A 269,044-nucleotide genomic window follows, 5' to 3' on the forward strand; every position below is an offset into this window, starting at 1 on the left:
AAGGGGCCACACTGGGCAGGATGTTCACTCCCCACGTAGATGATGGTCAGTGCGTCCCCACCACATCCTTCTCTGCGGTGGCCCCGAGGCGGCAGCCAGCACTCGGGCACCAGAAACAGGGCCCCAAGGGAGCTCTTGGCTGGGCTCCCGGGACCCAGCAGAACAGAGACGAGGCCCCTTTCCCACACTCTCCTGCTCTCCTCACCAACCGTTTGGGCAGTGTCCCTGCTGGCTGTGGTCACTGCTGGCATATTCTCCCTCAGCCTCTCAGCTCCTTTGGGGTCTTTTAGGCCAGAGCACAGTGTCTGGAGGCCCCGGAGCATCCAGAAGGAAGATGAGACATGCAGGGCCCCTGGCAAGTCCCCAGCACCCGCCCCCCATCCCCGGGAGCGCGGGGGTCTCCAGGAGGAGGGGGAACGCAGGTGGGCCTGGGGGGCTGCAGTGAAGCAGCTTCCTTTCCCCTCCCCCAGCGGATAGGCCACGCCCCTCACTTCCCTTCCCCTTGCTGGAGCTCAGGTGCTGGGAGCAATCTCAGAATCCATGGAAACCACAGAGGAGGCTGGAGATTCAGAGGGAGGAGGAGACTGAATGACTTCTCGCAAATCCTGGGGAGGGGGAGGGGGGCATTCCCTTCCTTGATGAGGAAAAGCCTAAAACACTGTTTCCCTCTCACTGGCAGCCCCTCCACCTGCGGGTTTGCTTCCCTCTCTCTCCAGGGCTGTAGAAATGAGGGAGGACAGTTTCTCTGGAGGGACTCACCGACTGTGGAGTGGGGGCAAGGGCCAGGGTCGGATGGGAGGAGGTGGAGGACAGAGGTTGTGGGGACTGCAAGTCAGATAGTGGTTGGTGTGTGAACTTGAGGGTTAGGGGTCAGGGTTCAAGAGTGCATGTTGGCAGAGCTGGAGTTGTAGGGCTCTGGATCTGGGAGGTTGGGAGATGGGGGTCAGTAGTGGAGAGAGGGAGGGTTTGGGAGGCAGGAGGCAAGAACTGAAGAGTCGGAGGTGAGGCAGAGGTGGAGGGTGGGCTTGCCCACACAGATTCTGGGTTCCCATAAACTAGGGTCCTCCCCCACCCAACATCCAACTGTCCTCCTGGCCCTGCCCTGGAAACACTCTGTGTCCTCCTAACGAACAACCAGGCCTTTTCCTGCAAAACACAAACTCCCCACCATGGCCCCCATGGTTCTAGGCGTTCCTTTTCACCGGTCTCACAGCCATGAGTTGATGAGGGTTCCCATGCTGGTTAATGCACAGGTGGCTTTCGGCTCCCCCCAGCACGGGGCAGGCTCCCCCCGGCATGGGGCAGGCTCTCCCCGGCATGGGGCAGGCTCTCCCCGGCATGGGGCAGGCTCTCCCCGGCACGGGGCAGGCTCGGGGCAGGCTCCCCCCGGCACAGGAAAGGCTCCCCCCGGCACGGGGCAGGCTCTCCCCGGCACGGGGCAGGCAGGCTCTCCCCGGCACGGGGCAGGCTCTCCCCGGCACGGGGCAGGCAGGCTCTCCCCGGCACGGGGCAGGCAGGCTCTCCCCGGCACGGGGCAGGCTCCCCCTGGCACGGGGCAGGCTCCCCCCGGCACAGGGCAGGCTCTCCCCGGCACGGGGCAGGCAGGCTCTCCCCGGCACGGGGCAGGCTCTCCCTGGCATGGGGAAGCGGTTCCTCCTATGCAGGGAAGGTGATGAGCGGTGCAATGACTGGTCCGAAGGCGGAGTTGTACATTTTTTGGTTTTATAGATATTTCCAAAGTAAATGTTTCCACTTATTTTCCCAAAGCCTTTTACCATTTGGTATGAGCAAGCTTTCACTCGATGTGGATCTTGGGGTGGGAGTGATGGCTAACGGGCTCTCAGGCCAGCGGGGCTGGAGCTCCGTGGGTACCACGGTCGCCGGGGCCGGCCAGTGAGCTCTCCTGACTGGGCAGCAAGGAGGGCAGAAGGAGTTGGCCTCACAGGGAAGTAGGGCAGAAAGGGTCTTGGGCATGAAGGGCCCTCACTGAGGAGAAAAGAGGGTGTGTGATGGTATGAGGGGGGGCGGTGCTGGCCCTCAGGACTGATGCCCAGCGCCCATGTCTCATCCCTGGAGAGGTAGCTGACAGCTAAAGACACTAGGGAGGTTAGGCTGCCATGGGGCTGCCCACACAATGAACCCAGAACCTGGCCATACACCACATGCAGCTGTGTGGGCTGAGGTGTCTGAGCCACACTCAGCCCCCAAACTAAGATTTCCAAGGGCTGGGCTGCATGCCCCCCGCCCCCCGCCCCCCACCCCATAACCACACAGAAGAGCTCAGAGCTTGCTCCTCTGCTGGGCGGGCCTGCCCTTGAGGCCTGGAACCTCCTTAGATAGGACCCTTAAGTTCACATAACAAGTGTAATGTGACAGCGGGACAAACCACACCCTGGGTAGCAGCCAGGTCCAAAGACAAAAAGGGGTTTCTGAGCCGCCAGCTCCACAGCCTGGAGTTCAGGGACACCCACCAAGATTCCGCATGCTCTTCTCAGCCGGCTTTGGCTCCTCCCTCAAGCAGAGGAGGTGCTGGTGGAGGTTTTTGGTCTTTTCACTTCCCAGTTCCCTGCGCAGGCCTGGTGCCCACCCTCACCGGCAGGGCCCTGAGGCTCTGGGCAGCCGCGGTCAGCTGCCGGCCTCCGGGAGGAAACGGAGAGGCCTTGTGCGGGCGGTCCCCGGCCCTCCCGTCGGATCTGTGCTCTGGCCCTGAGATGAGTGCTTCTTGGGGGGGTCCTTGTGCAGAAGCTCCTGCCTCTGGCGTTTCCACTGTGAAATGGTGGCCAGTGAGTTCTCCCTCCAGCCCTGCAAATCGATCTCTGAGATCTGGAGAAGAAATGGTGATTTTCCCAAAGACTGAACTCAATGCCCGAAAGGATGAAGGGAGTGAGGCCCGCAGGCTCACCGCGCTGTCAGCAAAGGTGGCATCTCATTCAGAGGGTGTGCTACTGTCTGGACTGAGCACAGCAGTGGCAACTTCTTGGGTATCTTTTTTAAGGATGCTTCGGATGCAATGGGCAGCACTGGGAAGTGGGTGGGGACTCAGCGTGGACAGTCCCCGCCTTGGACTTGGGCAGGTGTCTCTGCAGCAGCTCAGTGACGGGTTTTGCTTGGGAAGGAGCAGGGCCCAACTCTAGGTCTACGCTCGGCTTGGTCCATTCCAGAAGGCTCGCCTAGGGGTGAACTCCCCACCGGCTGTCACTGTTAGTCACCCATCCAGGCCACCCGGCACAGACCCGGGCTGTGTGCACCCTGTGCCAGCCTTGCTTTGGGTGCGACAGTGCAGGCCAAGCCCCCAGTTCAGGCTCCCTGGCTTTCAGTGGACACAAAGCTCTATCGACATGATCACTGTATTTAATTGGCTCCAGTCTCATCTGTATCTCAGGGGCCTTGAAAGTCTCTTCCAGGCACTCCTGGGGCTCCCCAGACTGATTCTTGCAGAAGCCCACAGAGCCTTCCCACTTCCTGTGCTACAAGCCTGCTGCCCGGCACACCCCGGGCCTCCCTGCTCTGCACCACCACTGCCAGCCTCCGCAGCAGCACAGCTGTGAGCGTGCGGAGGGGCTGCCTCCCGCCCCCCAGGGCAGTGCAACCACAGGCGCTGAGGCAGAATCCAGGTCCCTCCCGCCTTCTCCGCCTTCTCCGAGCTGACGGTGGAGGTGTGCTCCGGGCAGAGGTGAGTGGAGGTCACACTTTCACCCCAGGAAAGAAGATGCCGGCACCCTCCGTCTCGCCGAAGTCCTTGTGAAAAAAGGACTTTCCTCGCCGCTCCCGGGTCCTGTCGCTGCTTCATAGGTAAGTGGATACGAGACAGATTAACAAGAGGAAATAACCAAATTCAGTTTTATACCTGCTTATGGGAAACACACACATGAGAGGCTCTGAGACAGAAAGAGAAAATGATGTGCATGCGCCTTGGCTGAGGATGAGGTAAGCAGGTTGGGGCTGCGGAGGGAGGGAAGGTCATTCACAGGACAATAAGAAGAGCAGATGTTCAGTAATTAGGAACTTGTCCTGTCCTATAGACAGGTCATAACAAGTTATTTCCGGTAATAACTCTCTTTATGGGCAAGGTCCCTAATTAAATTCTTTAAGGGAGCGGTAAACTTCCTCCTGAGCCTGCAGGGGCTCCATTGCTTTCAGCTCAAAATAATTCAGGTGCCCAAGTGGCATACGGTGGGAGGCCTGTTCTGGACCCCTTCCCAGCCCTGTGGCGCCCGTCCTCAGCCTTCTCTCTGGGGAGGAGGGTCTCTTCTCTCCGCTCCGCATCAGCTTCGATCACCTGGCACAACAAACCACCCAAGGTGATGGCTCCAAACAGCCATTTATGTGGCTCAGGGTTCTGGCCTACCCCATCCAGCTGGTCTCTGCTGCACCCGGGTTGGCCGGAGCCTGTTATGCTAGGTCGGTCTCCCTGTGTGTCGGCTGGTTGGCAGGCTGTGGTACAGGTGTCTGACACTCTGGCAGGGTAGCTAGGGGATCTTCACATGGGCAGGGTGCCCAAGAGTGGCCAGAGGGCCAGCCCAGGGCATGAACACCTTCCAGGACCTCTGCTCTCGCTCATGTCCCACTTTCCGAAGTAAGTCTGGTGGCCGCCCAGATTCAAGGGCTGGTGGAAAATGATAGATCCTCCCTTCCTCCAACTGATGGATGGAAAATAACACCAACTCCACCTGCAGCAGGACATTCCTGAGCATTGAACCACCAATCAGCACTTGCCAATAGCCTAAGCCCCCGATTCCTGAGTCCCTAGGGCCCTAATCATATGCCTTACATGAAACCACCAATCAGCGTGTGCTGAGTGCCCTAAGCCCCATCCCCTCTCTTTCCTCCCCTTAAAAGGTGCCTGAACACCGGCCCTCGCTCTCTTTCTCCTCTGGAAGCAGCCGGCAGTGGTACTCTTCTCTTCAGTAAAGCCTGTGTCCTGGTATCCCGGTCTCCGGCCCCGCTGTTTCATCTTTAATACAAGACTCCTCTTCTGAATGGAGGGTCCGCAGCATCACAAAGCAAGGACGTGGACACTGCAGGGGCCAGACTTTGACATCACTTTTGTGATCTATTCTATGTCCCTAACCCGTCTCACAAACCTCCTTGGCAGCTCTTCATTTGCTGGAGGGCAAAGGTCCCGGCTGGCTCGAGGGGGCAGTGAGCACAGACCGCTTGGGCGTGGGGCTGTGGGCCCACCCCTTTATGTGGAGGTCGCTCTGCAGGTGGGCAGGGCTGAGAGGGAGCTCACAGGGCATCTCGGTCATCATCACACCTTGGGGATGAGGGCCTTGGTCCTCTCCTGCGACCTTACTTCCCACAGGGCCCCGGAAGTGAGGATGTTGGTCCTCAGGAGCCAGGGGCTGTGCGAGTGTTTCCTGGGGCACCCCATCTGGTCTCCTCACCACGGTCTGGGGGTGCTTTCAGGGGGGCTGGAAGCATTCTCCTTGAAAAGCTACCCTGACTCAGGCGAGGGGCAGCTTGGAATGTCTGCGGGAGCCTCAGAGACGCCCAGTGGGGATTTCTCTCCAGGACAGGAGCCACGGAAGCAGACTCCCCTGCCCCAGACCTTTGCACTCACACTTTGGATATTAGGAGTATCTTTCTTTCTTTTTTATCAAGATCCTGAAATGTGGTAATAAAGTTACTCCAATGAATAGCCCTGCACAACATGGGAAATGTAATAAAGGTGAAAGCAATAAAAGGCGGGAGAGGAGCCGCGCTGCACCAATATGGCCAGGACTTGTGAGAAATAAAAGTAATTATCACCTGCCCAACCTGGCCGGCCCACTCCGCGTGCGCAGGAGAAAACCATTTCGGAACCTTATTTCCCATATTGAATGTCAATAATTGGATGTATTTATAAGTCTCTCTGGAAGAAAACAGCTTGTGACTCCAAGATGAGAAAACAGTCTTCCAAACAGTGAAAAACAATATATTCCCCATTTTCACACACACACAAAGAGCTTGTTTCCGCTGATGTTTTTAAGGTGCTGTTGGAATGATTTGCCTTTCCGAAGCCACCGTTCCATTTCTCATCTTGAATTGCCTCGCAGACCCCGGCAAAGCACTCAACGGGGACCACTCCATCTGAGGCGGTGATGGGCGCTTCCTACGGAGGCCCTCAGCTGCCTCCTTCCTGCGGGAGGATGGAGACTCAGGCCAGGCCGGGTGCAGGAGGGCAGGAGGAGAAGGGCGTGAAGTGGGCTCCTCGGGGCCTGAGGGATGGTGGTGACAGCTGTGGTGTGTCCTGGAGGCCTCAGGAGTGGGAGGGCGAGGGCTGCCGCCGTGGACACTGCAAACACTGACGGAGGCATCTGCAGAGCCATGATGGAGAGGCAGCCGAGGGCATTCCATTCACATCACACTCCTCCCCTCCCCACCGAGGGTGAGGTCAGGCTAGACTATGCCACTCCCCCCCACCTCACACCCCTCACACCCACACCCCTCCATCTTCCCCCTCCATCTTTCTGTTCAGCCTATTTGTTTCTCAGCTCAGTCTTCTGTTCTCAGCAAAAGCAAAAAAGCAATCAAAGAAACCCCAAATGACACCCCCTGTGGGGTTTCACCACCCGAAGCTGGGGCCCCGCTGAGGTTGGTGCAGTCTTGCTGGCTCTTTCCAGATCTCCCCTCCAACCCTCTTGAGGCCTCTTTCCCTCCAGACATGGGCCTGGGTTCCATGCTTTCCTGCCTAGAATTTCCCAGGAACGCCCTGCTCACCACAGTAAGAAATAGTATATGCACCCCGGCTGTCGGCCCTCCCAGATGGGGGCTCCTTGGGAACAACAGCGAGGGCTCCTCTTCCTCTCTGTCCCTGGGTCTCTAGGGGAGGGTCTAGACCCCAACCCCTCCCAGAGCGGCCAGTCACAGAGCGAGAACTCAGGGCCGGGCGCAGAGCAACCGTCAAGGCCACCTCCAGGGTGGCCCCACAGAGTCTCCCAGCAGGCCAGTGTACGGCAGAAGATGGATGGGCCCATGACACGGCTCTCCTGGGGACACCCCTAAAGGCCCCACGGTGGCTCATGAGTCAGAGTCTGGCTGGTGGTCCCCTCTGGGCCTGCCATCTCCAGGCAGCCCGCTGTCAGCGTGCCCAGGGAGCTGCGAGAGCCTGTGGCCGGCCTGAGAGGGGAAGGCAGGCAGGAAGCCTGGCAGGACAGTGTCACAGAGGCACAGGGGGCTGCCTTTCCACGGGGCCTGGGTGGGGGGGAGGGAGAGACGGGGGCAGGGCACTCCCCGGAAAGCTACCGTACTCCGGCTGCTGGGTCCGCTGAGCACCGACATCTCCCAGCCCCCTGTAGGTCACTAGCGGGGAGACTGTTTCAGCCAAGGGGCTGTGACCTCGGAGGTATGGCCTCAAGAGGCCCGAGTATGCTGCTACTGCTCTCTTGTTGATTTACACACTCCCGCTCCAACTCTCTAAAATCAATCTTCCCCCAATTGCCTTCTGGCTCCCAGCGGTGTCCAGGGTCTGCCCTGCATGAAGAACTATGCAATCTTCTCTTGCTCCCAGGGCCACCTCTCCTGTGCCCGCCAGAGCTCTGACGGGGAGGGTGGGGGGGTGAGCCTCTGTGCCAGGCTCACACCACTGGCAGGAACGGCCCCTGGTCCAGAGGGGCCTGGGTGGGCAGGTGACGTGGGCAGGGCCTTCCTATTACTGCTCACAAACAAGAGTGCTCCACTCAGTTGGTAGCTGCCCTCCCCGAATTATTTTGTGTATATTTAGAATACTTACTTCTTTTTCACATTAATAAGTACTCAGAGCTGGCAATTAGCTTAATTTTGACATATTTTATGTAAAATGTGTCAGAGGGGCTGTGATTAGTTCCCGAACAGGGTTTTCCTTCCATAAAGTGAGCATTTTGCTCACTATTGGTTATTTTTAAAAAGTGGCCCTTGTTAGGGAACCAAGTCTCTTTTATCTGAAGGCAGAGCAACTTCTATAGGAGGTTCGAGTTCTCGGGGCCCCGGGCCGGCAGTGGGTGTAGGGCCTTGTGTCTCTGGCTTCCTCCCGGGACACTGGCTGATAGACCCGCTCTGGGGTCCTGCCTGGAGGACAGAGACCCCTGAGAATTGCCATGTGTAGTGGAAAGGGGGAGGCAGGCTGGGGAGCCCTTCTCCCATCACCTCTCCTTGATCTTATCTGGAAAGGCCACCTTCCTCCTGGCAGCGTTGGCCTCTTTGGCTGTGCTATAGGCTAAAGGTGCCCGGATGTTTGCTCAGGAAATTCTCAGGCAGTCCCATGAGGTGGGGACCATTAGCTCCCACCCAACAGGTGAGGAAACCAGGGGTGGTACTGAGATTTGAAGCAGCCATGTGGTGCTACCCACTCTGCTTATGGTCTGGCTCAATTCACACGCCCCCTCCCCCCATTTCAGGGGCCTGCTCTCTTCCCAGCTTTGGGGGGACAAACAGCAGCTGCTTCTCTATTTCATAGGCCCTGGTGCCCTCCACTCCCCAGCCCAGCCATGGAGACCCACATTCTTGTCTTGATAAAGAAACAAGAGACACCCCACACTTAAGCCCTTCAACTAGAAGCTACTCTCAGCTTTGAATTGGCTGGGCTGGGGTTAGGAGTCCGGGGGCATGTGCTGGGACCCACCGCCTGTCCACACACACTTGCACACCTTCCTGTGGCCCAGGACCCCAGCAGTGGCCGCTTTTCTCCACAGAGCCAGTGTGGGCCGCTATTCAGGGGTGTGCTAACTGCATGAACTTGGCCCCTGTGTGAACTTAGGCTAGTTACCAACCTCTCTGGGCCTCAGTAAAATGGCATTCAGGTTGCAGCCTACCTCACAGGGCTGTTATGAGGACTCAATGAGCTAACATTGCAAAGGATTGGAGCACTGTACGATGGCAGTTGTTAATATTACAGTTGTTCTAAGGCACCTGCAGCCCAGGTTGCTCTCCTGGAACCTACTTCCCACCCCCCTCCCTGGTACCCTCCGCCCAGCTCTCAGGAGGACCCCGCACCTAACACCAGTGTCCAGCAGAGCAGAGGGGAATGCCCTCTGGTAGAGTTTCCCTCCTGAACTGTGTCCTCTATGTGCCTCCCCCTCTCCCCCCAGAGACCCTCATTGACCTTCCTGCTCCAGGTCCTCCTTCATCCTGCAGTTGAGGGAGCTTGGAAAGTTCCTACCAGACATAAAGCCCCAGCCCCACATTCAAAGCCCGGCAGGATCTGATCCTTGCTTTTACCTCTAAGGCCACCCTCTCTCCTGGACACTGAACTTTTGTTACTCCGATTGCTCGGGCGTTTGCTCAAGCCATTTCCTTTCGTAAGCAATAGCTGTCACCTCTGGCCCACCCTAGCTTGGGTCAGGGGCTTCCTGCACCAGGTGTCCGTCCCAGGGCGGCTGAGACACCGGGTAGGGGCAGCTGAATCAGGCACCCCGCCCTCGGGACACGCCTCACGGGGAAAGGCCTCCGCCCGCCTCGGCCCCGCCCCTCGCGGTAGCCATAAGCCATTGAGCGGAGAGAAGCTCCGCCCCTCAGCGCTCCACCTCCCGGGGCGCCAAGGGGCTCCGCGCTGGAGGGGGCGGGGCCAGGGACTCCGGCTCTCCAATCCCCGCCCAGGCCCCGCCCAGGCCCCGTCCCTCCCGGCCCCGCCCCTCACAGCAGAACCGGCCGGGCCTCAGCTGATGCCGCACTTCACGTGACGCCGGAGCGGGGCGAACATGGCGACTTCCAGCAGGTCAGTGCGGCTCCAGTGCCCGGCCTCGCCGGCGGCGCGGAGAGGGCTCGGGCCTCCTGGCGCCCAGTGGGTGCCAGCCCCGCCGGCGTCCTGGGTGGCGGCGTGCGGCGGGTGTTCGCTCGGGGAGCCCCGCCCTCCGAGTCCCGGGCGGCACTGTGCCCGCAGCTCCGCTCCCGCTCCCCGTAGGTCCTGGGTAGGGGGCGGGGGAGGACCCATTCGTCCCCGTTGTGGGCCTGGGTGGGACTTGCGCTTTAACGGCCAAGACCGTCAGTTGGGGAGGCGGCGCGTGGCCAGGGCACCAGGGTCCTGGGCGCTGGGGAGGAGGCAGTGTTTGACATGGGGCACTTCCCCACTTTCTTCGGGGCCCAAATGTCACCTCCTTAGAGAAGCCTTCCAAAGTACCTGTTCTACTAAAGTATATAGTATAAATTACGTAGTTTTTGGGAAGAGAGAGAGATAGAAAAATTACGTAGTTTTTATGTTACTTGTCTTCCCATTTAGAATGTAAGGTCAGGACCACTCTCTGGTTCACTCCTGGGCATCACTATTGCGCGGTGCACACAGAGGTGCTTTATAAGCTCTGCTGCATGAGAGGATGAGTGAGTGGTCCTAGTGGGCGAAAGTATGGACGGGCGGGGTCACACTGAAGCACTGGTGATAGTGTCCCAGGTAAGGGAACATTTGAGCAAAGGTTGAGAGTTCAGAGTGTTCTGCAAAGGTGTGAGTCTCCGTGCTGGAGGGTGTGGCGCACGAGATGGCTTCTCCAGACTTTGTCCTGAGGCCCTGGAGCCCTTCAGTGCTTTAATCTGCTCATATCTGCTTTTCAGATGATCACTGCCCTGGGCTGTGTGTGAGTTCGGGGGGAGGACGGCATGAGGGCCTGGGGGTGCTGGGCCCGGAGGGGCGGTGGTAGAAGAGGGAGAACTTCCCCAGATGCAAGGCTGGGTGCTGAGACCAGAATGCAGGAACCGGTAGAATGAGTGCATCTTTATTTGGGGGAGGATGACAATAGAAAGTGACTCCCTCTGTTGGCCTCCAAGGTTGGAAGAGCTTAGGACTGTTTTCCAGGAACAGTACTGAGCCCACCCTTACGTGTTCCCGGGCCACTGGGGCAGGTGGACACATGGGACTCTGTCACCCATCTGCCTCCTCTGGTCTTGGTGTGTGCCATGGAGGGCATGGGTCTGCGCTCAGACATAATGGGACACCCCACCGTCAAGTCATGGCCACGGGCCACTGTGCAGTCTGGCTGTTAGAGTGCCTGGGCCAGGAGAGGCATGGGAGTCCTGGGGTGTGTGCCATGTGATTTTGGGAGCAGTGCAAGCCCTAAGCTAGCATCACAGATTCAACTTGAATACTCCTCTGAGGTGTGTCAGGTTGATTCAGCTCTTTCTAGGCAGGGAGTTCAAGCGTGAGACAGAGAGTCCGCCTGCTCTGAGGTCACCCCACCCCATTCCATTGGCACTTGGTGGGAGGAAGCCCTGTCTTCTCCGTGGGCCATGTCTTGGGCTTTCCCTGGATAGAGTGAGCCTTCTCCCCTGCACAGGACTTGCCTGCATCTGCTCCTCGGTATGGTTCTTTTCTTTCTCCTCTCCCCTTTGCCTACACACCTGCTGGCCTTGAAGTGTCCTGCTCCTCTGACATAATTGCTCACATCCTTGCAGGCCCAGCTAAGAAGGTCCCTGTTCTAGAATCCTTTCCTGACTTCATCCCCTCCCTACCCCCAGCCCCCGAGTTCCAGAGAGCCCCAGTTTTCGCCGCTGGCAGGATGCTTCCTCACGTCTGCACGCCTGCTCATGATGGCTCGGTGAGGGCTTGCTGCCCTCATGCCTCTAGGACCTGTTCAGTTAGTATCTCCAGGGCCACGTGGCTGCCCTGTCATTGGTGCTGGTGACATGCTGCTGAGTGAAGAAAAGGGGGATTTACTCTAAACTGTCCAATAGGCGGGAGGCTCTTAGTAATTGAGGAAAGGAGTTGTGGGTGGGAGAGGGACATAATTTTGAGTAGGATGAAGAAATATCTTCAATTCTTTAACTGAGTGGCTCCAGGGATCTCCTGCCCAGAGAGCCTTTGCCCAGAGAGAAGTAGCAGGTAAGCTTCCCTGGTGTGTACCTGTTGGGTCATAGGTCACACTAGAGTCAGCATTCTTCTGGAGAGAAAGTATCTGGAGGAGTCAGGCTGTAGATCAAAGCTCGTTCCCACCCTGATATGGACCTTTTGCTCCTGGAGAGGAGGCCTTAGGCTGACCCTGGGTTGGAGTAGGGGTGGGTCTGTGTACTGGCCACTGAGTGCCCCTTTGCCCTCCCCAGCCCTTCCCAGGGTTGGCCCAGACTCCACCCAGCCCTCACTCAGTTGTTTCTGCTTAGCCCCCTGGCCCTCCTCCAGAGAGAGGGAGACAGAGGGAGCTGTTGGCCAGCTGCCTAGAGGCAGGCCCCTCTAACCGGGGTGAGCAGGCTGGCCTGGCTGACAGTCAGCCAGGGGGCTTGGTGCCAGGCCTGTGCTGGAGGCTGAGAGTGAGGAAGCAGACTGGTCCTTGGCACCGTGGCTCCATCCAAAAGTGGCGACACATTCTAGGGCAAGAATCTTGTCCTAAACTGTGCCGTAGATGCCTGGGCATCAGAGAGACCTTTGCACAATGTTTTTAAATGCATGAAGTAAAATACAGAGGATTACAAAGAAAACCAGTTATATTGGAATACAGTTATTAACATGTTAAAAATAAATTTGTGGTATAGTAATATATACTTTATCAACACTTCTATACTAATAAAAGGGTAATATGCTAATTATACTGGACGTCTTCTAGACATCCTTCCAGACAAAGCCACAATGGCAGGGGCCGAGGAGGGGGATCAGGTCAGCAGGGGAGAGCAGTTAGGGGCAATTAAGCAGGCAGGCAGGCAGGCAGGTGAGCAGTTAGGAGCCAGTGGTCCCAGGTTGGCGAGGGTGCAGGCCTGGCTAAGGGACTGCCCCCCCCATGCATAAATTTTGTGCGCCGGGTCTCTAGTTAAATAATAAAAGCCACAGGTCCAATACCCACCTTAATTTTGAAATAGTGAGAGCAAAGTGATATTTTGAGATATATCAGTGATATATGAAAATACCTGTGATTTTTGTTGGTGACAGTCACATACTACTGATGCTGTTGTGGTTAGTTGCTTACATTAAGAAAATTTGAGAGGTTAGAGCAAATATAATTTTCCCCCCATCCAAGTAATTGGTATCCTAAAATTCTATTGGTGAATCCCCAGGGATCTAGGAGTCTTGAGTAAGAACCCACAAGCCAGGTAGCCATTGGGGGCAAAGGAAGAGGTGGCTCAGAACCGATTTTGGGAATGGGTGCAAGTGGGGGGTAGGGAACTGCTTGCAGGGGCTGCAGGATCACCCCAGTCCTGGCCACTGGCTGCTTCTTGGGTCCTGGTGGTTGGTCTGCAGGTGCGAGCTGGCCTATGGAGACTAGAGCTTATTCTGTGGAGTGTTTGATGCCCTGCTGTCTTCCCTGGGCACTGCCTGTGCCCTTGCCTGCCTGCAGGAAAGTATACCTATGCTGGGACTTTAGGATGACCTGGCTCTTGCCTTTTAAATTCGGGGTGCCTGTTAAAAGTTCCAGCAGATGCCAGCTGGAGATGTTTTATGAGTGCTGCCTTTGCTGAACTGGCAGAGAAAAGTCACTGCGTTGGCTCTGGGCCCAACATTCCCTCTGGTGGTTTGGTTTATGCCATGAGGAATCAAAGGGCATGTCTCTATAAACCCGGATTTGGGGAGTGCCCTGCCGTCATGAAAGACTGCAGCTCAGCAGCCTGCCTGCTGGCTCAGGCTGGCCGCTTCCCTGAGCTGCAGTGTTGTAGGTTCTCCTCGCAGTAGCAGCAGAAGCTCAGAGAGGTGCCTTATCGAGTTCTGTCTCATACTGGGCTGCTTGGCCCCCATGCCAGAAGGCCATAGTCTGGATTCCTTGGGGGATTTAGGTCTCTCAGAAGGTTCTAGACTAGAGGAAGCCCAGCCCTTCTGAGAGCCTTCCAGGTGGGGGTGTGGTGGCAGGCCCAGTGGTGGGATGGAGCTGGCAGCCGGTGTGTTTGAGGAGGGAACTGAGCCAGAGGGGCCAGGCGTGGTGGAGAGGGAGGTGGGTGGCACTGGGCTCTGCAGCGTCTTGGGTCTGGGCCCCTTTGGTGGGGCCTCTGTGGCAGTGCCTGGGTGCCATTCCCTCAGGGCTGCTGGGAGTCTGTAAAGATGAGGCTCTTCCCCATGCCCACCCCGCTCATGGGCTTTGCTGAGTGGGGAGAAGAGTGTGCAGGGCCCTGGGCACACGGCAGGGATGCCGGCGGCTGCACTTTCAGTTCCTGACGGTGTGGCCCGCTGGGAAGCAGGCATGATGACCGTCACCTCTGCCTTCCATCCTTGTGGCTGAGCCTGAGAGGAAATGGTCTGACTTACTGGGAGCCTTGGCCCCTGTGTCCATCCTTCTGGGAGAGATGGAGGGAGGGGGCAGCCGAGAGGGAGGGAGGCTGTAGTCCTGTCAGCATGTGTAAGCTGTGCATGGCTCTCCACCCGGCCCAGCCTGGCTGGGGCCCGAGTTTCTGCTTCCTGCCCTGCGGAGGCTGATGTGGCAACTTCCGATCTGCACAGCTGTGTGTGTGTCCCCATGTTGTGACTGTTCTTTACTCAGCAAATAATTATTGAGCACCTGCTGGGTGCCAAGCAGGGTGCCAAGCATTGGGCACAGCAGTGAGCAGAGCAGACCGGGTCTGTGTTTCCACAGGGTGCACAGCAGAGAGGCGGACCTCACAGAGGAGCCTCGGTGAACACGGGCTGCATGTGTGTTAGCAGGGGAATGTGTCCGTGCAGCTGGGGACCCAGCTGAGCCTTCCTCAGGGGACTGAAGAGAGGCAGTGCAGAGTCGGGTTTTAGAGCCCTGGGCAGGTTAAGGGATCGGGGAGAAAGAAGGGGGGAGCTGGTCAGGAACCACCAAAGGGTGTGCGGAAGGGCGGCCTGGCGGCCCTGTGGCCCTGTGGCCCTGTGCGAAGGGCCTGCCAGCTATCATAGTCCCAGATTCCGCCGGGGAGGGAGCCGGGAGTGAATCCTCTGTTCTCCCCGTCTCCTCACCTACTCTAGTCTCCTCCTTCCCACCCCCTCGGTGCCTCTCCCTGGTTAGACCCACCTGGATGCCAGAGGCTTGGAGCAGTTTGCTGATGAAGAGTCCTCAGGGTTCCCTGGGCCCAGAGCTGGGAGAGTGGAGGAAGCCCAGGCAATTCCATGTTGGGGATGGGCAGGGGAGGGACGCCAGGGAAGACCATCCTGAGGAGCCAAGCTGTGAGGAGCGTTTCTGTCTCTGAGGGTCCCACTGTCCCTGAGCGGGGCTGCCTCGGGCCGGCCAGTAGCCTGTGGGTTCTTGATGTCATGCAGGAGGGATTTCACGGCACCAGTCCAGGTGATTTTGAGAGCACCGTTATTAAAGCTGGGGACACTGGCGCGAGGAAGGGTTTAGGACAGAAGCAACAGGCGAGCCTAGGCGGGGCTGCTTTGGCTCACTGCGAAGCCAGAGGAAAGGGGGCCCTGGACGCAGGAGCAGGGTGTCAGCTGAAGAGGAGCTGAACCTGCTGCTCCCCATGCTCCCCTGGTTGCTAGTCCCTGGGGATCCTTAGAGTTTAGGGTGAAGAAAAAGGGAGAGGTGCAGGCCTGCTCTCGGGAGGAAGAGGGGACACTGAGACCTTTGTATTGAGGGTTTTAGAGATCAGAAGGTCTTAGGGAAGGATCTCGATAGAGTGAAGACTATTCATTAGCTTTTCCAGGTGTATCCTTTCAAAGTCGTGGTCTCCACTGATTGGTCGTTGCAGCTGGTCCTGGCAGCTTTTCTGGGCCTGGAGCTCAAATACTACTGAGGCGTAGATGCTATATCTAGGGACGTGACTTTCTGTACCTGCTGGAAATCGCTCTGCAGTTTGTTCAGCTGTCTGTCTCAGTCTCCCTGTTCCCCTTGTCTGGGCTCACTGCCCGGTCTCACCACAGCCCGGTGAATGCATGCGGTGCCTGCCGCCTTTCTGAAACCAAGTGCAGTGAGAGAAATTCCATGTGCCTGACTCGCTCTCTCTCATGCCATTCCAGGCAGAGCCCTCACTCTCACCTCAGCTCTGGGCTGTGCTCGGCCTCCATGCCCGTGTCCCTCCCCTCCAACCCCCTAGGCTCACCCCACCTGCTGGGGCTGCCCTTCCTTCATGCTCTTAGGCATTCAGCTCCTCCACTTGGCGTGGCTGCACCTCAATGTCTGGGAAGGTGCTGGTAAGGAGGCAAAGTCCCTGCCCTCCTGGAGCTTACATTTTACCTGGGGGGCCACAGTCCAATAAACATGTGGTGTTAGGCAGTGACACAGGCTCCAGACAGGAATGAAGCGGGCAGGGGAGAAGGTTTGGGTGGGTTTTTAAAAAAGCTTCTGGGAAGAGGCTCTGCAGAGACCTGGGAAAACGGACGTGAGCACTGGGAGAGCTTTCCTCCCTGGGAACAGCAGCGAAAGGCCCTTGCGGGGTGGGGAGCGTGCTGGTGTTTAGGGGGGAGTGAGAATGCCTTGCAGGCAGCGTTGGGTGTTGGTTCTCAGCTCCTCAAAGCTGGGGGATAAGCTTGGGCTGTGTACCGAGTGCACTCGACAGCAGGAGGCTTGAGCAGGGGAGTGCCTTTTTGAGGGGCCCCTATGGATGGTGCACACCAGGCTGCGGGGGAACCTGGGACTGAGAGCAGTTGAGAGTTCCCTGCGGTGGTCCCGGTAGAAGATGGGAACTCCAGCATGGAGGGCAAGTGGAGGATGGAGGGAGCCTGGTGTGGCTGGTGCTGGGCAGAGTTTCAGTAGAGAGTGTGGCCCTCGGTGTGCTGGGCGCCAAGAGGCCTCTGGGTGCTGCAGTGCAGGGAGGAGCAGGGCTGAAGCCTGAGAGAGCATGGTGGCCAGGACATGGGGATGGTGGGCTTAGGTGGCTTCAGAGGAAATTTACTTCCAAAGAGAGAGAACTAGACTGTTGGAGGAGCATGGGGTCAAGGGAAGGGCTTTTATTTATTTGCTAGAGGCCAGGTGCATGAAATTCATGCACAGGTGTGTGTGTCCTTCAGCCCAACCTGCACCCTGTCCAATCTGGGACCCCTCAAGAGATGCCCGACTGCCCAGTGGGATCAGGCCTAAATGGGCAGTTGGACATCCCTCTTACAATCCAGGACTGCTGGCTCCCAACCACTTGCCTGCCTGTTTTCCCCTAATTACTTTAGCCTGCCAGCCTGATCACCCCCTAACCACTCACCTGCCAGCCTGATCAATGCCTAACTGCTCCCCTGCTGGCCTGATTGCACCTAACTCCCTCCTTGCCAACCTCGTTGCCCCTAATTGCCCTCCCCTACAGGCCCGGTCACCCCTAACTGCCCTCCCCCTGCTGGCCTGGTCATCCCTAACTGCTCTCCCCTGCAGGCCTGGTCGCCCCCAACTGCCCTCTCCTACAGGCCTGGTTCCACCCAACTGCCCTTCCCTGCAGGCCTGGTTACCCCTAACTGCTCTCCCTTGCTGGCCCGGTCACCCTTAACTGCCCTTCCCTGCAAGCCTGGTCCGCCCCCAACTTCCCTCCCCTGCTGGCCTGATTGCCGACAACTGCCCTACCCAGCTGGCCATCTTGTGGTGGCCATCTTGTGTCCACATGGGGGCAGCCATCTTGTGTGTTGGAGTGATGATCAATTTGCATATTACCCTTTTATTAGATAGGACTAGAGGCCTGGTGCATGAAAATCCATGCACTGGAGGGGGGTCCCTCTGTCCAACCTGTCCCCTCTCACAGTCTGGGAGCCGTCAGGGGCAGGAGGCAACGCCCCCATCACATCTCTGCTTTTGCCACTGCCAGCAGCGCAAGCCTTGGCCGACCCTGGTTATCTGAGCCTCAGGCATCCCTGGGCAGCTGTGGCGCTGAGGGAACTGGGGGACTCTGGAGATAGGTGTGTGGCAGGAGGGTACTTGGCGCCGCCATCTTGTGGCTGTGAACGCCACCATCTTTGAGGGCGGGGCAGTCAAGTAGCATATTTCCTCCTTATTGGCTGTGGGCACCACCATATTTGCAATGGTGTGAGCGTCAATTAGCAATTCCCTCTTTATTAGATAGGATTATTAGATAGGATTTTAAAAACGGTGAGGTTCCTATGTGTCTGGATGCCGAGAATGCTCCTGGGGGAAAATTGATGCTGGAGCAATGCAGGAATAGGCATCAAGGTGCAGCCACGCCAAGTGGAGAGCTGTGGGTAGCAGGTGTGGGGAGTGTCCAGAGGTGGTGGGTTTGGAGAGTGTGTGCTGGGAGGATAAGCTGTGAAACTCAGTGAAAATGGAAGCCAGTGTGGAGTGGGACAGAGGTGGGAGTATACACCCACCTCTCTGCCAGGCCTGGCTCCTCCCATCCCCAGTGAGTCTCAGCAGCCAGTCCCTTGCCTGCTGCTCTCCTTAAGGTCAGTGTCCCTGGGGCTGCCACTCCCAGGCCCATCTTGTCATGGTTCCCCTTGGCCACTCAGCACACACTCCTGGGCCTGGCGCTGGGTGTCCTGGGTGTGTGTGTGTGTGTGGGGGGGTTATCCTGAGAGTGTGTGTGTGTCCTGAATGTGTGTGTGTGTGGAGTTGTCCTGGGTGTGTGTGTCGGTGGGATATCCTGTGTGTGTGTGTGTGTGTGTGTGTGTGTGTGTGTGTGTGGTGCTGGGTATCCTGTGTGTGCGGGGGGGGGGGGGGGGATGATGAGGGTGAGGGGTTGTCTGTGTGTGTGGAGGGGGCCACTGGGTGTCCTGTGTGTGTGTGTGTGTGTGTGTGTGATGCTGAGTGTCCTGTGTGTGTGGGGGGGGGGGGGGGGATGGTGGGGGTGAGGGGTTGTCTGTGTGTGTGGAGGGGGGCACTGGGTGTCCTGTGTGTGTGTGTGTGTGTGTGTGTGTGTGTCGTGCTGGGTATCCTGTGTGTGCGGGGGGGGGGGGGGGGGTGAGGAGTTGTCTGTGTGTGTGGAGGGGGCCACTGGGTGTCCTGAGTGTGTTTGTGTGTGTGGGGGGGTGAGTATCCTGGGTGTGTGTGGGGAGGCCTGAGTGTGTGTGTGTGTGTGGAGGGGCTGTCCTGAGTGTGTATGGGGGGTATTCAGGGTGTATGTGTGTGTGGGGTGGGTATCCTGGGTGAATCGGGGGTATCCTGGGTGAGTGTGTGTGTAGGGGTGTCCTGAGTGTGTATGTGTGTGGAGGGCGGTCCTGAGGGTGAGAGAGAGCGTGTGTGTGTGTGTGTGTGTGTGGTTGTCCTCGGTGTGTGTGTGTGGGGGGGGGTACTGGGTATCCTGTGTGTGTGGGGGTGGGGGATGGGGGAGGGGCTGTCTGTGTGTGTGGAGGGGGGCACTGGGTGTCCTGAGTGTGTGTGTGTGTGTGTGTGGGGGGGTGAGTATCCTGGATGTGTGTGTGGAGAGGCCTGTGTGTGTGTGTGTGTGTGTGTGTGTGTGTGTGTGTAAGAGAGAGAGAGAGAGAGAGAGAGAGAGAGAGAAACGGCCAGTCCGGCTGCAGGTCTGTGATTTGCAGAGAAGATGCCACATGCCTGGGCAAGAAAGCAGAGTTGTTTGGGCCAGGTCATGTTTTTTCAGGCGCGGGGGTAAGGTCGCTGAGGGCAGGGATGGAGTGAGTATGTCGCCACACCATTGCAGGCTTTCCCTCTCTGCGCCTCACCTGCCCTGGTGACATCCCCCTGTGCCCAGTGCTGGGGACCGTGGGGGAGGCTGTGGTTAACCAGCCCCTGTGAGGCGGTGAGGAGCCTGTGCTAATGGGGGTCCCATGTCAGGCTTAGCTCTCTGGTCCCCTCAGACTGCCGTGGTGGACGTGCTTGGCGGTGCTAACAGAGGCCTATGTGGCTGTGTGTGCTCTTGTCTTGCAGACCTTGGTTTTGGCTGGGGAATGAGACCCTGAAGGTGCCTCTGGCCCTCTTCGCCCTGAACAGGCAGCGCCTGTGTGAGCGTCTGCGAAAGAACTCGGCCGTGCAGGCCGGCTCCGTGGTGCTGCTGCAGGGCGGGGAGGAGACGCAGCGCTACTGCACGGACACCGGGGTCCTCTTCCGCCAGGTGAGCCACCTCGCAGCCCCCCGCTCCAGGCGCGCACCAGGCCTCCTGTGCTGCCTCCCTCCTCCAGCACCCAGCCTGGCGGGCCTTGGGCAGCTTTGTTTCCTGAGGGACCCTGAGAGGCTCTCTGCAGGTAGGCCCGGGCCTGGGCGCCAAGGAAGCCTGCATTCCCGGGGGCAGAGCTGTCACCCGCCAGTCAGCTCTCTCAGGTCAGAGTACAGAAGGATAATATTCCTGGGGCAGCAAGCAGGCTAGCTTCATGGAGGAGGCAGCATTTGGTGTGGTTGCTGAAGGCCAGGGTGAATTCTGACAGATTGGGGGGGAGGATGTCCATAGGAATGGGTGGCAGAAGGTGGGCTGGCAGCTTCCCAGGGCCAGAGAGAGGTGCAGATGGGGGTGGAGGGGGGGGCAGTTTGTTCTGCCGGCAGCAGGGAGGGCGAGGGCTGCAGAGGTCAGGGAGGAGGCACGTGAGCAGGTGCTGAGCAGGAGCCGGAGCCGGAGGCCCGGGCATTCTTTCCAGCTTGGCCAGTGCTGACCCTGCGACCCTCACCTGGGAAGCGGTCCAGGAGCTCCTTGAGGTTCTGGAAACCTGTGGGGTGGCAGGTGGCCCGGCTGCAGGAAGCCAGCCTGGCTGTGGAGCATTGGCTGAGAATCGCTGACGTCACCCAGTTTCCAGGAATAGGGGCAAGACAGAGGAGCTCTCTGGGAAAACCAGGGGTGCTCTGAGCTGGCCCACTCTCATTGATCCTAGCATCGCACCTACTTTACAGATGAAGAAATCGAGGCTCCAAGAGTCAAGCTGGGATTAATTAGAACCCCATCTCTGGACTCCAAGTCTAGTGCGTTCTTCTCCCTGCCATGCCCAGAGCTGGGGCCTGACACCCTGGAAACTCCAGGACCTCCCTGGGGACAAGCAGAGCCGAGGGAACATGGCCACCCACAGCCAGGGGCCTAGGGGACATGGCCACCCACAGCCAGGGGCCTAGGGGACATGGCCACCCACAGCCAGGGGCCTAGGGGACATGGCCACCCGCAGCCAGGGGCCTAGGGGACATGGCCACCCATAGCCAGGGGCTTAAGGACATGGCCACCCGCAGCCAGGGGCCTAGGGGACATGGCCACCCCGCATTTAGGGGCCTAGGGGACATGGCCACCCATAGTCAGGGGCCTAGGGGACATGGCCACCCACAGCCAGGGGCCTAGGGGACATGGCCACCCGCAGCTAGGGGCCTAGGGGACATGGCCACCCAGCATTTAGGAGCCTAGGGGACATGGCCACCCAGCATTTAGGGGCCTAGGGGACATGGCCACCCAGCATTTAGGAGCCTAGGGGACATGGCCACCCAGCATTTAGGGGCCTAGGGGACATGGCCACCCAGCATTTAGGGGCCTAGGGTACATGGCCACCCAGCATTTAGGGGCCTAGGTGACATGGCCACCCAGCATTTAGGGGTCTAGGGGACATGGTCACCCCGCATTTAGGGGCCTAGGGGACATGGCCACCCAGCATTTAGGGGCCTAGGGGACATGGCCACCCAGCATTTAGGGGCCTAGGGGACATGGCCACCCAGCATTTAGGGGTCTAGGGGACATGGTCACCCCGCATTTAGGGGCCTAGGGGACATGGCCACCCAGCATTTAGGGGCCTAGGGGACATGGCCACCCGCAGCCAGGGGCCTAGGGGACATGGCCACCCACAGCCAGGGGCCTAGGGGACATGGCCACCCACAGCCAGGGGCCTAGGGGACATGGCCACCCACAGCCAGGGGCCTAGGGGACATGGCCACCCAGCATTTAGGGGCCTAGGGGACGTGGCCACCCGCAGCCAGGTTAGGGAGGAGGCAGGGAACTTGAAGGGAGCTAGGTGTGGAGAGGAGGTGGCAAGGCCTGGCCTCCGCAGCTAGACTGTGCACTCCCCAGGCACAGACTGGCTGAGATCCACTGCCGAGAGCGATGAGTGTTTTAACCCAAAGCGCCTCCTGCGGGAAGGGTTTCCTCTGTCTCATTGTTGTAGTCACAAGCCCGCAGGCCCCTGGTGGCCAGCCGCGGAGGTCTAAAGTTTTTTCTGACTTGTCTTGGTGCCTCTTGAAGTTTACATGTTCTGTGGTTTAAAAACTGATCTCCTAATTTCAGCTGTTGGCTCCATCACTGATGTTTTGCAAGGTTAATTTTGGAAGCGTTCCTCCTCCACTTGCTATACCTTTCTGCCGATATTTTAGCTCAGTGTTTATTGCCAAACACGGAAGTCAGCAGCAGCCCCGGGGGTGGGAGAAGGAAGTAAGGAGACCTGAATGGAGGAATCCATTTCTGTGCAGATGTCTAGACTGGTGTCTAAGGCAAGGTGGCATCTTGCCTGCCTGTGGCATTGAGGCTGCAGAGATGCAGGTGGCAGAGAGGCATGTACAGGGCTGAGCTGGACCTGTGCTCATGGGTACCCTCTGCCCTATCAAGGGCCAAGGGGTGTGGCCAGTGAGGTGGGGGTACAGGTGGGGCTGGGGCATGTGTGTGAAACATATCATCAGAAAAGTCTCAAAGCAGTGCCAGAGGAGCCGGCCAGGCTGCCCCTGCCAAACCCTGGGAGGAAGAGATGGGCAACCTGAAGCCGGAGTGGGGGCAGGAAGCTGAGGTGGAGGGCTGTGTGAGGCTGGGGCCAGTCTTCGAGGGCGGCCAGCCTGAGGCAGGTGTCCCAGCTCCCTTGATCCCCATGTTTCTGTCCTGCCGCCTGGGTGACCGTGGTCCTCGTTCCTGCCACAGGAGTCCTTCTTTCACTGGGCATTCGGAGTCACTGAGCCCGGCTGCTACGGCGTGATTGACATCGACACCGGGAAGTCGACCCTGTTCGTGCCTAAGCTTCCTGCCAGCTATGCCACCTGGATGGGCAAGTAAGGAGCAATTCTGGGTGATGTCACGGTGCCCACTGACCCCGCTGGCCAGGGTGGGGGTGCAGGGCCCTCTTGTGGATTGCAAGGAGGGGAAGAGTAGCATAGGGTGGGCGGGTTAGTGGTCAGGCCTGTTGACAGCCTGCTCTGGGCCAGAGCCCGGCACCCTCGGTTGGGAAGGGGAGTCAGCACCTAAGCCATACTGTGGTCATGTTGCTTAGAGATACTGCTTATTAATCTTAAAGTTCTGAATTCCTGGCTTTGTTAAAGTGCCTGAGGCTTGGGCCTCAGTGGACCAGCTTGGTTCTGTGGAAGGTGGCCCCACGGTGGGTGTGGTGGGGGTAGGTTCCAGTCAGAGAGGACAACCCAGGGCCCTTCTCTGAGGCCCATCGCTAGCAGCAGGGCATTGCTGGATGCGTGCTGTGTGCCGCCTCTTGGCTAAGTTCCGCAGGGCCACAGCTGTGTAACCCGCCTTGGCCGGCTCCCTGAGATGGGGCAGCGCTGTGAGAAGTGCCAGAGCAGAGGCCTGGGCCTGGCTAAGACACCCCTCCCCCATCACCCAGGGCCCCTGCCAGCTCCAGGGCCCTTGGCCGCGTCCACCTCTCTCTGCAGCCGCTCCTCTCAGCGGCGCTGAGGCGGAGCTGTACTTAACCGGGGACACGCGAGGTGATCAGAGGATCCGCTAAATGGTCACCGCCTCCCGGCGTGCCATTTCTGCCTGGAGAGTGATTATTGAGGGCTAATGGGTAAATTGCAGCCTTCGCCGCCTCGAGTCCCTGAGCGCTCATTACCAGGTGCGCAGGCCTGTCTGCGGCTGGTTTGAGTGACAAGGCACTTGGCTGCTGCAGGAAGATGCTCTGTGTGGAGGGCCAGGGCAGGCCCCTCCCGCACGCCTCTGCTTCACGTGCCGCCCTCCCCCTCCGGCCCTTCAGTGCCAACCCCGTAGCCGCCTCTGTTGGCCGGCGTGTGCCGCCTCTGCTGCCTTGAGCTGGGGGTTCGCCTCATGAGCGGTAACAGTTCTGCTCTGAGCCCGCTCTGCTTGGCACAATCCCTGGCCCTGGGCCTTCGATTGTGCTGTGAAGACTCGGCTCCAGGCAGAATGGGCAGCACGAGAGAAGCGGGTGGGCTTTTCCTGGCAGTGTGTTCACCTGGCTCAGCCCTGGGGAGGGAGAGGGCGAGTGGACCTGCCCAGTCCCATTGGCCTTTGCGGTGGATGGCTGGGCAGCCACTTAACTTTCCCCTTTCAGACGTCCCTGGCAGATGACAAATGTTTCCCTGCTGTGTAATGCGTTGGGGGAGGGGGCACTGGAAGGTCTGCCTTCTTCCCAGAGGGAGGGGCAGGGGACGGCATGGCTGTGAGAGCCCTGAGTGGGATGTGGGGGGGACGTGGAGGAGGCCTCTGAGGTAGACCGCCTGCTTGTACCCGAGCGAGTCTTGTGCCAGCAGAGAAATGGCCTCAGGTTTGGCTGGAGCGGGCTCTCCTCAGCCCATCCGGGCTCTCCTGCTGGCGCAGCAGACCCAGGCCCGGCCACGCAGGTGCTCCTGGGTGGGTGGCTCTGGCCTCACCGGGCTCTTGCCTCCCCTCGTGTTGTGACCTTCATTCCATTCCTGGCCGGATCCCCATGACTGCTGCTTTACAGAGGAAATGCGGTTGGCCCGTGCAGGTCCACGGCCCGCCTTGCTGGAAGCTTGCTGACAGCTCAGTGTGGTCTCTCCGCAGAGCGGGTCTGGCCACTGTGGGGTCTCTGATCTCCTATCTGTGGGACAGGAACACTGCCACTGGTGAGGCCCTGCCACTGTGGAGATGGTTACATTTGTGACCCTAAAATGAGGTGGTGAGGATGCCAGGAACAGACCATTTACAATCTCCAGAAAGGGCCACTTCCTGTGGAGAGGTGGAGTCTTTTCCCTCCTGCCTAGCTCGGGTCCGGACCTGGTGGCTGCCGGGATGCGGGATGTGGCAGGGTCACCGTGGGGCCTCTGAAGCTGGACTGTCAAGGGCACCGTGGCTCCTGCCTGGTCCTCGTCATGGGACACGTGCCCTGGACACGCTGCCGTGCTGGAGGAAGTCCAAACTCGCCGCTGTGCAGAGGAGCGCAGGCCCCTCCCGCCAGAGCGGAGATCCAGGCCCAGCCCCGAGGCCTCTGAGGTCCAGGCCCTGTGGAGCCATCGCGGCTCTGGGCTCTGCCACGAGTTCATGAAGGAGGTGCGTGTTCTTGTGCTCCCCCACAGGCCATGTGGCGTGGCCAAAGCCCTGGTGACTGGGACAGTCTTGGCGAGGAGTTTCCTGTTGGGAGCCCAGATCTGGTCTCCCCAGGGCCTCTCCCAGAGCCCGTCCTGCCCCCTGAGGGATCAGAGCTGAAGCCCCAGCTCCTCTTGCCAGGGACGCCCCAGGATTAGCCTGTGCCTGGTGGCGCCCATGCCTCTCAGCCTCCCTGTGGCCCTGCCTCCTCCGTGCAGTGGGCGTGGACAGTGGTGGAAGGAGGGCCTGACCAGGGTTTCTGACTCTGAGGGCATCTCCTCAGCTGTGTGTCTGTCTGCTTCTTTGCGCAGAAGTCGGGGAGTGCCTGTCCTGGAGGGTGGGCATCCCCCAGGGTTGTGGGAGGAGAACCTGGACCCCGCCTTCCAGTGGGAAGCCTGAGGGAATCTCACCACAGCCACCAACTGGGGGTCAAGGACACTTGACTAGAGGGTTTATGCCCAGGGCCTGGCTGGTCAGGGGACATTATCTGCTGGCTCCTTCGGAGGGTAATCCTCAGTGAGAGAGGAATAATGTTCTGTGTGTGGCCACGGCTGGGTTTCAGAGCCACGGCTACAAGTTCTCTAGTCTCTCCTGCTTTGCCAAGCCAGCTGACGGTGTAGTGTGGGCTTAGAGGCGTGGCTGGCCTTGAGGGTACCAATGCCTGCAGGGTGGGTCCGCCTGCCAGAAAGGCTCATGTGCACACTGGGCAGCCGGACGGAGCACGGTGGTCCCAAGGGAGTTGGGCTCCGGTACCGAACTCAGCCTTGTCTCCTGCAGGCCTGGCTCCCGTGGTGCCCTCTCTTCCTCTGCTCTGACCGACTCCAGGCCTCCTGTCCTGCGCCTTGGGGAGAGAAGGATGATGGGGACAGGGCTTGCTTGCTTGGAGCTGGAGGTGGGGAGAGGCCGATCTGACGTGGCCATTCCCAGGCGCTCTCATACTCAGTAGAGCTCGGGAGGAGTGCGGCCGATGGGATTGCCTGGCCTTTGCAATCAAAGCCCAGCAGACGGACGTTTGACCTTCAGCTCCTCAGCTTCCTTTTGAGCCTCTATCTGATGGCTTTTGAAAATCCATCTGGCAGATGAAGTTGCCCAGGAAAACAACACCCCATCTGCAGATCCACCACTTCCCGCGTAAACAGCCTGTCCTGTTGTCTGACCGAGGTGTGGAGGGGCCTGTGGGCAGCCTGGTGCTGGGCCTGTTCCTCACCCAAGCCGTTTTGGGGACAGGAGTGTGGTAGTTTCCAATCTGTTTTTATGTGGAGTCTGCCTACACAGTCTGTGCCTTTCTGATGCAAGAGGGTTCCCATCATTTATGTCAGAGTCAGCTCAGCTGACGACAGCTTTATCTGAAAAGGCAGGAAAAGCACCTTGGACGTGTCAGTACCCACAGAGGGTGAGTGAGTTTGGGCCAAGGCGGGGAACCCTCTTAGAGCCTTTGCAACTTGGCAGTGCTCTGCTCCTGTCCCTGGTTCGAGCTCGCGACAGTGAGCCTGGCTCAGGGTGTGGAGGGAGGAGGGTGTCACCTGACTGAAGGCACTGCCCAGGGGTGGTGTGAGCGAATTCCTCCAGCCTGAGGCCCTGAGCACTGCTCTTCTGAGATGGGAACGGATGTGTGTGTGTGTGTGTGAGTGTGTGTGTGTGTATGCCTAAGTGGTGTGTGTGCATGTATGGTGTGTGGGTGGGTGGTGGGGTGTGTGTGCACAGGGATGGTATGTGCGGGGTGTGTGAGTGTAGTGGGGGTGGTGTGTGTGTGTGTGTGTGTGTGTGTGTATGCATGCATGGGGGTTGGGTGTGTAGTGGTGTGGTGTGTGTGTGTGTGTGTGTGTGTGCACACGCGCACGCACGCGCATGGGCGTGGAGATGTGTGCATGGGGTTGGGGGTGTGTGCATGGGGGTGAGGGTGTGTAGTGTGGTGGTATGTGTGTGCATAGGGGTGGGGGGTGTATAATGGAGTGGTGTGTGTGCATGGGGGTGGGGGTGTGTATAGTGGGGTGGTGTGTGTGCGTGGGGGTATGTGTATAGTGGGGTGTTGTGTGTGTGTGTGTGTGTGTGTGCATGGGCGTGGGATGTGTGCATGGGGGTGGGGTGTGTGTGCATGGGGATGGGGGTGTGTGTAGTGTGGTGGGGTGTGTGTGCATGGGGGTGAGGGTGTGTAGTGTGGTGGTATGTGTGTGCATAGGGGTGGGGGTGTGTATAATGGAGTGGTGTGTGTGCATGGGGGTGGGGGTGTGTGTAGTGTGGTGGGGTGTGTGTGCATGGGGGTGGGGGTGTGTGTAGTGTGGTGGGGTATGTGTGCATGAGGGTAGGGGTGTGTGCATGGGGGTTGGGTGTGTATAGTGGGGTGGGGTGTGTGCATGGGGGTAGGGAGTGTGTGCACAGGAGTGGAGGGGTGGGTGAGGGTGGGAGGTGTGTGTATGGTGTGGCATGTGGTTTGGTGTGTATGATGTCATGGTGTGTTGTATGTGGTTTTTCTTAGCCACTGCCCCTCACCCTGTACATACACCTGGGTCACAAGGATCAAGGTTGCTTCAGCCTGTCTGGTGGCTTTGCTCTGTCTCTCTTTGTCTTCAAGGGAGAGTGTGGGGCACTGATGGAGGACAGGTCTTTGTGAGGAGGTTGAGGGAGTTCCTCTGGCTCTTACTCCCAGTGGTTTGGGGGAGCCTGGTCCCGGCAGCCTGAGGCGTGGCCAGGGGTTTGCCAGGATCCTCAGTCCGGAGCCTCTCCCTGCCCCCCCCCCCCCCCCCCCCCCCCCCCGATCGCAGGGGTAGTTTTGGTTAGCTCTCCCCCGGAGCTGGGGCCCTCACCCTGGAGCCTGTGCCCTTCTCCCGGAGCCTGGGAACCTAGGCTCTCCCTGCCCCGCTCCCCGAGGGGCGTGGTCACAGGAGCAGATGCGCGCCTGGCTTCCGGGAGGTCTGCTTCTCTGACAAGCTGATGGGATCTTGAAAAGGTGCTGCCTGCCGACCCAGAGCAGGTGCTCCCTGTGCAGAGGGTAGAGGGGAAGCAGCGCTGGCTGCCGCTGAAGGCAGGCTTTGGTGGTAACTGCTCTAACTTCAAGGTTATTTATTTATTAACTGCATGCAGGCGGTCAGCTAGCCAGCGAGACCTGCGCTCAGAAATGTCGCTCTCTAGATAGAAGTTGAGCCATAGGCATTAATGTTGTCTCCTCCCTGCTGGAGGCCTGCACAGGTGGTGGCACTCGCTGCATCAGCCTTGGTTCTGGGATCTGGGAAAGGCCTCCTGTCCCCTAGCTGCTGGCAGAGGCCTGCATGGCAGTCCCTGGACACTGGCTGCACCTGGATGCAGGACCTCCTTTGGATGGGATACTCCTCTCTCCTGCCTTTAGAAGGGAGAGTGTCTGCCGAGCCACCCTCTTCTAGTCCAGCTGCTCCTGTAAGGATCTCCCATATGACAGATCTGGCGTGAGCTGCCTCTGGACCCAAACTCCAGATGGCAGGGTGCAGGCCCTCAGCGGGCTTATAGCTGGCCAGTGACCTCCGGCCAGCCCTGTGGGGCCCGTGTGGACGTGCCACTCCTCCCGACAGCCCGCCGAGTCTTGTCTGCCAAGCCTCGCTTCACTGGCTTGACATGGTAACCTGGCACACTTATTCCTTAGTGTGATATTTAAGTGGTTTTTTACTATAATTAACTCTAAAGCATGAAAAATAGTACTATTCACACTTAATTATCTTTGCCCTTTAGAGAAGAGTAATGTGCAAAGTGCCATTACTTGCAGCCTTTCAGGTTGTATTTGTCAAATGGGTCTTCCTGTGGAGTTGGGTGGTTTTGGCTCTTGAAGCCCATGTGCGCTCTGGACTGTGTCATCCAGCTCTTGAGAAGGTCAGAGGGCATCTGCACTTCCTCCCGGACATCAGGGTGGCAGCGGCAGGCTCTCCTGTGGGCGGGCTGGCCCTTGGTGCTCCTTAGCTTTTGTGGCAAGTGGAGTGACTTGTGGCTGGTAGGTGGAGGGTGGGCAGGTGAGCTCACAGCCCTGGGGCCACATACAGATCACACCTGTCATCTGCTCACCTTCCTTTTGCCCCTTCCTTCCCCCACCTACTCTGGTTCCGCCTTGTTACGGCCTTGACCTCAGGATGAGTGCCCAGAAATGTTCCAAGGTCTCAAGCCTAGGTTTCTGCTGGGACCTGACCTCCAAGACTCCCAGGCAGGGAGGCAGGGACACATTTCCTGGGTGTCCCTTGGCCTAGTGGCTTGGGTGAGCTGGGAGGATTAGGGTCCCCGTTGGGATTGGGGGTGATGAAGTCAATGCCCAGACTTAGGGAGCATTGAGGCTGGTCTTGAAGGCAGGTCCTTGGCACTTCCCCAGGCTTTTGGGGGTTTGCTTTTGATACTGTCACAGCTGGAGGTGATTAAGTGACTGGGGCCCAAGGGTGGTGTGGGGACTTTCTGAGGACACAGGGTGTTAGTCCTGGGCTGGGGCTGGAGCCAGAGCAGCCAGAGTGGGTGATTGGGGACGCTGCCGATGGCGCGGCCTCTTGTGAGCCTCTTGTGCTCCTGGCGTGCACTTCAGCACACGCTGCAGCCCCAGCTCTGAGAGTGCCATTCGCCCCTGAGTAGCACGGGCCCAGCCAGCTGTCCAGTAAGCCTGGAGCGGGGCCTCTGGTGCCCTGGCTAGTGGTTGTCGTCAGTCCCGCCCTGGCGGCTTTAGGTGGTGCTAACGGAGGCGCCAGGCTTTGGCCACTTAACTTCGAGTCATGTCTCATCTGTGAAAGCTAGTGTGCCTGGATTGTGCAAATTTAATCAACAGTAGGAGCTTAACACCCATTGCCCACTTCAGAGACTCCCAAGGGAAATGAAGCAGGTAGTTTTCAGGGGCCCTGAGCAGCCATTGCAGTGAGACCCCCGTCTCCTCGGCCCAGCTTGCTGCGTGTGGCTGTGAGCTCCCTGCTGCTGGTCCCTGAGGCCCACCTGTCTGTCTCGGGTCCTCACTCTGTGCTTTGTGGCTACAGTCTGGGCTGGGGCGCTTGCTTGGGTAGAGAGGGAAGTGGTACAGAGCTCAGAGAGGGGAGGGATTCTGCTTCATGGCTAGTCATGTCTGAGTGTGTCTCAAAGGCACATGGAGCTCCCTCTTCGAGGTGGCCATCTCCAAGTTCCGAAGTGCCCTCCCGGCCCTGAGCCTGCCCAGCACACAGTGCGCACCCTGTCATCCACTCACCTTGGCAACCCACGAAGCACAGCCTGAAAGCCACCTGCTGTTTTCACTTTGGCTCTAACGCTTGGTGGCTAGAATACCATGCCATCCTAGGCAGGACCATGCTGATGTGGAGCCTGGGTATGGGATGGTGCGTGCGTCATTAGACTTGGTTTTCGGTACCTCCCTCCTCGCTCCATGTCTAGTGCTTCTTCTCATGAGAGCCTCGTCACAGGCAGTGACAGGGACTCATCCCCTGACCAAGAGGCTGGGGGTGGTGTGGTGTTTTCTGGGACCTGCCCAGAGCACCCCTGACCAGGAGTCCTCTGTGAGGTGGGCAAGGGCTGCCCAGCCTCCTCTGCTCCGTCTTCTCACTGACTGACTTCTCAGGCTGAGTGAGCTTGAACGTTTCTCACCACAGCGAGTGATGCTGATATTGACTTCTCTGAAATGTGAAATCTTTAACTTTCCTTTAAAGAGGCTCTGTGGTGCTGGGAGGCAGCTTGCTTCAGGCCCCAAAGGGTGGGCTGTGCTGCTGGTGGGCTCTCACTGGCAGTGGAGGGAAACGCTTGGCAGTTGCTTGTCCCAGGCGGCCAGGGTGCGGATCAAAGGAGGAGCAGAGGCCGGCTGGGTAAGGTTGAGGTGTCAGCTGTGGCTCAGAGGTCACTTTGAGGCCCGGCACTTTGTCCCTGAATCTATGATGGACACATCCACTTGGTGCCAGGTGCCAGTGAACTAGGGATGGGCCGGGGCTTGGGGGCAAGAGGTGGCCAAACCCTGACCCTGGTGTTCCTTGTTTTTCCCTTCGAGGATCCACTCCAAGGAGCACTTCCAGAAGAAGTATGCTGTGGATAGCGTCCAGTACGCAGACGAGGTCAGTAGCAGCTGCCACCTCTTCTCTGAGCAACTCCGGGCTTCAGCTACCCCTTTGCCCTGGATTCCCTCTCCTCCCACTGCCACAGTCAGGCTGGACATGCAGGATGCCACGCCGGACCGCTAGCCCCTCAGCAGTGCCCGCATGTAGAGAGAGCAGGTGGGAAACATGCGCCTCACAGCTCCCAGGAGACAGGCCCCTCCTTTGCAGGGCAGTGCCCCTGACTCGGTGGTGGAGCTGAACTTCATGGGGGAGGATGTCTCTGGCAAAGTCTAAGGCCCCCGGCTTGGCCTGGGCCTTCCTGTCACTCCAGCCCACACTGGCACCCTCCCCTGGCTCCGGGGCCAGGTGTGGTCATGGTTCTGGTCTGTACCCTGCCCTTGACTGTCTGTATTTGTCACTAAGGCCTGGTTCTTTCCCCTGACTTTACTCTCACGCTCTTTGCCTTCCCAGTCAGGGTCCTGTGACATCAGAGCTGGTTGGGACCCAGGGCGGAAGCTAGCAGCCCGGGCAGGGTCTGGTGAAGAAAGTGCTGTCTGCTCTGACAGCATTCTGCCTGGTTGGATTGTGGAAGGAGGGGAGCTTTTGATGGATCTTTATGTATGTCGTGTGATTTCAGTGCCACATTATCCGGGAGTGACTCCTAGCATCTAAAGAGTCTGTTAATACTCCTGTAATCTGATGTATTGATCTCTTTGGATATAGAATCTAAAATAGTCTGAGCATTTATTTGCGTGTCCTTAACGAGGTCATTGCCTCTTACCTCATATTTCCCAGTGCTAGCGAGGGAGGGACCTGCTCTTCCTGCTCAGCCTTGGGTCTCACCTGCTGATGCACCCTCCCCAGTGGCAGGTGTGTCCCTCCGGCCTCCATAAACTGCATCTTAACATGACTGCCTTTTGGTAACTTGACCCTCTAGGCTCCTCCGTGCGAAACCTGGAGGGGCAGCCTGAGACGGCTCCTGGGATGGGTTCTGGGACGGGTTCTGGGACTCGGGCCACCGTGTCGGAGCGTTTCTGTGCCGCAGCCTTCCCGGCTTCCGGCAGTCATCTTACGACTGAGGAGGACTCAGCCTCATTTATGCTGTCCTTTCTGAGGAGAAAAGAGATCTGGCCTCCAAACACAGTAAAACGGGGTCTTGAGGGCCAGACAGGAAAGCTCGTAATGACAGTGTAAGTCACAGCCGCAGCCCCGCTCACAGTCTGTGCTACGAAGAGGACCTGACACGAGGGCTTCAGCGGAGGTCAGGGAATGGGCTCTCCTCCAGGCTCAGGCGCCTCACAGCACCCCCTCGTCCTTGGTGCTGGTTCTCAGTTTGGTGACATTGTCGCTGCTGTGGTGCCATTTGGTCACCAGGGAATGGCACCACGGCTCATGTTGACCGTGAGACAGGTCTTCACTCCAGGGTGGCACCTTTGAGCTTCAGTATTGCCAGCTCCTACAGATCTCGTTCCCTCCCACCCCACCTATCACAGGGAGGAGGCTGAGGCCGAGGCTCAGAGACGAGAAGGGCCTCGTCCACGGCCCGACAGCTGGGGCAGCAGAATTGGAATGCAGCCCCAGGACGCTTAGACCCCGAGGCCTGGCCCTTCACCTCTGCGTTTTCTCTGTCAGAAATGAAGGAGCTGCAGGACACGTCTATGGAGGTGACGCAGGCTCTCAGGCGCCTTTGATTCTCTGGCTCAAAATGGAGCCTGACAGAAATACAGGCTGCAGGACTGAGACCTGGGCCGAGGCACTGGAGGCCCCAGGCCTGCTCCACTACGGAAGGTGACAGGAAGCCTTCTGCCGGGACTGGGGCTGGGGCGGAGGCCGGGGCTGGGCCTGTTCTCCGGTGCTCAGGCCCATGGAACTTCAGGCAGCCTTGGTCTGTGACCAGCCCCAGACGGGAAGCAGCTAACACTGTCTCCAGGAAGAGGACAGGAAGGCCCCCAGTCCCAGGCGTGACCATCACCTGAGAGCAAGTATAACATGCAGGTGTCTGATGTTGCGAACCTGGCTGTCTAGTTCCCTTCCTCCCCATGATGATCCGAGTTTCATTATGGAGAAGGTAGAGCGAGTGGTGGTTCCGTTGAGAACGGGCGCTTAGGAGACCCCTGAGAGGCTCTTCCAGGTTTTGCTGTTGAGGTGCCGTGCAAAGGCTGGTCTTCATGATTGGGTGGGAGCTGGCGAGGTGGAGGGCACATGGTACCCTGGTTCCTAATGGCCGTGGGCAGATGTTGGGAGGCACGAGGGTCACCAGCTCCGATGCAGGCAGGATGGATGTAAGAGAAACCACTGTGCAGCACAGCGATGGGTGCTGCCTGCCTCTCAGCCTCGGTGTGACGAGGCATCAGGGCGGGGTGGGGTCTGTGGCGGGACCTCTGGAGAGGCAGCCGCTCTGTGGAACTGCTGGCCCAGGTTGTTAGATACTCTGATCGTTCAAGAGTAGCTGCAGATAAATCCATATTGTTTGTGACCTTTCCTGATGCTTAAACTTTAGAAACAAATTCAAAATGTAAATGCATTGCCTACATTGCCAGCCAACGTTGTGCACCCGTTTCAGACTGCCATGGAAAAGTTCATCCAAGGGCTGATTCTTGTGCGGTGACGCCCTGATCCCCGGAGCAGTGTGGGCTTTGTGATGGCCCAGCGCCCTGTTCTGGCTCCCCCGTGAAGAATGGCCTGCGGGGCTGGTTGGAGCTCCGGACCTGAGGGCGAGTGAGGTGTCCACAGGGAGCTTTGATTGTCCATGGGCTCTGATGAGATCTGTGTGCGCTGTCCACCTCGACCTCTGGAGAGGCAGGCCTGCCTGGGAAGTCGATGTGGCACTGGTCTGTGAGAGCTCATGGGTCCCTGGTGACCACACTCCATGGAGGTGAGGCCCTGTGCTCGGCTAGTGTGGCTCAGTGGTTGAGCATTGACCTACGAACCAGGAGATCATGGTTTGATTCCCACTCAGGGCACATGCCCAGGCGTGGACTCAGTTCCCCATGTGGGGCTTGCAGGAGGCAGCTGATCAGTGATTCTCTCTTGTTGATATTTTTATCTCTCTGTCCCTAAAATCAACAAAAACTATTTTTAAAAAAGGAAAATATATTATTAAAGAAAAAAAAAAAGAAACGAGGCCCCGTGTTGACAGAGCAGTGCTGTCCTGTGTGCCCGAGCTGCGTTTCAAGCTGGCAGCACACCGCCGTGTCATGTCCCCTAATTGTGGAGGCATGGCATCAGGCTGTGCTGATGAGAGAGAGCACTAATGGGTCTCCGTGGGGAAGGGAAGGCAGATGGAGCTGCTCGGCTGGGGGAGGCTTGGCAGCCGCAGAGGTAACCGGGACCCACTGGAGCATTGTGATCAATAGAAGATGTGGCCCTGCCTGGGCGAGCAGGCACCCGCCGCCTCTGTGGGCCGAGACTCGCCTGCACCGAGAGGGCTGCTTTCTCCTCCATCGCTCAGGGGCACGTCCTGAGTTGCTGCTGAGAGGAAAAGCAGCAGCTTGCACATTTGTTATCCTACCCCTTTCTCCCAAGGACAGTAGCACATGCATCCCCAAGTGCCCACTGCTCTTGGGCTCTGCTGCTGTAACAGACAGGATGTCCTGTGCTGATGAATGGAGACCCTTCACCAAGGTGACAACACACCCAGGGCTCGAAGCGAGGCTCCCCCTTTTAATGAGCTCCCCTCCAGGAGGGCCTGGGGAGTAGCAGGGACTGCGCCAAGCCGATCCTCCGTGCAGCAGAGGCTCTCTGAGCAGTTGCTGAGTCCATGAGGGGTTTCCAGGGAGATGGAGCCTCAGGCACCGCTGGGGGAGGTGGTTGGTTCAGTCTGGAGGGCATCTGGCCGTGAGCAGCAGAAACCTTGAGGAAGTATATGGCTTTTCCCCTAGAAGTTTCACTGGGTCTGATTTGATTGTTTGTTTTAAGGAAATAAAATGTTTAAGGAAATAAAGGCTCATGTACAAGGATGTTCACCAGGACATTATTTATCATAGTTAATCCTTATAAATAATTTGTGTCCAACAGAAGAATGAGGACCTTATGCGATATCTGCTGAGAGAATACTTCACAGCCGTAGGTTTAGCTCTGGGCTGCACTCCTTTTTAACTGGCAGCCTGGGCAGGTGATGGAACCTGGAAGCCGTTCTCGTTGGTGAAGTCTGGATGTCTGCACCGGCTCACGGTGGTTAAGCGAGACGACGTCTCAGGTGCCAGCACAGGCCATGACCAGGGCTCGCTGGACACACTCGTCCCCGGCGGTGTGACCGTAAACACCGCGGGCTTGGAGAATATTTAATGACAGGGAATAAGTGAAGCGTGTAACTTCCTACGATCCAAATGTCACTGCAGGCCTGTTTTTATGTGCAGAGATAAAAGGTCTCTGGGGATGGGCTTGTAGATGTGTTTTATGTTTTTATAGTTTTCAGTATCTTCCAGGTTTTCTCTGTGAGCCTCTCAGTATTAAAAAGCACATATATACACATGTCAAAACTATCAAAATGTGCACTTTAAATATGCGCAGTGTAGAATATGCCAGTGACAGCTCAGTAAAGCTGTAAAACAACAAACAGCAAATCCTCCTCACCCTCGCTGAAGCATTTCCGGTGGGTCTGTGGGGGGAGGGGCAAGGGCTGCAGAGAGGAGCCTGTTGTCCCCTCTGGGGGCTCAGATACAGTGGGGGCTGCAGTAGCCAAGACTCGGAGCGGACTGAGGGGTGGGGCCAGGCGAGCAAGAAGGTGCTCCCACCAGGGTGGTTGGCACCCGGGTTGCAGCATGACTAAGGCAGCATGATAGGCACTTTGGCCAAGGGAATGACGGTCATTCCCACAGAGAAGGGAGTGGATGAACCTGCCTGGGGGCAGGGGCCTCAGTCCTGAATTGATGAAGTGGCTGAGATGGGGGGAGGCATGGCAGGCAGAGGCGAGAGCCCTAGGAAGGCCTGGAGAGAGGAGTTTGCATGGTGTGCTCAATCAAGGGGTTTGGCAGGAAGCCAGCAGCCCACAGGGGCCTGAGGCCTGAGCGGGCCATGGTGGAGGGATGCGGATCGGGGATGCAGGCCGGGGAATGGGAGAGGATTGGGGGTGGTTGACATCCCACAGGATAGGGGATCACTGAGGGGCGGGAAGGGAAGTGTCTGCCCTGGGATGGGAGGCTAGTGGGGCCAGTGTCTAGGAGGCTGCCGTACAAGTCTTTCAGGAGGGACTGCTTGTCAGATGCTCGGAGGCACTGGCCTTGGAGGGTGGGCAGGCCTGGCTGCTCGAGCTCAGAGCCCTCCTGGGCCTGGAGGCAGGATGGTTGGTATGTGGGGAAGTGTGCCTGGCTTAGGTTTGAATTCCTCTCTGCCCTGCCACTTTACCGGAAGCCCCTATTCCCCATCTGCTGGGTGGCGGCAGCCACAGCAGCACCTGCTTTAAGGGTCTGCTCACCACACCTGAGCTGTCATTCAGTGATGGTGGTATATCGTCTCCGTCCCTTCCTTGGTTGCTCTAAAGTAGGTTTTTCTTTTTAAACCTTTCAGATCGCCAGTGTCCTGGCCTCCCAGAATCCCTCCGTCCTCCTCACTTTGGTAAGTGTCCAGGGTCTGGGCAGCGGTTGGGGTTTTGGGAAGCCGCCATCCGCCTCAGCTGAGCAGCCTGAACTGGCGTCTGCAAAGAGCGCTGAAGAGGAGGCCTGTTTTCCTGCTTTTCAAGGTGCTGCAGACGGAGGGCCTGCCTTGGGTGGGGTCCGGTTTGGCGTTGACCTGAAAAGCAGGAGGAGTAGCTTCACCAGGCTGGGGTGGGAGCTCCAGGTCCTTCCCAGGTCTGGGCCTGGTTCTGAGCCTGGCTGGGGGAGGCAGGCCCTCCAGGGCAGGCTGTGGGTGCCAGCAGCCCCATGTGACGCATCTGTGTCTCCCTCTCTCCCCAGCGCGGTGTCAACACGGACAGCGGCAGTGTCTGCAGGGAGGCCTCCTTCGAGGGCATCAGCAAGTGAGTGCTTGGGCCAGGAACTACTTCCTCCATCCTCACCGCTCACACCTTCGCCGCAGGCCTTTACCTACAAACTAGACAGGAAACACACAAACAGGAGCATGCCAAAGGCGGTCAGACGGGACACTTTGAGGAAATGCTGAGAAAATCATTTGCCCAAATTCCCTTCAGCGTTTACTTTAAGGAACAGCTGCCCTCCTCTGTGAGCTCTAGAGTGAGGTGCAGGCCTGCGGTGCCAGGGAGCCCGGCCACAGTGTCCGCACAGGCAGGCCCACCTGTGCTCCTGCTTTCCCTCCAGGATCTCTCTGAGCCCGAGGTCTTTGTTCTTATCCGCCCTCCTTCCTTACTGCTGGCCTCTAACTCCTCCCAGCCCTGCTGGCAACATCCCCCCCCCCCCCAATGTCTCCTGCCGCCCTAGCCCTGGGTCAGGACCCCCTTACCTGCCCTCACGCCTCATTCGAGCCCCAGGCCTAGCCCCCAAACCCTATTTCTCCTTCTAGGTCTCTCCAGGCAGGAGGGCAGGTTTTAGGCTTCCAGTGCAGCGCCTCACCCTCATTACCACTCGCACGCTGTGAGCACGGAGGGTGCTGGGTCTCTGGGCTGGGTTGGCTGGCCCGGGGAGGAAGCGGGGGTCTGTGTTGCTAGCCCAAGGCTACAGCAGACAAGCCCTTAGGGGTGCACCTGCTCCTCCAGGCTGCTGAGCTGGACAGCTCCCAGTTGGCTCCTGCGCCTTGATCACTGCCCCTCCCCCACACTGCTCTGCCCGTCCTCTGTCGTCCTTTGGTGGACTGAGGCAGTGACAGAGGAAGTGCCTTATAATTATGTATGAGCTTGCGCCATGGGAATTGGTGTGTGTGTGTGTGTGTGTGATGTAGGGGTGATTAGGAAGGATTATGAACTCATAAATATGCAAGACTCCCCTTCTCTCCCCCCACACATGAGAGAGATGGGGCAGGGGGAGCAGGTGTCAGGTTTGCTTCTTTTCATCGCTCAAATCTCCGCATCCTCTTGGGAGTTTTCCCAGAGCAGCCATATCTCCCACGCTGGCAGCAATTAGCTCAGCTCGTTGAAATGCTGGCCATGGATGTGCTGTCTTTCCCAGGCCCTTGGAGGTGGTGTGTGTCTGTCCTGTCAGGCCTCCTCTGGCCACTCCAGCACTGCCAGGTGTCCGTGCTCAGTCCTGCTCACCTGCCTCCACCTGCACCAGGGAGTGGCTCTGTGGTCCCCGGGCCGGCCCCTCCAGCCTTTGCTTCATTCTCTGCTTTGCGGGGAGGGCCCTGAGCTAGGAGGAGGGAGCCCTGATGGCCCCTTTGCTGGCCAGCTCTGTGACCTTAGCAGATTTGCCCTCTGAGCCTTGGCTCCCCGGTGTGTGGCGTGCTTGGACCTGTCGGGATAAAATGAGACCCACTCATCTGGAGCTTAGCATGGAGCTGGTGTTCGGTAAGCGGTCACTCGTGCCAAACCCCAGCAAGCCCCGCTGCCCCTCTGAGCCCCGTCCCGGTCTCTCTGCTGTGGGCAGGGAGGCTTCAGGATGGCTGATTACAAGACTGGGTGTCGGTGAGCTGTGGGGCTTCGGGCTCCTGGTACGTGTCTTTGCTTGTCCTCCAGAGGTCTCTGCTGCAGGTAATGCCTGCTCAGCAGCCAGGACAGGTGTGGTGGGTGGTGTGGCAGGCCTGGTTCTCGGGGAGCTCAGGATGTAGCTCCTGAGAGGGGAGTACTACTGGCTGCTCCCTAAGGTTTCCGGGAGAGAGGTGGGTTGGGGTGGAGGCTCACGGACTTCATCGCTGTCATCCTTACCCCCCTGGGAGTCGTCCGCCGTGAACCCAGCCTCTCCCTCCATGAGCGGACCCCAGCCTGTTTCCTGTTCCTCCCTGAGTCTCTCAGCCCCTGCCAAGAGCCCGGAGGATCCTGAGCTTGGTCAGCCCCACCGACATGGTCAGCATTTGGGAGGCTTTTTAGAGAACCAGGGGCTGCTCTAACTTTGCACATCCTCCCCCAGGAACTGGGCTGGTCCCTCTCCAGCCCGTGATCCTGTCCAGAGGGGGGTGACAATGAGGTGCTTCCCAGGCCCCTCACGTCTGAGCCAGGGATTCCTTACCATACCCGTGCGGGTGCTCAGTGTCCCGGCCTGGCTGATGTATTGCGTGTGAGAGCCTCCCTGTGTCTCTGCTTTGGGGTCCTTTGGCCTACTTGTGGCTCTCCCTTCCCTCCTGTCCCCTGGGGGCTTGTCCCCTAGGCCTCCCTCTGGCCACCCCTCCCACTGTGCAGTATAGTTCCACCCCGTGCACCGCCAGGGGCACTGACCCGGCCCAGCCTCCGCACCCAGCCGCCCACAGTGCTTTCCCCGCAGTCACATCTTTTCCTGGGACCTGGTGCAGCCCAGCCCCTGCCTTCCACCCACCCGGGCTGTCAGCATCTCCACCCTGCCACCTCCTGGCCTCACTGCCAGCCTGGGGAGGCCCTTGTCCTTGAGGCCGCTTCAGCTCAGCGGAGCTCACCGTCTGTCCTCAGCAGCTCCAGCTATTGGTGGGGATAATTATAGCCGGATTCCCAAGCAAGAGGACTCCTGCTGTCCTCCTGCTTTCTAGAGCTCAACTGCTTCTGTCACCGGGTGCTTCTCGCTGCCCTAATGAAGGGCCTTGTGGGGTTGGGCCCTTGTGACTTTTCCTGAAACACATCCCATCTTGGACCCTGACTGACCTGCTTTGGCAGAAGTTCAGGTTTGCTCTCTCAGTTTGTGCTGCTGGCCGTCCAGGCTGCCCTCATCCTTTGGCCTGGGGAGAGGAGGGAGCTTGGCAGAACAATGGTCTCCGTCCACTTCTGTCCAGGCCTCTGGGTCCTACTCCGGCTGGGTGAGCAGCCTGTGACCCCTCCAAGTGTGGCTTCGCGGGGTTGGCCGCGCGAGTCAGCCACACGTGGGCTCAGTGCTGGTAGGGCTGTGGGTTTGGTCCTGGGAGGCCTCATAGCTCCCTCCCCCTTCCGAGATCAGACCAGGCCTGCTGCCTGCAGCAGGGAGTGTGCCAGGCCTTGCAGTGGTGGGGTTGGTACAGGAGCAGGAGCAAGGAGAACAGGGAGCCAGAGATGGGGTAGGAATGGTGGACGTGCACTGGGGTCTCCCCATGGCCTGGGCTCCCTAGACTCAAGGGGTGTGGCTTTGTCCTCCCTGGGGAGCCAGGGTGAAGGAAGAGGTGGGGATGGTCTACAGAGTGTGGGCTCTGGCCCAGGCCCTCGCTCCCACGTATGGCTGGATGGAGCAGGGACAGTTCCCGCAGGAGGTGTGGAAGGAGCAGGCTCCTCTGGGCTGTGGCCAGAGGAGGGGGCCAGGCTCATGGTCAGGTCCTGGTAAGGGCATGGCAGGGCGGGCAGGGGCTGGGGGAGGGACAGCTGAGATGGAGGGACAGCTCTGCAGTCAGGAGGACAGGGGCTTGTTCCTGTGGGCTTTGGCCACCACAGCTGCCTGAAGGGTTGGCCCTGCAGCCTGGGGCAAAGTCAGACTTGCAGGTCCGTGTCGGGGCTGAGGAAGTGGACTTTCTCGCTGATTGTTCTGAGAGAGATGCCGACCGGGAAGGGAAAGAGGAGGTCTGTGGGGGCTGAGGTGGCCTTAGCCAAGGGTCACTCAGACATCAGGGTCATATAACTTAATGGGGAACCTTCCTGACATGAGAGCTCCCCTGAAACCAGAGGGTGTGCCCAGGAGCCAGGGTGGGGTGGAGTGTGAGGTACAGAGCACTCTGCTTTATACTGTTGCCCAACAGGAATATGATTGATACTTGACATCAGTTGCTTAGTTAGGACCTACTTACATATTTCTTATCTTTTGGCATTTACTTAATTGCTTTGCATATTTGAAGACCATCAGTTACAAATTAATTCTATTTAAATAAGCAGTTAATATGAAATTGCTGGGCTTGGGGGTTATTATTTCAGGAATATTAATATTTAAAGATGTGAATTTTGAAAAACCACGAAATAAAGGGACATTACTAAAACTCAGCAATTACAGCAAAATACTAGTCTGTGGTCTGGGGACCTTGGCTTTCTGGTTGCTGTTAACTTGTGTATCAAGTTAGTATTTGGGATTGGGCTTCTGATTGCGGCCCTCGGAATCTCCATGAGAGGGAGGTCCTGCAGGGACAAGAGCCTGCCTCAGCCCCGAGGGGCAATGGGGAGTGGGGGCTCTCCAGAGCTGGCTTTCCAGGCAGGCCTGGCTGTGCTTGGGTTACAAATGGCAGGGAGGAGGCCAGCGGCTGGGGCAGGGGTGTTTGGGGCCATGCTACTCACCCTGTGTCACCCAGCCCACAGGTGCAGCGCACAGGGAATTCGCCTGTGCTATGATACGCGCCCCGCCTCACCTCTACCCGCTCAGGCACTGGTGCGTTTGTGTTTTGTTTTTTTTACACAATTACATGATTCTCATAGAAAATGCTAGCCAGCACAGTGGCAAAAGCAAAGGAATATCGGAATTTCATAGCTATGACTTAAAGCCTGGTCAACATTGTGGTGAATGTATTTTGGACTCTTGTGAGTGTGTCTGAGTGTGTTTCTCTGTCTGGGTATTTTGCTTATGAGTGTGTGTGTTTCTGTACGTGCATGTATTTGGGTGTGGATCTTTGTGTGTTAGTCTAAGTGTATGTCTGGGTGTGTGTGTCTGGGTGTGTATCCATGTCTCTTGAGTTTGTGTACCTGAGTCTGTGTGCATGTACTAGGATGTCTTTGTGTTTGTGAATATACACCTGTGTGCATTTGTGTGTCTCTGAGTGTGTGTCTGTTGTATACACATCTATGTGTGTCTGTGTGGCCTCTTCTCTCTATGTGTATACCGCCTTTGTGTGAGTTCATCTGTCATGTTATCTGTGTTTGTTTATGTGCTGGGTCACTTTGCTGCTTGGGGGTATGTGTGGATGTGTGTAAACGCACGTACGTTTTGTGCAGTGAAATTTTACTGGTGCGTTTGGCTGTGGAGAAGATAGGCCATTGCTTTTCCTAATGTCAAAGTGACATTTGGCAAAATGGGAGGCAGAGTCTGTGTTGTCGTCTTGATTTATGCCATCTGCTGCTCTCTCTGTTCTTCACGCTGAAACATGCTGGCTGCCTGTGTTCTCTGGTATTTCACAAGTAGGGCTTTAATTCTACAACATTTTGGTGGGCTTTGAATTGAGTAGTGTTATATGCGTATTAGGAACCCAAAAGCTTTGGCCACTACCTGCCCATACCCCTTCTCTCTTTTCTCCCCTTCCCTGAGGTCCTCATCGGGCTCGGCCAGGAGTGGGTGTGGTTGTTTTTAAACACCAGTAATGAGGCCATGGAGAGACCTGGTTGGTACAGCCTGCATGCCCTGAGTGCGATATCCTGACCGAGATGTCACAGGGCTGAGGACGCAGGGGCGTGAGGGCTTGCCGAGCGCGCTCCTCTGAGGCCTGTCCTTTATTCTGGGCTGTGTGGTGCTCCCCAGCTGTCTCCTGATGGTGTGAGCTGCGGATTGCACACCACAGTGTCAGAGACACGCCCATCTGATCCTTCTCTCTCTCTCCTGAGGTCCCCTTTTTAATTATGTTCATCCCAGCAAAAAAACAATTTGACTTTATAGATTTTTCTTTACTGATATTTGCTTTTTATTTCATCAATTTCTGTTTTTAATTTTTTTTCTCATTTCTTTAGGTTTATTTGTTCTTTAGCTTCTTGGGAAAGAAGAAAGGGACATTCTTGTGATGAAAACTTAAATTATGGTTTTCAATGTTCTTTTTCACCAAATACATTTAGAGCTATACATTTTCCTCTGAGCACTGTTTTAGTTGCATCTCACTGGTTTTATTTTATGTTTTTATTTTCTAATTCCATTATTTCTTCTTTGAACTGTAGCTTATTTTCCAAACAATTTGGGATTTAATATTCTTTTTGTTACTGGTTTCTAGTTTAATTCTTCTGTAATTGGTAAACATGTTCAGTATTTTAATACTTAGGAGTTCGTTAAAACTTGCAGCATATGATCATTAAGATAAATGTTTCTTGGGTACTTGAAGAGAGCATGTTTTGGCTTTAGTGCTCTGTATATATCAATTAAGTCAGGTTGATTAATTATAATTATTCATATCTTCTGCATCTTTCTTGATTTCTCTGCTTGTTCTATCACCACAATGTCAAACGGTGCTTTGTGGATTTATTTCTTTTCTCAGTCTGTCAGTTTTATAAATGGGCTTTATTAGAATAAAATTTACATGTAAGATTCATTATGTACATAATTCATAAGTTTAAAAGAACAGCTCTATTAGGATACAATGTACATACATTACAATTGACCTGTTAAAGTGTACAATTAAATGGCTTCTGTATATTTACAGTTTGAGCAGTTATCATCACAATCAATTTTAGAATATTTTCATCATCCAAAAAGAAACCCTGTACCCACTAGGAAGTCATTTCCCATTCTCCTAGCAACAATTAATCTACTTTCTGTCTCCATGGATTTGCCTACTCTACTATTTGATATAAATAGATCATGCAATATGTGGCCTTCATATCTGGCTTCTTTCATTTAGCGTGTTTTCAAAGATCATGTTGTAGCATGAATCAGTTTTGCTCATTTTTATAGCTGAACAAAATATTGTAGTCTATAGACATATACCATATTATGTTTGAATGTTTATCAGTTGATGAACACTTGGTTGCTCCCACCTTTTAGCTGTTAAGAATAATGCTGCTGCCGAAACCTGTTTGGCTCAGTGGATAGAGCGTCGGCCTGCAGACTGAGAGGTCCCAGGTTTGATTTTCGTCAAAGGCATGTACCTTGGTTGCAGGCACATCCCCAGTGCGGGGTGTGCAGGAGGCAGCTCATTAATGTTTCTCTCTCATCAATGTTTCTAACTCTCTATCTCTCTACCTTCCTCTCTGTAAAAAAAAAAAAAAAAAAATCAATAAAATATATATATTTTTAAAAAGAATAATGCTGCTGTGGTCATTGATATACAAGTTTTTGCTTGAACATATGCATTCATTTCCCTTGTATATATTCCTAGGAATGGAATTTCTGAGACTTATGGTAACTCTTATATTTGTTGAGGAATTGTCAAACTAACTTACATTCCCTCACCAACACTTGTTATTATCTATCTTTTTTATTGTAGCCATGTAAGTGGCTGTGCAATAGTATCTCATTATAGTTTTTATTTGTGTTTTCATGATAGCTAACAGTGAGCATCTTTTCTTGTGCTTATTTACCATACGCATATCTCCTTTAGAGAAATGTCTGTTTAGATCCTTTTCCCATTTTTAAATTGTGTTGTAATTTTATTATTGTACTAGAGGCCCGGATTTATGCACTGGTGGGGTCCCTTGGCCTGGCTTGTGCCCTCTTGCAATCTGGGTCCCCTCGGGGGATGTCAGAGAGCCAGTTTCACCCGATCTCGTCTTTATGCCAGTGCCACCCTGTCTTTATTAACTTTTGCTCTAATCTTTATTATTATGTTCCTTTGTCTTGCTTTGGGTTTAGTTTGTTCTTTTTTAGTTTCTTAAGATGGAAGGCTAGGTCATTGAGTTGAAATAACTTGCTTCCTTTTTAATATAGGCATTTACAGCTATAAATTCCTCTCTAACCACAGTGTTAGCTATTAACTATATACTTAGGTATGTTGTATTTTTGTTTCCTTTTTTCTTTTCCATAGTATTTTTAGTTCCCTTTGTGATTTCTTCATTGACCTATGATATTTATTGGCCCATATTTAGGAGTGTATACTTTGATTTTCACATACCTGTAAATTTTCCTTCTGTTATTGATTCTAATTTCATCCCAATGTGGTTGGAGGACATACTTAGTATGAATCAATCCTTTTAATTTTGGGGGGAGTTATTTTATGGCCTAACATATGGCCTGTGAGGAGAATGTTCCATGAGCACTTGAGAAAATGGATTATGGCCGAAACCGGTTTGGCTCAATGGATAGAGCGTCGGCTTGGGGACTGAAGGGTCCCGGGTTCAATTCCGGTCAAGGGCATGTACCTTGGTTGCGGGCATATCCCCATTAGGGGGTGTGCAAGAGGCAGCTGATCGATGACTCTCTCTCATCGATGTTTCTAACTCTCTATCTCTCTCCCTTCCTCTCTGGACAAAATCAATAAAATATATTTTTTTTTAAAAAGAAAAGAAAATGGATTATGCTCTTGGATAGTCTGTTAGGTCTAATTGGTTTATAATGTTGTTCAAGTCTTCTGTTTTTTTGTTGATCTTCTATCTAGTTCTATTCATTACTGCAAGTATTAAACTCTCCAACTATTGTAAATTGTCCATTTTCTATTTAATCTGTCAGGTTTGATTCTTCTATCTTGGAGAGATGTTGTTAAGTGCATATATGTTTATAATTATTATATCTACTTCATGAATTTTCCATTTTATCAATATAAAATGTTCTTTTATTGTGTTTAGTAAAACTTTTTATCTTATGCTTATTTTGTCTTTTTTTGGTCTTTTTTGTCTTTTTTGTCTGATGTCTTTTTTGGTTTCTGTTTGCATGACAGATGCAATTTGACTTTAAAAAAAATACTTTATTATTGATTATTTTTTTTACAGAGAGGAAGGGGAGAGGGATAGAGAGTTAGAAACATCAATGAAAGAGAAACATCAATCAGCTGCCTCCTGCACACCCCCTACTAGGGATTTTCACACAACAAAGATACATGCCCGTGACCGAAATCGAACCTGGGACCCTTCAGTCTGCAGGCTGACGCTCTATCCACTGAGCCAAACCAGTTAGGGCAACCTTGATTTTATAATGGGGTTAAATTCTGGTAAGCCAGTAGAAGTTGAAAATACATCTAATACACTACCCTACTGAACTACATAGCTTAGCCTAGCCTATCTTAGATGTGCTCAGACCCCTTCTGTTATCCTAAAGTCAGGCAGTGATCTTGAGTTTTATCACAAAAGTAATTGCCTTCCTCCTTTTCTTCTCACCAGGAAGCAGTAGACACAGATGTGCGTTTTGTAGACATGTTAGGGTGCAAAACACAATATCCCAAAAGCAGTGGCGATATAGTACACTGTGCAGTATCAGTTGTTTACCCTTGTGACCATATGGCTAACTAGGAGCTGTGACTCACTGCCTGTGCCCAGCATCATGAGAGAGAATTGTACTGCATGTCAGTAGCCCGGGGAAAGATCAACATTCAGAATTTGAAATACAGTTTCTACTGAATGCTTATTCCTTTCATGCTGTCAGAGTCGAAAAATCATGTCAAACCATTGAAAGTTGGGGACCATATGTATATCTTTTTCCATCCTTTCACGATTTGTCTTTGAATCTAAAGCTTCTTTAGCTCTTTGCCGCATTTACTGTGAGGATGAAGACCATTCTCAGCATCAGACTGTCGACATTTTAGAAAATGTGGACATCTCTCTGAAGGGACACATCGTTATTGTAGAGGGCCAGCGGCACCCTTCAGAGGGGCTTCTCTCACATCGATGTAGAACTCAGCCTCTTTGGAATGAAAAGGAAGAAGAGGCTCTGGGTTGACAAATGGTGAAGTAGAATGGCATCATGTACAGGACATCATCAATGGTGTACTGGGTTTCTGTTATAATACAAGGTGAGGTCTGTGTGCATCCGCTTCCCATTGTTATTCCGGAGATTGGTTCTTTTGTTGAAATCAGAAATTTCTTGGGCAAAAAAAATAAATCTACAGGGTTTGGATAAGGTTAAGTGTTTCTTATTCAGTATCTTAAGCCCAAAAAGATGAGTTAATTCTTGAAGGAAATGACATTGAACTTGTATCAAATTCAGCTGCTTTGATTCAGCAAACCAGAACAGTTGAAAAAAGGATATGAGAAAATTTTGGGATGGTATCTATGCTTCTGAAAAAGGAACAGTTCATCAGGCTGATGAATATAAAGATCTAAGTTGTCTAGCCTATAGAAATAGCTAGGTGATGATTCCTCAGATTTATTTGTGATATTTTAAAGATGCAGTAAGAAGCCATGTACAGGGGAAATAATAAAATGTGTCTCTTTAGAACACGTAGTTAGTTCATATTTATTTTTATTCATTCTGTCAATCCCTGCCTTTTAATTGGATAATTAATCCATTTACATCTAAAGTAATTACTGATAAGGAAGAGCTTTCTTCTGCTATTTTGATTTTTATTCCATATATCATATGTTGTTTTATTCCTCAGCTTTTCCACTGCTACTTTCTTTTGATTTATTTGATTTTTTGGTAGTATATGTTTTGTTTTTTTTTTTCTCATCTCCTTTTCTGTATATTTTAGTTATTTTCTCAGTTGTTACCCAGGGGATTACAGATGATTTCTTAAACTTATATGTAACAATCTAGTTTGCATTAATGTCAACTTAATTTCAATAGTATACAAAAACTTTTCTCCTAAATAGTTCCATTTCCCCTCTCCTTTGTGCTGTTATTGGATACAGATCATATATCTGTATATTTTGTGCTTATCAATACAGATTTACAGTTATTTCTTTATGTAGTTTTTTAAGTCGATAGAAGAAAATATATAAAAAATTCATTTATACTATCTTTATACTTGATCATGTAACTACCTTTACCAGTGCTCTTTTTTACTTCATGTTGATTTATACTACTCTCTATTGTCCTTTCATTACATTTTGAAAGGTTTCCTTTGGTATTTCTTGTAGGACAGGTATCCTAGCAATGAATTATCTTGGTTTTGTTCATCTTGGTTTTGTTTTAATTTCTGCTTCATTTTTGAAGCACAGCTTTGCTGAACATAGAATCTTGGTTGACAGTTTTTTCTTTCAGCACTTTTCATATGGCATCCCACTGCCTTCTGACCTCTTTAGTTTCTGATAAGAAAGCAGCCACCAATCTTTTTTTAAAAATATTTTTTTATTGCTTTCAGAAAGGGAGAGGGAAAGAGAGATATAAACATTAATGATGAGAGATAATCATTGATCAGCTGCCTCCTGTATGCCTCCTACTGGGGATTGAGCCTGCAACCTGGTTATGTGCCCTGACCAGGAATTGAATCTTCTGGTTCATAGATCAACACTCAACCACTGAGCCATGCCAGCTGGGCAGCAGCCACCAATCTTATTGAAGATTCCCTGTATGTGATGAATTGCTTTTCTCTTGTTACTTTTAGGATTCTCTCTTTGTCTTTTATCAGTTTGATTATGATGTGTCTAGGTGTGGATCTCTTTAATTTATCCCATTTGGAGTTCATTTAGCTTTATGCATGTGTAGATTAATGTTTTTTTATTAAATTGGCAAAGTTTGAGATCATTATATTTTTCAAATATTCTTCTGCTTCTTTCTCCATTTCTTCTGAGACACCCATTTTGCATATGTTGCTAAACTGTCTGCCTAGCAAGGATGGAAGATGGCAGCTTGTTCCCCAATTGGTTACAACATATGTCTGCCGCAGGAATAAACAGCAGCCTTACATGGGCTAGCAAGTCATTAAATTAAAGTTTGGGGCCCTCTTTTGGTCATGTATTGAATGAGGTATTTCTTGCTGGGAGATGATAGACCTAATGAACTTGATTTGTTTTCCCTCTGTAGGTTCAATGTCAACAACACCATTCTTCATCCAGAGATTGTGGAATGGTAAGTACAACCTGTGGCTACCTTAACTGCTCATTGTGCTCAGCTCAGGCAGGTGAGAGACCCTGCTGTTCCTGCCTACTCCCACTCAGAGAGCCCATCAGACAAGCCAGTTCCCAGATCTTTTCTCAGAGTCTTCTGTCTTCTTTGGTTTATTTTTTGTTTGTTTGTTTGTTTGTCAGTTGTTTTTTGTGTGTGTTTTTTTTTAAAAGCATGAGTCATTTGAATGTCAATGAAATTTCACTTATCTTCTCCTTTATTTTCAGTCTTTTGAAGCTCCTACTAAAAATAAGCCAACTGTTGGTAGCTCAGTTAAAGTAGATAGTGAAAAGACTAAAAATAAATATCATACACACGACCAGAAAGGTAAACATGTTTTCCTCACGTCATGCACCTATCTCGAGTAGTTGAGAAGAAAGTCATATCCACTTTCTTCCTTTGGTGATGTTGGCAGCCCCTACCTGCAGCATAACTGGTTTCTGGTAGGTCGGAGCAGGACGAGCTTCCTCAGGTTGGGCATTACCTTTGTGGATTCTGGAAGTAGCCCCCCAACCTTAACCCTACCCCTAACCCTGGGTCATTAGTTTTCTTCCTAACCATCAGATTGCTCTTTGATAGCACCAAAGTGTTTTTGTTTTTTTAAAATATATTGATTTTTTTACAAAGAGGAAGGGAGAGGGATAGAGAGTCAGAAACATTGATGAGAGAGAAACATTGATCAGCTGCCTCCTGCACACTCCCTTCTGGGGATGTGCCCACAACCAAGACACATGCCCTTGACCGGAATCAAACCTGGGACCCTTCAGTCTGCAGGCCGATGCTCTATCCACTGAGCCAAACCGGTTAGGGCAAATGTTTTTATTTGCTGTATAACTGCACTTACTCTGAATGTAGGCGAGAAGTAAGGCAGGGCCTTTGCCCTAACGTCACCTGACTGGGAGGTGGGTAGACTCCTCATGTCTGATCCCACGTCCATATGGTCACCTTTCCTCGTCTGTCTGGGCGGGCTCGCTCACCTAGTCTTGGAGCTTGGGAACTCTGTGACCTAAAGGGTGAGTAGGAGTTGGTTGATGAGGTTGGGAAAGACTGAAGTGGGGGAGGAGATAACTTGTTCAAAGGCTGGAGATGAGAAAGGGAGATCGCCTTGTGTGCCCCGCGTAGAGCCTCACACTGACAGGTGCCTTGGAGGGGGGTTGGAGAGCTGGGCAGGGGCTGGGTTGGCCATGGTGCCAACTTAGACTTCGTCTTGAGAGAAATGAGAGCCAAGGGAAACCTTTGACATATTTAAGCAGAATGGTAGGATCAGGTTTGCATTCTAAGAAATCATTTTGGCTTCAGTCTGGAGACTCCATTGTAGGGCAAGAGTGGGAACAGGTTGCAGGAAAGAAGCTATTATTGTAGGTTCTGGTGGCAGTGGAGGGTGGTGGGACGGAGTTGAGAGGTAAACGGTCCATCAAGGGGAATGCTCCTGAGAGGAACTTACTGTGACAGTTGCTTGAGGGGGAAGTTGAAAGTGACTTTGGGTTTTTGTCCTGAACAGCTGGAGACAAAGGATGGTGATGGCTAGGAGGCACAGGTTCTGTGTGCTGATTTTGAGTCAGGGACCAGTGATTGGGCCAGAGGTGAAGATCTGAGGCTGTTGGCAGGCATCACTACTGACCCTGGAGGAGCGGAAGGCAGGCCTGCCAGCTGAATGCTGTCAGCGGCGCTGGCCCAGTGCCTGTCATGGCCCCACATTCTGAGGGTGGGGCCTGTGTTCTTAAGTACACGGTCTCCTCTTGTTTCCGTAAAGTAACAAATGCCTGGCTCGTCTCTAGCCCCCAGTCGACAGAAGAATAAATCCTGGATCCTTGGGAATGGCCGAGTCCACTCACATTCCACAGGTGGCGTTCCCTCGCGCTGCTTACAGTCGATGCTTTATAGATGAAGGCTGAATGGCATGCGCCAGCATCTCCTAAGGGATGAGTCATTAGTTCATCATTTTGGAACAAACACACTTTAATTCTAGTGACATTTCCAAGGCTCTGGAGTGGATTCTGCGTTCATAAGAATACTTCCCAACTTTATTAAAGCCAGCAGCAGAAAGGACTCATTTGGCATTTGATGGCAGTAGAACTGTTTTAGAAATGTCACATGGTCCCCACTGCCTCAGGGGTTGGTTTTCATAGAATGGGTGCTGGCCTCTGCAGGCACGCACATTGCCCTCCTAGTCACTGAAGGAAGGAGTCTGGGTAGAATGGGGGCCGGTCCTTCGTTTGCAGGAGAGAGGAGTCTTTTCTGAACTTTAAATTATGACTCATTGATGCATCTTTGGGCCCCTGCGTCCTGAATGCTTTTAACACCATCTGTCTCTAGGCCCCATAGAGAGAAGCTCTCTGGGATAATGGATAAACCACCCACTCAGACAAATACAACCTCTAACCCCAGCCTACTCTGCTTGGAAAGTCACTTAATATTCAGAGCCCCAGCTTCCTCCTCTGTAAGGTGGGGGTGGAGGGGTCCCTGACTCCCAGTGTGATTGGGGCCTCGGCCTCTTGTTCTGTAACACGGACACGGAGGAGTCTGTAACTCCAGCGTGGGTGTGTCTTAGAGCATCGGGCCGCCTCACTAAGTACCACCTCATAAACAACAGAAATGCATTTCTCCCAGTTCTGGAGGCTGGAAGTACAAGATCAAGGTGCAGGCTGGTGTGGTGTCTGGTGAGGATCCACTTCTGGGTTCAGAAATGGCCGTCCTCTATGAGACCTCACACGGCAGAGGGCACAGGGACTCTCTGGGGCCTCTTTTGTAAGGCACATGAGGGCTCTGTTCTGAGGATCTGATCATCGTCCAAGGGTCCTGCTTCCTGTGGTCAGACCTTGGAGATTAGATTTCAGCAGGAATTTGGAGGGAGACAAACATTCTGTAGCACTGAGCGTCAGTTTCCTCCTACAAAGCAGGAGCGGTTTCCCTGGCTGGGTGGCTAAAGAATTCAATGAGAGCATAAGTGTGTCACCTTTTGAGACTTCCTGTGTGCAAGGTATTGTGCTAAGCCCTTGACACGTGTCACCTTATTTAAAGAGGTATTTTGTATGTGTTATACGGTAGGTTCTCTGATTATCCCCATGCTCCGGATGACAGGACAGTTGATTTGCCCAGGAAAAAGCCAGGAGCTGGGCCCAGGTTGATGGCCCTGGGATCTTGGGCTGCCCCTTGTGGCTCTGAGGAGCGCCTGTAGGGCAGGGGCCTACCTGCAGGTCAGCCTTTCTCTCAGTTCACTCTTGGCCACTGCACAGGCAGGGGTGTCGGACCCCGGGATGGGTCTTGTGTCAGGCCCTGGATCTTGGGGGCGGGAGGACAGGGGCCGTGCAGCTAGCACCATGCCTCCTGCCACCAACATGCACCCCAGCTCCTGCTTAGCAGCCGGGCTGGGCTTTGGGATCCCCCGGAGCCTGTCGGATGGGGAGGCAGCGGCAGCTCTGCCCGTGCTCTCGAGCTTCCTCTCATTTTGTTTGGGTGCCATTCATTTCCTTTTGGTGACTGCTTTATTGTTTTCCATCCTCTCAAGCGGTGCCTTTTTGATTTCCTGTAAATCCCTCTATAATCATACTCTTTCCCCCAAACATGAGATCATAACTGATAATTTCTCTTCTTGTGCTGGGTATTGCAGTTTGAATGTGGAGGTCAAAAGTTGAAACTTAATAAGAGCAGGCATCTCACTTCCATAATTTAGGCTGTTTCTCTTTTCTTGTTCTGCAGATGATTAAATTGATCTGTAGGTAGGCTGGGAAATGGAAGGAGATGCTTTTGCGCTGTCTCATAGCAGCGTGCCCGGAATTTGAGTTCAGTTCCCCCAGAAGCTCCGCAGGAAGCTGGCATGTCAGCACGTTCTGTGCGCCTTCCTGGGTTTGACGTGAGACTGTGACACTGAGTCATCGGCCGGTCTTAGAACCGGTAATCATACCGAGCGAAGGTGTCTTGCGTGTATTAATCAGGCAGTGGGTAACATCTATTTCTACCCCATTGCTATGTTCCAGAGATGGTGAGGATCAGGGGCAGAGCACACCAGGATCTACATCCCAAATTAGAAAAGGCACATAGGTGATGGCCTAGATTCTCGATATGTATGTGAACACTATTTCAGTAAGGATACTTTTTGCTGTTTTTGACTCCAAACATATAGGCATTCAACCCTAAGTTAATAAGAATCCCAAGTGGAAAGTGGGGTTCTAAGCACAGTGAGAACTTGAGATATGGTGTGCAGAAGGCAGGAGCCGGCTGTGGGAGCCTCCGGGCCTGGTCTGGGTGGGCTCCCCTGCGTGTGGCCCTCGTCTGCCTGGTCCCAGTCTGGTCCTAGACCCGCTGGACTCACAGTGCACTAAGCCATCACTACTTCATGGCTCTGGTTTCTCTGAGAAGACTTATTCATAGAGCCTCTTGAAGATATGTAATTCCAACCAGCTCTTTCTTTGCTGTCCCTGCTGCTGTTCTGGAATTTTACCGTTTGCATCACTGGGGGTGGAAGGAATGGTCTCGGGGGCCCTGATGGAATTCCCATCCGCCTCTCCCACAGACCCATCCCCCATACATTCACCTGCAGGAGAGACGGAATTCCTGTCCTTCCAGGTGGGTTTTGTTGAACACTGTGGCACTCTGATGCTTAGAGACTGATTTTGGAAATACTCCAGCCCGTCTTGCTACTGATTTCCTCAGTGGAGCATTCAGACCTGTTAATTGGTGTCTTCATCCTGGGTTTCATGCCCAGAGGCAGCTTTGTGACCTGTGAATATTTAAGCGGGAGGTACGGGGGAGGGAGGGAATGCACAAATGAATCTCCGTGTAGTCCGGTTTTTGCCATTTCAGGCCTGAGCCTTGGTCCTGCCCCTCCCCGCCCAAGGTGCTGCCGTGTGCTTGAGCGGCCCTGGGAGGGGTGATGCTCACTGCATGGCCAGGAGCCGGGGACTCTGCCCGAGTGCCCGTGTCCCACCACATCAGGCACCTCCTCTTGCTGTGAGGAGAGCCCCTGCCTGCTGTCCAGACTTTTTAGGTGGCATCTGTGAGGTCTTGTCCCAGGGCCTTGTCCTTGATGCTTCATGGGGGAGTGGCCTTCTCCTCTCTTAGGGATGGAAACCTTGCAGTTCCAATTTTCAACCATGACGTGCACATCCTTTGGGGCTGAGTGTGACACTAAGCATCCCTCACCCCAGAGGCCACTGGGCCTGCAGGGCAGGACCTCGGCGCACTCCCCCTTGCCTTGCCTTTCAGAGCTCAGGAGTAATGGAAATTCCTCATCAGGTTCTGGGGTGAATTTTTCCTCAGGAAGGGAGGAACTGCAGAGTGCCGGAACGCCCTATTTACTACAGTAATCTTCGAAGTTTCTGGCGCTTTCCCTAACTGGTTTGGCTCAGTGGATAGGGTGTCAGCCTGCGGACCGAAAGGTTCCCAGGTTGGATTCCGGTCAAGGGCATGTACATTGGTTGCGGGCACATCTCCAGTAGGAGGTGCGCATCTCTCATGGATGTTTCTAACTCTCTATTCCTCTCCCTTCCTCTCTGTAAAAAATCAATGATATATATATATATATATATATATATATATATATATATATATATATATATATATATATATTTAAAAAGTTCCTGGTGCTTGTGTCATGGAGATAACTGGGCCAGCCTGGTATGCCTGGTGCCAGGAGGACATCAGGCGCAGAGTGCCCCATGGGCAGTTGGGAAAGCCTGTACAAGCGGACGGCTATTTTCAGGGCCTTTAACACCCAGATTAAATGGGCCAGGCCAGTGCTCGGCCAGCCAGTCTCTCCGGAGAACTGCTTTTGTGGGCTAATTTGCCCTGATTCAATTTGATTTATTTTATTTAATATGACTAAAAAAGTCAGTCCCCTAAAGAAAAAAAGAAAAAAGAAAACCAGCCCTGAGAAAATCAGCTGGAGCCTAGTGTGTCACCTTCCCTGAAGGGGAGTTGGAGAAGCGGCAGGACTGTGGTCCTCGGTGCTGGAAGTGCCTGGTCTCTGCAGGGAAGAGAGCGTGGTTGGGACTCTCCTTGTTCCTCGGGCAAATTGTGAGCTTTTCCTTCTCGTCTCCGGGATCAGGTGCTCAGGCTGCGGGGAGAGGCCAGTGGGGAGTCTGTGAGGTGGGCTCCTGGGGGTCAAACTCTGTGGCTGGGGATGAGGCAGTGGTGGGGGGAGTCTGGTCTGAGAGCCCTGTCCTGCTCAGGGCATGCCAGGTGAGTGACTCCCACACTGACCTGGTGAACTCCCCCTGGGAGGCCTCCTTTCTTTTGAAATGAGGCCATTGCCTCTCTTTGCTGGAAGGAAGGTGTTTCCAGTGTTGGTGCGCAGCCCAGATACTATTTCTAACGCAGGGACTGTGTCTGCTCTGGGCCAGGCACTGCTGTGGCCCTGGGCTGCGGCGGGGAGGAGACCCAGCTGAAGAAGAGATGACAATGTTGCAGCTTACAGAGGGTTCCTATGGACAGGCCTGGGGACAGAGAGCCCTTAGCCTGTGGGGCGATGGCGGAGCCCCCTCCACCTTGAGAAAAGTGCCTTTCTGTGGGAGCTGGCGGGTGAAAGGTCACCGAAGGGGCGCCCGCAGGTTCCCGGCAGATAAGCCTGCTTTGGGGACAGGTGGGTCCTGGAGAGCTCAGGACTCACCTAGAGTTTTACCTGCACCCTGAGGGCGTCCAGAGGGCACTGAAGGTTTTGAACAAGGAAAGCAAGGTTGGGTTTGCATTTTCTAAAGCTCTGCCTGTCCGGGAACAGACAGCTTGGAGGCTTGGAGGCCAGCAGAGGCAGGCGAGGTTGCCAAGGCTGAAGAGAGTGGGGTCTGGATGGAGAGACACCGAGGGTCTGAGAGAGGTGGTGGAGGATTCATGGCCCGCGGTCATCACCTGGATGTGGGAGCAATGGACGGACAGAGGGCGGAGTCTGGGAGGATGCTGGTTAAGTTTTACGCAGCAGGCGATGGCAGAGCTGGGATTGAGATAGGGCACATGGGTGGGTGGGCGTTTCTGTCACCGTGAGCTGGAGGCGCCGGGGACCTGTGCCAGAGGGACTGCGGGAGCTGGGAGATGGGACAGAGCTACTGTGCCATCCACTCCCAGGCAGGTCTTCCCTGCAGCCCCTGTCCTGGAGCAGCACTCACAGGCTCGGGCTCGGGCTTGACTCTCATGGAGGTTTGGCTAAGCCTGTGCGGATAGGTGGGCACAAGGGTGGGGGGGAGGGGGGAGGACTGTCAGGGACACGAGGAGGGGTGCCAGGGGCGGCACTTCCTCTGGAGCCACTGATGGCCTCTGGGTTTGGCAGCTGGGGTGAGAGGGCAGCTGGCAGAGTGTGGGGCAGGGTGGGGTGAAGAGAGAAGAGGGGAGGGAAGAGGAGGGGAGGAGATGAGGAAGAGGTTCCAGGTCCCACTCCAAAAGCTGCTCCCACTCCTCTTCCAAGGCAAGCACTGTTTCTGTCCCCTTTCCAAAATGTGGCTGGGTAGTGGGGGGTAAAGCTTGGTGAGCGGAGGAGGAGGTAAGCGAGGTCATGGAGCTTTAAGTCATAGGGACCATGGATGGAGGGCTTGAGGCTGGGATCTGAGCCCAGGTGGGTGTGGGAGGGGCTGAGCCTCGCCTGGAAGAGGACACCCTTCCCTTATAGGGGTGGGAGGGAGGAGAGCACGAAGGGGCAGGGGAAGGTTTGGTTGTCTGAATTAGGCGAAAGTGTACCCAACTGCTGGCTTCTGTGCTCTCCAACTAGATGCGTTCGTTCGTTCGTTCGTTCATTGGCTGGGAAGGGGAGGGAGACACTGAGCTGGGGAGGGGAGCAATCTTGGCAAGATGGAGCAAGTTAGAGTAGGCCTCCCGCAGGCCCCCTTGCAGCTCACGGCAGATTGGGGGCCGGGGGAGGCTGTGGGCTGAGACAGAGCTACTGTGCCTCCACTCCCAGCCAGGTCTTCCCTGCAGCCCGTGTCCTGGAGCAGCACTCACAGGCTCGGGCTCGGGCTTGACTCTCATGGAGGTTAGGCTAAGCCTGTGCGGATAGGTGGGCACAAGTCCTACACGTCTAAATTGTTGGCAAGAGTGGTGGCTGGAAGGATGGACCAGGGGTCTAAGCTGAACAGAGAGGCGGAGGGCCAGAGGCAGCTGCAGCTGGGGCTGTGCCCACCTGTATTGTCATCACAGTGAGGCCCACTCCACTCCCCAGTCCCTCAGGCTGGTGCGTAGGGTGCAGTGGGGAACGGTACACCAGGGCTGCATGGTCATCCTGTGAGCGGGTTCGGATCTCTGGAGCTGAGCTGCTTGCCTGAGTCCTGTCCGTGCCTCTGGACCCTCACCCCGGAGCACAGGACATGCTTCCTGTTCCCCAGCAGCCCGGTTGCTCCCAGCTGCCCAGTGCAGGCACCTTTATGATGGCAAAGAGCAGACTTGCAGGGCCAGTGTCTGCCCTCAGGAAGAAAGCGGGTCCGTGTGGAAGGAGCCTCAGTGGGCTGGGGGTTTGCCTTTGCTACATTTCTCTCTGGCTTTGCTGCTCTTGAGGGCTCTGAGGGCGTTCCCTGTGAAAGAGGCAGAGGTGGCTTTGTTGCAGGTGCGTCACCCGGGGTCAGGGTGCAGCGCTGGCCGTGAGGGATGGCCGAGGACTCTGCTTCTAACGCCTGGCCCAGCTGCCACTCTGATGCCCGGACCTGCAGTTGCTTGTTTGACATGGTAGAGGTAGAAAGCAAGCATTTATTTAGCTTCTCGGTGTGAGTCTTACTCGGGATGAGATTGACTGCGAAGACCAGAAACCTAACCATATTGGGCAGATGGATAGGAGTTTATTGGAGGACTCCCGTGAGTCCGGTGCAGGAAGTACATTGGGTCTCTGGTGGTCAGCGGGGTCTCTTGGCTGCTCTTCCTGCTCCACATGCACCCTCTCCCCCTTGCTGTCTCCTCTTGTCTGCTCCTCGTCCTGCTTCTCTCCGCAGAACACTCTTCCCACACTCACTCCTGCACCATGCGCCCTTCTGTCCTGCCCCGTCTGTGATTCATGGTGTGTCTGCGCTGCCCGGGCAGGGGGACCTCTTCAGTCAGCTGGGCAGAGCCCTGGGAGGCACACACTGAGGATTCAGGTCTAACAGCCTCGCCATGTAGATCTTTCCTCATTTTTATGGACGAGGAAACAGTCTCTGGGCTTCTTCTGCCACCCACAGCAGCCTCTGATCTGGGAACTAGAAACAGCCTGCACATTCGAGGCTGGCATTAGGTGAGGATGTGTAGCTTTCACTCCTGCAGTTTGGGGACCCACCCAGCCACCACCCCCTGCCCAGGCAGCCCATTTGCAGCCTAGCTGGGCACGGCCTGGCCCTGGGGTCCTTCCCAGGCTAGGCAGGTGTGACAGCCCAGGCTCTCCCTGGAGGTCCAGTCCGCTCCTGCTGAAAGTCTCTGACTCTCCTTCTGTTTTTCCCTCCCCGCAGCCGGGTCTTTAAGACGGACATGGAGCTGGAGGTTTTGCGCTACACCAATAGGATCTCCAGCGAGGCCCACCGGGAGGTAAGCGGGGCCCCACTTGTCGGCACGCTGCCATCTGGCCGTGTTGGGCAAGCTGCCTTGCTGTGTGTGGGGCCAGAGGGCAGCGTCAAGATGGACGGTCTCAGGGCAGCTGCAATCCCAAGTGCCAGTGGATCACGCAGGAAATGTCACTTCAGCCAGTCTCTCTTCTGTTCCCCAGTGGGGACAGGGCAGGGACAGCAGAGGTTAAGGCACCCACCCCCGAGAATTTCCCAGCAAGAAGTCCTCACTTCCAGGGGTTGGGGCTTCCTTCCTGGTATTCCCAAAGGCCCAGCTCCTTTCACCCAGGGTCCAAGCACACTTACTACCGTCCTCCGTTAACCATCCTCCCGGGTCCTTTCCCAAACCTTCCCACTTCGCTGAGGATCGAGAGCAAATAAGGAAGTGACGGTGGTCAGGGTGATGGGATAGCCTGGTGCCTACTTTGTGTCAGGAGACAGACGAGGGTCATTTGTGGGCAACAGAATCTTTTGTCTGAAATCATTTTCTCTGTTTTTTAAAATTTCATTTTCCAACTATAGTTTTCACTCATTATTTTGTATTAGTTTCAGGTGTATAGCATAGTGGTTAGGTAGTCCTATATTTTACAAAGTACCCACTGGCACCGAGCAGAGTTACTGCCATGTTACTGACTGAACTCCCTGTGCTGTACGTCACCATCCTGTGACTGCTTTGTAAATATCAGTCCGTTCTCTCTATCTGTGAGTCTGTTCCAATTTTGTTCGTTTCCTTGTTCATTAGATTCCATTTATAAATAAAATCAAAGTGTATTTGTCTTTGACTGACTTCACTGAGCCCACGGTGCCCTCCGGGTCCATCCATGCTGTTGCATATGGTAAACTTCCTTTCTCTCTTTTGGATGGCCAGGTTATATTCCCCGGTAAAAATGCACCACAACTTCTTTAGCCACTCATCTGCTGATGGGCACTTGGGTTGCTTCCGTGTCTTGTAAAAACAATGCTGCAATGAACATGGGGGCACATATATTCTTTTAATGGCAGTTAAACAAAGGAAACCTTGCAGGTCAGTCATCATAGCTCTGAGCGTTACGTGTTCACAGATGTCTTGATCAAGTTTTACCCGCCATCAGCCGCCGCAGATGTGTGCTGGGTGTTTATCGGTTTCTGAGTGGAAGTGCTTGAGTGGTTAAATAAAAGAAGCTTTTTTTTTTCTAATTGGTCACATTTTTGCACCATTGTGTGCACATAATGTTCTTTTCTTTTTTTAAAGAAGAGATTCTTTTGAAAAAGCTCTGTCCCTTATTTATCAGGCAGTGCCACTTCTTAATAAATGTCTTTGCTTACTATCCACCCTCCAGGTGATGAAGGCTGTGAAAGTGGGAATGAAAGAATATGAGCTGGAAAGGTAAGCTGCTGTGTCTCTCTGGGTGAAGATTAAGATGTAAACACAGTAATTGATGTTCCCTGAGCAAGTCGCAGAGGAGGAGGTCCTCAGTGGCACGGCTCACTGAGGGGACTGCGAGCTGGGCTTGGGCACCGTGGGCAGAGCCTTCTCCTCCGACCGAGGCCACTTTGCTGGTGCTTGGCAGAGTGTTTGATGGTAATGGTCTGTGATTACTTCTGAGGCTGCTTTAGTGCCTCATCATTTCACTCCCGGACTTTGTTTGTGCAATTTGCAGGAAACTTTACCAAAAAGCTGCTATTGTGACTCTGAAGGGCGCTAGTGAAACAGCCTGTTATTTATGTGTAAACACGGTCATTATGTCTGCTGCTAGGACAGTGCCGTCTCAGGATGGCTAAGTGGCTCATAAAGTGTTCTGGAGAGCTCCGCTGGCCTGGCCTGCCGCGCCAGTCCTCACCTGGCCCAGGCCTGGGCTCAGCATGCTATGGCAGTGGCAGGAAGAATCCCTTGGTCAGACCCAGACTGCTCCAAGGGCTCCTTCCGCCCTGTCCTGGGTCACCCCCAGTGACTGTACCATCTGGAAGCTCCCCTGGGGAGAGGGCAGGGAGAGGCTGCCATTTCTGCCCCGTCACACAGTAGGAAGTCCGTATTTCCCTCTCTGTGATACAGTAGGAAATCCACGTTTTGTCTCTGCCCCAGTTCCTGGCACAGCACTTCTAAAGCCCTCAGAATTCCCCCAGTGACAGAGTCTGTTGTTGTCCATAACTGGAGGCCCAGTGCACGGATTCATGCCCAGGTGGGGTCCTAATGGGGGCTGATCGGGGCTGTGCCGGCTGGGGGGAGGGGCCGCAGCGGTTGAGGGGGACTGATCAGGCCGGTTGTTTGGGTTGTTCTGGTTGTTCCTTCATTCCGGTTGCTTGGCTTTTATAAAGATAAGCCCCTTTCAGCCACACCAGCGTTTATGCTAATGAAGTGCTAGTGACTGGGAGAGAGGCTGGAGATTGAGTTCTGTCCAGTGATTTTTTTCATTTTTGCCTCCGTATGACCCTCTATAAAAACTGCTCCACAGGCTGGTGAAGGCAGGGGAGATGCTGGGAGGAGGGCTCCCAGAGGGCGTCTAAGCACCACACGCCTTGCCCGACCTTGGCCTGTGCATCAACCCCTCTGGCTCATCCCGAGTTGTAATCTTTATGAGAAAGTGGTAATAGTACAGGAAGTGCTTCCCTGAGTTCTGTGAGCCATTCTGGCAAATTTCATTGGGACCCCAGATTTATAGCCAGTCAGTCAGAAGTACGAGAGGCCTGGGCTTGTTATGTCTGAAGCGGGGATTATTCTTGCTGGATGGAGACCTTCACTCTGGCAATTAGTGTCAGAAGTAAGAGGTAGGACCCCCAGTTGGTGCCCACAGAGAATGAGAGCTGCTGGCTGGGAAACCCACACATTGGTGTCGGAAGTGTTGTGAGTACAGAAAAAAGTGTTACCTTTCACCCTCGGCCCCCGTCCCGATCCTGGCTGCCCTCTCCTGCCTGGCCTTAGAGCTTGGCGCTGCCTCCCTCGCCCGCCTCGCAGGCCCAACTCCGCCTGGGGCGGCCTCAGGCCGCTCTGCTTCCATGTCGCCCCCCAGCCTTTCTGGCTAGCCCACTTTGTCAGGGCGGGTGAGGGCGGGTGCAGACGGAGTCAGCGGTGGGAAGCCGTCACATGGCTTGGAAGTAGGTGTCTTTCTCAACGTCTAACCCTGAAAGGAGTGCTGAGCAGGGAACCCCAGGTTTCTCGCCTCTTCCCTGGGGGGTGGAGTAATGCTTCAGCGGGGACCCAGGAGGATGGGGAAGGGCAGGCAGGGCGCCAGCCTTGGCCTCCCATGGTCTGCTCAGTGCAGTATCTGCCCGGGATTCCCAGTGTCTTCACTCTGGGACAGGAAGCGGTCCGCCTGCTACCAGGGACGTGGGGGGGGGGCTGGGGGGGAGGAGGCCGAGACTGGCACTGTCCCAGGAATCTGGTCTCATCTTAATTGGCCCATAGTGACCCACAGCTGATGCCCAGTGTGGATCCCTGCCATCCGCCGCAGCTGGCCACCAGTGACTCCTAGGAGGGGCCTGAGCCCAACCCGCTGCAGCCAGACAGGCCTGCATGTGGGCTCTGGATCAGGGGCCTGTGGGAGCACTTCTTCCACCTCCTTACCCGCCACCCCCTCCCGGTAATGCCAGTCTTTTTCTTACCTTTAGTGGGAAATTGCAAATACTGCTGCCACTCCCGGAATAGTGGAATGAACCTTGAAGTCCCCACCAGGATTTTTATTTAGTTTTGTTTGGTTGCAGTATCTGAGACCAAGTCCCAGGTCTGACATTTCTCCTGTAAATGCATCCCGGGCGGCTCGGTTGACGAGGATACATTTTTCCTTTCCATAGCCACCACATCGTTATCACACCTAACTAAGTGAGCAGTAGATCCTCCATATCACCAATAGCTAGTCCACATTGGTCTAAACTGTCTTTCTCTGAGTTGGTTTGTTTGCGTCATGAGTTGCATTTGGCTGTTGTTTGAAGGAGGGTCTCTTGAGGCCAAGCCCTGGGAGAACTGCCTTTGTCTTCAAACCCCTCAGCTTCTCCCCCCTCCCCCACTCCTGGGCTAACGCACTGCTGCTGCCTCTGGGTCCGTGGCAGCTTTCAGAGACATGAGATCGTGGCCAGAGCAGCTGCCCTGAGGGTGCTGTGCGGTGTTCACTCAGCCTGTGTGCCAGGTGTGTGCACCGAGTGCACCTGCTGTGCCTGTGCCCGGCTGCGGCCGTCACCGGAGACGCAGGGGAAGCGGGGCCTGCCCCCAGGCCCCGACCTGAGGCTCCCTGCGCGCCGAGAGCAGGGGCTCCTGGGTAGAGGGTGGGTGGAGTTGGGGACTGCTCTGGGGAAAAGCTGAAGCAGAGATGATAAGTGCAAGCGACAGACTGTCCCTGAAGGACAGGTGGGTGGGTGGCCTTTTCAGACAGAGGGTGTCACCCCCTGAAGACGGTGGGCTGTGCGAGGACATTGTCACACCCCGGGGTGTCCCTGGCCAGAGGGCACATTGCGCTGCCGCTGCGGAGTGCTGGGGTCATGTCGCGGTCTCTGTCCTTGGAGCCTGGAGGCTGCTTCTTGGAGGCTCCCACCGCGTTTACTGCAGTGTCTGCCCACGGTGGGCGTCAGGACACACGTGGGGGTGAGTTCAATGGACAAGAGAAAGAATAAAATGTCCTGGGCTATTTTTTTTTTTGCTGTCGTCGGTGCCACTGTGAACGCTGGCCTTTTCCTGACCAGATGAGGAATGTACAATAAAACCTCATCTGAAGTGTTATCTCCCCCATCCTCCCTCACCTCCCCCCCCCCCCCCCCGGGGTGCGGCCCTTTAAGCACAGGCTGCTCGGATCCCTGGGAAGCCGCCGGCTCCGGGGCTAGAAGTGTGCGGACCAGCTGGACATCCCCCGGGGCATGGCCACCGCAGCCCAGAACGGGCACGGGGCAAGGAGGCAGGGATCCTGCGGGTCGGGCGTGCAGCGAGGGTGGGGCAGAGAGAGGCTGTGTTCTCCACGGCAGGCACGCCACCGCCGGCACAGGGTGCTCAGACTCACTCTGGCTACCGGGAGGCCACTTCTAAGATTTATGCTTCCAAAAATTTTATTATCAAAAGTTTGTTATAAAATCTTGAGGGCATGTTAAAAATTAAAAAGAGTGAGCTGATGGCATTTATTAAGACACCTCCTCCATGCTGAGCCTGTGAGTGGGGTTTCAGAGGGAATGGAAGTCATTTTCCGCAGTTGAGGTGCAGTAAATTGTGTTAAACCAATAAGACATTAATGTTTGGGTAAATCGGGCGCTAACAGCATCTGACTGCAGGCCCAATCAGGCAGGCCATTTTGCCGCTCATATTATTTAATGTTAGTGGCGTAACCAGCTTGTCGCCGGCTGGCATGGGGTTGGCAGCTGAATCAATTACCTGCAAACACTAATTTAGAGCATGCTCAATTGGCTGTGTAAGCAGGTCCCGGTTCACATTTGCCACAAGGAGATTAATAACTTGATGTTTTTGACAGCCTGGGACCTTAATTGAAATTACGCTCCTTCTCTCCAAGCTGTGAATGGGGCATTTTGGCCCTTCCCTGGCAGCTCCTCTGGGATTGTGTGAGGCGTTTGAAAGGCACACGGACTGTGAAGTGTGCAGGGATGGCATGGCGGTGCCCTCCCTGGGCCGGATCCTTCCTGGCAAACACCAGGCCCATCCGGAGACCCTGCACGGCCTGGGCTTGGCTCTGCTTGGCCGAGGCAGCAGCCGCTGGACCAGCCTCCCACTGCCTTCCTGTCGTTAGTGAAGAACTTGCCCAGCTGTGCTCCGGGGATCAGTCTCCTTGCCTTTCCCTGCCTTTGGGCCGATGGAGACAGTCAGTTCTGTGTGTTCTTGTGCCCGCTGGGCCCCGATTGGGGTTGGGGGACAGAGCCCTAGCCTGGGGGTTTCTTCCAACAAATACCACTGAGACACACACACAGACACACACGCACACGCCTCTCACCCATACCACGTTACACACATTACCCACACAGACACATGCACACCCCACACACTCATTCCCCATACATATTCACACACCACTCACATACCCCTCACACACTACATGCATGTTCACACCTGCCACACAACACCTGCCACACACAACACCTACCACATGCATCACAACACACACACACGTATGTACACTGCACATATCACACCACTCACATACCTCTTGTACACACATTCACACACGCAATACACAACACTTACTACCTGCACCACATTCACACATACTATACATACATATATTCCTCCACACACACATACCCACCATACACACACCACTTACCCCATTTACACCCTCACACATCATTCACACACTCCACACACACACCATACACAGCACACACACACAGCACACATCATACACACACAGCACGCACACACTCCACACACTCATACATCGTACACACACAGCACGCACACACTCCACACACACACTCCACACACACACACATCGTACACACACAGCACGCACACACTCCACACACTCATACATCGTACACACACAGCACGCACACACTCCACACACTCATACATCATACACACACAGCACGCACACACTCCACACACACACAGCACACACACACAGCAAACACACACAGCACGCACACACTCCACACACACACTCCACACACACACACATCGTACACACACAGCACGCACACACTCCACACACTCATACATCGTACACACACAGCACGCACACACTCCACACACACACAGCACACACACACAGCAAACACACACAGCACGCACACACTCCACACACACACTCCACACACACACACATCGTACACACACAGCACGCACACACTCCACACACTCATACATCGTACACACACAGGACGCACACACTCCACACACTCACACATCATACACACACAGCACGCACACACTCCACACACACACACTCCACACACACACACATCGTACACACACAGCATGCACACACTCCACACACTCATACATCGTACACACACAGCACGCACACACTCCACACACACACACTCCACACACTCACACATCGTACACACACAGCACGCACACACTCCACACACACACACACCACACACACACACACAGCACACACACACAGCACGCACACACTCCACACACACATACATCGTACACACACAGCACGCACACACTCCACACACTCATACATCGTACACACACAGCACGCACACACTCCACACACACACTCCACACACACTCCACACACACACTCCACACACACACACATTGTACACACACAGCACGCACACACTCCACACACACACACACTCCACACACACACACATCGTACACACACAGCACGCACACACTCCACACACTCATACATCGTACACACACAGCACGCACACACTCCACACACTCATACATCATACACACACAGCACGCACACACTCCACACACACACACACATACACACACAGCACGCACACACTCCACACACACACTCCACACACACACATCGTACACACACAGCACGCACACACTCCACACACTCATACATCGTACACACACAGCACGCACACACTCCACACACTCACACATCATACACACACAGCACGCACACACTCCACACACACACACTCCACACACACACACATCGTACACACACAGCACGCACACACTCCACACACTCACACATCGTACACACACAGCACGCACACACTCCACACACTCATACATCGTACACACACAGCACGCACACACTCCACACACTCATACATCGTACACACACAGCACGCACACACTCCACACACTCATACATCGTACACACACAGCACGCACACACTCCACACACTCACACATCATACACACACAGCACGCACACACTCCACACACACACACTCCACACACACACATCGTACACACACAGCACGCACACACTCCACATACTCATACATCGTACACACACAGCACGCACACACTCCACACACTCATACATCATACACACACAGCACGCACACACTCCACACACACACACTCCACACACACACACATCGTACACACACAGCACGCACACACTCCACACACTCACACATCATACACACACAGCACGCACACACTCCACACACACACACTCCACACACACACACACATCGTACACACACAGCACGCACACACTCCACACACTCACACATCATACACACACAGCACGCACACACTCCACACACACACACTCCACACACACACACATCATACACACACAGCACGCACACAATCCACCCACACCACGTGGTGCTGGGTCAGGTGGTTGGTCTCTCCTCACCCGCTGCGGGGAGCAGGTTGCAGAGCCCTCACTGAGTTCTGTTGAACAAGGCCCTCTTTTTCTTTCTGAGGATGACAAATCTAACTCCTGTCAGCGTAATTGTAAGGGGGGAAAGTTAAAGGAACCCCACAACCCCACTAGGCCCTGGTGATTGTGGCTGCAGAAAGCACAGGCAGTTGAGGCAGACAAGCTGCTGCTTTCCGTACCGCTCCCCACCCCAAGACCTTGCCCTGCACAGTTGACGAGCTTATCCCTCACTCTACCCCACCCTTACCCCCTTCATCTCCAGGCTACATCTCCAGCTCCCTCTCAGTGTAGCACTCTCTTCCTCCACCAGCTGGTCCCTCCTGGAGCCCTGTCACCACTGAAGGACCATCTCTCAGAGGCCCAGCCCTTCTCACTCTGGGTTACCTGGAGCTCTCCCTGCTGGGCGTGCGGGGCATGCTGGTCATCATGTCCCTGCCCTCAGCCCTCATGGGTGGAGCAGAGGATCCAGTTTCACTGATGATGGACATCAGCAAGAGGCTCTCATCTCCCTGCTTGCTGGAGGTTCTGGAGATGTACAGCCAGCTTCCCACCACCTGGGAGTGGTCAGCCTGGGCAGTCCTGGGCACCAGTGAGGCGCCCTCAGTTTACCTGCCCCCATGAAAGTGCCTGAGTTTTGCACGGGACCTTCGGGGCTTCAGGGTCTCTGAGACCTACACCCTGGGTAAGAACAGGTGTGACAGGCCCTTCTCTGTGGGCCCGGTCACTGTCCATGGGCAGTGCCCTGTGACCTCCGTCGCAGATAGAGCCTCTCTCTTTTGGCCACTTTGAGGGATGAGCTGTGGCATGGCTCATTCCAAAAGGGCCCTGATGCCCTGGTCCATGTGGCTTAGATGGTTGGGTGTCGTACGTGCGTTGGAAGGCTGCCAGTTCGATTCCCGGTCAGGGTACATGCCCACGTGTGGGCTCCTTCCCTGGTATGGGATGTGCAAGAGGCAGCTGATCGATGTTTAGCTCTCACATCGATGTTTCTCTCTCCCCCTCTCCCTTTCCCTTCTTTGCTCTCTAAAAATACATTAGAATCTTATAAAAAATAAACAAAAAGGGGCCCCCAAGACCCCAGCCTGGTGTGGTGAGAGCAGCTCTTGGCCTGTGTGGTGAGGCTGGTGCAGGTTTCCTGCCAGCACTTCCTGGACTGTTGGGGACAGGCCGCACGTTGCCACCGCGGGAGGGCTTAGGAAACCCCCGGTGGTGTGTGCCCCTCAGGAAGGCAGCCCCGCGCCCTGCACCCGCCAGCCACACCGCAGTGAGCGGAGCCCTTTCAGAGACCCTGGGTCTCCTTAGGTGGGCAATTCCTTGGGGTTCAGAGGAGGCTGCACCACTCCATACTAGCAGAACCGTCCCGTGTGCCCACCAGCCAGCTCTGTCCATACCACCTGGCACCAGGGAAGGGAGTTGCTCTCTCCAAGATGCTTGGCAGAGCCTGGCATTGGAGAGTGTAGCTGGGGCCTGGGGTGGAGAGGCTGTGGGACTCTGGCCCAAAGCAAGGATGGCTCAGTTTGCCTCTGAGAGTAATTGAGAAATGGGTACATTTAAGGTGCCAACCAGCCTGGCACCCAGCCAGAAAGTGAGCAGAGAACCAAAGGGAGAGCTCCCTGCACATACGCGCCTGGTCCGCGCAGCTGTTGAGGACAAAGCCCGTGGAAACTTCCTCCCCAGGGCCAGCGGAGCCTCGAGAGAAGCCTGCTGAGTAACCGTGGTGCCAGTGGCATCTTTGGGATTTGACTCCAGTGTTTTATCTTTGAGCCTGAGTCTGACTGTTGGTTTCCAATAAGTGTTTACTGCCAGTTAAGGAAGCAGTGTTTTTTCTATGGCTTGCTAGGAGATTTTCTTAGGAAAGGGCATTGAGTTTTACCAGCGGCCTTTTTGGCATCTCCTGTGTGTGTGTGTGTGTGTGTGTGTGTGTGTGTGTGTGTGTGTGTTTTAAGTAATTAAAAAACTTTGTATTTTGGAATAATTTTAGGTCACAGAAAGGTAAAAGGAATACTAGACAGTTCCCACGTACCCTGCACCCATATTCCCCCAGTTAACGTGCTTATGATCCATTCGTCACCACTGGTGAACTGCATCGACACATCGTTATTATCTGAAGTCCACACTTCATTCCAGCTCCCTTGGCGTTCACATGACGTCCTGCTTCTGTCCCAGGATGCCACGGATCACATTTGTCCTGTGCCCTTAGGCTCCTCCTGGCTGTGGCAGTTTTTGCTTTTGGTGATTTTGACAGTTCTCGGGAATACTGGTCGTGTATCTTGTAGACTGTCCTTCCATTTTAGTTTTTCCGATGCTTTTTTCCCACGAATCCTTCTCCCACTGTCATCTTCAGAGGGAAGTCGCTGCACAGCCTGCACATAGGAGTGGGGTTACGCTCTGTCTCCGCGGGGGAGGGGGAGCTAACACACTATTGGCTCTTCTTCCCCACTCACTTATATAGCCATTTATTTACTTATATCTGTATGGATCTATATTTTACACTTTGGATTATGATTTGATATTATGCTATTTATTTTGTTGCTCAAATCATCCCAGCTTTGGTCACCGGGACCCTCTCATTAGGCTCCTGTGCCCCTCGGATATCCCTTCCTCCCCCGCATCATTTTGCCTTTGGAGCACAGCCTTACTCTCTGCCACCACCAGATGTTCTAGGCTCATCTCGTATACTCCCCACTGCAGCCCTGGAGTCAGCCATTTCTCGGAGGCGCCCTGGTTCCTTCTATTGGAGAATGGTATTAGACACCAAGATTGGAGGCTGGTGTGCCTGAGATGAATTTCCTGACCGACTTCTTGGTGTATGGCCAGCGTGGCTTCCATGGCACACACTCTGCTTTGTCAGGCGGATTACTGTCTTAACGAACTGCAGGACTGAAATGGAAAGGCAGTGTACTCAGTGGTTAGAGCATGGTCTCTGTAGAGACTGGTGTCCTGAGCTTGAGTCCCAGGTCTGCCACTTGCTGTGCCTCCGTGAGCATTATAAAGGATTGCTTTATTGTTCATACTAGCATTTTATGTAGATTCAAATAGGGGATTGAGCTATATGTTTCAAACTCTCTTTGCCATATTTTGAAATCCATATTTTTAGGTCATGATGGGAAACTCTCCACAATGTTATGTTTTCTAGAACAATTTAGAAATCACAGGGCTGTCTGTTTCTTGAAGATTAAAGAGGTCCTTGGATCCTGCCCGAAATTGTGTTTTTGGGGAGAATGTCTTCGGTAACATCCCAGATTTTCCTAAGGAGTTGTTGTAATCTGACTCCATCCTCTTAGAGTCAAAACAGTATGTTTTTCTGGAAGTTTTTATTTTCAGCAAGAATTTTAAGCTTATTAGCATGGAGTTATTTTATTTCCTGAAGTACCTCCTCTTTATCTGTTATTGTGTTTCCTTTCTTATTCCTAATGTATGTATCTGTGCTCTTTCATTAGAGCTTAGCCTTGCCAGGCTTGCATCAGTTTTGTGGTCTTTTCATAAAATCTGCTTTTAAATAAGCATTTATCAGCTCTGCTGCGTGTCCGCTTCAGAGATTCCCAGTTTTAATAACTCCTTTCTCCTCCCGTCCTGACCTTGTTTTGAACATCCATCTTTTACTTAATTGAATCTCCGCTTATTGTCATTCTTCTTTTGCAAGAGATGAGTTTTGCTGCTACGTTTTCTAATGCTGCCTTGACCACATCCTAAGAAGTTTGGATTGATTTGATATTTGACCCTAAGGAGCGAACTAAGAGCATTTCTTCTAATTCTCAGATAGACATGGTTGTTTAACTGCCGTGGTTAACTTTTTGTTGTTAGTTTCTGGCTTTGCCATCACTGTCGTTAGAGAACATATTGTATGTAAATCTTACTCTTCCTAATTTTGAGATTTTTTTTTTCTTTATGGCCTATTTAGAAACATTTTTTGCCAGCATTTTATGGGATAAAATTAAACATTTTTATTTTTATTTTTAGAGCTCATACTTTAGCACACCTTAAATCAGGTTCCTTATCATGTTCCAGTCACCTGCCTCCTCTCTCTGTTTTATATATTCACCATAGTGTTAAGAGAGGTAGTTTTGTACATCCCTCTTTGTGATTCCCATAGGTTTTTGTTTTATTCACTTCCATACCCAGTTGTTTGAAGCATTCAGGTTGATGATCACTACATCTTCATTGCGCATTTTACCTGTTTACAGCTTACACGAACGAACCCCTTTTGACCTGACTAACCCTTGTGCCTGGATCTGGCTTTATCCGGAGTTGGTGTTGCTGTTAAATGTTCTTTTAGTTGCATCTTTCCGGGTGCACCTTTGCTGACTCCTCTGTGTCTGGCTTTGTTTACTGCGGACAGTTTCCTGTTCCAGACTGAGCGCCTCCCAGACCGGTGAGCCCCTGCATTTGTCATGAGGACCAGCGTGCTGGCTCTCAGCCACAGTCCCGTCCCTGTGGTGCTTTCTGGCTTCTGTTCTTCTTTGCTCACTTTTAAGCTTTTGTGTCGTTAGCAAGTTGGTGGAGGTTGCTTTGTTCTCTTTTACATACATCCCATTCTTATTGTAGAATTACTTTAAAATTAAGAAAATACGAGCTGTATTTCTCTACATTTTCTATCTTAGTTAAAAAGATCATTGATTTCTCACTTTGAAAAGAAGTTTAGCGTGGACAGGTCTCCTTCTCCCCTGTCTTCTGGTTTTTTATTGCGTAACTTCTCTGCCCATCAGTCAGTTCCCACACTTGCGTCGTCTTAGAGTCACTGGGATGGCAGTTGTTTAGAGGAAGCCCCATCTTCCTGGACCCAGGGTGGACCCTGAGCTGTGCAGTGTTTTCCCTTCCCTCCACCACGGCGGTCTGAGCCTTTTCCGTCTCATGGCACCCGGACACATGACTGACGTTAAACAAAAATAATGTTTTTTGCTGACCTGACTAAAACATTAGGTCTGATTTTGACTCATTCACACTGGACAGCTATTGTTGTATTGTCTGTTGTCATTTTTTTATCGGACAGTCTAAGGAAAAGAGGTCAGGGCCCCGACTACATAGTCAGGTACTGCATGTGTGACGGACTGCGGCAGGCACGCTAGGGTGCCCGCTACGGCTCTTGGTTGAAAGTCGCTGCTCTGAGGCTCGGCTTTGACCTTGCACGTGGAGAGTCCTCTTGTTGCCGCCTAGTGAAGGATGGCTTCACTGGGGGTTGAATCTTTGTTCCATGAAACCACTCCCTCCATTGTTGCCAGGGAGCTTAGGCAAATCCTCTTCATGCTTTTTTCTAGGGAACTTTTTTGTTTTCTTGCCTTGATGTTTAGAGAATTCTTTCTTTATTCTTGAGAGTAACAGGGTTTTCTGAGGATCTCTCTGGTGCTTTGGACAGCGGAATCCTGCCAGCCCCAAAGCTGGGGTAATGGCCCAGGTGAAGGCAGCCCCTGAGAACAGGTGTGAGCTGGGTGGTGTTAACTCAGAGTTCTTTAGCTCAGCTGTCGCCAACCTATCGGACCTCGCAGACCACCAGTTAGTGGTCCGCGCCCGCTGCTTTAGCCACGGTGTACCAGGCGTCTACAAACTACGGCCCGCGGGCCACATGCGGCCCACAGAGGAGTCTGATCCGGCCCGCCAGGTTTTTTGGGCAGTGAGCGCAGCCGAGGTGTTACAGTAGGAATTAGTAGTTCATATAGTCCGGCCCTCCAGCTCTCTGAGGGACCGTGATCTGGCCCCCACTTTAAAAAGTTTGAGGACCCCTAGGCGGTGCTGCGGAGGGCCATGACCTCGGTGGCAAGACTCAGGTCAGGTGCATTCTGACGTAGGCCAGTGAGGGGTAGAGCAAAGCAGTCACACCTGACAACAGAGCAAATGCATGAAGGAGGACACAGGTAACAGGTCCGGGTGTTAGCAATAGCCTGTGAGGCAGGAACAGCTTGGCCACCAGCGAGGCCGGCCTGCCCACAGCGGACACTTGTCCACCTGAGTGGGAGTGTCACACTCTGTGTGTTTCCTGTCTGTCATCCCATGGGCACTCCCAGGGGCAAGCATGTATCCCCTTGGGCCATGTTACCTGAGACTGTGGTGTAATTATCATGTCACCTGACATTTCACTCCCAGTCTCTCTGTGGCTCCCTCTCAGTTACAGGAGTGAACGTGGTGACTTGTTGGGGGACAGAAGCTGTGCAGACAGGCTTGGGGTTGCCCCTGCGAGCTCCCATGATGTCTAGGAACCAGCTCTTTAGTCAGAACAATGATACCTTTCTTTGCTGTGGAGCCTTTTCTTTTGAAAAAAAAAATTTTTTTTTATTGATTTCAGAGAGGAAAGGGGAGGGAGAGAGAGAGATACAAACATCAGTGATGAAAGAGAATAATTGATCGACTGCCTCCTGCATGCCCCACACTGGAGATCGAGTTTGTAAATGGACATGTGCCCTGACCATGAATCAAACTTCTATCTCTTGGTTCATAGGCTGATGCTCAACCACTGAGCCGCTCAGCTGGGCGTGGAGCTTTCTTTTAAATTCCTATCCCAGCCCTGGCCAGTGTGGCTCAATGTTGGCCCACACGCCAACGGTCTCAGGTTTGATTCCCAGTCAGGGCACGGACCTGCGTGGCAGGTTCATTCTCTGGCCCTCCTGGTTGGGGTGTGTGTGCAAGGCACCAATTGACCTCTCTCACATCGATGTTTCTCTCTGTCTCTGTCTCTCTCTTCCTCTCTTTCTCTTTCTCCCTCTCTCCGTTCCTCTTTCCCACTCTCTCTAAAAACCAATGGAAAAAATATCCTCGGATGAGAATTCACAACAAAAAAAATAATTCTTATTCCACATGTACTGGATCCCCTAGACGGGCTTTTTTCCCGTCTTGGCTTTTTTCCTCTTCCCTCTTATTCCCCTTGTGCACCAGGGGAAGTTCTCAAGCTGTTTTTCGTTCACTTCCTGTCACTCCTCACACTGGCTCTGCTGCCCACCGATTGCGCCCGTTCTGTAACCTGTCGCCACACCTTACGCCTTAGAGAGCCCTTTGCCGTCGTGGCCGCTCCACGTGCTGTCCGTCCCCGTGGATCCTGTGAAAACTCGCCCTCTGTTCTCCCATTTCCCACCAGGGGGCTTGTCTGGCTCCTCCTGCACGCGAACCCGGCGCTGTCTGGTCAGCCCCGCGATGCAGGGTCCTGTTGGAATCGCTCGGGCCCGGAACGGGCGAGGAGGTCTGGGCTTCCGTGGATTCATGTGCGAGGGCAGCCACCCAGAGGGCTGAGGAGGCCTGGGTGAGCCACACCTGGGGGGCGCCGGCAGCTTCCCCATGATGGGTCCGCTGCTTTGGCCACAGCCCGTCAGATGGTCTCCCTTCCCCTGCGGGTCTCCAGAAGCTCCTGTCAGGAAAGGACTATGTGTGTGGGGGGTGGAGGAGGGACCCCCTGAGGTTCCCACTTCTCAGTGGGAGGAGTTTTCTAGCAAGACAAAGGCCAGAGACCATAGACTGGTAGCCTCTGGGCTGTTCCCAGTGCTCAGGCCATGGGGTTTTGGCCCATGCAGTGGGGATTTTTGGTTTGTTCTGAGTTAGTAATTAAAATCTGGAAACTTCCCAGAAAGTGAAGTAGTAACCTAGTGCTGGTTTCTGCAGAGCAGCCACCAGGGGGCTGAGCGCTGGCTCCGGGCACCTGGCGCAGGCCCACCCCTCCTGGCCTCCCCGGCACCGAGGCAGACCTTCCATCACCCTCTCACCACTCTCACACCACGTGTGACTGAGAAAGATGTCTCATACCAGGGCTGTATCAAAGGAGGGGAAATAAAGATGGCTTAAGGGTCATGTAGTTCAAGAAGAACGGGAAAGGCTGCTTCTCATGCCCCGCCCCCCATTCCCTGGTGCCTCGCCTCGGCTGGCCCTAGCCTCACTCCCACTCTGGAATGGCCTTTCCATTTTTCTCCAACCCCCGGGGGCCAGGGAGCCCTGTGGCAGATGGGAGGGGAGAGGGGGTGTGGACCAGGTGCCGCCTCAGAGGGGAGCCCGTCCAATTTGGTTCTGGCCGGCAGGGGCCCAGCCTCTAGTGAGGAACTCTGTAGGAGCCGTTGTTCGGTGTGGCTCCCCGAGCAGGTTTGGTGCTGGGTTTTAGAAAATTCTCACTCAGATCTGTTACATTCTGGTGCAGAGTAATGTTCCCTGTGGGAGCAATTATCCCTGGCTGGGAGTTTTCCCTCCTCGCTCTGAATTCTGTAGATGTTGTGGAGGGTTTAATCTGGGAACTCTGAAACCCGTTCCCACATCTGCCAGCAGGCATGTCTGCCCCTGACACCGGGAGGCAGTTTGTGATGGAACCGCAGAGTTTCCCACTCAGAGGCCCCGGCACAGTCTCCACGGGGGCTGCTGTGAAGCCAGGCGGGAGCCCCTCCAAGCTTCCTGCCAGGCCAGCCTCTCCTGCGCCCTGGCCCCTCGGTCCGAGGGGAGGGTGGGCGGTATGGCCTTCCAGCTTCCTCCAGCATTGTCAAAGGGCATGCCCCAGCCAAGGCCCCCCACAGCTGCCCCTGAGCAGGTGAGGAAAGGTGCAGGTCGGGGTGGCAGTCAGGAGATGGGCCCCGGCCGCTCTGGCCACGTACCTGTCACGTGGATATGGGACTCTCCACACGCTGTGCTTGAGGCTCGGAAGAGATGAGGATGCCAGGGAGCCTGCCCGCTGACGACTGTGGGCGCGTCCGAGGTTGGTCTCAGGCCTCAGGCCCGGGGTCTGGGCGAGCGTGTTGTCACTGTAGTGTCCTGGGACGCTCCGGGCCAAGGCACTACCTGCCCACGGTCTGCTCCCATCCCGTGCTCCTCTGAGCAGGATGAGGCGATGGCCTCTTCCCTCTGCTCCAGCACCTGCAGGGGCCTGGCAGGGAGCTGAGGAAATGGGTCTGGGTCGTGGTTACTGCTGCTCACAGACCCAGCCGTGTTCATGTAGATTCCACCATTTTGTTAGAAAAGCCAGTTCCGCAGCCACAGAGCACCGGGCCCACCCCTCCTCACCCCTCAGCTCCTGCGTGTGCGGTAGTGCCCTCCTGGGCTGCTCTGTGAGCAGCACCAGCCCAGCGGTCGGCACTTGTGACAGCAGTTTGTGGCCCTGTTTGTGAGTGGCAGTGGCTGACCTATTCTAGTCTGTGTCTGGGCCTGGGTCAGGGTCTGGGTCTGGGTCTGGGAGGGGCCTATGCATGTCATGACCCTCAAGAGCAGCACTGTGGCCAGCACAGGTGTCTCTCCTGGGCACCCTGGCTGGGCAAGTGCATGATAGCAGCTCTCCAGCTCCAGCCTGGCGTGTCTCGGGCTTGGCGGAGGGCCCTGCCTGTCCAGGACCCCCTCCCCCCCTCTACACACACACACACACACACACACGAGATGCCTGGGGGCCGTAGGGTCAGGGTCTGGTGAGTTTGTGTTTGCTGTTTTACTTTGTCTTGCTTCCTGGAGCTGGGCTGGTGGCTGTGGAGATGAGCCTGTTGGGTGTTGAGTAGGTCTTTTGGGGCAGGGCCTTTAGCAAAGTGGTATCAGCTGCAGGACTGGGAAAGGGGTACCTTTTGGATGCACAGTTTGCAAAGGGGTACCTCCTTGCTCCCATTAGCACAGACACTGGCCTGTGCCCCAGGGGCCCTCGGCAACATTCTGCTAAGCGGTAGGAGGGGCTTGACTGTGACCTAGGCAGCTGGTGCTGCTGAAGCTGGACAAGTGTCACTTTCCCACAGGCACAAAAGAGTGAGTCTGGGCCTCGGCTGCTAGCAGGACCCATCCAATGAGAAGGTGCTTTGCTCCCCAGTGTGGGATATTCAAAATAGGCTCCAAGCACTCGATATATTTTCAGCATGAGCTGGAGTCTTTGAACCATTTATCTTGGCAGCTCTTCTTGAAACTGGGGAAAGGTGGAAATTCATCTAGGTGCTGAGAAAGGAGCCCGGGAGAAAAAAGTGTCTGGTGCTGTCGTGATGGGTGGCATGCCTGGAGATAGTGCTGGTGGCTCAGGGATCAAACAGCTGAGCAATGGCTTCCCAGGAAGGACTTGGGGAATTCTAAGTAGGTAATGAGGAGTGACTTTCTTTTGATTTACAGCAAGACTTGGCCATCAATCTGTAATCCTTTGAAGAGGACAGAAAAGAATCTCCGAAAGGCTGCGGTCCGGATGCCTCGGACTGGCAGTCCTTCCTGGGGGGATGGGAGGGGCTGTAACCTCCGCCAGGGGACAGTCTGGGTGGGCGTCTGCCTCTCTGCCAAGAGGGCCCAGGCCTCCCTGGCAGGTGACAGGGCCGGGCCCAGTGGGTACAGAGAAGGGGGTGGCAGAGCCAGTCTCAGTAAGATGCCCTTCAGAGGTTTCTGCAAGCTGAAGGCACTTGACCAGCTGAGGCTGTGGCTTTGGGTGGATGGAGATGCCAGCAGGAGCCAGTGAGGAGGCTGTTGTGGGGCCCGGGAGGGGCAGCTGGGCTGGAGGAGAGGGTAGGCTGGAGGGGGAGTTTGGAGCTAGAGCTAAGGACTTGCTGATGAATTGAATGTTGAGGGTGAAGGAAGAGGAGGAATGGCGATGAGTCCCAGGCTTCTGACTTGGCCCCTGGTGGTGTTGGGCCGTGCTCTGCCGACCCTGTCACGCTTCCCCCGCGTTCCCTTATAGGCGGGTGTGGGGCAGCTCCGTGCCACTGCGTTTTCCTGGTGCTTCTTTCTCTCTGCCTCCTGCCTCCCACTCAGTGCGTTTCCTGCCTGAAATGCAGAGGATTTGCCCTGGGGCTTTGTTTTTATAAGAATGGGCGAGAGACCCCCCGGACCCTGGAACTGCACTTGGGGCTGGCTGTGTTTCATGTTCCGCCTTGAATGAGTGTGGTGTGCATACTCGTTAAGCAGGCCCCTTCACTCTGCCTGCGGGTACACAGGGTGTTTGTGTGTGTGTGTGTGTGTGTGTGTGTGTGTGTGTGTGTGTGTGTGAGTGTGATGCATGCTGGTTAAGCAGGCCCCCTCACTCTGCCTGCCTAGGGTTACATGGGGTGTGTGTGTGATACGCACTGGTTAAGCAGGCCCCCTCACTCTGCCTGCCTGCGGGTACATGGTGTGTGTGTGTGTGTGTGTGAGTGTGAGTGTGATGCATGCTGGTTAAGCAGGCCCCCTCACTCTGCCTGCCTAGGGTTACATGGGGTGTGTGTGTGATACGCACTGGTTAAGCAGGCTCCCTCACTCTGCCTGCGGGTACACAGGGTGTTTGTGTGTGGTGGGGGGTGCATGCTGGTTAAGCAGGCCCCCTCACTGTGCCCACCTGAGAGTCCACAGGCCCAGCCCTGGCAGTCAGTCTCCTTACCCTGAGCAGGCAGCAGAGGAGCTGGGCCAGGAGATGGAGGGGTCTTACGACACATCAGGGACAGGACAAAAACCTGTGCTCCTTACCCAGGCAGAGGAGTGAGGAGCCGGGCAGTGGTCCTGGGACCTGGGAAATGGCAGTCAGGAGCATGTGCAGCAGGAAGGTGGTGGCTTTGAAAGAGGGGTACGGGGCAGTGGGAGGCTGAGCGTGTAAGGCACAAAACCCCTGAGGCCAGGGCAAGTTCCCTCAGACCACTCCTGTGTCAGCCCGTGTGTTCTGTTCAGCAAGCATTTACCAGGCGCCTGCTGCATGCCAGGCCCCGTTCCGAGCTCTGCAGATGCAGCAGTAGGAGAGGCCCTGCTCCCGCGGAGCACAGTGCTGGGCAGAGAGGCCACGGCATCCATGCGCCAGCAGCAGCACCCGCGCCTTCCCTGAGATCACACCACGCCAGGCAGCCTGGCCCTGCCCACTACTGCAGTCAAAGGAGGTACCACCCACTCCATCCTCATGGCCACCCTGAGCCTAGGGACTACTGCTAGGCTTCTTTTATAGGCGAGGAAAGTGGGAACCGAACAGCTCGGTAATTGGCCAAGGTCACACCTTTCGCAAAGTGAGGGAGCCAGGAATTCAACCCTGGCCATCAGCCCTCTCGCCCGTGTCCCTCACTGCTCTGTCCTGGGGACCTTGTCTGAGTGGGCTGCCTTTATCAACCTCGCAATTATAGTTGTGCAGTGTAGGGTACCGGAAGGCATGGTTGTCTTTGGGGAAAGTTCTGGTCTTAAAAATGGCTGTAAAGATAGAGGACGAATACCTGTCACATAGTGAATTGTGGTGACATATAACCTAATGCCACTATTGGGGCAGAACCAGCCAATTCTAGGTGAGGAGGGAGATCCTGCCTCCTGAAGTGGAAAGGCTGACTAAGAAGGGCAGGAGGCTCAATTGTCCACCTCCATGGTCAAGGTCAGCCTCAGCCAGGAAGCCCTGGACAGGTGGGATGCAGGAGGGGGCAGGGGCAGAGGTCACGGGCAGGGATGCGTGCAGGGCCCCTGGCAGCGTGGCAGGCTCAGGGCTGCTCCTCTTTCAGGTGGAAGGGGGGCTTCACAGACTCCTTACTTAACACTCGGAGGATTCAGGGTCCACAGAGCAGCCAGCCTGGCTGGGGCCAAAGTTGAGCCCATCAGAGCAAGGTCATGTGCCACCCTCCCACCCCCCAGGGCTGTGAGCTTTTCCAGGCGGCCTCGCTTCCTGTGGATGTGGTCACTGGCCCAGGGGAGCCCAATGGCCCAGTGGTTATCACGGAATCAGGTGTGTAGCCCTGGGCGGGCAGATAAGGGGCATGTGTTAGTGTCGCAATGTGGTGGTGTGGCAATCGTTCACAATGGTCCTGGGCCAGAGAGGCCAGCCTCGCCAGAAGGATGTTAAATGGCAAGCGTTTCTGAGGACAGGCTTTGATGCCCGCTAAAGAGGGCTGATCTCGCTGGGCTCGGTGTGCCCTGCAGAACCAGTCATCTCTTCAGGACCTGGACTTTCTTGGAGGGGTTCCAGGTGCCGTAGGTCCCGCCACACGGGCTAGGAATCACCTTTCAGGTTGTCCATTTCGAGAGCTCCGATTTGACCCGGGTCCAGCAGGCTGATAGGTCACCGCCTGCCCTTGCCAAGCAGACCGCTGGGGCACCCCACACTCTGGCCAGTCTGCTGTGCCCTTTCGTTGGATTACAAACGGTTGTTGGGTACTGACAGGTGCTCAGAACTGTTCCAGGAGAGACAGAGCAGAGATACCCTGTGTGTGAAGCTCTGGGAAGAGAGAAGTGAATTAGTAAAATGTGCATATTTAATGGTGACAAATACTACAGAAAAAAGAAGCCAGGGGAGGTAAGAGAGGGAATCTTGGAAGTGATTTGCAGTTTTGAAGGGGGTGGTGTCGAAGGCTTCTTATAAGGGGAGTGGCATAAGTTCCGGGGGGGCCCATGGCCCAGGCTTGGGGGTTATGGGAGAGGAGAGGAATAGCTGGGAGCCAGAGAGGACAGGAGCGGGGATGGGGTTGAGGTCAGAGAGGCAAGGGGCAGGTCCCCGTCCGGTGGCGGTGAGGAGCAGCCTTTGGCTTGTGCTGAGGAGAGAGTGCAGGGGGCAAGGGCAGCAGCTGGAGCCGGTGAGGAGGCCCTGCAGTGAGAGAGGAGCCAGGCTCAGAGTGCCGGAGTGAGAAGAAGGCAGGTTTGGGCGTATTCTGTGCAGGCCCTGGTGAACCCAGTGGCCCAGTGATCGCGGAATCAGGGCTGTGCCTGACTTTGAAAGCAGAGCAAGCAGGACTCAGTGTCAGATCAGGGGTGACTCCAGGGTTTTCGACGTGAGCACCTGCAAGGATGGAGGTGCTATGAAATGAGGCAGAGAAGATGGGACCACCTGTGCCTGAGGTCGAGGCAGCAGCGGGAGGGCAGAGAAACCTGTGGGGAAAGATTCCCCTCCGCCAGGTCACTTCCGGGTCCCTCCAGCCTTCTGAGACAGGCCCCATAGGATGTCTGTATACATGGGCCATTGCTATGTGTGGGGAAAAGCCAGCATGAAATCACAGAGAACGTTTCTTGGAACCCTGGCTTGTGGCATCTGCTGTTTGCTGTGGGGAGTTGATGCCAGGCATTGGTCAAGGCCCAGAGTGGCAGCACCTGTCAGGTAATGAGCTCATCTCATCATGGAGAGGCCGGCTTCCCAATGACCCTGCTGGACTGTGACCGCACACACCTGCGCAACCAGCTCCTCGTTTGGTCGGATTTTTCATCGGGAGAGTTCTCTTTGCTGAGTGCCCCCAGGGCCATCGCCAAGCAGCCCTAGTAGACACAGTTGCTGGGGGAGTTTGATGGGTATTCCAGCCAGCCCAAAGGCCAGCTTGCCCTGTGCCGGGCAGGTTGCCCATGCCTGGCCCGGCATCCCAATACACCCATGTGGGCAGGGGGAGAAAGGTGCCTGAGGTTCATCCTCTAAGAGAGGATTTTGAAGGTCTGGTGCTCAGGGGCCCCTGGGCATAGGTGCTCAGCCAGAGTGGTGGGGCCAGCAGTGCTGGAGCCCGGTGCTGCTGGTGCATTCTGGGAGCTATGGGTGCATGTGAGAGGTGCCCAGGTTATGGGAGCTCCAGACACGCCATGCTTTTGCCCACTCAGGCCACGATCAGTCTGGAGCAGCCCTTCAAACTCCATGGCGCTGTGCGTTGCCGAGAACTGTGCCTGGCCCGTACTGGAGCTCAGGTCCTTTGCTAGAAAGCTTCGGCTCCTTGCCTCCATTCCTGTAACAGTAGGGAGGGACCACACTCAGTCCCGGAGCTGCCGCTGGTTGAGACATCACCATTCAGCTCCAGGAGAGCACCAGCTCAGAGAGGGTATTTTCCTCTGGGGCAGCTGTGCTGCCACCCACTGCCAGCTGCGGGCGGGACGCTGTTCCCACCTCCATCACCCAGAAGCCACTCCGATCTTGGCATGGCTGGCTGGACAGTGGGAGAATTCACCATCGGGCAAGGCTGGGGCAGAGTGGGCCCAGGCACAGGTCTTGGCCTTGAATGTAATAGGGCTAATAGGCCAGAGGAACCCTGATCCGCCCCTTCTCTTGACGCCCTGCTGTCTCTGTTTTCCAGCAGCAGCAGCAGAGAGCCAGGTCAGTCTGGTCAAGAGAGGAAGCAGCAGCATGCCTTAAGCTCTGAGCTAGGGCTGGATAAGGCGGGCGTGGTGCCCCTGCTGAAGGGCACAGAGTGGGTCCTGGGAGAGTTGGGGGTGGCGACCCTGTCTTTTGGCCCGTTCTCTAGGCCCAGGGAGCAGATGGATGTGTTCCCTCGGTGCCCGGCTGAGTGTGCCCCTCAGTGGCCCTCTGAGATACTGCTTCCCGGACTATCCCCAAGTCTATTGGTGACATCCTTGGGGCTTGCGTCTGGGCGCTGGGCCAGCTGTGAACTGGAGAGTTATTTCCAGCCGTCCAGGAGGCTCAGCCACTGCCTAAGGCACCTCTCTTCTCCCAGTTCATGGCTAGATGCTTCACTACATTGTCCTTCCTGCGTTCGTCTTTCTGCCCCTTTCACTGGCTCTTCTGTGACTTGGCTGCTGTAAGGTAGCGACTGGGTCACACCCCATGTGTTATCAGGGGTTTGGAACCCCACCCCTTCCAATGATGAGATTACAGGACAGGAAGTGGCGAGAAAACAGGCCCCTCACTGCACACCCTATGCTCCTCCGGAAATCACTGTCCAAGCGGCTTAGATACCGCCACCCCTCGCTTCTCCCCCTGACTCCGCTGCCTGCTCACCTTAGTGGGCAGTTTAGTTGGATTTATTCTGATGGGCTCTATGCACTTAGCAGTATAGAAAGATATTTGTCATTTTGCAATACAACATCAAACACAGTGACCTAAACGATGGTGACAACCGAGATTCACCCACAGTCTAAAATTCAGCATTATTTATGACGTCTAGAGGTCCAGTGCCTACAGTGTCTCCTTAATCCAGTCTGATGCTGGAGCCCTGCTCCCAGGCCGCCTGTGTCTGCCATGGCTGTTAATAACAGCTCCTCCAGGCTTCCTGTTTGCCGACGGAAAATCCATCTGAAGCTTTTGCATCTCATGTGGCTGTTAAAAATTGATGTTCCTTTATTGATGTAACTGGTTCTTGCCAACTACTTGGGGACAAATAAAAGTGGCTGAACTCAGAGACAAGCAGAGAACCATTTGTTCATGGGATTGCTGGCCAATTGATGTTGGTAGTTAAACAAGCTATCATTTAAAAGAATCTTGAAAGAAAAAGAGTAGACTGCCTGAGAAGTTCGTGTTCAGAGGGACTGTGCCAGGAATGAGATGCAGCTGTGCTGAGGGTCAGGCGGGAGCCGGGTTCTCTTCTCCAGCCGCAGGGTCCCTCCCGCTTTGCTTTCCCTGCCGCTGCCCGCACTCCGGGCGCCTCCCCCGGCCTGATTGCCAGTCTTCTCTCTCACACGCCCTATTCTCCGCCTCGGGCTGCTCACCTGCTCTGCCTTTTGCTGCAGACCCCCTCCTCCAGGAAGTCGGCTCATGAGTCCTTTCCCTCTCTGTGCATAGCATCTTTGTCCAGCTTCACACCATTGCACATAATGAGGGGTCTCGGTCCTTCGAGGTCTGAGGCCCAGGGTCTGCCCTCTTGTCCATCCTGTGCTTACAGCACTCACAGCTGGCACACAGGGGCATGCGATGGTGTTGCTGACAGACCTGATGACCAAGGCCTCCTGAGCACCCGAGAGCTGGGTGTGACAGATCTCTCCCAACAGCTTCTCTTCCCGGCCCCCAGGATGCAGGGGGGGCACTCCCAGGAGCACCAGCCCAGGCTGGTCTGCCTACAGAATAATTACTTCAGACTAGCAACAAGTGTGGACGATCAGGAGGCAATATCATTGATTTTCCCATAAAGGTGCAATTTGTGGTAAGTGAGAGAACCTTCCTGACAGTATCTCACCCGTCTTCACTGACTGGCCCTTGCACCCCTGCGGGGAGCGGGCCGAGTGTCTCAGGGTCACTTAATCTCACTAGGCTCGTGGCCCAGGGTGTGGGCAGCATCTCCTCAGCCTTGGGAGGACTGGGGCCTCGGCCATGCTGTCTCGGTCAGGCAGGACATCCGGCTTCGGTCAGCGGGAGATGCTTAAAAGAGGCTCATGCTTGACTCCGGGTGGGGTGCTGGGAGCCCCTCATTCCCCTCCCCACCTCCTCCTCGTCTTCCTCTCCCCCCTCTCCCCTTGGAGCACCCGGAAACCAAGCTGGAAGCCTACAGGTCAGAGGGAGCTCTGGGCTGGGCCAGCCTCAGGTTTTTGTTCTTCTCCCAGCTCCAGCACCTTTCTTCTTTCTCACCCCTTCCTGGAGGCCAGCCTCTTCCTCCTTCCTGCTCTACCTCCTCCAGCATTTGTTGAGAGGAAATTCTATACCAGACACCAGGCTGGCAGAGGACCTGCTGAGAGCCTGATGGACCCCACGTGCCTGCCCACGGCGCCGGCTGGTGTCAGAGACCGAGCAGAGGCGCTGTGGGAATGCAGAGTGAGGGCCCAGGAGCCCTCTGCCTGCAGCCCTGGAGATTCTGACCCTCAGGATGCTGCTGTGAGAGAGGGCCACAGACAGAACAGCTCTGTGTGACAACCAGAGTCCGACCGTCATTCCCCTTTCACAGCTGTGGGCACCAAGGCCAGGCAGGCCTGCTGGGGCCAGGAGCCCTTCCACCCGGTGAGCCCTGCCCGGAGCTGAACAAGGCGGGGTGGGTTCTGGGGCCCTTATCCCTCAGCTGCGTCCAGGCCCCGAATGCTCGTTGTCCTGGGCTGTGGCCAGGTGAGGGCTTGGTGTCCTCACCTCCTGGGACTGGCAATGGAAGTGACAAGGGAGGTGACCTGTGAGTCACTCACTCTGGATCCTCAGCTTGGCTTCCAGATTCTGTTTTCCATCACAGTAATTGCATTTATTATTCATAAACTTCTAAAACTGGCTTGTGGGCCTCAATTTCCCAAGCCCCCCGGCTGCCACAGCTGAGGCTTCTCCGTGGTGTCGGGCTTGCCAGGTCCCCTGTGGCTTTGAGTCAGGATCAGACGCGCAGCGAGGGCCCTTGGAGTTTGGAAATGAAACAAAGGGTTCCCAGCGCCGAGGCTTTCCGGCAGCCCTGGGCGCTGGCCTTTCCCTCCTGTCTGGAAGGGCGGGCGACGAGGGAGCTGTCCCCCAACCACCCGCACTGGCCACCTCCTCCGTCCCACCTCGGCTCGGCCTCCTAGGGCCATGCTGTCTCCCCTGTGTGCCATCCGCGCCGCAGGGCCCTGCGCCCGGGCATATCCCCTCCCTCCTGTCTCACTCCTCTGCAGGCTGCCCTGTCTGTGGGTACCCGCCCAGGGTGGGTGCTGCCGAGTGCTCTCAGTCCTTCCCTCCGAGCAGGGAGGGCAGCCTGCGGTGGGCTGGCCCTCACCTGTGCGTGCTGGGCTTCCCACTGCTCCACCTGGCTCCCTCCTGGCCCCGTTCCCAGCACCGCCCCAAGGCCATGAGCTTCCCAGCCTCCTCTTGTGCCCCAGCTGGCAGCTTTCTCCTAGGCTGAAGGGGTTTGTGTTTTTTTCCACTGCCCCTCCCCCACCGTCTGTGGTGAAGTCCCGTTTCTGCGGAGATCTCTGTTACACAAAGACAGCCACCTCTGAGGGATCAGCATCCGTCTGTGGCTCTGGCTCTCCAGAATCAGTCCCTGCCCGGGGCCTCGGCAAGGCCGGAGGCGCTGTGTCCCACCGTGCCTGATGGCGGGGGGCGGTGTGTGCCTGGGAGGCTGAGGCTGGCGGGAGGGCCCAGGCGGCTCCAGGCCTGGTGAGGCGCTCTGGACCCTCGTGCTCAGGTTCAAGTCTCTGGTTCACAAAGTAACGGGCGTGAAAGGTCTGTCCCTGCCGGGGGGAAGGCAAACACAGACAGGTGCTGGAACAACCTCTGAAGACAGCAGGCAGTAGCCCCCAACGCTGAGCAGCCCACCCCTGGCCGGCGGACACACACAGGACATGGGCGAGAACGGGGGCCCGGAGCCCAGGCGTAGCGGTAGATAAACTCCGGTGTTTCATAAAGCAAGCACTCGAGGAGTGAGAACGAACAGGTTGTCACTGTGCCCGGGAACATGGACGGCTGGCTCTCCGGAGGGCCAGTCAGCAGAAGCCGGGCTCCAGGGCACACGCTGTGTCATTCCACTCACGCAAAGCCCCGCGGGCAGTGGAGACGGGTCAGTGAAGGGTGGCCATGGCAGTGGCACCTGTCAGCAGGCTAGAAGTTCTGGGTCTTCATCGAGGGGGTACGTTTGTGAAATCTCCACACTCTGGGACCTAATGTGTATGCACTTTGTGTGCATTTCAATAAATAGGTTTGGGAAAACACACACCGCAAAGCAGGGCTGCGGTGTGGTCTCTGTACCTTTGAAATTTACAGGCACCTCAGGAGCCACAGGCTGACACGGTGAAATGGCCACTTGCGTGCTTTCAGAATTATTCTGCCGGCCAGTGACAGGGAGAAAATGAGAAGTTAAATGCAATTTAGGGAAGTACCGCCTGGGCTGTCCATTAAGGCCAGGACCTGAATATTGAGTCGATTAGAAGCAATTATAAAAGGGACAGCATTTCTTAATGTTTCTCATTTGACAGGATGGTTTTTAAATATGGGACATTAGTTAATAAAAAGTCTCTGAAGCCTATTGAAATATATCACCTAATTCCTAACAGTGCATGGCCACCGAAATAGGTAAAGAGGGGATGTGAAGTTAATATATAGTTATTATTAAAATTGCCTTATAAATTAGTTAAGTCCCCTGGAGGTACAGAGTGGGCATCATTATTCCGAGACCGTCTCCAGGGCCTTGGCGGGCCCTGTGTGCTTGTGGATGGGAGTGCCCCATCACAGGGAAGGGAGCTCCGGCTGTCATTTAGGGCTAAGACACCTGCTCACTGTTGGAAGAGGCGAGAGCCAGCGACCAGACTACAGTGACTTCGTGAGGAAACCTCTTCCCTAGTGACGGAAGTTTCTGGGGAGGTGGGGCCTGACGTCTCTGAGCTCCTTCTGTGCCCTGGGTGGAGTCACAGGCTTGGAGTTGGCCACGTGCAGGGGTCTGTGTAGCTCGTGGTGCGCTGGGGGCCACCGGTTGCCCCGGAGCTGGTGGGGTAGAAGCCATTCCCTGAGGACATTTCCCCAGAACACCCAGTGCAGCATGGACGTGGCCTGCCTCAGCTCCGGCCACAGCTGCAGGCGGATGTGGAGGGGCCGAGGGGCCGAGGGGCCTCGAGCCATGTCAGGGCCACTGTTTCCAGGCGCGTGTGCAGGGAGCCCGATTTCCCACCTTTGCTGGGTAGCAGTGCGTTCACCCAGGGATCTACCGTATTTTTCGGACCATAAGATGCACTTTTTTTCCCCCAGAAGTGGGGGGGAAAAGTCCCTGCGTCTTATGGTCCAAATATAGCCTACACATATACTTTTTAAAAAAAAGGTTTTTTACTTGCCCAGTTCTGTGTGGTCTCTGTGTGCTTGCCCAGCTCTAAAATGGTTCTAAATGCTGCTGTTTACTTTACAGGGTTGATTACATGTGTTTATGACTGTGATGTTGGGTTTTAATGCACATAAAATATTTTAGGACACTATTTGTTTCAGAATCTTTTTTTCTTCATTTCCCTTCTCTAAAAACTGGTGCGTCTTATGGTCCAGAGCGTCTAACGGTCCGAAAAATACGGTATTAATAGAAGCTGTGAATGCTCTTTGCGGAACCCAAGTTCTGTGTCCACGGGCATTTATTGAAAATTGCACTTTATCCATTCTAAGTGATTTGCTCTGTACCTGTGGAATCTGTTCACAGTGGCAGGCTCCCTCCGGGCAGACACGCTTCCTTCGGCTCCCTGGGCAGCTAGGTGGCTGGGTTCCCAGCGACAGACCAGAAGCAAACTGGCTTCTCACTCAGCTCTTTGGAGCGGCGTGTTTGGTCCCACCCTGTGTCTGCCCCTCCACTCCAGTGGGCGCCGAGCCGGTCATGTTTCCCCGGGGGTGGGTGGTCCATGGAGAGCAGTGTGTGTGGAGCCAGAGGAGGAAGGCTGACATCTGACATCCAGTCACACCACAGGAGGGTACTTCCTGTGCAGATGGGGGTTTTGCCAGCAAATCTGATGGGAGGAAGGTAAGTGGGCTTTTACTGCAGAGCTGAGCCGGCATTCTTACGGCTTGGATTCTCCACACCCCACACCAGAGAGCCTTGCCTACAGTTTGTTTCTGAATTGTGGTCTCTCTGGGTGCTTTGTGTGGGTGGCAGGCAGTGTGTGCTTGCGACCCCTTGTGGCAGCTTTGTGGCGTGTTCCTGTATTGCAGCTGTGTACCCACTCAGGATGTAAGAAAACAGACCTGGTGGGGCCAGTGGGACAAAGCTGGGTCCAGGGGAGCTGGTGTTTAACAGATAGCTCTTACTTATTCCTAACAGTTATTTTCAAACTGAAAATAGCTGTACATTGATGAGAAGGCTTGCATATACCATTAGGGAATTGTCAGTGCAGAGCATTGTAAACAAGATATGAAAAATAACCTGTGATGCAGGTCACTGGCCCCTGTTGCTGTGACGAACATGCTTTCTGGGTCTCTGCAGGGGCACAGAGAGGCTTTGATCTGCTGAGATCCCACGAGGACCTCCCTCTGGCAGTGAACTAGGCCACTGCATCTGTGGGCGCCACATAATCCGCTTACCCAGCCCTCCGCTGGGAGTGGCTTCCCGTGGCCACTGTGGCACTCAGCCTTATCCCTTCGCCTCGTGGGGCTAATTCCTGAAAATGGAATTGCCGGGGGACTTTCACCACCAAGTTCTCGGCACCGCTGTGGATGTTAATGTGTGGTGAGCATGTACTGCGAGCTTCCTGGGGGCTTTCTCACTCAGTCCCACCATGTGAGAATGGCATCCTTTCAACTGCATTGGGCACGGTCAGGAGGGCGATGGGAACTGGCCCAAGACCCCACAGCAGGTGGGACTTAGAGGAGCCACACACTCAGCCCCTGAGCTGGGCAAGCACACAAACGCACCGCACACACCTCCATGAGAGCCCTCTTTACAATCTGATAAAGGAAAAGTGGTACCTCACCTTTCCCCCCATCTCTTGATTCCTGGCAAGGTTAAACTCTCAGAGGCATTTCTTGGGCATTTGTCTTTGTGGCCTGTCTGTGGCCTGTCACTGACCTACAAGCCTACTCTGTATAGGATTCTTCATGTTATTGTTCTGGTTACCAAAATATTTTTCCCAATTTGATATGCAGAAATTTTAAATGTCAATCATCAAAATATTCCTTTCCTACATAGTTTGTCTTTTGCATAATTACAAAAGCCTTTTCTGCAACTTCAGTACAGGTTAATTGTACACGTTTTATTCTGTATTTGTGATTATATGAATTTCTTTTTTAAAGTATTTTCTTTATAATTATAAATTATCTCAAATACTGGCATGTATAGGGTAATATATCCATGTGTCCACGTGGTTTCATTTTTTTTAATAATTAACTCTTTATCTAAAATTTTGCCCCCTCAAAATGAACAATTGACCTACTTTCATTGGAATAGTAATTTTTTTCCCACTGACTTAAAACTCTACCTTTACCATACTCTAAATTCCTATTTGTATTAGTCAGCATGGGATAGCCTCTGACGCAGTAACAAACCCCAAATCTCAAGGGCTGAGCAGAGTGACCGTTGGTTTCTTGCTCATGTTGCCGTCTGAGGCAGCCTCGTGGCTCTCCTCCGGAGTGTCAGGGCTGCCTAGAGGTGCCCTGTGAGGAGGAGGAGAGAAAGCACAGAAATCTGACAGCTGCTCTTAAAGCCTTGCCTGGCAGTAGCACACATCACTTCTGCTCACATGCACATTGGCAGCCTGCAGGGTGGCTGAGAAATGCGCCCAGAAAAAGGAAGTGGAGTGGTGAGCACACAACCAGCATCCATTAGGGCTTCTCTTGGGTAGATGGGGGTTAAGACTGTGTGGGTGTATGTGTGTGTGCACATATTGTGTGTGCATGTACACACCTGTGTGTGCATGTTCTGTGTTGATTGTTAGATATGTTCAGGCCAACCATATCTACCATCTGTTATCCTTTCCTTGATGTTTACTGAGAACCTACTGTGTGCTCATCGCTGTGCCCAGCTGGGAACAGGGTGACCTGGGCCAGTCTCTGGAAGTCCCCTTTGAGACTGGTAGGGGAAGGATCAGGTGCTGTGGCACAGCCGTATGCAACACCAAAAGCCATGCGGGGTGGGTGTGTGTTTGTGTGTGTGTGCCATGAGGGGGGTGTGTGGTGTGTGTGTGTGTGTGTGAGAGAGAGAGGAGGGAGGAAGAGAGGGAGGAAGGGAGGGAGAGGGAGGAAGGAAAGGAGGCCTTACCTCTGAAGGGCTTTTGATGGTGAGAACCCCCTCCAGCCACCACCTCCTGGGTAGGCAGGAGGGCCATGAGGGAACCTGCTTAAAAGCTACCCAGGCAGCCAGGTGGACGGCGGAGCAGTGAGGAGGGGCGGCAGCGATCCTGGACCTGACAGGGTGCTGGCAGTGGGTGGTCTTGGGATGCTGTTGGTGCGTCCGGAAAGGAGCGCTTAGGGCAGCTGGGGGTATGTGGATGCCAGGCATATGGGAAAGCAGCCTTCACGCTGTGGCCCTCTCCCTCCTCCTCCAAGCTCTGTGTTTTCTGGGCCTTCAGAATTTTAGAGGGTGATTTGATTGCTTACACGGGTCGCCCCAGTAAGAGTGTGCAGGAGGGGAATGGAGAAGTCTGCCCTGTCCGCTGTGGAGCGTGACGCAGGCCGGGACCAGGAGCCTGATGCAGCACTGAAGCCATGATGGGGGGAAGGTGTGGACCCTGGCATGTGCTCACCCCTCTACTGCCTCCAGACCAGGCGAGTCTGCACCGCCAGGACGAGCGCACGCAGCTCTGGCACGGCCCTCTGCAGTGGGATTTCACGCAGGAATTCCTGCTGGTTGTCTGCTGGCTTTGGTTAGCAGTTTTAGTGTCATAAAGGAAGAATATTAACTTTGCATCAATAGGCAAAGAATAATTAAAATATAATTAAAAGCATGAATTCTTCTAATGATTGGCTTTATATAATGTGTATTTAAAAGCAAGACATCTGTTAAGGCTCTCTTTTGAAGCTCCCCAGAAACCAAGAGAGGATTGCATTTTAATTAAAAATGGATTATTTCAAAAACAGTTTAATCACCCTGTCATCTTAGGACTTAGACCTTGTTAATTAGCTATTGATAAATAGGTTTAAGTTACCAAAAACTTAAACTCATGGGGGTTAGAGAATTATATTTTTGGGGACTTGCCCTGATCTCTGGGATGTTGGTAGGGGAAATGTTCAGAGCAGGTGAGCTCTTCAATCTCCTCTCCCGTCCTCTGTAGACCCCGTGTGGCCCTCCCACAGCCGAAGGGAACAGATTCGGGGCACCTCTGCCCTCCCCCACCCCCCACCTCCCCCCACCCCCACCCCCGCTCGATGGACTTGGACCCGAGCTTTGTAGCTCCTGGGAGCTCAGGAGGATCTCCCCCTGGGAAGTGCTCACCTGGCGATGCGGCCATGGTCCTCGTTTCCTGCAGGAGCCGGGAGCCCTGGCTGCAGTCGCCCAGCGCCCTTGGGTCCCGCCAGCAGGGAGTGTCCCTGGCCTCCTGCTGCACACTGACCCTCCCCCGCCCAGCTCACGGCCAGTTCCCTGTATGGGTGTCCCGGGCTTAAAATACCCAGAGTGGTTCATGGGGACCTGGCTGGAGCAGCACCTGCCTCGCCTCAGAGCCGAGAGCAGAGGGCATTTTAGGGAATATGTGGGCCCAGGGACGAGCCAGCGTGAGCTGGGGCCTGCGAGGCAGCTCCGGGACGCAGAGGAGGAGGTCCCCGGGCCGCCCAGGGCTGGAGCAGGCGGGAGGTGTTTGAGAGGCATTGATATAAAATGGTGGTTCCAGAGAAAGCTCTATCTGCACCGACACACTGTGAAATACATGAGGGAAAGGAATTTGATGTTTGGAGATAAGATACCCTGGAGTCTAGAAACAACGTGCACACCCTGGAGGGACTAAGCAAAGCTCTTCCCCCAGAAGGAATGGCTAGGGGCTGTCTCCTGAGGATGGTCTTTAGGAAACACCTGTTTGGTGGACGATGCCAGGTTTTGTGATTCCACCAGAGACGGGGTAGAGTTTGTGGCAGGGGACACCTCCAAGGATGTTCCTGGCAGGATTTGGAGGGGGCAGAACCTACCCTGAGACTCAAAACTGCACACACGCTCCATAATTCTACTTTTAGCAGCTCAGTGAAAAGGGGTATGGCCATCTAGTGGTGTGAAATTGGTTAAGTAAAGTACTGTGGTAATGCCTACACAACTGTTTGCTTGTTCGGTCAATCATCAGGAAAGCACGGAAAACCTCTTGTATCCCAGGCACTATTCCAGGCTCTGGGGCTCCCACAGTGAAGGAAATAGACAAAACCCCCCGCCTAATGGCAAGTGAGAGAGGGTGGATGGCTTATGGACAGATGCATGGGCAGATTGATGGGTAATATGTTCGATAGTCATGAGGGCTAAGGGGGCTCAGGACAGGCATCCCTGAGGAGGAGACAGTGGAGGGGAGACTGAAGGGGAAGCTGTGGACCTCTGGGACAGACACTCGGGCAGAAAGAACGGGTGCACCCAGTGGCCCAGAGAGGGGAGCTGGCCTGGTGGTCCCAGCCTGAGAAGAGGAGGGGAGAGGGAGAGGGAGGCAGGCTGCTCTGGGGAGGCCAGGGTCGAGTTTGAGCAGAGGAGTCCCTTAAATTGTGAAATGGCCCCTCTGTGGAGCATGCTCTGTAGGGGCAAGAGCTGAAAAGGGGGGCCGTAGACCACTGTCACCTTGGACCAGGCGAAAGGCGGTGGCAGTCACCAGGGACACGCAGTGTAGTGGGAGAAGAGTGATTCTGGACCCAGAGCTTTGGCAGGAAAATCGTTTGAACCTCCATCTATTGTTTTAGGAATTTTAGCAACAGGATTCCCTGGGACACCCAGATGGGTGGGACCATTTGTCCTTACAGATTGTCGTGGGCTCAGTTGACGGTATGAAGTAGAAGGCAAAAGCCAATGAATAAATTGATGCAATTACCTGGAAACACTGGCTTTGTCTCCTAAGCTGAACCTACACAAAACACTGGGACACTGCACTTCCTCTCCGGGCCTCATGCTCGATGGAGACACGTGCACACGTGCCCCCAAAGATGGCAGGAGCACCCACAGCAGCATCATGTGCCAGCTACAGCCCGGAACCAGCATGCTCGCCAGCCGAGTCTGGGCACGTCCTGAGGATGGGAAAGCGATGGCTCCCCACCGCCCCTTGCCACAGAGCAGCAGCCAGACGTAGGGCCTGTTTGATTCCATTTACGTGAAATCGAGTTCCTTAGGGGAAGCTGGCCTGCGGGGTGAGAAGCCAGGCTCTCTGTGGGAGGGGAGTCTGCCTCGGAGTCGCTTCTGGGGACACAGTTTGTGGCAGATCACTGTGCCAGGCCCTCATGGTTTCAGGCCCTCTTCTGTGTGTGTGTCAGATTCGGTTAAAAGGTGACTTTAAAAAATGTTGACAGTTTTTTAAATCTGTGCTTGCACATAAAAAAGGCTTGGAAGGATGGTCAACAAAAATTGAATAGAGATTATCTCTGGAGAATAGGTTATGGGTGATTTTTATTTTATTTTTACTATTTTCTATGTGTAGAGAATTTCTAGGATCTTGTGTGTGTGTGTGTGTGTGTGTGCGCGCGCACACACACACACACACGCATACACACATGTACACATGTACACATGTACACATGTATTGGATTTATAGCAGTCTGATGCAGCCAGGGCTTCGACAACTACCCAATAACAGACACAGGGAGCTCAACAACTCCACCCAATCAAGCATGTCAAGAATAAAGGAGAATATTTGTTAATTGAATGTCATGTTATGTCCTCAGTTATGCTTAATACAAGATAGGCAATTTAGAATTCCCAATTATCCAATTAAAATGCTAATTATCTCCTACCTTGATAAGCCGCTCTCAGGGACAGAGCGAGTGGCTTCTCTCCCGCCCTCCCATCTGCCTGCCGTGACCACCACCGTCTTTCTGCTGTCCTTGCCTCTGGTTGGCGGATTCTCCCCGTCCGGGTCCTCTCCCCGGGCACCAGCCCCCTTTCCTCCAGCCGCCTGAGGCAGCTGCCCTGGGCTTGTGCAGGGCCGCTGGTCCTGGCAGACCATCCTCGGCTTAGTGTGAGGCCGGGCTCCGGGAGGAGCAGCAGCCGCAGCCACCCCGGTGCTTCGGAGCAGGAGCCTGGTCCTCTGGCAGGTTTGTCCAGTCCTCGCCACTGCAGGCCTGAAACCTCGGAGCCATTGGAGTCAGAAGCCGTGCAGATTCCGGGGTTCTCTGACCCCCGCACATGGCCGCTCTGAGTGGAAGTTTCCTCATCCGAGAAGCAGGAAAATAGCTCCTCTCCTGGAAGGATGGCTGTAAATGCTCAGTGTTGCAGGTGGCTGTTTGGTTTTTCTTCTTGGAGGAGCTGTGTCACCTGCCCCAAATATCAGACAGAGGAGGCAGCAGGGCCTGCATGGGTTGAGTTTTACATGATCTCCAGGCCTGCCCCCCACTTCCCCTCCTGGCAGCAGCTGAGGAGTCGGGAGAGTGGCCTGGGCAGGGAGTGGGGCTAGCAAATCTGTTTTTAACCAGTTATAAGGTAGGATGTGTGGGTCATCTCCATCTGAGGATTCTGTTACCAGAAGTTCTCGGGGTCTAAGCCAGCTGCTTGCTGTGTCTGACAACTCTTGTGAACTATTCCTGATTGTGAGTTCATGCTCAGTGTATGTGGGATATATATATATGCATGTGTGTGTATTTGTATATGCATGTGTGTACATGTTTATGTACATACTTGCCTAATAAAAGACAAACATGTACATTGACCATACCTTCACTATGCCCACAGCCAATCAGAGTGAGTATGCAAATTAGAAGGCCAAAGATGGCGGCCCCCAGCTGCTCCAGGTGTGAAGTGAGCAGGCAGGGCAGGATGCCTGCTATGAGAGGGAGGGCAGGGGGTGGGGGCAAAGGGATCTACAGGAGTGGAGTCTGCAGCAAAGACGAAGAAGGCAGACTCTGCCCAGAGTGAAGGCCTGCGTCCCAGGTGCTGGAGGAAAACCAGTGCTGGAAACCAAGGGAAGGAAGGCCTATTGCATGAATCTCTTCATGCAACAGGCCTCTAATATGTGTATATTGTGCTGTGTGCGTGTGTGTGTGTGTGTGTGTGTGTGTGTGTGTGCGCGCGCGCGCGCGCGCGCGCAGATCCTGGCTGGCCTGGGTGGAGGGTTCAGATGCTCAGTTTGGTTTTGTGTCTGCTCCTGCCCAGGGCTCCAGGTGTCACCAGTCAGAACTGCTTTGTTAATTTCCTGGCACGGGGGTTTCCAAACCGTGAGGTAGTTCACACCTGAATCTGACCCATGGAGGACAGACCCGGGCTATGCAATCTGAGGAAATATTCTTTCTTTTCCCAGAGTCCGGTCAGGCTTCCTGATGGCTCCTGTGGTGCTCATGAATTTTCTCCCAAATCTAAACTTTTGCTGAGGGTGCACCCCTGCCAGGGCCCCAACTTTATGTGGGGGTGGGGCTCAGGTCTGGCCCCCTACTCTCGTGTGCCGGAGGTCTTGCCGCTGTCCCCAAGGCCTCCATGTTCCCTTCCTTTCCGCCTCCCGGTTCCTGTCCTGTGACCGCTGCTGATCGTGTTTCATGCAGCACCTCCGGGTGTTGGGGGAGGGTCTCCAGTCACACGCTCTGCCCTCCTGTCCTTGTGACTGAGTTTGGCCGTAGGCTGTCGGCAGAGCTCAGGCCCTGCGGCGCGCCCTCGTCTGGCTCAGTTTACCGCATTTTGTGTGAAGGTCTGGAGGGTCTCCCGAGGGAACCAGGCCGCTCCGTGTGTCCTTGTGGCTGTGCCTGCCGAGCGCTGGCCGAGCTGTGCGGGGCCTCCACCAGCCGCGTGGATTGCTCGATAGAGTGTCCTCTCCTCCCTCCCACCCCCTCGGAAGTCAGAGATATGTCAGACTTGTATCTTCCACAGGCCCCGAGCCACCACACCTCCCCCCGAACTCGGCGCCTTCCCGTGCCCACAGCCAGGCCGAGGCCAGGGAGAGGCCGGGGAGGAGTGTGAGCAGAAAGCCTGGGCCCGTTTCAGCCGCCGGCTACTGCCACCAGAGCACACCACGCTCACACCTGCTTGTCCTCACAGCATGTTAGGAACGTTCACTTTAAGACGAATTTAAAGTTCACTTAAAACAAATGGAAGAACTTCAGATCCTGTGTAGACTTTCAGCCGCGGCGACTCCGTCTTCTCAGCCCTCCCTGTGGGGGGGAGTGTCCGCAGCGGGGAGAGCCGGTGCGGCCGCGGCTGTGGGTGAAAGCTGGGTCAGCTGGTCCTTAGTTCCACAGCTGTGCCTCTTACTCTTAATCACTTTTTTCGTAAAAGAAAGCAATGAAGGCTGGTTCTCCGAGTAAGTTACACAGAGCAATGCCTGCTGTTGAGAGTCGAAGTGGGAGGCAGCCAGCCCCACCCCGTTTCCTCTCGCTCCTGGGGAACCTGCCTGTTCCTTCGCACTCTGCCTGTCCCGGCTTCAGCCGAGCCCGCTGTCCCATCCTGTCCCCATCCTGTCCCGGCTTCAACCGAGCCCACTGTCCCCATCCTGTCCCCATCCTGTCCCCATCCTGTCCCGGCTTCAGCCGAGCCCGCTGTCCCCATCCTGTCCCCATCCTGTCCCGGCTTCAGCCGAGCCCGCTGTCCCACCACCTTGAGGACGGCTGTGCACGTGAGGCCTGCCTCCGTCCGAGCTTCTCTCAGAGCCCAGGGAGCACGCAGCTCTGCCGAGGCGGGTCTGGCTCTGAGCTCGGCGGCCAGGCAGGCAGGAGGGCTTGCTGCATGGAGTGTGCGGTCTGTGCCACTCTCCTCCCGCCGTGACTTGGCCTTGCCGTCCCCACAGCCTCTGGGACTGAGGCTGAAGTCAGTGGCAGCCGGCTGGGTGCTCTTGCCACGACCGGGAACGTGCGGCTCTCCTCGCCTCCCTGGCAGTTCCTGACATGCTTTCTCTGGAGGAGATATCTCCCTCACAGATACCAGCCGTGAGGGTCATCAGGCAAACATGAAAGCCGATCGAACCGACCAGCAGCTGCTTGGTACTCGATCGTAACAGTTACACAAAGACTGTGTTTACGGTGCCTGGAAGTTAGGCTCCATGCAGACGTTCTCTAAAGCAGGCGGAATGTCAGAGCAGACTCACCAGACGCTCCGAGGCCTTTGTGCTTGTGGAGGCGGGAGGCGGGGTGGGGCGGCACTGCCCTGTGACTGGTCCCCGATGGTGGAGGGTGGGCAGGGCAGGGCCGGCCTGGGCGCGGAGCTCTGGGTCCCACGAAGAGACAAGCCCTCCCAGTGCCAAAGGCAGCTGGTGGGGGGAGGGGCGGCGTCCTAGCCTCCCCAGAGTTCTCGCCTTCCTGGCTCCCAAGGGTTCACATTGTTGATGCGGGTGTGGGAGTGGGAGTGGGTGCGGGTGCGGGTGTGGCTGGTGGGGCTTGTCCCAAGTCCTGCCCCACCCAGGCCCTGCCTCTCTCCGCCTTCCTGGAGACCGCCCTGTCCTGCCCTTTCTGCTTGTCCTCGGCCCATCCTCCAGGCCAGTGCCCAGCAGCTCCTGTGTCTTCCCCTGCGCCCCTCCCTGCGGTCAGGCCCGGGGGCCCAGTGAGTCCAGCGCAGGGGCTGGGAGAGCCTTTGTGTTCCTCCCTGGCCTGCCCAGCCCCTCCCAGAGGCGGGGTGTGGCCACTGGCCGTGGGAGTCACCGGGAGATATCACCTCCAGCCCTGCAGAAACTGGCCCCTACGCCAGCCCTTCTCCCCCAGGGCCAGCGCTGCCCTCCGATGGGCCTGGCAGGCTGGGCAGCGCCAGTGTTGCAGGTGGCAAGCTCCTCTGGCCTTGTTCCCTCCACACTGACCCCTGTGCTCGGTGGCCTGTGGCTGACCCCGGAGGCTCAGGCCTCGCAGGGGCCGGGCGGGCGGTGACTCAGCACCTGACTCCCCCTCTCCTCTCCTGCAGCCTCTTCGAGCACTACTGCTACTCCCGGGGCGGCATGCGCCACAGCTCCTACACCTGCATCTGCGGCAGGTAAGCGGGCCTCCCGGCCACGTGGGGTGGAGGAGGGAGGGTTACGGCAAAGGGAGGGTCCCCCGTTCCTCAGCTCAGATGCACCTGCTCGCCCCCACGCCCACGCCATGCCCACCTAAGCTTGGAAGTCACTTCTCCTCCCAGGCCCGGAGCGGAGGCTGCCTGCCTGCTCTGGGTGCGGCGTGGAGGAGGGTGCCGGCATGCTGGCTCCTGTGTGTGTGTGTGTGTGTGTGTGTGTGTGTGTGTGTGTGTATCTGTGTGTGTGTGTCTGTGCATGTGTGTGTCTGTGTGTGAGTGTGTTTTTCCGTGTGTATCTATGTGTGTGTTTTTCTGTGTGTATCTGTGTATGTGTGCATGCAGACGTGTGTGGGGGTCTGTGTGTGCGTGTCTGTATGTGTATAGGTGTGTGTGTGTTTTTCTGTGTGTGTGTGTGTGTGTATAGGTGTGTGTGTATAGGTGTGTGTGTATAGGTGTGTGGTGCATATGTGTGTGTGTATAGGTGTGTGTGTATAGGTGTGTGTAGGTGTGTGTGTGTATAGGTGTGTATAGGTGTGTGTGTATAGGTGTGTGTGTGTATGTAGGTGTGTGTGTGTGTGTATAGGTGTGTGTGTGTGTATAGGTGTGTGTGTAGGTGTGTGTGCATAGGTGTGTGTGTGGGTGGGTGTGTGTGTGTATAGGTGTGTGTGTGTGCGTGTGTAGGTGTGTGTGCATAGGTGTGTGTGTGGGTGGGTGTGTGTGTAGGTGTGTGTATAGGTGTGTGTGTATAGGTGTGTGTGTGTGTATATAGGTGTGTGTGTATGTGTGTGTGTATAGGTGTGTGTGTGTATAGGTGTGTGTTTGTATAGGTGTGTGTGTGTGTATAGGTGTGTGTGTGTATATGTGTGTGTGTGTGTGTATAGGTGTGTGTGTGTGTATAGGTGTGTGTGTGTATAGGTGTGTGTGTGTGTATAGGTGTGTGTGTATGTGTGTGTATAGGTGTGTGTGTGTATAGGTGTGTGTGTGTGTGTATAGGTGTGTGTGTGTGTATAGGTGTGTGTGTATAGGTGTGTGTGTGTGTGTATAGGTGTGTGTGTGTGTATAGGTGTGTGTGTGTATATATGTGTGTGTGTGTGTGTGTGTATAGGTGTGTGTGTGTGTGTATAGGTGTGTGTGTGTGTGTATAGGTGTGTGTGTGAGGGGCATGTCCTGGCTGTGGGTGGCCCTTTATCCCCTGCCTCCCTGGTCAGATGGTCTGGCCGCACTCACCAGGACGGAGCTGGTGAAGCAGGCATCCTCGGCACATGAATAATACATGTGGACGTGTCAGTCCTTGGAAATGTTCTCTGGTAGATAGAGAGAAAAATCATTATTTCTACTTTTATGATTCCTGAGACTCCAAACAGGGCCATAAATATTACACCCAGGTGAGGCTTTCCCCTGGACAGAGAAAAGTCCTTTTTTTCTTAAAGGCCTCGCTCGTGAGGAGCGTTCTCCTGAGCAGCGGAGCGAGAGGCTGGGCCCTGTCTGCGTCCCAGCAGGCCTCCCGGCGGCCGACCGGCCCGGCCCTCCCAGAACGACTCCCCTGGCCCTCAGCCACCAGGAGGGGAGGCTTCCCCGGGCCCACAGCCCAGCGCCAGGGAAGCCCTGTAGCAGGGCCCTCTCCACCCGAGAGGCTGCCCACCCATGTGTGGCCTCTGCCTCGGGGATAGTCCTGCCCGCGGGGCAGGTGTTGGGGCCCAGCCTGGGGCCTGTGGGAGGCTGAGCTGCTGACTTCCCCTCCCCCTCGCAGCGGTGAGAACTCGGCCGTCCTGCACTACGGACACGCCGGGGCCCCCAACGACCGGACCATCCGGGACGGAGACATGTGGTGAGTGAGCCCGCGCTCCCGGCCGGGCTCGGCGTGCAGAGCGGGGCCACGGGGACCAACCTCGGGAGGGACTCACGGCCTCTGGTCCTGCTCTGGGCCCGGCTGCTCTGCACAGGCACCGGCCTCGGGGTGCTCCTTCTCCAGGGGCGGGGGCTGGTGCTGCGGGGCTGGGGCAGGTCCTTGAAGAGGGCCTGAACTGCCCCCCAGGCCCTGCCCTCTGACCTCTGTGTCCGCCACCACACTGACACCTCTGTCTCGGGGCTGGGAGCGGGCATCCCTGCCCTCTGAGGCCTGGCAGCCTCGGCGCAGGACCTGGGCAATAGCAGCCGTTGGTGGAGGAGGCCGAGGTGCTGCTTCGCCTCACACTGTTCACACGCCTCCTCTGGGCGCCCGGTGCTCCTGCCCCTCAGGGAGCCCTGACGAAGCAGTGTGGGCGGGAGCAGCTCCGCCCCCCGTGGCCTCCCTGTGGCGGACCCTCGGGTCCTGCCTGGGGACCCCGTGTGTGGGCTCCTCTGGGCCCGGGTGCCACCTTGCTGGGCCTCTGCTCTGTGGGTGTGGTCTGTGGGTGTCTCTCAGTGCTGGACCAGCCCCCCAGGCCCTGAACTCTTCACCAGCGACATGGGGCGGGCCAGTCCCGGCCGCCATAGGGCTTCCGAGAGCCGCCCAGAGGCCACAGCCCCGCTGGCGGGCCTGCCGTGGCCTTCGCACCGCTGTGGCCCTGGACCACAGCTGAGGGTGGAGTGGGTCGTCCTCTGTCCCTCCCGGGGCTTCGGAGCCTTTCCCTCCGGCTGCGGAGGCCCCTGAGCAAGGCTCCCGCCCGCTCCAGGCAGGGGGCCTCCTCTCCGCCTGCCCTGCTAGTCTGTCCCCGAGCCGGAGTCCCAAACCCCTGCCTCACGCAGGTGTGACCCAGCCCTGCGGCAAGGAGTGGGGCCCGTGCCCAGGGGTCCTTCAGGGCCCTGAACTGAGAGGCGTGCTCCGAGTTGTCACTGCCAAGTGTTTTGGGGAACCTACTCTGTCCCAGGGTCCCCCTGCCACGGGGCACACCACCCTTTTGAGTGGCCAAGTCTCTTCCGTCACCCACGGTCCGTGGCTGGACGGGAGAGTCTGTCCAGGCCAGGGTTGGTAGGAGCCCAGCTCGGCCCTCAGGAAGGAAACAGCCTCCAGTGCCACTCTGAGCCTCAGGTAACACGTCCGTGGCTGGAGACCGCACACACCTCTCGGGACTGCGCGGTGCAGAGCCCACGTGTGCCTCCCCGGGGCCTGGGCCGGGAGCCCTGCTGCTCCCTGTGGCCCTCTCTGAGTGTCCAGCATCCCAGACCGAGGCGCGCAGCCGCCTGGACACGGCCTCCCCTGGGCCTGGCACCAGCGGCATCTGTTGATGTAGATTTTCTCGCCTTCTCCCACTGAGACACAGGAGAGGACAGGCCCGAGGGCAGGCCAGGGGGTTTGGGGGAGGGTTGGCTGCCTCAGCCTTGGCTCAGCTGGTGACTGAGGAAACAGAGGGCCGCCCTGCCCCTGGGCCCTGGCTGAGCACTGTCGGCCCCAAAGAGAGACCGCCTGGCCTCTCAAGGACTCTGGCCTCCTGTCGTGTTTCCTGATGTTGTTTGACTCTGTGGTCCGTTCTGGCTGGGAGGACAGGACGTGGGAAGCCGGGCCCCAGGCAGGGTCTGGGACCAGCCACCACAATGGTCCCAGCGGTTCCGGGCGGCCCTGGCCAGCCGAGGGCGGGAGTGTTTCTCTGAGCCCGGCACACCCAGAGGAAGTGGCGGCTTCTCCCGTCCCGCCTCGATTTGCCCCAGGGAGTGTCTTCACCCCAGGAGAGCCGGCCCCAGCTCTGATCCTGGGGTGGCCCCTCGGGGTGGGCCTGGCTGAGCAGGGCGCAGCAGACAGCAGCCCCCCGCCCAGCCCAGGTGCTCTGCCCTCAGCCTCCTGGCGGCGCTGGCACCTGCGTCTCCTGTCACGGCTTTAGAGACAGAAGTGACCCAGGAATCTCTTGGGTGTTAATGCCAAGCCCAAATTGGTGATTTTATTTTTCTAGTGCCAACTTTGAAATGTAGCCAGTAGAATAATTATGAGTTTATTATAGTCAATTTATTATGGAGCATTTACAACAACATGTTTTGTTGATTACTGCTTTGGCCAGATTGCTGGCAGCGTTTATAAGCCATTGTTTTATTGAAATTGATCTGTTGAGCACCCACTGCATTTGGTAAATAATAAATCACTGTTATCCCAACATAAAAGCCGAGGCACTTCATCATAAGGTATGAAACCAAAATAAGAGCAGCATGCGAAATGCTTCCTGGAGCCGCATCTCCCGGAGAGTGACGCTGTGTCCCAGCCCCAGAGATATCTAACACAGGGGCTGTTTGGGGGGCGGAACTGGTCCAGAGTCAGACTTGACCGGATAAGGTGGGGAGTGGGGAGTAGGTTCTGAGTGCACCAGCCCTTCCTAACCCTCTCCCCAGAATCCTAAACCTCTCCCCCCCCCCCACACACACACACACACAGGGAGCCTGAGAGAGGCAGGGCTGTATGACAATGAGCACAGAGGGTCCCCAGTTCAAGTCCCTGTCTTCCCCTGCTGAGTGGCCATCCCTCAGCCTCAGGTTTCTCTGTCATCATTGGGGTAACACAGCTCGTAGCTCTGGGAGGACTCGGTAATGGTAGTGCTGAGCGTGGAGCCTGGCCCAGCGTGGCCTAGGCAGGTAAGACCTGCAGCACAGCAGCCATCTCCCCTGAGCCAGCAGGCCGGGGCCTCGCCTACCTGTGCTCAAGCAGCTGGTTTCAGGACAAGCTGGAGGTGAGCAACCAGGCCCGTGTGTTCACAGCCCTCGAGTCATGTGGTGTGCCTGCTTTGTGTTCAGCCCCCGACTGTGCTCTGGGTGTGTGCCCTGTGGAGCCTGAAGCTGGCCAGGCCACCTCCCACACCTGTCCTTTCAGTCCCAGGAGCTTCCCTGGAGCCGGCATGGCCTCTGTCAGCCTCAGTGAGCACCCTGGAAATTGGGGCCTGTAAGTTCTTAGCCCCTCGCAGACTTGTCACCGAGAGCTGCACAGAGAGTTTCGAGGCCCACACCTCACCCCACGCCAGCTCCTATCACCTGCGCGTCCTCTGCGCCCTCCTGCACTTGCCTAGTCCTCCCCAGACAGCCTGGGCTTTGGAAACTGGAGCCTCCAAAGTGGGTGGAGATGCTGAGAACTGGCATGCTGCCCGTGAGCCACTAGGGGGAGCCGGTGTCCACGTTTAAATCCACTGGGAAGCAGTGCACCTACAGTTGGGCCCACTCTTGTGCTGGACTTGGGGAGGGGGGGGGAGGGGTCGTCTAAAGCCAACCCTGTTGGCACCCGCCTCTCCTGGTCCTGTCAGCAGGTTCACCCCTCAGGACAGAGGTGGAAGGTGTGTTTCCAATGGGCTCTGATTTGGAAAACAGCTGGGACACCCTCCTCACCTGCCCTCTCCATCTGATCCTGAGGAGGAGTGGTCCCTGGGGTAGGATGCCCTGTGGCCCTTCTCAGCCGTCAAAGCCCCAGTCTAAGGATCGCAGGCCTGGTTTGCCCGCTGCCCGCAGGAAGTGGCTGGTGGGTAGTGAGCCAGACCTCCCAGCACTTGCCAGAAGAGGGCAGCACAGACTCAGAACATGTGGGCTGGGCCTTCTCCCTGTGGCCTTGGTCTTCTGCGTCCTGGGGGCTGGAGGGGTGCGGCCAGCCCAGTTAGGGGAAGAGACCTGCCCCAGCCTTTCCCGCTCCAGCCCTGTTGGGGACTAGGGCCCCATCTGTCTCCTTCCCCGATTATGGGCAGCCTGAAGCCCCAGCTCTCACACGCCTTGCCCTGCTGACCCGTGAAGAGGGGGACACCGCTCATGTCCACCAAAGCCCCACTTCACTCTGCCCAGATGTGTGAGAGCTGCCGGTGTCCGCCCTTGAAGACCCCGAACCCCGGTCGCTTGTATGTACTGCTCCTCCCGCTGCCCGTGGCACATCCCGCGCTGAGGTGGCATCAGAGCCCTCCTCTGCCAGCTGCCCTGTCCTTTCCTCCGGCAGATGAGGGGTCATGGCCAGGGCAGGCTCTTTTCCCAACCGGCTACCCTCTTCCTGCTCATAGCGCTGCTACCAGCTGGCTCCTTCCTGCTGCCTCTCTCAAGTCCGTTCCCTGCTAATTCCACGGCTTTTATGTGGCCTGGGCATTAGCTGAAACTGCTCTGCAAGGTCACCCTCAGCTTGCCCCCCGTCTGTGGACAGCAGCCCGCGTCTCCGTCACAGACATCCATCACCCTGCAGGCCGCTGGGCCTGTCTGCTGGTGTCTGCACACTGTGGCCTGCGGACATGCATGTCGGGGCTGGGGGCTCCTCCCCGATGGCCAGGGGCTGGGGAAGGAGGCACCTGGTGCCCCAGTGGGCTTTATAGGATGAGCGTCACCCCCAGGCCTGCTCCCTGGTGCCAGGCCAAGCCCAGCCCAGGCCCCCCCACCTTCCTGTTTGCTTCATACCCACACCCCACTCAGATGACCTCACAGGCCAGCGTGAACGCTCGGCCCAGACACCACGGGACACGCTGACCGAAAAGTGAAGCGCGGCATGTGCCGCGCGCGTGACGCCGACTCACTGCCGCCCCCACGGCCGCTCCCTCCCCAGCCCCCGCCCCACGGCCGCCGGGCAGCCAGCCCTGGGGGGCAGCCGCTGGGTCCCACCCACACACCAGGCCCGGTGCCTGCAGGTCCTTCCCGGGGACTGGCCGCATCGCTGCTCCGCTCCTGCCCTGTCCCCGTAGAGCAGACACACAGGAGGCCCTAGCCGCGCCAGCTCTTGCCCCCAGTGAGCTGGGATGGCTGGCCGGGGAGCTGCTGCCTGGCTTTCCTGCCTTCCTGCCCTCGGGGGCACTCTCGCGAGGCTGGGTCGGGGAGCGGGGATGCCCGAAGGTACCGGGGAGAGGTCTGCCTGGCGGCCAGCCTGCGGCCCAGAGGAACCTCAGGACTCCAGCGATGGTCTTTGCCGCCCGGCACACCAGGCTTGGCACTCGGAGCGTCTGGCTGGAGTGGGCGGCCAGCTCAGGGGCCCCTGGAGGGGCTGCCCGCTGCGGCACATAAGCTGGAAGTGACCGGTGTGCCTTCCTTTCTGTCTCACGCTAAGGTCTGAAGGGAAGTGAGGGTTTCCTGCTGCTCAGAAATCCCCTGGCCTGGCCTCGGACGCACAGTGGGTGGCCGCACGTCGGGGTCTGGAATGCTCCTGCCCTCGGAGCTGGGTGTGTGCGTGCACCCATCCGTCTTGGGTGAGAGGTGGCGAGTGTCGGCCACAACCTGGGAGGTTAACGTGAAGCTGCACACCGAGTGCGGAGCGGCCCTGTGTAAGCACTGCCGCCTTCCCAGCCTCATCCCCGGCCAAGTCCGCTTGCAGGCCGCCTGCCTGTGGGCTGGCTGGTCCCTGCAGAGGGACCGAGGGCGCCGAGGGGCCGGGGAGGGGCTGGGTGGGCCTGTGGTGGCAGGTAGCCCGGGCATGGAGCTGCCCGGGAGGAGCCAGCGGAAGACAGAGCCTCGCATCCCAGCCAGAAATAGAAGCCACTGAACACATGCGAGGAGGGAGGCCAGCGTGTGCTTGGAGACGGAGTATCCCCCAGATGTCTTACATTATCACACACCCTCCCGCAGCCAAGGGTGGTAGGGTTCCTGGTGGTGTCTCCAGGCAGCCAGGGAGGAGGGCCCTGCGTCCTCGGCTGAGCCAAAGAATGACTGAATTCTCCATCGTCAGCTTGGTTAGAGGACGGATGAAGTGGACACAGAGGAGTTGGCGGGAGATGATTTATAAAAGAGATGGCTTTCATCCCTGGGCTCCAGAATGGCTTGAAGCTGAATAACTTATGTGTGCAGGAACTCCGGGTGGAGGGGGGGGGGGGGGGGGGGTTGCTTTTTTTTTTAAGCAGAAAGATAGGGAACTGAGAGCACGAAAATAGACTTGAGCCCCGTGCTTGCGCATCGCGGGGCAGGATGGAGCTGCCGGCTGCTTGTGCACTTCCTTCTCCAGAAAGTGGATGATTTTAAAACAAAAAAAAATGCAGCCGAGGCCTTGGAGAATCTCAGTGACAAAGCCAGGCCGGCCGAGTCCCCCCAGGCACCCGCCACCGCGTGTTCCTTGGGTTGTTGAGCAGAGTCGCCTTGTCCGCCTGGGAAGTCTCGTTCGCTGTTAGAAGCCGTAGCGTCTGTGCTCTGTGGGCTTTCCTGGTTTTTTAAATAGTGCGATTTCTGTTTCCTCTGAGCTCCGTGCCCGGGGTGCTGCTGCAGGGCGCCCTCTGATGTGGTGGCCCCAGCATCTGTGTCCCCCACGCTCCTGACTGTCTTCCTCAGGCCATTCCTGCCTGTTCTGAACAACAAGCCGCAAACCATTTTCCTTCGTTGCCTCCAAGGAACCCGGATGAAAATGCTCTGCTCCCGGGTGACACTGGCCCAGGGCCCCGTGCAGCTCAGTCCCATGCCTGCCTGCACGCTGGCCCCAGAGGACACGAGCCTGCAGCACTGTGGCTGTCCCCATCTTAAAGGCGGGAACACTGAGGCTCTGAGGGCCAAGGGCTGGTCTCTCAGCTGATGCCCCCCACTCAGGGCCTCAGTAGTTTAGAGGAAAGATGTGCCTATCTTCCCGGCCAGCCCTGGGGGAGTGAGCCCTGGGCAGGAGTCGACCCGCAGGGAGCAGCTGGCCCAGCCCTGTGGCATCTACAGTCTCCTGGGGAGCAGGTGGCTGGGCGTTTCTGTCAGGGCCTCTGTCTTACCATCCGCTCCCACACCGGCATGGGGGGGTCACCTCGAGTGAGGCCCAGGGCCCCCTCGCACCTGTGACTTTGACCTAGCCCACAGTTCCCTGCTATGCTGCTGGGGGCTCTTCCCCACCCCTGAGTCACCTGAGGTGTTATCTGGTGCTTTTTGCACTGTTGACACTGCTGGTGGTGTTTTGCAATTGGAAAAAGACGGGAGATTAAAGAGTGCCCAGCTAGGAACTCTGTATTCCAGCAAAATACCCAGGGATCCTGAGCATTCGGTTTTTTCCTTTAAAATTCTGTTTTGGTGCTGCCTGTCACACCATGTGGGCTATGGGGTAGAGACCCCCAAAGACAGGCAGCTTTTAGGACATTTGTTGGGCGGCGGTGTTGACCTTTAGAATTTGGGTTTCGGTGAGAGGCCCTGGTAGGAGTGAAGGCACGGCTCTGCTCCTGCGCTCACTTCGGCTCCCAGAATATGTGTGGCTGCAGACCGGCCCCCACGGGGAGTGGGCAGCCAGGCCCCAAGCTGAGTGGCTCCAGCCAGTCACGCACCCCAGCCCCTTCATCTCAGCCCACCTGGCTCTGTGGTCCGCTGGCCTGAAGACGCAGCAGTCTCAGGCCTGGGCCAAACCATGTCCCTCAGCGTGGTCCTGACCCTGTGAAGGGTGAGGGCTGGTGGGCGCCCACCCTGTGCTTGCCTTGAGCAGCCTGCCGAGTGCTCCGGTGGGACAAGATGGGAAGGGGGATCTGTTTGAGCGCCTTCCTCCTTCCATCCGGGGCCCTAGTCAGCCTGGGGGCCCAGTGGGAGCCATGCCTGGACCCAACAGCCCCTGTGTGTTCTGTCCCCCCACACTGTGCAGGGGGAGGGTCCTGAGGCCGGAGCCTGTGTGCACAGTCTGGCAGCCAGGGTGTGGGAGCGCGGCTTGGCCCTCTCCTGATGTCGGGGCACCAGGGCCCTGTCACTGGATGTCCAGAGGGCAGGTCATCGCGGCCTGTTCTCCTGACTCAGCAGCCGGCCCATCTGTCCCAGCCGACCTGCCACTGCTGGCTCGTGCTGCAGCTGTAGGCCTCATCCCTCCTCTCTCTCTTCACTCCTTCGCTCCGGCCTGCTGTGCCCACTCTGCCCCTGGGAACGCTGGGGCTCTGCCCCAAGGTGGTGTGCGGCTGGCCAGGCCCCGGGAAGACCCTGCTGGGCGGGGTGGCTCTCCTCTGCCGGGCCCTGCAGAGCACATCGCCCCGTCCCAGCAGGGAGAGGGTCGCACTCTGGCCGGAGCTGACGCAGACCTGTTGGCCGGGTTTTCACTGAGACGCCGGAGCCTGCGGCGGCAGGTGGTGCATCTCAGTCCATTCCTTGTCAGACAGGTGCATGCGTCCTAAGGGCCTGTGCAGCCATGTGCATTGCCTCTTGGCTGCAGCCACGCCCCGTGCCGGGAGCAGGGCAGTCCTGGGAGGGTCTGTGGGATGTTCACATGGAGGCCAGGTGGTGGAGGGGTCCTGGGGACAGCTTTCTTCCTCCTTCATTCTCCAAGTGAGTCTCCACAGCTGAGCATCCAGTGGCCTGGGCAGCAGAGGTGCTGGAGGGCAGCGGGTGCACAGGGTCTTCCTGCTCTGGGGTCAGAGGTCCCGGGACGGGCAGGGCTCCTTTGCTGCTCGTGCACTGTGAGAAGACACTGGGCTAGGAGGCCTCCTGCTGCTGCCCTTGACCGCCAGGTGGGCAGGAAGCGATGGGCAGGGCGAGCACACGTGGCCTCATGCCCTCTCTCCCACAGCCTGTTTGACATGGGCGGCGAGTACTACTGCTTCGCTTCCGACATCACGTGCTCCTTCCCTGCCAACGGCAAGTTCACCCAGGACCAGAAGGCCATCTACCAGGCGGTGCTGCGGAGCTGCCGGGCCGTCATGAGCTCCATGAAGCCGGGTGAGCAGGGGCCCCGGAGGACCCCCTGGCGTGACGTGGAGGCGGCAGTATGCCTGGCCCCGCGCTCTGAGGTGGGGCACCACAGAGAAGCAGGTCTAACACTTGACATGGGGAGTCCATCTCTGCCTCGATGAGCAGCCAGAAGGCGCAGGTGGTGTCAGAACAGGGGCCTGGCGGCCGCGCAGAAACAGAACCACAAGCCAGCTCAGCCTAGGACGCCCCTTGTGCCCTCTGACCTCCTGCACACCCCCTGCCCGCCCGGCCACTGGGTGTCAGCACGTTCCCTGCCTTGTCCCAGCGCCGAGTTCCAGCAGGCGGGGCTCCAGCAGGCGGGGCGGGGCCAGGTCTGGGCACTGGCACCTGGCTGAGCGTGCAGTGCCCTCTTGCCCAGGGCCAGCAGCTGCAGCTGGGTCTGGCGGGCACCAAGCGTCCCTCGGTATTCAAGGAAATAGGCAGAGGCTGTGGGGCCATGGGGGCTTGGCCGTGACAGGCCTTGAAGGCCAGACTCAGCTCATGCTCAGTTGAGTGGGGCTGTGGCAGTTAGCTTGCACCCCTCTGAGGAGACTTCATTTTAAAAAGGAAAGAGGAGAAGAGATCTTGAGCCCAAGTGTGAACGCCCCCCTGGGCTTCCTGCCGGCCAGCACCACAGCCCCTGCGGCCCACAGGCAGCTGCTGGGGTGACCTACAGCCGAGTCCTGCTTTTGAGGGCCCCCAGCAACTGTCTCCGAGGAGCGCACTGTGAGGGGGGCCCTGCCTGCCCTGGAGCCCTCCTCCCCCCTCGTTAGAAGCTGGGGAGCCAGGCCCCATCCACACCCTCACTTGTCCAACGAGAACAGAGCTTGGTGATCAGATGAGTCCCAGGGTCAGGAGCTCAGAAATGTCCCAAAGAAAGACAAGGAAACCGAAACGTGAGCTTCTGTGGGGGACGATGTTGACGGGACTTGCCTGGCTTAGCAGCTGCGTAAGCAAACAGCATCTGTGCTAATTGTTTAAAAAGCAGCAGTTTGTCCTCATTACTGCGGGGCGGTTCCCGGGGGACCGCTGTGAAGACAAGTGCAGGATGGGGCGGCGGGCCCCCATGAGGGGAAGGAGGCAGTGCTTCAAGTCCACGGAGGAGGTGCAGGCGGACCACTGAGTCAGGGGCTGAGGGAGAAGCAAGTGCTTGCTGTGACCTTTCCATACTCTGACCTTTAAACCGGCATGCACCCCGCCCCCCACTGCCTGTAAACACGGCCTCTGTGCAGCAGCCCCCCCCCCCCCAAGTGCTTGTCTCCTCTCTTCACACCCCTCCTTTACCCCAGGGGTGAGTTCAGCATCAGTCATTTATGTAAGCATCTCAGGTGCAGTGCAAGCGTTTGCCTGGGCTGTTCGGCAGACCCAGCCCCTCCAGGCACCTCAGAGCACTGAGATTTCCTTCAAATGCCCAGTGCAGCCTCCCCTCCCACTCCCAGCACCCAGTGCACCTCCCTCACCCTCCTTGTTCACACCCACCCTGGTCACCCTGGCCTGGAGCTACAGGGCCCCCCTCCTGAGCCCTCCCCCGGCTCCCACACGGGTGGTGCAGACCACGCACTGGGCTCTGGGCCCTCCATGGTTTGTAGGAGCAACCCCTCTGTCATCCCACGCACAGCCTGTACGTGTGTGCGTGCGTGCGTGTGCGTGCATGCGTGTAGCTGCCCCACTTCTGGCTCTGCCCTGGAGCCAGGTTCTGGTTGTCAGGTTCTGGTTGCCGGTGGGAAGTGCTTTGGCGCCGAGAGGGCCAGACAACAGGAGAGGATGCTGTTAGAGCCGCAGTGGCCCGTGGGAAGGGCACCGGGAGCTGTGCCAGCCCACGTGGCTCCCGTGGCCTGTGGTCAGGCACCTTTGCGGGCTGTTTCCCTCAGAGGGGCAGGGGCAGGGGCAGGGGCAGGGGTTGGACTCTCCTTAGCAGGCCTCTCCTTAAAGATGGCAAGGAACGTGGGGGTCAGCTGACAGAGGTGGGGGGACAGCGCACCACCCAGACCACAGGTGCCCTCTGGCAGGAGGGCTGTCTCTGGGCCTGTGTGGTGTTCTGGCCTCAGAAGCCCTCTGCTTGCTATAGGACAGCGGTGAGTTCCGCCCACCCTGGCCTCATTTACTCCTGCGGGGCGCTCTGCCAGAGGGAGGGGGGACCACGAGGACACTGAGCAAGACATCCGCGTTCAACTCAGCAGCCAGGCGCCTGCAACTCGGGCACACACTATCCTGCCCTTCGGCAGAGAGGGGGTCCCCAGAGATTCTGGCAGAGGCAGGGGTTTGAGGGGGGTAGGCTGGAGGCCCTCATCCTGGGGCCAGCTTAGCCTGCCAGGCAGCTCCCTGCAGCCCACAGGGCCTGCCTCGGGACCCCTGCCCTACGCCTCCCCTCCTGCACCCCCCAGGGCCTGGCTCATGCATCATCCCTGGAGGGCCATTGTCTTAGCGTGAAGTGAGCTCTCTGTCTGGAAGAGCCTGCGAGGATGCAGCTGAGGAGCGGGGCAGGGGGGCTCTTGGCTCAGGGCCTCTGAGCCCCCAGGCCGTCACACTCCGGGCAGGAGGCCCCAAGGCTGTGATGGATGCCGCTGAGGCTCTGGGAACCAGCCCCAGCAGAAGGCCCAGCCGGCTCCCAGCCCATCAGGGCAAGGTGTGGTCTGAGGGGGGCCAGGTGGGCACAGAGACCAGCTGGTGACCTGGGGCTGCTCTGCGTACATACTGGGGGCTGGACCCTCTGAGCCCACAGGCAGTGACAGGGCACAGACCTAGAGGTTCCTGGGGTCTGAGTGCACAGGAGTGGGGGGGGGTGCACATCCAAACCCTGGGCCCTGAGGTGACAGCACTGGCTGCAAGAGAGCCACGAAGACGGCTGGGGCTCGTACACAGGCCACACGTGTGCCTGGCATGGAGCAGGCACAGGTCCTGCCCTCTCAGCGCTCAGAGGCTGTAACCAGGGCACTGCCAGTGTGCTGTGAGAGGGCAGTCTGGGAGGGCTTCCTGGAGAGGTTCAGCAGAGGCCGCAGGAGGAATGGGGTGAGTCTGGAAGGAAGGACCCTTGGAGGGGTGGTCCCCGCTAAGGAAGCAGCAGTGGAAGACACAGCTCTCGGTGCTGTTGGCCCAGAGTGGAGGGGGGTGAGGCTGGAGACGGAAGCTGGGCTGAGGAAGGTGGGGCTCTGTCCTCGGGGCACGGACTGGCCCCATCTGACCTGTGTTCTAAAGAGGCGGCCTTGGTGTCTCCGCCTTAGGCAGGGTGCGGGGTGGGGAGGGGAAGGAAGCAGGAGGGGGTAGGGGGGGGCGGGGGCTTCAGATTCGGGAGAGGTTTGGGACAACAGGACAAGATTTGGTGTGTGCTGGAGGCAGATGGCACCTGTCTCTGCAGTGTGACCCCCCAACGTGGTGTCCCCAGTATGAGCAGGTGTGGGGGACCTCTGATGGCTTCGGGCTGGGCTGTGGGGGCTCCGAGGGGCCTGTGAGCTCTGAGGCGCAGGGAGCCCAGGAGTCAGGCCTGGGCCTCGAACTGTGGGCCGGGCCTTGGCGGTGGGGACCCCCTCCATCTGTGCCCCCCCCCACACACACACACAGCAGCCTCCACACACTTCAGGGACCCTTGGCCTGGCCACGGATGTCGTAACACCATCCGGGCCAGACACTGGGCCAAGTTGCTGGAGGTTTAGTCACTGTCACAACCCTAACCACACACAGGCAGCACTCACTCCCGGCCAAGAGCGCCGTGTACGAGGCCTTCCCCGAGGGCCCGCAGGCGAGGAAGACTGGAGGCGCCGTGGGGACCGCCTGGGCCCACACGTCCGGCCCCACAGGGGCCACGAAGACCGGAGAGGAGCCGAGCTGCCAGCGCGAGCATGATTTATACCTGACCCCCTCTGCGAGGCCGCCCGCTGGAAGCTGGCCAGGGCCGAAGGCAGGCTGCTTCTGGGGGCTTTCCTCTGGCCCCGGGAAAAGGCTTCTGCAGAGCAGCACTGCGCTGGGGTTGGGGCATCGGCTCCACACAGGATGCCCCTCGGCCCAGGGCAGCCTTCCAAGTGTGCAGAGCTGCTTGGGGCCCTTTCAGGCTAGGAGCCTCTGACGGGAGCAGACCTTAGGGCAGAGCAGGCAGTGCATTCATTCCCCTCTGAACTGGCACTCACTCTGCCAGGCCCGAGGGTCAGAGGTGGGGCATCGCCCTCCTGGAGGACACAGGAGGAACAGGGAAGCAGGCCTGTCCTGAGGGTTAGGAGCAAGGAGAGAAATCACTGGGACAGCGAAGAAAGGGATGGGGAAGGACTCCAGGGTGAAGCTGACTTTGATGCTGAGTCCCCAAGGATGAGGGGTGTCAGGTCAGGCCTGAGGCGGGAAGACCTTAGTGTGCTTCTGGCACAGGGTGGCCTTGCCTGGGGAGCGGGAGAGGGAGTGCGGGTGTCTGTCTTGGAGGAGAACAGTGGTCCAAGGCTGAAGCAGACCCAGCTTGTGCCCACAAGAGAACAGAAAGTAGACCCAGGGTCTGGCTGGACACAGTGATGGGTGAATGGTGGCTCAGGCAGTCTGCGGGCAATGTGACCCAGTCCCCGGGTGGGTGCCTCTGCAGCCGGCTCTGCAGGCACCATGAGGCATGTCTGGCGCAGGAGGCCTCAGAGGCTCAGAGCGCCGGCTTGCCCTGGTCGCACAGCACGGAGCAGCTGAGCTGGCATCAGTGCTCCGGGTCTTGGTTTCAGATGGCCATACCGTTAGAAAAGGCTGCAGAGGGGGTGCAGGTGGCTCTCCCTCCACAGAGCGAGTAGCCGGACCCCAGAGCCCAGGACACCACCCCCATCCCGGCACCTCGTGGGCCAAGGTGGGGAGAACAGGGCTGGGCTCCACGGAGGCCCCGGTCTCCGGGGACTGGCCTGGGTGTCCTGATCCTGGTCTCCCTGCACCTTGGGTCCTGGGCAGCCACTGCCATGTGAACTAGCCAGGATGCCACCCCACCCCCTCTTACCCTCCACCTGCTCTGAGTCTGGATCCCAGGAACCCAAGAGGTTAGACTAGCCCTAGGCCTTTACCCACCCAAGACCCCAACTGTGGGGCCTCTGTCTTTGGCAGGGGAGGAACCCCCATCTGGGAGACTGGTGCCTATGGCCCATCTCTCTCTACCCCAAGAGCCATCGTCTGCCCTCTGAGGTTCAGGGCCCTGAGCCCAGCCCGATGCTGGGGGCCCAGCCGTGGCCAGCGAGGACCAGTGCAGCCCTCACAGTCCAGGATCCCAGTGCTGCCTCCTGCAGCGGAGGTCGATGGTGATGGGTTGTGCAGAGAACGGAATATAGCTGTGAGGGCAGGGGGAATGGGGCGTCTTGGGAGCCAGGGTTGCCACATGGAAGGGGTTGTATGGACCAGTACTGACCATCTCTGTGGCCAGAGCACAGTATAAAGGTGCGGGCCCCCAACCTGTCCACCTGGCCCTGGACGTCCTGGGGCCTGCCCAAACTCGGCCTCGTGAGGAGGGGTAAGGAGCTTCACTGGCCTAGGTCCCTCTGTAGTGCTTGTGCCGAGCGCCGTGGGCAAGGCTGAAGGTGGGGCTCCATGGAGCCCATGGGCAGGGCTGAGCGTGCTTCTCCAAAGCCCCAGGCTGTGCCCCCAAAGGCCCCAGGGGATGCGGGCGTGGCTGAGCCCAGAGCCCTGGAGAGCCTGCTCACCCTGAAACTCAGCGCCTGGGAATGCTCTCCACAGAGGCCTTGGCCTCAGAAATGTGGGGCAAATGGTATATGTACAAAAATAATAATTTAATTTAAAAAATATATTAAGAAAAAGAAAAGAAATGTGGGGCAAAGATGAGCTTGATTAGCAGCCTGGGGCTTGGATGTTTGGGCTGCCACAGAGATGGTCACCCAGAGCTAATAGCAGGCGGGGTCACAGACCCCTGCCAGCCAGCCCGTGAAGCTGTGCCAGCTGCACCTTCACCCCAGAGACCTTGGCTCTCCTACAGTGGCTCCAGAGACGTTCAGCCCCATGGAGGGGGGTGGCGGCTGCAGGAGGGCTCCTCTCCCCAGCATGGCTTCTTCTGGCCCCACAACCTGAGCAGCACTTGGGCCTGAGCCTTGTCTGGGGTTCCCTGCAGCCCCCATCCCCCACACCCACTGATGGGGACACTCAGCTTCTTCTGATGCCCAGTGATCTGGCTGAGATCCCACGGCCCCCAAAGCACACGCTGGCCGGGGAGAGGGACAGACAGCATGGCCTGGGAGCAGGCCTGTCTAGGCGCTGGCCACGGGTGTCAGAAGCCTGTCCCTGAGGACCCAGTGGAGAAGATGGGATTAAGTTCCAGAGCTGTGGCTGGCAAAGCCCTGCATGGAGGGCACCCAGCCTCATCACCCCTGCGCTCGCCTCAGGACATCCCGCCACAGCCAGTGAGGGCTTTGTGTCCCCCAAATCTTGCCCCGGGGAGCCCTAGCCGGGCCACCAGTCTCCACAGCTTACTGAGCCTCCTTCTGAGCCGCAGGCGTTTGGTGGCCTGACATGCACCGCCTGGCTGACCGCATCCACCTGGAGGAGCTGGCCCGCATCGGCATCCTGAGCGGCAGCATCGACGCCATGGTCCAGGCCCACCTGGGAGCCGTGTTCATGCCTCATGGGCTCGGCCACCTCATGGGCATTGATGTGCACGACGTGGGAGGCTACCCAGAGGTCAGTGTGCACACGCGGCCCAAGGAGCCTGCCTGTGGGCTGTCGCTGAGCCCGAACTCCCCAGGGTGGGGTAGGGCTTGGGAGACGGCTGGAGTGCAGTGAGTCAGGCAAGGCCCATGCCCCTCCTCCCCTCCCACCTATTGGCTGGTCCTGTTCCAGGCTGCTGCCACAGTGTCCACACCCCCGAGGCCAAGCGGGAGTTTCTGTGAGCAATGCCTCCCCCAGTGGCCGCCTCATAGGACCTGCCTGAGGGGGGCTGCATTCTGCAGAGAGGCCGGGGCGGTGCACTGGGTGTGGCCTTTCCTGAAGGCTGGTAGGTGGCCGGTGTGCCATGCATGGGGTCCCCACAGCCAGTGGGAGCCCCGGAGCTGGGTCTTAATGATGGGGCTGGCAGTGTACTTGCCATGCCCTCCTGCCTCTGGCTTCATCCAGACTGGGATGACAGGGCTCCACCAGCTGGTGGCTGGCCCTGGTTCCCCTGGGACTAGCTGAGCCCAGTGCCCTCACAAGCCAGCAGCAGACCCCCTGACCCTCCCTGGAGCGCCCCCCGTGGCGGCCTCCTCTCCTTGGCCAAGGGGGAGGCTTGCATGGTGTCCCCAGCCAGGCTTTCCCATCCACCTCCTACCGACTGATCCCCGAAAGGACCACCCGGAGGGCCCTAGGAGGCCCTGCCCGGCAGGTGGCTGCAGCCTCTCGGCCCCGTGGGTGGGGGCGAGCCGGGCCCTGCCGCCTGGCCCGGTGCCCACGGCGCAGGGGCTGATTGTGCAACCAGTGCCCGCCCTGGGGCCCGCCAGCCAGTTAGCCAAGACTAGGCTTGGCCTGCTGGCTGCAGGGTATTTTGAAAGCACTGAGAACGACTGGGGGGGTCAGGGGGGATTGCTCAAGAGAAGCATTATTATTCAATTATTTTTTCCTCAAGTGTAAACAGTTAAATTTGGAGAAACAAAATCAGTTTTAATTTCCTAATTTCTATCCATCACATTGTGTGCAGGGAGCCAAGAGCAGGGCCTTCCAGACATTGTTAACTGAGGTTCATTATTCATTAGTCGCCAAAGCACTTTTTTCCACCAGAGAAAATTGGCAGCAAACTGTTTTCATCTTTTCCAGTAAGCAGCCCTTTGTGCTCAGACTATTCTTCTGACAGATAAACATTGTGGAAAAAATATGGCTTTTCCTATAAAAGTCATTTGTTTTACTTCAGGCCTGCAGACACATCTGGGTCTGCTCTGCTCGGAGCCCAGTAAAAGTTGAGGCGCTGTCAAGCCCTCCGCCCGGGTGTAACCCCACGTGGGCCAGGCACAAGCCAGGGCCCCCACCTCCAAAGGGGCTGGAGCCCCTGGGCCAGAGGGATCTGCCCTGCACTCTGCCCAGCCTTGTCCTCCCAGCCCCGCTCTGGCCGCCCCTTGGCCCCAGGGCAGACTCTGAGCAGGAATGCTCTAAAGGGGCAGTGGTTGGTGGACTGTGCCCCCAGGATCCCTGCCATTCCTCCCTCTCCTCACCTGATGTTTGGGGAAGGAAGCCTGTCTGAGGACAAGCTCAAGCAGATGGCCCTCCTGTCGGCACGTCCGTGGGACAGCTCCGCGTGGGCCCAGAGCAACTGAGGGCAGCTGGGCCATGACCTTGGCGGGTCTCGGCCTCTGCCAGGCCCCTGGCTTTGGCAACCTTGGAGTGGAAAAAGGGACAGACACTTGGGGGTAGCATGAAGGTAAGGCACAGGAGTGGGGGAGCCAGGGCAGGCATAGACTTCAGATGGAAGGAGCAGAGACCCCGACTCGTAGCTCTGACAAGCAGTTTCTGGCAGGAGATAACCCCAGTCACTTGGCACCAGGATTGCCATTCCAGACTGGACCCTTCTGGGTCCCCCGCCCTCCTGCCTTACCCCTTAAGGGAAACAGTGTTGTGTGGCTGAGCAACCCACCAGAGAGGTTTCTGTGTCCAGAGCATGACCCACGGGGGTCACGGTGCCTTGTGTCCCTTCCTCACCTCCATCCCAGCAGGGCTCATGCCAGGTCCGAGTGGCTGTGCACGCCAGTCTCTCTGTGTCCCACTGTCCCTGCCTCATGGAAACGGCCACAGCCTTCCCCGCTGTGCCCAGCCTTGGAGGCCGAGCCAGCCTGTTTCTGGTTACCTTACATGAACCATTAATTGAAGTCTGATGTTCTTGGCCCCCAAACAGTCAGAAGTGACAGCTCCGTCTCCAGCAGCTGGGCTGCAGGGATTGCTGCGAGCTGGGCCGAGCACGCTCACGGCCTGACCAAAGCTTGCTTGCTGCCCACTCACTCCCAGGCCTTGCCCCAGGGACCTGGAGAGGATGGGGGAATTCTGCAAGTGTCTTAGGCACCACCTGCCCTCGCAGCCGGGCAGCCCTGTCAGCGACTCCCGGGTGAGAAGACGGGCCCAGGCTGGGTCATGTCGAGGAGGGGATGCCTCTGCAGGGAGCATCTGCCGCTGCTGCTCACTCCTCCTAAAGGGCTGGGAGCCGTTGCCAGGGCTGAGCTGGGTAGCCAAGAGTCTGGGCAAGAGCCATGTACACGGAATACGCGTGCATTTGCGCAAATACCCGCCAGAGCTGGTGCTGGCAGGCCCGTCCTGATGGCAGCACCTGTCCCTCCCCCTGGGAGGCCACATGGAAAACCCACTCGGCCTGGGCGGCCGGGCCCAGCACTTCTGGGGCTCATGAAGGAAGGGATGCAGCCCCCGCCGCCTCGCAGGCTCCTTAAGAGCTTTTTTGGCTTCACAGCTCTGGCTTTTCCCCTGGTGCGGAGAAGGCCCAGGTGAGGGCCGCCGGACAGCCAGCCAGCCCGCCCTCTGGGCCGCGTGCCTGTGTGTGCATGTGGTGTCCACAGGGCTCCCGCAGGCAGTTCTTAGGGTAACGGGCAAGGCCTAAGATCTGGGGTGTGTGCAGAGAACAGGGTCTCCTCTGAAGTGCCTGTGCACAGCGCTGCTGCCGCCACGGGCTGGAGCCAGCCTTCACCCAGAGCACCTGCGTGGGCCGAGGGGAGCCTCGCTAGGGTGTCCCTCATCCTCCTCACCGCAGGGCGTGGAGCGCATTGATGAGCCCGGCCTGCGGAACCTGCGCACTGCAAGGCACCTGGCGCCAGGCATGGTGCTCACTGTGGAGCCGGGCATTTACTTCATCGACCCCCTCCTGGACGAGGCCCTGGCTGACCCGGCGCGCGCCTGCTTCTTTAACCGTGAGGTTCTGCAGCGCTTCCGTGGCTTTGGAGGGGTGAGTCGCAGTCAACGGGCCCCATGTCCTCGCTCCCAGAATACCCCCCGCTGCTGCCCGTCACCTCTGTCCCAGGACAGGAGCCCTCGTGGCCTCCCTTTCCTGTGGTCTGTCATGACACGGGTGCCTCGGCCCTCACAGAAGAGAGAAATTCTGCAAACCCCTGCCCACTCCTGGGGTTCCTGTCCTCCTGGCAGGGGCAAGGGCAAGGGCAGGGTTGGCAGGCGGCACGAGCACGCGGCCCAGGGGATGAGCCTTTCTCTCTGCTGTCCCCAGAAGGCCTTTGAGGCCGGCCCCTTTGGTCAGGGGCAGTAGTGACCATTCCCCTGACAGGGCTTCTCCCACTCAGCTGGCAGGGCTGGCCCTCTAACCTTGAGCGTGAGGCCAGCTCAGAAACAGTCCATTGGTCTGACAGGTCCGCATCGAGGAGGACGTCGCGGTGACTGACAGTGGCACAGAGCTGCTGACCTGTGTGCCCCGCACGGTGGAGGAGATCGAAGCATGCATGGCAGGCTGTGACAAGGCCTTTACTTCCTTCTCTGGCCCAAAGTAGAGCCAGCTGGAAGTGCCCGGGGGGCAGCCTGCTGACTGGCCGGCCAGCAGCGAGAGATGGAGCTGAGAAATCACATGCCAGCCCCGAAGTTTGATCACACCAAATAGTGCTTTGAATCCCAGGAGGAACACTTCCATTAATTTTCTACAAGATCACACCCTAATCTGTTAATACTTTGTTTAAATGACAGTGGCTCTTAAAATGCTTATTACAAAAAAATCCTGTTCTTTAATAGCCACTAAATTGTGTCTGTCATTTGTATTCCTTTGCTCAGGAAAGATTTCCAGTGTTTTGTTTTTTTCTCAAAAATCAATGCACAGAATGGAATTTTCAATTAGTTTCCCAAGATGGGCCTCGTGTGCGCGTGTCCTCTGTCCTTCATCCCTTTGCAGATGAGCTTGTTCACTGAGACCCGGTCAGAGGCCCCGGGCTCGGGTCAGTCAGACACACGTGGAGCTGTCCCACACCACACCATTGCACACACCGAAAGGTGAACCGGTGGCCTTTTTGTAGTTACTGCCTCACGGCTAGCTTTGCAAAATGGGCAGAATTATGGAGGACTTAAAACAGTTATTTAAAACGTAAGACTTGCAGAGACCCCTTGTCCTTGATTTCCTTTTCATGTGGGACATCCTAGCAAAGCCAGCATCTGAAAGGTGACAGCACCTAAGACAGAGGCAGCACCGTGAAAAGGTGAGCTTTCTCGTTCCTTTCATCTTTGCTGAAACCACCCATCTTCCATAAATGTAAGCCCACTGACCAAATGCTACTCCGAGGCTGCGCCATCCAGGGCCACTGGGCCTGGTCCCTGCCAGCGGCAGCGTCCCTGTCCTTGCCTCTGCTTGCCCAGTTCTCCAGCCCCTGAAGCAGTCTGTGCACCATTCCAGGTTTGTCTCCTGAGGGCTGTCACCCAGGAGTTCCCAAGCCCAGTGAAGGGCAAATGAGAAAAGACATCAGAGATGAGGCCACGATGCAGTGGGAAACTGTTGCCCAAGCTGGAGCCCTTTAGAGAAGTCACCAAAGGGTTTAACACAGATTGACTTTTCCAATGGCAGTGACACAAAAGTGTCTGTGATGTGGCCAATCTCAGTTCCAATAAACCACTTACCTTGTTTCTTAGATTTATATCATCTAATTCTTAAGGTGTCCTGCTATTGCACAGATTACATTCCCTAAGTTATTCGTGAGATTGAGCAGGTTAAGCAATGGTTGCCTTTCTGAATGTCAGGAGTTTGAGTTTGCTCTGTATCTCTCTACCCCAGCTGTACCTGTGATAAACACATTCTGCTGTCTGTTTCTATTTTCCCCACCCCCAGGATAAAACCAGCTGAAGTTAGGTTAAAAGTCTAAATGAACCATTTAATTAAAAATTTTAGCTGAGTGATTCATATATTTTTCTCCTTTAGACATTTTATACTGAAACTGCTCATCCTATATAATAAAATAGTAATATGCAAATTAACCATCACTTCACTACACCCACAAGCCATGTCCACCAGCCAGTCAGGAGTGCGTATGCAAATTAACCCAACCAAGATGGCTGCAGTCATGGAGCGAGCAGGAGGCTTGGGTTTCCCCAGCAATGGAGGAAGCCAAGCTTTTCGCACACCCTGGCAGGCCCAGGCCTCCACTCTACAAAGTTTCAATTAATAGAAGATAAATCCCAACAAAAATGGCTGCAGCTACGGAGCTAGAGAGAGCAGGAAGCTTGAGCTGCCCCCAGCAATGGAGGAAGCCAAGCTTTCCACATTCCCTGGCAGGCCCAGGCCTCCACTCAAGGCTTCAAAGTTTCAGTTATATAAGATAAATAAATCCCAGATCCCAGGGCCTCCTTTTGGGTCACCAGGGGGCATGGCCAGCCTGCAAACCACCACAGGCCCCTCGCCCAGGCCACTCCACACCCCAAGGGAATCCCCACCCCAATCCAGGACACCCTTCAGGGCCAACCAGCTGGCCCACACCCATGCACCAGGCCTCTATCCTATCTAATAACTCCATCTAATAAGAGTAATATGCAAATTGACCATCACTCCAACACACAAGATGGCAGCTCCCATGTGGACACAAATTGGCTGCCACAAGATGGCCAGCAAGGGAGGGTAGTTGGGAGGTCAGTTAGGGGCAATCAAGCTTGCAGGGGAGGGCAGTTAGGGGTGACCAAGCCTGCAGGAGAGGGCAGTTAGGGTCAATCAGGCTGGCAGGGGAGTGGTTAGGGGGTGATCAGGCTGGCAGGCAGAAGCAGTTAGGGGCAATCAGAAAGGCAGACAGGCGAGCAGTTGGGAGCCAGCAGTCCTGGATTGTGAGAGGGATGTCCGATTGCCTGTTTAGGCCCAATCCCAGTAGGATCGGCCCTAAATGGGCAGTCAAGACACCCCTCGAGGGGTCCCAGATTGGAAAAGGTGCAGGCTGGGCTGAGGGACACCTCTCCCCCCCATACCCCACCCCCCATGCATGAATTTTGTGCACTGGGTCTCTAATTTCATATAAATGTTTTCTCTGATTATCAAGCAAGTAAACAAAAAAGAACAAGGGGAAATCTCAGTAACTCCATGATTTTTCCAGGAGGGCCACTGGGAATACAGCTGTGACTGGTTCAGCTGGTTGGAAAGTCAAAGGGCATTCTGTGAAGGTGCTGTTCTCAGATGGCCAGCGGTAGCCACCTGCTGTACCCCACATTCCAAAGGAGGTAGCCAATTCCTATGTCTCCTCCAACCACTGCAAAAATTTGTATAACTTAATACATTAGAGACCCTTTCAGAAAGCTGTATAGCACCAATGCCTTTCTAAAACCCTGGAAGGGACTCCATTCAATAAATACTTGAGCATCTCCATGTACCTCTGTGTGATTAGCACAGGCTTCCTGGCCATGGCCGGGGAGTTCAGTTGGTTAGAACGTCATCTGGAGACATCAAGATTGTACATTCAAATCCCTGGTCCAGGCACATACGAGAAGCAACCAATGAATGCATAAGTGGAACAACAAACTGATGTTTCTCTCTCTTCCTCTAACATCAATACATTAACAACAAAACGTGTCCTGCTCTCAGAGCCACTGGTCTACAGAGGCTGCATCTTAAACCACTATGAACATTGACAAGGGCCATGAAGGTAATAGAATTCACCTTGTCTAGAAAGCCAGGGGGCTGAAACAGGGAATGCTGGAAGTGGAAAACAAGAGATGAGGCTCTCCAAGTCTAAGGAAAACTGTCCTAAGGTGGCTCAGGATAATGAGCTTGGGAAAGCCCAGCAGCTGGAGCAAAGTGATGTGAGACAGAGAATGGAAGGAAATGAAGTCAGCAAGAACAAGTAAAGCCACACAACCGGAAGGCTGGACTTCACCCTGTGTGCATGGGGAAAAGTATGGAGAGCATCCAGTGGTCCAGGGAGACCAAGTCCAAGCAGAGAAGAGGATGGCTCTGCAGAGGTTGGGAGGGGAGGGGGAAAAGACATGTGTAAGAGACATTTAGGGGGTAGAACTGAATGGTGGTGATATCAAAAGGGCATCAGGCTCTTATGCTACTTCAAAGGGAGTGGCAAGACTTAGATATTTCAACTACAAAAAAAGTCTTAACATGTGACTGTCTCACTAACAACCTCATTCTCAAGCCCAGTTTTATAATTCCAAGTTCTGTGTGGCTTTCAGGCTTAGAGCTCTGGGAGGAATGGGCATGTTGCCGTAAAAGAATATTCAGGATGGTGTTCTTTCAGTATATGCAAAGTGCATATGAACTTCAAATAATCAGAAGCAGTAAAAGGTCTAAAAGTGCTTTTATTAAAAAAAGAGCTGGCAGTTTCCTCTTAAAAAGAGGTCAAGATGGCAGTGTGCCTGTATTCATGGCCTCCCACAACCACATCAGAATTACAATTACCACGTTTCCCCGAAAATAAGACCTACTTACAGGTTTCCTTCTAAGTGAAATATAAGGCATCCCCTGAAAATAAGGCCCCTCCCTCGGCTAAACATGAGAGATTTGGTCCACTGATTCTGAAAGAAATGAAGTCACAAGAAATTCACCAGGAAATTCAGGAATTGGATTGTTATGATGTTCCAGAAGATGATGACATGATTGTCATTGAATAAATGAGTAAATTCTTGATACTGTAGGATTCACAGTTTGTCTGGTTTGTGTTGACAACTACCGTACCACCGTACCATATACAGGTAATAAATTTCCTTTATTTTCATATAACAATAAATGTGTACCATATTCTTCTTCATGGAAAAATAAGACATCCCCTGAAAATAAGACCTAGCGCATCTTTGTGAGCAAAAATTAATATAAGACACTGTCTTATTTTCAAGGAAACAGGGTAAAATACAGAACCATCATTCAGAACCGCCTGAAAGCTGGCTGAATGGAAAAGTAAAGAAAGCACACTGGGACTGATAGGAGGCGGGGAGGGCCGGACTCACGTGTGCTATTTTTTAATCAGGAGGAAGATCGTCTCTGCGGAGGCCACCTCTGAGGAGCAAAGGGTCCCAGCCCCACCCAGTCTCCAAACCCAGAATTCCAGAGCTGAGAAGTCCCCGCAACCATGGGCTATAAAAACCAGTGTGGATTGTGGATGAGGGACACAGAGGTTGCTAGAGTCCCATGTTCCATTTAAAGAGCTGGTGCACAATCTTAGATTCCCAGCACCTGGCAGCTTTGGAGGATCCAGAAACATTCCAGGAGGAACTGAATTGTCTGGCATCATGGCAGGAACTTGGAGGTGGCTTTCTTCCAGATGGGGGTGCTCACTGGGATCACTGTTTCTGAGCTGGGACCTCCCCTGTCCCAGAGCTGACTAGCAGCCATATCTGAGTCTCCATCAGCCTGGAGCACACTGTTAGCTCCACTCTGGTGATTCCCTAAGGCCCCACCCCATCAGATTTGCAACCCCACCCACACTGTTTGCAGCAGCTTTTCCATAAGAATGACTTGTTCTGACTCAGGCTTCAGACTTTGCTAAAATCTCTCAAACAAGCTGCAGCTGATGACAGCATGTCCCAAACCTATCAATAAAAGGCCCAAGACCCAGCACTAGCACCAGCCTGCCTTGTTTCACAGCTGGGCTTTGCCTGTACACCTCCAAGCCCAATATAAATACAAATAACAATATAAATACAAATAACAGCTGTCAGCTGATGCCTCTGTAGCTCCTGCTGGGTGACTCCAGGCAGTGGCTGACTTTGCACCTTCTTAAGGGCTTAGAGCCAATGCATTTGGTGGACAACTTCAAACTCTACACATCCACAAACAGCACACTCAAGAGGCAGACTCAGTGAGCACCAAAGCCCCACTGAAGCAAGTCCTGCTCCATAGGCATATCTCCTGTACGGCAGTTCTCCCACTGCAGTCACAGCTGGTCCTCACAGCCTATTAGCCAAGGCTCAAATACAAAACTGCACATAGCCTACACAGCGATGCACAGAGTGCCCAGCTCAGGTGACTGGGGAGGCTGAGCCACTGGGCACTACAGGACATCTAATACACAAGGACACTCTACCAATTCCAGCAAACGTAGTAGCTCTACCTAACACAGATACAAACACAGGGAAGCAGCCAAAATGCAAAGACAAACATCACAAATGAAAGAAATTGAAGCAAGCAAACTACTAGGTACAGACTTCAAAATCATGGTTATGAGGTTACTCAAGGATATTCATGAGACTTTCAAGGATCTGAATGAGGATGTCAAAGATATGAAATGGGACCAGCCAGAAAGTAAGCATACACTACTGAAATAAAGAATAATTTACAGGGAATCAACAGAGTAGAAGATTCCAAGAATCAAATCAATGATTTGGAATATGAGGAAGAAAAAAACACCCAATCAGAAGAACAAAAAGAAAAAAAATCCAAAAATATGAAGATAGCGTAAGGAGCCTCTGGGACAACTTCAAGCGTACCAACGTTCACATTATGGGGTTGCCAGGAGAAGGGAGTGAGAAAGATATTGAAAACCTATTTGAAGAAATAATGACAGAAAACCTCCCCTACCTGGTGAAAGAAATAGACTTACAAGTCCAGGAAGGGCAGAGAACCCCAAACAAAAGGAATCCAAAGAGGCCCACACCAAGACACATCATAATTAAAATGCCAAGGGCTAAAGACAAAGAGAATCTTATAAGCAACAAGAGAAAAGCAGTTAGTTACCTGCAAGGTAGCACCCATAGGACTGTCAGCTGATTTCTCAACAAAACTTTTCAGGCCAGAAGAGAAAAGCAAGAAATATTCAAAGTGATTAACAGTAAGGAACTACAACCAAGATTACCCATAAAGCTCTCATTTAGAATTGAAGGTCAGATAAAGAGCTTCACAAACAAGAAAAAGCTAGAGGAGTTCATCGCCACCAAACCATGTTGAAGCATATTCTTTAAGAGGAAGAGGAAGAAGGATTAAAAAAATGAACAATAAAATGGCAACAAATATATATCCATCAACAATTTAATCTAAAAATCAATATAAATGAACAAGAAATCTAACGAACAAAATAAATGTGAATAAAATAAAATCAGAGGTATGGAAGCACAGAACAGACTGACAGATCTCAGAGGGAAGGGGGTGGGGTGGGAAGAGATTAACCAAAGATCTTACCTATGGACACAGACAGTAGGGAGGGTGAAGGCCTGGGGTGGAGCAGAAACTGGATGGGGGGCGGGAAGGGGAGATCTCTATAATACTCTCAACAATAAAGATTTAAAAAATAAAAAGAGCTGGGCACCTTCACAAATTAAGTCCATAAAATTCCCTAAGACAAGATACTGGATTCTAAATTACAACTAATTCATAAAAATGAGATGAAACATATTACCCATAGAAATAATTATTGTACTATAATTTTCATTAAGAAGCAATAAGTAGATATTTCCCAAGACACAAATAATTGAAGAATCATAAAAGAAATGTATCTAAATGAATCTTCTCTTGAAACATTCAATCCAGCTTATTGGACTCAATATTTATGCATTCATTTCTATAGACACTCCATGGCATCATGTTAATGAAGACTACAAATACAGACCATAAATTGCATCGTTAAGGGAAAAGCCTCACTTTGACATTCCTATGTTATGAACAAATTTCCTACCACTCTAAATGGGAACCAGAAGGGAGTGGCAAGAAACATTCAGTGATGAATAGTAAGGACCTACAACTAAAATTACTGTCTCGGTGGGAACACCGGTTATTGCTTTCTCTATTCTAATATACATTTCTAGGTTAAACTAGGTAATAAAGAATATAATAAAGAGCATTCTATATTCACAGAAAACTATATTCCTATCCATTATACGAAACCTAAACTTGGGCAAAATACCCCTCCTTGTCTCTCCCACCCCAACCTCAGCCTGCTGGGAACAGGAGACGGCAGGGTACCTGCCTGCTCTTCAGAACTGTTTAACATTTGGACATTTTCTTGGTGTAAAGAAACCCACAATGAAATAGTCATTATTCCAAAGTTTTTTTATTTCAAATTCATTGAAAGAAATAAAATTATATTTAAAAAAATAGAGTATTCTCACAAACTGAGGAAAGCCAGGAACAAAAAGAACAAGTTTAGTACTTTTTCCTGAGAAGCAGATCTAACAGCTGTAGAATGGACTTTCTCCTTCCTAGCTTTTGTCAAACAAAAATTTTTTTTTCCTATTTCTAAGGCATCAAAAAGCACTTGAGTGCTAATAGGGTTGTTCAGGTTCATAGCTTCAAGCCCTCTACTGGGGATTAAGAAATATCAAAAATTGGTTCAATTTCCTTTACCATCAAATATTGTATTGTACATACTTCTACTTTTTAATGTAAATTTGAGACTTTCGCATTCATGACTGGTCATGTGACCATTTTCTGGTCATATTTTATTAAAATCTTTCTTCTTACTAAGAATGTCCGAAGTATCTTAGCTCATACCCAAAAAACTGAAAGGGGCCAGACACCAGAAAGAGCTGCTCTTGATCTCACCACCTGCAGCCAAGACCCATCAGAAAGCACCCATCCCGGGAGAGTAGGGGTACAGCTAGGAATTTATATACTGAAGCCTAATTCCTAAACGCCTGGACCTGCCAGCAAAGGCAGATCAAATCCTAATGGCTCACAAGTAACCTACAGAACAAACATTACAAAAGTCATTTTATAGTTCCCAAAGCTCTAAACTTACCATTCCCTACACTTTATTAACCTCAATTTTATACTGATAAATCTATCAAACTAAAAACTTTCATTCCCAAACACTTCAGTAATATCGTCAAGACAATGGTTAGCATTTTTGTCCTATGCACAAAGGACTGCTTGAGCTCAGTTTTAATTTTGCATAGGTAACAAGAAAGCTTGAACCCATCTTCCCAAATTTCCAATTTTTTGTTCTGATTTGAAATATTGAGTACACACTCCTAATGACTTTCCTAAAGCTTCTTTTCTAAGTTAATTCACATAACTGGTAACCATTAATTCCATGGTGACATCAATTTCTGAAAGATATTTTTTAGTAAATAAGATATTAAAGTCTGTAACACCTATTATAGCTGCTTAAGGATTCAAGACCTAACTGCATCTCCAATTAGGTTAATTATATAACATTGATCAGCTATTAAAGATTCAGTAGGATCTGTGGGTATCTCCTAGTTCAGTGGTCACCAACCTTTCCACAGACCACCGGTTGGTAACCGCTATCCTAGTTCGTTATTCAGAACACCCACTACCAGTAGGTCAACACTCCAACCCCAAGTAAACTGGTGTTGGACCCAAATGGAAGCCCCTATTCTGTCTCCTGGCTCTATAGGGAGTAAACCCTCCTGGGACAGTGGCTCTCATAGAACAATAGTGGGCTCCTGTCACTTGCAAATGGTACTCATGGCCTCATTAACGGTTTTGCGAGTTTCAGGGCACTGTGATGTCTTCTGCCCAGAAGAAGAGCACAGACAGCACTCTTCCACCAATCCAAGGGGACAACTTGAGTTACATGCTGGTTACATTGTCCCAGGACCTAGTATGAAACAGCAATGTGGCCAAAAATAACCAAGTTCAAATGAGATACCTGGTAACACTAATTTTTTAATCAGATGGGACTCAGTCTCGTCACCAGCCCAGGTACGTGTACACACCCACAAAACAAACACAGATATGCACAGAGAGAGGGGAAAAAAACCAACAAAGCCAAGTTTAGCTAGAATTGTGCTGATTAAAAAAAAAACAAAAACAGAACATCAACAAGGACAATAAAAAACTACCCACATTAGTCTAAAACCAGACTAGAGATTCCGGACTTGAGTGATTGCCATGTTTTTTAGTCTCAACAAAAATGTCAATATCCTGAGTTTTATCATATTTTCTTTCTAAAATAATTTATGGGATATAAAAGTATACAAATAACTAAACAGAAGCAGTGGTACAAAAAGTGTGGAAGAACAGCTCACTAACTAGAAAAAGAAATATCATAAAAATATAAAAAGATGCATTTAAGTGAAATAAATTAAAGGTTAAACCTTATACTTTCAAGTTTTCTTAGATTATAGTTTTGGAAGATGATGATCCATTTTTCTAATAATCACTTGGTTAAGTTCAAATACCAAATAATCTTTCATAAGAAGTTTTTGCCTTTAAAACTCAGCCCTATGGCAGATATTTCAACACAGGTGAAAATACCCGCTGAACTGTTATTCCAAATACTAATCAGTAGCTTCTGTGATCAAACTACTAAGACTTTTTCTTTACTAATTTGGCTGTCAAAAAAGTATTTTTTAAAAATGCTTCCTTTACTAGCATCTGCAAAAACTAAAATTTTAATACATAAGTTTCTCTAAACTACTGAGTTGTTTGATGGAGTTTTCTTAAAGGACGCTAAGAAATGCCAATCCAATAACCCAAAGGTATCCCAAAAACATAATTCTACTATTCTTTACTTTTATTTTTTAAAAACCTATTTGCTCTCTAAGTGTTATATTTTTAAACCAAATGGCTGCATATTGCCTTTACTTAGCCTGACACTGCTACTCAAAAACCCGTACTGTTGGGGAAACAGTACGACCTATGCTAAGGTTTATGCTATATTCCATCACTCCCAATTACAAAGCGGCTGGTTTCTATAGCCCTAAGGATTTTTAATTCAAAATTTAGAATAAAATCAAAAATAGATTATCACAAACAGCATTCAACTTTTCTTAATCCAATTAATCATTTCCACTAAAATCCAGAACCTTCTGCATGACCTTCCAATTCCTCATTCCTTTTGTCAACCTTTAAAAAAAGCATTTCTTGGTTAAGTCAGGATTTATTAAGAATATCCAGGTCTGGGACTTTTTTTTTTTTTTTTTACCATATACCTTAAAAATGTGTTTCTTTATCCCAATATCATTTAAAACCAGAAATTTGAATTACATGGCTAACAATTTTAGCTAATTAACTCTTCAGTGCTGATCCTAGAAAACAACCTTCAATGGCTCTTTGGAAATGTTCAGCCATTGATATGAGTGGTGTAGGTCGTCAACACCCTTCATGTTCAAGCCACAAATTGTGAAGTTGGGAAGGGGTGCAGTCTACTGTCCTGCATTGTCAGAACTTGTCATATTTTCAGTGCTACTAGGTTGCACGTTGTCTGCAAGGTTGTGTGCATGCTCAAGAAACAAATCTTTCAGTACACTTAATTCCTTAGTCAGCAATTTAATTTTTGCTTCCAACCGTTCATTCTCTTCTTTGAGCTGATTCACTCTCTGCAGGGTATCCTGTGCTTTCTGCTTGCTTTTCAACCGGCTCTTTTTCACAGCCATGTTGTTCCTCTCTCTGCGTTGTCGATACTCATCACTGTTTCGATCCATGGGTGAACTCTTTTTACTTTGCTTGCTTGGAGGCACAGCCTTACCTCCTCCCCCAGGGCCAGCGGGCACCAGCTGAGGAACCTGCTGTAAGCCGCTGGCATGAGCCGGAGTATGAATGACACTTATTCCGTTCACTCCTGGAGTACTGTTGTGCTGCGATATCTTGCTCATTTGGGCACTCTCTCTTGCCAACACAGAAGAGGCAGAAATGAGGGCACGACAATCAATGGTTTCCACTCTACCGAGCCAAGAAATCTTCACATGTACCTAGTTAAAGAATAAATTGTATTAAAATATTTGAAATGACAAGATCAAATGAGAATAAACTTGCATGTACCTAACAGCAGGCCAACATTAATTATGTTAGGAAAAGTCTACAGCAACTGCCAACTGTTATAATGTTTCAAAAGTCTAAACCATTTATTGAGAAAGGTAAGTTACTACAGAAACAACAAATGCAGCCTACCTGAATCCCTGAGGGCACTGCCCATCTGTGACTATTTTCAAAAATGGGAGGAAAAACACAAGAACACCACTAATTAGGCAGCACATATGAATAGTACTTGGCAATCTGCCAGAGAGAAATTTGAGATGTTGATTTGAACAGGGAATAGCTGAGTTCAATTATGATAGAAGAAACAACTGCAATGAAAAGGGGGGAACATTTCAATTGTTGGTTGAAGTCAAAATAGAATGCTGTTGCAGAATGCCCCCACTCCGGTACTCATCAGGAATACTGTCCTGGGGTCGATGCATGTTCCTTATTCCAATATACAGGGAGTGTCATCAAGGACTTGACTTTTCTCCCAGAGGATGTTTTATGGGATATTTTGAAAAGGTGGGTTTTGTTTTTTGTTGTTGGTGGTTGTTTTTTTTGTTTTTTTTTTAATGACCTCAAGTATTAGTACTTTACAGAGATCTCCTAAGTTAGTTTCTTGAATCATAAATTAAGAAGCTTTGAGACACCCAATATTCTTCCCCATTCCACCATGCTTCTAATAGTGTTTTTTTTTTCTTCTTGACATAATTAAAAAATACATCTAAACACAGTCAAACTAAAACCACCAGGAAAAAAACAAAAACCTTAAAGTGCAAGTACTTGGGCTCAGGCTAGACAGAGACCGAGCAACTGCAGTGCCTGCACCCACTTCACGCTGCCGGAGGAACCAGAGGACATGCCAATTCTGAAATAACTAGTGCTGCCTGCAGAAATGAAGCCAGTTTCAAAAATTAGTCATATTTGGACTACTATAAATTCAACTAGGTCACTACAATTGTCTCAAGATGTGTCAAAAAGCATACCTATCATCATAAAGCCACTTCAAGACAAACTGCCTAAGCCAGTGGTCGGCAAACTCATTAGTCAGCAGAGCCAAATATCAACAGTACAACGACTGAAATGTCTTTTGAGCCAAATTTTTTAAATGTAAACTTCTAACGCCAATTCTTCAAAATAGACTTGCCCAGGCTATGGCATTTTGGGGCCAGAGCTGCAGTTTGCCTAACCTGAATGAATCATGTCCACCAAGAAGTCATAGCATTCTTAAAAATTTAGATAGTATTATGAACCATAAAACTATCTTGTTCTCTTTTCACAAAACTGCTAAAACTGCATCATGGAGAAACCTGGAGTCAGAATTATGAAATGTCTAAAATGAGATTATCTCACAGTTCCTTAGAAAAGCTTAGTAACATCAGTAGCTTCACCTAAACTTTCGTCAGGCATTTCTGTATAAACACTGTCTGTATGTTTGCTTTTTTAAACCTTTGATTGTACAAAGTCCATATACCTTTTGGTTTTTGACTCGGAGGGGGCCTATAAGCCTTTCTTCAGTCACCCAGAAGCCAGGTTCATCCCAGCCAGCCATGTGCCCCATGCTGCCCAAGTTCAACGCAACAAGATCACAATCATTTAGTACTCGAATTACACCGGTGAGGAAGTCAGTGCCATGTCTGTCCTGGCCCCCAATACAGACTCCGTGGGTCTGACTCCAAAAAAGTTTGGTGATGGCATCACCAAAGCAACTAGTGATTGGAAGGGTCTGAAGACTACAATGAAACTGGGCCATTCAGAACACAGAGGCCCAGACTGAGTAGTACCTTCTGTATCTGCCCTGATCATCAAAGCAAGAGGCAGAAAGAAGCAAATAACATTAAGCACAGTGAAAATACCACTTTTTGAAAGTCAGCTTTATGCCACAGAGTTGACTTACAAGAACATTTTGGCACATATTCTCACCACATTATCTGGGAACGAATGTGTATTCACAGACAGTTGAAATAAACATCAGCTCATAATGTGTGCATGATTTTGTAGCTTGGTTTTACAGATAGCATTGTATTCTGTATTACAAGCATCTTTCCAAATTGATAAATAGGAATGTAATTGAGGGTCTAAATGTGTGGGGGTTTTTTCCTTTTTATTTGGCTAATGCCCTTTTAGTTAGTTCAAAATGCGTGGAAACCACAGGCATGAAAACATGAAATGGACTGATGAATTTCGGAGGGAAGGGGAAAAGGGGAGGAGGAGAAGATCTTATATGTAAAGATCTTATATGCATACTAGAGGCCCAGTGCAATTCATGCATCGGTGGGGTCTCTCGGGCTAGCCCGTGCCCTCTCACAATCCGGAACCCCTCAGGGGATGTTGTCATGCCAGTTCAGCCTGATTCCCCACAGGCCGGGCCAAGAGACTCCACTGGTATCTGTGCACCAGGCCTCTGGTTGTTTATAATGAAAAATTTGATTTGTTTGGCTACTTTTTTGAAGCCTGTCTCCCTACTTAATGTGCAGGCAGAATTCTTACTCACAAATTCCTATCTATAGAAAAAGTTACCTATCCATTTATCTATTATTTATTTATCTACCAGATAGTCCACATATCATCTTAGAAAATGTATCATATTTAAATTGATTTATCATAACAGTTGATAAGATATGCAATTTAAATTGGTCTTTAGTTAAAAGGAATAACTTTCAACATTTAATATGTTTTATCTAAAACAATATGTTATAATTTTATAATGAAATATCTTAAGTTTGCATAGTCTATTATTCTACTAATCCAATCTATTGCTATAATTAATTTATATAAATTTAGTTTCATTTTTTATTTAATCCTAAACTTATTGAATCATGCAGTCAACTTTTTTTTAATACTCATTATGTTAGGAGCATATTTTTGAGAAAAATGTAGCTGTAATTATTATTCTAAAAGCCAAGTTTATTGTAATAAATACTCCATAGAAGTCAGGAAAAGACATAATTCCATCATTTTATTAGCATGACCTTCCATACCTTATTGTATATTTTGAAGATTTAATTTCTTGATCAATAAAATTAGTGTGTTAAATAAAAAAAAAAAAAAAAAAAAAAAAAAAAGAAAATACCACTTTTGATGAGATTGTCAACTTTTAGCTAGAGAACTCTCTGAAACCTTAAAGAGACCCTGGGGACTGCAATATTGATGGCCACCACCCTCAGAATATCATAGATGACATTAGCATGGAATGCCCAGCTAGTTAAGACTACAAAGGCAGGCCCTGGTCAGATAGCTCAGTTGGTTAGAGTCATCCCAATACGCCAAGGTTGGAGGTTTGATGCCCATTCAGGGCACATACAAGAATCAACTGATTGGAACAATAAATAGATATTTATCTCTCTCTTCCCTCCCCCCCTCTCCAAAATCAATAAAGAACTACAAAGGAAAATATTTTAGTTAAAGATTATTTGATAAATAAAAAAAAATTTTAAGTTCTTATATCATAACTTTCAACTGTTTTTAAAGCCACCCAGGCAGTCTTGAGCTAGTGGATCATCTGTTTCACTCCAGTACTACAGCAAGATAGAAAGCTTCCTTCCAACCATGATGGATATCTATTTCAAGTATATCTTTAGTAATGGACACTTCACAATTTCCCCAGGTAATTATCTATTTGGTAGAAAGTGAACATAAGTGTTTTACTACATTTTTTTGTTTAAATATATTTTATTGATTTTTTACAGAGAGGAAAAGGGATAGGGAGTTAGAAACATCAATGAGAGAGAAACATTGATCAGCTGCCTCCTGCACACCCCTCACTGGGGATGTGCCCACAACCAAGAATCATGCCCTTGACCAGAATCGAACCTGGGACTCTTGAGTCCACAGACTGACACTCTATCCACTGAGCCAAACCAGCTAGGGTGTTTTACTCAATTTTTAAAAATTAATTTAACACCTCCTGGGATCATCTCAACAATCATAATCATGTTCCTCTTATCTTTTTTATTTTGCATATACCACTTATATTTTTATGAGTCTTTAAAGCTAATCTCTACAGTCAACTCAGCAATAACAATGGGATGTGTAAAATGGTAAAATGCCTTCTAACTGACAACACATCACCAACTGCAATCACTAAAAACTTATTAAAGGCTCCAACCTCATTGATGTTCATACCCATTTTCTTTAAATACATATTTTTATTGATTTCAGAGAGGAAGGGGAAGGGAGATAGAAACATCAATGAGAGAGAATCATTGATTGATTGCTTACTGCACACCTCCCACTGAGCCCACAACCTGGTCATGTGCCCTTGGCTGGGATCAAACCCGGGACCCTTCAGTCTCTATCCAGAGCCAAATCGGCAAGGGCTGTACCCATTGTTGTACCCAAAGATAGAGAAGGGCTCTTTCACCATAGTCTGACCCATCTTGCCAAGCAAATTACTAGGCTGAACATAGTAGGCAAATGAGCCCTTTGGCTTGAAAAACAAAGAGTAAATCATCAAACTGTTAAAACTGTGAGAAGGGGAAATTTGGAGATAATAAAAAGAACTAAAAAACTGTGTTGTTGTTTTTTTAAGTCCTTCAACTAAAGCAAGCCAAGAAAGTAGCTCTTAAAGTGAAGGGATATCCATTAAGGAAAATGAACCAAGTAAAAGGAGCCAAATGGTCTTAAAGACAACTCCAAACAGATTATCGATATTGTTTTTATACTGAGCAAGTAACTGCCTCTAAAATTACACATTTTACAGTTTACACTCTCATTTGTGATTTTGTTCCTTCCACAAACATTTGAGCACCTATAATAGGCAAAAAATACATTTATTTCAAATCTGGATATTCAACCCTAGATGGAAGTCTGGTCCCTATGTGGACAAATACTATTTGAGAGTGCAATCTGCTCTTCAGGAAGCAGGGTGCGCCTTGCTTCCTTGCATGTGAATCATTCAAGCAGGAAGCAGCAGAAAAAGTGAAAAGCAGTAATACTCAAAGGGTGGTCCTTGGACCAGCAACATCATCATTTGGGAATGTGTTAGAATTACAAATGCTCAGGCTGTCCCAGGTCTAGGAGCTCCAGGAACAACAGGGCTGAGCAATCTTATTTTAGTAGGACCTCCAAGTGATTCTGATGACACTGAAGTTTGAAAGCCACTACTGCAGATAATGGATCTTAAAAACAAACAAACAAACAAACAAAAAAAACTGGTGTGGCTCAGTGGTTGAGCATCAACCTATGAACCAGGAGGTCATGGTTTGATTCCAAGTGAGATCACATGCCTGGGTTGCAGGCTTAATCCCCAGTAAAGGGTGTGCAAGAGGCAGACAATCAATGATTCTCTCTCATCACTGATGTTTTTATGTCTCTCTCCATCCCCCTTCCTCTCTAAAATCAATAAAAATATATATTTTTAAAAATGAACATTGAGTGGTAACATTTTTAAAATTCAAGTAATGTTCATTCAAATCAGTAACACACAACTCATAATGTTAGAATGAGTAAAACAAAAATCAAATCTTTTCTTTTGGGAAAATAAACATGTCAAGAATTTTCCTAACCCTCATGTCATCCCTCCTCCCCACTACCACCACATATTCCTCCCTGGTCCCCAAGTTAAATTATTCACTCACATTTCCTCAGTTGAAGGTCTACACTCCAAAATATTTACAGATGTTTCAACCTTGCTCCAAATCTGTTCAATCATTGATATGTGACAATTCTATCCCCACCCTGGGAAAAAAAATTTACACCTACCATCTCTCTCCATCCCAATGCCACAGAATTACCTTAGGCTGACATCATGTCTCAGGGGCACCAGTCTCCTCTGCTTTAGCAATGTTCCCTCCAACCACTGTCTCCAGAGCAATCTAACACTCAATTCCAAGTGTGTCTCACCCTCTTGTTGAAAATTCTTCTGTGGCTCCACAAATGGAATCAAATCCAAGGTATTAACCCTCCTTAGCCCCTGCTCCCTTATATTTCACACCTCAATAATACTGAACCACAATCAGTCCTCTAAATGGTCCTTGCTTTCTCTTTTCTTTGTGCTTCTGTCCAATTTGCTTCCTGGTTTCTTTGTCAATACCAACTCTACAGTGTCTCCCGGTAGACTAACCTAGAGACCCAGAGGCAGGACTCTGTCTTCATCTCCTCAGGCCCAGCATCTAGAGCAGGGCTAGGCATATGGTGGTGGTGCTCAAGAAATACTTGTTGAATGTAGGCTCAAAAGACGAAGAGAAAATATTTTTCAAATAAACATCTTATATAAAAGATTTTAAAACTCTTCAAATAACCTCAATTAAATCTAGAGTATGACTAAGATATCATTGTCTAACTACCTAAAGTTCTGGGTCTTTATAGAAGAATTGGATTAATATACTGAACTTGATCCTGGTTTGTGAGGGAAAAAAGCCCCTATATATACTGTGAACATCATTCTTATCTGGTCTTTGCTTCATTTCAGTTAAGAACCTTTATTAATTTCTACTTACTCCCATTATTTTCCAATTAATAACCTAAAATTCTTAGGTATGTGTTGTCAAGGACTGACAACTTTTACTACAAGTGAAGTCAAGGTGAGCGAAGTCAATAGACACCCAAATGAGCAATTATTTCTATTTAGTTGTATTGCTTACTTCATGACCCAAAACGGGTCCATGAAAAAGGGTACATCCCTTCAGGGAAAATATAAATAAGAAAAGAAAATGTATATTCATTTGTCTTTTTTTTAAATGTCATTTAAAATACACAAAGTAACAGTACACATACATTGTTTATACAGACCAGGCTAAAAAAAAAAAAAAAAAAAAAAATTAGCTTTAAAGACTCAAAATATTTTTACTGATAGGACTGGACAGCCTAAAAGGTAGAACATGCAATAAACCTGGAATTGTGGCTAGCTGCATTTATCATTTATCATGCATGATCAGATGAAGCAATCTTAGACCATAAGTCCAAATTCAGTCCCCATGAGGTCCTATTTTTCTTCACCAAGTACTCAGCATGTGCTGTTAAAATTCCTAGGGAGGAAAGCACCACTCCATGATCTGATAACCTTGCTGAAGTGCTCTTGTGAATTTAAAGGATATTCTTAAAAAATGAAGTTTTGTTTCCATGTTTTATAGGCAGGTATTAAAAATGACCGAGTCAGCCAAGTGTGCCACCAGAAGCAGGAATCAAGAAATTGAAAATTATTCAGCTCATCAGCATCCTGTAATTACTTAACCTTGTTTGCAGTAAATTCTTCCAGAAACAAGGAATTAACTTTAAGAATCGCTTATCCCAAACACCACTCAAGTGGCAATGGCTGACCAGATTTTAACTTCTAAATATCAAAAACATGGGTGCAGAATTTCTTGGTAAAGCAAACCCTCATAGTACTTTACTTAAAACACTTTTGTGGGAGTTGCATATCCTACCTGAACTAAGGGACCACCTCTTCAATGAGGATTCAGCTGAGTGTGGGCCGAGGCAGAACTGCCAATTTTGGTGCAGCCCCTAACTGTTAAAACCTTTCTGACACTGACTGACACGTTTTAAGATGCCAGGGTAAGCGTAAACCTCGGACAAGAGGAAAACCAGCACTTAAGCCTTCTGAAGAAAAACATATGAGCTTACTTAGAACAGATTATCCTTCCCCTCAAACCTGCCATTCCATCCTCTCCACCTTAGACACCTCTGCGGGCGGTTTCCTGCTGTGCTCCCTCCACCACGCTAAGGAGGCGCTTCGTTTCTTGCCCTTTTCTATCCAACTCGTGGTGGCTGCACCTTCATCTCACCTACGTTGATGGGTAAACGGCGGGGTGTTCGAGCTATAGCTCCGTAAGTGACACAAGAGTGAAGTCACTACGTAAAAACCATCTGCTTTCCCAGGCCGCCTCATCGCTCTGAACACAACTCACGACGACCCCACACGGAGCAGCCCCGGAGCAGGAAATACCCTGAGCCACGAACATAGGATCCGGTCCTCCTCCTGCCTTTGGGAACACCCTTTATCCCCAGGGGCCAATACGAGCCGGGCTGGTCAGCGCCGCACATTCAGAGGGCTGGGTTCCGGAGGGGGCGCATCTCGCCTTCCATCCCGGCCCCGGCCCGCGGCGGGGGGCGCCCGGCGGAGCGCGGGGGTCGGCGGGTGGCGCCGGGGCGCTGGGCCGCAGCCAAGGATGAGCTCAGAGGTCCGCCGGGTGTTGCCGGCAGGTTGCATCAGACGCCGCGCGGGGACGCCGCCCGCGACGCCGGCTGCGCGGGGCCCGCCCGGCCCGCCGGCCGCTCCGGTCTCCTCGGGCTGGGCCAGCGCCCACGCGAGCGGCGGGCTCCGCCGCGGCCTCCTCCAGCCCGCCCGCCCGCCCGCGGCCTCCTTACCTGCGCCTCCAGCCCGCCCGCCCCCAGGCGGCCTCCACTCCGAGCGGCCCCGCACGGCGCGGCCCGACCCGACCCAGGCCTCGCAGCGAGGAGGAGCGACGGTTACGAAACCTGCAGCCTCCGCCCGTTCCGCAGCCGCCGGCTTCCCTTCCTCGCCCTGGCCTCGCGCGCTACCGCCGCCGCCCGACCAATGGGAGCGCCAACCTGCAGGCGACGCGCCCGCCCCTCGCAATGGGCAGCACCACCAGCCAATCAGGGGCGGAGGCGTTGGCCAAGGCGGGGCGGGGCTGGCGGGCGTGGTGGGAGCGGATGGTCGCTGCGGCCGCGGCCCGCGGTATCTCGGCAGTTCGCGCGGGGCGCCGGCCTGGAGCTGTGGGTCCCCCGCCGTGAGAAAGGTTCTGTGGGAGTTGGAGAAGCGTAGCTTTGTGAGGGCAGCGTTATCTTTGGAAAACACAATGTCCTGAGGCGATTGATGGCATCACCGAGCCTTCCCCCCTCCCCGGCGGGCCCCCCTCTGGCCCCTCGCGGGACAGTCCCAGAACCGCCCCCCGTGCTCCCCTCCCGGGACGGGGGGCGCCTGGCCGCCGCCAGACCGCCGGTGGCCCGCGCCCCTTGGGTGGAATCTGGAGAGAAGTCCTGAACCTCAAGGCAGTGAAGGCAACTTGTTGAAACATAAATGAAGCAAAATTGTCCCAACGTGACATGAGTGTTGATGTCACTTTGGGTGAACATCGCAGACTGTGGTTCGTTGTTGGGAGAAGCCAGTTGACTCTTCAGGATGATTCCGGTGTGGTATCTTAAGGTGAACAGGTTGAGAGACGAGATCTCAAAAAATGAATGGCGATCGAGCTTTATCCAAATCAATTCATTGGAGGATCTGAAAGCGTCTTAAAAGCAGGAAGCGCGCCCGTGGAGAACGGAGCCCTCACGATAGGTTTGATTGCTTCCTCTTTAGCAATTCTCATAGGCCAAAAAATAGAGTCTTTGAAAGAGGAAACATTTCTTCATCGCCCAGGCCATAGGGACCAACCAGTTCTCCGCATAAGACTGTTTCGAGGAATCAGGAAAGAGATGATAACACATTTGCAAAAGCAAAGATTTTTAAAAATATATATTTTATTGATTTTTTACAGAGAGGAAAGGAGAGAGATAGATAGCTAGAAACGTCGATGAGAGAGAAACATCGAGCAGCTGCCTCTTGCACACCCCCTACCGGGGATGTGCCCGCAACCAACATACATGCCCCTGACCGGAATCGAACCCGGGACCTTTCAGTCCACAGACCGACACTCTACCACTGAGCCAAACCGGTTTCAGCTGCAAAAGCAAAGATTTAAAAATGAAAATAAAGGGGCTGCAACTAAAGGTAAACAATGATAACCATAGAAGCACACTTGGTAGAATGCCTCATCGTATTTCATTTATTTCCATAGAGTGGAGGAAAAAATTTTTAATTTGAAATCTCTTGTTTGAAAGCCAGATCAATAAAAGTTTATTATGCAAATGTAACTATCTCCAGTGTGTCTTAAATATTTAGCATAAATGTGTACTAGTATTTGGAAAACTTCAGAAAAGTTAATATACCAAATTAACCACCTTTCACATGAGATCTGAAACATCTATAATATTTTGAGAATTGAGATATCTGTCAGTTTTGAGTCTCAGTAGGTATTTATTATAGTATATTAGCAATAACATAACAGTAATAGTTAGTTGTTAATAGGACACTTTTGATTAGAAGTAACTGAAAACCCTCCCTGGCTAGAATTAGCATAAAGAATGACTTGGTTAAAGATTTTAGACACACTTCATGAAATACCCAGGAGGCATTACTTTAAATGGCTCAAGTGTCTTCATGTTCATGTGTGTGTGTGTGTGTGTGTGTGTGTGTGTGTGTGTGTTTGTGTGTGCGCCTATTGGTTTCATTATTCTTTCTGCCTGCACACAAGCTTTTCACATGACCCCTGACAGCCTCGATGATCATAGCTTTGGTCACTAAGTAAAGTTCTTGTTACAGAGTCTTAGGCAAAGACTCTGGGATTGGCTCAGCTGGGTTACAGTGGTGCCTCGCATAAAGAACGCCTCGCACAGCGAACACTGCACACAACGAACTTCATTTCATGATTCATACAACGAACTTCGTTTCACACAACGAAGTCGCCCGAGCTTCCACGACTGCTTCGCCCGAGCTTCCACGATCGCTGCCGATGTATTGCATCCTTCCGCGCAGGCACTGCAGGCAGTCTTTAGTCACTGCGCTTAACTTAAGCACGTATCGCGGCAATTGTTCTTCATTACGAATTAAATCACGCACGTATCACGGCAGTCGTCCTTTTAAGTTAAACTCAATATTTTTTTTATATCATGGCTTCTAAAAACAGCAGGAAGGTGATTTCTGTTGAAATGAAACAGGAAATAATTAGAAGGAGTGAATGTGGGTAAAACAGTGTGACCTCGTCAAAGAGTTTGGCCTCAGCAAGACCACCATTTTCACCATTTTGACAAATAAGGATGCAATCAAATCAGCCAAAGTAGCCAAAGGAGTATCAAAACTATTTCATGAAAAACATAGGTCTTCAATCCACGAGGAAATGGAGAGGCTATTAGCGATTTGGATTAAGGACAGGCAGGTGAAAGGTGACGTAACAACCCAAGATATTATCTGTCACAAAGCCAAGAGAATTTATGACGATCTAAAGAAAAAGTCCCTGGAAGTAGCAGCAATCAAGATAATGAAGAAGAATTCAAAGCCAGCAGGGGGTGTTTTTTTAGATTTAAGAAAAGGTGTGGAATCCACAGCGTTACTATGCATGGTGAGGCTGGCAGTGCTGACAAGAAAGAAGCAGAAAAGTTCTCTATTAACTTTCAAAAATGTATTAAGGATGAAGGATACTGCCCACAACAAGTGTTCAATGCCGATGAAACGGGTCTTTTCTGGAAAAGAATGCCGAGCAGAACCTTCATTACAAAAGAGGAGAAGAAATTGCCAGGACACAAAGCCATGAAGGACAGACTTACCCTTATGTTTTCGTCTAATGCCAGCGGAGACCTCAAGATCAAACCTCTGTTGGTTTATCACTCTGAAAATCCAAGAATTTTCAAGAAAAATAACGTTATTAAGTCCAAACTGCCCGTCCATTGGAAGTCCAATCAAAAAGCCTGGGTGTCCCAATTTATCTTCAACGAATGGATTCTGGAAACCTTTGCTCCTGCCGTGAAGAAATTCTTGCTGGAAAAAGAACTGCCGCTCAAAGCCCTTCTGATACTTGACAATGCCTCTTCTCACCCAAAAGACCTAGAGGAAATATTGCAGGAAAATTATCCTTTTATCAAGGTGCAGTATTTGCCACCAAACACCACATCCATTCTTCAGCCAATGGATCAGCAAGTTATTGCGAACTTTAAAAAACTCTACACTAGAGCCCTCTTTAATAAGGTGTTTGAAGAATGCGAGTTTGGTTGAGACAATATGACTGTCCGAAAGTTTTGGAAGGAGAAATTTGATGTCCTTATGGCAATACGACTTATACAGAAGGCCTGGGAAGAAGTGTCACAAAGGACCCTCATTTCTGCTTGGAAGATGCTTGTGCCTTCGTGGATCCAGGAAGAAGCAGTAGTTGATGACACAGAAGTGGTGAAGGACATCATCACAGTGGCCCAAAGGTTGGAATTAGAGGTAGAGGAAGAGGATGTAGAGGAGCTTATTGAGGAACACGAAGAAGAGCTGACAACTGAAGAGCTCCAAGCACTTCTGGTCCAGCAGCAGGACAATGCTCAAAGGGAAGCATCATCTGATAACGAGGAGCAACAATCAAACAATCAACCAATCCCAACTGCTGACATCAAGAACATCCTGGTCAAATGGAAAGCAGTTCAGGAGTTTACCAATGCCCACTATCCGGATTCAGCTGAAGCAAACAGGATCAACGATCTTTACTCCGATACTCTTGTCCGTTATTTCCGGCAGATGTTGGAGAAAAGAGAAAAACAAACGACTTTGGACAGGTTTTTCATGAAACCATCGGCCAAAAAGCAGAAAATGGATGAAGATGTGCAAGATTCGGTAGACTCTACTTAGTCTGTCTTAAAATTAAAAAAATGTGTGTGTTTTTTTTAAAAAAAAATTATGTTTTTAGATGTATCTAAAAAATAATAACAAAAAATTTATCTTTTTTTATGTCATCTTAGCATATTTTATGCTACAGAACGAATTATTTTTTTTAACGTATTGTTATGGGAAAACGCGTTTCACATAACAAACTTTTCGCATAACAAACTTGCTCCTGGAACGAATTAAGTTCGTTGTGTGAGGCACCACTGTAAATGTTCCTACCTGGAATGATTGAATGGCTGGGACCATGTCAGGATGTACTAACATGCCAGCTATGGAGGGAGTGGCAGAAAAGGGAGTGCTAAGCAGACAAATCCATCAATACCCATTTCAATGTCAGACCACACTGTAGTCACTGATGGAGCCTTAGTCGCTCTGCTGCTGATTTGTTCTTTCAAATGTGATAGGATCCCCATCCTTGAAGGAAATATTTAAACCTTCAATTTTGCCTTTGGGACCACTATTGGAATCATAATAGCTAAGATGCTAAATGGTTGTCTTAGAACATCCTCAAATTTCTTAAGTGGGCCCTATTCATGAAAGAAAAATCTGACATAGTTTAGACTTGGACAGTTAGCAAATATGGTGAGTGTCCATTGTACAACACTTTTCCATGTGCCAGGTTTTATGATCCCATGAGTTAAGAGATACCATCTGTGCACTTAAGAATAACAATAGTACATGACATCTGTACACAGGAGAATAGGTGTGTGCTGTGTGAGCAGATAAAAAGAGGTACAGCATGTTCCTGCATCATCTGTACTTAGGAGGTTAGTGCCATATTCTGTGCATACAAGAATAGGTACAGGTCATCTGTGCACATAAGGGGTGTGGCACCTGTGCACATCAGGAGAGGTAATCTGTGTCTTTTTTGGGCCCAGGAGGATCTTATTCTTACATCTTCACTTCACTGAATAAGTACTGTTACCTGTTACAGAATTATTGTAATTCAAACTATTTCAGTGCCTATAAAGAACAAAACTGAGAGTGGGTTTGGAGGGGTATTTTTTGTTGTTTGTTTGTTTGTTTCTGATATATATCACACCAGTCTCCATCATGGCAATGTGATGAGCTTTGGAGATAGGACTGGGTGATGTTGGTTGGCATATAACCTAACTAAACCTCTATTCCTACAGAGGGCTGATCTCATAGAGTTTTTATCGAGGATTAAGTAAACTTTTATTGAGGATTATGAAAAGAAGCTAGCATGGTGCCTTGGACATAGAAAGCACAAAATAGTTTGTCCACCCAAAAAGAATTGGCTACCTGAGACCCAGTTCTTGGTTTTTAATACCACTTTCCAATAAAAGGAACTGGGGTCCTTGGGAAAATGGCTAATTCTAGGATTGAGACGGGAATATACAAGTTCAGCCTGGAGCATTTTGCAGTACCAGAAAGTAAGAAGGTGCTCAAAAAGCAAAGCAGTGGGGGTATGTGTCTTAGCTCATGCTGCCATAACAAAATATCATAGACTGGTTGTCTTTAACAAGAGAAATTTCTTACAGTTCTGGATGCTGGAAAGTCCAAGATCAAGTGCAAACAAGGTAGCTTTTATTTTGAGGCCTCTTCTCTTTGTTTGTAGGCAGCTGCCACCTCACTGTGTGCTCACATGATGTCTTTGTGTGCAAGACAGGAGAGAGAGAGCAAGCTCTCTGGTGTCTTTTCTTATAAGGGTACTAATCCCATCATAAGAAGAACCTCATGAACTAATTTAACTCAAAGGCCCCATTTCTAAACATCATCATGTTTGGGATTAAGGCCCCAATATATGAGAAAGGGATGGTGCAAACACAAACATTCAGTCCATGATTGTATGTCAAAGGGTCACAGCAGTCAAATTAAAAAGCCCCCAGTGGCCAGAGAGCCCCAATGCCAATTTGAGTGGCAAAATAAATGTAGTATTGGATTATAACCCAAAGTATAAAATAAATTGCATAAATTCATGATGATATAAATAAACAAATAAACTAGATGCCTGGTGCACAAAATTCGTGCACAGGGGGATGGAGGTCCGCCTGTACCCTCTCCAATCCGGCACCCCTCGGGGGATGTCCTACTGCCTAAACCAGCAGTCGGACATCTCTCTCACAATCCAGGACCATTGGCTCCTATCTGCTCACTTTCCTGCCTGCCTGATTACTCCTAACTGCCCCCTCCCTCTGCCAGCCTGGTCACCCCTAACTGCCGCCCCTGCCAGCCTTGTCACCTCTTACTGCCCCCCCCTGCCAGCTTGGTTGCCCCCAACTGCCTACCTGCTAGGCAGGTTACCCCTCACAGCCCTCCTCTGCCATCCTGGTCAGCCCTCACTAACCCCCCTGCCAATCTGGTCACCCCCTGAGCTTGTTCAGTCATACATTTGGTTGTTTCAGTTGCAACAGTCACTTAGGCTTTATATATATATTTGAGTAAATATATGGCAGAGAAGAGACAAATCTCCCACACAGAAAAATTCAAATAACTTATGTAACTACTCCATTCTCAGGTTGGGGAGCATAATTCCCCACTCTCAATCCTCGCCCAAGGACATGCTTTTATTGATTTTGAGAGAATTGAACGTGTGAATTTTCAGTGTACAGGATGATGCTCCAATGGGGCCACACTGGCCAGGGCTAATTCTCTACTCTTTCAATGTGGGTTGCACATAGCAACTTCCTTATGAAAAGTAGAGCATGAAAGCGGAAAATAAAGAGAAACTTTACAGTGGAGAAATCTGACAAACACTACTACAGCCAGGTGATCAAGCTCAACATCAACAGTCATAAACCATGTTAATAAAATGGCACTTACCTCTTGATCTTTCTCTCAAGAACTGATAACCACAATCTAACTTTGAGAAAAACACCAAATCCCAAAAGAGGGACACTCTGTAAAATACAGTACCTGAGCCCTACCCGGTTTGGCTCAGTGAATAGAGCATTGGCTGGGATAAAGGGTTCCAGATTTGATTCTGGGTTGCGGGATCAATCCCCAGTAGGGGGCATGCAGGAGGCATTGGACCAATGATTCTCTCTCATCATTGATGTTTCGATCTCTCTCTCCCTCTCCCTTCCTCTCTGAAATCAATAAAAATATATATTTTTAAAAACAGCACCTAGCCGAAACCGGTTTGGCTCAGTGGATAGAGCGTCGGCCTGCGGACTGAAAGATCTCAGGTTCGATTCCGGTCAAGGGCACGTACCTTGGTTGTGGGCACATCCCCAGTAGGGGGTGTGCAGGAGACAACTGATCAATGTTTCTAACTCTCTATCCCTCTCCCTTCCTCTCTGTAAAAAATCGATAAAATATATTAAAAACAAAACAAAACAGACCTGAACAGTACTCCTAACAACTGTCAATGTATATATATAAAAAAAGGAAAGTCAGAGGAAGTATGTTAGTCTGAAGAAACCAAAGGAGACTTGACAACTAAATGTAATGTGATGTCCTGCCTGGGGACCTAGAACAGAAAAAGGACATTGGGTAAAAAGCAAATCCCAAGGAAGAACTGACTTTAATTTATTTGATAATGTAACAATAATAGCTCATCAACAAATACACTATACTAATATGAGATGTTAATAATAGGGGACACTGAGTGCAGAATAAATGGGAAATCTCAATACTATCTTTTCAATAGTTTGCAATTCTAAAATTGTTCTAAAAAACAAAGTTTATTTAGAAAAAAAGCATTTGAGGTACATTATAGTGTTAACATTAACTTAAAAGAGGACACACTAAAACATTAACAAATCAGAGTAAGCCCAGGCAGCCAAATGGATAAAGTTGAGCTCAACGGAAGAGCTTTGAGTCTCACTTCCTACTTTGACCACTAATGGCAACTGTGTCTCTGCCAGGCAAACCCAAGACATGCAGAGAAATGGAACCAGGGAGTGGGGAGCAGGACTCTGGAAGGGAAGGAGAGTGGTGAAGAAGGAAGAAGAGGTAGTAAGAGACCACTTTGGGGCTCCGAGATGATGTGGAAGCCCTGGGAGCAACCTTTGGGCTTCTGAGGAATCCCCATCCTCTCATGAAAGTGCACATGCCAGGTCAATGGCTGGGAGCTGCAGAGGCGAGGTGAGAAGGTGAGGTCTCCAGACAGAGGAATGTGGTTATCCCATTAACTCATTTCTGCATTCATTTTCATCTGTCTCAATCATTGGATCTTTATTGAATTCCCACTCTGTGCCAGGCACTATCTCAAGTGCTGGCAGCTCTATGGAGCAAGGAGCTGGGATGGGGAGGTGCAGGGCTTGTTCTCAACAGATGAGAAGGAAGCCAGGGAAGCATCGCCATGTTGGGTAGACTTGTCGGCCACAATTCCTCAGCTTAAAGTTGTCTAGGGCCTAGACTCTAAGCCTTTGTCATTGTTTCTTCCTTTTATAGTTTTTTAGGTTCCTATAGTAATGTTCAGCTCCTGTGTGAACTTAAATTAGCATTCAGATTTGCTTGGACTTGACAGGTGAAGCCACCTCCATTCACATAAATGTTGGGGTTTTGACGGAAAGAGGAAGGTGGAGTTTGTTTTCTTTACAAAGGTCTCTGGGGGAGGGGGAGCTGGGGTTGGGAGGGATAGTTGCTCTTTTGTAGTCCTTATGAAGAGAGTGACATTCCCCCTTCCCCCTGTGAACGGCCCCGTTTCTTCAGTTTGGTGGGAACTGGAGTGGGTGCAGAACTGCTTTGAAGCCTCTAGGATTTATGTTTCTGTAAAGATCAGGAATCAGTCCCCCTGGCATATAGGCAGCAACTTTGAGAAGAAAAAGCGGAAGCAGAGGCTATGCTCAGGAACCTGTCCTCAGGAGACTGGTGATAGGAGATGGTAATGGTGCAGCACCGTATGGGGGCACCCCAGGAGCTAGCTAAGGAATACTTGCTGATGAAAATTGGAGAATTGTTCTAGGACTGTGAAAGAGACCCACTGTAGCCACAGGTGGGAAGACCTGGACAAAACTTGGGAGTCCAAACAATGACACTCCTTTCAAAAACAGTTTAGCCTTATTTTAGCTATGGGATGAAGCCACAAAACAGGGTAGGAGAGCAGGCTGTGTCTAAGGCAGAAAGAAATGGGGGAAGGAGGTAGAGAATGAATGAGGAAAGCAACAATACCCACCAGGTCTGGTGTGCCATCCAGTGGGCCACCTTTCTCAACTCCTCATATCCAGTTCCTTCCCATTCCTCAAGCCCCAAGTCAAGTCTCAACCCTGGCTTTTGCTGACTATTCCAGTTCTTACTGACCTTACTTTTCTTCTCTGTGGTATGCATGTATCTTTTTGTCTGTTAGACTCTGATCTAATCTCATAGGAAGGTAAGGTTCTGTTTTATGCACATGCTGTTGTGTCATGTACTTATGAGGCTTTAGAAAACACATTTGGGAGTATGGGAGTTGCTTTCCTGAATGGGGGAACTGAGGGTGCCCCATGACATCCACGACAGTCCACCTCTTGCACTGCTTGAATCCACTTATTACTTATAACAAGTTAATCCAGTCTGCGAATAGCTTCTTTGGGATTTTGGATGGTCTTCTTTCCTCAACAAATTTACCAGAAGATAGCTAGTGGATGAACTATAGCTGCTGCTACTACAGCTGGCCTCAAGGCTACACTGATCTTCATCACCCGCCTCCCCTACCCCCCCCCCCCTTCATGGATTCCCCTCACCATTTGCCAGCACTTCTTCTGGTCCAAGTACTGGGATCACCTACTTGGGAGACTCACTTTATCCTTAAAGCCTAGACCATTGCATTTGTCCATTTACCATCAAGATTGGACAGGGAATCCTTCTTGCAAAAGAAATACAGAAAAAAATAAACCAGAAATTAATGAGACTGGTTACCCACAAGGGTTGGAGGAGAACTGGGTAAAAAGAATGGGGAGCCCTAGCTGGTATGGCTTGGTGTATAGAGCATCAGCCTTTGGGCTGAAGAGTCCCAGGTTCAATCCCAGTCAAGGGCACAGGCCCGGGTTGTGGATCCAATCCCCAATGTGGGCCCTATCCCCAGTGGGGGACATGCAGATGATTTTATCTCTCTCCTCTCTGAAAACAATATATATATTTAAAAGAATAGGGAATGGGAAGAGGGTAGAAGGGATGAGAGGAGAGTGTAGAAGGGATAAGAGGAATCAGTCCTCTCATCCTTCCCCCATTTCTTTCTGCCCTATCCCGTTACACTTACCTATGTGAGTGTAACTTTTTGTGTATCTTTGACTCTGAGAACCATGATAAGGTTTCACACACTTCAAAAATAAACAATTAACACCAACTGGGATGTGGTTATGATAGCAATTCTGAAACTATTTTATGTATGTGTTAGGACTGAACAAGTAAGTAAGTACATTTGGATAATAACAGCAAGTTCCTTCTTGTTGGAAAAAGGAGTTACAAATAAGGAAAGAGGAAGACTAGAATGAATCCTGTGGTGTTGGGCTGGAATCAGAGATTATCAGAATGAATTTGTGATTTGTTAATATATGCACAGACTGATAGAGAAATAAATATGAATGTGTGTAGGTGTGTGAGAGAGTACACATATATATCTTTGTCCTGAAAGGACCTAGATGCAGTCACACCCCAGAAACAATCATTCCACCAAGAGACCATATTATGGTTTCTTTCTTTTTTTTCTTTTTTTTTAATCCAAAATGTGTTTATTGGGATGGTTTCCCACTCATCTTGATTTGAGGTGCTTTTAGTGCTGCTTCCTTCTGAAGGAGCATCCTTCTATAAGCCTTGCTTTTCCTCCTGTTGGCTGACAGAGAACAGTGGAGCAACCAACACACAAAACTACCGTTTGTGCGTGGCTAAAGACAGTGGTGATTTTATAGCATCCTGGGCATTTGACATCCATGAAGTAGGAATTGGGGCTCTGCACCAGGCGCTTCTTCTTGTGTTTCCTCTTCTCCTCTTCTGGAGAGGGATGGAGGAGATCCTTAGCGAGAGGCATATTGTCGTGGGGAGGTCATCACCGCCGGAAAAGCCATATCATGGTTTCTAAAGCACTCTCTTCAAAGAGAGAAACCAGGGCTCATTAGAAAACTGGTTGATTCCAGCATTGGGCAGGAAAAACACAAGAATCTGGCATGTCTTTTGGTACCAAAAAATAAAGAAATGCTCACAAAATTTTGGGGTTACATAGCAAAAGAACATAGAAGTTACTTAGAAGTTCCCAATGGCTAGATCTGGGGCAACTGGAGTAACAAAATAAATAATAGTTAATGACTGATAGCTTGAAGAATAAAATAAATACCTATGAGTTCATACTGTTCTAAATAAATAATTAAATAAACAAATAAATGCCAAAGGGGGAAAAAACAGCTCTTCTTTCTGGAAAATTCCAATTAATAAATGTAGAAAGAATGATTAAAATAGCAAATCACCTTCAGACAACACTGCAGTGATAATTGTTGTAAGAATAATTATCATTGAATGTTAAAATCAGTGAGTGAAAGTACAATGAGAAGTAGGATATTTACATATTCTCAAAGTATCTCCTCACAAGTACTTACTAATTGCAATGGGAAAAATAATAATGTACAGTGGAGAAGCCTGGAAGATACCACTGTCAGCATGTATTCAAATTTAACGTCAGCAGGAACATGACACATAGACATCGTGGCCTCTGGTATGACGCATGGACAGAGGCATGCGATTCCTGTGGCGTCCTTGCTCAATCTAATCATGAGAAAGTGTCAGATAAACTCAAATGGAGGAGCATTCTATAAAATAACTGGCCCATATTCTTTAAAAATATTAAGTTCCTAGAAGACAAAGAAAGATCAGAAATTGTCTTGGATTGGAGGAGACAAAGGAGACATGATGACTAAAGACAACGCAGGATGTTAGGCTGGATTCTGGATTAGTGTAAAAAGACACTGAGGGGCTAACTGGAGAAAATCAGATTGGGTCTTTGGATTTGTTGCTATGTTGTGTCATATTAATTTCCTAATGTTCATCATTGTTCCATGGTCAGATCAGCTTCTGCTGGTGCTTTGGGTGTGAAAGCAGCCATTGTGCAGAAGGGACAGGTACACCTCCCTCACCCCCGTATCATTCACTGTGTTACTAGGCAGATATCACTGGTTATGGCCTGCAGCAGGTAAGATCTCCATGCACACAGTACAGGGGAGTGGGGGGAGGCATTTCCCTCATTAGCACCTGCCTGTTGCCCCATAAGTTAGCAAGTTGCTCCCCTATGGGTTAGGAACATGCCACTCAGAGGTATTAAGCTTGACTTCCAAATCAAAAAGATAAAAGAAACAATTTCTAGAGTTGATCACATAAACTTTTGGATGTAAAAATACACATAAATAAAATCATTAACAAATAAGAAACTGGAAAAATATTTGCAGCAGATAATGAAGTATGACTATCCTTATCATACAAGAAACTCTTAAAAGTCAATAATCAAAAATGAAGAGCACAATATTAAAAATGTCAAGGCACATGCACAAGCATTTTTACAAAGAAACAGTTAATGGCCTGGCACACGCAAAAATATGTTATTGTTAAAGAAATACAATTAAATCAATGAGATCCTACATTTTGTCTGTGATTACAAATCATCAAAGAGAATGTTAATGGCCCTGGCCACTGTGGCTCATTTGGTTGGAGCATTGTCCCATATACCAAAAGGTCATGGGTTCTATTCCTGATAAGGGCTCATATCCAGGTTGTGGATTCAATCCCCATTTGGATTGCATACCGGAGGCAGCCAATCAATGTTTATCTCTGTTTCTCTCTGTTTCTCTTTCTCCAAAATCAATTTTTTTAAAAGAATGTTAGTAAATGGCATTAGTGAGAAGGTAAGGAAATTGGCAATTTATATATGGTCAGTGGGAGAGTAGTTTGGTGAAAGCCTTTCTGAAAGATTATTTGGCCATTTATATGCCAAATTTATATACCTGGAAGTGTGCATACCCTTTGACCCACCTATTCCATGTCAGTCATTTATTTTAAGAAGATCATTATACAAAAAATACAAGGAAGTACATTATATCATTGCTTACAATAGCAGGAAAAGAGAGAGAATTCACATAAATGTCCATTTGAATGAACCTCAACCAGTAGTGAACAAATTCTCAAAATTAATAGGAAAAGATATGCCTAACATAGGTTACTGCCTTAAACGTAACAGGATTATGACTGGGACTATTATTGGATTTTATTTTTTATTTTTTTTTTGCCACCTCTTTTTCTTTTGTCTTCTTATCCCTCGAGGAGCTGAGTGCCTATTTGTATGGGTTGCACTATAATTTGACCATCAGTGCATAGAACTCTATCCACCCCATCTGATCTCAGGTGTTGATTAAAAATGTCTCCTTGGGCTGTCTGTTATTTGAACTGTCAATGAAAAGGGGCTCTTTAATAAAACAGTGACTGAAAGTAACCTCACAGAGTAATCTGATCACAAATTCCTAACTGGACAGGTTGTGGTGAGTAGTCACACCCCAGGCCTATAATTTCTTTAGTAAAAGGTTTATCTTAATTAAACAAACCCTGTCCATTGTTCTTGTGCCTCTAGGTTAGCACACCTTTGAAATGCCAAAGTAATCTTTTTCAGACCTCTCAGAGGCATAACAACCCTCAAGGAAGCCATGATCTCGTTAACTATCTTGTAACCCAATAATAGAGATTTCTCCACCTTGCTTTCTCTCCCACCTTCATGTAATCTTCCTTATGTTCCCTTTTTAATTCCAAATTTATAAAAAGAACTGTGAAACTGTCCTTCTCCAGAGCATTTGAGATCTTGTTTCCTGGTGTGTTGTTGGCTCAAATACACTCATAAAAATTCCCTACATGTTTGGACATTGTGAACAAAACCAAAATCAATTATTTGTGTTCTTTCTTGTTTAAAAAAGAAATATACTTAGCTTTGGAAGAGATACATAATATGTTATCCTGTATAATAAAAGGCTAATATGCAAATTGTCCCCTTGACCAGGAGTTTGACCAGGAGTTCAACCAGGGAGTGTGGCTTGGGACCAATGGCCTGCAGCTCCTCCCCGCAGCTTATCCCCTCCCTCCTATCCCCCCCCCAGCACTGATTGCAGGCGAGACCAGCCAGCCAACCTCCCGTGTCCCCTCCTCCTGGTTGGCCTGGCCAGATTGGCCCCAGCCAGACCTCACTCATGTACAAATTCATGCCCTGGATCTCTAATATAGAAATTATACTTCAAAGTTTAAAAAGTGACCTTATTAGATTCATTCTTCTGTATAAATTATATTGTACCAAATCCTACACATATTTCTTCTTTAAATGAGGATTTATACAATAAAATATATATTAAAATACATAAATTGACAAAAGGTTTTTTTTGAAAAAGTGTGAATAGCCCTAGCTGATTTGGCTCAGTGGATAGAGTGATGGCTTGTGGACTGAAAGGTTTCAGGTTCAATTTCAGTCAGGGACATGTACCTTGGTTGTGGGCACATCCCCAATGGGAGATGTGCAGGAGGCAGCTGATCAATGTTTCTGACTCTCTATTCCTCTCCCTTCCTCTCTGTAAAAAATCAATAAAATATATATTTTTTAAAAATATATATTTTAAAAGGAAAAAGTGTGAATAACTTTTTAATAGCAACAGAAGCTTATCCTAATATATAAAATCCCTGGGTCATAATAACCAGTAACCAGTGCTGACTGCTTCCATTGCAGGCAGAGTGCCCCAGCACTAACTGCTGAGGGGGCTGCAAATCAGGGACAGAGAGAGGCCTGAAGAGAGTAGCAGGGACTGATCCATTGCCTTTTGGCAGCTTTTGATCAGCACTTGCTTCTCTCTTTCTCTCTGTCTTGTCAGCAGCTGTGCCTCCATTTCTCTCCAGGCCTCTACCAGGGCTGCTGATCAGCCCCGCCTTTCTGATTAGGCCCCATTGATAGGCCCAGAGACATTGACTGGCACAGGAACTGACCAATCAGAACCAAATTTGGGTGCTGTGAGGATCCAATGGCTGCCTAGGAGGCAGAGCTTTTGACATTGATTGGCATATGATCCAACCAATCAGAACCAAATGTAGGTGCTGTGAAGAACCAATGGCTTCCTAAGGAGGCAGAGCTTCTGACACTGACTGGCATAGAAACTGACCAATCAGAACCAAATTGACCAACAGAGGAGGACAGTTGGGGGTGAGATCAGGCCAGCAGGGGAGGGCAGTTGGGGGTGAGATCAGGTCAGCAGGGCAGTTGGAGGCAACCAGGCTGGGAGGGAGGGCAGTTAGGGGTGACCAGGCTGACAGGCAGAGGCAGTTAGGGGCAATCAGACAGGCAGGCAGGTGAAGAGTGAAGAGTGAGCAGTCCCAGATTGCAAGAGGGATGTCACCCAAGGGGTCCCCAATTGGAGAGGGTGCAGGCTGGGCTGTGGGAATCCCTCTCCATGCAAGAATTTTGTGCACCAGGCCTCTAGTCTATAATAATAAAAGCATAATATGCTAATTAGACCAGATGGCCAAACAGCAGAACAACTGTCTGGACTAGGGGTGTCGAACTCAATCAGTGAAGGGGCCAAAATCTAAAATCCAGCCTAAATCGCGGGCCGAATGGTTTACTGAACAGTCATAAACTGTCATTGTGATGGAAATGCAGCGGAGTGCAGTGGTGACAGCGCGGTGTGGGCCACATTGCAAGGCCTGGCGGGACGGATTTGGCCCGCGGGCCTTGTGTTTGACACATGTCCAGACTCTGGACAACCTTCCAGATGAAGCCATGACTGTGAGGGCTGAGCCCCTTGCACGAATTTTGTGCATCAGGCCTCTAGTATTTAATAAAGCCTTTTATATTTCTAGAAAGCATGTATTTGCATATGTTATCTGTAATACTGTATTTAAATATTGTAGGATCAGAAGCTTGTGAAAAATGAGAATTTTAATATTATAGAAAATTGCCTGGCTGGTGTGGTTCAGTGGTTGAGCATCAACCTATGAACCATAAGGTCATAGTTTCATTCCCATCAGGGCACATATACTGGCTTTGGGCTCAATCCCCAGTAGGGGGGTGTGCTGGAGGCAGCTGATCAATGGTTCTCTCACTTCATTGATGCTTCTCTGTCTCTCCCTTCCTCTCTGAAATATATATATTAGGCACTAGCTGGTTGGCCCAGTGGATAGAACATCAGCTTACAGATCAAAGGGTCCCAGGTTTGATTCCAGTAAAGGGCCGGTACCTGGGTTGCAGACTCCTCCCTGGCCAGGGCCCTGGTCAGGACTTGTGCGAGAGACAACTGATCAATGTGTTTCTCTCACATTGATGTTTCTCTCTGTCTTTCCCTCTCTCTTCCACTCTCCATAAAAATCAATAGAAAATGAGTGAGGATTAACAACAACAATAACAATAATCATATAGAAAATCATGATAAAGTCACCAATGGGTGGAAGCAACACAAATGTCCATCAGTAGATGAGTGGATAAGCAAAACATAGCATAAACATGCAATGGAATACTATGCATCCTTTGAAAAGGAGAACACTGCTAAGTTCAATAAGCAGTCAAAAATGACAAATACTGTATAATCCCATTATATGAGATATCTAGGGTAGCCAAATTCATAGATTTAGACAGCTGAATTGTGGCTAAGTTTGGGGGTAGGGGAAAATAATTATTGTTCTAGCCGAAACTGGTTTGGCTCAGTGGTAGAGCGTCGGTCTGCGGACTGAAGGGTCCCAAGTTCACTTCCGGTCAAGGGCATGTACATTGGTTGCGGGCACATCCCCGTTGTGGGATGTGCAGGAGGCAGCTGGTCGATGTTTCTCTCTCATCGATGTTTCTATCTCTCTATCTCTCTACCTTCCTCTCTGTAAAAATCAATAAAACATATTTTAAAAAAAAAAAGAATTATTGTTCTAGATCTGCAAAATAAAAAGTTCCAGAGATCTGTTTTACAACATGTAAATATACTTAATACTACTGAACATGAACTTAAAAATGGTTAAGATAGTGCATTTTATGATTTTGTTTACCACAAAATAAACAGCCTTCTTCAGTTACAAAAGTCACAGATGATGCTGAGCTATTTATTCATTCATTTCATATCTATACAACATCTGCTATATGCTAGGCACTTTGCTTAATATTGGGGTTAGATGGTAATTAAGACATTATTTCTGCTCTCAAGAGTTTTCACTCTAGTTGAAGACAGACAGAAGTAAAAAGTGTGATATGGGATGCATGTGATCTGGATGAATACCTGGTGCCAGGGAAACACCATGTAGGGGTGCTTCATCTGGTCTTGGAGTGCTGATCAAAAAAGGCTTCCCATCTTCTTGCGGGGGTACTTCAGAAAGTATGAGTCAGCCAGGCCAAAAAGAAAATAAAAAACCAGGGAAGCATTCAGGAACATAGTGAGGAAGTGAGGGACAGTGAGTAGCATGGTATTATCAGAGTTTGTGGTCGGAGAGGGCTGAGGAGTGGTGGTGAGGCTAGGATCCAAGTCTTATGCAGCTCTGTTTTTCAAGATGGCATGGTCTCTGTGCCTGCGCTGGCCACCCCTGGAGTGTTTGCAGTGGCAGCAGGGCTTTGCCATCTAAGACTACCTAGTTTAGCAGCTCCATTGGAAGACCTGCAGAATCTAACTGTCCCTAGTTCTCTCTCTCTCTCTCAATCTCTCTCTCTCTCTCTTTCTCTCTCTCTCTCTCTCACACACACACACACACACACAAACACATGTCCACACACTTCTCTATCACTATCTTCCTCCCTACCTTCTTGCCGGTCACCATCTTTTTTCTCCCCAAAGATGTTATTAAAAAAAAAAAACATGCCAGATCTGAATATCAACATATAACTAATTTAATAGGTAAAGTATATCAACACTATATTGACAAAAGAACATACATCCTTTTCAAATGTCCATGGAACATTTACACACACAAAATTACACTAGATAATAAAGGAAATGTGAATATAGTCCCCAAAGTAGAACTTCCATTGTCCATAATGCAATAAAAAAATAGCTGTTAAATAAAAAGGATCAATTAAATAATTAAGTAATTTCTAAATCAAAAGAAAAACCATTTTTAAAAAATTCTTTTGAGTTAAAAATACAACTATCATACGACATAGCAATCCCTTTTCCAGATATTTATCCAAAGAATATTAAAACACTAATTCAAAAAGTATATGTACCCCTATGCTCATTGCAACATTATTTACAACTAGAGGCCCATGCACTGGAGCAGTGGGTCCCTCGGCCTGGCCTGCCCCCTCTCACAGACCAGGTGCCCTCAGGGGCAGAAGGCGACCCAGCAATCAGGGGAAGGTGATGCCCTCATCACACCTCTACTGCTGCCACTGCCAGCAGCACAAGCCTCGGCTGGCCCTGGTTACCTGAGCCTCAGGCCAGTCCTGGGGGCGGTTGGGTGACTGCCATCTGAGGCTTCCCTGTGCCTCAGGCTGGTCCTGGACAGCTGGGCAGCTGCCATCTGAGGCTTGCCTGCACCTCACCAGGCCTCCTTGCCTAAGCCTCAGTCAGTGGGGGTGCAGGAGGATCTGAGGCCCCCAGCATGGCTGATGGGACTCTGGTGGCAGGCACATGGAGCAGCTGGCCCTGCCCCCAACTGTAGGTGCCACTATCTTTGTGATTGTGTGACAATCAATTTGCATATTATCTCTTTATAATATTACTAGAGGCCTGGTGCACGAAATTTGTGCATAAGGCGGGGGGGGGGGGAGGGGATCCCTCAGCCCAGCCTGCACCCTCTCTAACCCCTAAATGGGCAGTGGGCCATCCCGCTCACAATCCAGGACTGCTGGCTCCCAGCTGCTCACTTGCCTGTCTTCCTGATTGCCCCTAACCGCTTCCACCTGCCAGCCTGATTAACCCCTAACCACTGCCCTGCCAACCTGATTGATGTCTAACTGCTCCCCTGCCAGCCTGTTTGCCCACAACTTCCCTCCTCTGACAGCCTGGTCACCCCTAACTGCCCTCCCCTGCAGGCTTGATTACCCCCAACTGCCCTCCCTTGCAGGCCATCTTGTGGTGGCCATCTTGTGTCCACATGGGGGCAGGATCTTTGACTACATGGGGGCAGCCATCTTGATCTTGTGTGTTAGAGTGATGGTCAATCTGCATATTACTCTTTTATTAGATAAGATAGAGGTCTGGTGCATGGGTTGGGGCCAGCTGGTTTGCCCTGAAGGCTGTCCCAAATCAGGGTGTGGGTTCCCTTGGGGTGTGGGGCAGCCTGGGCAAGGGGCCTGTGGTGGTTTGCAGGCCGGCCATACCCTCCCTCCCCCATGGCAATCCAAGCAGAGGCCCTGGTATCTGGAATTTATTTACCTTCTACAATTGAAACTTTGTAGCCTGGAGTGGAGCCAAGCCTTCTGCTCACTCTGTGGGGTTTATTTGCCTTCTATAATTGAAACTTTGTATCCTTGTGTGGAGGCCTGGACCAGCCAGGATGTGTGGAAAGCTTGTTTTCCTCCATTACCAGGGAAACCCAAGTGTTCCTCATCTCTCACTGGCAGCAGCCATCTTGGATGGGGTTAATTTGCATACTCACTCTGATTGGCTGGTGAGCATGGCTGGTGGGTGTGGCTTGTTGGTATAGCAGAGTGATGGTTAATTTGTATATTATTCTTTTATTAGGTAGACTAGGATAGCCAAGATATGGAAACAACCTAGGTATATGTTGATGGATGAAGGGAAAGGTGATGTGATTTAGTTAGACAGGTGATAGATAGATAGATAGATAGATACACAATACACAATGAAATATTGGATTAAATGAAAAAAGGATGAACTATTGCCATTTGAGACATGGATAGGTCTTGATGATATTATGTTAAGTGAAATAAGTCTTATGGAAAATGTTATAAAGTATATGATTTCACTTATCTATATATACAAAAGCCTAAGCAACCATTATGACCAAATGACCAGTTGACCAGTCACTAAGACATGCACTGACCACCAGGGGGCAGACACTTAACATAGGAGCTGCCCCCTGGTGGTCAGCGCACTCCCACAACCAACCTCTCGGGGCCCCTCCCACTTGGGGCAGCCCCGCCCTCATGGCTGGCCAACCTCCCACTGTCCCTCCCCCCTAGTCAGCTGGCCCCTCATCAGCCCCAATCAGGGAGCTGGCCAGCCAACCTCCTGCAATCCCTTCCCCCACCTGGCAACCTCCTGGGATCCCTCTCTCTTCCCAGTTGCCCCCCTGACAGGCCTCGATCACCGGCCAGGCTAAAGGACTCCACCCATACACAACAGGCCTCTAGTATGAAATATAAAAACACAGATGCAAACAAAACAAAAATAAATTCATAAATATAGACAACAAATTAGAAGTTACCAGAGGGAAAGGGAGGTGGGGAAGAGCAAATGGGTAAAGGGAATCAAATATATGGTGAGGAATGCAAACTAGACTTCTTTTTTTTTTTTTTAGGTGAAAACCTATTTTATTTCAAGACACCCAAGTCCCACTTGCATACAAATAAATTGAAAAAAAAAAAGCACATTTATTTGCTGGTCACTGTTTAAACCATGAAATACAATTCCATATTGATGATATTGAACTGATTAGTAGTCCATACTAGCTTACCGAAAACTAACTGAAATTAGGAAAACGACCATATACACATATACTACATACAGTCTTGAATTGCCTTCTCACTGTACTTAAATGTTCAGTTTTAACCACTGGATGCTGAAGTCTAAAATACCCTTATGGGTTAAATGTGCACAGTCTATACAGAGAACTATGGAGACAATAAAGCAACGTTTTATTTTCTTTATTTAACAAACACTGCAGTTAGTATTTAAACCTGCAGTTAATGGTGACGCTTTTATGCAGTCACTGAAGGCAGGTATGAGTCTGGGAAGAAAACTGGGAAGCGGGGCGGAGGCAGTGGCCTGGCTCCTGCAGGACGGTGTGCGCACCTATGTTTCAGCTGGGGCAGGTAAGCCAGAGTCACCAATTCCTCTTTCTGACGCGAACCAAGTGTTTCTTCCGATACACAGTCCTCATAATAAAATCACCTTTTCCAGAAGAAGTATTATTCATAATGCATTAGAATCACTGATTGCTTTTTCTTTGCCTTTTTCTCCTTGACAGTGTAGGTGTTGCAGTCTCTTGTGTTTGTTCTTTTATGCCAGATAAGGGCTGTTTGAAAACGATTTCATTATCTTCATCATCATTCATTTGAGCCACTTCAGATTTTCGTTTATCCAAAAATGCTGGTGTACAAACTGGTGTGGGGCCCTGGCTATCCACAGTCTCCTCAGGAGTTTTAGGGGTGGCTGGAGCCTTCTTCTTTCTCTTCTTAGGTAAAGCCTGTCTATTTGTGGATTTCTGAAGGTTTGTATTTGAAGCTTTGCTTTTCTCCTTTTTTACGTAAAACCAATGAAGGAAAATCATAATTAATTCCCTTCTTAGCTAGTCTCTTTCTGAGTAACTTTTCCTTCTTTTTAAATCGCTCCTCCATCCGCAGGTTTTCAAGAAGTGTCCGGTTCTGATTGCGCCGTTTCACTGCTGGGCAAGACGGGCTCTTCAACGGAAGATGCCGCTCTTTAAAGAGTTCCTCGTGTACTTTCTCAGGCGGCAAACAATGACACTTCAAGAGTGTCTTTCACCAAAAAGGCAGTTGTTCATTGTCTCAGCAACTATCTTGGCAACGTCTTCGGATTCAGATTCCAGGAAGGCAGAGCCTCTGCTGTTTCCAGTCCTTTTGCTTCTGGGCAGCCTGACCTCGTCACAGGGCCGAACCGCGAGAAACAGGCGCGGACCCGGGTTTCGCAAAGCGCCGGAGGGTGGTGGCCCACAGAAATCACTCCGGGAGCAGGTTTTCCTTTTTCTTGCTTCTGTTTCTTGGTCGCGCGGCGGGCCTGGGCCACCTCCTGGTGGAACTTGGCGTCCTCCCGCGGGTTCAGGGACAGGAGCGGCTGCGGGGCCGAGAAGACCGCCAAGCCCGCGCCGCGGGGCTCCGCGCGGCAGCCCCGGAAGTGCCTGAGCCCGTCGCTCCTCCCGAGCGGAAGTGGCAAACTAGACTACAGATATCAAACGATAATGCTGTGCACCTGAAACATATAAGGTTATTAACCAATATTACTACAATAAAACATGTTTGGGGTAAAACAAATTTTGAATATAATAAAAATGGCAATTTCAGTTATATTTAGAAAATAATTATGAGAACAGTGTATAATAACTTTTGAGGCTATAGTCAAAGCTTTAGTTACTCAAGAAAGTTTATAATTTTAAAGGCTTGTATTATTGGAAAAGAATACAAGGGCAATCATACCATTCTTGGAAGTAAAAGGAGATTTAAAAAAATCTGAAGCCTGATATTTACAAAGTTGTTCAGGGAATACAAGGTAATCATGACATGAAAATATGCCGGGACCAGTTTAGCTCAATGGATAGAGCGTCGGCTTGGGGACTGAAGGGACCCGGGTTCGATTCCGGTCAAGGGCGTGTACCTTGGTTGCAGGCATATCCCCAGTAGGGGGTGTGCAAGAGGCAACTGATCGATGACTCTCTCTCATCGATGTTTCTAACTCTCTATCTCTCTCCCTTCCTCTCTGTACAAAATCAATAATAAAAAAATAAAATAAAAAAAAAATCATGACATGAAAATATGAATGGTCATGATTAATGAATTGGCCATGGTTAAAATTAACCCTCATACATCTCCTGACCCTCGAGGGGAGTCATCTTGTCTTTCCTGTGATCACTTTGAGGGCCAGTCTTTTCTTGGCAATGGAGTGAGATGCACCTACAATGGATCTATCATGAAATGAAATTGCCCAAAAAGGCCAGATTTCACACAGTCTGTGAAAGTTATACTGATTGTTTGTATCACAAGCAGAGCCATTGACAGAAGCGGATAGAGCAAGATTCAACAACTGAGGAAGGGAAATCAATGGATGATACGAAAGAGGGGTTAAGTAGCAAAAGGAGGTTCCTGGGAAAATTAATCGAGTGGTCCTGTGTCATCACACCATAACAGCCTAGAGGGAAATTTATAGAATATCATCACACACCATAAACAGAACCTCCTCCATCAACAGCTGACTCAGTTTTTTGTTAATTTTTGCAATTATAACCCAAGTTTTCTGAAGTATAAAATTGACTTTTATACTTCAATGCTTGTTTAATTTTCAAGGCAAAGCCCCAATCATTTTTAATTTTACTATACTATACTTTTGGTTCCTGTTTTATGTACAATAGATTCCTTTTTTTTTTTTTTTTTTTTTTTTTTTTTTTGCTACTATTTATCCAGGATAACCAGGACTTCCCACAAATTAACCCTTCGTCAGCAATTGGTTCCTTAGTGTGAATTTCTTTTTCTGGTCACAGAAAAGAACGTCTGGAGGCAGACTTTCTTGAGTTTGTGGAACAACTCAAAGACGGAGTTAGCTGCCGTGGTCCCTCATCAGAAGGGCGTGGTGCTGATGGGGCCTCTGAGTAGGGGGCACTCTGTCAACGCAGCTTGCCTGGCCCACCAGCCCTGGACAATGGAAGATCAGTCCTGGACAGTCACAGGTCGACAGCACTGCAGTTAGTCTCAAACATTCAAACCCAAACACTTGATTTTCTCAAAAGATCAATGATAATCAAGTTGAAGTCACTGCGCTGTCCAGCTGTTGTGTAAAGTAAGGCCTTGCTGTTTTTAGCTGCTCCCCTCTCTCCGAAGAAGCCGGTTTCTCTCGATCACAGCAGGCACCTATGGGAAAGAGGGCCGAAGGTGCACCGCTGGCGACAGTCCCTGAGCCTCACAAGGAAGGCTCTATAGCCTTTTAGAAACCATTTGAGACACATGAAGATGATCTCAGAGCTGCTGCTGGTATTGGTGTCCAGGGCTGGATTGACAAGCAGTTTTTCCCCGTGGGGCAATGAATTCCAGACTTCTGTGCCAAAGAAAAGACACATCCGATGGTGCCTGTGCGTGTCCTGGCCTGTTCTAACACTTAGTTTGTGTTTGTACTCCAGACCTACATACCACTCAATACTCAACTGTGGCTCCGATAAGGCTTCCGGTATTTTTTAAATCGGCTATGATGTGTCCTTGTATGGGGGAAATGGAAAGGGTTTGGCTCTCATCAATGATGTGTGACTGCCACTTCTATCTTTTGCCATAGATACTTTAAGTAGCTTTTCCAAGAGAGGCTTCAAGGTAAAGGATTTCTCTCTTATCTTATTTTTTAAAGTTTACCAATGCATGGAAAAATAAAGTTGTTTTTTTTTTTAATTTAATGCAAGTTTGAATCATAAAGCGTGCTCATGTTTTGGATGCAGGCTTTAGTGCAGCAAACAATTCAGGTGAATGTCGTTCGGGGTGGGTGGACCTCCTCAGTGGCTGAAGCTGACGGGCCTTCAGCTTCCTGTTGATCATAATCTGCAAGAAACCCCCTCCCCCAGCCCCACTGGGTTTGCTCACTCATGGACTTGGGGCCACACCGTCCCTGGGATCTTCCCACTATGGCTCTTCGCAGCTGTGTGATGTCTAACCGAATTCATGGTACAAAACTATTAGTGAAATTGGTTAAACCAACTCAGGTATTTTTTGCTTCAAGATGCCACCTCAGGATTTTAATGTTTTACATCAGATATTGAATATTTAATTCACGGCTGCATTGATGAGTCACCAACAAACAAAACTTGATTTCCCTCTGGGGGTGTGCCTTCCCTCCTTGTAATTCACCCTGCACATATATCTGTCATTGCCCAGAAGGGCGTGTGCCATTATTTCAGTGTGGGAGAATTCAGATGATTAGCTACAACCTCAGAGTTTTGAAGGTGTGACTGTTGTGGGCAAAACCAGGTAATTAATTAGACTTGAACAGTCTGTGTGCCCAATGTTTGTCCTTGAGGTTAATTGAAGCCCTTTCAAAAAGAAAAGAAAAAAACTAAGAAAAAGAAAAAAGGATTATCATGTCCCTTAGAACATAAATCACAAACTTTAAGAGGTTTTAATAATTCTTAAAATGTCAGTAATTGCCCTAGTTCTCTGTGCTTAAAGGGATTTATTAAGAGTTATTTTCCCATGACAACTTATACTACAAACCTCCGAGTTGAAAAAAAGCAACTGGAATGATTGGCTTTGATGAATTCAAGTTACAGTTGCACACTAGCTACGGGTGCAGAGAATTTAAAGGAGCAGATGTACTCTGAAAATAGGCTGTGAACGAACACATCGCCCGGAGAGCACTCACCGGGTAAATGGGTCATCCCAGGCTTAATTCTGTCAAGGTTTCAGGACCAGGTGCAGTGCTGTGACTTCGCAGATAAGATCTTCTGCTCTGAGCCAAAATACAGGAAAGCCTCTCCCTGCATCATCCCACAGAGCAAAACCTGCAGGACAGCCAGGCCCGGGCCTCACACCCTGGCCACCTCCGCCAGACCCCTGCTCAGGCCCTGACTCCATGACTCCCGCTGGCTTCCTGTCTAGTTATCAAGCTTCAGGTAACTTCGGGGAATGAAGAAAACACTGGACTTGCTCAGTTTTATGAAGTAAGAAGCAGACATTTCAGCCTGTGGGGAAAGCATCAGAGAAGACCAACAATTCCAGGCTTCACTCTGACTCAGGGATGATTGTCCCTAGCATGATTTTCATGAACGAGATCCATCCAGGTTAAATTCAGGTCAAAGAGTAAAGGGGAAAAGATACTTTTCCAGTAAAGACCAGACAAAAAAATTAAGGATTGTACCAACTGTGAAGAGATTCTGGGAAAGACCTCCCAAATCCCTGGGACCTGGGCCCCGGCCTCATCCCCGGAGCAGCCCAATCCAGATGTGGCTGCGTCAGTCTTCTCACCATAGTCATTGCTGCCAGCAGATGGTCCACCATCTTTGTGTCATTCACTGGAGATCCAAGGTCCTGACCGAGGGACTGCAGTGGATGGAGTTCCTATCAGCATCCTAGAATCTGCCTCCCTAGCTTCCACAGAGGGTGGGGAGGGGCAGTGGATGGCAACAGACTGTGCAGTGGGGGAAAAGGTCCCTTCTCATGAAAACTGAGGTGCACTGTGAGGGGAATTAGAGGCGGGCAACCAAACCCAGACTGCCTGGCCCAGAGGGCAATGGTGCACCTGTGATTAGGCCGCAGCAGCCTGGCCCCCAGGGGTTCTCCCTGCTCAGAACTCCCACAGCATCCACATGGATCCCATTCACTTGTCACATCGCATGGTCTGCCTGGGGTTCATGAGTACCTCCCAGAGAGATGGCAAGCTTCTTACAGTGATCTCCAAGGAAGCCAGCACAGTGCTATGAACATAACAATTACTCAAAACATATGTGTTGACTAAGAATATGAAACCAATGACATATGTGACTATCACATGGAATCACATTGCACTATTTTCTGGAGAATGAGCACCATGTCTGGGAACAAACCCTGGAGCTGAGCAAACACTCGTTCTCATCTGAGATCTGTGTAACTTGGGCCAGTGATTTCCCCTTTCTGGGCCTCGGTTTCATCATCTGTAAATGTGGATAATAATACCCACCTAAAAGGTTGTTGGGAAAATTAGAGGCAATGCAGGCAAAGTATCTGGCACCTACCAGGCATCCAAAACACAGTTTCAACAATTATAATCGAACATGGACCTTTTCATATGGAGTTCCCCAGACACTGCATGCCATGATTAAAGACAAATGTGTTGTCTTTAAAGAATCCTTGATTAACCCTAAATTTGCTTTATATATGTATTACATACATGATTTTTAAAATTTCCAGATTTTAGTACCTTGACATTCAAAGATTAACATTTATCAATAACTAGATGCCCATGCATGAAGATTTGTGCAAGAATGGGCCTTCCTCTCCCTGGCTGCCGGTACTGTCTTTGCTTAGGCCCGAAGCCGCCTTTCCGCCTTCCCACGCTGCCCAGAGGCCCCAAGCAGCTGGGGCAGTGCAGAATGCCTGCATCGTCACCATGGCCCCAGACACTCAGAGAGCCTGCATATGCAAATTAACCCAATTTGTTGTGTTAATTTGCATACTCTCTCCTGATTGGTTGGTGGATGTTGTGAAGGTACGGTCAATTTGCATCTTTCTCTTTTTATTAGTGTAGATTTGCTTGAAATGGTATTATGAAAAGGAATAATGCAACCAGACCCTGTGTCTAGAAAATGTTACAGTAGCCTTTGGGTTAACAGCAGAGACTTTTCAATCAAAGTTTTTGGTTTGGTTTGAGCAAGAAGATTTAAAAGCTTAGCACTTGGTTAATTAGGGTACTGAATTTTCAAATGTCAATAAGTGTTTATTGTGTGCTCACTATATGCAAGGCACAGCCCTGGCATTCAGGATGCACAGGGCACAAACCAGGGGTGATCCCCACCTACCTGGGGCTTCATTCTAGCAGGGAGGCAGACCACCAACTAGACACAGCAATCAGGGATAACATGAATACTACATTAAAAAGTGGTAAATAGCCGAAATGGGTTTGGCTCAGTGGATAGAGCGTCGGCCTGCTGACTGAAGGGTCTCAGGTTCGATTCCGGTCAAGGGCATGTACTTTGGTTGCAGGCACATCCCCAGTGGGGGGTTTGCAGGAGGCAGCTGATTGATGTCTCTCTCTCATCAATGTTTCTAACTCTCTATCCTTTTCCCTTCCTCTCTGTAAAAATCAATAAAATATATATATGTTTAAAATTGGTAAATATTGTGGGGAAAAATGGAGGAGTCTAAGGCAGACTGGGTATGGACTGAGTACGTTGAAATAGGATTCTTGAGGTGGGTCTCTGTGGGAAGACCAAGCAGGAGCAAAGACTTGCAGAATCCAATCAAGAAAACTAAAACCTCAAAATGTGCCATGAAAATAAAATGATCTGGAAAGGCTTCCGCAGGTGTCTCATTACTCTGAGAACTGCCAGGCTCATTTTCTCTCTTAGGACATGTTATTGTAGGCATCACTGCAACCATTCTTTCTTCTTTTAAATCTTTTTTATTATTACTATTATTTCTGAAAGGAAGGGCATGGAAGATAGAGATAGAAACATCAATGATAAGAGAGAATCATTGATCGGCTGCCTCCTGCACACCTTCTATTGGGGATTGAGCCTGCAACCAGAGCATGTGCCCTTGACTGGAATCAACCCCTGGACCCTCTATTCTACAGGCTGGCGCTCTATCCATTGAGCCGAACCAGCTAGGGCCGCAGCCATTCTTTGGGGAAAACATCTCCTCCCCTTCTCCCTGCCCTTCTTTTCAAGGATTACTAGTACTTATAGGCCACGTGCTCAGAGAAGCAGCCAGACATGCTAAGGAAAAAGGTAAGTCCCTTTCTCTTAACAAGAAATTTCTTCCTTTAGGAAGATGTTTATAAATTTGAAACCTAAGTATTATAAAACCCACCCAAATTGCTTACTTAGTGAATTATTTTTTTTTCAAAGGGGCTTATCGATTCAAAACATGTCCAAACAAGAGCAAGTGGGATACATCTGGGAATAGAATGTGTTCTCTTGTACATGGGTTTGGTAACCGCCACACCTATTTCCAAAAGCTCCCTTGAGACCTGCCAGGATTTTGCTCTCATTAGCCTGGAAGAGCAAAAAAAGTCGTGGCATTGGGCCAAGGAGGCACCTCATAGGAGGTTATCCTCACCTGCAATTCCTGAAAAAGATTTGCATGGGGGGAAAGCCTGGTTTTGATAGAGAATTCCCCCAGGATCACATGAGGTACACAGATGCCAAATCTTGGGAGTTCCAAGGGTAACTCTCCAGTTAGCTGGGTGTTTCCCCTCTATATCGAACTAGAGAAAGCCAAGGCTGGAGCTCTGGTGCTCAGCTCTGCCCTGGGGAGGAGGGGAGGAAGAGGAGGAGAACCGGCTCTTTGATTGCACGTCTCCATGGTATCTGGGAAGAGAGGTTTGGGAATGGTAGGTGCAAACTCAGCTGGCTTCAGGACACCTAATGCCCAGATTCAGCTAACTAATCAGCTGGGACTGAAGAAACTCCGCCCTGAAGAGGGATCTGTGCCCAAAATGAGCTTCATATTCCTCTGGGATCAAGACACCATCTGCATCAATTTGTTGGGCTCCTTTCTTGTCTTGTTGATTAAAGTTGTTTTCTGTCCTGCATCCCTTTTTCTCAATTCCATAATAAAAAGCAGTTCCTGTCTAAGCTCCTCTTTCTAAGAATAGTCCATTTAATGGTCCTTTGACCATGAGAAGTATAAGTCTTTGGGAGAAGTTTTCCAGACCATCGCTAAGGGAATGAATACAAATGCTGTGAGCAGCTCAGAAGGGTCTCCCGCCTGGCATGGACTGAGAACAGGGACCTTGCAATTGTCCTGACAAAGGCAGTTTTTAAAAATCAATTGCAAACTAGTATCATGCTGGCTGAGGTACTTTACTTTTTTAAATGGACCGATATACTGACAAAATCGCACAACTTCTAAGCACACGACTCAACAAAATTTCACAAGATGAGCACCCAGATCAAGGAACAGAAGCCCCCTCATGGTTCCTGACCCTCAGTCGCTGTCGCACTTCTTCCTGAACACCTTGGAGTAGTTTTGCCTATTTCTTTTTTTAATCCTCTCCCAAGGAAGTTTTTTGTTTTTTTTTCTATTGACTTTTAGAAAGAGTAGAAGGTAGAAGGTAGGAGGAGGAGCACAGATGATGGGGGGGGGGGAGAGAGAGTGAGAGAGAGAGAGAGAGAGAGAGAGGGAGAGAGAAATATCGATATGAGAGAGACACCTAGATTTGTTACCTCGCGAATACACCCTGACTGGGCTGGGGATTGTGCCCTTGACTGGAATCGAACCGAAGACCCTCGGTGTACAGGCTGACATTCTCACCACTGAGAACATGGCCAGGGCCTGATGTAAATGCAAATCTATAGAATGCACAGCATTCTATTGATGAGCCGAGAAGTTCCTAATTTTAATGTAATCCAATTTTTTCAGTCTTTTTATTTGTGTTTTCTGTGCTAGTTAAGAAAGCTTGTTGCCCTAACTGGTTTGGTTCAGTGGATAGAGCCTGAATACTAAAGGGTCCCAGGTTCTATTTTGGCCAAGGGTACATGCTCGGATTGCGGGCTAGATACCCCCCCCCCCCCCCCGCAGTAGGGTGCGTGAAAGAGACAGCCAATCAATGATTCTCATCTTGATGTTTCTATCTCTCTCCCTTCCTCTCTGGGGGGAAAAAAAAAAATATATATATATATATATATATATATATAGATAGATAGATAGATAGATATAGATATAGATATATAGAGATATAGAGATATAGAGATATAGAGATATAGAGATATAGATATAGATATAGATATAGATATAGATATAGATATAGATATTTTACTGATTACATATTTAATTCAGTACCCATAATTTTGTGGGTTTTTAAAATTTTAAATAAATATTTATTGTTCATATTGTTACAAATGTTCCTCACTTTTTCCCCCCTCCATTGCTACCCTCCACCAGGTTCCCACCCCACCCTCTGCCCTTTCCCACCCCCCATTATCCTCATCCATAGGTGCACAGTTTATGTTCAGTCTCTTTCCTCAATCCCCACTCCCCTTTTCCCCGAGAATCATCAGTTCACTCCCCTTCCATACCTCTGATTCTATTATATTCACCAGTTAATATTGCTCACAGATTTTTTAATTCCCTTGGTTTTTAGATTCATTTGTTGATAGTTACGTATTTGTTGATCATAATTTTTATCTTTATTTTCTTCCTCTTCCTAAAGAACCCCCTTCAGCAATTCATATAATTCTGATGAACTCTTTTAGCTTTTTTTTTTTTTTTTTTTTTTTTTTTTTTTTTGGTGAAACTCTTTATCTGCCCTTCAATTCTGAGTGATAGCTTTGCTGGGTAGAGTATTTTTGGCTGTAGGTTCTTGCTATTCATCACCTTGAATATTTCTTGCCATTCCTGTCTGGCCTGCATGGTTTCTGTTGAGAAATCAGCTGACAATCGTATATGTGCTCCTTTATAGGTAACTACCTGCTTTTCTCTTGCTGCTTTTAATATTCTCTCTTTGTCTTTTGCTCTTGGAATTTTAATTATGATGTGTCGTGGTATGATCCTTTTGGATTCCTTTTGTTTGGGGCTCTGTACGCTTCCTGGACTTGTAAGTCTAATTCTTTCCCCAGGTGGGGAAAGTTTTCTGTCACTATTTCTTTCAGTATGTTTTCGGTATCTTGCTTTCGCTCTTCTTCTGGGACCCCCATAATTCTGATGTTGATTCGCTTGAAGTTGTCCCAGAGATTTCTTACATTATTTTCAACTTTCTGGATTCTCTTGTCTTCTTGCTTCTGCAGAGGAGTGTCTTCTGGCTCTTTATGTTCCAAATCTTTGACTTGATTCTTGTGATCTTCCATTCTGTTTTTAGTACTCTGTACAGTATAATATTTTTTATTTCAAAGAATGTATTTGTTATTTCTAGTTGATCCTTTATTATTTCTAGTTGATCCTTTTTCATTTCCTCATAGGTCTCATTTATTTTATAGGCCTTTTCTAGGAAATTCTTGAAAAACCTTATAAGTGTGGTTTTGAACTCTATATCCAGTCTCTTTTTGTCCTCCATTTCTTTCGTTTGTGATCTGTTTCCTTGTCTCTGCATTTTCGCAGCTTCCCTGAGTTGGTAGGGTGGCTTTGTGTGTTAAGGTGTCCTATATGGTTCAGTGGGTCAGCCTCCCACTTACCTGAGGTGGACACTCTTGGTGTACCCCTTTGTGGAGTGTGTGTACGGCCTTATTGTCATTAAGTCTTGATTGTTGTTGGTATCACTGGGAGGAACTGACCTCCAGGCCAATTGGCTGTGAGGATCAGCTGTGTCTATGCCTGGAGATAGCCTTATTCGACTAGACTTGGAAAATTGCAAAAGCCTCGGTGTTCAGTTTGGATGGGGCAGAGTTTCAGGGTGGAGCCTACAGCCTTGGCTTTCTGTCAGCCCCGCCCTATGAGGTTCCTGAGTCTCAGTGTTCCTCAGTGTCCTTTGGTACTCGCTGCAAGCACCTCTGAGAGAAAGATGCCCTCGAGTTTCGCCCACTACCAGACAGTCTAGTCTCTCCCCCTGAGCCCGGAACTGGGGTTCAGTATAGTTGGGAGTGGAGTTGAAAGTGGGGTTCAGTGCAGTCCAGAGCTTTTGTCTCCTTCCCACTAGGGCAATTTAGTGGCACAGTCAACAGTCCGTCCTCTGTGTGCAATGTGCGCGACTCCGGGGCTCTGCCTTTAGCCACTCTCCTGAGTTTCTGCCTTACAGCCTAGAATCCCTTTGTATGAGCCTGGGTCCCCAGGGTCTCGCCCAGAACTGGGGTTCAGTGCAGTCGGAACTTGGATTCAGCACAGTCCAGAGCTTTTATCTCCTTCCTGCTAGGGAGCACCAGCCAGGCACTCAGCCACCCCTCTTCTCCGGCTCCGTCCTCTCCCCACTCGCACACTGTCTCTGTACCTTAGGCTTTTACAGCTTCTCTGATTTTCCTTCTGGTTTTCTCTTTCCTTCTAGTTGTAGAATTTCCAGTCAGTCAACTTTCCTGTAGTTCTGGATAATGTCCTTTTTTTATTTTAGTTGTATTTTTTTGAAATTATTGTGTGAGGCTGCAGTTAGGCATTTACCTATGCCGCCATCTTGGTTTCTCTCTCTCTCTCTCTCTCTCTCTCTCTCTCTCTCTCTCTCTCTCTCTCTTAAAGCTTTGCTTACCTCTTGGTAATGTAGATCTTCTATATTTTCTTCCAGAAGCATTGCTATTCTAATTTTCACATTTAAAGTATTGATAGGATATGAATCCATTTTTCTGTATGTTTGAGGCAGTGGTCAACATTCATTCCCCCCCCCTCCCCCAGACCCCCCATGAAGAAATTCAATTGATCTAGCACCATTTATTTAAAAAGCCATTCTTACTTTGGCTATTGTGTTCGTTCAGTGGTTAGAGCATTGTCTCAAGCACTGAGGGGTTATACATTGGATTCCTGCAAAAAAAGGGCACCTACCTGGGTTACAGGTTTCTTCCTGGCTTGGTCGAGGCATGCTCAGGAGGCAACCAATGAATGTTTTTGCTTTCTCTCTCTCTCTCTCTCTCTCTCTCTCTCTCTCTCTCTCTCTCTCTCTCTCCCCTTCTCTCCCTCCCTCCTTCCCTTCCTCCCTCCCTTCCTCCCTCCCTCCCTCTCTCTCTAAAAATCAATGGAATTAATGGGAAAATATGTTCTGGGTGGATTAACAACAACAAAAAAAGCCATTCTTCCCTTACTGCTGGGCATTTCTCAGCTTTATTATAAATTAAGTACAGGCTTATCTCGGAAATATTGCAGGTTCAGTTCCAGACCACCTCAATACAGTGAATATTGCAATAAAGTGAGCCACATGAATGTTTTGGTTTCCCAGTTATGTTTACACTATACTGTAGTCTATTAAGTGTGCAATGGCATTATGTGTAATATAAATATAAATACAAATATATAATAAATATATAATAAATATATAATAAATATTATATATATACCTTAGTTTAAAAATACTGTATTGCTGAAAGTGGTAAGCATCACCTTCAGCTAGTCTTAATCTGTTTGCTGGTGGGTCTTGCCTCGATGTTAATGGCTACTGACTGATCATGGTGGTGTTTGCTGATGCTTGGAGTGGCTGTGGCAATTCTTAAAATAAGACAATAATGAAGTTTTGCCCGTTCAGTTGATTTCCTTTCACCAACGATTTCTCTGTAGCACGTGATGCTGTTTGATAGAATTTTACAGATGGTAGAACTTTCCCAGCCATGCTACTGCCTTAACAACTAAGTTACGAAACATTCTAAAACCTTTGCTGCATAGTCCAGCTGGTCTGTGATTCTTTGGGTTTTTTATATATACCATCATATTATTTATAAATAATCACAGTTTTATTTCTTCTTTTCAATCCTTATGACTTTGTTTTCTTCTCTTGCCTTAACACATTGTCTAGACCCTGAAGTACAATATGGAATAGAAGTGGTGGTAGCCAATATGTTTTTCATTACCAATTTCTGACAGAGGTTTAGTATTTTGCCTACATTCTGCAGATATTTTTAGATACCTTACAAAGGGAATTTTCCATTTACTTAAAGCTTACTAAGAATTTTTATAATGAATAAGTGTTGAATTTTATTATATGACTAGAGGCCTGGTGCACAAAATTCATGCACTCAGGAGGGTGGGGTGGAGTCCTTCAGCCCATCCTGCATCCTCTTGCAGTCTGGGAGCTTTGGGGGGATATCTGACTGCCGCTGAGGTGGGAGAGGCTCCCACCATCGCTGCTGGGCCCACCAGCTGTGAGCCCAGCTTCTAGCTGAGCAATGCTCCCCCTGTGGGAGCGCACTGACTACCAGGGGGCAACTCCTGCATTGAGCATCTGTCCCCTGGTGGTCAGTGTGTATCATGGCGACTGATAGTTCCGCCGTTCAATCCATTTGAATATTAGCCTTTTATTATATAAGATTCTTCTGCATCTTTTTACTTAATCCTATGATTTTCTCCTTCACTTTGTGACTCTGAAATTACATCAATTAGTTAAACCATCCTTTTATTCCTTGGTCACCATAAGGAGATTGGCTTATACTTTTCTTACAATATCCTTGTCACTTTTGTAACCAAGGTTATCTGGCACTCATAAAACAAGTTGGGAAGTCCTCCCTTTTGAAGTAGTTCCTGAACATAAGTAAGCATTCTCCTTGACTGCTTAGTCAAATTCATTACTAAAGCCATCTGGACTTGGAGGTTCTTTTCTTTGTGGGAATGTTTTTTAATCATGGATTCAATTTATTAAATAAATTTTTAAATTTTCTCCTTTGTTATTTTTGGTTGTTGGTGGTATTTTTCTAAATTTCATTTAAATTTCCAAACTTATTGGCATAAAAATTTCTTGCTTGTCTTTTTAATGTCTTTTTAAGATCAGTCATGATCTCAGCTGTCTCATGCTGGTAATTTGTTCTTTTTCTCTCTTTTCTTGATTCATCTTCAAGGATTTTATAGATTTCAATATTCTTTTCAAAGAACTAATTTTTGTCTTTAAGTATACATTTGTTTTCAACTTCACTGTTTTCTATTCTAATATTTATTATTTCCTTCCTTCTACTTTTTTGGTTTACTTGCTGTTCTTTTTCTCAAATTTGAAATGAATACTTATATCATTATTTCTCAGCCTTCTTTTCTACCATAAACATTTAAGGTTATAAAAAACAGCTTTATCTACATCCAATAATTTCATTATGTCACTAGAAGCCCAGTGTACAAAATTCATGCATGGGGGAGGGGTTTCCCTCAGCCCAGCCTGCACCCTTTCCAATCTAGGAGGATTGCCCTCTCACAGTCCAGGACTGCTGGCTCCCAACAGCTCACATGTCTGCCTGCCTGATTGCCCCTAACTGCTTCTGCCTGCCAGCCTGATTACCACCTAACCACTCCCCTGACAGCCTGATCAATACCTAACTGCTCCCCTGCCAGCCCGGTCACTGCTAACTGCCCTCTCCTGGTGGCCTGGTCGCCCCCAACTGCCCTCCACTGCTGGTCTGGTCACCCCTAACTGCCCTCCCTGCCAGCCTGGTTGCCCCCAACTGTCCTCCCATGCAGGCCTGGTCAACCCCAAATACTCTCCCCTGCAGGCCTGATCACCCCTAACTGCCCTTTCCTGGTGGCCTTGTCCCTCCCAACTGTCCTCCCTGCTGGCCTGATAACCCACAACTGCCCTCCCCTGCTGGCATCTTGTGTCTTGGAGTGATAGTCAATTTGCATATTACTTCTTTATTATATAGGATATTTGTTTTATCATTCATTTTAAAAAATATTTTCTATTTTTATTGCGATTACTTCTTTGACTCATTAGATTTAAAAAAATGTTTCTTAATTTCCAACATTTGGAGATTTTTTTTTTTTTTTAGAGTGTAAGTTGGTATAATTTTATTTATTTTATTTTATTTTTTTTAATTAAATTATTATCTGTGTACATATTTTAACATTGCCCTCCCCATTTGGAGATTTGGGGTGTTATTTTTTGTTATTGACTTATAGCCTAATTCCATAAGAATATATTTTGTATGATTTTAGTCCTTTAAAACTTTTTCAGTCTTGCATTATAGCCCCAAATATGGTCAATTTTGGTAAATGGTTACCCCTAACTGTCCTCCTCTGAAAAGAGTGTGTATTCTGCAGATATTGGTAGCAATATTTTACATTTAATTAGATTAAGTTTGTTAATCTTGTTTACATCTTATATATCCTTATTGGTTCTGTGTGTCCTATCAGTTACTGAAAGAAATATGTAAAAATTTCTCACTATGAATGTGAATTTGTTTGTTTTCCCTTTAGTTCTGTCCATTTGCTTTATACATATTGAGACTATTTTAGTAAATGTTTACAAATTTAAATTGTCATATATTCTTAGTGATTGACTATTTTATCATTATTCCTCTTTTGTCCTAGTAACACTTTCTATTTTAACTTCTATTTTAGCTATTAATATAACTGTTTTGTTTTGGTTGATGTTTGCATGGTCTATAATTTTCCATATTTTTATTTTCATTGTTTCTGTATCTTTACATTGAAAGTATGACTCTTGTAAGCAGCATTCAGTTGGGTATTTTATTACTCAATCTGATATCTTTGTCTTTTACATTTATGTAATTAGTGATACATCAAGATTAAAATCTATCATCTTAGTATTTGTTTTTTATTAATTTCATTCTTCTATGTTCATTTAAAAAAATTTACCTTTATTTTGGATTAGTCAAGTTATTTTTATCAATTCATTTTCCCTCTCTCTTAATTTGTCAAATATATATTATTTTACTTTTTGAACTCTGGAGATTACAGCATGTATCTTCTACTTATTGGAGTCTAAAAATTGAATGCATTATTTCTTACTGGGCAATTAAAAATAATTTTTGTACTTTTAACTCCCTTTTTTTCTGAAATAGATGTTTGCAACGCCCCACCTAAACCCTCCTGGCACTCCATTTCCATGCACATCAGCTCAGTTGACAGCTCCCAGTCCCGGTGACTCAGCTTTGACTGAGGGCTTCTTCAGATGGTGAGTGCCAAGCAGGCTAAAACTACTACTGGGAAACCAAAACCTCCTTGTAGTCGTTGTAAACCAAGTAATTGCTGACCAGAGTTGGTGGGTAAATCTCTCAGCTTCTTTGCGCCTGAGGTAGGATTAACTCTGAGGTGCATATTCTGTCATTCCAGAGTTTATAAACAGGATTAAGCTCCAATTACCCATAGTGACAATTTGCTGAATTATGCACACTTCCTTGTTTTCTTTCCCTTTCCTACCTCACTTTTCCAGTCCCATTATATTATATTACCTGGGTTAGCTTCCCAAATAAATTGTTTAAACTCAGATCTTTGTTTCAGGATGTGCTCTGGTACACCCCACACCCACCTTTTGTGATATCCTATATAATAAAAGGTGTAATATGCAAATGGTCGTTACACCAGGAAACATAACCACCAACTGCATAACGACAGGATCACAGATGAACAGGAGGGTGGGGCAGTGAGCTACAAGCTGGCAGTGGAGACCTACAGGAGGAGGCAGGGCAGCAGGCAGAGAGCTACAGGAGGGCAGCAGTGAGCTGTTGGCGAGCTTACTAGTCATCATATATTTTGATTATATGTGTATAACAAACTCAAAAGTCACTATTACTTTTGTGTTATACAGCCAGTATTCACTTAGATTTATACAACACATTTCCTCTTTCTGCCGCTATTTAAACCTTCCTGAATTTTCATCTTTAACTCTGGAAGTTTTGTATGCTTGAAAAGTTTCTTTTAGTATTTTTTCTAGAGAGTTGTACGTCTTGTTATTGTTTGTCTAAACCTTTTTTATTTCACCTGCATTTCTGAAGCATATTTTCACTAGCTGTGGAATTCTCAGTTGGCAATTTTCTTTCAATACATTAAGAAAATTCCATTTTCTTCTGGCTTCCATCCTTTCTATCAAAAACTCATCTGTCTATTTTCTTTTTCCTTTAAAAGATAATGTCTTTTTTTCTCTAGATACTTTTAAAATTTCCCTTTGTTTTAAATTTTTAGTTTTGAGGTATGGCTTCCAACTTGGGATATGTGCTTTTTCCTCTTGTTCTGGGTCCTAATTATATGATGTTAAGCATTTTAAACATATCTGCACATTATTTTCTTCATTTTGCATGTTTACTCTTTCTGCATAGTTTAGTCTAGACCTATCTTCTAGTTCATTAACCCCCTTGTCTCTGCATTCTGCTTTAAATCCATCTGTTTCCAATGGTAACCCCATTTATTGTGTTCTTTTAAAATATATATATATGTTTATTGATTTCAGAAAGGAAGGGAGAGGAAGAGAGATAGAAACATCTATGATGAGAGAGAATCGTTGATCAGCTGCACACCCCCTACTGGGATTGAGCCTGCAACCTGCATGTGCCCTGATCAGGAATCGAACTATGACCTCCTGGTTCATAGGTTAATTCTCAACCACTGAGCAATATCAGCCTGGCATCTATTGTGTTCTTAATTTCACACTATAATTTCTATTTTATTTTAATTTTTTTAAATGAATCTTGGCTGCTGGTGAAATTTTCCATTCATTTATTTTCATATTAACTAGGTTATCATAATAAATTTATTACTAAAGTATAGCATATTGAGTACAGTAAGTCAGGGATTTTCAGAGAAGCAAACCAACAGGAAGTGGGAGCAGGGGAGAAAGAGGGAGAGAGAGGAAGAAAAAGAGAAAGAGAGATCATAAGGTATGGCTCATGCAATTACAGATGTTTAGAAGTCCAGACCCAAGAAAGTTAATGGTATAGTTCCAGCCCAAATCTCAGTATGAAGGCAGAAGACTGATGTCCCAGTTTTAAGAGAGTCAGACAGAGAGAGGAATTCTTTCTTACTCAGTCTTTTATTCTACTCTAGACTTCAATAGATTGGATGAAGTCTATCCACATTGGGAAGGACCATTTGTTTTACTCAGTCTACTAATTGAAATGGTAATCCCAATTTGAAACACCCTCACATACACACTCAGAAATAATATTTAACCAAATATCTGGGCACCCTGTGGCCCAGTAAAGTTGACATAAAATTAACCATCACAAGTACATACAGAAAAGTATACATATCTTAAGTATACATCTTGATGAATTTTATAAATTTAACACACCTATGTATTCATCACCCAAATCAATAAATAAAACATAATCAGCACCCAAGAAACCCCACTCATTCTCCTCTCTAGTAGTTAACACTCGTTAAGGGTAGCTAATATCCTAACTAGATTGCCTGCTTTTGTATTTGCCTATCAAATGGGATCAGATGCCCCATTAGTTATCTATTTTTGCATAACAAATTAACCCAAAATTTCACATCTTAAAACAACAAACACTTATTATGTTACATTTTCTGTGCGTTGGGAATGCACACATGGCTTAGTTGGGTAGCTCTAGCTCAAAGTCTCTAGTGAATTTGCAGTCAGGCTGTCAGCTCTGACTGTGGCCTCATCTGAAGGCTCAACTGAGTGAAGAAACTTGTTGACAGCACTCAAATCCTTGCAGATTGTTAGACATTAGACTGAGATCTTCCTTAGTTCCTGGCCACAAGATCCTCTCTATTAGGCAACTCACAATATGGCAACAGGCTTTCCTCAGAGTGAGAAAGGGAGAGACAGAAAGAGAGAGAGAAAATTGATGTGAGAGAGAAACATTGATCAGTTGCCTCCCATATGTGTCCTGACCAGGAATTGAACCCACAACCTAGGTTTGTGCCCTGATCGGGAATAGAACTTGCAAACTTTTGCTGCACAGGATGATGCTTCAACCAGCTGAGCCACCCATCTGGAACAGGGGAGTATTCTAAACAAGAGCATGAATACCAGAAGGCAGAAATGATTGAGGGTCATCTTAGATTCCACCAACCATATTATGTTTTCTTTTGTATCTGGCTTCTTTTATATTATTTTTATAAATGTGTCCATATTGTTTGTCTGGTTATAGACTATTTATTCTTATACTGTATAGTATTTCTTTTATTTAACCATTCAATGATTGATGGGCATTTGGTAGTTTCAAACTTGGAAACATTACAAATAATGCTGATAGGGAATATTTTAGTACATATCTTTAAGTGAACACATATGCATTTCTGAGCTAAGAGCAAACTTGATGCATATGTTCAGCTATAGTTGATATAGCAAAAGGATTTTCCAAAGTGGTTGTTATAATTTACTAGAGGCCTGATGCATGAAGATTAGTTCAAGAATGCCTTCCTTCCCCTGGTTGCCGGCATGCCTCTACTCTGGCCCAGAGTCGCCTTGCCACCTTTGCTCAGGCCAGGAGCTGCCTTTTCACCTTCCCACGCTGCCCAGAGGCCTGGAGCAACTGGGGTGGTGCAGAATGCCTGTGTCATTGCCATAGCAACAACACAAGTGTCCTGCCCCTGGCCGCTGGGCACCTGTGTATGCAAATTAACCTGCCATCTTTGTTGGGTTAATCTGCATACTCACTCCTAATTGGCTGGTGGGTGTCATGAAGGTCTGGTCAATTTGCATCTTTCTCTTTTATTAGTGTAGATACTTCCACTAGCAGTAAATGAAAGCACTGCTTGCTCCAAATCCTCACTAACATTGGTATTTTCTCTCTTTCATTGTAGCCATTCTGGTGAATATGTAATATATCTCATTATGGTATTAATGCGCATTTCCACCATGGCTAATGTAGTTGAGCATCTTTTCATATGTTTATTAACCATTTAGATATCATTTTTTATTAATGTCTTTTCAAATATTTTATCCATTTTTCTGTTGAATTGTCTGAATTTTTCTTATTGGTTTGGAGGAAATCATCTTATCATCTGTAGATGAGTCTATTAGCTCTATATATTGCACATATCTTTCTGCACTTTTTGTGATATCACTTTCTTAATAGTGTTTTGATGGACAGAAGTTTCAAATTTTAATGTAGTCAATTTTCTCAATTATATTCTCTTATAATTACTGCTTTTCATACCTGTGCTTACTTTGAACTCATAAAGATAATCTTTTGTGTTTTTCTTTAAAAAGCTTTATTGTTTGACATGTTTTATGCTATTATATGTGACTTTTAAATGTATTTGTTGCTGGTATACAGAAGTACAAAAATATTTATATTGAGCTTGAATTTTCTTTAAATTCCTTTGTGAATTCTAACTTCCTCTGTAGATTCTTTGGATTTCCAACAAACACATCATATTGTCTATGAATAATAAGAGTTTTTGTTTTATTTCCTATAGTTATGCCTTCAAATTCCTTTTCTTGCCTTATTGTTCTAGCTAGGACCTCAATCAGTTATTTTTAAGCCCATTTTTGATCCTCACAATATATGGATCACTTGAGGGTCTACCTCTACTATTTTTTATCTACTATCTATTTTCTCTTCATTAAATTTTATTTATACTACCTATTTTTTTATTTAGTATCATTTTATCTTAGTTTTAATTATTTCATACTGTCTCTGGACATCCTGATAATTTCAAATGGAATACAAGTTATTATGTGCAAGAAATTATGTAGATAATTTGGCACTCTGTCAGATATTCTCTTTCTTCAAAGAAGATTTAGTTTTGTTCCTGGCAGACAAGATTAAGAGCTAATTACCTTAACCTAATTTGAGAATGAAAGGAGTCTAGGGTGTTTTCAGTTTTTTTAGAGGGACGTCTATTTCCAGTTTACTATTAATATATACATCTTATCTAATAAAAAATGGCAGCACCCATAGCCAATAAAGAGAAAATATGCTAATTGACTGCCATGTCCTTAAAGATGGCAGTGCCCACAGTCACAGGGCATCCAATCCTCTCAGCCCTGTCAGGGTGGGCACCAGTATATGCAAATTAACCTGTGAGTCCCCCAGTCCTCTCAGCCCCCAGCCACCCAGGTCAGGCCCAAGGCTCAGGTAACCAGAGCCAACTGAGACTTGCACTGCCAGCAGTGGCAGCAGCAGAAGTGTGATGGGGTGTCACCTTCCCCTGATCACTGGGTCACCTCCCACCCATGAGGGCTCCAATACTATGAGAGGGGGCAGGCCGGACTGAAGGATCCCCTCTCCATGCATGAACTTTCATTCACCAGGTCTCTAATATATATATATTTGATTTCAGAGAGGAAGAGAGAGGGAAAGAGATAGAAACATCAATTAGAGAGAATCACTGATCAGCTGCCTTCTTCATGCCCCCTACTGAATCATGCCCTTGACTGGAATTAAACCAGAACCCTTCATTCTGCAGGCCGACGCTCTATCCACCTAGGGCCAGTTTACTCTTCATTGAGTGTAGACCTTCCTAGATTTTAAGTCAAAGTATAAAATTTGACAAAAGTTTTTATTGGTTTCCCAGCTTCCTAGATTGTGCTTTATGTTTGGCACCACATCTTCACACTATTCAAAATCAGGAAATGTTTTCAAGGAGAAAAAAAACTGCAGAATGTGGTGCTCCTCTCAACTTACTTCCCTCCTCTCTGGGGTTCTGGCCCGTGTTACCAAAAAGGAAGTGACTGACATGGTTAAGTGTTTGGCTATATATATAATGGACTTACTATAATGGAGAGAACAGCAAAAATTATAAAGTAAGGTAGTCATGTACCCACAAATCAAAACCACCTTGTAAATGATCTACATTATGAAAATTGTACATGCCTATTGAAATATTAATATAGTATAGAAATGTATAGAGTGAAAAGGGAAAGTTCACCATCCTTACTGCTTTTTTTTTTTTTTTTTTTAATATATTTTATTGATTTTTTTTTTTTTTCAGGGAGGAAGAGAGATGAATAGAGAGTTAGAAACATCGATGAGAGAGAAACATCGATCAGCTGCCTCTTGCACACCTCCTACTGGGGTACATGCCCTGACTGGAATTGAACCCGGGACCTTTTGGTCCGCAGGCTGAGGCTCTATCCACTGAGCCAAACCGGTTTCGGCTATCCTTTCTGCTTCTATATGCCAATTTTTATCGGGGTGATCACTGAACTAATTTGATTTGTGTGTGTGTGTGCATGTTTGCTATGTGTGTTTCCAATTCTTAAAGTGGAGACATCTTCTGAAACTTCTTTATTTCCGATTAGCAATATATTCTGGGCACACTTCCATGCCATTGTGTATATACCTACTTCATTTCTTTTAACAACTTTACAGTGTTTGTGGTAAAGAAGATATCATAACTTATTAAAATATTTACATTATTTTCAATATTTTGCTTTTAGAAATAATGCTGCAATGAATATCTTTTGTAAAACATATTTTATTGATTTCAGAGAGGAAGAGAGAGATAGAAACATCAATGACGAAAGAGAATCATTGATCGCCTGCCTCCTGCATGCCCCACAAATGGGAATGGAGCCCGCAACCCAGGCATGTGCCCTGACCGGGAGTTGAACCTTGACCTTCTAGTTCATAGCTCAACACTCAACCACTGAGCCGCTCAGGCTGGGCTGCAATGAATACCTTTGAACATATATAATTGTTATGTTCTCTCTCTCTCTCTCTCTCTCTCTCTCTCTCTCTCTCTCTCTCTCTCTTTGTGTGTGTGTGTAATTGTATGTCTCTGTAGAATAGATGTTTAAAAGTGCAACTTGTGAGTCAGAGGGTACATATTTTACATATGGATAGATAATGGCAAATTTACCCTGTAAAATTAATGATATCTTTTAAATTACATTTGTTTGTTATTATGAGAACATACCAGGTAACTGGGTGACCAGAAAGGGCTGCAGATTCTTTTGCTCTCTTAGAAGTTATGATCTAGACAGAGATTAGCAAACTATGGCCTGTGGTCAAATGTTGCCTAAGCCTGTTTTTGCCACATGTGGCCTGCAGCCTGTTCTTGTATGGCCCATGAGCTTAGAATTATTTTTAAGGGTTTGTTTTTGTGGCCAATGGAGCCCAAATATTTACTATATGGTCCATTGTGGAAAACGTTTCTGACCACTGGTCTGGAGCCTCCTTTTCTGCTTGAAGGTGCACTTGAATGCTGGGAAGCTACGCTCAGAAGACTAGGGTGGTTTTGGAGCCTAATCTCTGACAAGGCCCACGGGTGCCACTGCTGCTGACCCGAGCCACGCTTTGAGGAAGGGTCCGTTCTGCACTGCCCAAAACCTGGCACTTGAAAGTTAGTCAGTAAAACTAAGGAGCTGAATTTTCTATTTTATTTCATTGTAACAAATTGATATTTACATTTTAAAACAAATACTTAATTAATCAAGCGAAAGAGTTTTAAATAGTATTTGAATCTACTTTTCAACTGTCAATTTTATGAAACTAAAATAAAGATAAATTATTTCCAATAAAAATTTAGTGTTCAAAATAAGATATGTTCTAAGTGCAACCAGATTTTGAATATTTTGCACAAAGGACAATAAAATTTGGCAATATATAAATTATTTTGTACAACTTAAACTTATACAATATTATGTGTCAATTATATCTCAGTAAAAATGAGGGGAAAGACTATAAAATAGCTCAGTAATAATTTTTATATGATTACATGTTGAAATATTTTTATATATTTGTTTAAATTAAAATTAACTTTACTTGGGAGGGTGGTGTTAAGGGGAAGAGATCAACCAAAGGACTTGTGTGCATGCTTATGGGCCTAGCCAGTGGCCATGGACAACAGGGGAGTGGGGGCATTTGTGGGGAAGGGTTTGGGATGGGAATGGGGGGATGAGGACAATTATGTGATACCATAATCAATAAAAAAAAAAAGGAAAAAAAAGAAAAATAAATAAATTAATTAATTAATTAAAATTAACTTTAATTGCTTCTTTTTGCTTTTTAAAGGTAGCTATCAAAAATTTTAGATTATGCCGGTTTGGCTCAATGGATAGAGCGTCGGCTTGGGGACTGACGGGTCCCGGGTTCGATTCCGGTCAAGGGCATGTACCTTGGTTGCGGGCACATCCCCAGTAGGGGGTGTGCAAGAGGCAGCTGATGGATGACTCTCTCTCATCGATGTTTCTAACTCTCTATCTCTCTCCCTTCCTCTCTGTATAAAATCAATAAAATATATATTTTAAAAAATTTTTTAGATTACATATGTGCCTCACTTTCTATCTTTATTCATTTATTTTTTAAGTATATTTTTATTGATTTCAGAGAGGAAGAGAGAGGGAGGGAGAGAGAGATTGAAACATCAATGGTAAGAATCGTTGATGGGCTGCTTCATGCCCCTGCCCGCCCTGGGGATCTAGCCTGCAACTCAGGCATGTGCCCTTGACCAGAATTGAACCTGGGACTCTATCCACTGAGTCAAACAGGCCAGCGCCTCACTTTCTATTTTTATAGAAAGGTCTAAAGTAGCCCAGGCCTGTGTTCTTAAATGCATCTAGTTGCCAAAGGAATCAAGTTCTAACAGGCAAGGTGTGGGTGGCACGATGGGTGAAGTAGCTCATGAAAAAAAATGTTGTAAAAAGTAAACTAATGTGTTGATAAAATGTATCACTTGTCTGAACACTCTCAGCTGAATAGGAACTCTTTACCCTGTCCCCTCAGAACCCACTTTTCTCTCCAAGGGCCTGGTGTTCTTACCCTTCATGGAACTAACACCACGGTGCTCTGCATTTCAGTGTATTCGCCTTTGTACGGTGGGTAAATTCTAGGTCATCCTGGAAATACTAAGCATGTTAAGTATTGAGTAAAGTAATGAAGGATCAGAGTGTGTTTACCTATCTTGCTTAGTCAGGAGAATATAGCAAATGTTTTCTAAGAATGTCTGCAACCAGAAGATTTGAAGAAACTTTGAAAGCGAATACCTATAAGCAAAGAGAAAATAGAAAAGAAACAACAGAATAAGATTCTGAAGAATATATTCTACCAACAACTTAGACTCTTCTTTGGGACGATCCCAAATTGATGGGGTAAATGCATTCCTAACATAATTGGAAGTGTGCATTTAATCCAGTTCATAGAAGTTTAACCTAAAGACCGTTTAAGTTCTGAAACCTGAAGGACTCAAATCAAATGTAGCAATGTCATGGGGAAAGTAGAAATGTTTATATTTATTCTACTAATTCAGTTTTTCCTACAGTCTTTCCCTAAAACATTTATTTGTAAGTGTTCTTTTAAAAAATGCGCGAAGCGCAAACCGATAGTTTTCTTGGGAAAGAGTGAGATGAATGGTTCTCTTTACAGTACAACTTTGCCTTACTACGTACTCATGTTAGGATCGCACATGGAATGGCCTTTGAACAGAGCCTCTCATTCTCAGACACCCATTGTCATGATCACCACTTACTAAAGAACAGCTACACATGACGATGACGGACTTTGATATTATAAGTAAGTTTGAAGAAAAATATAACTTGATTTGAAAAAAAAAAAAAAAGATACTTGTATGTGGAGTCCAAACATGTACCAACTACATAAAGTGAAGTAAATCAAACGTGGGCTAAAATGGAGGGTGGATTCTTACTCTTCTGGATGTTGTTCATTCTCCAAAAGGTCTGTGTGGGCAGAGAGGCCACACAGGTGAACCTGAGCATGATCGTATTTTAGGGATTGAAAAATTAAAGCCATATCTCCAGCTAATTAAGACAAATTACATTCATGAAACACCAAGCTGGGAAGTGCTGCCAAGGAGGAGCTCTAGTGGGTCTTTAGGCTGGACTCTGCTCACCTTGGTCATCCTTATTTATACTTTTTAAAAATATATATTTTGTATTGATTCCAGAGAGGAAGGGAGAGGGAGAGAGAGATAGAAACATCAATCATGAGAGAATCATAGATTAGCGGCCTCCTGCATGCCCCTCATTGGTGCCCTGACCACAGAATCAAACCGTGACCTCCTGGCTCATAGGTTATGATCAACCACTAAGCAACACTAACTGGCCTCATTTATTCTTTTTATTCTTATTTGGGGAACCAGCCTGGGCTGGTTGAGTGAACATGTAGTGATTGAGTGAACATGCTCATGGGCACATGACCTGGGCTAGAGCAACCGACATTCTCTCTTGGGAACACAAATAGTGACAGGAATGCCATGGTTGGAGCTGATTCATCTTAAATAGATTGTCAATTAGTTTCTGCCCTCTGGAGCCCTGGAGTTGTCCAGCTTGCTGTTCTTTACGCAGGTATTCTCTTTTTCCTTGGATTCTACGAACTATTCCAAATCCTTTCAATAGATTATGTTATTTAAGTTAACCAGACTCAGTTTATGTTCTTATAAACAAAGACCCCGATGCAGTCTGGATTTACATAATGAGGAAATACATTAAGAGGTAATTTAAGCATCTCTAGATAATTATTGGGGGGAATTCAATATGAATGATCTCAAAGAGGCAAAATCTGGCCTGGCTCTGCAGAAACAGTGCATGCCACAGTGTCACCTACTAAGAAACTGAATGTACTTACTAAGAAATTCTTCCAAGAAGTCCTTCCTTTCTCAATCTTTGGACTGTATCCATTTAATGCTATTCTCTCATTTCATATTTATAAATGCTTATTAGGTAACAAGAATTGGCAAAATGTTGATGCAGAGTGATGAATAAATACATGAATGTTCATTATACTCTTTTCTCTACTTTGTGAAGTTTGAAAATTTCTGTAAGGTGTTCTTTTTAAATGTCAATCATATGTATAACATAGTGGCAATATTGTATATAAGTCAAGGTCCTGCTTCAAGGAATGCATAAGGTAAAAGAAAATACAGAACTCTTGGTTGACGCAGAAAAGCTTTTGTGAGCACAGGTGTGGAATAAGGGGCCCTCCTGTGGGGATGAAAACTTCAAGGAACTTAGACTGGAATGAGGGAGCCAAACAAGCATGCAAATAAAGATGAGTGAACTCCGTGGGGTGGGTACTAGGGCTGCATGTTAGCTCCTACTTTAATACATTTAGAGGACATGCTACTTTTGTTAAATCTGAGTGAGTGTGGCTCAGCCAGATGGCTGCTAGGGCACAAATCATGAGAGGACAAATGGAGACAGAGAAATGGGTTTACCAGAACACCCCTGGGCAAGGTGGAGGAGGGGGACAGGGGACATGCTCTGAGTATATAATAAGGAATCCATTGATAAGCTGCTTGGGTTGGGGAATGAGACCTTCAAGGGACATGTTCTGGCAAAGTAGGTGACAGATAATCTTATCTGCCTTCTAGCGTAGCTTACTGCTACAAGCCAGTACATACTATTGTTGAATAACCTATAGATTTGAATCCTAATTCCCTCTTTTTTTTATTTTTTATTTTAGTTTTTCCAAAAAAAAGTTATTGTGATAAATTATGCATAACATGTAATTGACCACTTTTATACAGTTCAGAAGTGTTAAGCACATTCACATTATTGTTATCCAATCTCCAGAGTTCTCTTCATCTTGCAAAACTGAAACCTTATATCCATTAAACTACTCCTCACTCCCTCCTCCTCCCAGCCCCTGGCAATCACCATTCCTCTTTGTCTCTATAAATTTGACAATTCTAGGTGCCTCGGATAAGTGGAGGCATACATCACTTGTCTTTTTGTGACTGACATTTCACTTAGAATAATGTCCTCAAGGTTCATCCAGGCTATAGCATGTGTCAGAATTTCCTTCCCTTTTAAGGCTGAGGCATTCCACTGCACAGAGAAACCACAATGTGTTTATCCAATTATCCATCAGTAGACACTTGGGTTGCTTCTACCTTTTGGCTATCGTGAGCAATGCTGCTGTGAACATGGTGTAGAAACGTCTCTTTGAAACCCTGCTTTCAATTCTTTCGGTTATGTTTACAAAAGTGGAATTGCTGGATCATACGGTCAATCTATTTTTAAGTTTTTGAGGAACCACTACACTGTTTCTCGCAGCAGCTGCACCCTTTTACATTCCCATCAGCAATGCGTGAGTGCTCCGATTTCTCCACATCCTCAGCAGCACTTGTTATTCTCCCTTTTTAAACTGTTATAGTCATCCTCAGGGTGAGCTTGGAAGTTGGACCACTCATATCTGATTTGGAAAACGTAAAGCTATAACCTGCGGCCGAGAGTACTGAAACTAGCCATAGTTGGTGGAATTGAAGAGGTAGCTGCAGGAGAAGGTCGAAGACTAGGGCCAGAGAACCCGAAAGAGCCAGTGAGAGCCATGGCTGCCCAGATGAGGGAAGTACAGGAGAGCCACACCCAGCAAACTGTGCTTAGCGAGGGCTGCTTTCTACCACAAGGATGTAGAGAAAAGGCTGGCAGAGTACAAAGAGGAAGCAAAGTTATTAAAAGAATGGAGGAATTGGTCCATAGCAAACATATAGCAAAGACGAAAACTCCAAGGGGTAGTTTGGGTCATCTGTATCCACTGGTTACAAGTATAAGATGAGCAAAACCAGCAAGGAGATGTGCTAAGTGGGGGAAAAGTGCTAGCAATATTGCAAAGACTTAAAAGGAGAATCGGGGTCCAACATTAGACAAAAAATATTAAAATAAAGCTATACGAAATGAGGAATAGTTTTACCAGAGAGGGAGGAAGTACTATTTTTAGAACTCCCTCAGCTGAAAGTAGTTTGTCTTATTGGAGGGAAAGTTCAATCTTTCTACAGATCAATCAAGTAGCAGAAGAATGGTCAATCTCTGGTGTCTAATTTTTCTTTTAACTTTGCCATTCATTGTGAACATTTCCCTATTTCCAACTGATTCAGAGAACTTTCAACACTCAAATTCAGCATGTCTGATCTCAAACTAACCCTCTTCCCGAGCCACCTCCTTAAAAACGTCCCTGACCTCCATGGCTTCCTCTACCCAGGTGAGCGGCTGGCGTACTGTCCGCCTGCCCTCTCCACTCACCTTGGCTCCTTCTCTCTTCACTCACCCAGCGGCTGGTTTCTTCTGAACTGCTCTCTGAGTCTGTCTCCTCCCCTCACTCTCAGCTACCTCCGATCCGATCCTTGTCTAGTCTTATGTAGAGTGTGACAGCAACTTCCTCACCCAGGAGTCTCATTTCTAGTCACCCCTCACTCCATATCCATGTCCAGCCCTCCCAAGCCCCAAGACCAGCCCACTCACTGCTCTACAGCTAAGCAAGCCCCAAACCCACCCACAACTCCTGGTTTCCCAAAAAGTAGCTTGAAAACCTTAAAGTAGCCTTCAAGGCGAATTAACCCCACCCCACAAACAATCACCCCTTCCAGGACTCACAGTGCATGCTTTATAAAGTTACATTATTGGCAAAACAATGCTAAAGTAGTGGCAAAAATTCCCCACAATCCCCTCAGCTATTTCTCTCAGTGTGTACCATGGTATCCCTGGTCCTTGTCCATTTGCTCAGTTCATGTTTTCAGAGTTTACAGTAGTGATATTGGTAGAATTTGGAATCCTCCTGTCTTATTTAACATGATGTCATGAACAATTTCCCATTCCCTTTCAGTCTTTTTCTGATCCCCCCTCTGACTTTTGCCATTGAAAACACTGCAAAAATGCCATCCTGGGGTAAATATACTGATAGGCTGGTAAGTTTATATCTACAAGATATGTATATTCTCCATAGTTTCAATTCTGGGTCAAGGAAAATATGTGCTTTGATTATTTTTATACTATGCTTTTATTGATTTCAGAGAGAGGAAGAGAGAGGGAAAGATAAACATCAATGATGAGAGAAAATCATTGATTGGTTGTCTACTGCACGCCCCCATTGACAATCAAGCCCGAAACCTAGGCCTGTCCCTTAACCAGGAATCAAACTGAGACTTCCTGATTCATAGGTAAATAGGACCTCCTCGTTCATAGGACAACGCTCAACCAATGAGCCATGTCGGCCGGGCTCTGATGACTTCCTTCCTTCCTTCCTTCCTTCCTTCCTTCCTTCCTTCCTTCCTTCCTTCCTTCCTTCTTTCTTTCTTTCTTTCTTTCTTTCTTTCTTTCTTTCTTTCTTTCTTTCTTTCTTTCTTTTTGATTACATTATCATATATTTGTCCTCAACCCCCCATTCCAATCCCCCACCCCTCCCCACTCATGCCCCTACACTCTTATTGTCTTGACCACTGGTTAGGCTAATATGTATGCACACAGTCCTTTGGTTGATCTCTCCCTTTAATCCCACCCTTCTCTCTTTTATCCCCACCCTTCCTTTGAGGTCCAACAGTCTGACCCATGGCTCCTTATCTCTGGTCTGTTCTTGTTCATCAGTCTATGTTGTTCACCATTTCCCCTAGATGAGTGAGATCATGTCCTACTGGAAATATACAAGAATCAAAAATGAGGCAAGCAATAATGGTTATGCTAAAGAGCAAATTAACCAGTCTGTAGTGAGTTTCTTTCTGGGCTAACAGTTCTTTTGAAACCCAATTTCAATGTCAAACAGTTCCTTATGTGTACATGTCAGCAATGATATTTCAGTTCTGGATGGTGGACAAATCGTGGTAATGCACGTCCGATCCTCTCTGGTTTGGTCCTGAACAACCTACAGTGATACACAGCTGCTGACTGCTATTATAGCAAGGTGTCATCGGTGTCTTTCATCTCTGGACTGCTTCTCTTCTGTTTTCATGGTTGGAGCAGTCCTGTCAATTCCTCTCTGTTGCCGGAATCCACATGGTCTCGGAGTTGTTTTCTGAAAATATACAAACATATTCTCGACCAAAAGTTAATAAAGGAATATTTTCTATAAATTTGACTTGAGATCCTTTTTCATTTTTTATCCAAATGATTTTCCTCTGGCTTGTTTTGACACCATGTGTGTTTTTCATGGGTGTCTTGCTGTTAGCATTACAATTAATTTTCTAAAGTACAAATTTTCTAGATGTAATTTACTTACAGGATATTTTTCCTTACATGATATTCTTCTACTTTCCCCTTTTTTTGATTTAAATATTAGGAGGCTTTTGAAAATTTTATAATGTAGACTTGATAGCTTTTAAATTTTAATTTTTTGCACTACAATATGACTGTTTTAGGTTCATTTCCTGTTGTGAGATTTTATCATGAGATGGACTACCAATAACAATTTTAGTTAACACTTCAGGAACAGCTTTTTGTCCAGTGCAATTAATTTTTCTAGAATATTCTCTTATTTCAATTAGCCAATTTAAATTAGCCTGAAAACTTGTCTACTATTCTACTGTCAAATTTATTACTGTAAAAAAAACCTGTAAATATTAGTGGAAAGGATTATTTGCCTTCTTGAGTAGGTCCTGAGCATTCCTGGTGGTAGGCTGGATTTAGATATCAAAAACCCACTTCCCCACACCGTGGGTACAAGACAACTCAAACAAGTCTTGTTGTAGTGAGAGGGCAGCTGCTATCAGCCAAGTCTCTGTCTTTTACCCGGGTCCCGATTTGAGCTGGACATGGGAAGTTAAGCAGCCATGGGAGGAGGGGGCGGGGGGGGGGGGGGGGAGAGAGGAGATTCCTCAGCAGGGATGAGGGTTCAGTCCCCTGCAAAGCTGTGTGTGTGTGGTGGTGGGGGGGGGGGGGGGGGTTTGAGGGTCTGTGCCCCACCTCAGTTGTCTGATGGTTTTTAAAAAGGAAAACTACCTGTTTTTTTCACATGTTTCTTGACAGATTTGGATTTCTTTTCCTGTGAAAGCATATTCAATTCCTTTTCCATTTTTTCATTGGGTTGTTTGTGTTTTTCTTTCGAAGTTGAGGATTTTGTGTACGGTGGGTTTTAACCCGTCATTGCTGTGTGTGTGGTGCTTTCCCAATACAGATCTCTCGCCCCCTTTCAGTCCTAAGTCAGAAAACTAAATATCCTTTGTCATGTCGCAGGATGCATCCAATTTGCTGTCTCATGGTGCACCTTGCACCATCATTCATCTCCTCAACTGGCTATTTCCCTTCCAAATCCAGCAAGGCTTAAGTGTCTTTGCTTTAGCCTCTTAATATGAATAATGATGAATATCATGAACAATGTGGTCCAGGTGGGAAACTGGTGGTGTGGACCCAGGAACTGGCATGGGCATAGGAGAGGCTGATAGATACACTTGAGCATAATGAAGGGTTAATACAGTCAATAGATTATGTAAGAGATTAAACGTGGAGCACTGAGAGCAAAGGAGCCATAGAGATTGACCCCTGGGATTCTGCTCTGATAGCTGGAGAGGAGAGCAGATTGGGGGGGGCAGTTCAGCAAAAACAAGATTAGTCCTAGACCTGGCAGCTCTGAGAAACAACCGGAGGATGGGAGGTGTTAGAGGGTGGTGCTCAGACTTGGCAGCAGATTTGGAGCTAACAGCAAAGCCAGGGGAGAAAATGCCATCCCCAGGAAGAGTGTAAAGAGAAAGAAGGTGGCTGGGGCCTGCACCTGAGAGAGGAGGAGCCCATAAAGGTGTCTGAGAAGCAGTGGGCTGAGGTCAAGAAAAGAAAGTATTTGAACTAGGAGAGTGTGAAATACTGCCCAGGAGAGTGAGGTGAGGACTGAAGGCTGACTTGAATCTGGGAGCCCGGAAGGCACCTTACCAGGAGCAGTTTCAGTAATGTGCCCAGTGTGGGGAGTACGTTGGACTGAGTTGGGAAATTAATGAAAAGTGAGGAAGAGGAGACAAATCTGTCAAGAAAGTCAATTGTGAATAAAGAATTGAGAAATAGGGAGGTGGGTAGAAAAGGTGTGGAGGAGGAAGGGAGAGAGAGAGAGAGAGAGAGAGAGAGAGAGAGAGAGAGAGAGAGAGAGAGAGAGAGAGAGAGAGAGAGAGAGAGAAGTGTTTTGTTTTCTCAAAGGTGTGAGGAGTGGGATCAGAGCATGGGAAAAGGGCTTGACCTGGGGCAGGAGAAGGGCCACCATCCTTGTCACAATAGAAGCGAGCATGGAGAAGACAGATGGTGCGGATGAAGGGCGCCTGTAGATTAGATGGTAGGAAGGTGGAGGGGTCCTAGCCAGTAGGAGTAGTCTTAGGGGTGCTGGGAAAGTTAAGAGACAGGAAAGGAAGCGGGAGGAGAAAAAGATTGAGAGAGAGAAACATTTACAAAGTGGAATAAAGTGGCCCTTAGATTGTTATGAAGAGTGCTGAAAAGGGGCACCTCACAAGATTTCAGAATACCAAATATAAAAAGAAAGTCTTCAGAGAGGAAAAGAGAGAGAGAATCAGATTGCCCACAAAGGAATGACAATCACATTAGCATCATATCTCTCTCATCAGCAACACCAGATTCTACAAGACAATGGAATGCCATATAAATAGTTCTGAAAGAAATTTAGTTTTTTGAACTCAGAAATATATACCAAGTCAGGCTACATTCAAATGGAAAGCATAAAATAAAGACATTTTCAGTCATCCAAAGACTCATAAAGTTTACACTACAGACATCCCTGAAAATTTTATAGAACATGAATTCCAGCAAGTTAGAAAATGAGTCCATGAGAAAGATATGTGATACTAAAAACAATGACTAGCAAAGAACCGGGCCAAAGAGTGCACTTATAATTAAGAGTAAATAATTGCTGGCTATTTTTTTAAGGTAGTCTGAAATTCAAGTTCAAGTGATGCGAACTTGAGAGATGGTAGAGAAGAGAGGGAGGAGGGGAATGAAAGCTCAGGAAGTTCTTGGTCTTGTTCAGGGGTGTGACTACTGAAACAGATACCAATTGCCTCTGGATAGTAACAGAAAAATGAGTGTTAAAAAAAGGTAAGCATAATCCTAGAAGAATGTGTGATGTATAAATTCTATGTATTTTAATTATGGTAGGGATAAAAAATGGGATAAAAAGAACCCTATTAACTCAAAGAAAGTAAAATATTTTTAAAAAGAAATAATTCCATAGAAATACAAAATCCCCCCAAAATGATATAAATTGTTGTAAACCTATCCCATCGAGGAAAGTGGAAGAGTGAATTACTAAAAAAAATAATAAAATATCTGAGTAAACCTGTCTTCTCTTCTCCACCCCAATAAGAAGGTGTTAGGAAACATGTCTAAAACTACCTTTATTAATACATATACTAGTTTCTATGACTGCATTATTAATTACCATAAAATTAGTGCTATTTCCCTCTACAGCCATTTATTTTGCCCATGGATTCCATGGGGGAGGCACTGCGACAGAGTCCGGTGGAGATGGCCTGTCTCGGCTCCTGATGTTTGCGGCTTGGACTGGGAGACTCAAAAGCTGGCTCCCTCACGTGTCTGGCAGTTGGAGCTGGCTGTTGACTGGGGCCGCCTTCCCTCTCCATGTGGACTGGGCTTCCTCACAACAGGGTGGCTGGGTTCCAAGGGAAGCATCCCAGCGGAAAAGGAGCCAAGTAGAAGCTGGAAGTCACACAGCATCACTTTATTCTGTTTGTTAGAGGTGAGTCACTGAGGCCAGCTCATATTCCAGCGGAGGAGAATCGAGCTCCATCTTTTGGGAGAGAAGAGTCAGAATTTGTGGACATATTTTTAAAACATCATAATAACCCAGTGGAAATATCTACAATAAAACTAAAACATTAAAACTTGAATTCTACAGCAAAGCAGGATGATATGTTAAACAAAGATAACTGACAGACAGACTTTTAAACAATATTAGTCTTAGTGATTTGTTGTTAAGAAGAAATCTGTTAAGTTTTGTAAGTTTCCTTTTTTCTAGCTCTCACATTATGTAAATCTATCAGTGCTACAGCAAGAAAATCTAGCTACTTGCTGTTTACAAAAGATATAAACAAAACAAAATCAAAGAATAAATTAAAAGGATTAAAAGTTTTTAAAGGGATATCCTATGAAATATAACTCAGGATGAAAACATTAAGGCGTTTCAAATTCACTAACCTTACATGTAATCAAGCAAATAAAAGTTAAATAGGATTTAAAAGGGCTAATGATGTCCATTGCTTGTGTGGATGTAGGAAGAGAATATGCATTCACTATTGGTGGGTGTGTCCAATTGTACAGCCTTATAAAGATAAATTGCAGTATCTGTCAAATTTAAACCCCATACACTGTGGTCCAACAATTCCACCATTATGTACTCAGTCTACATACATCTTTACTAATGCATTACTGTGTGAATACTATGCAGTATTTTTTATGGAAAGATTTATATGTAATGATATGGGCAGACTTTTAAAACACAACGTTAAGTGAAAAAAGTAAGCAGGGAACAATACAGCATGAAGCCCTCTTATTTTTTAAATTACATGACTACACTATGTATCTGTCTTGTTTATGTTCATACATATGCAAATGCAGACAAAAATGTGAAGAAAGATTTACATTAAACATAACAGTGACTTCCTCTCAGGACTGCAGTAGAATTACAGGTTTGGAATAAGATGGTAATTTAAACTTTTCCCTCTCCACCCTGCTATATTTTGAATTTCTTAAAAGAAAAATATACATGTATTAGCTGCATAATTTTAAAAATTAAAAATAAATGAAAGTTTTTTTCTTGTTTTGTAATTTTATTGGTAACTGCTTTATTGAGACATAATTCCTACATCATACAATTCATGCATTTAAAGTATACAGATTAATGATTTTTTTTTGCATATTCACAATTATAAAGCCATCATCAAAATCAATTTAGAGCATTATCTTCACTCTAAAAAAAACATGAACCACCTGGCCAGGGTGGCTACGTTGTTGAGCATTGACCTATGAATCAGGAGGTTATGTTTCAATTCCTGGTCAGGCCACATGCCCAGGTTGTAGGCTCAATCCCCAGTAGGGGTGGTGCAGGAGGCAGCTGATCAATGATTCTCTCTCATTATTGATGTTTCTATGTCTCCTTCTCCCTCTCCCTTCCTCTCTGAAATCAATAAAAAATATACTTTTAAAAACCACCATGTACCCTTTAGTTACCCCTCATCCTTCCATGGCCCCAGTCCTAGTCAACCATTAATCTACTTTATGTCTCCATAGATTTACCTATTCAGGCTCTTCATAAAAGTGGAATCATATATGTAATTTTTGAAACTGGCTTCTTTCACTTGGCATGTTTTCAAGGTTCATCTGCATTATAACATGTATCAGTGCTCTATTCCTTTTTATGGCCAAATGATATCCCATTTATGGATACACTACATTCTACTAATATTTATCCATTCTGTATGTGGCAGGCATTTGGGTTGGTACCATCTTTTGGTTATCATAAATAATGCTATTGTAAACATTCATGTATAAGTTTTTTGTGGACTTATGTTTCATTTCTCTTATGTATATACCAAAGTGTGGAATTGTTGAACTATGTTTAATTTCTTGAGGAATTGTCAGACTGCTTTCCAAAGTGGATGTGCCATTTTACGTTCTTATCAAAAGTATATGTTCTCAACATCCTCACAATATTTATTATATGTCCTTTTTAAAAAATATATTTTACTGATATTTTACAGAGAGGAAGGGAGAGAGATAGAGAGTCAGAAACATCGATGAGAGAGAATCATCGACCAGCTGCCTCCTGCACACTCCCCATTGGGATGCGCCCGCAACCAATGTACATTCCCTTGACCAGAATCGAACCTGGGACCTTTCAGTCCACAGATCAATGCTCTATCCACTGAGCCAAACCGGTTTCAGCTGTCCTTTTTATTATAGCCTTTCTCATGGGTGTGATGTGGCATCTCGTTGTGGTTTCGTATATCTTCGGTGATTAATGATGTTGAGCATCTTTTCATGTACTCACTGGCCATTTGTATAGCCACTTTGGAGAAAAGTTTATTTAGATCTTAGCCCATTTTAATAGGATTAATTTCATTGTCGAGTTATAAGAATTTTTAAAATATATATTCTAGATACAGGTCCATTATCTGATTTATGATTTGCAAATATTTTCTACCATTTTATAGGTTGGCCTTTCACTTTCTTAATAGCATTATTTGAAGAATAAAACTTAAGTTTTTATAACGTCAAATTTATCAATTTTTCCCTTTGCTGCCTATGCTTTTGGTATCATATTTAAGAAATCGCCTAGTCAAAGGTCACAAAGATTTATCCCTACGTTTTCTTCTTTGGAGAAATGTCTATTTATGTCCTCTGCTCTTTTTGTTCGTTTCCTCTGCACGTATTTAATTGGATTGTTTTATTTTAATTTTTAAATTTTTTATTAAAATTTAGTTGGTACAGAATATTATATTAGTTTCAGTTATATAACATAGTGATTCAACATTTATATTCCTTACAATGTGATACCACAATAAGTCTTGTAATCATCAGCCACCATACAAAGCTATTAAGATATTGACCATATTCCCTGTGCTTACATTCCAGGGTTAGCATGTTAATAAAATAAGTCAGACAGAAAAAGACAAGCATTTCATTTCACTTACATATGTAATTTAAAACAAATAAAGTGGATTATTTGGTTTTTTGATGTTGAGTCCTTGTGTGAGTCCTTTATATATTTTAGATGTTAAACCCTTTTACATATATCACTTGCAAATGTACTTTCCCATTCAGTAGGTTGCCTTTTCATTTTATTAAAGATTTCATTTACTTTTTAGTTTGATATAGTCCCATTTATTTATTTTTACTTTTGTTGTCCTTGCCTGAGGAGACACATCTTAAAAAAGTCATTGCTGAGACTGAGGTCAAAGAGTTTACTGCTTATGTGTTCTTCTAACAGTTTTTGGTGGGTTTTGTTGTTTATTTTTTTAATCATGACCAGAGGGTGATTTTTAATTGATTTTTAGAGAGAGTGGAAAGGAGGGGGGGAGAGAAAAACGTGTCTCTCTCGATGTGAGAGAGACACGTTGATTGGTTGCCTCTTGCATGTGCCCCAACCAGGGCCAGCGATTGAACTTGCAACCCGGTACATACCCTTGACCAGAATTGAACCCAGGACTCTACAGTGTGCAGGCTGACGCTTCAGGCGTCTTCAAACTACGGCCCGCGGGCCACATGCAGCCCACAGAGGAGTCTGATCCGGCCCGCCAGGTTTTTTGGGCAGTGAGCGCAGCCGAGGTGTTACAGTAGGAATTAGTAGTTCATATAGTCCGGCCCTCCAGCTCTCTGAGGGACCGTGATCTGGCCCCCACTTTAAAAAGTTTGAGGACGCCTGCGTAACCACTGAGCCAGCCAGCCAGGGCACTTTTAAGTTTTATGGTTTCAGGTCTTATATTTAAATTGTTGATCCTTTTTGAATTAATCTATACTAATAATAGAGAAATATGCAAATTGGTCAGAATGATGAAACGTAACGACTGAACAGCAGGGACCTGAGGCTGCATGGCACCTGGCCAGGGTGGGGGACCTCAGGCCATTCCCCCACCCCAGCGGAGCTTGATGAAGGACCCAAGGCTGCACCCCCCACCCAGCGCTGGGCCAGAGGACCTGAGGCTGCACTCCCCACCCTGAGGGGCTTGATGGGGATGGGGTTGATCGGATCTGGGTCTCACCCAATGGGGTGGGACTGGCCAGATCTGGGTCTCCTGTGTTTTAGAAGCACATGCAGGTGGTGGGAGGGGACTTGACTCTGGCTCCCATGGTGAGCCCCAGACTCTGACAGGAGGGAGATTTTCATATACATTTTACTAATTTTCTTTCATCTCTGACACTTCTATTATAGAAAAAGGGCAAATGGCAATATTAAAATATTTCCTCTAATTAATTCCCTTTTAATGTGCATGAATTTTGTGCACTGGGCCACTAGTATTTGTATATGATATGAGATAGGAGTCCAACTTCATATAGATATCTACTTGTCCCAGCACCATTTATTGAAGAGACTATTCTTTCCCCCACTGAATAGTCTTGACACTCTTGTCAAAAACATCAATGTACCATGGACATAAAGCTTTGTTTCTGGGATACCAATTTTATTCTGTTGATCCATATATCTATCCTATACCAGTATCACACTGTCCCAATTACTTTTCATTTGTAGTAAGTTTTGAAATCAGAAAGTGTTTGCTGTTCTGGGTTCCTTGAGTTTCCTATGAATTTAGGATCAATATGTCAATTTCTACAACGTAGCCCACTGAGTTTCTGACAGGGATTGCATTGAATAAAATGAACTTTTAAGTGGTAGATATTATTATGTTTCTATTACTGTTCTATGGGAAATGGTAATAAAGTAGCATTCACCCAGCGGTTTCATCAACTCAGCTTTGGGAGTTCATCCATGTCAGTTGTGTCACCATCTGGATTCAGAGTTGCCAAATCCTCACTATCGTGCTTCCTATGGGTCCTTTTAAAACCATTCTTCCTTCTCTGTCCCTGTTCTGCTCTTCCAAGTCAGGCATCCAGCATTTCTAATCTACTTCCTGAAGCATCTTCCAGAAGTCACTCTGGTCTCCTCTCAACCTTATCAAACTTGAAGTCAGGATCATCTCTCCAAAGCCCAAACATGACCTTATCTCTTCTTCCTTTTGAAAAACATTTCAATAACTACTCATATCCATCATGATAAAGTTAAAACTTCTTAGCAAATTTGTAAGGCCCTTTCAAGTCTCACTTCTATCACCTTCTGTTTCTCTCCTGTCCCTCCTCCGTAGTACAACCCAACCCTGTATCTCAGGCATACCCAAAGCCCACGAACACACCAGGCACTTTAGTGCTTCTCCGCACACATGTGACCTTTGTCTGGAATGTCTTCCCTTCTCGTTTCTCTGGAAACTTTGATACGTCTTTAAAGACTTGGCTCAAACATCATTTCCATTCTTTTGTTGATGTGATGCTGCTGCTGATGATGATAGAACAGGCATTGGATTAAAATGTAAACCATAAGAAGTATTTAAAATTAAAATTAAAATTAAAATAAATCTCACACTCTCAACTTCAAGTTTTGTTTTATCAGTTTTTTTCTTTATATATTTTAGGTGCATGCACATTTATGATTCTTATATCTTCATAAGGTACTGTCCCTTTTTGTCATTATGAAACATCCTCTTTTCCGGTCAGACTCTTTGCCTTAAATACTATTTTACTGATATCTTTATCGCCACTCTAGCCTTCTAATGCTTAAGGTTTATATGCTATATCTTTTCTCATCCACTGAGGAGATAGCATATAATTGGGTCTTGCATTTTTTAAATCCTCACCCAGGGACATGCTTATTGATTTTAGAGAGTGGGGAAGGGAGAGAGAGAGAGAGAGAGAGAGAGAGAGAGAGAGAGAGAGAGAGAGAGAGAGAGCGCCAATGTGAGAAAGAAACATCAATCAGTTGGCTTCCTGTAGGTGCCCTGACTAGGTATCAAACCCAAAACTTAGATATGTGCCTGACTGGGAATCGAACCCACAGCCTTTCAGTGTACAGGACGATGTTCCAACCAAATGAGCAACACCGGCCAGGACTGGGCCTTGCATTTTTATCTATTCTGTCAATCTCTGCCTTCAATTAGAATTCAAGTCCTTTTCATTTTATATTGTTATTTATATAGTTAGATTGAAGCCTATAATATTACTACTTGTTTTTCCCTTCTGTTAATTTTTCTGTCTCTTTTCCTTCCTTTTAATTAACTGAATGTTTTATGATTCAGTTTAGTTTTTCTATTGGCTTTGTAGCTATATATCTTTGCCTTATATCTTATTGACCCAGGATTACAATATACATCCATAACTTCTCACCCTGCTAAGAGTTTGTAATGCACCACCTCACACAAAGTGTAGAATGCTTGCAACCACATAGGTTCGCTTATATTGCTTGGGCTCCTGTCTCCTTTCTTGGATTCCCCTCCTTACTTTCCAGTGACTGTGGTTGCCCTGAGCTGTGTCCTCTGATTCATCAGGCCAATAATATTGCGAATTTTTCTGCCAGAATTTTAGCTGCCCTGCATGCACAGACTGGGGCCTGCCCCCAGGCTAAATACTACTTAAGAAGAAAGAAATTCGCTCTGTGATGTTCTTTTCTTCCAAATGTCAACTCCCCTCCAGCATCTGCCTGCTTGTTTTTCATTCTACAGTATCTCCAGGTAGCTGGTTTGAAGATTTTTGTCTAGAGTTTACAGTTGGATTTTTTATTAGATATTTGTGAGTTTATTCTAAAGAAGTCTATGGCCAGAAAGAAAATGGCTAGGATTCCGTGGTCCTGTTGTTCACGGGGCTTTATTTTTATTCCATACAATAAGGAATTTTCTAACTCCCCACATTAGTCTTTGTTTCCTCACTGGGAGAACCAATCCTCCACATTTATCCAAGTGCTATTAATGGGTTATTTTATTTAATCCTCACAACTCCTCTCTGGGGAAGATGGCCTTATGATCCCCATTTTATAGATGAGAAAACTGAGCACGAGAGGTTAAGCTACATATCAAAGTCACTGTGCATGAATGGTATCAAATGGGCAGCTCACTCCACAGCCTGTTTTCTTTCTTGATCTGGCCGTGAGACCTGGCTTGCAAAGAGGGCAAGGAACCAGGACCAAGGCCCTAGCCGCGGAGAGAAGATGGAAGGAGTCACCTGTGACTTTTATCTTGGCCTAATTCTCATCAGTGATCCAAGTCCAAGGCCTCTCCCAGCGAGGCATAATCAACAAAACCCACGCTAACCACAGAGAACTAAAGCTGAAGAAGCGTTCAAGAGGATGTTAGGAAGTTGGCAACATTCCCAGGAGGGCCAAAGGATCCACACGGAGACTATGTGGCCACTGACAATGCCCCCGGCACCCCAGACACCGACCACACTCCACCTCTCTCGCTCGTGCCCTGATGGCTCTCACCAGTGTGTGTGTCAGATCCTCAAGCCTCTCACCCAGGCTCATCCCAGCTGTGAGGGCGGCTGTGAGAGCGTTCCTGGTGGGACATCCCTGGGCGTTAGAAGGGTGTTCAGACGGTGCCGGGCCCTCAAAGACTTCCATCGATGTGCACATTCCATGTCAGTGAGCCGCCGGGCAGCTTCCGTGTGACCTGCTTTTCTCCCAATAATCTCCCAGCAAGAGGCCAGAACAACCCCTTCCCGTGCTGCCCGACTGCAAGTTTCCCCCGTCCGGAGAAAAGCCGAGCTCCGTAAGCAGACAGTTTTATAGGAGCATGACTCATGCTGGTTTTCGTTTAACTGTTATGGCACCTTGGCGATGATTAAGTGACCGCGTGTGGAATGTAAGATGGATTTTCTAATCAATTATAATAAAAATTGGATTCTGAAGATATGCTTGTTGAAACTCTCCGTTTGTTCAGCATCACCTCCGATGGCTGGCCCAGCAGACAAGGGTTTTATAACAGCACTTCCCTGGTTCCCAGGCTCTGCACTGGGATCCGGGCCGCGGGGGGGTTATCTCGTCAGTAGGGAGTGTCTGGCAGCTCAGTGGGTTATGTGCTTTCCAAGTGACCTTTGGAATTTTGACTGAAAATGGCAGAGACGTAACCAATTGGAGGGATGTGAAAGGGGATAACCCTGCCCTGCCCGAAGTCCCTGAACTGCTAAATCAATATGGACAGGAAACGCAATTCCGTATTTGAGGGACATGGGCTCATGTTGTATAAGAGTACTAACTGGCTTATAAATTTTATTGGAGACGACAATGGAAAAAAAAAAGTGTTGTTTGGGTTTTTATGATTTTTTTTTTAAATTCTGTTCAATTATATAAAAACTAAACTCCCTTTTCATTATCCTAAGGCTAGTGTTTTCAGGGTATATTTAGCAATCATATGTTTCAGAATTTTTGGAGCAATCCCCAATTCCTTATCTAATTATTGTTTAATTCTTTAAATTTATCATAATGTATAATTTAAAATTTTTAAATAGTACTTATTGACTGGTTTTAGAGAGAGAGGAAGGGAGTGAGAGAAAGAAACATGTTTGTTGTTCCACTCATGCACAGAGCCATTGGCTGATCCCTGTGTGTGCCCTGACTGGGGATCAAACCTGCGTATCAGGGTGACCCTCCAACCAACCCAGCCAGGGCTATCAGAAAGCTTTCTGACGCACTGGCAAGTCCCCCAGGTCCCCTGTTTATGTGTCCCTCAGAGATGTTCCAGTCAGAGATAAGCATGTAGGTAGAGCCTCCCCCTTGTTACAAAAATGGAAAAGTGCTCTGTACTGTATGTGTGTGTGTGTGTGTGTGTGTGTGTGTGTGTATGTGTACATGTATATCAGGGCTCTTTTCATATATGTTCACACAGATTTTCCTCCTCCTGTTTAACAGAAACACAAAGGATTATTAACCAGCTATCTCATGGTTATTTAGCCAGTCTTCTATAGAATATTTATAGACAGACATTCCATTTTTTCCAGTCTTGCAATTATAAGTAATGTTTTGGTCAATATCCTTGTATGGACCCCTTCATGTACATATGAGAGCTTCTGGGATTAAATTTTTATAAATAAAATTTCTGGTGAAAGGCAAATCTACTTTTAAGTTAGACAGGTATTGCTAAATTGCTCTCCAAAGAGGATGCTTCAGTATACACTGAGTGGTCAAATTATTATGATCTCTGGCATAATAATCTGGCCATTCAGTGTGTGTGTGTGTGTGTGTGTGTGTGTGTGTGTTTAGAGGCCCTGTGCATGGATGCGATCCAGCCAGCCTGGCCAAGGGGAGGGTACATGGACGGTTTGCCAGCCTGCCTGCTGGTCAAACTCCTGGTTGAGGGGACAATTTACATATTAGCCTTTTATTATGTAGGATATACACTGAGTGGCCAGATTATTATGCATCCAGAGGTCAAAATAATATAGCCACTCAGTGTATATCCCTACCTGTTTGCTGTACCTATTTATCAGGACAGCACATTATCAATGGTTTTTATCTTGACCTGTCAGTTTAGTTAATCTGTATATCTTTTATTCAGAGTCTTAGCACTTTTAAACATGTTTAAAATCATTTGCATTTACTATTTTTTTTTTTTTAAATAAACTGTGTAGCTGAAGCCTGTTTGGCTCAGTGGTAGAGCGTCGATCTGGGGACTGAAAGGTCCCAGGTTCGGTTCCGGTCAAGGGCATGTACATTGGCTGCGGGCACATCCCCGGTAGGGGGTGTGCAAGAGGCAGCTGGTTGATGTTATTCTCTCATCAACCTTTCGAGCTTTCTATCTCTCTCCCTTCCTCTCTGTAAAAAAAAAATCAATAAAATATATTTAATAAATAAATAAATAAAATAAACTGTGTACACCCACTTTCTGTTGGATTACGATTTATTTTCACATTGATTTGTAGTTCTTTATATATAAGTAAGTGAACTTTTCTCATATAAAATAAAGATGACTTGTTATCTGTAGAACAGAATGTGATTTAGTGTCTATAACTAGGTATGGTTCCCATATGAGCAAATTCAAACCCACAAATCAGAAAACAATTCATTCTTAGCCATGTTTCCAGATTTTTTAATTTAAAAAATATGGTCACTAAAAAGTATTTTGAGCCGAAATCGATTTGGCTCAGTGGATGGAGCATCGGCCTGAGGACTGAAAGGTCCCAAGTTCAATTCCGGTTAAGGGCATGTACTTTGGTTGTGGGCACATCCCCTGTAGGGGGTGTGAAGGAGGCAACTGGTTGATGTTTCTCTCTCATCAATTTTCTAGCTCTCTGTCCCTCTCTCTTCCTCTCTGTAAAAAATTAATAAAATATATATATTTTTAAAGTATTTTGAAATTATTTCCAAATCTGTGGAATCCATTGTAACATTATGTATTTGTAGAGTACATTAAGGTGACTTTAAAGCATTTTATAGTTTATAAAATTATAAAACTATAAATCTAATGTGATTTAAAATATTTTTTATAGTTTATAAAGCTATAAAAGTAATAAACACATACTTGTCTGTTTAAAAAGTCCAATATATGCCCTAGCCAGGTGCTCAACTGGTTGGAGCCTTGTCCCGTATACCAAAAGGTTATGGGTTCCATTCCCTGTCGGGGCACATGCAGGAGGCAGCTGTTAGCTGTTTCTCTCTCCCTTCCTCTCTCTCTCTTAAAATCAATAAAAACATATCCTCGGGTGAGGATTAAAAAGAAAATTGCAATATACATAAGTGTATACATTTAAAGTGCAAATTTTCTCCCTCCCTTCCAGGACAGCACCATTATTCATAGTTCGGTGTGTATTCCTCCTGACTTTTTTCTATACACCCATAACAATACATATAAAAAAAAAAAAAACTGGTTCTTCAAAAAGTGGGAGCTACATGTTGTTCTGCAAGTTGCTTTTGCCCCCCTTAAGGCTTTATCTTGGAAGTCAAGAATGGTGCATTAACCATTCTGTTTGTTAACGCCGTAAGCTGACAGCCGGTTAGCACAGACCAGCGCAGGCGCTGATACTGGCTGCCTTTGGGGGGAACCCAGCAGGCCGGAATGGAGAGGGAGTCTGGAAACAGGCAGCCGGCCGTGGACAGCTTGTTTCTCCTGCAGCTTCAGTGTCTGCACGCAGGGCTGTTTCACACACCGTGTGTGGCCATGAGGAACAGCACAATCACTAGGACAGAGGGCTGGCACTGAGCCCTCTATGAGCCAGCACCCAGAGATGCTTGCTTTGCTTTTCAATTTGGTTTCTTGCCTTCAGCAAAGAGAAGGAATGGGATCAAAATGGTTGGTGCACAAAGTGGGCTCCAGGAGCCTGGCCCCACCCCTTGAGCAGTAGGGCTGTGAGGTCTACATGCTGGGGCGGCCACCAGCCCACAGGAGGCAGGCCTGTTCTCCCAGGTGGACCTGATATCTCACATCCAAGGACTAAGTCTTGCTCTCCTGGCACCCTCCCAGCAGTGCCCTATAGATATGGATGCTCTGGAGCGAAGGTGGGGGTGGGGGGAGAGGGTTCAGGGCTGTCTTGTCTGGCTGAGAATTTGTCGCTACACAGACGAGCCCCATTCAGGAGGCTCCAGCTCTCCTCACCTGTGTCCTGGCTGAGAGAGAGAGGCCGTTTCCTCCTGAGAAAGGCATTTTCTGCTCAGCCGAACCCCAGGGTCTGCATCTGCCTTCGGGGCTTCTTTCTGGTTAGCCGGGGGGGTTGGGAGGTGCTGTGTGGACTGTGCAGACCCTCCAGGCCCGGCTTCAGGAGGCTCCCGGCGCCCAGGGGGTGGGTCTTCCCAGCATCCTTTGGGGCCACCCTTGAGCAGCCCTCCTAGGCTTGGGAAGAAGCTGAGTTCTGGGAAGATGGCCGGGTAAGGGTTTTCTTGAATAGAATCCATTCCTGTCCAGTCAACAAATACTTGAGGCTCTCCCATATGCCAAGGCCTGTTCTAGCTCTGGAAATAGGCGGAACAGGACAGACAAGGTCCTGTCTGCGGAGCTGGCATTCTGGTGTGGGAAACATCAGGGAACAAGTTAAATAAGTAAACAAGACCATTTTCCAGAAAGCACTACGCGGAAAATAAAACACACAATGGCCTAGGGAGCGGGGGAGGGGTGGCTAGTGTGCAATTCGTACCTGCGGGGAACCTCCTCCAGAAGGGGAGACTCAAGTGACAGGAAGCAGGCATCGCGCCAACATTTCGGAAGAAGGTTCCGGGGAGCCAGCACAGCAAAGGGAAGCACCCGGAGGCTGGGAGACACCAGGCTCTGAAGAGAGCGTAGTTGGGAGCTAAGAAGAGTCTGAGGAGTTCGAAGAGGTGAGGGCCAAATTATGCAGGCCTTGTGGCCTGGCTGAGACATCACCCGTCTTCCTCCACATGCAGTGGGCGGTACCAGGAAGTTGAAGTAGGTGAGTGACATGATCCCAGCACATGTTTAACGGGTAACTCGGGCTGCTTTGTGGAGAATGCTTGGGGGAGGGGGAAGGCAAGGAGGACAGCAGGGACACCAGTTAGAGGCTGCTCCAATGGTCCAGGTGAGAGAGCATGGTGGCTGGAACCGGGATATCTGTGGAGAGATGGAGAGAAGGGATGAATTGGGGATATATGTTTGGAATTATTGCCAGCACTTCGTCCAAAAAGAAGCAGGGCCTTGGGTCCCCAGACAAGGCTGGAAGCAATGGTGTCACTGTTCTCCTGCTTGCACTGAATGAGAGCTGGCCCTGCCGGGCCACTGAGACCTTGCCCGGCAGACCCCCATACCATCCTTAGACTCAGGGACCCCCGCATTAGACGACCCCCTTCATGTTTTCCTCTGGATCCTCCCTTCCCTTGGAGTGAGGAGCTTATAAGGACAAGGAATTTCCTGCTCAAACAACCCTGAGGCTGCTGCCTGGGCCCACAGGGGTCATGTTACCAGGCACTTGGCTGTGTGCACACCCTGGTCCAAAGGAGATGGGAGGAGACCATTTTCGGTCTGGGCAGTCTCAGAGCCTGTGCTGGGAGCCCACACCCACGTGACTAAGGAACCTTCTGGTGGGGGATGGCCCAAGGGTGGACCACAGTGCTCCCTGCCTAAAGCTGGTTGGCAAAAGCCTGTGAGGTAGGTTCTCCCCGTCACGTGGAGTGGCCTTGGCCGTAGATCCCGCTTCGTCTTTGGATACAGCCTTATCTAGGCCCCTCCCTGGTGATCCCTGCACTCCAGCCGGGCAAACATCTTGTCCTTTGTTACCAGAACATGCCATGCACTCACAGCCTCTCCACCTTTGCACCTGCCGTTCTGTCCACCTATCCTTCCAGCTAATTCCTGTCTGTCCTTCTAAGTGCAGCTCAAGGTCCGCTGTGACAGGAAGCCCTCTCCGGCCTCCTTAGTCAGCCTGGGCTGCCATACAGGGGTCCTCAAACTTTTTAAAGTGGGGGCCAGATCACGGTCCCTCAGAGAGCTGGAGGGCCGGACTATATGAACTACTAATTCCTACTGTAACACCTCGGCTGCGCTCACTGCCCAAAAAACCTGGTGGGCCGGATCAGACTCCTCTGCGGGCCGCATGTGGCCCGCGGGCCGTAGTTTGAAGACGCCTGCTAGAACATACCACAAACGGGGTGGCTTAAATAACAGCAATCCATGTTCTCACCGCTCTGCAGGCTGGGAGTGTGCGGTCCATGTGCCAGGAGGGCGAGGGCTCTGCTCTCGGAGCTGCAGACACCGCCTTCCCCGTGTCCTCCCGCGGTGCCAGTGCGTGTGCCCGCAGGGCGGGCAGGCAGGGGGAGGGGGAGTGCTCTCCCTCTCTTCTACCCGGAAGGCTACCAATCCTATCAGAATAGGACACCACCCTCATGACCTCATTTAACATTAATTACCTCGTTAACAAAAAACTGTCTCTGGATACAATCGCATTTGGGGTTAGGGCTTCCACATATGAATGTGGAGGCACACCGTTCAGCCCACAGCACCTCCCCAGAGCCTCACATTCGCCAGGCAGGGTGGCCCATTGTCAGTCACACAGCGCACCAGTCCTCCAGGCCACGGGAGTCTCCGAACAGACCGTGGGTGAGTTAATGGATGGCCTCCCTCTGCCAGGCCCACTCCTGCTCTTTCGGTGACACCTCTCTCCCGGCAGCCTGTGATGGCCTGTCTGTGTCCAACCCCAAGAGGGCAGAGGCCGCTTCTCACTCATCTCTGGGCACGAAGCACCTTGCTCAGAGCTGGCCTTGTGGGAGAATTCTGGTTCTGCTGTGGAGGGACCTGCGCCCATGGGTGTGGGCCCCCTTGGGTGCCTCTTCCATCCACACACACCCTATCCGCAAGGCCTGGGAGCCTCTGAGGTTTCCTCCCATCCTGAGAGGAGACGTGCCTGCTGTAACCCTGACAGGAAACCAGGTGTGGACACTGTAAAGAGGACACTTCCAGGAGCCTTTTTCGTGCTTCTCCCCGGGGACTGCCGTTACTCCTGGCAATGCGGAAAGACCGGGACTCCCCCTCCGGGTCTCCCTGCGCTCCACAGGTGCTGCTGGATAAATGGGCCCCCATCTGGCCAAGAGAGCCGCTCCGCGGCGGCTCCCATAGGTTATGTACTTAATGTATCTATTGTAGTTTTACTCCCTGTCCAACACTATCAAGCTAAAAATATTTTGTGTCTGGGGTCTGGACTGAAAAACGAAGCCGTTGGGTCATTAATCACTGAAAATATGTTGAATAGGAACTTGATTAAAGCACAAATTGCTTCTTTACTGTGGCCACAGTGGAAACAGGCGGTGTGTTTGGAGCTGGCCTTGAGGGCTCCTGGGAGGGCGGTGGCGCCTGGCCAAGCCCAGTAGGCCGCTGCCAGGGAGAGGGTCTGGAAAGCCCAGTGGACACTGCTCAGGCAGGCCCACCTCCAGTGGACACCCAGGCAGCACCAGACTTGAGAGCGAAGTCGAAAGGGCGCAGGAAAGGGGGCGGTAGCGGCAAGAGCGACTTTCGGCCCCAGGAGGCCCCCTGCGAGCCTGAAGGCCCCCAGAATCCCCACACAGAACTCGCCAGGCTCCACGTGGCTGGGGGGCAGCAACCCTGAACCCCCTCAGCGGGCAGCAGCGGGCGCGGAGGGGGCACCGCGCCAGAGGGCAGCTGCCCAGGCCGCCTCGCTTCCCCAGGATTTCGGGGAACGCAGCGCCCTGCAAATCACGCAGCAAGATGCTCCCCGTAGGTGCTCCCTGGACATCTCTGCTCCCGCCTCAGGGCCCACCTGAGCAGGGATTAGGGGAGAAGTCGACGGATTCCAACCCGCCTCGGGAACCCCGTTCGGGAGGCAAGTTCGCCTCCAGCTGCAGAGCGCTCCCCCGCGTCCCGGCACCTCAGCCCCGGGATCCAGCTCCGCCCGACGTGCAGGACACAACTGGCGGCCCCGCACGGCGTAGCCGAGCCGGCCCGCGCGCTTAGCAAGCCCAGAACTCCGGCCGGGAGAAATGATTAAAAAGAAAAAGTTTTCCAGCCCAGGCGGTCAGACCGGACAAGTCCACCAGGCTCCCCGGCCGCGGCCGCCTCCCCTGCCCTCCGCTCCCCGCGGGGTCCTAGTGCCCGGCCCTGCGGAGCCCGTGACACCCCGAGTCCTGCCAGTGGCTGCAGCGCGGGGGCGAATCCTCTGCACGGATCCGAGTTAAAGGAGCGAAATCTCCGCGCTCCGGGCCTCCCCAGGCGGCGGGGTGCGCTGGGCCTCTTACTCCCACCCCGGCTCCTTCCCCACGTCGCCACCTTCCAGAAACCCGGACCCCGGACAAGCCTGGTTCTGGCGTTTAAAGCCAGCCGGCGCCTCAGCAACTCGGAGACCGAGACTTGCACTCCACCAACCCGCTGCGCGGCGGCTGGGTGCCGCTGGGATCCCGGCCTTCAGCTGGAAGTGGGTGTCTGGGGGAGGCCAGAGAAGAGGGGCCCGCCACCGAACACGTGTGCGTGAGGGCGACAACTCGGCTGAGGGTGGGAGGGAGCCCCGCGTGCGGGTCACGGTTCTGCCCGCGGCTCCGGGGCCAGCGGGCGCCGCGCTCCAGCCCCGCTCCCGTCCGCGCGGCGGGCAGGCCCTAAGACCCAGGAGGCGCCGCGCGGCGCCGCCGATAGCCGGGCGCTAGAGGGCGACAGCTGCCCCATATAAAGGCGGGAGCCGCGCGGGCCTGGCCATTCGTGACCCGGAGCTGCGCGGGCGCCGGCGAGAGGGGCTCCGGTGGGCTGGGCTGCGGCAGCAGTGGTGCCCGCGCCGCCCGCCCGGAGGCCGCCGAGGCTCGCCATGCCGGGAGGACTCTAGCTGCCCCATGGAGTCGGCCGACTTCTACGAGGCGGAGCCGCGGACCCCGATGAGCAGCCACCTCCAGAGCCCCCAGCACGCGCCCGGCAGCGCCGCCTTCGGCTTCCTCCGGGGCGCGGGCCCCGCGCAGCCCCCCGCCCCACCGGCCGCCCCGGAGCCGCTGGGCGGCATCTGCGAGCACGAGACGTCCATCGACATCAGCGCCTACATCGACCCGGCCGCCTTCAACGACGAGTTCCTGGCCGACCTGTTCCAGCACAGCCGGCAGCAGGAGAAGGCCAAGGCGGCCGCGGCGCCGGGGGCAGGCGGCGGCGGCGGCGGCGACTTTGACTACCCGGGCGCCCTGGTGGGCCCCGGCGGCGCGGTGATGCCCGGCGGGGCGCACGGCCCCCCGCCCAGCTACGGCTGCTCGGCCGCCAGCTACCTGGACGGCCGGCTGGAGCCCCTGTACGAGCGCGTCGGGGCGCCGGCGCTGCGGCCGCTGGTGATCAAGCAGGAGCCGCGCGAGGAGGACGAGGCGAAGCAGCTGGCGCTGGCCGGCCTCTTCCCCTACCAGCCGCCGCCGCCGCCGCCGCCGCACCCGCACCCGCCCCCCGCGCCCCTGGCCGCCCCGCACCTGCAGTTCCAGATCGCGCATTGCGGCCAGACCACCATGCACCTGCAGCCCGGCCACCCCACGCCGCCGCCCACGCCCGTGCCCAGCCCGCACCCCGCGCCCGCGCTCGCCGCCGGCCTGCCGGGCCCCGGGGGCGCGCTCAAAGGGCTGGGCGCCGCGCACCCCGAGATCCGCGCGGGCGGCGGCGGCGGCGGCGGCGGCGGTGCGGGCAAAGCCAAGAAGTCGGTGGACAAGAACAGCAACGAGTACCGGGTGCGGCGGGAGCGCAACAACATCGCGGTGCGCAAGAGCCGGGACAAGGCCAAGCAGCGCAACGTGGAGACGCAGCAGAAGGTGCTGGAGCTGACCAGTGACAATGACCGCCTGCGCAAGCGGGTGGAACAGCTGAGCCGCGAGCTCGACACGCTGCGGGGCATCATCCGCCAGCTGCCCGAGAGCTCCCTGGTCAAGGCCATGGGCAACTGCGCGTGAGGCGGCCGCGCCGGCCGGGACCGCCCTGGGCCGACCCCCGGCTGGGACCCAGGGAGTCTTTTCGGGTCTCCGGATGGCAGGACTGCCGGAGCCACGCGTGCCAGGACTAGGAGATCCCGATGTCGCCTGAGAGCCCGGACTGTCTGTCGCGCGTGCCCCTTGCCTCCTTCTGCGCGGGACACGGTGCGTCTGAGATAAAGGGTCAGGCGGTAGTTTCTCCCTGTAAGAGAAGGGCCCGGGGCCAAGCCGGGAGCCTGCCAACTCTAGTATTAAGGAATAACCTTGTGCCTTGGAAATGCAAACTTGCTGCTCTGATTCCTACCAAGTAGGGGGAGCGAATATGTGCCTTGCCATTTTATGTTGAGGGTTCCTGCCTTGGCCCCAGGGCTGCAAGGCTGCGGCAGGCCCCCACGAGAGAGGAGGGGTGCAGGCTTCCGGCTGGAGGAAGGGTCGGGGAGCAGAGATCCCATAAGCCAGTCCCAGCTGCTCCTCAGCTCCTTGTCCTTGGAGGGGAGGAAACGGGGATCTGGGCTTTGTGAACCTAAGGCTGTTCCCCTGGTTCTACATGAAGGTGGAGGGTCCCCAGTTCCTCGTCTCTGACCTCCCAGCCTACAGCAGACTGGGCTTCCAGGGCAGAGCTCCCTGGATGGGAGTCACCATGTGACCAGTGGGAGACCTCACCCCCAGTCAGACCAGAAGGTTAGGTGTGGATTGGCTATAAGGACATATGTACAGTGGTGGCTGCTGGAAGAAGGGCCCTACGGTCTGGTCTGGGGCTTGGGAGAGGGGTGAAGGGACTCTGGGGCCATCAACCATGTCTGTACTGTATGTTGCCAGCATTGCCATACAAACATGAAGCACAGTCAGCCCATCCCAGAGGGACCCAAGTTATGAGAAGCTTTCCAAATATTTTGCTTTATCAGCCGATATCAACATTTGTATCTGGCCTCTCTGTGTCCCAGTGGTGCCTTGTGCAATGTGAATGTGCATGTCTATGCTAAACCACCATTTTCTTTGGTTTTTGTTTTGTTTTGGTTTTGCTCAGATACTTGCCAAAATGAGACTCTTCGTCAGCAGCTGCAGGGAGGGTCTGCGGCTCTCTTTCCTTCTGGCTTCGGGATTGCTTTTGCTCCCGGAGGAACCCAAGAGGCGAGATGGGCTTCCCCTTTCCCCTCAGCTAGCCCTGGGGGCTGGCTGTGGACCTTGGTCCCCTCTGGCCCCAAGCTGCCCGCAGGCTTGTCCCCCGCAGAGGCCTGGCTGCGGGTCTGGAGGGGAGGCGGCCTCCGGCCAGCACGCAGAGGGGGACAGCTGGGTTCTCCTCCGAGGGGAACGTAGAGTCTCATGCTAGATGTTTTATGTGTTATATCTATAATATAAACATATCAAAGTAAATGTTGGTGTCTTTTTAAAACCAGAAAGCTACTTCCACGGTCTTCTGTGGGCCAGGCCACATTTGTAAATAATCACAGCGTATGTTCTGGCTGAGACCCTGACTCCCATTCACTCTGTACCCATCCTGAGCCCCTCTGTACATTAAAGGGGTGACTCCCCCCTCCCCACCCCCAAGGCAAATAAACGGCAGAAAGAGGACAAGGCTCCACGCTCAGCATGCCAGAGCCTGGAGAGCATCTCCTGGTCGGAGACTGTTTGGGGGGCAGAGGGCTCCTGGGACCTGGGTGTGGCCCTTTGGATGAAGAAGCTGGGAGAGGGAGCCCCCTGCCTGAAGGCGCCGCGGCCTCTTTGGGACGCGGGCAGGCCTTGGGCAGCACTGCAGGCTCCAGGGGCCCTTCGGCCACACTCACTCCCACACACACGCACAGCTCCGGGTCCGGAGCAGCCTCGCCCACCTGCCTGTACCGCAGCAGGACCCTGGGTGGGCAGGGAGAGGCCTCAAGCTCTAGGACCGCCCCCCTGCCCCCTTGCTCTGGGCCACGTGGCTGCAGTCTACTCCAGCAGGGCCCTGAGAGGCAGCCCTAAGACTGCCTGCCCCTCCACCAGCCTCCGCGTCTCCCCTGCCCAGCCCACCCAGAAAGCGGGCCCACAGCAGGCTGCAGTGGGGTGTCTGGCCCTTCCCCACGCACCACCCAGCAAGGGGCCAGCCCGCCATCCGTGCTGCCCACTGTGTCCACCTGCATCAAGCCCCACCACCACTGCCCCAGGAGGACAGGCACCCCGGCACCCTCTGAGCAGCAGTGATAGCCAGCTAAGGGAGGGGGCACGTCCATGCCTGAAAGAGCAAGGCTGAGAGGAAGTACCCCGGAGGCTAGCAGGCTTCCAGAGTTGACTCTTTCTGAGGGCAAAAGGCAAAACGCTTTTTACCTCCTGTTTCCCACCCTCCCCCAGAGTGCTCACTTGAGCAGCTGATTGTATATGCCATTGTGGGCTGCGACAGTTTCAAGAAATTACACATTCTTCTTAAACTCTGAGAGCTTTAGGTGAACCTGCCTGTGTGGTTAGTGGAGTGACCTGCCCCCTTCCCACTCCGCTTTCTGTCTTGTGTCTTGCCGCCTCCTCACCCATGGCCGCCCTTGGCAGAGGAAAGGCCATGAGCCCGGTGAGGAGGCGGTGGCCTGCCCGCTGCCTGGGAACCGGGGAGGCAGAGCTCCGCCACCTGCCTAGAGGCCTGGGGCAGGCCGCGGCTTGCTAGGCCCCAGCAAACCCTCTCTGAGTTCAGTGCTAATTCCAGTTTTTCTTGTTTGAGGGGGCCAAGCCTTGGCTTCCCCCTTTGCCCCCAGAACAGATCCCAGATTGAGTGGGGGAAGGGCACTCCTCCTACCCTCACTCCTCCCTGTCCCCTCCCACGGTCCCATCTCCAGGGATTTCCTCTTTCAAAGCTGTCAGCTCTGGAAGGGCACCTTCCTACTGCGGATCCTTAGGTCCAGGGCAGGCTTTGTCGGGGACAAGATGATCCAACCACAGCCAGTCCCAGGAAAGGAATGGGGTTGGGGGTCCCTGTGTCGCCCCCAATTGATGGAGCAACCTGTGGGGGAGCACGGGGGGGGACGGGGGACACCCATGCTCTGTGCCCGGCCAGAGAGGCCTTGAGGAGAGCCACTCTTCACATCCACTGCTTCCTGCAAACCCTCCGCCCCTACAGCCCTCCCCCACACACACACACAGTTCCCCTCCTGACTTCAGCCTCGTGAAGAACTACCCTGTTTCCCCGAAAATAAGACCGTGTCTTATATTAATTTTTGCTCCCAAAGATGCGCTAGGTCTTATTTTCAGGGGATGTCTTATTTTTCCATGTGCTAGGTCTTATTTTCGGGGAAACACGGTACTCCAAGAGTCTGGCACCAAACACACCCCAAGTATTTATTGGATGGCAACTGTACACCAGGGTCTGTGCTTAGGAGGAGGCACTCAGCTGGGAACAAGCAGACTGGGCTCCTTCTCTTGAGGATCTCAAAGCCTTGTGACACCCAGATGTGCTTTAGGGGTGATAAGGTAATAAGAAAGCGGGGGGGGGGGGGGGGATGGGGGAGATCAAAGTGTGAATAGAGGCACCAGGGAAGGCTTCCTGGAGGCAGCAGCCTTAACCCAACGCAGCCATGGACCCAGTGCCTCTGCCTTGCTCTCTCCCAGGAGAGTCAGCGGGGCCTTGTCCCTCGGGGGGCCACCAGAGCCTGGTGCCCACAGAGAGCACTGTCCCGGAGCCAGCCTCCAGGGAAGGAGCAGGGGCAGAAGGGGAAAGGGAGGCGCGCCTCTGCTGCCAGGCGCCTCCTGATGGTTTAGGTTGTCACGAATGTTACCCTTATCTCTTGGATCTCCTGGGAATCTGTGAACATGGCATTGGGCCCTGACACCTGTGATGAGCCACGGGGACTGGTGAGGAGTATCTGCCCCTCCCAGCTCTCCCGCCCCCTCCTTCCCAAGCAGAAACCTGCCAGGCCTCCTCCACGAGCAGCTGATTTCATGGGAGGGGATGGGGCAGCGGAGAGAGGAAGAGGGAGGCCACGCCTGGTACAGGCCAAGAGGGGGCAGAAACCCCAACTTTGCTCAGCCAGAAGGCCCCCGTCCAGGCACCCACAGGCCTCCTGCAGACCTGAGCAGGGTCTGGACAGAGGGTTCTTTCCTATGCTGAATGGTAGGGGTAGGCCTTTCCTTTATGTTCTATTTAAATTAAACTAAACCACTAGGACCTTTGAAAGATTTTCCTTGTCTCTGCCATCTCTCAACCACCCCCCTTCCTCCCTCCTCCATACCCCTCTCCATGGATGGAGCATTTGACGTAAGCAGAGACATAGGAAAGATACCAATTCACTATCAAAGCATCCTAGCCCCATCCCAGAACAATTAAAAAGCCAGATGGAATCTCTGGGAAATCGGCATTAATAACACGAACAATCTGTGCAGGCCGGCAGGGACCCAGGAGCCTCGGGCGGGGGCGGAGGGGGAGGGGAGGGGGGAGCAGGCAGAGGTGCTGGAGCTGGAGCTCGCTGCGCTGTGGTCAGCCTGGGGGGATGAGGCCATCGCGGGGTCTGCCTAGGTCTGTCCTCCACTGGGCTTTCCCCCGCAGCCCCTGGAAGGCCCTCTGTGCATCCTGGATCCTGGTCGCTGCAGGCAGAGCCAAATAAATGTGGAACCCATTACTCAGGCAGCCGCAGCCTTGGCCAGCCCCATTCTGGCACCCAAGAGCTTTGCTTTCCTTTACTTTGTTTTTATTTATTATTTTTTTAGCCTTCTAGCCCCACCCACTGGGAACAGGCCTCCCTGGGTCTTAGCTTCTACAGTGCCCTTTCTCTTCATCCGCTGTGCTCAAGCAGAACCTGAGAACAGCAGAGGATGGTATTGGGGACAGTGTGGGGCCTGCACCCTGAGGCTCCCATTGGATTTCAGGGTGGTGGGCACTTGTGGCAAGACCAGCCGAGCTCTCTGAAGCCGGCATGATTGCGAGAGGAGCAGGGCCTGGCTGCCTTGAGGGGCCCACAGGGGGCTCAGCCAAGACCACAGGAAAAGACTCTTTCTGTTCTGGGCCTTGTTCTAGGTAGAGCTGAGAAACCAGATTGTTCCATAGCCCCATTTTTCAGACCGTGGTCTGAAGGCCTGCCTGAGATGGACTTAAAGATGTAGTTTTCTTATAGCAAACAAGTTGGGACAGGAATTGGGTTGTTTTAAAAACAAGCTCTGTGATTCTTACATACCCAAAGAGTCATTTTCTGACCTTCAGCCCTCCCTGTCCCCGCTCTTCACCCTCACCCTCGGCCTCCCTGCAAACTGTTCTCCCCAAGGTCACCATGAGCTCCTGGAGCCAGACCACATGAACTCCCCCAGGACCCTGCATGCCTGCCTCCTGCTGAATTTGGATCCAAAGGATGTGCAGGGTCTGGCCCACGGCAGGTCTTCAACACGTGTGCGAATGCATGGATCTCTCTGCACTCATCTCTCTCCTCCTTTAAGAACCATTTCCCACCTCTCCTTCCCACTCAGGGGCTCATTAGATTGGCCAGGGCTGCACCAAGCAGGGGCTTGAAGGACCGGGGTCACCATCGTGGAAGGAACACAAGAGCACCCGAAATAAGGCTCATTCTACATGAGTCGTGGCTTCTACAAATTTAACTTTTTAATGCAAGAATCCTAAGAAAAGGCAACCAATCTGGTTCTAGATCATCCTCGGCACCTCTGTGTGATTTGTTTACCACCAGAACCAGGGTCTAGCCAGGCCCCAACGAGACGGCCATCCTCTGGGGAGAGTGTGCCGGAAGGAGGGGGGGTTCCAGGAGAGGGGAGGGGGCCGGGAGAGGCAGCGCAGTGCGCCCGAGGCTGCTGGCGGGAGCCGCTCCCGGCCAGGGGGCAGCTGCGATCACGTGTCTCTGCTGTGAAGATCTCGCAGGGCTGTGCTCTCCAGAATGACTGACAAAGTCTTTAGTGAGGGACTGTGGCCCGGAGTGGAAACACCAGTGGCCAAATGTGGTGGCCTAGGACCAGGACATGTCACCCAGGGGCCGGGACAGGTCTTAAAAGGAACCATCATGGCCTGTGCCAAGCCTCCAGATCCAAAGACATTTCTGCTCCTTGGCAAGCGGCAGCCAGTCACTCCCGAGCAGCCACAGGCCTCACAGAGCCCCCGCCTCCTCCTCAAACCTCCCGAGCGCTCTCCCCGGTGCCCCCAGGAGCCCCTGCTGCTCTGGCTGGGGAAGACCCGTGGCTGGTGACGCGGCCTTTCTTCCGGCTTTGGGCACTGGTCTCCGCTGGACGTGGCAGCACAGCCTCTGCCCAGGAGCGGGGATAAGGGAGTGTCAGGGATGGGGCCACCTGCCCAGACGAGGCCGCTGTGACCTTCAACATCAGGTTAGGACCCGTCTGAAGCGGCCTCCATGATTTACAATTTGCAAACACATTTTATTTGATTCCTCAGTTTTGCTAGAGCAATTACACTGACTAAGCATGACAAATTGCTCCCAACACCGTGTCCCTGCGCTGTTAGGAAATGTGTTTGCTTCATTATTTTGCCCGGTACAGTAACATTTTAAAAATAGACTCAGTCACTGTACTGGAAGGTAATTTGTTCTACATTTTCCCACTAATTTGATTTTAATTTGATATTTAAAATTTGTGTGACCACATTCCCACTCATTTATAGGGAATAAGCCTGACCTGGCAGCAGTTTACTAGTAATTGGCCTTAACCCAGGAGTCCACAGGTCGAAGGATTTACCCCAGGACAATTGGAAGGCACTGGTACCCGGAATGCTTAAGACTGTGTCTAATTCGGCAATGCAAGTGCCACTTGCCTACAGGCTAACGGCCACCGCTGCTCTCCTGCAGAGCTCGGCTCATAGTAGGCCAGCAATCACCGTCAAGCAGACGCATCAAGCCCAGATGCCCTAGGGGGGTACATGCTTGAGATGCGCACTGAGCTGGGTTCTGGAAGGGGACGATTTGCTCCCAGGTGATGACCAGAAGTTCCCTCTTGTCCGGATGGCCCACCTCCCACGGGCCGTGAAACACTGGTACCAGCTGACTCCGGGCTGTGCCTCTTACTAATTCTGTGGCCCTCCCTGAGTCTCTTTGGCTCTCTGAGCTTCCGTTTCCTTCTATGCAAAATGTATGCAAAACCAGTACATGTCATCAAGCAGTTGTGAAAGGTAAACTGGCAAAGCTTGTGAGACACTTGGCTCTGGCTAACGCGATTGCCATTGCTGTGGGTTGGGGCCAGAGGCAGAGTGGGAGGGGGTGGCCACCGAGGTCCCTGCGAACTTCCCTGGAAGTAGACGGTCGTCTGAATAATTTAGGGCAAAATCCAATACCCAGAATAATCAAGTTACTAAAGCCATTTTAATGTTGCTGAGAATCCCCCCCCCCCCCCCCCAGGATGTCTTTCATCTGCTTAAAAGGCACTTAATGAGCTCCTCCTGGCTGCAGAGCCCTCTTGCCACTAACCTTGACGGCTGAGTCTGAGGTCAAACCCTCCTTCACTGCTCCCGGCAGAGCTAGAAGGTGCCCATGTACTTGTTGCAGGAAGATCCCTGACACAAGTGCAGACTCCTAGGTGATGACTCCTGTTAACGAGAACAAGTATCCTCACTGGGCGCCAGCCTCCCTGAATCCTGAGACGCCCTCCCTTTTGGACCCCACGGGCCTCTCTAATAACCTCTCTGTTTGGGAAGCTGGGACCTCAGCATACAGGGTTGCCCTGCCCTCCGTTGCTGGTGGCAGGGGAGCAGAAGAATATGCTTTGTGTGTCCAGGGGACGCCTCCTGCCTCCTTGCCTCTCAGTTCCCTACTAGGTCATCTCAGCACTCGGCCAAACAGCTGGTTCCCATGTGCCTGACCTAGCTCGAGCCCAGAAAGGAAGGAGGGACACAGCCCTCTGCCCTGTGGGGCGGCCCGACAGGACTCCCACTCGGGGAAGCTCCTGGGGTTCTGGAGGAGGAAGGAGGGGTCACAGAGACAGGTGGGAGGAGGCTTTGGCCGAGCTTCCCGAGCCAAGATCACCAACAGGAAATTGCTCCAGAAACCTACCCTGCTGTTCCCTTCGCTGCCAGGAATGCCGCCTTGAGAGTTACTCGAGTTAATGAGCAAACCCCTTAGGAAAGGAAGGAAGGCAGCTCTTGGACACCCCACCTCGCGGCTCAAGCACAGGAAACAATTGGATGAGAGTCTTAGCAAAAGAATGAAGGCAGCAGGTGAGAAGAGGGTCCAGGAGGCCTTAAGTCACTGGCCTCTCCCTAGCCGAGCTAGCTGGGCTGGTGGTGCGGGGCTGCAGAAAGGAGAGAGAACAGGCCTGGGCCATGGGCAACCCCAAGGGGGGAGAGGCACCGTGTGGGTGCGGGCACAGATGCAGGAGCGTACTGTGAGTGTGTAAACGTGGGGCCGAAGGAGCTTTCAGGCCCAAGAGGGGCGAAGGGTCCTCCAGAGCAATTCCCAAGTTCACCGAGGCCCGATTGACCTCTACTTGAGAAGCAATCTCGCTGGAGAAAGGTGGAGGCCTGTGAGTCATGGGCTGGGCCCCTGAGCCAGGGGAGGTGGGGACAGTGGCTCTCAGCCCGAAATGTGTCAGAGGCAAGATGAGCATCTTGAGTGATGTGCACTCTGTATAATTATGTGGGACAGCGCTGCCCGGGGTGTGTGAGAGCCACATTAGAAAGAAGAGCACACCGCCCGGCCCTCTACTCACTGAGTGGCACCCAGGCTCACCAGAGGCCCAGCCGCTCACCGTGGAGCCGGTCTGCCAGGACCATGGTAAGACCAAGGTGGGGGCAGGATCAGCACCTGGACCCCTCCATGCTGAACCTCTCCACTCCCAAATCTACACAGGAGAGTGAAATGCTCATGTTTTGCTAAGACTCTCATCATTGACTTTACTCCAGGACACCCTCCCCTTCTCCCATTTCTACCCAACATTCCTCAACGTAAGTTACTTTCGTTTTTAATCTTTTAAATTAAATAAACTGCATGCTGTTTGGAACATCTTTGAGAATTTCAGAAATTGGAATGGCATGTCCGAGACATTACAGAGCCAGGTTTGGGAGCCCACATGCTTCCCTTTCCCTCGTCTGTACTCATCATGGGCTGAGAGGTCAAGTGCAGTTGGCCATCCCTTTCTGCTTTTCCCATGAGACAAGAAACTGGGACTGGTACCCACATAGCACAGTGGTTTGGCGGGCCTGCTGCTGGGGCTGGGAAAACCTGGCTGATGCTGGAGGGCCAGGGTGGACCAGGGCCTCCATGAGGCTCTACCGCGGAGCTGCTCACAGCACCCACCCCGATGTTGGTTACATAGGGCTGGGCCTGCATTCCCACCCACTGGGGGTGTGAGACCATGTATGTCCTCACTCAACACACACCTGCTGTGTGATCAGGCACAGGTTTGGCAGTCTCTCTGTTTGAGCATGTCTGAAAGGTGTGCCAGGATTCCCAGAGGCAAGATGATGAATGGGTGTCCCTCCAGAACAGAACAACCACAAGAACCTGATCCCAGGACGAGTCACACTGAGGAAGACCAGGACAGGTCACCTGGCAGCAGGAGGGGAATCTGAGTCAAAAACAAAACACCTGCCTGCCAGCCAGGTCACCCTCCCACCCGAGAGAGCTCAGGGTTGAGAACCAGAAGGCTGCAAAACCAAGGGCTGGATGATTTCCCTCCTTTCTCTGGAGTCCACCTTCTAAGCCCTTGCCATCTGGTTGTAGAGCTAGACAATGAGAGACATCGGAACTCTTTGGCCCCTATTGCAGCCTGGGGTTGAAGGTGGTGTTGGTATTATCAAGCCTTCTTCAGTTATGGCAAAGGGACACTACCATCACCTTCTCTTTCAGATCCCAGCCATAACCAGACCATATCAGCCAGCTGGTCATGTATCCACCACGTACCTCTGACAGCCCAGACCAGAGCCCAGTAATGGGAAGACCAGGGTCAGAGGAGAGAAGGGGCACAGCATATGGGTGTCGCGTTAGTATTACATCAGGGTAGAACAGAGGACTTTCTCACTCCACCTGCCCATGCTACTGCATCCCAGTTAACTGTGGCGGAACCCTGGAGAATGGCGCTCTGCTACCTCCCAGTGACAGGTCAGATTGGCCTGAGGGAGGGAAGAAGGAACAGAAAGATGCAGCCATGGTCATCTCAAGGCTGCCCCAATGGTGCTTTAGAAGGCAGGGGGGAACTGCAGAGGCAGGAAACAGACAAGAGTTGATTTTCCATCTTTTCCTTGTGTCCTTTGTTTGTTACATTAAACTTGGTATTTTACAACATAATGGCCACTGGCCAAGGGCAGAATGAGTCCAGAGTCTCCCATGAGTATTTTTTGAGCTCCGAGTTGTCTGAAACATGGAGTTATATCAGCAAAGGAAAACTAACCATTAAGTGGTTCAGTGCATGCCTTCATTTGTTGATTGAACATTCTTACATATTAATCTTTAAAACATTGCCTCTGCTCCATTTCTTCTTTCCTCTCCTTCAGGGACAATATGAACATATGTCAGACCTTCTCTTCCTCTTTATCTCATATCATCTCTTCTATGTTTTCTTTTTGTCTCTATGTTCCACATTGTAATAATTTCTTCTGACTTCTTTTCCAATTTCTTAATTTTCTTCTCAGCTGAGTTTACTCTGCAGTTAAACATGTCCACTGAGTTCTTAATTTCGGTTATTATAGTTTTTATTTCTAGAGATTCAACTTGATTCTTCTTTCAAGTCTACAATGTCACATTTTGTAGATTCCCATTCCTTACAGTTATCTTTAAGCATGTTCTGTTTCTTTAAACATCTGTGCCCAATTCTTTCATGGTCAACAATTTTAATTCTTAAGGATCTATTTCTGTTTCCTGTTGATTCTCCTAGTTTCCACTTCTTGTGTGTCTGATCATCTTTGACGATGTACTGATCATTCTTTTAGAAAAATTATTTGAAATATAAATTTTAGACTTAGGACAAAAGTACCTTTTCACTAGGGAGCATTTTTATTTGCTCCTGTCAAACATAGAGGAATACTGCTAATCCAAGATCACCTTAATCAACCTTAAGACATGAGGTTCCATAGCCTGCCCAGGAGATGAAAACTTAGATTGCAAGATCATGTGAGAGCTGGTCTACTTCTGGTTCACACTTACCTGAGGGTTTAGTTCTTTGGAGTTCCACACCAAAGTGGGGTGATGTCTTATGGCCTTGCCTATGTGAGCCTGGGATTTTACTTCTATCTCATTCCATGAGGGTATCAAAACAAAATTAAAATTGAGGGGGATCAGAAATGCCTAAGTGAAAAGGTGGTTTCTATACTTGCTTACCGTCTGGATTTTTCTCCCCTCAATTTTGGCCTGCCAATTCCCTTTAATACTGCCAACTCACTAGTGCTTTTAATAGGTAGGTAGGTAGGTAGATAGATAGATAGATAGATAGATAGATAGATGATAGATAGATGATAGCTAACTATATATAGATATAGATATTGATATAGATATAGACATAGGTATAGATATAGGTATAGATATATAGATACACACACACACACACACACACACACACGGGGCCTGATGCACGAAAATTCATGCACTTGGGGGTCCCTCAGCCCAGCCTGTGCCCTCTCACAGTTTGGGACCCCTTGGGGGATGGGAAGCTGGCCTAAACCAGCAGTCGGAAATCTCTTTCACAGTCCAGGAGCCCTCATTCCTTACCACCCCCCTGCTCACTGCTCCTTAGCACTCAGCTCACCACTGCTCCTCAGCACTGCCTCAGAGGCGGGAGAGGCTCCCACCACCACCAAGAGCCTGGCTTCTGGTTGATCAGGAAAGGCATTCTGGGACAATCTTTAAAACATTGCCAATCTTTAATGCCAATCTAATTTTTCTAAAAGAATGATCAGTACATTGTCAAAGATGATCAGACACACAAGAAGTGGAAACTAGGAGAATCAACAGGAAACAGAAATAGATCCTTAAGAATTAAAATTGTTGACCATGAAAGAATTGGGCACAGATGTTTAAAGAAACAGAACATGCTTAAAGATAACTGTAAGGAATGGGAATCCACAGATTCTGGCATTTTAAAGGCAAAGGCTCCACTGGGAGCACATTGATCACCAGGGGGCAGTTCCTGCATTGAGCATATGCCCCCCGGTGGTCAGTGCACATCATAGCAACCAGTCGTTCTGCCATTTGATTTGCATATTGGGCTTTTATTATATAGGATATTTTTAAATTTTTTAAATGTATTCAGCATTTTTGATGTTTTCAGTGCAAGGATGGGCTTGCCATTATTGAAAGCTGAAAGTTATCCCTTCAGTCACTCAGCAAGTATTTGTGGAGTACCTACCATGTGCCAGGCACTGTGCTGGGGCGGAGCAGCAAACCAGACAAACAGAACAGGCTCTTGTGGTGATCACCATCTCTCTAGGGAGACAGACAATAAACAGAGTTACACAATTGATTAATTACACTTGTGATACAGATTATGAAGTAAAGAAATTCAGGGTGATGAGGAGGAGCCTTCACCCATTTTGTGAGCTTAGGGGAGTTGTTCTCAAGGGTGTGGTTTTAAAGCTGATATCTGAAGAATTGGTGCGATTTATAAGTGGTTAGGGGTTAAGTCAAGAGAATCCAGGTAGCATATACAAAACTCAGCAGTGGGAAGGCGCATGACATTCTAAGTACTGAAAAGTGTCCAGTGTGGCCACAGTGAGGAGCAGGGCAGGGGTGGAGGACAGGAGGTGTGGCTGGAGGTCAGCCAGGCCACATTGTCACACTCACACAGCAGGGTTCACACTTTGGTCAACGTGCCGAGATCAACAGGAGCCGTGGAGAGCACTGGAGAGTGGAGGATGCTTCGTCGTGGGCAACACCTTGGGGCACAGAAGTGACAGATTCAAGAGAGATTTAGGGGATAAGGGAAGGGTTTCCATCAAGCTTGGCCAAAGAATCGTCCCAGAATGCCTTTCCTGATCACATTGGTTGTTCTTTGTTTGCACTCCTCCTCCCTGCCCTGGGAGCCGGGCCCGGGTGGGCCATATGATGGCCTACCATGCCTCTGGCTTCCTGGCGGGTTTGGGAATGGCAGGCCCCGCAGGAGATCAGAGGGATGCGGAAGACAGAGGCTGGGTGTTTCTTCTCTGCTCTCCGTCTGCTTCAGCATCCCCAAGACGGCATGTCCCCAGGGCAGCAGCCGCTGTCAGGTGGCCTGTCCTGAGCCCTCCTTGGGTCTGGCTCTCACTGGGCTCTGGCAGCACTAATACCGTGCCTCACCCCTGAAGCCCTACAGTGGTGACAATTACAGCTGTCAGGGCCTCACCACCCCTTCTTGATTCCCTCAACCCTGGTCACACCCCATAAACAGTCCCTTTGTTAACATCCCTTTACTGGAACCATTAGGGCTGAGTTTGGTTCTCTGCCAAGACCTGGAGTGATCACTAATACTCAGGTTTTTCACTTTAAAGAATCTGGAGAAGCAAATCTGTCTGGGAATCCTGGAGGGGGGCCAGCCCTCCGTGGCAGCCAAAGGGGTGGGTCGGAGCCCACATGAAGGCCTGCTGCCGGCTGCATTCTGTAAACAAACACCCGCGTGCATGCTCGGCGCTCAGAGCCAGATCAGCCCCGGCTGTGACAGTTCCACAGAGCCCCCGTACCGGAGAGGACAGGGAATCAGGAGAATGGTAAACAGCTGGTGTGCTCTGTCTGGCTGCACAGTCTGTTCAGGTTCCAGAGACTTCCTAAAAGAGGTCTTCCAGTGACTAAGGTCAAAGTGTGCCTGATTTCTGGGGTAGACTCGGTGAGCCTAGTGGTTTTCATCGGGAAGAATCCTGACTTGCCTGCTGCCCACCCTGTTTCCTCCCTCTCCTCTGCCTTTCGCTCCCCCCCCCCCCCCCCCCCCCCCGAGCTAAAGTCTGCCTCCCTCCACTTTCATTTAGGAGATGAGAGCTGGGAACACAAGCATCTACTGAGAGGTGACGGATGCTTGAGAATTGTGTTCCCAAATCATGGGGCTCACTCCCCACCCGCCCCCGCGCTGGGGGCTCAGACACAGAGCCAGGTGCAAGGATGAGGAAAAGGAAACTGGACCTGATGGCAGAGGTCCCCTGGGTGGAGGGGCGGGGTGTCAGGAAAGGCCCCTGCGGAGGCAGCGTTCAGTAGAAACCAAGGTGACAAGGGAGATCCAGGCACACAAATGATGTCTCCAGGTGAAAACACAGGCAGAGCCAAGTTCCAGGGAAAGGCCAGTGTGGCCAGATGAGGGGGAGGCTCAGAAAGAGGCCGGAGAGGGCAGAGACCAGCTCTCTGAAGGCCCTGGGCTCGGGAGCCATGCATCCTGGCTTGCTGGGGACAGTCCTAAGTAATTGTTTATTGCATCCCTGCTTGTTCAGTGAATGACACACTCTATCTGTAAGGCAGATGAAGAAATGTCAATTTTGCATATTTTAACTGCATTGGGACGCCATCAGAGGATTTTTTTTTTTTAATTGATTTCAGAAAAAGGAAGGGAGAGCAGGAGATAGAAACATCAACGATGAAAGCATCATTGATTTGCTGCCTCCTGGGGATCGAGCTTGAAACCCAGCAGGTGCATGTGCCTTGACAGGGAATAGAACTGTGACTTCCTGGTTCATGGGCCGACATTCAACCACTGAGCCATACTGGCCGGGCGATCATCAGATTGAGCAGGGGAGTCACACACCGAGTCTTTTCCTTCATTCACCAAATATTTATTGAGTGCCAAGCGCTCCCCTGTCTCGGGGACACAGCAGTAAGCTGGCCCCCAGGAAGCCTACATTCTAGGGTAGAAAGCCAACAATCATCTAACAAAATCAATGGTTTCTCCACCACTCTCCGTGCCCTCAGCAAGCAGAAGTGCCCATTGGACAGAAAGAAAGATGAAGGTAAAGAGCATCCTGCTGGTTTTCTTTATAAGTTTACTCATTTGAACATAACAAGCTACTTCCCACGAAGACGGCTCCCAGATTCGCCGGGAAGGGAAGCCTCTGTGGAGAGCCCTCTGCGGTGCGGGTCCCCCTGACGCTCCTCTTGCCCATGTGGCTGGTGACCCCAAATGCCTGCATGCTGGCTGCTCTCACTGGGCCCTCCCTCCAGGCTGGTCCTTAGCTCTAGGTAACTGGCTTACAAATTCTTGCAGAATCCTATTTTGAAAAGCCTAAGCCAAAAAGAGCATATGACACTATCTCAGCTCACCAACATACCTGCCCTGTGTTGGTGACTCACACAGAGCCCAGTGCAGTAGGGAAAACAAAGCACAGCAGGATGTGTCTTCAGGCATGGCTGGATCCAGCAGCCAGACTATGTTGTCAAGCGTCCTCTCTCACTGCATCTCATGGTTTTGCCATGCTTTGTGCTGGCTGCAGTTTCCTGTGAGGGGGTCCCAGTAACCCAAGGCCTCTCAACAGATACCCAGGAACCCAGAATAGGGCTTCAGCTTTTGAAAAGTTTCATCAAAAATTCTAGAGTTGGATTCTGCTGGACCATAGGCTCATCACTGAGCCAGCCACTGTGTCCAGGTGGATAGAGGATACTAACTGTCCATGTTCCTATCCACCACCCCCCCTCCATGCACAAACACTTTGGGGGATGGGAGGGAGTCAGCCCCATTCACACTGCATGGAATGAGAGTGGAGGAGGGAGGCACTTCAAGGAGAATCCAGGTGTTGTGACTGGAATGAGACAAAATGATGCTGAGGCAGGCAAAACACGGGTAACCCTGTCCCTGCCCTTTGCCCCAGGAAGAACTGGAGCTCAGAGAAGGCGGAGGACTCCGGGTAAGGCCTTTGTCATTGCCTCCAAGGACAAAGGAGTCCATGACCACATGGAATCAGGAATGTAATTCTGGCCTCACTTTCACTCCTGACTTCTGTCCCACCTCAGGCTCCCAGCAGTCTCTCCCCTCAGGCACGGCCTCTCCGTGGGGTCTGTGACTCTAGCCCATGGAGACGGGGTGGCAGGGAGACACGCAGCGGTGGACAGACCTCAGAGAAGCTTGGGCAGAGCCCCTGCATGGAGGAGAAGAAGGGTTCGTGGCCTCTCCTCCCCTGAGGATCCCCGGAGCTCCTCTGACTCCTGCCCTCCCTCCCGAGGCCTCCAGCCACTGGGATGGGATTGTGCTTCCTGTCCCCTGGGGCCAGAGCTGGGGGAAGCTGCTGGGGGCGGGGTGGGAGGGAGTGGGAGAGGGGTGCTGGCTACAGAAGGTGAGGAGAGGACCCCTGCCCTCTGGCCTTGGAAGGCCGCCAAAGAAAAGGTTGCCTCTTGTGCCCCTCACTCACCTACCCTCAAGGGCACTGGTTGACAGTGAGGAAGGAAACCGCTCTGTTGAACATGCAGACACTTTCTTAAGCTGCTCCGGGGGTGGGGGGAGGGGGGAGACCCCACCAGCCTGTCCATCAGATTGGGGGTGGGAAGCTCCCTGAGGCCACGGATGTTACCTGGATTTCAGACCCACATGAGGCCCCCCTCAGAGCCTCCCTCTGCCTGAAGGATGGGAGGCGAGGTCCAGAAGGAAGAGGGCGGCCTGGGAGGTGAGAAGCGAGGCCGAGGGCGGCAGCGGTCGCCCTCCTCTCCCGGGGGATGTGGGCGATGCCAGGGCCCGGGCTGGTGAGCAGGGATCTCGCCAGGGACCGGGAGGAGGCTTCCTCTCGGTGTCTTCGTGCCACAAGATGTAAAATAACCCCTTGGCTCAGAAAAACACATTTTATGGCTGTCTGACTCATTTCCCACCACCCTCCACCCCCCAACGTGTAGAGCTTTTGTTTTGAAAAATAAAAAATATGTTGAAAATTTCAAGATGACTTTTAGACATAAATAGTTCCCTTCCTCACCCTCGTCCCAGGCCCCCCTCACCTAATTTCCCAAACACTGGCTGCAGAGCCCGGGCGGACCCAGTCCAAGTGGGTGTGGGATGACTCTGGGTGACAGAGCCCCCAGGCTGGGCCAGGGGGCGCCTGCTGGGCACTGAGAGGGGCCAAGGGCCCTGCAGGAAGCCGGGCCTCCCTGGCCTCTGCTCCAGTGCCCCTGATCCTTCTGATTGGGATCCCTCGTGGGCCCTGACAGCACCACTACTCGCCCCTCGCCTCAGTCTCTCCAGGCCCAGGTCCCTGCCCCAGCTTTCGGGGCACAGGTAATGTCCCGCGGGCTGCTCTGCACCCTGGCACTCTGCCAAGAGACGCTCCAAGGGGTGACCTCATGGGCACAAGGGGGATGTGACTCTAGCCTTTGAACCCCAAAATTGAAGCATAAGGATCTGATATGGGCTCTTACCCCCCAAATACTGCAGGGTTTTCGGTTACTCCACAAACACCTGGGGGCTGGGCCTCCTATCTCCCTCTGACCCTGCCATTCCTTTAATTTCCCAGCAATCCCTGCCCATGAGTATCAGCATCCCCGTTTCTCAAGCAGGACAAGAAGCACCACAGAGCATGGCCACTGAGGAAACCGAGTGCGGAGAGCTGGGCAGCCTCTGGCTCCTGCTGGTTCCGGTTGCCGGGAAGAGCACACGGGACGAAAGCCCAGGGTTCTGGGGGGGGCCATCCATCAGATCTCTGGTTTCCGACACATGGCACAGGCACACCTGGAGTTGCCACAGCCCACAGAGCCAGCCCCCTCCCTGCCAGGCTCTGCGGCAGCCTGGTGCATGCCAGGCTCTCCACATGGCACTCGGTGACCCACGGTGTCCCTCCATCTTCCCAGAGAACGGCCGCTGGGAGCTGCCTGAGGGCTCCCAGGTGGAGCGGCAGCCTGCAGCCAGATGAGAGCACCGCCAGAACAGCTTCCGCACACTGGGGGCCGAGGCTGGCGGGAGCCTGCCTCTCTTTGGCTAGGCGTCTCAACGAGCCGGAGTCCCCATCGCCAGCTGCAGCGAGCCCCCCGGGGCCCAAGACAGTGGGCCAATGGGTGCCCGGAGCGCAGCAGCCCTGGAACTGCCTAGGCCATGGGTCTGTCCACTTCACTGTAACCCACAGCGAAGAAGTGGACACCTCTCAGCCGTGTGCCCCGGTTCCTGGTTCCCAGGGCTCTGGAGGCCCACCTGGGAGCAGGAAGAGCTTCTGGAGCTGGGCTGAGGGTGCCTCACTGCCAGGGCTCTGCTGGGAGGACCCTGGGCTTCGCTGGAGGCAGCAAGAGGGGAGTGTAGTCTGGGGTCCCCAGACTTCCTGGGCCATGGGCATCAGGGGAAGTGCCTGAGGTGACCTGACTTCCTTAACCACAAGAAAATGACTCAGCTAAATTGAGGAAGATTTCCGTTCCAGCAGACTACTTTTTCCACTATGGTAAGAGCTTTTTACCCACAAGCTCCAGAGGCGCTGGGTACCCCACGGAGGGTTTGGGGACTTTCGATTTGAATCGTCAGTGCTGATTTTTAATCATTATTTTGAAAAGGCAGCTCTTGGCTTTCCAGCAGGTGGCTGGGTCCTGGGGAGCGAAGCCAGCTGTGTGAGTGTGTATGCACACGCACCAGTGCACATTTGTGCCTGGAGGACACTGCGGCCCAGGGAAGGGGAGGGTCGGTTGGGACGTTTCCCTCTGCGCCGTGGCAGGTCTTGCCCGGGTCTGCAGTAGTGACCTGGCCTGCCCAGCCCTGAGCCTGGTGGTTGAGAGCTACAGTGATTGAGAGCCCTCTGTGTGCCAGGCAGCAGGCTGGGCTCTGACATCATCTCACACCCCTGGAGGTGGGTCCCCCTCCAGGTATCACTGTGACTCCAAGAGGGGAAAAGCACGCATCAGACACCCGGCTAGATGCAAACCTGGCAGCCAGACACCACCATAGACACTGAGCACGGTCCCCCTGATCTTTCTCCAGCTCCTGGCATCTCCCGATGCTGCCCAGGCTTGTCTGCCATAGCAACTGACAGCCCTGGACCCAGTGAGGGCTAACAGCTTCTTTCCAGGGACCTTGTTCGAATGCCAGACCACCAGTGATTGGAAGTGGGGCCCTGCCCTGGATGCTGTAAATAATGTCGGGGAACATCCAATGCAGCCCTGGCTCCCACTGTCTAGCCCAGCGCTGAAGCCCAGGCAGGGTGGGTGACAGATGGCATCTTCCAAGAGTGGGGGGCCCAGTCCTGTCGCTGCATCCTTCAGCCTAGTGAGTGTGATGGGACAAGTCCTGGTCTGCGTACTTGGTGAGGACAAAGGCCACTGCTTTGAGCTCCTTCTACTTCTGGTCCAGCCCAGGCAGGCTTCCTGGAGGCAGCACCAGCAGGCTCTGGCCTGGATGGCAGCAGTGAGTATAACAAAAGCCCCAGGACAGTGACTGCCCAGACCAGAAGGCTCTCCTCCCCGAGCCCCAATGAGGGCCATGTCTGCTTTCAGCCTGGCAAGGTCCCAGCTGTGAGGGGGTCCTTGTTTTCTGCTCCCCTTTCAGGCCAGGCTCTCCCTGAGGCCCCATGGAGGGGGTGACAGGGTGCAGGGTCCTCCCCACCTCACTGCCGATTGGACCTCCGTTCTGCTCGGAGCACCTCCATGGGGCCCCTCAGAGCAGAGTCCTGCTCCGAACTGGAGTCGGGTTCCCAACCTGGAAGTGAAGAGGAGGTGAAGAGCCCAGTGAGGAGCTTTGCCAGGTCTCCGGGGATTTCAAGGGACGGAGTTGGGCCTGACCAGCGTGGCTCTGAAGCCAGGGAGAAGGCCTGCCTGGGGCCAGGACACGTGTCCTGGCTCTGTGGCCTCCCCACAGCCCAGCGGGTTGGCTGGCGGGGAGGAGCAGGGGCTGCGGAGACTGGGGGAGGAGCGAGGTCAGCGGCCCTCTAGGGTGCTGGCAGTTCCAGGGCAAAGGGCAAGATGGCTTTGGCCAGAGAGAGGAAGCGGGGCAGGGAGCAGCGAAAAGATGAGAGCTGTGCCGAGCGACCCATCTAGCAAGAGCCCTGAGCCTGAGCTCTGGGCTTGGCCGCTTTCCTGGGGGCTCCTCCCGGAGACAGAGGGAGAGTGAGAGGGGAGGGAGCCGGGAGTCAGAAATGGCGAAGGGGCAGAAACAGGCCAAGGCCAGGGCCGGTAAAGGAAAAGGAGCAGAGGAGACAGCATCAGAGTGAAGCCTGGGGAAGACCCCATCCGGAGGGCCCCGCTGCTGGCAACAGGCTTTCTCAGGCCTCAGCCCAGGGTCAGGCAGGGGCCTTGGGGGTGGGGTCCCCTATTTATTGCCCCTGCTCACTGCCCACACAGAGGCCCCTGCCTTCCCCACCCCAGGGCTCACATAGCTGGCTGGCTGTGAACGTGTCCTCATGTACTGTGTCTACCATGTGTATGCATGTCCACACCTGGGTGTTGTGTCAACCATGTGTCTGAGGCCTTCTGCCTCTAAGACTCTGGCCTGCCCAGAGTCACAGTGGCAGCCGGGGCACTAGGGGAAGGCCTTTGGCTGAGTCCAGCCCTGGAGGCCCCTGTGGCCACCTCCTTGGGGGTCCTGTGGAGAGCTACAGGGGCTAAGTCTCTGCTTCTGCAGAAGCCCAGGTGTCCCTTCACCGTGAGGCAGAGGAGACCACCTTCCAGGTGGTCCTTAGGCTCAAGAACCCCATAGTGCCCAGTGGAGGGGGCCCGACTGACCAGAGCCCTCTGACCCACTCCCGGGCAGAGCCAGCTCCAGGCCTCCGAGTGGACAAAGACTCAAAGGGCTCACAGAGTGGGCCACAGATCGTTCAATGCGTGCAAAGCTCGGAGTGTGTGTGTGTGTATGTGTGTGTGTGTGTGTGTGTACACGCGCGTGCATGGGCGTTCTTGTACATGCAAGCACAAACATCCACCTCCATCACCTGTCAGTGAGCTCCAGCCCGTCAGTCTCACCCACTTGCCCACAGCCCCTCCTCCAGAACCCTCAGTGGCTGCCAAGGGCTCAGGCACCAAGTTCTCTGCCTTCACTACCTGGCTGTCCCGGCCTTCCCTGGGCCCCTCACTCAGCCAGGCCCTCACTGGCCCCGCTCTTCGTTCACATTTTCTGTGTGGGTGCTTATCAGTGAGCATAGTGTGTATACCGGTGACTGTTGTGCACTTGTGGCACCTTCTCGGCATGGTCAGGTGTGAGACTGTGAATGAAGGAAGAAACCCAGTTCACACTGGTTTGGGCAGAAGAGGAACTTAACAACTCTGATGGAAGAGCCCAGGGCAGAGCCAGACCTCAGCCGTGGAAATCCACGTCCATCTCTGAGCTCTGCTTCCCTTTGGGCTCCACCGCCTTCCCCGGGCTCCCAGCAACAAGCCTCTGGGCTTCCGTCCCCTGCTTTGCCACCGAGGGAAACAAAACAGACTTTCCCAGTATTTCCAGCAAACCTCTCAGAGTTGACACCAGGCCCGGGGCACATGGCCCACCCTGGAGCCCGGGGCTGGGCAGCCCTGCCCACTCCGTGTGGTCGGAGAAGGGAAAGGGCTGGTTCCCCGCGGAACAGCAGGCCCCCTGGAGGAAGGAAGCGTGGATGTGGAGCCAGGAGCACGGGAGCCCACCCAGATGGCTCTGTCCTCAGTGATTATGGGGGAGGGTGGCGTGTGTGCAGTTCTCAGCCTTGGGCTCACTCCCAGCTGGAATGGGGTCTAGAATCCTGGAGCTGGCAAGCCCAGGGGCTTCTATGCCATTTCTTATCGTACAGATGGGGAAACTGAGGCCCAGAGAGTCACCCAGCCGGTTAGGGCAGAGCTAGAGCTAGAACATGGGGGTTTTGACAGCCGGCCCACATATCTTACAGGGGCACTTGGTGCAATCCAAGCTGCACACCGCCTGCCCTCGACAGTGTGGCCCATGGGTCAGACCTGGGATTCAGGTCCCAAAGGGCAGAGTCCACAAGAATCACATTGAGCCCCAGCGCCGGCCACAGAAGTTTAGCCCTGAGGCTTGAGGCCATGCTGGGGACTCAGTCAACAAGCCCAGCAGTGCTCTGAGGCCAGGCCGGAGGCACTGTCACCAGTCCCCAGGCCAGGAAGCCATGCCCACCTCAGAGGCCAGGAAGTGGGGAGAGGGGAGGGGTAGGGACAGATGTGAGGACAGGAGTAGGTGGTGGGCTGATCCAGGGTAGGAGTCAGAGAGGCCCAGGCACCCAGACCACTGGCCACTGCTCCAGCTCAGCAGCGAGGGAGGGGGAGGGGACCTGTGCCACAGGCCAGGAGAGGTCAAGGGGTGGAGAGGCCATGAGGGCTCAGCGGGCCCCAGCAGGCGGAGGACGCCTGGCCAGAAAAGCCTGTTTACTCTGAGGCCCACGAGGTCAAGGCCCCGTCCCCGAGTTAATTATTAACGGCCGCCTAGCTCGTGGCTGCCCTGTGCGGCGTGGGCTGGAGGACAGAGCCCTGCACCACCCCCTGCTGGCACCTGCACAGGAGGCCCCAGAGTGCTCCCCGCCCCTCAGCTGCAGAAGGCACTGCTCTCTGCACCCCCAGGGACTCCGACACCCTCCTCCCAACTCAGGTGCCAGAGCCTGGGGACACCACGGCCTGGCTGTGGGGTATCACACAGGGCAGGATGGAGACAGGGCAGAGGAGCCGTTGTTCAGAAGAAAAGGTCACAATGAGGCAAGGGGCAAAGCCTGTGTTTCCGGCAGGAGAGAGACCCGGTGTCAATGGGCAGGGAGAGGGCAGGCACCTCTGGCCTGAGCGAAGGGTCTGGGCTGGAGTTCTCCGGAGACCCCCATGAGGGCCTTTGCTCATGCTGAGCCTGCTCAGGAACAGCGGAGTTCCTCGTCACTGGCTGTGTCCCCACCACCTCGCTGAGCGAGCCGGGACAGGCAGCGCCCGTGCCCTGGGGAGAGCCTCTCGTCTCTCAGGGAGCAGGTGCTGACAGAGGAGCTGTAGCCGCATTAGCAGCCTTTGGGCTGCAAATCCTCACTTTGTCCTCCGATTAGGCCCTCACCAGCCAGGCGGGAGAAAGGAGCAGCCGGCGGTGGCAAGGCGGGCTGCCCACCCTCTGCACATTCAGCCCAGCCTCCCGGGGCCCACCCCCTCAGCCTCTTGCTCCTGGCCTCAGTGTAACCCAAGCAAGACCCAGGCCTCCCAGGGCCCGGGAGTGATGAGGGAGGCAGCCCGGTCACCCAGTGCCTCTCGGAAAGTGGCAGCAGCTCCAGGAGGGACCTCACTGAAGCCCAGGTGCTGGCCCAGCAGGAGCCTCAGGTGAGGCCAACGCCCCTGGACCCCTGAGGGACACAGCACTTCAGACAGGCCCCTCACCAGGAGCTCTCCTGGGACTTGTCACCCACTGTTCAGCTCAGGCTTTAGGGGCCTGGGCCGGTGGAGGGTAAAGCTCCGGGCGGGGGACCACATATCCTGGCCCAGCCTGATGGGGAACCTGGGACAGCTGGTGCCAGGGGCATGGAAAGCCCCCTTCCCTCACGCTGTGCCAGTCTCCCGTTCGTCCGTGGCTGTGAAGGGGCTCAGAGCCCTGCCCTGTGTGGCCCTGGTGGGGGGCCGTGGGCAAGATTGTAGGCAAGTCTGTGTCCCTCAGGGGCACAGCCTTCCTGGAGCTGCTTCTGGAAACCCTGCCAGGCAGGCAGCTCCTGCCTCACGGCCTTGGGCACCGTGGAGCACTGCACAGCCCAGGCCCTTCAGTGTCCACTTCTCAAGGCACCACTTCTGCCCAACCAGGAAATCCTGAACCAGGCTGCCGTCCCTCCCTGGGTCAACACTCACTGAGAAGAAGGCGGGGCAGCAGAACAGGCCACAGAGCCCACGTGGGCCACACCGTCCCCAGGAGCACACGCCACACACGCACAGATATGCACACAGGTGCACTCACACAGACACTGTCACACACTCATAGTCACACCTTCATACACAGATGCCATGCACACACACACCCACAGACTCCCACACCACTGAGTCACACACAGACGCCATGCACACACACACTCACAGACTCCCACACCACTGAGTCACACACAGATGCCATGCACACACACACGCACACCGACATGTAAGCACACATGCACTGTCACAGTGCACACACATGTACACACACACACTCATAGCTCACATGCACACCCAGGCCTTCCCACACTGAAAGCCACCACACAGCGCAGCCTGCATGAGCCACGCTCCAACACATGCACAGGGACACAGCCCCCCGCCACAGCTCCTGCTCCCCTTGCCTGGTGGCCTTCACATTGTCTGGCGCCCTCCCTTGGGGACATCAGCCAGATGGCAGCCAGGAGCCTATTCCTGGCACCCCAGGAAGGTTGAGGCCAGGACTGAGTACTTGAACCCAGGACCGTGTCCTGCACCACAGGGAAATGGGGACTGGGAGGAGGAGAGGAAGCATCTGGCATCCCTCAGCCAGGACTGAGCTGGGGCTGGAGGTGCCCGTGGCCCTGCTGTGGGAGGGGCATCCATCCCAGGATTGGTCCCAGATGCAGACACCTACCCGACAGACCTGGGATGTGGCTGGGGCTGGCACACGTGGGACTGCACACGGGCTGGGTGGATGGGCGAAGAAAGGTCTGACAAAGGTAGAGGAGCTCTGTGTGCTCCGTGCTGGCTTCCGGGTCAGCGCCCCCCTTTAACCCACTCACCTCCACAGCCCTGACAGCTGAGCCTGGGCCAGCCAGCCTACCTGTGGCTCCTGTGTCTGGGGAGGCAGGCGGGCTGCCCGGGGACATGCCCACACACGGCTCCCCGCAGCCACACGCCAAGCCAATGCCAGCGTCAGGCCAAGAGCAGCCGTCTTGGGGCCTGCCTACCGCCCACATCTTGCCCAGTGTCTTCTGTGCCTGCTCCAGCAAGAGACTCAGCCCTTGACTCCCTGGCAAGACCCAGACTCCTGTCCACATAGCACTCTCCAGCACTTTGGGGACAGGCATATCGCCTGCAGTTCACACCCTCAGCTCCTCACAATGGCCGCAGCAGCAAGAGATCCCGGCCAGGCCCTTGTATCTGTTGCCTGCCCCACAGCATCCTGCAAGCGCCAGCATGGCCTGCCTCCCGCTCATCATTCTGCCCCTCTCTTGGGGCTGTCCCTTTGCTCCTGCTGCAGGACTATGCACTGTAGTTCCCTGTCTGTCTTTGCTTGGCCAGTTCTTTTCCTCATTCAGGTTCGGGCTCTCTTGCCCCCTCCCCCAAGAGGCCCCCGAAGCAGCTTCCAGTCACTGCCCAGTCATTGCCCTGCGGTACAGCTCTCCCAGGTCCTTGTGCTCTTAGAATGGCCCCGCTCTTGGCCTTCTTTGCTCTCCCATCATCTGCCTTCCATGCTCGATTGTCAGTTCCATACACTGAGCGCCATTTTTTAGCATTTGTCACCTGAAGGGGGCCTGTCTGGCAGGTAGGTGGTGCTTCACCAATATGTGTTGAGTGAATGAATGGCTGAGACATGGCATTGCTGAACCCAAACTCATAAACCTGAAGTGGGAATGGCCATGTGTCAGGTGGGGGGCAGGCCTACAAAGGAGGATAGAGGGCTCCTGGCCCACTCCTATCTCACGGGCAGGGTCAGCTGAGTGGGCAGGGGCTAGGGCCAGATTTGGACCCATACCCTTTGCTCTTAATGGGATTAAGCTCTGCCCTGGCTGCTCCCCAACCCTACACAGAGAGAAATTTTATACCTACTCTCATGGATTTCCTGTAGTCCTGCACTCTGCCAGCTCCTACCTGCACACCTTTGTCTAGGATATTCTGCTGCCTAGAAGGTGTCCTCTGCCTGGACAATTCTCCCCCAAATCTAGGGTGCAGCCAGACACCCTTCTAGGTCCCAAAGCCCTGTCCCCACCACACACAGCTCTGCTGCCAGGCCACACCTTTAGCCTGGCAGTAACAAGTGCCCATTTGATGGCAGGCCTGGCCAGAGGTCAGAACAATGGGGGTGGGCAAGAGGTCAGTGAGATAGGTCAGTGGATAAGGGGTCAGTCAAGCTAAAGAAGTCCAGAGGGGCAAAGGGGTAACTCTGAACACACGAGATAAGGGCTTAGTTAACTGGTTAGTTGATTGGATAACAAGTTAGTTAGCTCACACATTTGTTTGCTCCATCCATTTGTTGAGCACACCCCGTGTTTGAGCTGGGGCCCCCGAGCGAGGCCTGGCTAGGGTAGGGAAAGTATATTTGGTTCTCACCCTGACCAGAGATCAGCCACCTCAGGGCCTCACACCGAACTGGGGTTGTCATGGGTTTTGTACAGCCTGTGAGCTAGAAATGATTTTTATGGCTTTTTTGATGATTAGAAAAAAATCTGAAGAACCATATTTAGTGACACATGAAAATGATATAAAATCTGCAAGTAAAGTTTTATTAGTACACAACCATGCCAGTTTATGCATTGTCTATGGCTGCTTTTGTCCTGAATGGCAGTTGGAATAGTTGCAACAGTGACTGAATGGCCCACACAGCCTAACGTATTTCCCATCTGGCTCTTTACAGAAATGTTTGCTGGTCACTGCCCTAGACTCTCCACCACCATCCAACTGCCTGTGGGCACACCGTCTCACTGCCAGAGCTTGGTTTCCCGTGTGTGACGTGGGTGGACAGCCCGCCCCGCAGAGAATAGTTGCACGGAGGACTCCAGGCTTCGCAGGCTGCCGTTCCTCCTTTACTTCAATAAGTAGGAACCGAGTACTCACCTGGTCTGTGCCAGGCACAGGCTGGTCTGTTCTGATGTCCAACCCCTGCCCTGGAGGGACACATATCCAGGGGCATGAAGACCACTTACCTGGGGGAGACAGAGGAGAACAGGGGGCATTGGCCTGGAGTGCATAGCAGCCTCCCAGGGGGGAGTGACATCCAGGCTAAATCTTAAAATATAAGAAGAAATTTGCTAGCGGGACAGGAGCAGGGCCAAGCATTGTAGGTGGAAGGAACGCCTTCATAGCAAAGGCCCAGAGGCTCAGAGAGGGTAGCAGGCCTAGCCCTAAGGGGCGGAGGCGTGAAACCAGAAAATGGAGGCCTTGGGCAACCAGAGATGGCCTCTCATTGCCAGCCCCACCCCAACTCCACCTGGGCTTGGCTCCCCAGGGGCAGATGTGGGTGAGGTAGAGGATTGCGGACAAGGAGAGGTCATCCTTAGAACCCCATTCCCGGGGCCCTGCTCACAGGCCGTGATGCCATTGGAGTTGGATAAGCCAGCTGGTGGATTGGAACCCGGGGGGCTCAGCCCAGCAGGGTGGGCGCTGCTGGGCCCAGGGCCACCTGTTCCTGCCCCCGGCCCAGAGCAGCTACTGGAGTCCAGGAGCAGGCAGGCTGCCACAGGAGGGAGCTGGCAACAAAAGCCTATTATTCAGGGCTTAAAAAAGTCTTAAAACCCGGCCAGCTTTCCTTCATTAGATGCTCTGGGGTGTTTCCCCTTTGGCGGCTGCTGGAGATACAGACCGATAGGGGCCTGATTTGTGAAGACTTAATTACAGTCCAGAGACCTCCGTAGAGACAGTCTGCCATCTCCTCTACGTGCTAACGGGGAGCTCAAGTCAGGTGCTGAGCAGAAGGACCGGGTGACCCTGAGCTCTGGGTTCCCCGTGTTGTCTTCCTGTGGGGCCGTCCCCAGGGAGGGAGGTGACCAGGCCCAGAGTTTGGTGTGAGTCCCTGCAGTGTGGCCACCCGGCTTTGGGTCCTGGTGCCACAGCCTCCTGGCCACATGGCCTCAGGCTGCTCATCTGTAAGTGACCATGGTGGTCCTCCAGCATCACAGTAGGTGTCTGGCTCAGAGAAAGTGCTTAATAAATGCTGGGCAGGAGCTTTGGTGGGGTCCTGACCTTGACCCCCAGGCCCTGAGAGGAAGCATTTCTGATCCTGGGAGGAAGCTCCATCTGAGGCCAGCTGGATAAGGTGAGAGATGGGCAGGAGTTCGGCCTCTCAGCACCTCTGCCCACGGTCGCTTCACCTCCTTGTCCCATCCCAGGCCAGGGTGCTCACAGGGTGTCCTTTTATGGGCCTTGCATCCCAATGGATCAAGCTGGGCCCAAGGTGGCAGTTGAGACTGCCCTGTGCACCCTCCCTGGCAGCCCACTCCATGGACGCCTCCCGTGCCCCCTCCTAGGAGCCCCTGGGCTGAGGGAAGCCCACTCCCCACGCTGTGCCACAGTGAACTCAGTGACTTACAGGACACAGCTCGGCTCCATTTGCAGGAGACGTTCTGCTTGGTGCAGGGCGTGCTTAGGAGGAGAGAGATGGTTCCCCCACACACACACACAGACCCATGCTTGCCCAGAGACCCCCACACTCACGCACACGTGTGTACATCCCACATGATCCCACACACACGCTCACTGAGGTATGTGCACACAAGGGGACTCCTCAGGCCAGGCCAGGGCCCCCCTGCCAGCGTGTGTGCCATGTGAGTGTGTGTGTTGGTGTGTGAGTATGTGCCCGTGTGTGCCACTGTATTTGTGTGTTGTCCGCGTGCAAGTGCGCCACGGGCCAGAAAGAACGGGAAGGCAGGAGATCCTCTGGGCCCTCTGCCTGCGGCCGGAGAGGAGAGGACTCAGTGACTGCTCCCGGTCCCTGCAGCAGGACCCAGCCACCTTGGCCTGCGTGGTGCTCACACCAGAAGCTCCGTGAAAGGAGCTGCAACAAGAGCATTGTGGGAAGGACCACGTGCACCTCAGTGGGCCCACCCCTCCCGGGCCACAGAGTCGCCCTGTCCTTCCCTCTGTGGATGTCCCTTGGCCTGGGATGACCAGCCCCCCCTCTTCCCCCGCCCACCACCCCCACCCCCCCGCCCCAGGCTTCCCGCTGAGACAAGCAAGCCATTTTGAACTGTGATGAGAAGAGGAAGTTCCTGTGGCCCCAAAACAGAAACAGGAAGCTGGGAGGGGGCATATGGATAGGGAACGGGAAGGGGGACACAAGCACCCAGCACATGCAGCCAGAACACCCAGCCTTCCTGGGCCAGCCCTGCCCCAGCAGCCCTGTCTGGGCGCTGTCAGACTCATTTGCCCAGCTAAGCGGACTCCTGAGGGTTTCTCAGATCCTGGCTATCTGTCCACCTGGATGTGTTCGGTTGTGCAGGCTTATCTGGTTCTGACTGAGAGGGCTCGTGGCTCTGCGCAAATCCTGTGTCTGCCCCCTGAGCATTGGTACTCGGGGCTGCCCTGCCTCTCCGAGACCCACCACGTCGGATGGCCACCTGCCCACGCCACTGGCCGAGCACATGGCTGGCCATTTCCGGGCTGAGAATTTGGTGACTTCCAGCCCCTGCTGTTTTCCCAGCTGCTCTGCAGGATGTGGAAGGTCCCCAGCCCCACCCTCACTTGCCCATATCATGTCCTTGGGCAGGAATGACCCTGCTGGTGCTTTAGCTTCGCCTCCACTGGGAGATGAAATGTCTGAGAAAGGTGCAGGGGCCCCAGGCCCCCGTGGCCTGAAAGGAAGGACGGTAGGGTGCATAACCACCCATCACCCACCGGAAGGGGAGAGGGTCTGGCTCACAAAGGCCCGGGGGGAGGGGCTGGGACACAGGAGAGCAGGGCTGGCTCAGGGGCAGCGAGGTCTGCTGTCCACGGGGCTCGGAGCTCCTGCAGGAAGAGCCCTGGGCCAGTGGGCGGGCGGGCGGGGGGGCCGAGGGGCCAGAGAGGCAGATGTCACCAATTTCAGTTCTGCCCCTGGCTGGCCTGAGGCAGCTTGGGACTTCCCAGTGTGGAAGGACGGGCTGGGGAACTGGGCCACCTGGGGACCCCTTCCCCACCCCTGGGTGCTGTCTGCAGACAAGGTAGTGGGAGTTCTGGGGACCCAGAGTAGACTGGCCTTCCTGGGCTCCTTCTTCCCTCCCTGAACCCCAGAACAGACTCTCTAATACCTCCCGTTAGTCAGCCTCAGCCCCAGATTACGGCAACAAAAGAATTTCTTGGACTTTATGTCCCCACAAATGAAGGCTTAAGGGTATAGCTGCCCAGAGGCATCTGAGAAAGATTTGCAGGATGGGAGTGTGGGTGTCAAGCAGACGCCTCGCCCTACAACTGAAGGGTGAGGTAGAAACCACAAGAATCCCCCAAAAGGCTCCATCTTCTCAGCTCCTTGCATTCATCCCCTAAAGAAGGAAAGCAGGGGCTGCAGGAGGCAGGCACTGAAGCCCCCGGCCTCGGCCCCGAGCCCCCACCCAGTGCCCAGCGGGCGGCGGGTCAGCACCTCCGCCAGCAGGGAGCTGGGCCCCCGGGCGGGCGGGGAGCACATCTGACTGGACCATGTTCTCGGGAGCTCAGTTGTGAAACTTGCTTCAAACCCCCAAACCACAAAAACGGCCGATTTTCCCAGCCCTGTTCTCACGTTTCTCAGATCAGCCAAGGAGTCTTCAGCGTTTCCATCCGAGGGACGCCAGGCCAGCCACCAGCCCCTGGGGGACCAGAAAACAGTGCGCGGAGACCTGGGCACTGCAGAAACCCTCAGCATTTGCCCTGAGCACACGGGTCCCGCCAGAGCGGTTGCAAAGTGCGGTGGGAAAAGGCGAGGCCTGGGCCTGATAAAGGAAACTAAAATCAGGGCTGAGGGACCTAGAAGCTGCTAGCGCTATCTCGGACAGAGAATTCACGAACACCCTGTGTGGCTGACGGAGGGTCAGACTGCTGGTAACCAGGGAAACGCCCTTTTGAAAACAAGGTCACACAGGCATCCCCTCAGGTCACCTCCCCTGCCGGGGGTTCCCCTTGCACGGCTCTCGCTCCCCCTGGGCCAGGGGCTGGTGACAGCAGAAAGGCAGCTCTCAGCAGGCAAGGACTGGAGGAGGGACCCACAGGCACCGAGGAGGGCTTTTCTCCGCTGGGCGGCGATGGCGGCGAGAGCCGCCTTACACAGAGAGAAGCTGCCAAGCTGCCTGGAAGCCTCACAGCCCCATTTCCTGCTGCAGGGCCGGCAGGCCTTCTGTGCTCCCACCTCCTCTGGCTTCCTCTGGCCAGGTGCCCCACCCACCCTGGCCCCGGATGAAGCCAGCTAAGGCCCCGCTGTGCCCCTGGGTCCAGGCCCTGTTTGCTGCCCTTCTGCTTTCCGCCCAGCCACCCGCTCTGCCCGAGGGCCCGCCCTCTCTCGGACCCGCTGTCCGGCTCCTCTGCCGGCTCCTCACCTCCATCCTGTCCGCCACCATGGAACCCCCTTGAGCCTGAGACAGAAACCCTGACCCTGGTTAACTTTAGCAGTGATTCCGAAAGTAAAGTATTGCTGAGAAAAGCACCGAGCTTCAGCTTTGTGTGTGCTCATCCAATCCTTTCCCTAAACTGTAAGTCTTCTTTAAAACGCCTGTGTGAAACAGAGGGGCTAGTTTACGCTGGCCGTGACGCTATACGATGGGTCTGAAGTTACTGTTGTAGGTCCTCTCCTCCACCACCACTTCCAGGGCCCGGAGAATCCTGCCCGGGAGCCTGTGACCTTGGAAGAGGCTCCTGAAGCCGAGGCCAGGACAGCAGGATGCAGAAGGCCGGCACAGACAGGGCTCCTCCCCCCCTGAGGGGCCAGGGTGGGGTGCGCGGGAGCCATGTCACGGGGCACCCATAGGAAACAGTGGGCACCCATAGGAAACAGTGGGCACATGGGTGTGTCTCCGTCTCTCTGTGGCCCTCTGACACTAGGTTTTCAGAGCCATATCTGTGAGTCTGTCTGCATGGGGGTTTCCATGCCGAGTTGTGGTTGTGTTTGTGTGTTCTCAGTGTGTACTCAGGTGTCAGTGTCTCTGGGTGTTTATACCTCTGTTCATTCAACCTCCTTCTAGTACAGGCCCCAGGCCAAGTACCGAACAGGTGGTGGAGGACTCGGTGGCCATCTCCTCATGCCCACAGTCTGGTGGGAGGTGGGCAGTGAACAAGATATCACGTCCAAAAAGGGTAGTCCCCGTGGGGACAGGAAACCCTGTACGAGGGCACAGCACAGGGCGCCAGAGCCTCTGAGCCCAGGGAGCCGAAGGGAACCCTCGGTGCTCTGAGGAAATGACAGGAGAGCCCAGTGAGCTGCGATGTGGGGAGTCGGCCGGGTGGTTGGTGCAGGGAAGTTTTCGGGCAGAAGGAACAGCCTGTGCAAACCTGGGGCACCAGGGAGGGGTAAGGAGGCCGGGGTGGCAGGAGCAAAGGAAGCTGAAGGGCAGCAGGAGGTGAGGGCAGCTGTGGGGCAGGAGCTGGGGCTGGAGGCCTCAGTCATGACGGTGGGGACCGGACAACTGACCCTGAAAGCTATGGGAGGCCTTGGCTAGGAAAGTGGCCAGTCCCGTGGCCGTTTAGCAGGACCGCTCTATCTGCTGAAAGCAGAATGGGTTGCAGGGCGCCTGGAACAAAGCCTGAGGAGCCGTCCAGTTGAGAGCGATGTAGCCCGGGCATGTGGGTGGGCGTGTGACGGCAATGGCAGGATGCGACGCAAGGCTTGGTGGTGGGGAAGGTGTGCACGGGTCCAGGAGGCTCTGCGTGTGTGTGTGTGTGTGTGTGTGTGTGTGTGTGTGTGTGTGTGTGTAGCAGCTGAGGCCTGGCCTCCTGGCCTCTCTCCCTCCCCTGTTCTACCTCACGCCCATGTCCTCCACCACCTGGCCACAGACATGACAGTGTGACAGTGACGGTAAGAAGGGCTCAATGTCGCAACTGCATTTCCTCTCGAACCCAGGGCCACCAGAGATTAGCTGAGAGCCCCGTGTGCACTCGGCGATAACACCCCCGCTCCTCCGTTTCCTAATCTGATTCATTTCCAACTGATAACAAGATGAGGGCCCATGGGCAACCAAGAAATGCCCAGCAGGTCCTAGCAAGGCCGCAGCCAAGGGGCAGAGGAGCTCTGAACAGCAGGGACAAAAGACAGTCAGGGCCGGGGTGGAGGCGGGGGAGGGGGGGGGGCGCGGAAGAGACAGGGAGATAGAGACAGACAGAGAGGAGCCGGGGTCAGGGTGGAGTGATGGGAATGATAAGGAGAGAGAGAAATGCGGAGAGCAGCAGAGACAGATTGACAGATATATAAATATATGCAGAGGGACTGGGCTGGGGCTGGAGGGAAAAGAAATGGAAGAAACTGAATGGGGGGACAGAGAGCGAGAAGAGGTGGCCCAAGGTCAAGAGAGGGGGAGAGTAAAAGGGAGGGCAGAGGTAGAGACCGAGAGTGTGGGGGTGGGAGGAAGGGCGACCTGGCCTTCCCTGGGCACTGCCCATGTGGCCTGAACACAGTGGAGCGGGGCAGGGCACTGGTCTTGCTGATTCACCCTCTGCCAGGCACAGGCCGCAGCTGGGACAGAGCGGCAGAAGCAGCAGCTCCAGGGACCACCACAGACCCACCCAGGGAGCCCTGAGCCTCAGAGCCGAGGAGGAGCGTGCAGGGTCTGTGGGCTGCCCAGCTGGGGGCCATGGGTCCATGCTCCCTGCCCACAGGGCTCACCAGAAGGGGGGCTCAGCCAAGGCAAAAGGGACAGAGTCGTGGCCCAGGGTTTCTCTGTGTCCTCTGGGGCTGGTGGGGCTGGAGGGAAGCTGGACATCAAAATGGAATAGGCAGGACTCAGTGCGGAGGGAGGTGGCAGGGACAGGGGAGCGAGGCATCACAGTGCTCCCTCAGCTCCTCCCTCCCAGTCTGGGCTCTCCTCTGGGGTTAGAGTCTGGCTCGTGCTCCGTGATGTTCTGCTCAGAAGAGGGAAGCTTGGCCCCAGGAGTTATGGAGGCCTGGCCACTCCCTAGCTCCCCTGTCCAGTGCCGTCCCTAACGAGAGACAGAAGGGTGCAGGAAGCTGCCCAATTGAGGGGCATTGGGAGCTGGGCAGGCTCACCCAGGCTGCTGGGCTCAGGTCTTCCTTCAGGGAGGAAAGGGGTTCCTCAGAGCACCCAGGCCAGGGTCAGAGGGCTTCCCAGGGGGAAGGGGCACAGGCCTCCTCCCAGTGCCTGAAGGAGGATGGTAGGAGGGTGTCTTGCAGACGGAACTGCCTGAGCAGGTGCAGGACAGGCAGCATCTGGAGACAACGAGAGACAAGGAGCGAATCACCAGGCCCTGGTGGACTGCAGGCTGAGGGCAGCTGGAGCTCTGGAGGCTCCCAAACAGGAGACTCATTGTCCCGTGGCATTTTAGTAAGTCCCTCTGTCCCCCAGACCCATGAGAACAGAGCAGAGTGTGCTGGCCCGGGTCCCCCAGCCAGGCCTTCTGCCCAGGGGAGGCTCACCTCGCCCCCTCCTGGTTTAGAGCAACGGCCCTCTGATTTGCCATGCCGTTCCTGATGCCCTGACTGCCTCCACCACAGGAAACGCTGCCCCAGCGCAGCACTTCCCTTTTCTGAAATCTGCCGCCAGCAGCCTGGTGGCCAGGGAAGGCAGACTTCCCGCTGCCCCCACCCTGGGCTCTTCCCACCGGTCACAAGTGGTTTGCTCCTGAGCTTCCCTGGGCAGAGGTGACCTTCTTGCCTCAACCACAGACCAGTTATTTATCAGAACAGGAAAGATGGCACCAGAGATATGTCCTCACCACCACTAGGAGGGCCTGGCTTGCTCCAACGACCACACGCCTGCTCCCCACATCACACAGGCTGGTGTTGCTGGCGCGTGCGGCCTGCAGAGGGGAGGGAGCTGTGCAGGAGGCCCCACAGGCAGGTAGGGCAGATATGTGATACATCCAGGCTCATGGGCTCGGCCGGGTTCTGGGTGGAAGCTGGGAGCCGTGGAAGCATCTGGTGGTCTTTGGGTCCAGCAAGACTCCCCCTTCCTCCAGATGCATTCTCAGCCTGTAGCAGGTCCCAGGGCTCTCTGTCCCTCCATCCATCACAGAAATGGGACTCAGTCCCTGGAGGCCAGGATCCTCTTTGAAAAAGAGAAGAGCAATCACCAGAGTTCCTCAACAGTGGCACCATTGACATGTTAGGTCAGATCCTTGAATCTGTTTGGTTGGGGACTGTTCTGTGCATTGCAGGATATTTAACATTGTCCCTGGCCTCCATCCACTAAATGTCAGTGACATTTCACCACCACCACTACCACCATCTGTAACAACAACCAAAAATGTCTACAGACATGGCCGAATTTGTTCCAGGTCAAGGGCCATTGATCCAGGTACATCAGAAGGCCTTGGTTCCCATGGATAAAAGATGCCAGGGCTCAACCCACCTGTTTCATGGTTTTGTGCTAGAAGGTCATTGAATGAAGAGACTGTAACTGGTCAGAATCTGGGATCCTTGGAAGCTAGAGGATGTGCTTGTCTGTCTGAGGGGTCTGTGCTGTAGGCCCCTCTGGGGTTTGGGGCATAGCTGTGTCACAGAACCTGGGGCAAGAAAGGGGAGCCCCTAGGACTTGAAGGGAAGACGGTACCAGAGATATGTCCTCACCACCACCAGGCTTGGTGATGTTGGGAGGTTTCATTTAAGGGAAAGTCAAGGAGATATACTGTGAATCAGGCCACTTAGGGCCAGAGACACACTCAGTTAGGGTCAGAAGCAAGAGATACAGAGAAAGGCTTCAGAATTAGAGCAAAACACAGGGACAGGATATGTGTCTTGGACTTCGAGATGGTGATTTGGGAACTGACCTTGGTACATAAAGCCCAGGGCTGTAAAGGACTGCTCCATGCGAAGGTGACTTCTAAAGCTGACCCAAGGAAGTACATTGAAGCTTCCATCCTCCTCTGGTGGAAATAACAAGTCACCTTTGAGAAACCAAAATTCTAACTAGAGCTATGAATAGCTGTGGCATTCAAATTTATGCAATTCAGGGATTCTAGATCCCCAAATCTATAGCAGTTATAGTAATATGAAAGTTACCTCTACTCACTTGAAAAAGACTCTAATAAGCATACTTAAAATTAAGAAGGCAATGAAAGAGGGAGTAGAAGACAAAATGAAAAATAAAGAACAGATGTCAAAGATTAAAAAAAAAGTCATTGCCCTATAAAATAAAAGTTCATGGATTATATAGCAAATTAGTTGTAGTGGAAGAGGGGGTTACAAAGCTGGGAAATATAATTGAGGAAATTTCATAAAATCTAGCACAGAGATGCAGAAACAAGGAAAATATGAGAGACTGTGACACTTAGAGGATAGAATTAAAAGTTCCAAGATGATCCAACATACATATAATGGGAATTCAAGAAGGTGAGAACAAGGTAAATTTGGGACATAATAGTTAAGAAACTTCCAGAAGGCATGAGTCCTTACATTGAAGATGCACACTGAATCCTAAGAAAGATAAATAAAAACAAATTCACACCATAGTAAAACTACAAAACATTAAAGACAATCTTGCCCTAACTGATTTGGCTAAGTGGACAGAGTGTTGGCCTATGTACTGAAAGGTCCCAGGTTCAATTCCAGTCAAGGGCATGTACGTTGGTTGTGGGCACATCCCTAGGGTGAGGGGTATACAGAAAGAGGCTGATCGATATTTCTCTCTCATTGGTGTTTCTAACTCCTTGGCCCTCTTCCTTCTTCTCTGTAAAAAATCAATAAAATATACTAAAAAAAAATAAAGACAATCTTAAAGATACCAGGAAGAAATGAGAAATTATCACAAAGGAATGACAATTAGACTGTCAACAGACTTTTCAGCAGCAGCGATGGGTGTCAAAAAACTAGGGAACTACATACTCCAGGTGCTCAGGAAAATAACTTCCTACCAAGATTCCTACACTCCACAAAACTAGAGTGAAATAGAGAATTGGGATGCATGGATGTCTCGCTTGTGGGGCATCTAACAGGGGAATTCTTGGTCCCAGCCACAAGATGAGGAACCTGGGGCCCTGAGAAGCAAAAAGATGAGTTATCCAAGGTGCAGAGCTAATTAAGTAGCAGAGCTGGCATTAGAACTCAGGTGTCCTGCCTCCCAAATTTCTGATCAGGATTGTTAAAATTAGTCTGTGGTAGCAATCCCCAGAGACTTCTTAAAGCAGATGACCAGGGGTAGTAAAATTAAATTCTGGACTGTATTATGGAGGTGTCCTGGCTTACCTGGATGGCTACATGGAAATGTCCTTGGAGCAGACAAAAGACGATGTGAATGGATAACCGAAGAATAAATGTGGGGATACACGTATCCGAGCAGACAAAGTTTTGCGTGTTGAACACACAGAAGAGAAGGATGTGAAGGCATCAAGAGTACAGCATTTTTCATTCTTGAATGTCTTTTAGGAGATCTTGTTGGAGTTTTTAATGTAATTTGTTGTATTTCATAACAGTTGATTTTTTACTGACATTTGAGTAAGATAAATGCATAAAGTTGTGGATTTTATTGTAAAGAATTCTTTCATATTTAAGTTTCAGTCATTTTCTCTTTATCTCTGTGTAGATGTGCAGAATGAAAAAAGAATTTTTAAAAGAATAGGGGTGCAAAGACGTGGACTCGAGGCAGGATTTGTGGTGAGGAGGTAGCATTCATTAGGTCAGAAGTAGGACTAACAATCTTCCAAATGAGTCATGAGTGATAAGGCAGAGTGGGGGTGGAGGGAGATAGGCCAGCATAGCCTTTGGATGGTGGGTTCACTTTGGACGGATGCTTTAGACAGGAAAGTTGTGAAAGCCAAGGTCAGAAATGTTCCAAAGAATAACAAAATGACGTGGCAAGGGAGCCTAGCAATTCAGCCCTGTGGTTCTGACAAGGTCATGAGGATGGGGTCAAAAGCCACAAGTGACTCCTTTAACGCTGCAGCCACACCGGCTTCTGGACCACATCACTTCCCTGTACTGCCACCTGATCTTTCTTCATATTCCACTCAGATTCTACCTCTTCAGTTTTCCCCCTGACCTCTCACCAGATTTTACTTCTTCCCCCTTGACCTCCTCTAAGAGCTAACTTAGATGGTTTTTATCTGGACTTCTGTGTTGTCTCTCCCGATGAGACATTCACCCTGGATCCATTGAAACTCACCTGTGTTCCCCACAGAAGCCTTCTATGGCTTCTTTTCCCCGTGGGTGGCCAGGAAGTGTGCACTGCTCACTTATCAGAGGTTGTTTCTAGGCTCAGCTGCACCCATTACCCTTGGTCAGGGCAAGGCTGCACTGGAAGTGAAGAACCAGAATGCACCATTGCCTCAGGACCACTCTGAGATGCTCCAATCTCAGTGTCTGAGACAAGGGGTCCTGTGGGTCTGCTGGAACTCATGGTTATAGGTCAACCATCTATTATGTAGAATCATGTGTCATCACTTCCTGTTATCCACTGTCCTCTGGAAGATGTGGGGAAAGCCTTAGATCTCCATGAATGGATCTTTGAAAGCAGGAATTCTCCATGTACTGTGAGGTCCAGCACAGCTTTCCTGGCTGAAGCTGGAGCTGGCAACACAGAGCTAAGGACCGATCTGGGGACCAGACTCAGGTCATCACATGGTTCCTACCTCTTAAACCACTGCTCCTTGGCTCCTGTCTGTTCCTCAAACACTACAAACCTGTTCCTGCCTCAGAGCCTTTGTGCTTGATGTTCCCTCTGCCTGGGATACTTCCCCTCCCTCTCCCCCATATTCGTTTCTTTGGCTCATTCCAGTCTTGGCTCAAATATCGCCTCTCATGAGCCCTTCCCTGAGCCCCTTAGCTAAAGCCCCCCACAGAGATTCTCACCACTACCACCACTCTGGTTTGTGTCCTTCAGGGTCTTTATCAAAAGCTGAAATCACCCATTTCCTTTTTTGTTTGCTGGTTATCGTTGTCTCCTCACAGAATGTCAGCTCACCACTGGGTGCCCAGTGCCTGGCACAGTGCAGCGCACAGACTAGGTACTCAATCGATGTTTGGAAGGTAAATGACCTGGGAAACCCAGGGACTCCAGTGGTAAATGATGCCAACCCCCAACTCCAGGCCTTGTCTATGCTGGGCTCTCTTGGTCCCACTCTCTCAGCTGCTCTCTGGGCCAGGCCTTGAAGGACTTGGCCTCATTCTCCTTACAATTGGACCCTGGGCTCATAAAGTCCAAGTTCAAGTCCTGGCAGTATCAGTTATTGGCTGTAGGATCCTTAGCAGATCTCTGGGCCTTCACTTCTCATCTGTAGCATGGGCCTGCCTGGTGGGGGTCCTGGGAAGATTATTTGGAAGAACAACCAGAAACCTCAGCACAGTCTGGTTCCTGATGGGCGCTCAGCAGTGTGGACATTCAAGTCAGATGGGGTAGGGGATCCAGTTGGAGGATTTCCCAGAGGCGGGACACAGAGATCCCAGCGGCCTTTGGTGAGTGACGAAGGCCCTTCCCAGAAGTGGCCACCCTCACACCCACTAAGAATGACAGGTGGGCACCCACCTGTCACTGGAGACAACTTCCTGTTTTCACCCTTTCCTGACTATGAACATAATTCCTGCTCAGAGGGGCAGGCTTGCCATCTTCCAGAAGGACCAGAGCCGGAGGCTGGGGACTCTGGCCTACAGTGGAGCAGGAGGAGGGCTGGGGTCCAACCACACCCAGGCATGGGGCCTCCTAAGAGAGGGGACTCCTCACCCTCAGCCCCCCAGGCCCTGTACTGGGCAGGGGGCTCTTCTCAAGAATTCTGCAATCTGTTATCTTTGTGTGTCCAGCTTCTTACTCCAAAGACCTAGCAGCTGCTACCACTGTCGCCCCTCACCCATGTTGGTAGCCAGCCTGGGGGACAGTGACTGGCACAGTGGACCCTCAGTAGGCAGTGATGCCAGTGGACAGTGACTGCCCTGCTCTGCCCAGAACTGCAGGAGGCTGCCCCAGGAAACCCCACAGGAGCTGGAGCTCAGCATCTGCTTCACCTTCGCCCACCTAGCACTGCCATTCTGGGTCCTCGCCAGAGAAGGAACAGCAGCCTTGACACTTTGAAATCCCACTGTCCACTGTGCCTGACCCCCGGGAAGAGCCCCTGAGGACTAGTGAAAACCATCTCTTCTTGGGAACCCCCACATCAGGGCCCTGCTTGTCTTCAGGGCCCTATCCCTTCCACTCATTCACAGGTGGCCTCCGGGCCTTCGGGGCCGTGGGAACTTACAGCAGGAGACTCTGGCTCCGATGGAGGGATGCAGGCATGTGGGTCACAGGTCTCCAGGACCCTGCCCTCCAAGACAGGCCCTCGGTCTAGACCAGTTCAGGGCCTGGGAAAGCCTTCTCCGTGTGCTGGAGAAGATGGTGGGCTTGGCCCAGACCAGGGGTCCCCTATGGACCAGGCCCCTAGCTCTGGGCACAAGACGTGGGGACCCCTCCATCTGAACTCCTGTGTTCCAAAGGAGAGGGCCCTGCAAGCCACCCCAGGTCAGCCAAGGAGTTGTTTGTGAGGACCAGGACCTCTTGTGTGCCCACCCTTACCCCAGGGGGTGGAGAGAGGTAGAGGTTCTGGGGGAGGCAAGAAGCCCCGCAAGGGAGTCCCACAGCGGTGACGGCCCAGGCCCTGAAGGAGGCAGGGAGTGCGGACACCCACCCCAGCTCCAGGCCTCAGTCTCTAGCTGCCCCCCGAGTCCTGACCCTGACCCTGACCCTGACCCCGCAGGACATCCCTCTGGAAGCTCCCATTTCCCCTCCGTATTTCTTCCATCAGGCATTCAGCCCGGGACACCCTGCCCTCTCTGAGCTCCAGGTGCTGCCAAGTGGGGGCTGAGGAACCTTTGGGACGGGAGGTGGGGGGTGTGGTCCCGGCCCCTGTGGGGGCTGGGCTGGCTCTGTGATCTGTGCGTGGTGAGACTGGATGAGTGTGGCCAATATGGTCAGGATCAGTGGGCTGTGTCTGTGTGTGGTGTAGGACGACTGTGGGCCGTGCCAGAGTGGCCTGTGTCAGTGTTTGGTGTGTGGGTCTGTGGACTGTAGCAGAGTTTATGTGGGTCTGTGTGTGTTGTGTGAATGTGTGGTGTTTGTAGGCTATGATAGTATGTGGAGGGGGGGCGGTCTATGAGTGGTGTATGTGTTTATATGTATAGATGTGTCTATGTGCGTGGTATGTGTGTGTCTGTATCAATGGCTTGGTCTGGGCTTAGCCAGAAACCCTGTGTGTCTTCAGAGGTGTACGTTTGTCTGTGTATGCTGTTTTCTGTGCATGGTGTTTATGTGTGTCTGTGTTTGGCATGTATCTGTGTCCTGTGTACTTCTGTGTGTGATGTCTATGGGTGATATTGGTGTGGCATGTGTGTCTGGTGTGATGTGTATTTAAGTGTAATGTGTTTTGTGTGTGTGTGTTGTCTGTGTGGCATGTGTATCTGTGTCCCATGTGCTCCAGTGTGTGCTGTCTGTATGTGTCTGTGTATGACTTGTGTATCTGTGTGCCAGCTGCTCTTGTGTGCAGTGTCTGTATGTGTCTGTGTGTGCTGTGTGTGTGTGTGTCATGTGTATCTGAGTGTGATGTGTTTTGTGTGTGTGTATCTGTGTGAGGGATATGCATCTGTGTGCCGTGTGCTCCTGTGTGTGTTGTCAGTGTGTATCTGTTTGTGGCATGTATCTGTGTCCTGTGTACTTCTATGTGTGGTGTCTATGGGTAGTGTGTGTGTGACATGTGTGTCTGAGTGTGATGTGTTTTGTGTGTGTGTGCTGTCTGTGTGCTGGGTGCTCCTGTGTGTGTTGTTTGTATGTGGTATGGGTGCCTATGTGCACACGTCAGAGGGTCTGACATCTGGGCCAGGTCCTGGGTGTCCTGTGGGGAGCACCAGGGCCCCAGGAGTGAGCATTAGAACAGGAGGAGCCAGCTCCCCAGCTGAAGGGAGGACAGGGGCAGAAAGAGCAGGCACCTCAGGAAGCAGGCCTGTGGCGCTATCTGCAGCCCATCTGTCTCCTTCTCTCCAGATGTTGTCCAAAGCGCTAGGGACCAGCAAGTCCAGGCCACATTTGCCTCTCTGCCCACCAGAGAGGCAAGCCCTGGTCAACAGGTGGAGGGAAAGCATGGCCAGACCCACACACAACCCTGACCCACCTCTGCTGTTACAGCAGAATTTCCCACTCAGCAGCCTGACTCCCAGCCTCGGGTCCAAGTCCAGCTGCAGCTCCTGGGGTAGCTGTGGAGTCATTCACCCCTCTGAGACTCAGTTCCCTGGCCCTGAGTCAGGTAACCAGCAGACTTAGCCCAAGACAGGCCAGGAGGGGCTGCCCCGACACGTGGCTACTGCTGTTTGACCACCACCTCCTCTAGGCCAGGCTGGCAGGGCTGCGGTGAGGCAGATTGTGCTCAACTAAATGGCCCTGGTCCCAACAGAGAAAAACTGAGGGAGCCCAGGGCATGGCTGATGCCAGGTGTGGGAAGGGGCCTCCAAATGCCATGCTGGAGCCTCCTGGACACCCCTCTGCCTGCCCACTGCCTCAGGGCTTGCTGTCCACACACCCACCGGCTGGCCTGGGCTCCTGGTCTTCTCCCCACCCACCCAGGCCTGGCCTGGCCTCCTGGCTCCAGAGCATGCCCCAGACTTGAGGGGTCCCTGCAGTGCGTCAGACTTCCCTGGGGCTGGTCCCTGCAGGAGGTCTCGGGAGAGGCTAATGGAATTAGGAGTAAAACGAGGACTCCTCAGCCCTGGAGTCAGGTCCCCTGAGTCCACTTCCTGGCTGCTCCTCTGAGCCTCGGTTTCCTCATCTGCAATGTATTCTGCCGACCTCGAAGCACTCCTCACCTGCGTCTCCCTGTCCATCCTGCTTCCCTGTTCATCTCCCTTCTTTCCTCCTGCCCCTCCCTCCCTTCTCATTGCTGGAGCTTCTGGGCCACGGCCCCTCCCCTGCTGCAGACGCAGACAGAGCGGGACAGAGGCTGCTGGGCCCCACGGCCTTCAGGGTGCCCATGACGCAGAAGCAGCCGCCAGCGTGCGGACACTACAGGAGCAAAAAAAGGCAAGGGTCACAGCGAGTGGCCAGCAGGTCCCGGTGTCCTGGCCAGAGCCTCTGGGGGCGGAGTCTCAGAGTGACCGCCTGGGAGTCCAGGGATCCCTAAATCACATCCCAACTTATGGTGGAAAGACCCATAAGTCAAAAGACCAGGCTTTCAGAGCCACAGAGGACTTCTGGGGGACGCGGGCTAGACCTCCGGCGGGTGTCAGGCTGGGCAGGCAGGGCAGAGTGGCCCGGGTGGTGACTCTCCCGGTTGAGCCGAAAAGGTTGGGGCACAGGCAGCTGGAGGCCTCTGAGCAGCCCCTTCCTCACTCTCAAGTCTAGGCTGCTGGGCACAGATTGGCCAGGGGGGTGGCTGTAGAGAGGGGTCAGGAGGGTCGGAGCCTCCATCCCCCAGAGGCTGGTGCCCTGACTGTGGGGCCATGTGGGAGGCATGCTATCCCCGCTGTCCACCTCCCTGTCCCGGGTCCTCCTCAGCCGGGACCATGCTGAGGACGGAGCCCTGTGCAGGGGAGTGGGGGTGATGCTTTGGGACCTCAGACAGGAGCCAGGAAGCACGGGCCCTTCCAGGATGGCTGTGCCTCCCAGAGCCCCTGAGCCCCCGGAGGAAGCCTCCAAATCCTCCCCTCAGTCCTGGCTGCCTGGCCTGGCCATCTCCAGGTCCTGGGCTCTTCCCCTGCCTGGCAGGGCTCCTCCTGGAGCTGGCCACCACCTGCCCCCGAGAGGCCGCTGCCTGTGGCCTGCGTGTGGACGAAGGGAGGAGCCGGACCATGGAGCCTGATGGTGTCACACTCCCTTCCCCTCACAGCCGGGGCTGGAGCCAGAGGATCACCCCTCATCCACCCCGGAGACCAAGGCAAGGATTGGTGGAGAGACCCATAAGGTCAGGGGTGACGGTGTGTGGCTCAGTCAGAAGTCAAAGATTTGCTGACAGCAGCCTTGGAGGTATTGATCTGCGGGGGGAGGTGATAGAACTCTGTCCTGGCCACAGGCTGTGGGCGGGTCAGCACACTGGGCTCAGCAGAGCCCACTCCAGAGCAGGCTCCTTCGGATGAGGGGTGAGGGCCCCTCTCATGGCCCAGGTCCCGGGGCAGCAGGGGAGTGATTGTCACACAAATGATTTCAGTTATCACTCTAGGCTGATGGTCCAGCGTACCTGGGCCCGAATGGCCAGAGGGGACAACAGGGACAGGGAGACCGTGTCCCCAGTTCCCCAACCCTCCCAGGTTGAGGTGACAGGATCCAGGGGGCTGGGAGCTGAAGAGTCACTAAGCCCAGCCTCCCCTGGGAGAGGACAGCAGGCTGGGGCTGGACTGGCGCCCTTGGGGAGGGATAGACAGCTGCAGTGGACGCGAAGGCCGCCCCAGCCTCACCTGCTCCAGGGAATGGGCCTGGGCATCCCAACACCACAGTGACCAGAGCACCCGGAGACAGGGTGCCCCCTCAGGACACTGTGCCCGGCTCCCTGCGGTGGGATGCAGGCACAGAGCCAGCTGCCTCCCTCCCCAGAAAGACACGGTGAGTGAGTCCCTCACACTCGCACCCCAGCCCTGCCCAGGGCACTCCCAGAGGCACTCCTGCTGCCCCTGCTTCCTCCCGCAGACACCAGCCAGCCAGGCCGGGCAGAGCCTAGAGCAGAAGAGAGGAGCCGCCATGACTGGGGGGGGAAGAAGGGGCCACCTCTCTCCACTGAACTCCCCAAAGGTGTTTCTCCATCCATACCGGAGGCTGCCCGGGGAGTGCGTGTGCCTGTGCACGTGTGCATGTGTATTTGCATGTGTGTACATCCATGCGCTTATTGGTGCATTTGTTTGTGCACACTGAGTGCATGTGTGAACTGTGTGATTATGTGGACACATGGCTGCAGTGTGTGCGTGTGTGTGTACTTACATGTACTTACTTGGCCCAGGCTCCCAGCCAGGCTGGCCCCCTTCCAGGTGCTGACTGGAGAGACACTCCAGCTGTCCCTTGGAATGGCTTGGTCTGGGCTTAGCCAGAAACCCTTACCAGTCCCTATGGCCCAGCCCTGGCAGCTGTCCTAGACCGAAGGGCTTCTGATCAGCCCTGGCCAAGCTGGCCGTGTCACCAGAGGGCAGCTCTGTCCACTGGGAGGGCATGTGGTGGCCCCTGGCTCAGAGCAGACCTAGGCTCGAGGTCACTGGCACTGAGGCAGAGGCACGTGGCCCACTGGGGTCCAGAGTGCTCCTTGATGCCACCAGGGCCTGGCTGGGCCTCCTCCCATCAGTGCCCCCTGCTGGGAACAACAGGTACTGCAGACCGGCTCTGAGAGCTGTTGTCACCACATGAGGTTCCTCCCTCTTCAGTGAGCAGGATGCTCCACGGAACCCCGAGGGTTCCCTTACTTCCCTTCCAAGTTTCCCAAAACTGATGCTCCCAGCTCCCCACCTTCCTCCTCAGAAGAGCATTGCTTTTAAATATTGGGCTTTTGAAGACATTTCTCCAAAAATATTTTTCAATCTCTAGGCTAGATGTTTACCTTTTAGTTCTAAGAGTCTGTTTATGAGTGAGCTTAGTCAAATATTTTAGAGCAATTCATTGGCTTTAATCCCTGTCATCTCCTGCCAGGTGCCAACGTTACTTTAAGTGGGATTCTGATGTGAATCAGAATCAGGAGAAGCAACGAGGAAAGATAAGGTGCCAGGGGCCCACCTTGGCCGGTGTGGACTTCGTGGCCAGTACAAGGTGTGTATGTGAGAGGCTCTCAGGGGAGGGGCTGCCTCACCACTCCACCCCTGACATGGGGAGACCCTGATAACAGGGTATCACCACCTAAGACCCACTGGCTTCCCCCATGGGAGGGTGGGGACGGGAGCAGTATGGCTTCTCTCCCTGCCATGTGGATTCCCGCCTCCTCCCACCTGTCCCGAAGGTCCCCGTGGAACATGCGGAGGCCCCACCGCGCCCTCATCCCACACCTGCAGTGTTTGCCTAAGCCCTTCAATGGGGTGGGGGTAAGGCAGGCCCAAATGTGCTGTTGTCCGTTTCTCTGCCACCCTGACCCAGCCCGGCCCAATGCCCCCAGCTTCGATTGGCCCCAGAAAATCCCACGGGGGCCGCCTTCCTGTAACCCCCTCTAGGGGTGCGGCCGGACCCAAAGCAGGCCAAGCGGAGCCTCGAACCTCCGGGGCAGACAGCACCTTGTTCAAGCCTTTGGTTCTGCTCCAGAGGAACGTGTGGCCAAGATGGTCCTGCAGGGACCAGACAAGGTCAGGAGGGAGGAGGATGGCCCTGTCCCGTTTGCCCCCATACGTTCATTCACGCATTCATCCGGCATCAGTGAACCAAACAGGTGGTTGAGCGTATGACCTAGTGTGGCTGGTGGGGGAGACAGCAACAAAACTGAAGAAGTAAAATACATAGAATTTCAAATGGTGATAGGGCAGGAAAGCAGGACAGAGTGAAGGGGAAGCGCTGAAGTGGGGTTCGCTTTGCAATGGAAAGGTCACAGAAAGCCTCCTGAGAAGGAGCCCGTGGGCAGCCCTGAGGATGCCTGCGAAGAGCATTCCAGGCGGAGGGAACAGCAAGTACAGGCCTTGAGGCAGGAGTGTGCCGGCTTAAGGAGCCGTGTGGCTGGAGCCAAGTGGGTACAGAGAGAGCTACTGGGTGAGCCAGGTTAGGGCTGTAGGCAAGGTCATTGCCATGGCACGGCCTTTGGATTCACACGGAAGGTGCGGAGGCCCTGCCAGGTGCTGAGGCAGAGCGCCTCAGTGTGGAGCCTCGGCCACCTTCCCTCTGCCCCTCTCCTTGCTCCCAGCCGAGGAGACCCTCTCCAGGAGCCACCAGCTTCCCAAAAGTGATGCTCCCAGCTCCCATCTTCCTCCTGCCCTGTCTTGAGGAGCCTCCGCCCTTGAGGGAAAAGCCGCTCGGGTTTTACCTGCTCCTCAGCCCTCGGGGGGTGAGGGCTTGTCCTATTGGGTCTCCCATTAGCTGTGCCATCTAACCCTCACCAGCCGCACTCACCAACGACAGGACAGCCCTCGGGAAGGCTCCGCCCCCTGCGGAGGGGCCCCCGGAACCTCTCTATCTGAGGGCCTCGGGGAGAAGAAAGCAATGTGCCCCACGGCCCCATCCCTGCTCTTCATCCACAGGCCTCCCTGTTTCCCTAACAACAGGTTTGGCTTGTTCTTGCCCCAGGGCCTTTGCACCTACTGTTCTAGCTGCCCTACATGCTCTTTTCTCTGGGGTTCACGGGACTGACCCTCTTTTTCACCTGCTCACAAAGGCCCTCCCTTAAGGACCCCCAAAAGCAGACATTCTGATGACCTTCCCAGCCCCCCACCCCCACCCCATGATTTATTTCCTGTGTGACATGTCTCCATCACGAACTTTCTTGTTCTTTTATTTGTGACTCTAGTACTCGGTAGCGTGCTCAGTGTGTGGAGCCCAGGCATCTTGTTTGCGGATGGACCCCCTGCCTCCAGCACACAGTAGGTGGTCGCTGAGCATTGCGTGAATGAATACATGGCAGGCGATGGGGACAGGCCTGAGGAGGGCTGAGGAAAGGATGAAGAAGGCCCACAGGGGCCCGAGTGGGGCTTTAGGAATCTAACTGCCACTCGGGACCTGGGTGGGGGCCAGAGTGGTTAAATGCAAGCAGGCAGGCAGGCCCAGAGAGCACAGGGCAGAGTGCCCACCTGGACATGCTGGCAGGAAGGAGACCTGTGCAGGGTGCCTGGTCCAGGGAGAGGCAGGGTGGCTGAGAGGGAGGTGTCCCCACCGTTCACTGGCCCTGTCCTCTGCCTGGTCTGTGGGGGTGGGGTGGGGACAGGAGGATGGAACCTGCTGGACAGGGCACTGCCATCCCACTGGCTCCACACAGCTAGTGGGCACTCAGACACGTGACAGAGCAGGGAGCAGTCCTGCCTGAGGGAATGAGCACACCTGGGGGGGGGGGGGGACAGGAGGATGGAACCTCCTGGACAGGGCACTGCCATCCCACTGGCTCCACACAGCTAGTGGGCACTCAGACACGTGACAGAGCAGGGAGCAGTCCTGCCTGAGGGAATGAGCACACCTGGGGGGGGGGGGGGGGGACCAGGGGCTCAGGCGTCTTGTGAGTTCCTAGCGACACCTAGTGGCCAACACTCTTGGTGCACTGTCCTCTCCATTCCCCAAATTCTCCTGGGCCGTAAGGGTGCCTGGGCCTGAGGCCTCACATGCTCCACTCACATGCCCCCGTTTCCCACAAGGACTCACACCCACATGCTCACTCTCACACCCTCTCTCTTCCTTCCCACACAGTGACTGGGCCCCATGTGCCAAGGGGATATCCTCGGGCCCTCTAGGCGGAGCGTCTCTGGTGCCCCACCAGGGCTGCTCCTGCCCTCCAGCCGCCCCGGTCCCCAGGCGCACCCACCAGCTAGTGCCCGCCGGGGACAGACTGGAGAAGATTGTGTAATGGCACCTCCAGCTCTCCACCGCCCGGCCTCACGGATGCTGCTGCTAGCAACACACCGCGGGCGGACAGGCACGAGGCCAACGTCAAAACGCAGCAAGCACCCGGAGGTCGCCATCCTGACCAGAAACCCATGGAGGCTCAGCCGCGGGCAAGGCCCACTCCAGTGAGAGTGAGGACAGCCGGCAGGGAGGGTCCTGGAGCCAGGCCAGCCAGGCCCAGGAGCAGACATGTGCTCACGGCCAAGAGCAACCTCAGCTGAGCCAGGGCCAGGCGGCTTGCCTCACTGCGAGGAGCCCGAGGAACTGGGGGAAAGGCCTGGTAGGCAGGATGCCCGGACCTACCAACTGAGGCATGGGGCACCCATGGCCAGAAGTGCAGGGTGGTGCCCGGGGCCTGCCACCCCAGACCTGGCGGGCCTGAAGGGACCAGCTTCGGGTATACCAGGACCGCTGGCCTTCCCCCGTCATTGCCAGGAGAGGAGGCAAAGATCACTGTCCCAGCTCCAAGGTGGGCGCTGCGGCCTAGCACGAGCTCACAGAGACAGGAGTTGCTGACGCCTCACTTTCTAGAGTCTCAAGATCTTTACTCCCGTGTCCCCCCAGCACCCAGGTGCCCTCACCACCGTGCACCCACCCAGCTGGCTTGCAGACGGCGTCCTGCAATGCGCCCTCTCCGACCTGCCCCACCACCCGGCCTCCAGTCCCTGCCCTGCACAAAGGAGGTGCCCCAGCCCCGGCTTAGAGAAACCAGGGCCCCACAGGACAGGAAGGCTCTCTGCTGAGGGCTGAGGAGTGGCCAGGGAGGGGCGCTGCGGCCCACAGCCCTGCCTGCTTGCCTGGCACAAGCCTTGGTCGGGGACACAGGCTTCGGGGTAGATGAAGAGAGAGGTGAAGACCAGCTCCGGGTGCTTCCAGCCGCCACCATGCCCGGTGCTCCGTGACTCAGGGAAGTCCAGGCCCCACAGGGGCTGGGCCCTCTAAGGGTCCCCCAGGTAGGAATTAGGAGCCCCTCTGCCTCCGCAGCCTCTCCCCAGGCCCCAGCCCCACTGTGGATCGGCGCAGGCCTTCCCGGGGGGCACTCTCGGATGGAGAAATTCCAGAGCCGGCTCAAGTCCCCACGCTTCTCAGATTCCTTTAGGACCGTGGTCGGCAAACTGTGGCTCGCGAGCCACATGCAGCTCTTTGGCCCCTTGAGTGTGGCTCTTCCACAAAATACCATGGCCTGGGCGAGTCTATTTTGAAGAAGTGGCGTTAGAAGAAGTTGAACTTTAAAGAATTTGGCTCTCAAAATAAACTTCAGTGGCTGTACTGTTGGTATTTGGCTCTGTTGACTAATGAGTTTGCCGAACACTGCTTTAGGAGAAGGGGCAGGAGCCATGCTGCTGGCTCCTCCAAGTCGTTCCCCTCCAGGGCTGTAGCCCACACATGACCTTGAGGATGCACCCCCTTCGGTTGTGCGGTGCACAGGGACCTCGTGGATGAACTAGAATGGAACTGAGTCATGGTCGCAGCCAGGCCACCTCCTCGGAGCCAGCCTGTGAGGACAGTAGGGATGGGTCGGAGGCAGATGGGAAAGTGGGATGGGTGGATGCTGCCTTTGGGGCTGGGCAGCCCCATCAGGGGAGAGGGCAGTCAGGGAGGCTCCCCGGAGAAAGGCCCCAGGCTGAGAATGCTCCTCCCGGCTAGGACTGGATGGAATCCCAGGGCGACCCAGAGGAAGGGCGCTGAGGGAGGACAAGACTCTGAAGGGAGAGGCAAGAATTAGAGAGGAGGGGAGGGGTGCGGGGCAGGGGGGGAGGATGGGACACGCGAGGCTGGAGCATGGTGCAGTGGGCCACGGCAGGGAAGGGCCAGATGTCCCTGCGAGGGCCAGGGATGAGACAGAAACTGGGCTCAAGGGAGAAACCAAGATGAAGATTCCCACAGTGTATGGCGGGGGGGGGGGGGGGCGTCGCGGCCTGGCTGCCCCACCCCAGGATGAGAGAACGGGGTAGGCGAGAGGCCCTCCACGTCGCTGTGCTTTCCCCGGTGGTATTTAGGGGTCGAGGGGAAATGTCGGGTGTGGTAGTAATGGGGTGCTGTCGGCATTGCTGGGGGGGCCTGGAGTGTGACGGGAAGGGGGTTCTGTCCTGAAGCAAGGAGCCCCATGTCCCTCAGCGTCTCAATAGTCCGCCAGACAGACACTTGTACAGGTTGGTGGCTCCCAACTGGGGGCGGTTTTGCCCTGAAGGGACCTCTGGTCACGTCTGGAGACATTTCTGATCACCACGACCCGGGATGGGGGTGCTCCTGGCATCTGGCAGGGGTGCTGCCAGACATCCCCCCGGGCACGCAGGCAGAGTGCCAAGGCAGAGGATCCTGGCGGGGGCACCGCCGCAGGTTATGATCAGAGCCTGGCACCCTCTTTCATCTTACATGGCTTCCAAGCACAGAACTTCAGGGATGGAAGAAGCATGAAAACCCAGGGCTGAATGGAATCTTGCTTCGTTTGGAAATTAACCAAGAATCATTTGCCATTTGGGCAAGTCACGTCCCTCCGGGGCACAGCGGCTGCAGCGGGCATCTGCGCCTGGAAGGCCACTCCAAGCCCGGGCGCACCTGCAGCCACAGCCCCCAGTTCTACGGAACCAGCCTAGGTGCTCCGGAGCCACACCCCCACGTTTCAGCAAGCACACATTATGGAGTTATAAGTTTTCCTCCTTTCATTCCTCCCTTTCTTTAAGTTAGGACATATTTACTGGTGTTTTTAAATTACGATGGTAGGTTAAATTACCTGTGAATTTTATTTCGGAATGGTGAGAAGGTGGGATAAGATTCTTTATAGAAGGGGCACTGAGCTTGGTTGCATTGATCAGATTTGGGTGCTCACAGGAGGTGTGGGATCACGAGGAGATGAGGACCAACAGCAGAAGGAGGGTATCCCCCGGCTAAGGGAAGGTAGGGGAGGCCTGCGCATGATGCTGCCTCTGGGACCCTCGGCTCAAGGAATGCTGGGTCTCAGAGTGGACAGCAGAGGGGAAACTACAGACCCATAAACCACCACGTGGGGGGCCGGGAGGGAGGCCAGGGGTGTTGTTGGGGCAGGTGGGGGCAGGGCCAAGCCCAGGGCGGCCTGGAGGGCAGGGTCTGGGGGCAGTTCCCGTGCTGAGGAAGGTCTGAACAGCAGGGGTCCGACATCTTCTGACCTATTCGCAAGCCTCCCTCCAACCACCTGACCCCACCTAACCCCACAGACTGGCCCCATGGGGCACCAGCAGACCGGGGCCTCTGCCCATGAAAATGACAGGCCAGGCGAATGCCAGGAGGGGCCCCAGGGAAGGAGGGGCGTGGGGAGCCCCAAACCAGAAGGCCTCCCAGGGGTTGCGGGGCGATTCCACTTACCAGCTCTGTGACCTGGGACTGATTATTCCCTCTCCCTGCCTCGGCTTCTTCCTCTTTGAAATGGGGAGGCAGCATAGTCCCACCCGGCTGCATCTCCCTCAGACAGTGCCCCATCCCACCCCTCGGCCTGGCCAGGCCAGCACCTCTCCTCCTGGCAGGACCCGGTGGGCAGCCTGGATCTGATTGAGGTGTATTAAACCCTGACTTCACACTCCCCCTTCAGTCAGACGGGCCAGGAGGAAGAGTCGCAGCTGATGTTGGTCCTAAAGGCCATGGTGCTGGGTGGGCCCGAGGCTCCCAGCCCCCCTGCTGACTCCTCTCAGGACGGGGCGGCAGGGCAATTGGAACCCTCCTTTAGCGGGGATTTCAGTCCAGCCCAGCCAGGGGCCGACGGCAGGGAGACCCTGCTGACGCTGAGAGCTCTCCTCCTCAGACCCTTCCGAGGGCACCCAGGCCCCTGAGGGCCCCTCTGGACAAGGTGCCTGGAGGAGTGGCCTCCGTGCCTGCCCCCCACCACCCAGGGAAGTCAGATCCCCTGTCCTCGCTTCGCTGGCTCTGGCATCAGTCAGCAGAGGGGTGCCCCCACTGGAGGGAGCTCTAGCTGTGGATGGGGAGGGGACAGGATGGTCCACACCCGGGAATGACCTCCTGCGATGCCCTAGGACCCGTGTCCTCAGATCCACACGCAGCTGGCGGTGTGCATCTGTGTGCACAGTAAAAGCACTGGCTTGTTAGACGTACACACTGAGTTGCCCCAATGTTGTGTCACTGGTTTTGATGTTTGTTGGGGTTTGGGGCCTCAGAGGGGCCTGCCCCTGTGGCCAGCTTCCCTCCGGGCGCCCACTGTGCCGCCCACGCCTTTCCCAGGCTCACGCCTCCCTGCCCGTAGGACAGGCGGGAAAGCGGGCCGCGGGGCTGCAGAGCCCCTGCCCACAGGTCACGGTTGGCCTGCCAGGGCGGCTCCACTCAGCGGTGAGAAAGTCTGGGTCCCATCAGATAACGCTCTGGGCCCTCCCCACACCACCGCCACCGCAGGAGGCTCTGCCGCCTCCCGGCCCCTCCCAGCCCTGCACTGAGGCAGGTGTGCCGCTCGGAATGAATTTCACCACAATACTCTGTGGTTTCACTATGAGTGTCCTGACCCAGGCCAGCCCCCCAGGCTCCTGGGGCCTCCCCTGCACCCCTGGGGCCAGGAGGCAAGGCTGCCCCTCAGGCAGCAGCCAGAGGATGCCTGGGCAGCCCTTAAGAAGGATTTCCCTGGCTCCCAACTCATTCCGTGGTCCCAGAACAGGCTGAGTCCTGGTCGGGGGGTGGGGGCCTGCGCCACCCTCCCGGCCCCTGGAGCAGGTCTAGCAGCGGCTTGGATTCCTTGGCAGCTCAGAGGTAGGCTACCAGGGACCATCCCAGGGACCGGGAGGCTGCCCTCTGGTGGTGCCTTATGGAATGGCCGGTGTCCTTAAGTGAAGGGTCCAGGAGGCTGCCTGGCAGAATTTGGGGCTCAGAAAACCAGGAAGAAGAAAAGAGCCCAGTTTGAGAGCAGAGGCCCAAACTCCAGTTTCTCATGTTCCCTGTGGTACCTGCTACCCACAGCCCCACCATTACCAACAGGTTATGCCTAGAGAAGCCTTAGGGGAGGAGAGGGGAGACACAGGAAGACATGAGAGTCCTAGACCATCTCTCCCCCCCATTTTCCTCTTCTGACCAGTGGGGCCCAAAACCTTACAACCTAACCCAGCTGCCTCCCACAGCAGCTGTTGGCACTGAAGGATCGTGTGCCACCCCCACTCCTCCTGCCTCACAGATGTTAAGTGACTCGTCCGGTTTCCAAGTCAGTCACAGAATGGGACTAAAGCCTGCATCTCTGTTTTTTTAAAAATATATATTTTTTTTAGTTTTACTTTTCATTGTGTGTGGGGTTTTTTTTTTTATTGTGATGAAAAACATATAGCATACAGTTTTCCATCTTTTTTTCAGTTATAGTTCACATTCAATATTATTCTGTATTAGTTTCAGGTATACAAAATAGTGGTTTGACAGTTCGTTTGATGCTTCTCTGTCTCCGGATCCCAGTGTGACCGTCAGTGAAATGATCTCCCTCCCGAAACATCGCTGTGAGGGGCGGTCCTTTCCCCACGGCTGTAATGTGTGAGGGCAATTTGGGGATGGGGCTGGAGGTTAGATTTGCACTATGGAGCAATCCTGGGGTGACAAAAAAGGTTGTCAGCCTGGAGAAGGAAGGTGGGCCGTGGAGAGTGCTGAGGAGCGTGGTATGAAGTGGTGAAGGCCAAAGGTGGGAGGGGAGAACGGGATGTGAGTCCATCACAGGAGGGAGTGGCTGGCCTGTGTGGCAGCATCGTCTGATCACTCCAGAAGCCCTGAATGTGCAGGCTGAGCCCTTTGGCCTGGCGAAGTGGTCCCTGCCATGGACCCCCACACACACCAGGAAGAGCCAGAATATCACCAGCACCAAATACAGAGGGGTGCGTCTTTTTTTTTTTTTCTTTCATTTTAGTCTCAGAACATTTTGAAGCTTAATAACTAACTGAACACAGGCGAAATGTGAGAGAGAGAAACAAGTAGGCTAAGAGGAGTGAGTGTGTGTGTGTGTGTGTGTGTGTGTGTGTGTGTAGGGGGGCTGTTACAGCCTTCACCCTAAAAAAAATGGGGGGGGAAGGAATGATGCTTTATTGCTTTTGCTTACAGTTGGCTGCCCCCAATCACCAATAGGGTATCCAGGCAGCTAGTTCTCCATAACTGTGCTTCCTCTAGTCTCTGTTCCATCACGACATTTGGAGAGGGGATTAGAAAGGCCTGGACATCCCCGGTTGGAAAAGTGAGATGTAGAGAAAGGGTTACCAGGCCAACCCCCATCCCAAGTTGTTCTCAGACCCAGCGTGTTTGACACTGTCCCAGCTTCCACTCTGCCCTATGAGGAACAGACGAAGAAGTAAAATGGAGTCGCTGCAGTCAAGTTGCTAAATTATTAAAATCTACTAGCCTGTCACAGAGATTATTGTACTCTTGCTTTCACTAGTCTGGAAACCTAAACTTTTGATAAACTATCCTATATAATAAAAGCATAGTAATGCAAATTGTTCCCTCAACCAGGAGTTCACCTGGGAGTTTGACCAGGGGGTGGGGCCAGCCAGGGGAAGGGAGGGAGGCCCTGGCCAGCAGCAGCAGCTGCTAGGGACCCCACCAGTGCACAAAGTTTTATATAGATAGATAGATAGATAGATAGATAGACATAGATATAGATATAGATATAGACATAGACATAGACATAGACATAGACATAGACATAGACATAGATAGATAAAGATAGATATAGATATATAGATGTATAGATGTATAGATGTATAGATGTATAGATGTATAGATACATAGATATATAGATACATAGATACATAGATACATAGATACATAGATATATAGATACATAGATACATAGATACATAGATACATAGATACATAGATACATAGATATATAGATACATAGATACATAGATACATAGATACATAGATACATAGATACATAGATATATAGATATATAGATATATAGATATATAGATATATATAGTGGGTAGTGCTCTGATTACCCCCTAAAGAATTTATCTCTAGCCAAAGTTTTCTGACTCATTTACTCTTGGTCAATACCTGCCTCAGTTGGTAGTGGCCATCAGGACTGCCCTGGAGTGTGGTACAGGGCAGGGTGTGAATGAGGGCTTGGCCATGGCAGAGTTTAATTTGTAACTTCTAAATATTTAGGCATAGAGTACGTGGAACCTTGGTTTGTACTCCTGCCCAAGAAGTGCTAGGAGTGGACATGGGTAGGGGCTGTCTAGCCAGGGTGCAGAGGGAGGAGAGAAAAGAAGGCAAGAAAAAGCAGCAACCATGTCCAGGGCCAGGAACCCCACAATACAGCAGCAAGAGCCATTGACAAAGAGACGCCTGAGACAGACAGGGAGTGGTTTGGGATCAGAATGGCAGGAGGCAAGGAGGCACGGAGGCTGCCTGAGGGGAGAGCTGGGCTGGAACTGCGGTAGGAAGGAGAAGAGGGGCTGAGGCCAGAGCTGGTGTGGGAGCGCTGAAGGGGTTCGAGGCCCATGAGGAGCTGGTGGCGAAGGCAGGCCCAGAGTCCTTCCCAGCGCAGATGCTGTCCCCCTCAAGGACCAGGCCCAGGACATGTTCAATGTTCTATTCCAGTTCAAATGAGTGTACTAGTAACCTACGTATGAAAAATCGCGCTAACTACTAGTGTTTACCTTTTTAAATATTTTTAAGTGATTTCAGCAAGAAACATCAATGATGAGAGAGAGCCACTGATCGGCTGCCTCTTGCATGCCTCCTGCTGAGGATTGAGCCCGCAACCCAGGCATGTGCCCTTAACCGGAATCGAACCAGGGACCGTTCAATCCACAGGCTGATGCTCTATCCACTGAGCCGAACCAGCTAGGACCGCTGGTGTTTAACTTCAAGCATTCTGGTGGGTGTGAAATAGTATCTCATTCTGGTTTTAATTTGCATTTCCCTGCTGACTGTTCGGGAGTTGCCAGCCATTGGACAGCCTCTTTTGTGAAGCACCTGCTTAAAGCCTTTTTCCTATTTATTTGAAGTCATTTTTCTCTTTTTTAGATGCAAGTCCTTTATTATAAAAATGTATTGAAATAACTTTTTCTCATATGTGGCTTACTTTTCCCTCTCTCAATCATGGCTTTTGATTAACAGATGTTTCTAATTTTATGTAGTCCGATTTATCACTTTTTTGCTAATAGTGCTTTTATCACTTTCTTACTAATAGTGCTTTTTGTGCCCTGTTTAAGAAAATAAATCTATTCTCTCCACATCTTCTTCTAGAAGCTTTGTGCTTTTCCCTTTCAGCATACATTTTCCTTGTACCCTCGTGCCTGGGAGGGTGGGGTTGGGACAGGAGGATGGCACCTCCTGGACCTTTGCACATACTGGGCTGGTGCACTGTTTTCCCCACCCCTCAAATTCTCCCGAGGCCTTAGGGTATCCTGGTCTGAGGCCCCTTACGATCTAGTGTGGCTCGTGGGGGAGACAGCAACAAAACTGAGTAAGTAAAATACATAGAATTTCAGCCGAAACCGGTTTGGCTCGGCGGTAGAGTGTTCGTCTGCGGACTGAAAGGTCCCAGGTTCGATTCTGGACAGGGGCATGTACATTGGTTGCGGGCACATCCCCGGTAGGGGGTATGCAAGAGGCAGCTGGTCAATGATTCTCTCTTATCGACATTTCTAGCTCTCTATCTCTCTCCCTTCCTCTCTGTAAAAAATCAATAAAATATATATATTTTTAAAAATACATAGAATTTCAAATGGTGATCAGGGAGAAAAGCAGGACAGAGTGAAGGGGAAGCGCTGAAGTGGGGTTCGCTTTGCAATGGAAAGGTCACAGAAAGCCTCCTGAGAAGGGGCCCGTGGGCAGCCCTGAGGATGCCTGCGAAGAGCATTCCAGGCGGAGGGAACAGCAAGTACAGGCCTTGAGGCAGGAGTGTGCCGGCTTAAGGAGCCGTGTGGCTGGAGCCAAGTGGGTACAGAGAGAGCTACTGGGTGAGCCAGGTTAGGGCTGTAGGCAAGGTCATTGCCATGGCACGGCCTTCCGATTCATGTGGAAGGTGCGTAGGCACTGCCAGGTGCTGAGGCAGAGCGCCTCAGTGTGGAGCCTCGGCCACCTTCCCTCTGCCCCTCTCCTTGCTCCCAGCCGAGGAGACCCTCTCCAGGAGCCACCAGCTTCCCAAAAGTGATGCTCCCAGCTCCCATCTTCCTCCTGCCCTGTCTTGAGGAGCCTCCGCCCTTGAGGGAAAAGCCGCTCGGGTTTTACCTGCTCCTCAGCCCTCGGGGGGGGGGGGGGGGGGGGGGGCTGAGGGCTTGTTCTATTGGGTCTCCCCCTAGCTGTGCCATCTAACCCTCACCAGCCGCACTCACCACAGACAGGACAGCCCTTCGGGAAGGCTCCACGGCCCTGCACCATTGTTCCCGAACCATTTTTGTTGTTGTTGTTGTTAATCCTCACATGAAGATATTTTTTCCCATTGCTTTTTCAAAGAGAGTGGAAGAGGGGGAGGGAAGGGGGAAAGAGAGAGCGACATCAGTGTGAGAGAGACACATCAACTGTTGCCTCTGGCAGGCACTCTAACCAGGGTTGGGGAGCGAACCACAACTCAGGTATATGCCTTGACCAGGAATCGAACCTGCAACCCTAAAGTGTGCAGGCAGATGCTCTAACCATTGAGTGCACTGGCCAGGGTACTCCAGCACCATTTATTGAAAAGTCTGCCCTTTCTCCACTGCCCTGAGATGTCAACTTTGTGGTGATAAACCAGGTGTCCATAGATGAATGAGTATGTTTCTGCATCTTCCGTTTCGTTCTTCTGGTTGGTTGGTTTTTCCTTGCACAGAAACCGAACTGTTTCCCTAGCTGTGGGATAACTCCTCCACCTTTGTTCTTCTTCATCCATATTCTAGACTCAGTTTGTCAAGTTTCATTAAAAAAAAAAAAATCAAGCAAACCTCAGCAAAACCCTTGGGATTTTGAGTGCATTGGATCTATAGATCAATTCTATAGTTCAACCTAGAGAAAAATCAACATCTTAAATTCTAACCCATGAATAGAGACTATCCCTCAATTACCTTACATCTTACATAGTGTCATGTTTTATGGTTTCGGTGTGTAAATTGTACGCATAATTCACTAAATTTATTTTTAGCTATTGATTTTTATGCTGTTATAAATTTAATTTTCTAATTGTTGTTGGCATAATGGAATGCAATCAGTTTTTTATTGTATATTGAACTTATACCCAGTGATAAGTTAATTAATTAACGTTAAGTTTACTTATAAATTGTTTAGATTTTTCTACTCAATTATGTCACATTGAATGATAGTTATATGTTTTTCTTTCCTATCTTCATAGCTTTTTACTGCTTTTCAGACTGGCTTTTTTTAGTTAGTAACATGCATTTAACTTTTCTCCCTCTCATTTCATGGTTTGACAGCTCCTTTCTTTCTAGCTTTAAAGACTATTCCATTGAGTGGCTGTACCAAGGTTTATGTATCCATCCACCTTCTGCAGGACATCTTGACCACTTCCAAGTTTTGGCCATTGTGAAAAAAGCTGCTGTAAACATCCATGTGCAGATCTTTATGTGGGTCTGTTTTCAACTTCTTTGGATAAATACCAAGGATCACCATTGCTGGATCGTATGGTAAGAGTTGTTTTAGTTTTATAAGAAACTGCCAAGGTAGCTGTACTGTTTTACATTCCCACCAGCAACGAATGAGAGTTCCTATTGCTATACATCCTCGCCAGCACTTGACACTACCAGTGTGTGGATTTTGGCTACTAGAAAGTGTGCCTTTTACTTCCTTTTCTTGCCTTATTGTTCCCTAGGACCTCCTCCTCAGTGGTGTATGTGATTGAAGAATGCTAACATTCTTCCTCATCTCCAGTCTCAATGGAAATGCACCCACCATTTCACCATTAGCATGATTTTAATTGTAGGATGTTGTTCTTTGTTTGTTTGTTTCTTGATGGGGTTTGGGTTTGGGTAGATATCTTTATCAGATTGAGCAAGTTCTCTCCTGTTCCTGGTTTGTTAAAAGTTTTTGTTTGTTTAAATCATAGATGACGGTTTTCTCAATCTATTGAGAAGATCCTGTGGTTTTCTTTGTTTTTCTCTGTTACTGTGGGGAGCTGTACTGATTGACTTTGGGATGGGAAAGCAAGTTTACCAACCGTTTCTTCCCACTGCGGTGTGCAGGTCCTAGCTCAGCCCCACTGAAATGACCTCCTGAGCGGTGGCCGCAGCAGCGCCATGCCAATTCCTTCCTGTGCGGCTGGAGCCAGCCCTTCTCCACACGCCCGATCCAGGTGCAGGGGGCTCACACTCCACAGCCCCGGGCTCCTGCCAGGGAGCCTCCTGCCACCCCCAGGGTGCTCTAGCCCCCGAGTTGCCAGTGGCTGGATATGGGGAGTCAAGCCAGCAGGCGATCAGGACTCCCCTGGGGAATCAGAACTCTGCTGCCTCCCC

At 51.6% G+C, this 269,044-nt stretch overlaps 4 protein-coding genes, 1 long non-coding RNA gene and 1 pseudogene across 10 annotated transcripts; 2 read left to right on the forward strand and 4 right to left on the reverse strand.

The window, feature by feature from the left end:
• The first annotated feature begins 9,529 nt into the window (after positions 1-9,529).
• PEPD (peptidase D) lies at positions 9,530-118,359 on the forward strand. Of its 2 annotated transcripts, XM_036440534.2 has the most exons (15): positions 9,530-9,673; positions 19,566-19,749; positions 22,501-22,628; positions 30,827-30,890; positions 36,381-36,428; positions 36,767-36,828; positions 48,356-48,400; positions 57,826-57,901; positions 59,238-59,284; positions 97,013-97,081; positions 98,850-98,927; positions 107,439-107,587; positions 114,045-114,229; positions 117,267-117,458; positions 117,874-118,359. In XM_036440534.2, exons 1-15 carry the CDS (start codon positions 9,657-9,659, stop codon positions 118,009-118,011), a joined length of 1,482 nt encoding a protein of 493 aa, XP_036296427.1. In that variant the 5' UTR covers positions 9,530-9,656; the 3' UTR covers positions 118,012-118,359. The 2 variants fall into 2 exon arrangements, with proteins under 2 accessions (XP_036296427.1, XP_036296428.1); XM_036440535.2 differs by lacking the exons at positions 97,013-97,081; positions 98,850-98,927.
• Positions 118,360-125,441: 7,082 nt separating this feature from the next.
• CEBPG (CCAAT enhancer binding protein gamma) lies at positions 125,442-137,624 on the reverse strand. 4 transcript variants are annotated; one of them, XM_036440537.2, is made up of 2 exons: positions 137,427-137,624; positions 125,442-129,067 (listed from the first exon to the last, which is right to left on the reverse strand). In XM_036440537.2, exon 2 carries the CDS (start codon positions 128,969-128,971, stop codon positions 128,522-128,524), a length of 450 nt encoding a protein of 149 aa, XP_036296430.1. In that variant the 5' UTR covers positions 128,972-129,067; positions 137,427-137,624; the 3' UTR covers positions 125,442-128,521. The 4 variants fall into 4 exon arrangements, with proteins under 4 accessions (XP_036296430.1, XP_036296433.1, XP_036296432.1 ...); XM_036440540.2 differs by having other exon boundaries at positions 137,538-137,610; XM_036440539.2 differs by lacking the exon at positions 137,427-137,624 and adding an exon at positions 136,484-136,665.
• Positions 137,625-148,144: 10,520 nt separating this feature from the next.
• On the reverse strand, positions 148,145-148,490 carry LOC118720522 (40S ribosomal protein S27-like). The gene has a single exon (XM_036440541.2). The coding sequence runs from the start codon at positions 148,451-148,453 to the stop codon at positions 148,199-148,201; it is 255 nt and encodes an 84-aa protein (XP_036296434.1). The 5' UTR covers positions 148,454-148,490; the 3' UTR covers positions 148,145-148,198.
• Positions 148,491-157,944: 9,454 nt separating this feature from the next.
• On the reverse strand, positions 157,945-163,288 carry LOC118720859 (annotated as a pseudogene).
• Positions 163,289-203,310: 40,022 nt separating this feature from the next.
• LOC118720509 lies at positions 203,311-208,395 on the reverse strand. 2 transcript variants are annotated; one of them, XR_006741827.1, is made up of 3 exons: positions 207,609-208,395; positions 204,522-204,952; positions 203,311-204,391 (listed from the first exon to the last, which is right to left on the reverse strand). It is a non-coding gene; the product is annotated as an uncharacterized LOC118720509 (long non-coding RNA). The 2 variants fall into 2 exon arrangements; XR_006741826.1 differs by lacking the exon at positions 207,609-208,395 and having other exon boundaries at positions 204,522-205,767.
• Positions 208,396-208,457: 62 nt separating this feature from the next.
• Positions 208,458-211,137, forward strand: CEBPA (CCAAT enhancer binding protein alpha). Its single transcript, XM_036440498.2, has one exon. It carries the CDS (start codon positions 208,666-208,668, stop codon positions 209,743-209,745), a length of 1,080 nt encoding a protein of 359 aa, XP_036296391.1. The 5' UTR covers positions 208,458-208,665; the 3' UTR covers positions 209,746-211,137.
• The last annotated feature ends 57,907 nt before the right edge of the window (positions 211,138-269,044 follow it).

This window comes from Pipistrellus kuhlii, unplaced genomic scaffold, assembly GCF_014108245.1.
Source record: "Pipistrellus kuhlii isolate mPipKuh1 unplaced genomic scaffold, mPipKuh1.p scaffold_m20_p_17, whole genome shotgun sequence".
In the NCBI taxonomy this organism is placed as follows: Eukaryota; Metazoa; Chordata; class Mammalia; order Chiroptera; family Vespertilionidae; genus Pipistrellus; species Pipistrellus kuhlii.

Bases quoted from the DNA above. Each gene is read 5' to 3' on its own strand.
- CEBPA (XM_036440498.2), top strand. From the start codon at position 208,666: ATGGAGTCGGCCGACTTCTACGAGGCGGAGCCGCGGACCCCGATGAGC.
- CEBPG (XM_036440537.2), bottom strand. From the start codon at position 128,971: ATGAGCAAGATATCGCAGCACAACAGTACTCCAGGAGTGAACGGAATA.
- PEPD (XM_036440534.2), top strand. The intron at 30,891-36,380 runs GTCAGTAGCAGC...TAAACCTTTCAG, and splicing joins GCGTCCAGTACGCAGACGAG to ATCGCCAGTGTCCTGGCCTC. The intron at 36,429-36,766 runs GTAAGTGTCCAG...CTCTCTCCCCAG, and splicing joins CCTCCGTCCTCCTCACTTTG to CGCGGTGTCAACACGGACAG.
- LOC118720522 (XM_036440541.2), bottom strand. From the start codon at position 148,453: ATGCCTCTCGCTAAGGATCTCCTCCATCCCTCTCCAGAAGAGGAGAAG.